General features: G+C 48.3%; 4 protein-coding genes and 1 non-coding gene across 16 annotated transcripts; 3 read left to right on the plus strand and 2 right to left on the minus strand.

The window, feature by feature from the left end:
- Positions 1–9,320: 9,320 nt before the first annotated feature.
- On the minus strand, positions 9,321–112,613 carry ST3GAL2 (ST3 beta-galactoside alpha-2,3-sialyltransferase 2). 3 transcript variants are annotated; one of them, XM_019489002.2, is made up of 8 exons: positions 112,464–112,613; positions 54,525–54,609; positions 41,084–42,464; positions 30,897–31,090; positions 19,852–20,031; positions 17,601–17,646; positions 16,768–16,887; positions 9,321–16,049 (listed from the first exon to the last, which is right to left on the minus strand). In XM_019489002.2, the coding sequence occupies exons 3-8, from the start codon at positions 41,411–41,413 to the stop codon at positions 15,876–15,878; spliced, it is 1,044 nt and encodes a 347-aa protein (XP_019344547.1). In that variant the 5' UTR covers positions 41,414–42,464; positions 54,525–54,609; positions 112,464–112,613; the 3' UTR covers positions 9,321–15,875. The 3 variants fall into 3 exon arrangements, with proteins under 3 accessions (XP_019344547.1, XP_006272834.1, XP_019344548.1); XM_006272772.4 differs by lacking the exon at positions 54,525–54,609; XM_019489003.2 differs by lacking the exons at positions 54,525–54,609; positions 112,464–112,613 and adding an exon at positions 47,367–47,500.
- Positions 112,614–113,356: 743 nt separating this feature from the next.
- On the plus strand, positions 113,357–155,470 carry FCSK (fucose kinase). 6 transcript variants are annotated; one of them, XM_014609156.3, is made up of 25 exons: positions 113,357–113,867; positions 115,034–115,193; positions 125,236–125,353; positions 127,729–127,880; positions 128,930–128,980; positions 130,500–130,625; positions 131,176–131,248; positions 132,250–132,347; positions 134,014–134,094; positions 136,629–136,748; positions 137,291–137,462; positions 138,070–138,197; positions 138,829–138,930; positions 139,700–139,870; positions 141,776–141,846; positions 142,226–142,590; positions 143,440–143,650; positions 144,374–144,540; positions 145,218–145,445; positions 145,936–146,079; positions 146,742–146,861; positions 147,598–147,785; positions 149,255–149,354; positions 151,992–152,215; positions 152,965–155,470. In XM_014609156.3, the coding sequence occupies exons 3-25, from the start codon at positions 125,275–125,277 to the stop codon at positions 153,088–153,090; spliced, it is 3,297 nt and encodes a 1,098-aa protein (XP_014464642.2). In that variant the 5' UTR covers positions 113,357–113,867; positions 115,034–115,193; positions 125,236–125,274; the 3' UTR covers positions 153,091–155,470. The 6 variants fall into 6 exon arrangements, with proteins under 6 accessions (XP_014464642.2, XP_019344551.2, XP_059569633.1 ...); XM_019489006.2 differs by lacking the exon at positions 113,357–113,867 and adding an exon at positions 113,896–114,250; XM_014609158.3 differs by lacking the exon at positions 113,357–113,867 and adding an exon at positions 114,278–114,520.
- Positions 154,274–187,700, minus strand: COG4 (component of oligomeric golgi complex 4). Its single transcript, XM_006272775.4, is given in 20 exon segments — positions 154,274–157,206; positions 157,493–157,621; positions 158,136–158,237; positions 158,691–158,774; positions 159,832–159,924; positions 161,666–161,782; positions 163,612–163,674; positions 165,755–165,920; positions 166,796–166,962; positions 168,721–168,839; positions 171,581–171,714; positions 175,045–175,103; positions 175,801–175,958; positions 177,520–177,625; positions 178,362–178,555; positions 183,222–183,329; positions 183,332–183,395; positions 183,768–183,882; positions 185,063–185,145; positions 187,560–187,700. Coding segments are annotated over 20 exon segments (2,334 nt in total). The 5' UTR covers positions 187,698–187,700; the 3' UTR covers positions 154,274–157,071.
- A 26-nt stretch (positions 187,701–187,726) lies between these two features.
- Positions 187,727–238,853, plus strand: SF3B3 (splicing factor 3b subunit 3). Of its 5 annotated transcripts, none has more exons than XM_059713649.1 (26): positions 187,727–187,802; positions 189,606–189,728; positions 190,147–190,473; positions 191,562–191,734; positions 192,530–192,671; positions 194,243–194,355; positions 195,510–195,647; positions 196,505–196,608; positions 201,640–201,805; positions 202,334–202,429; positions 203,289–203,361; positions 212,338–212,489; positions 212,912–213,067; positions 214,686–214,841; positions 217,595–217,738; positions 218,673–218,795; positions 220,092–220,246; positions 227,292–227,466; positions 228,635–228,840; positions 229,755–229,911; positions 231,948–232,073; positions 233,648–233,860; positions 235,321–235,419; positions 235,848–235,991; positions 236,624–236,728; positions 237,894–238,853. In XM_059713649.1, the coding sequence occupies exons 2-26, from the start codon at positions 189,659–189,661 to the stop codon at positions 238,032–238,034; spliced, it is 3,654 nt and encodes a 1,217-aa protein (XP_059569632.1). In that variant the 5' UTR covers positions 187,727–187,802; positions 189,606–189,658; the 3' UTR covers positions 238,035–238,853. The 5 variants fall into 5 exon arrangements, with proteins under 5 accessions (XP_059569632.1, XP_006272836.1, XP_059569631.1 ...); XM_006272774.4 differs by lacking the exon at positions 187,727–187,802 and adding an exon at positions 187,970–188,078; XM_059713648.1 differs by lacking the exon at positions 187,727–187,802 and adding an exon at positions 188,124–188,142.
- Positions 190,844–190,925, plus strand: LOC132243652 (small nucleolar RNA SNORD111). The gene has a single exon (XR_009455379.1). It is a non-coding gene; the product is annotated as a small nucleolar RNA SNORD111 (small nucleolar RNA).
- Positions 238,854–253,106: the final 14,253 nt, after the last annotated feature.

A 253,106-nucleotide genomic window follows, 5' to 3' on the forward strand; every position in this document is an offset into this window, starting at 1 on the left:
TACTCCATACCCAGGCCCTCAAAGAAGGTCACAGAGCTCCTGTGTGTAGCTTCAGGACCAATGCTGCTCTAGCAGCATGTCACAGATCTTCAGCACCACTTGGGAGCTCACGTGGAACCATAGGTACTGCAGCAATGTGATAGCTCCATGATGGCCTCATCGCACTGAGGGCAGAGTCAGCTTGGCAGGGGAGTATGAGTATAGCCTCATGAGGGCAGTTGCATGGGCGTCACCGGCCCCTGGACAGAGCTCGATGTCTGAGGTGCCTTCCAGCCACAGCCAGTCCCATACCTCCTCTGTTGCATCTGCCAACATCTATTCTTCCAGCCAGTGCCTCAGGGCCATAAGTCCAGACCCCAGCACAACCTGGGTTCAGTGTCCTGCTTTCCAGCTTGTCCATCTGACTCATGTTCAGGCCCTCTACTCCAGGAGAACCCAGTTCCAGCTTTTGGAGCTACCCACTGTCCTCAGGTGCTTCAAAAAATCAGAACTGGATCAGACACTCCCTACAGTTCAGTTAATGAAGGATCAAAACTTTGCTAACCCAGCTCTGGTACTTCCAAGGTGCTTCTTGCCCTGTGTCAGCTTTGGAAGCTGGCTCCCCAGTATGAAATAAGGACAACCAGCCCTTTGCAAACAGTGCAAAGACAGAAAAAGCCTCTGACCACCTCTTCATACTGCAAGGTCATGGAGTAGTTAAGGGGGGAATCAAGCATCTAGGAAAGCAAAGACCCAGCCCTAGCAGCAGAGATTGCAGCTCTCCCCTCCCTGACCCCCATGGGCTGGGGCAGTCAACCTGGCGATGCTCTTCCCTACAAGGTGCTGGAGGGTGTGCTTGCTGCCAGGCCATGGCTTTTACCTACTTCTGTTTAAAAAGAAAATGCAAATTTCCAGCTGCCAAGTCACATGCCAGGTAACCCTGTACTGCACCTGGAGCTCAGGAGGACCTTCATGATGATTGCCAGGAGAGAACTCAGCTCGGTCAGTGCCTGCCCCCACATGGGGGTGGCAGGGGATAAGCCAAGGCAAAAGGAGCAGCAGGTGCCAACAGCCAAAGGCCTTTGACACCCAGTTGGGCAGTTCTGGCTCCAGCCAGGAGATGGCTGTGCTCACTGCTGGAGAATGAATGCCAGAACACCAGCTTTGGGGTGCACATGCAGGTATTCCAAACTGGCCTTGAAAAATGAACAAGCCACCATAGATTCATAGATTCCAGGGTCGGAAGGGACCTCAGTGGGCCATCTAGTCCAACCCCCTGCCCCTGGCAGGCAAGAAAAGGGTCACCAAACCTGGGATCATATGATCCCAGGCAGGTGCCTGTCCAGTCTCCTCTTGAAGATCCCCAAGGATGGGGCGAGCACCATCTCCCTCGGAAGCCCATTCCAGATCCTGGCAACCCTGACCGTGAAGAACTTTTTTCTAATGTCCAGTCTAAACCTACTCTCCAATAGCTTATGGCCCTTGTTCCTTGTTATTCCAGGGGGTGCCCTGGTAAACAGATCATCACCTACTGCATGTTGCTCCCCCCTTATGAATTTGTATGCCACCACAAGGTCCCCTCTCAACCTTCTCTTGGAGAGGCTGAAAAGGTTAAGGTCCCTTAGTCTTTCCTCTTAAGACCTTCCTTGCAGGCCTCCAGTGAGATGAGTGGCTCTTCTTTGGACCCCCTTCAGGTTGTCTGCATCCCACTTGAACTGTGGTATCCAGAATTGGACACAGTACTCCAGCTGCAGCCTGACCAGTGCTGTGTAGAGAGGGAGAATCACCTCCCTGGACCTGTTTGTGAAGCACCTATGGATGCACGACAAGGTGCGGCTGGCTCTGCCAACTACTTCATCACTTTGACGACTCACGTTCATCCTGGAGTCAACAGTGACTCCAAGATCTCTTTCTGCCTCAGTGGTGCTGAGAAAGTCTCCCCCCAGCCTGTAAGTATGATGGCAGTTTTTCCTCCCTAGGTGCAGCACCTTGCACTCGTCATTATTGAATTACATCCTCCTGTTCTCTGCCCGCTTCCCCAACCTATCGAGGTCAGCCTGGATCTGCTTCCTCCTTTCCAGGGTGTTAGCTTCACCCTATATTTTAATGTCATCCGTGAATTTGGACAGGGTGCTTCCCACCCCCTTGTCCAGATCACTGATGAAGATATTGAACAGCACTGGCCCCAGAACAGAGCCCTGAAGGACTCCACTGCACACATCTTTCCAGGTTGACACTGACCCATCCACCACCACCCTCTGAGTACGACCCCTGAGCCAGTTTGCTACTCAGTCTACCATGTAATCATCCATGGCAAATCTCCTCAGTTTATTAATAAGGATGGTATGGGATACCTTGTCAAAGGCCTTCTTGAAGTCCAGATAGATAATATCCACCTCAACTCCTGCATCTAAACATTAGGTGGCCTTGTTGTAAAAAGAAACTAGGTTAGTCAGCCAGGACCTGCCCACTGTAAACCCATGTTGGTTACCCCTCTGCACCACGTTAGCCAGCAGGCTCCCACAGATATGTTCCTTAATAATTTTTTCTAGGATTTTCCCCAAGATAGAGTTAAGTCTGGTTGGTCTATAGTTCCCCAGATCCTCCTTCCTCCCCTTCTTAAAGATTGGGATGACATTGGTGCTCTTCCAAAACAAAACACCCAGTAACAGCTCTGGCGACAGGCCAGGTTCCCTGGCAGCTGGCAAGGGGTCAGGCACAGGCAGGGGCCCCACCAGGAGAGGCAGAAATGGAGTGACAAAAGCACACACCCAATACCCACTGCAGTGTGACCTTGAGGGAAAGACTGACCATGTACTGGAGCTGTTCCTTGTGCTTCAGCTTGTCCTGGAGAATCCCTATGATCTCACACTCCTGCATTACAGCCTCCAGCCCCAAGACAGCCAGGACACCTGACCAGCAGCCCCAAGGGAAAACAAGAGGTGTCAGTCCCTGCATTGGCCCAGTCCACAGGGTTCCTTGAAACAGCCTGGAGCAGGAGAAGCTGATCGGATAGTTGTTATGCTGCAGCAGGGGCTGTGTGGGGGAAACGAGGAGGAGGAAGAGGCTGCAGTTTGCTGGTGCTGTAAAGCAGCAGCTCTTCCTGCTGCCTCTGAACTTTACCCAGAATCCAGGGGAGTGGCTGGGAGGAATGAAAGCACTTCAGGGGTAACTCAGTGGGGCTCTGCTACCTGCCAGCCCCTGGCTTCAGGACACACACACATCCTGGCTGTGCAATAGGCCTCAGGCTGACAGCACCCCCCATGGAACTGCTGTGCGCTGGTCACGGCAGGGTACTGGATGCTGGGACAGCCGGGCCCAAGCCCTGCTCTGATGCTGACTTGCCCCTGGGCCACTCACTGGGGCCAAGTGTTTCCAAGACACTCACTGATTTGGGTGCTTCCTCATCTGGGGGCCCAGCCTGGGGCCCCCTGGCAGGCCCCTGCAGCTCTGGCTACTGTCAGAAGGACGGTCTGAGGGGGCTTCTGCACCCTGGAGAGCCAAGCACATGAAAACAGAGGCACATGGTGTCAGAGGCCACTTCCCAAAATGTCACTCTGGGCCTTTCTCTGCCTCAGTGTCCCCACTTCTAACATAGCGCAGCTATCCAGAGAGGTTGTCCCAAGGGCTCCGTGAGGGGTTGGGAGGTCAGCTGCTATGAAGTCTTTGAGATCCTCTGAAGGAATGTGATGATTTCCCTGTGCCCGGGTGGGAGAGGGGGACGTAGCGTACGTTAGCCCGAGGATGCAGAATCAGCAGCCGCCTCTAGCGCTGGTAAAATTGTCCTTTTTTATAGGATTTGCTGTGACCAGGAGCATCCACTGAAGGGTCCAGCAGAGCGCACTCACGTAACCTCACCCAGCGCTGAGGGCCTTGTCGTGTCCCTGTATAGATGAGCACAGCTACTGCCCCAGCCTCCTGTGGCTGTTACAGCAGCTGTATTTCAGACCTGCCCTCCTCCCCCTACACCCCTGAAGGTGATCTCCACCTCTTGGCATTAGCTCCACATCCCCACTCCTACCTGTTTGTAGGTCAGGGAGCTCACACCAAACCAGAGGCCACAGTGATCGGCTGGAGCACAAGGGTTTGCCTGTATGAGGGACTTCACCCAGCTTGCAATGCCCCCTTTTCCTTACAGAGCAAAGGTGTGCATGGCAGGTGCATGGTGAAGCTTGTGCCCAGCAGTGAGCAGAGCGAGTCTGGGCCTACATGGCAATGACTGCACCTTGTTGGGGGTAGGCAGCAGCCCCCTGAAGCATAGGAGCCCCTTCCATCTCCTCTGCAGGCGACTAAGTTGGGGAAGGCCAGTGCGAGGCCCAGAGATACCAAGGGCTCCCCTACTGCCTCACTGGGGGCTTGCAAAGCCAATTCCAGAGGCTGTTTCTCCTCATTGCTTAGGGTTTTGTGTGTGGTCACCACAGCAGGGAACAGAGGTGGCAGCAGCTTGGTCCACCCCAAGGGGCCCAGAGGACAGGCCCAAGCCACAGCACTACATCTGGGGCCTTGTTGGAAGGAGGGAGGCTCTAGAGGTTGAAGGCTGCATGTGGAGTCTGTTGCCACCATTACCGTCTCTCCACACCACATTCAGTTTAACTTGAGATCTGTAATGAGAGACGCATGGACCCAGTGTTACCCAAGAGACAGGAGGAAGAGGGTATAGGGCTCAAATTAACATTAAGGTAAGAGGCAAGAGGATTAGAGGTAAGAGTCAACTGTTCCCTAGTAGATAAAAGCCCTGGGAAACAGGCCCCAGGCTTGCTGTCTCCCCCCCGCCCACTCAAAACCCCAGCAGTTGGATTACAAAGCCACTGTTGGTTTCCAAGTCAGTTTCTTTCACGTGTATTTAAAACTTTCATTTACTGATCAAACTATTCTTGCAGCTCCAAGGAGTGAGTTACACCAGGTTTCATTTTGTGTCAAGTGAGGACCGGGGTGAGCTCAAAACACATGCATGAGTGTGCAGACAGCCGTGTGTGCTTGCGTGCACCCCCCTAATCCACACACAAACACATCCATACACCATTGTAGAATGACAGCCTGAGACTACTGCTGTGGTCTGCAGTTTCCTGATCATTCCCAGAACATGCACCGTGTGTTTTACCACTCTACTACCATCTGCACCAAGGGTGGAAATGCCCTTCTTCAATACACTAGCTCAGAATTCTGCACTCCTTCCTCCTGGTCCTGTATCAGCCCTGGCACCATGGTTGGGACAGTCAATGCTTAAACTGTGGGGCTCTGTACCGAAGAGTAACACTGACTGCAGAGAAGAATCTTAACCTGGGAGGTGCCAGCACAAGCCCTGATTTAATACCTTAATGCCCTGTCTGGCTAGGCATGTTTTCTAGGCAGGCAGGATTCAGGCATTAGTATCACAAAGTTCACAGAAACATCAGTGTAAGAGAGATGACAAGAATATCACAATTCTGTGCACCTTGGCCCCAGTACAAAGCAAGTGGACATCTGAGGTCATTGTAAGCTAATCAGAAGGCTTCCCTGAGCAGCCTGAGGTTTTCTTGCGTTTGAACAACAGATTTAATATCAAGGCCAACAGGTTTCAAGAATTGTTCCCAGGTGCCCAGGAGCAGTCACTGAGCAGTGATCCTGAGATATTGAAACTCATTGCCAAGCACAGGAACATGCTGCCTACAGATGTTGTAGCATTGCCATCTCTGGACATTTTCAAGAGCAGGTTAGATCAACATTTGGCTGGGGTGGTTTAGTCCATTATGATCCTACCTTGAGCAAGGGGCTGGACTAGATGACCTCATGGGGGCCCTTCCAGCCCAACTTTCCTATGATACCATTACATGGCAGTGGGGGCAACTCAGTATTTTTTTTGCAGTGCATTAACTGGGTAAACAGGAAACTGTTGCCTTTGTGCTAGGTGGATGATCTGGGAACACAAGAAAGGCAGAAAAAGACTCAAAGGGTTAAGTGTTTCAAAGGCATATCTGAGTCATGAGGCCAGAGGAAAAAAACACCAGTGACTTGCCTTCAGTCCCAGTTCAGCATGGTCCTGAGGCAAGAGCTGGACTTGAGCAGCAGTGAATAGTTCCAGGGCAGCCAATGATACTGATCACATACTTCAAGTCTGGCCCAAGATAAAGTACTTTCCTGAATCAGGACCTAAATGAACTAGACCTGATCCTTGACTTCAGTGAGCTTTGGGTCAGAGCCTTGAAGGCTAGACACAGGCCCTACAAACTCCCAGGCTCAGGCTTCACTTTCAAACAGGGGCCATCCCATTACCTTTGCTGAAGCTGTTCCCAGGAGCAAAGTCAGCATGTGCCTAAGTGTCTGCAAGGGCAGGGCCTTGTGACTCAGTAAAACACATGAGTATGGTCAGCTGGAAGAAGACCTGTGAATAGGGCACTTGTGCCATGGACCACAGGGGAGCTGCAGGAGAAGTGAGAGAATATCTGGACAGCATGTGGCTGAGGGGTGGATTTGCACTTGTCACTTCCCTGCCTGCAAGTGTCTCTGGCATCCCTTGGTGTATGTCTCTCCCCATTAACACCTGGGGAAAAAGCAGGTCACAATGACATTAACCACCCCAGCTCCATTGACTGCCTGAGGGACCAGGCAGAGGCACTGCCCCTCCCCCCCTTTGGCATTCTGTGAGTGTGCAAAAGGGGTGTGACTTGCACATAGGGCCAGAAATGCCGCTTGCTGGAGCATGCAACATGACTCAGGGGAGACCAAGTGCATTCTGCAGCCTCCTCCAAGTCACTTCCCTGCTGCCGCACCCGGACCCTCAGCCCAGCTCTGAGCAGTTCCCCCTGACTGCAGCAGCACCACCAGCCCAAGGGTGTGTTTTCACTTCCTCCCACCTCCCCAAGATGAGTCCCCACACCAGTGAAACAGATACAATAGACAGAACGGTGAGTTCGGGAAGACCCAAGCCTGGGAAATATGTGCTCACACCCGCCCCCTGCCAGCACTCGCAGACAGGGAATTGCTGGAAGCCATGGCTGCTGAAGGTCTGGGCCTGAAACTATTAGTCACTGGGATGTAAGTTTGGGTGTGAACTTTCCATCCCTGTACAGACTCTGACTGGCTCGCCTCCCCCCATGGAAATGCAAGGGAGCCCCTTTATCAAAGGCATCTCCTTTCCTGCCGCTGCTTTCTAAGTGTTCCTGCTGTATTCGGACCCCAGACAGGACATACGGCTGCGTCAGACTCCAAGCAGAACAGAACACCACTACCAGTGGCTGGTGCTGATTTCCCTCAGAAGGGCTTTGCCAGGGCTCCGAGTCAGTGACACCTACAGCCATTCAGCTCATGCTAGAGCTGGGCTCTTGCACTGCAAATCCTGCCCTGAGTTTGGCCCCTGCTGCTCTGCAACTAGCCAGGGAAGTCAAGGGATCTGCTGCTAGTTTTACACTGAAGAAGCTCTCTAAGTGAGCTTGCCTCTTCTATCCCTCCAGGTAAGGTCTGCTCCAGACCTAGGGTGACCACCTTTTCAAAATGGAAAGGCAGTACACATGCTAGCCTCTCCCCTCCCGCCAGGGGTACAGCCAGAGCAGAGCTGAGCCAAGCAAGGTGGATACAGGCTGCCCGCTGTGGACTTGGGGTTTCCTGCCCTGCTGCCTTTCCCCTGGGAGCTCTGTGCTACCCCTCCCCTCCCCCCCGCCTGCTGCTGGGTGGGCAGGAGGCACCTCACCATGTAAGTGCAGCCAGTGGGGCCCCCAGGGGGAGGGCAGCAGGGCAGGGAGCCCCAAGGCTGCAGTGGGCAGCCTGCATCTGCCCCCACTCTGCACACAAATTTGGGGGAAACATGCTTCATGTCCCCCTGAAAGTGTGCAAAGTTGTGGGTAGCCATGCCCCACCTCTTCCCCCCCTCCCAGATGAGCCACCCGTGGCCCTGGCCCCATGCATAGTCTTGGTTGGGCAGTGACCCCCGCCCCACCACACTCCCTCCCTCACCGTCAGGGCCTCAATCTGTTCACTATGCTCCCCTTCCCCCACAGACTTACCTGCAGGAAGCTTCTCTCCATGCTACTTGGCTGTATCCCAGCTACATGCATGAGAGCAGGAGCACACATGCATATGGCACCCCCTGCATCCCACTCCCAGTAGCCTCATACAGCCTGCAAGAGGAAACCCACCACTTCCCAAACACAGATCCCTGCAAGATACTATGAATCCAGGACAAATGCTGTCCCCAAGTCATGCAGCTTGGGATTGGGACTTGATGTCCCCATTCTGGAACTGTCTGGCCCAATTAGGGATAGGTGGTCACCCTACCCAGACCAGACCAGCAACATGCCTGCCCCTCAACATGCGTTCAGGGAATGCTGCAGCCAAGAAAAGCAGCATAAAGGACTTTCAATAGATAAGAAGGTAAGCTTCTCCTATCTAACCTACAACACTATGGGTGCTGTAACAGGTTATGCCTCCCTATTCTCCAGGCTCTTGCCATGCTTACTGCTAGGCCTCCCTTTTCCCATCCTTCACCCAGGAAAGCAGGAGGCTGGGGAGGGAAGCCACAGCCTCCACCTCCCCTCAAAACCCTCCTGGTTAGAGAACAGAAGCCAGGATGTGAAGCAGTGGAAAGCACAAGCCTCATGCACAGCACCTGCAGGGCAGAGTACAGAAAATTCTCCCCATTTCACCTCCTCGCTATCACTGAATCTCAGAACACATTTCCTTAATGCTGGACTTGCCACAGTGGTCATGGGAGACTGTTTGGCTGTTAGTGCACCCCCCAGTCCTACCCTCTGCTGGTGGAAAATAGCAATGACACAGCACAGGTCCCTGGGGTTAGAGTAGAGGCTATTCCCAATTCAACCAAGGCACCTTTAGACTGGAGTTGCTTCTGATCTGTATCACCAGCAAAAACAATCTTTTTCATGCTCTATCATCCCCTCGCATTCTATGAAGGAACTGTGCTACTGAATGCACTCAAGTGCGCAACCAACATTTCAATAGGAATGTAACCCTCAAGTGCATAAGTATGGGGATCTACTTGATCACCCCATAGAGTAAAGGTGCTTTGAAAATAGATTGTTTCCATTATGGGGATCTAAGTAACTGATCAAGATGGGATTACAACGTATGTTACAGGACAGTTTAGAGCCTCTCAGTACACCTTGGAAGTATTACTGGTAAGTGGAACAGGTAGCAATTAGTTTAACACTTAGCACAAAACAAGGCAAGTCAGAGATCCTTAGCACAAAATAAGGCAAGTTAGTTGGAGGAACAACAGCTTTTTGGCCAATAAATTCATCTTTCCTCTCTTTCACAGCAGTGATGGCCACCAGCGGCTGATCATTAATGAAGATTCTATTCAATATGAGAGGCTGGAGGGGCACGTGCCAGGAGGAGGAGGAGGAGGAGAAGGAACAATGATAGATTTTATTGTGTATAGTAAAACATAAAATAAACCCCATTTGTCCATTGTAACCTGTGAAAGGAAAAAAACCAAGACAAACTAAAACCCAGAAACCCAAATACAATAAAAGTGCACGTAATAACCGAAGAGTAGGGAGGAGGAGGGGGGAAGAAGGCATAGCACCAGCAGGGACCTTACAACAAAAGGAAGTAACAGAACATCTCTGATGCATGTTTAAATTAGCCAACGTAAAATTGGATTAAGACAGCCATTGTGTACAGAAGTAGCAAAGCACAGAGGCAATGGGAAAGGCTGGCACACAGATGTTAGACCAGCAGACAAAAGCTGGGCCAGGAGTCCCTTCCAAGGCATTTGGTAAATGACCATAAGTTCAGTAGGATCCCAAGGACTTATGGAAGCACCACTAAGAAACTCTCTGCTTCAGCAGCTCGTGACAAGCTGGGTTCCAATTCAACAGAGATGCTCATGAAGGATCCTACTGCACTGCATGGGCCTGCTCACCTCCATGCAGTTAAGGAGAGACCGGAGTCATCTTTGCAGAACTGGAACCATCCTTTTCTTCCAAAGTTCATTGGGACAGAACCACCACAGACCAACCAGACTGCAGCAACAACTGGGGCAATAGGCCCAGTAGCTCCCAGGACACTGGGGCTGCCTTGAGCCAGACTGATCCAGCTATGCAAGCATGGACTCTACTTATGAAAGGTTGTGTTGGGGTGGAGAATGCCAATAATGAACTGGGGCAGACCCCACCAACTCCAAGCCAAATTTGTCTGTGGTACCTGATGGAAGGAGATAGCACACCTTGCCCACTGCCTCTGCCTTTGTCTCCTGCTTCCTCCATGGTCAGTACAGTGGTACTTGTAAGACACTGCACCCCACAGTCCTGTTTCCATGGGGCTTGCTCACAGCATGCTAAAGCAGGCATCCATTGGCCAGTCTGCCAAGGAGACAAGTGTTAGCAAATCCTTGTGACACAATGCACTAGAGACTGTTTGCAAGAAGAGAGAGGAACTAGCTGAAAAAGGAAAGTTTTGACAACCTGCTCTGGCTGGGGAGCACGCACCAAGCAGTGGAGAGGGAGGGCACAATTCTACTTGGCCCACTAGATGTCTGAAACAGCTACCAGCCAAGTCCTGATCAGGGGTCTTCTACTTCCCCAGTGTATATGTGCAGTTCTCCTGAAGTCTCACTGGGGACCTCGGGGCTTCCAGAGGAGCATTCTACTTTGCCCTGCAGAACTGCATAGCTCTGCCATGCCCTTCACTAGGAAGCACTTAAAGATTTCCAGAGCTGGACCTTCCATTGGCCAGGAGATGCTCAGCTCTCCATCCATCTCATTAATATTTGGTGGGATTCTCCTTTATGTTGACTACATAAGACCAGGGTTTTCAACCTTTTTGGGTCAGTGTACCCCCAGTGGCCAGTTAAGAAGGCAGGAGTCCCCCTGCAGCCAGATGAGCCGGGGGGTGGGGTTCCCCCAGCAGCCAGTCAGTTGGGGGGGCGTCCCCTGCAGCTGATCAACAACCGTGTGGCGGCAAAAGTACCAGCAGAAGAAGTGCCACTGGCTGCCAATTACCCCTTGAGGCCATCTCAAGTACCACCCCCGCATTGAAAGCCCCTGGCATAAGACATAGCCATCTTAGCAGCACTTGTGACCCGAGCAGGGAGACCTGCCTGCTGACAACTGCACTGACCTCAGTATAAAGACTTCTCATATACCCTAGTTTAGGAAGTTTGCCCATGACATGGGAGACTTAAGATCCAAAATTTCCTCATCTCCGGTTCGTGCCCATCAGAGTGCTCTAAACACTAAGGTATAGGGCAGTTGTGGCAGGTACCATCATCACCATGAACTCCAAAACCAGTCCCCAGTGAGAATGTTTGGGCATCTACAGCCTCAGGATTCTGCACCGTATTTATGTGCATCTTGGTGAAACTGTCTTGGAAAGGAGCATTACTGGCATTACAAACTCCCTGGTCATGCTCAATTGCTTCCAGGCCCCTACCATAGAATAGATTTAGTTGTGCAGAGCAAAACGCAGAATTGTAGGGAAACGGGGCTGGAAGGATGGAGGTCAGCGAGTCCAACCCCCTGCTCAAGGCAAGATCACTTCCATTTAAACTGTCCCAGATAAAGGTTTGCCTAACCTGCAGTTTAAAAAGTTCCAATGATGGAGTTTCCAAAGTCTCTCCAGGTAATCTGTCACATCACTTGAACACCCTCAGAGTTAAAAAATTCTTCCTTATATCTAACCTAAAACATGCCGTTGCTATTTAAGAACATTCAATCTTGGCCTGCCCGCTGTGGACAGAGAACCATCTAGCACCATCCTCTTTATAACCACCCTTTATATATTTGAAGAGTCTTCAGATCCCTCCTTGGTCTTCTCTTCTCCAGACTAAATCATCTCAGTACTTCCATCTTTTCCTTGTAAGTCATGTTTTTTAGGTTGCAAATCATGTTTGTTGGTTTCTCCTGGACACAAAACTGACATCTTAGTGGGATCCAGGCTATTACACAGGGCAAAGATGCCATTTCATGAATCAGTCACTTTAAGAAGGCTGCCTCCATGCCCCTGAGACATCTTAGCAGCAAAGCAGAATTTTGCCCGGAGCATGCTCTGCAGGAAGTCAGAGCACCAGAAGCCAGATCCTGTTTGGTAGGACAGCTCCTGTCACTCCTCAGTTGTCAACCCAGTACCTCCTTCTTCCACTTGACAGGAGCCAGACCACTTTTACCAAAACCAGCAACTGGAGATTTTAAACAAATGCAGCTCTCTCTCCTTACTTGACATTGCCCACCACTGAGAGCAGGAAGAGGTTGGAATGTCAGCAGCATCTCCATGAAAGGAAGCAGCTGGCAACCTCTCTGCCTTCCCCATTATAATAACCATTTTTCAGCTAACCCCAGCATCAAGCTCCAATTTGTCATAAACACAGAAGCATGGAAGTAATGAAGGAAGCAGCTGAGACCACCGGTGAAAGCAGGCAACATTAACAAACTGTGCTCGCAGACAGTGTGGGGAGCGAGTGGCATCCAGTTTAACAGGCGGTAGATGATTCAAGGCACTCTTTGTTGCTAAGTTTTAAAATTTTTTATTTCTTCTAAAAACAGGGTTGAAACCAGGGCTTGAAATAAATCCCTCCTCCTTCCTCTGTCTCCCAGGAAGAAAGGGGTGAGGAAAGAATTCAGGTTTCACTGTCCTGTCAAAACTCCAGCATGCAATTCATAGAATGACCTGCTGATTTTTGGTTTCCAAGTTATCTTTACAAGCCCCGGTGGGGCACTACAATGGAGGAGTTGCTCTGTTTTGCCTGGACTATCCAAAGTGGCTGCTTGGCAAGCAAGTAGTGTGACTGCATGATATCACAAGCAGAACTTTTAGATTCAAGGTCTCAGACCTTCATCCAACCTACTTATTTAGAGCCCTGCAGACCCAACAACAGGAGCCATCACTTGGCTGCTGTAGCAGGTCCTAAGACTTGAGTTTCACCACTGCAGAAAGAAAAAGTCAAAACAAAAACAAACCTAGGAGTGACTGCTATACAGGAGTCACAGATACAAAAGGAAAAAACCCCACTATCAATGTTTAAATAGCTATTGCAACAAGGAGATCTGAGCCACTACTGGGCCCCTTTTCTCCCAATATCACACATTTCAGCTATGGCTGTCTACTCCATGAGCCCTTCACTACTGCAGCAATGCTGGTATACAATACCATGCTGCACTCCCAAGTGTGGATACAGCTAACCTGGCAAAACTGACCTTTGTACTAAGTTAAATAAACGATCAACCACATGTGAAATGAGCTGCCTCGGTGAAAGTTCAGTTTTGCCACTATAACAGCTTCTACACTAGGGGCTTTGGTCACCATGGGTATGTCAGACTAGGATCCTTCTTCTTTACAGCCACTAGCACAGACATGTCCTAAGATACAAGCAGGAATAAGTTATTCCATTTAATACTGTTTGGCATGATTGTACGCTTTCAGTCCTTCCAGCACCAACTGGCTAAGAGGCAGTCATTCTCCTTTGATCTCCCAAACTCATACATCCCTGTACACACACACACACACACACACACACACACACACACACACACACACACACACACACAGTGTCTAGCTCTGGGCTTTATTCCCTAATGGAACATAGCCTAGCTCACAGGGAAGCCACCTCCAATTTCTCTACTCGCATCCTGCCTTTAGGGGAGCTGCTCTCACCTGAATACCTGCACACTTAAGGCCAAACACAGGCAAAAGAAACAATGGTTCCCAAAGCCATGCATGGACTTGGCTCGGATGACTCAGGCTGAGCTCTATTCCAGCAGTAGGACCCAATTCGAGCAAAAAAAGGATACAGGGGAAAGGCATGACATCCTTCAGGGTTTGCAAAGAGTCAAAGGTCTACAAAGAGCTTCTGGTTTGTCAAAGACAGCCAGTAAAACCAGTATACATCAGGTACTCCTTTCAGTGGTTATTACACAGAAGCCTTTCCCACTATCCTTTAACTCCATGCCTTGACCAAATACACATATATTCATGAGCCAAACCCTGCAGTTCTCTCATGAATATAAATGGAGGGAGGACTTCAGGCTTTTGGCTGGGAGATGTACTTGAAAACCAACAGCCGTATTTCACTTCATTCGAGATTATTTTGAATTGTTCCTTCATCCCAAATTCAAAATTAAATCTAATATTTTTCCCCACATACCACCACTGCAGCCGAGACTGTTCTGGCTGACAGTGCATGCTGCCTCGTACAGTTCGTACAGTGACTGATGGGGATTTCCCTGGAACATTCTCCCCCAAACCGCCCCTTCCCCAGCACCTTTCTTTGCAAGCCCACCAGACAATGCTTGCTAGCTGTTATGACTGTCCCTGCAGGGGCCAATAAGCAACACTATTGAGAAGCAGCCATCTGAAGAGAGAAGAGCCTCTGTTTATAACCAGCTGTAACTAGATTAGCTCATTGGGACAGTCCCTTTCCTATAGATGGAGCTTGCCAGGCTGCAATACAGCTTAGATATTAGTGATTTTGTGATGGTAAGCCTTGCTATTTACAGTGAACACAGCAAAGTAGCACCTTAACCAACCACAGGCAATGGGCTGCCACCATCTCCACTTTTATCACAACCTTGCAAGAAACCAGTATATTTTCACTTGGACCCCTTGTTGTGAAGACATTCTCTTCTGGGAGACACACTGGGCTTTCAAGTGGAGGAGGTGCCAGGGGATGCTGGTGGAGGAAAAGAGTTTAAAAAAAGATGCCTTGTGGATTAAGATTAGGAAGAGGTAACTGGTGTATGAAGGGAATTCTCCCTACCCACTCTAAAGCTCAGCTGGAAATTAGTAGAATGGGGGACAAGGTGTCTAGGCCACAGGTTCTCCAGATTCCTTAGCTGCCTTTGGCATGGTTTCCTCCTCAGTCCACCACACAACTAGTTAATCCTAGAACAAGGATGAAAGGAAAGAAGGACACCAGGCTTCATCTGAGATTTCTCTTCCTTTCCTTTCCTCCTATCCCCTAGGAATAGCTCCTAGGTAGCTGTAAACACTGGCCAATTTCAGACTTCCAGTCTACACCCAACCCAGTTCCCCGAGCAGCCTGATCCTGCCTCACTGCTGCAACAGGGGCCTTCCTCTGAATATTTCATCAAGCTCTAAAATCTTCAACTTGGTGAGAAGTCTCATCAGCAGGCTCATACCTAACAGTTTGGGTACAGTGTCCACCCAAAAACTGAGCCCTTTCCCCACCCCTTCCTTTGCCAAGTTAGACCTTTTGAGTCAAAATGATTGTGTCCACCCACAATAACCAACAGTCTATTCAGCATTTTGAACCTGATTGTACAAAAAAATAATACTAATAACGATAATTATAATAACAATGCAGGAAACCTCCTCCAGGAGAACGATTGCCATTATCAAAGGGAAAGGAGGGAAGAAAAATTGCCCAGATGCTCCCAAGCTTGTTCCAAACTGTTCTAGTTAGAGCTTAGAATGTGGGAGATTGGGCAAAAATCCCACCCCGTTCTATAGGGCTAGTCAGTGCTGAAGCTCCCAGAAGACTGCCGTCGCACAGGAGAATGGTCCAAACATGCGGCTTCTCCCTGGGCCTGGGAATGTGATTGTTTGGGCTTTCTTCTGACATGATTATTTTTAAAAAGAGCAGCATTTGGTCTGACCGTGAGGAGATTGGGTCAGAAGCATACGACTTAAATCCGCAACAGATTTTTGCTTGTGAATCCTTTTTATCCCACACAGGATGTTTTTTTGTTTTTTTTTCCTTAAAAACAAGAGTTTCCTTTTCTCTCTGAACCTGATTGGTTGAAGGAACTAAGTATCCTGTTTAGCCAAACCATCACAAGTGGTCATGAGGGACCACAGACTGAACCCAATAGCTCATCTTGATTGATCTGGGATCTGTCACAGCAAGATTTGCCCACCCATCCCTAGGGCAGGAGGCCATGACAGTCATCCCATTTCTTGAAACCTGATTCTGAAATAACAGCTGAAGCACAGAGTCTTCTGGCACATCAGTTGCCACGATAAACCTCAATCTTGCTGGTCTTTGCCAGCATGTCAATGATGTGAGCTTCAAAGTCAGCATCATGCACCCTGGTTTTCCGGAACTCTCCAGCATAACGATTGTTCTCCCAGTAGTGGTGCCAGTCGCCTCGGCTGTCTGCACCAAATCCAAAGACATTCACCTGTAGCAAGAGAAAGAGGGATGCCAGTAACATTAGTGGTACTTACTGCAAGGTGGGCTGGGAAACCATGATCCTGGGCATGAAGCCCATTGCCAAAAAGCACAAGGTGCATTATAGCATTTTCTGTCTTCCTCTAAAGTAGCAGGCGAGAGCCACTGCAGAACACAGGATACTGGATCGATGGCTGATGGTAGACTGGGAAAGCCTACATTCCATCCCCCACTAACATAATGCACAATAGATACAAAGAAAGGTTTCCTGAGCTGATTCTATCTGCAGCTCAGACATTACAAGGCACATCCGTTCAAGACATTTCTAGGACATCCCATCACAACAGATTGAGCTCCTTAAGTCCAAACTGAAAATAAGCAGCCATTATGATGCTACACAAAGCTTAAGGGAAAGGGAGATACCAGGACTCTCACAGGAAATGCATGCCCTTCGACTGGAGGGAATCCGGCTAATCCAATGCATGACTTGGGATCAGTTTTAGGAGGCCACTTCAGCAAAAAGTGGATACAAAGAAAGACAGCAACCTGCAGCTGGGAAACAGGTCACCACTGGGAACTGTGGCAGATTTCAGCCATACTGTGCTAAGAACCTGATGGCCAGGACTAGATACTTTTGAAGAAGAAGGCAGCAGGAGGTTGGATTTCACATAGGAAACCAACTCCCATGCTCCATGCCAATGGCATCATCAACCCCTTCAAACCCTTACCTCATCGCAAACATGAAGCGCAAAAAACAGCACTAGCATCCCTGTGGATGGGTATCGACCATGGTGCTCTGTCCATCGGTCATGGATGTATTTGAAGAAAGCCGGATTGTAGATCTGCACCTAGAAGGAAGTCAAACTTTAGAGTTCAGATTATAGAAATTCTCCTAAAAATGAAAAAAGGATGAGAAGCACAGGCCCAAATTGCTCATGAATGAACACGCGTATACAAGCTGAAAAGGCTGCCATAACTTAGCTACACGACAAGCACATTAGCTGCTTCACCACACTGTCCAGGTACCAAGAAACCCCATACTTTCACATGCCTTGCCAAGTCAGTTTAATATTTTCTTGGCTCCTGCAGTCTGTTGGCACACTACTAAAGCCAGCCAAATTCCACTCAATCCTTCTCCAAGAGACAGTGCTGAATGCAAGATCAGCTGTGAGACAACATGAAAAGTGGGTCTTTGGGAAAAAGTGATCTATGAAACTCAAATGAGCTATGAGTCAGGAAAATGTACAGTACCCTTGTGATGAAGTACAGCAACTTTTGCTGAAATCTAACTACCTCAGGAACCTGCTTGGCCTTTTCCACGTTAGAGGCAAAGCCATAAAATGTGGTCGGGTTGTGTTCCAAGCCTGACTAGATGGGCTAGTCAAATTCTCCATGGAGAAGGGCCACAAGCAGACTTCAAGGAAATGTTCTTGAGAAGACAAGGAGGATGGATTTCTCGGGCAAAGAAGAACGTGAACAGGTGTTCTGGATCATCCTCCACCCCTCTTCCCCCAACACAGTCAGGACAGAGTATGCCAAGGGGGCCCAGCACCAGCCTTACCTTTTCTTTGTCCACCCGAAGGAAAGGCTTCACAGGCGCGTATGTGCTGAAACAGCAAAAAGGCAAATTATTTCCTGTGTCCTCAGTGCTCCCTGAGCCCACACAAGGGGTTATGATGAGAGGGTGCATTCAAAGTAGAGCAGTATTAAAATGGGGAAGTCAGTCACTTGGGTCCAGATCCAGGAAATTGCCCAAGCAATGAATATTCCTATTCAAAAGACCCAGCACCTGCTAACGTATCCCCCAAGTCAGGCCTTAGGAGGCAAGTACCAGCCCTTTCATAACCCCCTTTCATACTGTGGCAAGGGAGAGGTCTGGCTAATATGCAGCCTGTACGCTACATGGCAGATGGATCACACTGATGCAGACAGTACTAATTCCTGCTGTAAAACAGGGAGGTCCTGGAGACAGAAAAACAAAACCCTTCCTGACCCTTCATGCTGACCAGCCTCTGCTATGAAGCATGAGCCCTTATCTCCCAACACAGACTGATCACATTATACTGCAACCTCCAGGTTTGACAGACACTGCACAGTAGGCAACTGAACCTCACTAGACAATGAGAAGCTACTTCAGACTCCAAGCACAGATCTCTGGGCACTGGACAGAGGGCAGGTATCTTTACCTTCTTTGGCAGCTGGTGACAAAGAGGCATCAAGCATTTCCTGTTGCTCTTTCCTAAAGTTACTTTCCATTTACTTTGCCTTTTAGTCTTGCTTTGTGGGAGATGTTCAAAAGGAGTCTGGTGTAGTTTAACTGTGCCCATCAGAACACTCCAACACCTCACAGCATGCTACCTACACCCTGAAGGGCAGCCCAAGGACATCTTCACTGTAAACAATCCTGCCCTCTAACTGATAGGGCTGGTCCCAAGTCACTGAGGTTTAAGAGTGAGCCAATCACCAGCCTGAGGGCACATTTGCAGGTAGACAAGAGACTCCAATTACACACAGTGCCTTCAGCTGCAAGCTCTGGCCTTAACGAGGACTTTACAAACAAGCTTGAGGTGGAGACAAAAGACCCATCAGTGGACCAAGATTCCACAGAGAGTTATAGCAAGGCTCCCAGCAGCAAGAGACATGGGTCATTCCCTTCCATCCCCTCTTCTCCTCACCCACAGTGGACTGCATACTTCCATTTCCAGTGTTACGGTTGCTTCTGAAAGAGTATCCAAGCACCTGTTGGGTGGACTGGCCTTGCCCAACCAGTCACACTGTGCCTGGCAGGGGAAACGCTATGTATCTGGGTCCAAGAAGACAGTTTTCCTTAAGCTCTCTTGGGGATAACTGTTCTTCTTGCCTGGTTTAGTACCTGCTGAGATGTTGGGGCTTAATAACCATTTTATGGAAATGGGAGGCTCCTCCCTAGCTTGTTCCTGCAGCCATACGGCTGAGGGCAGGTGAAACTTGACAGCATCTGAACCCCAAGCCTCTGGGCTTGGGCCTGCATGTAGGATGCCCGCCAAAAGATTTTGGAAATATATCTGAAGCCCCTGGTGGGGGTGGAGGATGTTTGCTGGTTGTAGGGCCACTTATTGTTCTGAACTGACTTATGGATTTGGACTTGATTTGGCTTGGAACATGAAACATTTCTTTAAAAAGCCACACTATGCCTGAGGCACAGCTGCATGTCAACCTCAGGAACAAAATGTAGATGCTTTAACTAGAACCCATCAGGCTGTGGCTCCCTGCAGCCTTCTCTTATACCTTCCAAGGCAGTTCAGTGCTGCAGAGTACAACCAGCCCAACAACCCTAAGGAATAAAGTTCCCTGTTTCATACATGGAGTTATGAAACGGGGAGAGGACAAAGAGGGCAGCAGAGAGAAGCTTTCTGAGCAATTCTGTTCTCTTACCAAAAGTCCCCTTTCTGACCCTGAGCAGCAGCCTCCAGGGGAGCTCATTAGAGGTCTCAGAACACTAGGGAGTACTGGAATGAAACACACTCATTTAGGTCTCAATCTTTTATTTAAAGACAACACTGGCAATGGTCCCCATTGCATTTCAGTGGAACAGGATCACGTCCTTAACAGAAGCAAACGAACAGCCACCAAAGAGGACATTTGTTCACTGCTTCCCTGCCAGTGGCATTGGGGTGAAAAGCTGTGAATCCCATAGACAATGCCACTTTTGCCTTCTGACCCACATGATGCAGAGCTGGGTAGACAGTGCCATGATGTGCTAGTCAACTAACTGCCTTTCAGAAGGAAGGCTTCTTTCACCCACCAGCATGACTGTCCAATTGGGTACTTACAATCTGATCTGTCCAGTTGACAGGGCACTAGCAATCCACAGCAAGTCCAAGGTTTTGAAGGGCACTAGCACAAAGCTCACATTAGCAGGCAGATTCTTGGCACTCTCTGGGTACATGAAGTGGTGGGTGGTCCTGCTCCCGACATCTGCTTCAAAACCTACCGTTGGGGCCTGGTTCATTCTGCAGAGAGAGTTGGGACTTAGAAAGGCAGCATTTCACGATTTCCTTGTCACTTGCACAGAACAAGCTAATTAGTGAAAGACAGAAACTGAAAACCTGCTCATCAGTAAGGAACATCTGCACAACTAGAGATGAGATGAGTAATTATTAATGCCAGGAATCTTGTAGTCCCTCACTGCGTGCTCAATTTCCAGACCTGTCATTACATTAACAAAGGTTTTTACATTCTGACCATACCTCTTTAAAAAATGTGGGAAAAAACTTTAAAAGGAAAAACCTAAACTTTGCACCCAGGGAGATGCAGATTGATGTACTTCCTAAAAAGGTACAAAGTTGCAACTGCTGATTCAGAGTAAGAGGTTCTAAATAACTGCTGCAGCCCTTAAGTTTCAGCTAGAGTTCTGGGTGCCCAACACTTCTGAATTTCACCTGTGATACTTCACAGTGTTACAATAGCCGTGGCTCCAAGCAAGAAACTTGACTAATATCCAGAGATGCACAAATATATTATAGCTCAGTTATTTAAATACATCTTTCCAAGCATGCAGCAGTTAATCACATAGAAGAAGCAGACAGTGCTAGACAGACTCTGGAGAGCTGGCTTCTATTCCCATCTCTGCCATTGAGTTGCTGGGTGATCTGGGACAAGTCACTTGAGTTCTTCACCTCATTCCCATCCCAGCCTTCTTCTCAACTATTTCAGCTATTAGGTCTTGGGGACAAGGACTGTTTTGCATTGTGTGTTTAGAAAGAGTTTGATTGGCAAAATGTGACTGCAATTTTAGGTAGCGATTCTAGCTGCTAAAGTGTGACATGTTATGGGCACACAGGAACTGCTAAGCCAGGGAGCTATCCAAATCAGTATCCTGTTTTAGAGTATACATTACTAGATGCTTCAGAAGTTGCGCAAGAAGTAATGAAGCAGCAATTATGGGGGGAAAAACATTCTTTCCACCCAGCGGAACATAGTTCCTAGCTCCCAATATTCCTCAGTGAGGACAAGTCACACTGACATTTGAATTACCTTGAGAACGAAGGAAAAAACCACCCTACTCGCCAATCGCTAAACATTCATGCAGCGATATTCAGAAATCCCTAATACCTTGGGTTATTCTTGACTTTTCAGTGGAGGACAAAGCATACCTCTTGACTTGCATTTTGAGATGCACCTCAATTGAACAGAACTTCCCCAGCCCTGCAATAACTTAGAAATATCATTCAAAAGAAACCCTAGAAGTGGTGCAGGCCCATTGGACAGACATGGTAAAATTGTTAATAAAGCAGGAAAAGAAAGATTAAAAAAAAGTTCAATAAATATTTGTGTTACTCGTTTGGAAAGCAGTAGGATGATGTACTCATATCATGAAGCAAGGATGAGGGAGTACTTTTCAGTCCATTTGAAATGAAGAATGAAATTAAAAAAAAAAAATAATCTACTAAAGAGAAATATTTTAAAGAAGAATCAGCAGGCCTGGATAACTTTTCCCTAAGAGATCTCAGGCCTGCTCATGTGAACTTGTAATAAATCTTGAAACAATGAGGAGATTCCAGCAGGTCACAAATGAGCTAATATTGTCCTATATTCAAAACAGGCAGCTGGGATGACCTGAAAATACTATAAGTCAGTTAGTATGATGTCAATCCTGGGCAACAAGAGGAAATCACAGAAGAAGAAATCCACCTGTAAGACATTTGACTAAGTACCATGATTTATTTTTCAATCAAAATATTGCAATATAAATTGGGAGCACATATTAAACAGATTGAGAATAACTGGCTCACAATTCTTAAAGAACAGAGTCAACAGGGAATCCTCATGGAATGGAAGCATTTCTAGTGCAGATCCACAGGAAGGGTTACTAGGCCTGATGCTATTCAACATTTTCATCAAAGATTTGAAAGTAAAAATGAAAGTCACTACAGATAAAATCTGTGGATAAAAAAAAATAAATAAATAATCACCACCAGTGTGGTAAATAAGGAGGGCAGGAGCAATCTGGATGTATTTTAATACAACATAAAAGCAGATCATGCCTACAGAATACAGGACAGAATCTAGAAAAGCAGGAGCTCTGAAGCTAACTCAACCTGAGTTTTCAGTATGACGTGGCAAAAAGGGGTTGCTGTGATCCTTGGATGTACAAATGGGAGGTTGTTGTTGGATGTAACAATTTGTTAGCCCTAGGCTAACAACTTGGAGCTGCTTTTACTGCTGCGTCTAAGGAGAAAGATACTAGAATGTAGCATGCAGACAGATACTAGAATGCTCCTACAGAACGAGACTTAAAGAACTCAGTCCTGCTTAGCTTATCAAAAAATGCTCAAGGAGACTCCATTACAGCACAAGTACTTTTATGGAGAGGTACATGCCAAAAGGGCTCTCAGCAAGCAGAGAAAAGCAGCTTCCAATCATCAGTGCTTGTTCTGAAGCCAGACAAATTCAAATAAAAAAAAAATGAAGATATGCATGCCTAACAGCAAGGGTTTTAACTACTGGAACAGGCTACTTTGGGAGTGGTGCATTCGTTATCTCCGAGTGTTCAAATCAAAGGGCTTCTCCAAGAAAAGCACCCAAGTTCAACCTATAGACAATGTGTGAAATGGAAAGGCCAGAGGTCTGTAGATGGTCTTTTCTGGCCTTAAACTGTATTAATTTAGGAATTAAACGTCTCTCTCCATGAAGAACCTCAGGATCTTGGTCTTTCATCATCCCAGCCCTGTACTAAGTTGTTCAAAGTCCGAATTCCATTTCCCTATGGGTGCCACTATGTGGCAGCAAAGTAAAAGGAACTGGACGAAGAGGCTGCTTTTAAGGGAAGCTTGGCTGCATACATTGCTGAATGTGTTAGTGACCTCAAGACTAAGCAGTCTTCCTATATTGCACACAAAGGGAGGGCAACTAACTCAGTGAATGCCACTGTTCTCACTACACCTAGGTCAGAAAATCATTAAGTGTTGTAAACGCAAGTTAACATCTGATGAAGTTAACTTGTTTTCATGAAAGCTTATGCATCTCTGATGTAGTTAGTCTATAAAGACACATCTCTGCCCTACCCGATTTTACCCCATCATACCTAACTACCTCTCGAAGCACTGAATTGTCAGGAAATGCAATCTTAAATCCCTATCATGACTCAGGCCAGCACTTCATGATTCCCATGATATTTTTCCTGTAGGACCCCTGCCACATTCACTGCACAGGATGGGTCATGCTTACACAGTCTGCAGCTGTTTAATAACAGTTTCCCGCTCATTAGTCCCTGTGTGACCCTAGACCTTGTTTATTGCAGGCTGTTCTGACCTTGTGCTAAAGACAGAATTACTAATTTCCTCCTGGGCTTTATGGCATGTACAGCTATAGCAAGCAAGGGCTTCACAAACAAAAACACCAACCTCTCTCTCTTCTCACAGTACCCCCAGGAGCATTAACATCGACCATTTCTGCTACTTTTGGGTGTCTAGTAAGAGATGCCTACTACCACCTGACATTTCACAATACTTTGCATGTACAGATCTCATTATATTTAAAGCACAGCTCTTGCTATTTCACTTGCAACTGAGTGGTCAGGCTTTCTGCAGACCAGCCTCTCACGTATCAAGTTGAACACTCAAGATGAGGAAAATGCAATGAGTGATTAAATGTGAAAAGTCTAGGTTAAGCTATTTGAGTAGCATCTTGAAGGAACCCTCTGGCATAGGCAGGGACAGAATCTAGTTCTCCTGACTATCCTCTCTCCCTCATTCACTCAACACTTCCCAACTTCTGCAACGAAGTATGGCAGAAGACTCTCTGGCTATTACGTCCTTTACTACACAGACCCAATTCATTCCCAAAGGAAGTCTGTCCTGAACAATGAATGAAGTAGGGGTCCAAAGGGAAAACAGAGTGTGATTATTACACAGCCTTTAATGACATAATGCACATGCACACACATGGATAAAACATAGCTTACCTAGGCACTCTTAATTCCACCATTTCCTAAGTTCTGAACACTCCACTTTACAATCTGGACAACATTCACATGAGATGTATACAACTTTAAAATTCATATACATATCAAGTGAATGTTGTCTCTCGCTCATATATATATGAATGAGAGACAGAGATAAATGTATAGAAAAATATATAAACTTTTTTTTTTTGGCTTAAAAAAATTCAGAGAAATGCCATCATATTGGCATCCCCATAGGTGTGCAGCAGTGTTAGAACCTTTAGATTCACCACACAGATGGCTACCACTTGAACTAATGGAGGAAATGAGTAGTAGTAGTAGGTTGTCACTCTCTCCGAGTCAGCAACAGGAGGTGGGACATTTTGCCAGCAGCTTCCATAGCTGGCAGAAGAATTGTGACTCTGGAATGGCAAGTTTCACTTCAGGGGCTGAAGGGGAATGTACTCTAATAAAGAGAATGACCCTAGTGTTCTGTCTCCTCCAGCCTGTCCTGGGTCCAACTCCTTTCCACTTCTGGCTCATTCTTGTCCCAGTCTCCTTTGCCCAGCCAATCCCAGCCCCCTTGGGTTGGCCCCTCCTCTTTTGATTTTTACATCTTGCCCCATTCCTTTTCCTTTGTGAAGTCCCTGTTCCCCTGGCCCCCAGCCCCTCTTACTACCAGGTTAAAGCTTTTCTCCTCCACCCATTCTGGTTCCTGTCTTCCTTATTCATTCTGCTACTTCCCTCCCACACCAGGCCAGCTCTCATCCACCCCTGCATATGAATGAAGTGGCTTGCTCCTCCACATTGACCCTTGCTGGTGCCTGGACATCGAGAGCACAGGACAGAAAGGCTCCTTGGTGTCAGTGCCAATGTCAGGTTCATTTGCCTGGGGCAGTAGGCACTCTCTGAAAGAATGCCTTTCAGAGAAATGTCTCCGTGAGGATGGTGCACGTAATCTGACCAGGGTTGCCAAAAACAATTTCTGGACATTTTTGGCTACTTGATTGTAAGAAGTCTCTACTGCTATAGAGGTAGAAGGTGGCACCACACCCCTTACCTGTCCCTCCCAATAAGCTAATGTATGTATGGACCCATCAGTGAAACGCCAGGCCATCCCAGGGAACAGCAGTCTCTATAACCTCCCTTGAAGAGGAGCAGGTAAGGCCAGGACAACAGCCAAAAAAGCTTGTCAGCCCCAGGAGATAGTTTCCTTTGCAGTATCAGCAAGATCAATAACATTCCACCAGGAGCAAAAGCATAGTGAAGGCCAAGAGAAAGCTTTCTGCCTGCTACAGGAATGAGATTTACACGTGAAGCTGGGAGGACAGCTGGATTCTCAGACACCAAGCTGAGCTGGCAGTTGGAATGAGTCTTGTTCTGGCTTAGATGAGAGCAGTTTCTGGAAGTCACAGAGAGAAGAAAACAACAGCCTAACATGTCTATCATGCCTTCCATCCCAAAGGTTCCCCAAGTGCCTCAAAATTTTGTGTATAGCACCATTGAAGGGTTGCCGAGAGCTGGAGGGAGTGTTCAGTGGGCAATGAAGGCAGCAGAAAGTGAGGATGAAGGACAACATTGGGGGGGGGGGGGGGGGAAGCGGGCACCTAGAGGAAACCTTTGCTATTACTGAGGTCCATGGTCCCCATGATCCAGGCAGAACCTCTGTTTGAGATCTAACCAGCAAGGCAGGGCAGGCACTGCGGTGAGAAGGACATGTTTCTGATCAGTCACACATCAGAAAGACTAGAATTTTCTCATTCTCCCAGCTGCCTTTGACAAGGTCCACTGCACTAATTTCAGCTCCTAGCGCTTAACTCAAGAGATCTCGGCATAAGCACGTGTTCTCACAGGGCTGCCTTCCTAGGAATTCAGGCAGCTCATATTGGTCAGAAAGGCTCTGCCTTTCTCGAAGAGTCTCTGGAGGTGCAACTCCACCACAGAGACCAAGGCTGAGTCAGCACTGGACCTACTTCCTCTCCACTTGCCTGAACCTTCATGCTGCTAGTAAGGGGATCCTAGAACCAGGGAGATATCACCTCTTCCCCATGAAAATCAAATTACATAAAGGGGAAACTCTCGCCCTTTTGCCCTCTATGGACATTCCTCCTGCATAAGATACAACCTGGTACCATGAAAATGGGCAGTCCACAGGCACTGATGGCCTTGTCTAATGCTCAGGACTGAATCCACAGCTGTGAAAATGCAAACATCCTGGGTGCTGGAGACCACAGGACCTAATTTAACTGGACCTCAGTGTTTTGGCACAAGTTGCAGCAGAATTCCAAAGCAGGAGAGAGACCACAGCAGTGAGACAGCAAATGCAGCTTAGCCACATTGCAAACCAACCGCTCACTGGCTTAACATAAAAAGGAGGGTCTTATTTCTTTTGGCTGCTAAGATAGAGAACACAACACAGCTCACTCCAGAGCCTCAGCCTTACGGACTGAGTTCCAACCCCAGCATCATTTAGTTATTTATTTGCAGAACAAACTTCTCTGCTCTCCCAAAAGCTGTGCAACAGAAATGCTGATGCAACCCAAACAGTGGCATAAGCTGGCAACCTAAGGAGGAATTGCCCAGGAAGGGGACTAAGAAGGAGCCTGAGAAAGGCAGGAAGGTAGCCAGGCACTCCACTTGATGATCTGTGCCTGAGAGACCCATAAAGAGAATGGACCTGACTGAATGGTGACCAGCTGATCCAGTTGAAATAATTAGACAGAGGTACTGGTGTGATATCAGTAAGAGGTTCCATAGAGAGAAATGAGCAGGGGGCATTCCCAGAAGAAGGATTTTCAAACAGAACTGAGTGATTCTGGAACACAAGCCTCTCCTGTCATCAGTGAGCCTTAGGCTGCCTGGTGACAATGGACCATCTGAAATCCCCATGCAGAGAAAGGGAAGCTGCCAGACGGCGTGGCATTCCACAGCAGGTTTGCCATTTCTGGGACAGGTCTTCCTAACACAACATGTGGAACTGAGGAGCCAGCAGTACCCAGCATCAACCACTGGCAAGAGATGGGTTGACTAGGTAGAGATCCCACAGGCAGAAAGTTTTTTCTCCCTCACTAAGCCTGTTGGATCCCATCATCCCAGTTTCCTGACAAATGGGCAAGCCACACTAACTGTGCTGCCTTCAACAGAGCACAATCCTAGGACCTCATCCCTACCTTGCGACTTAGGGGCAGAAGAATTTTTTAACCTCCTATCAAGCAAAGGCTCAGGCAGGAAGGCAGGCAGGGTCACGCTTGTCTGAGATACAAACACTGGAGGAATGGCATGAGTGAGGGCTCTCCATAAAGAGGTCATTGCCTTTGAGAGAGCACAGCTGGGGAACATGACACCCAGAGAGTGACCCACAGCCATAATGCATACTACCATGAGGTGGCTGCCCCTAGAATTAACAGCAGAGGGGGGCTAGTTATCCCTCTGTAACCAATTAGCATTAGCAGAAAATCCCACTGCCAACATTAGTCACCAGAGGGCTAAGAAATCACCACTGCCAAGTCTTTCCCCCTTCAATATCAAGCATGAAATGAAACAAGCAACTTTTGCACTCAGCAGGTTCTTGAAGCCTGTCACTTGACTCAGTTGACATGAGCCAGGTAGCTAGCAGATCTCTGAACGAATATGCACAGATATCACCAGTGGTGAAGAAGGATGCAGAGAGCCCCCGCAATAGAGTTATGGCAGGTCTATGCTAGGAGGATTTAGCAGTACATTAGTACTGGCCACCCATGCTGGCCAAGCATGCCTAGTGTGGATACAGATATGCTAGCTCAGTCAACTTGCTCTCCATGAGCACAGCCACCCAGGCCAGTATTGCCAGTCAGATCCAGCCTCCCCGCCCCCCCCCCCCAAATCTACTCTAGGGATTCTTGCCAGGTGCAACTCTTACCCAACTGCAGGCCTGTCCTCCATTGAACATGGCCTTGGCACCAAGAGGTAGGAGGTGGCTGTAATCCCACAGAAGCAGCCATGCAAAATTGCCATAGAAAGTACAGAGGAGCAAGACTGTCATGAGGCTGCACATCTGAAACTCCAGAGGGCACTGCTGCAATACAGACACGAAGAACCTTCTAACTCTGGACTAGAGCAACTTAAAGAATGATTGGTCACATTGTCCAACTAGCTGGAGCTCCACATTTGCCTCATGCATTGAGTCATCAGTTGTTATAGGTGTGATCTAGATGGGATTCAGCACTGGACAGGTATCAGCACACCTGTGTTTAAATCTCAGCTCCAGCCCACTCCCTCCAAGACATGGGCGTGTGAAAGAACCCCATTCCAGCCTACTCTTTTTTTGTTTTTTTCCTTTTTCATTTCTCTTTGTCCTCTCACCTGTCTGTCAATCTGGATGCCCTGCCTTACTGCATATATGACTGACCACAGGTACTGAGGGAGGGAATCTGACCTCCCTATGGCTTGAGCTCTGACCTCATGACCTGGGGGCAGGGGCTCTTGTCTAGGCCAAGGTGTGATGCTTTTCAAATTGGTTGGTTAGCTTAAAACACCTGGCCTTGATTGGAGCTAGCAGGTGAGGTCAGATGGGGCTATTTATGTGAGAGGCTCTCCAGGGACAAGGAGAACCATGTTGGGACTTTTACCCAGCAGACTGAACCTCTGCAATCCTCACCCACTTCTGGAATGCTGAAGTGAGTAAATTACCAGAAACTTAACTAGAAAGGTAGCTTATAGTAATTTAGAAGTGTATTAAATGACTATCAGGCCAGTTCTGTTTGATCTGGGTATTCTTTTGATGCTTCTCTGACTCATACCCCTCCCCAAGCCTACCCTCTCTACCTAATAAAGCTATCCACTATAATGAGCTTTGAGAGGGAATGGACACGTCTTTGCATTCCCTTGGCTCAACTGATTAAGGGACGCTACTTTCTGTGCTTCAAGTTAAAGGAAGCATTCCAAGATCTTGCAGAGGGGTCAAGTGCCCTCAAGGTCTACAAGGCCTGTGTACGCTGGGGGGCACGGGGCCCAGGCAACAACCAGGCCCCGGGTAGTGGCAGCGGTTACCCCAGGTTTGCAAGTGCTCCAGGAAGGGGGTTGGCCAGTCATAGGCACCCCAGGGCAGACACTCGGAGCTTGGTAGGTCTACAGGCGCAGGAAGGTGGGTGGCTCAGTGCAGAAGCACCCCTTACTGGCCCACTACAGGTAGTCAGTGCTTACACAGGGAAACCAAGGCACAGAGAAGCAGTAAGACCACTTCACATTCATAGAGCAGCTCTCATTGGAGGACAGCAGAATGCACTTCTGAATAAATTCCCTAATCTCTGTGGCACTGGGAAGAAAGATTCTTCTTCTTGAATCCCTATCCTTCCAAAGCCTTGCAGCTCAGGAGAAAGCCAGAGCTGCTCCCCTGGTTGGAAAGGGCTAGGTGAGTCTGGCCAGAGACCACAATTCCCCCATCCCTGGCAGGAATGAGCAATCCCTACAGCACTACTGGTGCCCCCTTCTGCTCTGGAGCAAAGGAGTTGCATTAAAACCCTCCAAGCATATTGCAATGTCAGTGCAATGTGCCTTCCCTTGTTCATGGTGGGAGATCAGCTCCACAGCACAGTCCTATATTCAGGCTTATATATGTAAGTGACCGGCAGATGCTCCAGATTCCAGTAGAAATCTCCTAACAGAGAAGCTCTGGGAGGGCTATGTGGGAGAAGAGTAGCTTATCAGGCTAACTGAGAAGAAATACAAACACTCACATTCTATCCATTGCTTTTAGCTGGCAACTTCTTGCTTCAACAGGAGAGAATCTCACCCAGTTAATGCTACTTGGCCCCTTAAAGCAAGTGAGCCCACACTCAGCAGTTTATGCTAATGCTGTCTTAAGAAGCCAGCAGTGGTGGCTGAGGAACATTAAGACATCACTGTTCCATGGGAGAAGCTCCCTTTAAGCAGCGTGCACAGTTGTGTGCATGTCTGCATCTCTTTCCATTAGCATCAGTGCTGTCTCAGCTCGAGCATCCATCTCTTCACTGCAGGATGAGTGGGCTACAGCACTCTCAAAGGAGGAGAGAGCAGTCCAGTACTTAGACCGGAGGGGTGGCTCTCAGCCAAAGTAGGTTGCTGACATCTGGTTCAAATATGTTTCACTAAGAACAACAATTGTAATGGTGGTGCAAGGCAGCCCTCCCAGGCCAGAAAATAGAATTGGCATAGAAGATGTCTATTGTTCTCTTTCCCTCCTCCTCCTCCCTTCAAAATGACATGTTGGGTGAGGGGTTCCTTCTATAAAGGAACTGCTCTGTGAGCAGATTTGCAAGGCTAGGCCATGGGTATGTTACAGATGTACCCCTGTTCCCACCTGGCTTCAGAGATGGGAGGATTTTAACATCATGTGTTACAAGACTGCTGTCTTAGGTCAGGTCCAGTGTTCCCTCTGCAGCTGCTCTCAGTTTTTCTAGGTTAAGTCCAAGCCAAGGTCTCTATACTTCATATCCTGCCATTTCCTCTGTAACTGGATTAAAAGCTGCTCCCCCACTGACAGGCTACAGCCCAGTGCACACGGTTGTCCCCCCTCTCCCCCAAGCTTCAGGGAAATTTAAATTAATGAGAAGACAAAGAGCTGATAGACAAGGAGAACAGCAGAGGAGGAAAGAGGGCTCAAACAGCCAGAACCAGGCCAGGCACAAACTGGAAAGATGGGTGGGGGAGGGGAAAAACTATTCCTCTGCCTGGAGGATAGAAACTTGCTTTAAAATGCATGGAGGAGGAGTGAGTGCTAGCTAGCTGAACCAGCAGCTTGCGAGGAAGAGGGTCAAGTCTGCCTCCTCTGCTCAGGCGTTATCTGAAGTGACAGCCAGCCCAGTGCAGAGGCTGGGATGTGGCACCTCCCGACTCAGCTCGCTGACCTGGATGAATTGTGCCAGTGGCTCCCTTCCCCACTCTGCTATAGAGAGCTTTAGAGCACCAGCTACTCACCTCATGATGAAGTCATGCCCATCAATCTCTCGCCCGTAACCAGAGCCGCGCAGGTTGCCCGAATTGCCCACAACAGCACAGCGCCGACACTTCTGGGGGTCCCGGTAGCTGTATGGGTTCTCACCAGGCACAATCTGGAAGAGCTTGCTCAGGACCTCATTAGTGTTATGGGACTTGAACTGGGGCTGCAGCATCTGTGGAAAGAGATGAGGGGAAGCAAAACCTTAGACAAGGATAGTAGCAGGTGTACCTACCTCTGGCACCTGTGACCAAGGAATCCCACATCCAGACTTCCCATGTTTACCAGACAGTCCCACAATCCCTCCAGCTGTCATGAAGTGGGGAGAGCAGTGCCCAGGTTGCTGCTATGGGCCTGACTGGCCAAGATCTCCTGGGTAGAACAGGAGGCTGTGCCTCATCAGGCCTTGGAGATGTGACTCTGTGGGAAGGGAAACAGAGTGAGCAGGAACCCAGAATAAGACGAGAGAACCAGAAGAGGCTGAGGAAGGGGCAGTGAAGTCAGAGAAGGAAAGAGTAAGGTGTGAAAACCAACAGCAACATGCATTTTCAGTCTGGGAGTAAGACTGCCCCTGCACATGTATGAGTCTATGCTTTTGGATGCAGGTTCAAAGACCTTGGGGCAACTTTGACCCCATTTATCCCATCAGAGGCTCAGCTCCCAGCCAAACAGATGGCACGTTTTGAAATACACTTGAGCATTAAGTGGGATTTGCTGCAGTATCCGAGAGCACAGACTAAAAATATCCAGGAGGACACAGCTCGCATCCAAAGGCCTGTGTTCAAGCTTTTGCTTGCTTAACAAGAAAAGGGTGTCAGCATGTGGCTAAGACACATCATTAGTTGCCTCTCCCATTCAGAGTTTAGTATATACAAGGTGGGCTAGGGAGACCAAGTTTCTGGCTGTGGCTAGATACCTTTAAGAGCATACACATTGTGTGCCATCCTAATGCAATTTATTTCTAGCACATAAACCAGCCTGGGCAACAGAATGAGACTAACAAACCTGCCGTCATTTCTAGTTCACTTCCCATCCAGGCTCTATCACACTAACTGTATGAATCTATGAATCTATATGCATAGGGCTGGATGAGAGCTCAGGGGGTCACCTAGTCTATGCGTCTTCCCAGAGGCACAATCAAACATACCCAGACCATCCCCTGAGAAATGGCTGTCTAACCTGTTCTTGCAAACCTCCAACAAAGGAGGTTTCATGGTTTCATAGACAGACAGCCTCTTTTAGAGCCTCACCTGCCTAACAAAGTCCCCTGTTTAACCCATGGCATCTTCGCTGCATGTTAAGCTGATTTTCCTTGTCTGCTCGGTGGCTGTTCTCCATGACTTTAATACAACCTTTTCTGTACTGGAAGACTTGGGTTCTCTCCTTAGTCATCTCCTTCCTAAAACTAGCCCAATTTCATCAGCCTTTCCTCATAAAAATGAGCGGATAAAAGTGCATTAGGCCTGTGTGAAGCGGCAAGTATTCAATCTGGATTCAGATTCAGCCGATTCGGAGGGATAGTGATTCAAGTCACTGTCCTGATTCAATCTGGCCGAATCGGATTTGAAGATTTGGCACTGATTTGGAGATTCAGCCATAGACTAAACGGGCCGTAGTCCTCGAGCACATCAGACACAGCTGCCTCCAGCTGGTAATTCTGTTGTGGTGGGTGGAAGAGGGGAGGAAAGGGGTTGGGACAAGCTGCCCAGCTGGGGCAGTGAGGTGCGGGACTCCCGCCACTGAGCACCGATGGTCCAGGAGAGCGTGGGAGCCGGTGTGCCCCTGGATCTGCATGGCGTGGGCTGGGCCAGGTTGTGCTCCAGGAGGCTAGTCCCAGCCTCCCACCACTGGGCTGTGCTCCACAGTGCAGGTGGAGCCAGGGCTGCACTCTGGGAAACTAGCCCCAGCCCAGACCCGGCCCTGGCTCCACCTGCCCCACAGAGTGCAGTCGAGTGGAGGCCATGGAGGGCCTGCAACCACTCTAAAATACCCTGCCACTGGCCCCACTTCAATCTGAGTGCATGTGCCCGCCCCCATGCCCTGCCGCTGCTTGCCCTGCCGTGCCCCAGCTAGGCAAATTTGCAGCTTGTCTGGGAGGCGCAGGGAGGCTGGATTGGCTTCCACCGCTGTGTGCCACTTGTCCAAGTCAGTGCAGTGGCACCATCCAGTCTCCTTGCCCTGGCAGTGTTGATCTGCTCCCTCCTTCCCTCTCACCTCCACAGACTTACCAGCTGGAGGCAGCTGTGTCCAGCGTGGTCAAGGACTGCTGACTGTTTAGTCTATGGCTGAATCTCCAAATTGGTGCCAAACCAATCTGAAAGCTTTCGATTCGATTCAGATCTTTTAATGGGTCTCCCAACTCAATTCGGATTTGGAGAGTCAGCCTCCGAACTGGGCTGAATCTCCTCCCAATAGAAATTGGCTACCAAAGCTTTGCGCAGCCCCTAGAGTGCACACAAGAGCATTAACTGCAAAGTAGCTCATGCATGACAATCTGCCTCTTCTGCCTCGTGGAAACTTGTTCATGTACCCATGCCCTCATTCAGCCTGGAATCTCTCATGAGCCCCCAGACCTTCTCCTGCAGCGCTATAGCCTAGCTGAGGGGTTGGCAGCCTACAGCCCATGGGCTGAATTTGAGACAAAGTGATTGCATCTGTCCTGCATCACACCACCAATCCCCTCTGCAGCCCTCCCTGGCTACCTCTTCCCTTTCCACACTCCTAACAGCAGGTGCTGCTTCCTATCATCACCCTTGCCAAACTCAGCCCTCCTCACTGCTGCTGAGGATGGGAATCAGCAGCACATGCCAGAGGCAGCACTGAATTGGGTGCTAGAGGAGAGCAGTAGCTTGTGGTGGCCCATGGAGACAGATAAGTCACAAGTGGGCAGCCTGCTAATATAACATTTGCTAGTCCTTAGCCTAGCCAGATATTCCTAATTTCATACCCAAGCTTTTCGATTTCTCCTTCCTTAAGGCAGTTATCTATACTGCCTTTCGTCTTACTGATTTCATGCCATCTCTCCAATTTGTCAAGCTCATTTTGAATTGTGATCTTTTCCTCTCAAGCACTTGCAATCCCACCTTACATGTGGTCACCTGGAAAAACATATAAAAGTATGTTTTCTGTTTCACCAGCCAACTGATTCACAGCACCATTGAAAACGAACTGGATCCAGAGCCAGAGGTTTGAGGGACACCACTTTAAATGTCTCTCAGTCAGCCAGCAAACCACTGATACCTGTCTGCAGCTTTCAACCAGCTGTGTATGCATCTTAGGGTGATTCTATCTAGATCGTATTTCCTTAGTTTGCTTATGATACAGCAACAGACTAGTCTGCCAGACATGACAGAAGGAGGTTTTAAAGGATCCTCTGGCAGCCACATAGAAGGGTGTCTAGTGCCTGTTGTTTTGAGCATTAGCAGGAAAACGAAGGATCCCCTGTTCTCTGCTTACACTGGTTTAAATCTTATGGGTTTCATTAGTCGAGTTAAAACCAATATGAAGGGAGACCTGGGCCCAAGCTTCTTAAGAAAGATCATGATGAAGAACAGCCTAGTAGAAAAGGTACCAAACTAGGACTTCGACATTTAGGCTCAGTTCCAAGCTTTCTGGCTTCAACTTCCTGTGACTATAGGCATGTCACTCAGTGCAGACAACAGTCTTTTGTACAGGGTGTTGAGAGATGCATGTCGTGTGGGTTGGGCTCTGGTAATGTGAGGATGCAAGTCTCTCAGCCCTTCAGTCAACACAAACATTGTTGTCTGAGAGACCGTGACAGCCTGACCACATCCTGAAGGACTCTGCTGCCCAGCTCTGCAGTCACAGGCATTCAAATGCAGAAAGGAGCTGGGCAGAGGGGTAGGCAGGCTGTGGGAGGCTGCTAGTTTGGTTTGGGGGCTTTTATAATCAAATAATAAAATTTCCTGAAACTGTATTTTCAGGATGACTAAAATGATACAGCTGAAGTCAGTGGGTAGCTCCCATCCAAGTAAAAGCCAGAAGTTTAAGAAGAGTCAATATTTTGTTTTGACATTTTCCAAATGACTCATTTTCATAATTAGTATTGAAATGGACCTAAACTTTAAAGAAATGCCTTAAAAGCATTATCTACTTCCAAAACCAACACAAGACATTTTGGAACAAACTAAATATTTCAGGAGCTCCAAAACAAAATGGAGACCCCATCCCCAACCTTTCCCATTTATTTATTTTTTTTAATTCAACCCCCAAAATCTGTTACTTCTGTAGCTCTACAGATTGGAAGATGAATGGGAGGCAGGCCCCGTGGGGAAGGCAGTTCTGTGGTAGTTTCACTGAGCTGTTGCCTGCAACTTGCCTGAGTTAGAAGTCCAGGTGCCCCTGGATGCCACTTCTCTCCCCCAGAGTAAGACTCAGCATTGGCCAAAGGTTCCAGATCAACTCCCTCCTGTCTATCTGCAAGCTGACCTCTTCCAATCGGGCTAGCTGGAGCGTACCAATGTGTTTTATACCAGTTACTGAAGAACCTTCGTGATCAATTCCCCACCCCTTAAATTTGCACTTCAAAAGCCACTCTCCTGGGCACAAAGTCCCAGCATGGCTCCTCCCAAGGAGTAATTTGGTACTAGGTCATCCATTAATTTCTGAGCAGCCTGGATGCTCCAGTTTCTTGGCAAGATTCAACTTTCTAAAGGAAACTAGGCCATTCCATTAAGTCAGCTGCTGCATGGTCTGCAGCCTCCCCCTCCAGCCTGTGTTTCAGTGCTACTCAAGTGCTTCAGGAAGACAGCTGCAGCACTGGGGACACCGACAGGTCCAGAGGCAAGTTCTGTACAGGAATTATCTTGCACTGCTTTTGCCCGCTAAGTGGAGCTCTCCTGCCCTGCCTGGCATTGCTTAAGTCTAAAGTGTGAAAGAGATGGTTGGGCCATAGCTTATAAAACCCAAGTCTTCTCAGCATGGTCAGACAGGCTGGAGTGAGAAGGGACAGTTCTAACCCTGGTTAACAATGAACTTCCAGGCTGTGCAGTGGGCTCCTGATTTCTCTCGCCAAACTCTCCAAGATGCCCCAAACCATATCCCCTTCCCACTGCTTCCCAGGTAGAACCCCTCACCTCAGCTCAGGCCATCCACAATGCCACAGCTGCTTAAGCCCCTAGCAGCAGCCCATCCCCAACATCCCCAGTCCAACATACTCAAAGAGTTTGTGGTGCCAAGAATTGTAAAGGTTCGGGATGGCATGGATTCCTCCTGGCATGGGCAGGAGATGCCCAGTGGCTGGAATGACAGCCAGCGGCCATTAAAGGAGACATAAGTTAAACAGGAGAGCAGGTAGTCCAAACTGTTCACCTCCCTAACATCACAAACCAAGCGATTTCAAGTCTGCATGCTGAGCAGCGAGACGGGAAGGACAGCCACAGAGAGAATATACATAGGCATCTCCCATTACTTCTCTATATCATTCTTTCAATGGCTCCTGCTTGCTCGAGCACTGCATTTACTGATGCCCCAGCTATGAGGCAGGGCTTGACTGTGTTTCTACAATCACTACTGGGGAGCTAAGGCACTAGTAACTTAGCTGAGATCCCATAGGAAGGCTGTGGCAGAGCAGGGGACTGAATGCCAGTTTCCATAGCAGGCCAGCAGCTTGACCATGAAGCTATTTTCATGGTCCAAGAACATGCCACAAACGTTCTTCAAGAGTCCTCCTCTCCTGTAACAGTGGCCTCCCACAAGGAGGGAGGTTGCCTGGTGTATCTGTTGATCCTGAGTGGCTAAGAATTGTAGCCATCCTCTTGCAATCTCAGCTCCCCTGAACTGCATTATGCTTGGTCTTTTAGAGCATGTATGCACTTTGTCCCCATTACTCCCAGGGAGGGCTGCTTCCAAGCATGCTCCAGACACCGGCTCCCACATACCAGCACTGAACCCAAAGAGACAGCAGTAAAGCAGCTGTGGGGTGCCCCATGCGATTGCTCAAAAGCATGTCGTGGCTTTGGTATGTACGAGTGGACAAGTAAGTATGCAGTGGGAGTGGCCCAGTCTGGGAGCTTAGGCACATCCTTTGACTGTGATCTTTTGTGGCAAAGGGCCGTCTTCTTGGCATAAACAGTACCTGCCAGAACGGGGCCCTAGCCACAGTCAAAATGGAAGTTATCCATCCCAGCATTCTCTCTGGCTGAGAATGACACTGACACACACACACGATTAACTAAATGATTGGACTGCTTGAACATCCCACAACTACGTACCAACGTGAACGCTATGCACCAGGGTCCTGTTTCCCTTAAAACCATTACATGGTAGGATAGAGTTATAAATGTAACATTTCCTTAATAATGTGTTTTTGCAATGCAAATGTTAAATGGTCACAGGTCTCAGCCAAGATACGGGCCTGCTGTGGCAGGCCCAATCCAAAATGTGAGAGTCCCTTCCCTAAGATGTTTAAGTGATGAGACCTTACACAGCATGCAGTTGTGACCCTTGCCTCCTCCCATTCTGCAAACAGGCTGATCTTCCTGCAGGGCAAAGGGCTGCAGCAGCCTCCTGATCCACGTTCCTCCATTCTACACTGACCAAGTCAGAACTCTGAACTATTATCAGCATTGCAAGACAGCATGATCCACCTGGAAGTGTCCGTCAGGTATGTGGGGCTATCACACCCAATGGTGTAGGGCAGCAGTTCCCAAACTGTGGGTAGCAACCCCAAATGGGGCTGCAACATCAGCAGATGGGGGGGGGGGGGGAGAGGGGGGACAGGACTGTGGGTTGGGAGTGAGAGGCTACGCTGAGGAAATAGGGCCATAAATGGGGTCATACTGAGGGGGAAAAAAGTTTGGGAAGCACTGGTATAGGACTAGGATTCTCAACAAGGGTGCTATGGCACCCTGGGATGCCTTGAGATTCTTTCAAGGGTGCTGGAGGGCGTCACACAAGTGTTAACACTGTTAAATGTGCAAACATGATTCACAAGATAAATCAGAGATTACAAATGGACTGCACAGTGTTAAAAATATTCTGACTTGATGTGGGCTTTGAATTCTTTGCAGTAGAAGAATTGCTTCTAGTATTTTTCTGTAGTCAAAAAAGAGTGACAATTAAGAGCTGGCATTTTATGGGGGGGGGCAGGTCCTGTTGTAAAGAAATACTTTGCCATCCAATAGCAAGGCTGGTGGGCATCCTTGCTAGTGTATGAACACTTCTAAGCTTCTTACCCCTCTTTCCCTTCAGGGATTCGAACCTCCTCTGTCTCCAGCAAGTGTCCCTCAGTATCTGACAGCACAATGCTTGCACTTTCTTTCAGGAGGGGGTCATGGCCAGGCTTTTTTGGAAGATTATTTTAAAACTTTTAGTGAAGTTCAAGCACTCTTCCGGAAGAATAAGACCATGAGGACTGTAAAGAACCAGCCCCCAGATCAGACATGCTTGTTAAAAGGACCCAGAGAAGCTGTTTCCAGCCCACCCTCACAGCCTGGATCAGAGTCCTAAGTGTGGCTCTTCTCACTATCCTCCAGTCACTGAATGAACTGCACTTGGACCTTATCTGCTCTGTGAGCAAGGATGGAGTCCAGCTCGGTTTCTTCCTTAACTGTCTTACCTCTCCAGGGCTCAAGTCTGGAGTAAACACCTGGTCAGGGGAGCAGAAGGTTTGAATCCCAAGACACTCAAGGAGTAGACTGATGGAGTGAAAAGGGGCTGGTCTTACATGGCACAATGCAGCACTGTAAAAAGATGCCCAAGCTCATGCCAATGTTGCCCTGCTGCCTCCAGTGCAGATATACCCACAACATTAAAGCTGTTTTCAAATTGGGCAGCAGAAGCAAGCTTTCTGTTGCTTGGAAAAGCAATCATCCCTCAGGCCTCTCCCCTCAAGTTACCAAGGAGGAGCTGGGCAAACAGCTCATTGCCCTAATGCAGATCCAGGGCTTGGGTCAGAAGCAGGGCTCAAGGAGTCTGGCAGGAACCCAGGGCTGTAGAGACCCAGTGTGAATGAACCGTGGCACAACAGCACATGAACCATTGCAGTGGTCTCCTGATGTCTAATAGAGGGACTGTGCAACTCCACGAGAAGCTGCAGGAGAGCTCGAGGTTGGGAGCAAAGAAAAACTCTTTCTGCTGGGTCTAGCCAAGCCCGCCTTTGGAAGCAGTGTTAGATATGAGGCTATACCAGAGTGATAGTGGCCTCTCCATCCAGCAAGCCCATTTATCTCCCAACAGACACAATACAGGCTTAAAAACATATGGCTGGGGCTGAGAATGCAGGCTGGATGTCCCACTGAGGATGCATTAGAAAGCTGTTGCAGCAGCTCCAGCTGGCCAGCTGTAGCAGTGAGCTGGCAAAGAAAGAGCTATTGTCTCCAGCCTGCATCTCCATCACTAATCACAGAGCATCACTTAATGGACTCTCAGGAGCATCAAGCTGGACTCCACAGACAGATTTGTGGGCCAGTACTGTAGAAGGAGCTAAGAGATTCACCTAATGAATGGAGAGAGCAGGAAAACAGACCCCCAGGGCCTTGTACATCATGGGAGCCAGGGATGAGAAGAGGAGGAGAAGCCATTACTGCTTAGAGAGACTATCGCTCTAATAAAGATCACCAGCTGGATTCCAGCAGACACCCAGGGATGGAGGCAGGAGGCTGCAACTCATTTACAGTTGCTTCCTGCCTCCAAACGCTTCCAGTCCCTTTACTGCATTCGTACAGCACAAGGACATGATGGTTTAATTGCCATTCCTTTCTGGAGCAGGAGGTGCATGCGTTATCAGCATGTGCTTCCATCATTTGCTGCAAGCAGGACAGGCCATGCAGCTCTGGGATAGAGAGCTTTGCCTAGGCTCCATGTGCCCCACCCCCTCAACTCCAAGTCATCCAACACTTCCAGACAACACAACCAAGTCTAAGGAGGCCATTAGCAGCTCCCCTCCCCCACGCAGACTGGTCCCAGGTATTGTCTGGACTGGCACACTCCTCTCCACCCATATGCACACATACACCTTCCTTGGCACCAAGTGTAACTGTCCTCCAAACTCCCGTATGTGCCATTTCAGTGCTAGGCTGGCTGCTTGCAGCAGCATGGGATTTAAATTAAATGCTTTGTTTTCAGTGCATCACTGTTTCCCTGGGAAAACCTCTTGCTGTGTAAAGGGAGAAGCTCCAGAAGCAGAACATTATGCAGGGTGCCAGTGGATTAAGTGGCAGCACCTTGAGCACAGAAGCCACCCAACACAGGATGAGGCAATGGTATCTGGCTCAAAGACTTGCCCCCCAGCCCTGCTCTGTGTTCTCACTGCTGACCTGCCTTGCTTCTCCACTCAAGCTAGAAGCTGAAGCCCATCCACTTGTTCCACAGGCTGCAGTGTTTGGGGGAGATTATGGGGGGAGGGGAAAGGTATTCTCTGTTCTACAGCAGTGACATAAACTCTACAAGATTAGCTTTTCTACATGTTCAGCCAACTCAGCTCCTCTTCTAGAAGGGGATGTTTGCACACAGCTGCTCCTCACAGCCCTGCCACACAAGTGTAGGTGGTCTCTGATCAGACAGCAGCATTGCCATACTAGAATTTATTATTGCCACCTCCACAGACCCATTTTAGGGGACTCCCTGTTCCAACTGCAGGGCTGCCCCTACCTCTCAGTATCCCTACATCACTCCCAGCATTAATACAGGGCCCTCATGAAGGCAGTGGATTACACCCACAGTGGAGGAGCTGGCTCATTAGTGCCCTACAGGTGAGGATAGCTTTGGTTGGCTCTCAGTGCCTGGGTGGGCTGAGAGGGGGGTGACGGTGAGAAAGATCTCATTTTGATCTGGGGTCACAGACACAATAGTCAGGAACTTCCAGAGCCCCTCTGTACAGAGATAGGTGGCAGAGCGAGTCTCCTACAGTACATGGGGTTCAGACTAGACCACACAGGCTCCCCTAGCACTGGGGAGCCTCTGAAACAGCACACTCCTGACCTATGGGTTAGACAAGCTGCACAGAGAGGAGGTAGGAGCCACATCCACTGCTCACCCAGGACCATCCCCTGTGTCCCAGGAGCATTAGCAGGGAGTGGGGGTGAAGTATTAGGGTACCACTTCTTTTCTCTCCCCACAGGCCACAAGTCTGAATGGCTCTTCCTAGTGAGGTACAAAGCTGGTAAAGGGGACACTAACCCCAAGCCTGCCAGCAGAACTCACTCACCATCCACCATCTTTGGACATCCAACGGGAGGTCCATGTTCTCCTTCGTCCACACTGGGGAGATGTTACTGTCATAGTGGCTGTTGAACCAGTCTGAGGCCCTGGCATCCTCCATGCACTGCTGGCAAGCACAGCTCTTCATGAAGAGCCCACCCTTGCCGACACGCTGCATACCAGCATAGCCAGGCACCAGCTTGACCCGGTGGATGCCATTGAGGCTGCTGGGGTCCAGGTAGGTGATGCTGTGGTGCGAGTAGGTGAAGAGAAGAGACATGACGAAGACAAGCAGGGAAGCAGTAGACAGGAACCAGAACCGCAGGGAGCACTTCATGGTGGGTGGGGTTGAGGGGAAGAGGCCACCCTGCTGGGCCAGAGGAGAGGTCACTGCAGCCACTGCGTTGCCTGCTGGCCTCTTGGCCAGCCTGTGCCAATGGTTCACTGCCCACCTTCTCTGTTGCAGCAGACAAAGGGCATAGAACACAGGGGGAACGCACAAAGCAGGAGGGAACTGCAATGAAGACTGGCTCAGCAACAAATCTAGTGCCCTGGGGACTCTTCAGTCACTGCACATGCCTTCACAGCTCCCTGGAGCCCCACAGAGGACTTGCTGGGCCACAGGGACTCTTCTATTGTCCAAGGGGAGAGCATATGCTGCTGGGGCTACACAATTGCAGGGATCCAGCAGCCAGTCCTCCTTCCGCAGAAGCTGCCTTCGGAGACCCCAGATCTTTCACTGAAAAGCAACTGAAGTGCTCATCTCTTGTGAGAAAAAGGATTGTCCTGGGCTTGGACCCTGATGGGGCTCATCATCTCCTCTTTCCCTGAAGGGCCATCACAATCTTTGCTTGCCAGAAAAAACAAGGGACAGGGTTTTTGTGCCCCTAGGCCCAAGATCTGGCCTGATGTTCTGGGGAAGTGGCCTGCTAAGCCAACCCCTCGCTCTGAAACTCCATCCAGGAGGGGGAAGAAAAGTTCACTGCATCTTAGGGTAACTCCATGCAGGGGACTGGAGATCTGTGATCCCGCAGCATATCACCCAAACCTGGCTTGCTGCTGCTTCCCATCCGCATCTGCTCTCCTCCGAGAGAGCCCCCTACCTTCTGTTGCCAAGGAGACAGCCGAGCTCTTGAGCTCCACATCTGTAACCAGGCCTAGGAACAGCTGTAGGTCTGGTGCATATACTTGCTTGCCTGCTCCATCCACAACACGGTACCAATCACTCCTGCCACCTGCTGCTGGGGGCGGGCCCTGGCTGACCTTCAGCTGCAGCCTCATTCATCCTCTCTGGGAGCCATCCTGCTCTGCTGCTTAGGTGTTTAAATAATCCCATGACAATCTTCTCCCTGTTGCTCACCTGGAGAAGCTGCTGCTGTAATAACATCCTAAAATGGAAAGGAGGGAGGGGGAAGAAACAGATTTCAGCATCAAGAATTACTAGCATCATATTTAAAAAAAAAAAAAAAAAAAAAAAAAGAGCTAAAAGCTCAAACCTACACAGACAGCCACTCCCAAAGCCAATTTTAAACCCAGCCAGTGCAGGCTCCTGCCTGCAGCACTCTGGCATCAGGTGAAGCTAAGGAGAGACTGGATCAAGGTATAAATACCTCTATAAAGGGTTAGGATGACCCTGAGGCAGAGTCTTTCCTGTGAACTGTCTGAGCAGGCATGTTGGCAGAAGGCCTGTCCAGTGGGGAGGCTAGGTAAGAGCCTTTCTGTTCAGGAGATTTCTGGTCAACATGGCATGGACCATCAGAGTAATAAGTCTGAGGGCCTCAGTTTGCAGCCCCTCCCAGGAGATGCTTTCTGCCATAGAAAACATGGCTTAATTTCAGCTATGAAAGGCCAAAGGTGCAAACAGGAGAGGGTTAAGCAAGTCAGGCCCAAGTTCCTTAAGGAACCTGCAAATAAAACAATGGGGTGCTGAAAGTCAGGGCCAAGATTTGCAACCAAAATACTTAGGAAAGAACCTCATGCTGTCCCCAGCACCAGTGAATGACATGCATATCTCCTTTTTGCAAGCAGGTGTACTGTGCACTTGGGCAGAAGGCTATAAAGGAAGCTCGTGCACACCATGAACCTCCTTGCCAAGGGCCAACATCAACCCCTTGCTGCTCAAGTTTTCCTTCCCTAAGCTGAGACAGTGCACATCCCAATGGCACTGCTGATGCCTGAAAGCTTAGGCAAGCAGTGTGGTCCTGTACATGCACAGACAAAAATATTTTTTTGGCCTGGGACCCATGCAAAGATTGGAAGAATAACAGAAGCTGTCTGAGACAGAGGCTGCTTGTGGACTGATGTGGCTTTTGCTGCTCCCTACCCCTGAAGGCACAAGTGCTGGCAGTCTAAGGGGTGGGACGAGGGGACACACTAAAGCCACACAGTTCCATGCTTGTGGGCTCTCTTTGCTGCCCACATCAAACATGGAAGAATATGTCCCAGAAAACTTCCTCCACCATCCTTGCCCACCCTTACCATGTAGGCATGACCAGAATCTGAAACAGACTTCCCAAGGAGGTGATGCAGTCCCCTACCATGGAAATCTTCAAAAGCAGACTGGACAGACACCTTGGTGGGATCATTTGATCTCAGCAGTATTCCTACCCAGAGCAGAGGGGTTGGGCTCAGTGATCTTCCAAGGTCCCTTCCAACCCTTAATTTCTATGTTTCTATGAAGTGGAGTGACCCAGGGGTTTGTCCTAGGGCTATTTTTATTCAATGTCTTCATTAACGACTTGGAAGATGGGATGGAGTGCACTCTCAGCAAGTTCATGGATGACACAAAGCTGGGGGACGTCACAGATATGCTGAAGGGTAGGGTTAGGATTCAGACAGAGCTAGACAAATTGGAGGATTGGGCCAAAAAATAAAATAAAATTAAATTAAATTAAAAAAATATCATGAGATTTAATAAAGACAAGTGCAAAATCCTGCACTTTAGACAGAAGAATCCCATGTACCACTACAGGCGTTGGACTGACTGACTAAGCATCAGCTCTGTAGAAAAGGACCTGGGGGTTACAGTGGACAAGAAGCTGAATAAGAGCCAACAGTGTGCCTTTGTTGCAAAGAAGGTTAACGGTGTACTGGGCTGCATTAGTAGAAGCGTTGCCACAGATTGAGGGAAGTGATTCTTCTGCTCTATTCAGCATGGGTGAGGCCATACCTGGAGTACTGTGTCCAGTTTTGGGCCCCCACCACAGAAAGGATGTGGACAAATTGGAGAGAATCCAGTGGGGGCAACAAAATGTTTAGGGGGCTGAGGCAAATGACTTCAGAGAAGAGGATGTGGGAACTGGGCTCATTTAGTCTGCAGAAGAGAAGACTAAGAGGAGATTTCATAGCAGCTTTCAACTCCCTGAAGAGTATTTACAAAGAGGATGGAGCTAGACTGTTCTCAGTAGTGGCAGATGACAGAACAAGGAGCAATGATCTCAAGTTGCAGCAAGGGAAATTTAGGTTGTATATTAGGATACTTGGAGGGTGGTGAAGCACTGGAATGGGTTACCTAGAGAGATGGGGGAAATCTCCATCCTTGGAGGTTTTTAAGGCCCAGCTTGACAAAGCCCTGGCTAGAATCATCTAGTTGGGGACAGTCTTGCTTTGACCAGGGGGTTGGACTAGACGACCTCCTGAGACTCCTTCCAACCTTAATTTTCTATGATTCTATGATTTACTCTTCAGCCCTTCCACTGCCAGGGACAAGACATTCTTAGAAGCAAGATACATTAAGACGATTCACAAATGTTTTGCATGACTGCCCCATCTGACCCAGAAACACAAAACCTGGTGACACCCAGCTTTGTCCCCCAGCCTCTGAGTCTGCACAGACTTGGAGCTGAAGCATTTCATGTGAACAATCCCCACTAAAGACCATCCCCTCTGCTGGGACCAAGTCCTGTCATTGGAGGCCACCAATAAAATGGGTCATTTTCTCCCTAAGAGCTCCAATACCCATGAAGCTCTTCCAAGATCATTTGATGATAGGTGCCACACATGCAAAGCAGTTCAGGAATTGCTGTAGGAGGTAAAAATGCTCAGCATCTCCAAAACCAGGATTAGCAATGAACTAGTGCACCTTTCCTTGCCAGGCTAGAGGTTCATATCTAGTTCAGGTCAGCAGTGCCCCCATTCCTTTTCACTTCAGAGCTATCTGTGAGATCTTGGTCCAGTTCCTACAGCAGGGAGACTCAGCTTAAAGGTGTTAAGCTCAAATGCCCCCCTTACTGGCAGGCTATGCAGAGAAGCAAGACCACCATAGTTTAAAATGAACCCCAGTTTGTTTGCATTTGGCAGCTGCGCCTTCTCTTGCCATTTTCACCCCTACTTCAAGACTTTAGCACCAGAGTGGGATGGAAGGGGGCATTGCCTGGCTTAGGATTGAAAGGCAAGTAGTACATCCACGATGTACTCAACTTACTCTCCTCCATCTTATAAACGCAGGTCTGGAAAAGGCACACTTTTTTAGCTCATGCTAAATTGGTCACACTGAGGACTCAGCTGCCTGTTCAGCTGAACAGTTTAGCAGAAGCTCAATCACAAACTTTCTTCATCTGGGCTAGCAATTAAGGTACTGGATGTAGTAGACTTCTGCTGCCTAGAATAGATGATGACCAGTGTCTTGTATAGGTTCAGGGGCCCATCCACAGCCATGACAGGAAATACAGCTTTCCAGGTACTTGGTTTAAATTTTAAAAAATAAATAAATAAATAAATAAATCAATCAATCATTCATTGGTACGACCTACAAGTTTCACAGACCATTCCTGATATATTCATTATATCTGACATACAAGGACTTCAAGCCATTAACTTAAAGGTCTAAAGAAGTCAAACAAACAAATGCTTTTTACTATACAATGCTAATGCTCCAGTCACCAGCAATTCGGTCTACTTTTACTATCAGAAAATAATGTGCACTCCTAAAATGCTTTTCACTAGAAACTGGATGGCATTAGTGCATGTAGCATGTACCCCCTGAAGGTGATCAGCAATATATTTGCTATTGCAAGACTCAGGCCTCTACAATGTCAATCAGCCATAGTAAGGCACTCAAAATGTAAATTTATAACCAATTATTAAGATATTTGTCTGGCTGGTATAAAAAAAAATAATACTGTTTTAGCAAGCTTAAGCAAGGCATAATGATGTTTTGGGGAAAAGGGCGCTGAAGAAAAAATAGTCCTACTAAGCTATTTGGCTATTAAATTGTCAGTATTTCTTCATACTTCATGGAGACAAACCTTCACAAAAAAGCAGGCACTTGCTCCAACAAGTGTTCTTGCTGCCTCTATCTTGAACATCACTGGATCTAAAGAAAAACCCACAAGGGGAGACTGCAAACCCTCTGGAGCACAGACAGTTTCTTGCCATACAGGAAACATGTAAAGACGCCCTCCCTCCCCCAGCACAAACAAGCCTTCTCTCCACTCCATCCCACTTAAGTGCCTCCTAGTGTAGGGATCACAACTGGCAGAAAGTACTTGCTAAACTAGGAAACTCTATAGTGCATTGCCCATGTAGTAGATGGATTCTGTGGGCCTAATCCAGCTAGCTGGCAGGCACCTGCCTCTCCTATGACTACAGAGGAGAGGTTACCAAGAACGTTGCAGGATTGGGCCTCTCTGCTCTCCCATCCCTTATTGGCATATATCCTAGAGTCAACACTAGACTGTCTTGGGGTGCACATCTAAGCTCCAGTGCCAGACCAGGCCCTCCCTGTCCAAGGTGATGTATGAACACAGCATGAGCAAATAGAAGGCCTCACTTAGGGAAAATACCAAAACCGGAGAGGGGTCCTGCTGGGTAGGTTGTATGCACCATGTAGAGCACAGGCAAGGAATGTCCTGCTTCAGCACATTTTCATGAAGGAAAGTGGGTTTTCATAGGTTTCTAGGGTCAGAACGGACCTTGTAGATCGAGTCCGACCCCCTGCTCTAGGCAGGAAAGAGTGCTGGGGTGAAATAACCACACCTAAGTGCTTGTCCAATCTTTTTCTTGAACACCTCCAAGGTAGGGGAAAGCACCACCTCCCTTGGAAGCCCATTCCATATTTTGGTAACCCTCACCATATATTTCTTCCTGATATCCAATCCAAATCTATTCTCCTTTAGTTTGTGGCCGTTATTTCTAGTAACCCCAAGGAGCGCCCTGGTAAACAGAGTATCCTCTATTCCCTGCTGACCCGCCACGATGAGTTTGTAGACAGCCACGAGATCGCCTCTCAGCCTTCTCTTTCGGAGGCTGAAGAGATTCAAGTCCCTCAGTCTGTCTTCATAGGATCTTACCCACAGGTCCTCAACCATGCGAGCTGCCCTTCTCTGAACTTTCTCAAGGTTATCCACATCCCTCCTTAAGAGCGGCGCCCAAAACTGGATGCAGTACTCCAGCTGCAGCCTGACCAATGCTGCATAGAGAGGAAGCATCACCTCCCTAGACCTGCTTGTGATGCACCTGCTGATGCAAGAAAGAGTGTGGTTAGCCTTACTTATTACCTCATCACATTGGTGACTCATGTTCACTTTTCCATCAACCAAGACTCCAAGATCCCTTTCCACTGCCATGGTACTCAGAATGGTACCCCCCAGTCTATAGGTGTATTGGAGATTCTCTCTCCCCAGATGTAGTATCTTGCACTTATCCTTTTTAAATTGCATCCTACTCTGATCTGCCCACTTCCCCAGTCTATCCAAATCTGCCTGGATTCGCTCCCTGCCCTCCAGTGTGTTTACTGAGCCCCCTGGTTAGGTGTCGTCTGCGAATTTGGACAGAGTGCTTTCATCCAAATCACTAATGAAGATATTGAACAGCACTGGTCCAAGGACAGAGCCTTGGGGAACACCACAGCCCACATCTCTCCAGGGAGAAACCGCCTCATCCACCACCACTCTCTAGGTGCATCCCATATGCCAGTTTTTCACCCACCTTACTGTAAAAAAAAATCCACATCACAGCTACTCAGTTTGTTTCTGAGAATTGGGTGTGACACCAGTGTCAAAAGCCTTTTTAAAGTCCAAATAGATAACACCTATCTCCACCCCTGCATCTAAGCACTTTGTGACCTGATCATAAAAAGAGACCAGGCTAGTCAGACAGGATCTGCCTGCTATAAACCCATGCTGGTTTCCCCTTAACATTGTATTACCTGCTGGCCCCCCACAAACGTGATCCTTTATAATATTTTCTAAGGTCTTGCCAAGAATAGAGGTGAGGCTAACCGGCCTATAATTACCCGGTTCCTCCTTCCTCCCCTTCTTGAAAATAGGGACCACATTGGCCCTTTTCCAGTCTTCTGGGACCTGTCCTGAGTGCCACTAGGACACCGGCCAATTCTTTTAGTACCCTTGGGTGAAGGATCATCAGGGCCCGCCAACTTAAATATGTCCAAACCCGCCAAGTGCCCCTTCACTAGGTCAGTGCTAACCGTAGGTAGATTGGTATTTCTTTCACGCCAGACTAAAGTCTTATTGGGAAGCGTGTTTGTATTAGTGTCCAGGAACACAGATGCAAAGAAGTCATTTAAAAGCTCCACTTTATCCATCCTGTCTGTTACAAGTGCCCTAGACCAATGCTTCTCAAAGTGGTGGTCCACGGACTGGTGCCGGTCTGCAAGCCACCCGTCACCAGTCTGCAGCAAGTTGCCAGGAAAGAAAGAAACATATTTTCAGAAGCATAATATTGATATGTCATAGCGCCACAGTTCGTATGTTCCAACACACCAGGTGATGTCACGTCGTGCAAGGTGAGGAAAGAGAAAGAAACAGCCAGTCGTGCATTTGTGTAGCGCTGTTACACACAGTTGCTGCCACCAGCTGAACCGTGCTCCAGTCCCTGGCCCACTGGAAAAAAAATTGCCAGTTCGCCACAGATAGTTTGAGAAGCACTGCCCTAGACCATTCTGTAGAGGCCCTATGTTACCCTGCACATTCTTCTTGCTCCGTATGTACTTAAAGAAGGACTTTGTTACTCTTAATCTTTGTTGCCAACTTGAGTTCTGTATCTGCTTTGGCCTTCCTCATTGCTTCCCTGCAAGCGCGAGCCAAGCAGGTATACTCTTCCTTGGTGGCTGCCCGCTGCTTCCATAGCCTGTAAGCCTCTCTCTTTCTCTGAAGGCTCTCCTGGATTTCCATGTTCAGCCAAGAAGCTTTTTGGCTCTTTTGCCTTCCTTGTGTGAACTAGGATGGTGCCCATCTGTGCCTGCAGAATCAGTCCCTTGAGGAACTCCCATCCTTCTTGGACTCCCAGCTCACAGATGTGATTACCCCTCAGTCCCACTCTAACTAATCTCCTGAGCTCGTTGAAGTTGGCTTTCCAGAAGTCAAGCACTTCTGCCCTACAAGCAGTCTTTCCCGCTTTTTGCCGTATACTGAATCCTATCAACTGGTGGTCACTATCCCCTACGTGACCTTGTACCTGTAGGTCCCCCACCAAGTCCTCCCCTGTGGCCAGTACCAAGTCAAGTATGGCATTTCCCCTAGTGGGACTGTATACCCTACAATTGTTTGTAACCATTACAAATACATGGAGTTGGAAGAGACTCTAAAGAAAATATGTTTCAAATTTATCAAAGTGAAACAGTGCATTTCCATCTACAGGCAGGCAGTATTTATCCCTGACAGCTCTCTTGTAACTTGATAGGTAAAAAGAGCCCACTTTCACGGTTCCCACGTGCAGGCTGTGAAGAATGTGCCTGATAAGAACAAACCTGACGTGTGGCCTCAACAGTCCACTTAGCACGTTGGTGTCTCTTGCTTTCCCTCCCATATAATGTGCAGGTTTGTGCTGTATAAGGGATGGGTGAGGGGAGCACAGGCCTGAGGCACTGCTTGGGGTCACAAGCTTGCAGTCAACTGACCTCATCTACAGCCCCAGCAGCAAGGAGGAGCTTTTTCCATTGCCTTTCTGTGCTTGGCAGCAGTGCCTCTCTGGGTCTCTGCTCTAACATGAACCTTTAAGGCTAATGCACTGGCAGCCCAGGCAGTTTACTGGCAAGCAGAGCAGGCAGATAGCTTGGATCCGAGTACCAGCTGATTTCTTACAGTGAGATGGGAAAGTTCCTAACGTGCCGCCCAGATCCCAGGCTGAGCAGGACTGTGCGGCCCTTCTGCTCTCCAGGATGCTGCGCACCCAGGTGGGAAGATCACAGGCACTAGCCTTTGCCTCCCACTGCACACAACACTTGCATGGAAGGGCCTTGGCACAAGGAGTGGGTTGAAGAGTCTACAGGGCCACACGTGACCACCCAAAGCACAAGAACTTCTGCCAGAAATTGCAGGGCCTGCCTCACTACCAGGGGCAAGCACTAGAGAGCCCAAGTGTTCCTAGTTTCCAGGCCTAGTCCCTGACCAGACTAATGGGACAGAGACTGCACCTTGCAGGGAGATGCAAATTTACTCAGAAGAAAAACCCAGCCTTTGACACCATGCAGCACCTACAGTTGTTCCAGTGAGTGAATAGAAGAAAAAGCTTTCCAATCCAGCCGTCACATTTTTCTGATTGGACACCACATACAGGTAAGACCACTGTCCCCCCAGTTGGAGCATGGACAGACTGGGCAAAAGGATTTTTAAAATAGGAAGCAGGAAGGGAAATAAAAATCCCCTGGGGAACAGGAAAGTGTAGTGGTAAAACCCCAACCAGTGACAGAGGGATGGTTTCATAGATGCTAGGGTCAGAAGGGACCTCAATAGATCAGAGTCCGACCCCCTGCATAGACAGGAAAGAGTGCTGGGTTCAGATGACCCCAGCTAGATGCTTATCTAACCTCCTCTTGAAGACCCCCAGGGTAGGGGAGAGCACCACCTCCCTTGGGAGCCCGTTCCAGACCTTGGCCACTCGAACTGTGAAGAAGTTCTTCCTAACATCTAGTCTAAATCTGCTCTCTGCTAGCTTACGGTCATTATTTCTTGTAACCCCTGGGGGCGCCTTGGTGAATAAAACCTCACCAATTCCCTATAAAACCTCACCAATTCCCTGGTGGGCAGGTGTAGTTAATCAATTTAACCAGGCTTCAATTTGGGCCTTGGATTTCAGGCTGAGAGATGAGCAGCCCAATCCTAACTCTGGGCCTCACTCCTAGCCCATCCCCCCCACCCCATCAGTTTGTTTGTTCAGCAAAGCAACAACATGGTGGCATGTCAACTGTGCTAATCCAACCAGGAATCTGGGGGAGAACATAGGAATTAAGAACATAAAAACTGCCATTTACTGGATCAGATCATAGGTCCATCTTTGCCCAGTATCTTGTGTCACACAGTGGCACAGAGTGGATGCTGAGAGACAAAGTGAACTGGGTTTGACGAGAGTTTTTTTCCACACTGTTCCTCTCCTACTTGCAGCTTCCAGAATTTAATAAGGTCTAAGAAGTTCCAATTCAGAGGCTGAATCCCTTCCTCCCATGCTCAATAGCTACTGATGCCCTTTGGTTTGGGGAGCAGCTGATGTAGCTCTGAAAGAACATAAAGAAGGGGCAGAATCCACCCCTGGCAATAGACAAGGCCTAGAGCCTTCAGCATTCAGGGCCAGGATCAAGGAGTGTGTCTGGTGACAGACAGCAGGGATCACACCCCAGTTGAACTCTAGAAAAAACAAGGCTCCAAGCCAGAAAGAGGTGCTTAGCCAAGGTCTGAAGAGTCTCCTTCCTCTACTGGCTCTTTACATCCATGTTCTTGGGCATTTTTGTAAGTTCTAGTGCATCAGACAAGCTTTGGCAAGACTAGAAAGGCAAAGGAAGTGGTGGTGGTGGGGGTCCTCTGTCTCATCCCAACCCCCACTCTCAGGTCCACCATGAACATGTACTTCTGTAGGCAGCCCTCCACCCTTAGACAACCCTCTGCCTGGTCTCACGCACTGCCAGCTCCCAGAGACACCAGTTTATCACATCCTGCAATGAGACTCCTTCACAGAACAAGACAGCCTTGTAAAAGCAGCTCAGCTGAGAGCACGTCTTGAGTACGTGTACTGTTGGGGCACAGCCCAGGCAGAAATGGCACAGGACTGGAGCTGTAGAGAACCTGAAGAGTCAAAAATGACCCAGATCTGAGAGGTCCAAGATGTTCCAGAGAAGAAAGTTCTGAATAACTAGACTAAGAAACTGCAGATGACTGGCTTCTCTCTGGAGCCTACACTCAGCATAGCTTTCTCCCCTATTGCCTCCCTTTATTTTCTCCACAATCAGGTTGCTAGTCTTGCCCTGAAGCACCCACACGAGTCTCCGAGGATTAATCAATCTTCTAATCTCTAAGCCAACCAGCAGGTGCCAAAAAGACGTCAAGCTGACACACGGCCAACTCAGCTCCTGTAAACTACCAGGTGGCACAAGTCTTCAGTCATCATTAAACTTCTGACAGAAAGTCTGTATTCAGACCAGAGGGTACGTCTGCCCTACCAGCAGAGACTTGTACCATGCACTCACTCCTGTTGTGTGCACTAGAGTCCAGAAAGAGAGCACCATAGGCACTTGAGAGAGAGACCAAGTGTACACCCAGAGCTGCTTTTAGGCCATCTTGGACATGCTTTATAGAGAATGCTCAGGGCTTCTCCGAATAGCTACAGTGCCTAGTTCCTGGGGTTTGGCATGCAAGGAGCAGAAGCAAGTGGGCAAAGCCTGCTTTACAGCAACATTCCTAGGCTCAGTGCAGAGGCAGCACAGACATGCCCAAGGAGGCTTTGCACCCACAACCAGCTCTCCCCTCCTCCGCCTGCCCGAAGATGGGCTATAACGACACTGAAAATATCTAGGCAGAGACCAGCAACATGGAGTAGTCAGCCAAGCTGCTGACACCCACAAGAGCAGAGCATGAAGAACCCTTTGCTGGCCTAAAAATATATCAGCTGAGGGTCACCTACACGTGGTTCCACCTGGAATTTGAGGTAATTTCAGTCTCCTGTTGAATAACAAGCAGCAGCTCCTAGGCTGGGGAGAGGCAATGCAGTTCACATGCCATTGTTGTCTGTGAATAAGCGACTGTTCCAGCCTTGAACCTGGAAAGTCAATAGTATCCAGAGGGCAGAAGTGGCTAGAACCTCTGGTCTTTAAACATTTCCTTTGGATGGGAGAAGGGAGATGAGGAAAATAAAGATATTAATTCTGCAAGCCCAAGCCAGAGGAAAAAGCCTCTCTCTCATATTCTTCAAAAACCCAGGATCTAGACTAACTCAGCTGGACTTGAATGCCAGCTTCCCAGGCTCCCAAAAAGAGAATACACCTCGAAAAAAACTCAATTTTTATGAGAGTTCTCTCAACCTTTCAGATACCCAACTCCTTTCCACTATTGCAAAGAGGCACAAATACCATAATTTAGGGAGCATTGAGTGCTGCGATGTAAAGTCTATTTAGGCTCAACATAGCTGCAAGTTAACTCTACAACCATGGCTCCTGCCAAGATACCAATTGAAGCCAGTAACAGTTAGTCCAAGCAAAGGTTTCCAGCATCCAGTCCATCACTGGTGTGGCATTACATATACCAGCAAATTAAATAGGACAGGGCTGATCTAATTGCCTTGGCCTCAACTGCATTTCCCAGCACTGAAAAAAAATCAGTCCAATTTAAGGCTTTCGTGACCAGTTGCTTCAGTTGTTCTCTCCCCCACAGACCTGACTGCACTTTGCAGTCTGAGTCTGGTTAATTCCGCAGCTGTTTCAAAGAAAGTTAACTGTATCCCTGACTCACTCACATGAGTAGAGTTAAACTCCTTCCTGCAGCAGAGAGGGAGGAGGACCAGGTGTTTAGCCTAGCAGAGCACCCCTAATACTGTGTGGTGGTGCTGTAGCAACCAACCATGCACACCTGTTAAGATGCATCCTGGAGGCTTCTCATAGAGATTAATTGGTCTACAGCTCCAGTAAACTGTTTGAGTTGAATGGAACCAGTTTGCAAACAGCATGACAAGAATGCCTTTTGTCTGCAAGATGCCCTGCCCAATTTGCCAGACAGCAGGTAGCCAGCCTATGCACCAGTGATAGACTGGCATGAAGCAACAGGCAAGGGTCCTTTTTGGAGCAAAAAGGGAAGAGAAGCTGTGCTGTAGGTATGGCAGTGCCTGAACTAGAGGTAGATCAAAGTTACACATGGGCTGGAACCAGGCTCTGCTCTGCCAGGTATCTACAGCAAGTCAGCACTTGGCAGGCAGAAGTAGAAAGAGGCAGTAGCCATGTGTCACCCAAGCTGGGCCTCCAAACAAGTGGGTCTTCCAAAATCTAGTACTTTTCCAGGGGAATGAATGGATGCCCTGTTACCATAACAAAGCCTCTGCTTTCCATCAATGCAGCTGAATGCAGTTTTCTTGGCAGGGGGAGCCCATGTTGTGGCATGGGCCTAAGCAAGGAGCTGGTGAACCAGGGTCAAGTATTGCAGAGAAAAGCAAAAATCCAGGCTAAATCTTGCCACCACCACTAAGCTTAAAACAGGCCCAGTCAGACCAGCAGCTCCAGCTGCCTCACTCACCTCCTCAGGGATCCCCCATATCCACTCAGGCAGCTTTCTGCTCACTCCCACACCAATTCCTTTAGGCAACAAGCCCTTCTGCTAGCTGCAATGGAGAGACAGTCATCAGCATGGGTGAACAATGCAGCTGAAAGTAAAGACTTATTTCAGGAGGCTGAAAGCAATATCTATATCCCTCCCAAGTATGCAGGTGGTCCAATAAAATGTATCACCTACAGATATCCTTGCCCTATATCCCTTAAGACAGTGTCCACAGTACTGTTCCCTCTGCTCTTCCCCATCCCCTGGGGTCTAATCTGTCTAGACTGTGGTTGACTGAGGTCTTGATGATTTCCAGATGCACTGTTCCAAGTCCTGTCCTTGGAAAGAGGCCACAGTCACCAGTCCCTAGGGCTACGCTCTTGGGGTGGGATGAGGCAATCTGTGGCTGGTCCCTGGTAAGGAAACAAGCCCCTATCAGAGCCCAGGTCTTGCTACCTTTTGCACATTCCAAGCCAAAAGCTCTCTGTCTTTTCCATGGAAAAGGCAAAGGCAAAGTCCAGTTGCCTTAGCCATGGCTTATGTCCAGATTTTAATCTGTTCTTAAGCTATAAGAGGAGCCGCCCCCATTTCTCCTCTATTTTTTATAACAGCGATTCTCAGCCAGGGTGTCACAGCATCATGGAGTGCCGTGAGATCCTTTTAAGCTTGCCATGGGATGCTATTCAATATTAGTACTGCTACGTGTGCCAACACCAACACGTGATTCACAAAAGAAACCCAAAGACTTCAAACAGGAATCCATGGCATCAAAAACATTCTGGAACCTGTTGTGTTCTTCTGAGTCCTTTGCAAGAGAAGAATGGCTCTTATTTTTCCACAGTCAAAAAAGGAGACAAAAAGGTAAGATCTGGCATATTCCCAGAGGTGCCTTGAGTCTAATGACAGGCACCTGGAGTCTAAAAAAGTTGAAAGCCACTTTCTATAGAAATCACTCCTCCACAATCCCCCTGCTCCTCTGTGAGAGGAAACAACAGCTACAAGCCCTGGGCATGGAGGTCCAGACTAGAGGGCCCCCACAAGCACAGATCCTTTAATCCATCCCACAGAAATTCTCTGCCCACCAACCACTGCCGGGATAGCATGAAAGACCCCCCTGCATCAATGGAGGCTTCTCCTTCCCTCTCCACCTGCTGCTCTGTCCAGATCCCTGTAGGTATGGGTGAAACAGGGAAGGGGTGAGTAGCAAGGCCCAGAAGTGTGAAATTCCTGATCCCATCAGTTTTTACCAACCCTGACTGCACACTAACAGGGGCAGGCAACGTTTTTTGGCTGGAGTGCTGAAAAACACCACAATGCCTACCTCGGAAGGTGCCAGAGTGCTGGCATGGCAGAAAAACAAAATGAGGACAAGGGGTACATGGCAGGATGCCCTGCTTGTGCCCCTTGCTCCCCACCCAAAGCCCTTGTCCCCCAACCCTGCCACCACTTGCTCCCCACCAAAAGTGCCTGCCCCCCAGCCCGGGCTCTGTTGCTGCTAGCAACTACCCTGGCTCTGGGTAGCTGCTGGAGCCCGGGCTGCTCCCAGCGGTGATTGCAGCGTCCCAGCTGCCTGCTGGGAGCAGCCCGGGATCCCAGCTGGCAGTAGCTCCCCAGAGCCGGGAGACTCCAAACAGCTGTGCCAGGCTCCAGCATCAGTTCCGCATTGGCGCATGCAGGGGCACCTCAGAGAGGGCGGTGAGGGAGGGGACTGAGGCAGTGCAGCCCCGGTCTCTCCCTCACTCCCAGAACGGAGGTTATGAGCCCGATGCAGCTGTTTGCAGCCTGCCCACTGCTTGCTGCAGCTGCCCAGAGCCTGGCAGGCTACAAACAGCTGCGCCGGGCTCTGGAACTCTGTCATCACTTCCGCGCCAGGAGCTGGGGAGAGACCAGGGCTGTGCTGCCTCAGGCCCCTCCCGCACCACCCGCTCTGAGGTGCGCCTGCACGGGCTGGTGCAGAGCTGGTGCTGGAGCCTGGCACAGCTATTTGGAGCCTCCCGGCTGCAGCCGGCTCCGGGGAGCTGCTGCCAGCTGGGATCCCAGGCTGCTCCCAACAGGCAGCTGGGATGCTGCAAGTCCTGCTGGGATCAGCCCGGGCTCCATCGCTGGCAGCAGCTTACCTGAAGCTGGGGCTGGCCGTGGCATGCCAAGCAAAATGGCCTCGCGTGCCACGTTTGGTCCACGTGCCAGGGGTTGCCGACCCCTGCACTAGGAGCTCAGACTGGATGGTCTTCTCTGGAAGTCTCAGGAGAGTGTTCCCAAAAACTACCTTTCAGATTTTTAGCATGCAGAGGAACAGGTGAGTTTAACTTGAACAAGGCATACAAGGAGAGAAAAGTTGCAGTCACTCAGCAGTTCCAGCACATGTTGCAGCTTCACTATCATCTCTTGACCTGGTCACAAGAGGCTTCCCTCCCCCGCCACCCCCCAACTATCTGGTCCCTTAGCCCCTGCTCTTAGAGCAGATCATCACAGCGCTAGGTACCTGCTGAGTCCTCCCTTTGTAAATAACAGGTAAGTGGCAGCACACCAGCCTTATACACAAGTGACACCCGATAGGAGAGCAGAAGGCCTCAAAAAACCATGAACAAAAGCTCGCATCATAGAATCGCCCTTCCAATTTCCATTTCTTCTTCTCACCCAAGGGCTAGCCCATGAGGCACCATAACACACACAGCTTCAAAGAACATCCACAGGTCACAGCCTGGGAAACTCCAACCCCAAGCATACGTCTTCAGATCAACACAAATGCTTGAATTAGTGCAATGAGACAGTACAGAAAACTGCAAACTAGTGCTCCAAGGCAATGTGGGACCCAAGCATTGCAACATAATGCTAGTACAGGGGAACTTCAAGGCAAAAGGACTAGTATAGTCTCACCGTTCAAGCAAAGCTAAAAAAGGAAGTGAAAATAGTGCAAACAGTAAACAATCCCTTAGGTCTGCACTTTCCCAAGGCATTATTTTATTTGTCAGATAAGAAAGGAATTAGTACTCTACAGAGAAACATAGCCATTGCTCGCTTGAAACCCTTTTCTTAGCAATTCTTTGACCATTCCCCCAATGCACACAGCTGTGCCATAACAGGTGAAATTGCATTGTGTATGCTCATTACCTCCAGGAAGCCTGTAAATCCCTGCCCAAGATAATCCTTTAGGGAGTTCAGACCTCATGATTCATATCAGGCCACTGATCTTGCAAGATTCATAAGAGCCATTTACAAGGTGGAAGAGTTGCTTTCACCCGAGTGTGGCAGTAAGCAGTTTGCGATAACCTATGCCAAAATGATAGTGTCCAGAAATTATATGCAGCACACACATATATCTGCTTAGGTCACTGCATGCACAGGAAAGGCAGAATGGCTGTTTCAAGAGCCAAACGTTTTTCAAAATTCAGATGCTTGGGTGCATGCCACCAAAATCAGTCAGATAAAATAAAGTAGGAAAAAAAAAAAGTCAGCAAATCTCCAGGCTCTGATGGTTGGAATCTTAAAAGCAGGGACAAAGTCATTCCCAGACTGGAGTTTCAACAAGTCGTATTGCAACTTCCTGCCAGCCTAGAACCACCCACGCTGCCTCTCTGCCAGCCTGCTCTTAGTTTGTCTGATGAAGCAGTAAGTCTGCAAAGGTCCTGACCTTCTCCCCACCACAAGGGGTGACTGTGGTGCAACTGAAGTGAAAGGTCAGTTGAAGCTCACACTCCCTTGGCTCCCACACTGAACACTCGGATGATTTGGTGTAGATCCTACATAGCATGGCTATGCTTTCTGTTTGGATAATTATTTAAATGAAAAATATTTTTCCACCCAAAGACACAATACAAAGCAAGATCCCAACCACCCTGTTTTCATGAACAAGTCCTCAACATTTCTTCAACCAGCATGGGTGCTAAGGCTGAATATTGCCTTGCTAAAACCATTTTACTGCAGTGACAATAGTAGTCACTACCTGTACTATCATGCTGTGTCCCCGAGCACCAGTTGTTGCACTCCTTTCCAGAGATGGATGCCTTTAAGGGCCAGGGAAAAAGACTGTCATATTCATAAGTGCTGTGGGACTAGGATTCCTCAGCCCCTACCTAACAGAGGTTAAGGACCATTTACCCTCACAAATTTGTTTATAACAAGACAAACTAGGTCAGTGCTCTGGCACTCCATTTCTGTCACAGAAATGAGACATCTGACTGTTTAATTCCCACCGTTAGATTTCAAAGCTTCACCCTAACCTAGCATGCAGTAAACTAGGGATCTGTAGCCACACTACCATCTGGGAGAGTCTGCTCACCAAGGGAGGCAGAGTGCTGGGTCACCCCATGGATGAATCTCAGGACAAGTGGCACCTCCTTTCACCATTTGACTGAAAGAAGGTTTTGACCAATCATAGGCTGAGAGGATCAGCTTGAAGGACTATTGCTTTAAGGACTCTGTCCAGGGCCATACAGGAAGGTCACAATAGGGCCATCACACCTTGGATGCAGCCTGTTGGTGCTGGGGAAACGGATGCTGTTAGTCAGATCCTGACCCTCCTCATCTCCAGGCCAGTCCTTCAACTGCAGGACTTGAACTGAAGCCATGACCTATCCAACAGAGTCCCCTTTAAAATGGGGACAGGGCTCTGGAGTAGGCCTCAATCTGGGAAGTATATTTTTTTTTTTTTAAACCGTAAAAGGGTTTCAAGAAGGTACCCTACAAGGCAGAGACCTCCTGGATGTTAGATGTTTGTCAGCAGTTCCAATAACTACAAGGTACAGAGTCTTGGGTGAGATGCATGACACTGTTAGGTAAATACCAACTACTTCCCATAGGAGTCTGAGTTGGCCAGTTCTGGCCACACATAGGCACCATCTGACTTCACTATTATACCCAGAACATGATAAATGCTTGCCCACAGCTCAAAAGCTAGGGGTTTGGACTCTAAGGCCCCTGAGATCCCTTCCAACCTTCTAAAAGTAATGGGCCCTTTGTCTTAGCATCAGGATTCCTGGGATCACCTAAACACTAGATTCCATCAATAGCCCCAGCAATCTGGATTTACACCAACTCCTTCAGGGAGCACAGGATAGAGGTAGTTGAACAGCTGTAAATTACTCATACAAGCCGACTGGATGTAGCAACTGAACTTGGTAGAATGTAGGTTTGGGTACAGGCTGCTCAGATGCCCTGGATCACCTATTCCTCAGCCACTCTTCAAATGTCCCACAGAGATTAAATGTGGCAATGTCCCATTACCCACAATCTCCTATGCCTTGCCCCTCCATCCTACCTCTGGACTCCTCTCCAATTCCCACGCTCTCCTCCCCTCTCAGCCTTCCAGTATAGAGCCTTATGCTAATACCACTGATCCCATCAGCTTTCATTTCTGCTGAACAGCTGAAATCTGCCTTCCTCACCCCTACCCCCCAGCCAGCTGGTAAATTCCTGGGATATGCTCACACAGCCTTAATCTGCATTTATTTTAATCACATTAGAAATGATTTATGGATAAAAGAGAATGCCACAGAAACCGTGTGGGGGCCATGCTAGGATGACACTTCAGCTACTGTCCTATGTTGCAAACCCCAGAACAAACACTCCCACTGACTGCCTGGCTGAGTCTTTCCTATGACCTACTGGAACTGTGGAGCACGGAGTGGACTTAGTTGCTTGCCACATGACTGATAAGAAACCATGTTTAGAACAGCTGGAATTCTGTGTGGACTACTACACAGAGCCATCTGCTCCTGGCCCACCCCACCTCCAGCACAGAGGTGAGGGGGGAGGGAAGGGGAAGAGACTCCCTGCTACTGCTCAAGCCCCCACTAAGGGTGCAGACAAACACACCCTTTAACTGCTTTAAAAAGAAAAGAAGATGCTGTCTGTACCTCTAATGATATTTTTACTCACCAGTATAGGTTGGCAGGCTGGAGGCTAGACCCATAACTCCATGCTCCTTTGGATTTCAGGAGAATGGGGTGGGCACGACATGCAGAAACTCATGGTCCTAAGCTAAAGGGAGATGTATTGATTTGTGTTTTGGTAATTAAACCATCACTCTCCAAAAACAGAGTACCTTGGCATTTTAAAACCATGTCAACATCAAAACAAAGCAGAGATTCAACCTCTCTCCTAAATGCCATTTTAGGAACCCCACCAACATTAAAATTACAGTAGAAGATATGCGGCTCTATTCAGGCCACAAACAAATTAGTTTCACACAACTGTTGATCAGTTTTGTTGCTGGCCAGGCAAATGCAGCAACTCCTTGTTCTTATTTAGAAAAAGGATGTGTGGGCTTTGATGCATGCAGAGACCCTGCTTACAGTCATTCTGAAACATTTCACAAGCATATGGAGGGACACTTGTTTCAGCAACACCTGCCAGCTCTGATCATTTACCAGTACCTCCAGGACCAACTTCTAAGTCTTCACACTCTTGAAGAACTTGCCAAACCTATTCCCACAGTCCCTCATTAATAATACTGAAATCTACAGGAGCCAAGACCCTAAAACTAAGCTTTATAGTCCTAAGCTGTTCCTCCAGACTCAGCAATGGTAGCTGTTGTCAGTATTTTGTATCTGTAACCAAGAGGTAAATAGAGGCACTGTGCTCTCTCTCAAAAAAAGCACTCCCACACCTGTGACCTACGAAAAAGTTGCTGGGATGTAGTTGGAGACGGAGCCTTCTCCTCAGAAGCTGGTTCTGGTCTAATGCTCCAAGTCATGCAGTTAAGTTACCTCAGAGCACTTTAAAGAAATGAAGAGCTGTCTGCATTGACCCAAGTGCTCCTCTGCCTAGGTTCTCGAATATGCTTAATGCATTGACACTCACAGGAGAACAAAATTCGCTCATAAGACTATGACCGAACTCCGGCCTACAGCAAGAGGTAATTATTTCCTTTTTTCCAGTAGATTGTTATATGCTCTGGCTGACAGGAAATATTTCACAGATGCTCCACACTCAAAAGAATTTGGGACAACAAAGCTGTATCAGCAGTCTACATGGAGGTCCAGCCAATTTAAAGCTTCATGGGCAAGAAACCACTTCCCTTCTAATATGTGCTACTGCCTTATGAACAGATTCAGGCTTTCTTTCGCCAAGGAAAAAAATGCACTAAAGACACCCACTTCTTAGAGGTGACTCAAAGCCTGGGAGATAAGTCTCATTCTTAACCAGCCAAGTTCCTTGAAGGAAAACTAAATCAAGTTGGGATCAATAACTCCTGCATTTGAAAAGTCTGAGATTTGCTTTTAAAGCCAGCAATATTCCCAGACAGAAATCCTGACAGAATTAGCTGTAGTCTTGATCACATGCATCTAGTCAGCCCACCTCCTCCTCTAGCACCTGGATTGAAAGATCATCTTGGTAAACAATGTCTCAACCTTCATAAATTAGGCTTCTTCCCCAGAAATATAAGCATTAGCCTTACTATTAACTCAAGGATCCTGAGCAAAAATGGTCCAGAATTAGGCCTTCAACTTCACCTGAATGACAGGCTATAAACGAACAAGATTTACTTTAAAAAGCTGCCCGCTCGTCATGTTTTTGGGAAGGGCAGGCATTCTTTCTGGCAGCATGATTTTAGATCACTTCCTTTTCAAGCTTCCTACTAATGGGCCTCTCTAGCAAAAAAAGACTCATACTCTAGATGAGTAGAGATTAGCATCCCAAAGTCCACCTCCAGTCTCTTTCAGTCTGACATTAGAAAGTCTTTTAGCCTTGTTTTTTTATTTCTGGGTAAACAATAAAACCCAAGCTATAATGAGACACTATGCAAGGAACTGGACTGGTAACTCATGTTTTTTGCTAGAAAATTTTAAAAAAACTGGACCAAGGCCCTGGTTATCTGTAGGAGTTCTTAATCTGGAATCTCTTCTGAGAGACCAGACTGAGAGGCTGAAAAAACAAAGACAAAAAACAACCCCCCAAACCTTGTAGGGAGACATGAAGCTACTTTCTCACCTGAGAAATAAGAGAATAGCAAGAATTGTTTGAATGTTGCCCTTGTCCTCCTGGAGCTCACAGAGCTTGGTTTTATTAGATATGGGACTGTGACAAACTGTCCAGCTGTTTCAAAACAGAACAAACACCAAATGCCAACTGGGTTCATCTGAAAGGGAAACCTTAAGGATAAATACCCCTCTTGGGACTTTTGGACTTTGGGAAATCCAACAATAAAACTTGATGGCTAAGAAAAGATTCTCCTATTTTGGAAGTGTCATTCAGAGGCATTTCAATCAACTTCTATGCATGTGATTTACAGTCACAGCAAGAACAGACTCTTGCAGAGCAGTGGATGCTGTTTCTGCACAGAGTCAGTGAGACGAGACATTCTTGGGGTAAATAATATAGAGGGAAAGTCAGGCCCGCTTTTAGCTGCGTTGTCATGAAAGGACTGGATGGTCCCTTGGTTTAAAGGATACATTACCCACTCAATTTTTGTTCATTACTGGGGGCAAGAACCAGACCTGAAAACAGTACTAGCGAATCAGAGAACTCCTCTCTCATAGGTGAAGGGGATAATGAGGAGGAATCTACTTGGGTTGGGTCTTGCTCAGTGTGCTATCTCACTGGGAGAGCAGGCACAAACCCAGAGCCTCCTAGTATGCTTTTCAGTCCCTTACTCCTCAAAGGCCTTTTTTGCCCTATGGATATTCAAAGGGACATTTCTCCTTTGAATCTTATATCCCTGTCCTCCAGTTGCATGTTCAGGCAGGACCTCTGCTGAAGAAGGGAGTATTGGACAAAACAGGCAATGCCAACTCCTGTCTCCCTCCCGCCCCACTTCACTAGCATGCAATGGCTGCTTCCAGAAGAACACTTCACTATAAAATTTACAAGCCAGATGGGGTGAGCATATGCCCCCAAACCCTCCTGCCTTTCCAGATTACAGAGATTGCCCCACCACCTATATGCTACAGGTTTACACACTAGAGATAAATAGGCAGGCACATAGAAGCAGGGTGTGCCCACACTGCCTCCCTCTCCCAGGGAGCTCCTGCCTCTGCAGCTCCTAGATGAGCTGGAAATGGCAGCTCACAGCCCTTGCTGCTCCATACAGGGCCTGATGCAAAAGCAAAGAGACCTAAGGGAGCCAAGCAATTCTCCTGACTTCTGTGGTACTTGGCAGCCAGCATACAGCACACAGGAGGCCTCTTCATTCACCATGTGCAAGAAATGCTTTGTTCCGAGTCAGAGATTCATATCATGTCCATTTGAAGCTAGTGCTTAGGAGTTACCTACTTAGCTAACCCACCGCAATCCACAAATCACCCGTGGGGTGTCACTTCCCATTTTACAGGGGAGGAAGCTGAGTCTTAAGGTGGACAGACAGGACTCTCTCTCTCTCGCCTTGTTCCCTCCCCCCAAAATTGTGATAGGACTTGGAACCCTAGAGAAGCAGGGCTGGAAGGAACGTTCAGAGGTCATCTAGTCCAACCCCTTGCAAACCATCCCATACAAATTCATAATTTAACTTGCTAGTTACTATCCCATGCTGCATTCAGCCTCAGCTCTTCCACAGAGGTACTGAACTTTTGATGTTCCCTGGATGCTTCAGACCTTGTATCTTAAGAGCCATCACCCACAGGACAGCCCAGCCCCGTCAGGAGCCAGGTACCGCTATGCTAACTGGAAGTTAAGCGAAGCAGAGATGTTGCATGCCCCATGCCCCAAAGTGTTGTGTTCGGTTCACCCTTGGGGTGTCAGCTGTGGTGGCCTGCAATAGCAAGGCAGGGGTGGGGGGAAGAGGGGAAGAGGCTGGACTTGATGTTCCAAAAAGGTCCTATTCTGTCCTATGTTTCTAAAGGCAAACATTCACTAAGAGCCCATTCAGAGGATCCTATCTGCTGTAGGCAAGGTTCTGCTTTTATAAACAGTTTCCCACAAAGCAGCAGCTCTATCCATCAGAGGCTCTTTTGAAGAGCAATGGATTAATCCACGCAGAGGAAGATCTGCAGTGTCTGTAGTCTCCCAGAGTGGTGGGGTCTCTGGAAGCCAGCCAACCTCAGGGAAAGTCTCATTTCTTTATGCACCTTGCCTTCCTTTTTGCACAAATCAACCATTCCTGGCACTATCCATACAGAACCCATTCCTCCCAGCTCAGGGGGTAATTAACCAGCAAGAACCCAGCTGCTTCAAAGTAACTTGCACACAGCCTGGATGTTAGCCTGAGTGATAGCTGTCATTCCCTACAGCTACCTCTGTAAACTGCTACCTTCCCTGAGAGATAATAAGAGTTTAACAGAAATGGACCAAAATTCTCAAGGAAGCATTTCTTCCTTATCCATCTGAGGAGTGCCCTTGCACAGGAACGAGTATGCCTCAGAAGAAAGAGGACTGGACTCTTCAGGTCCCTTCTAGCCAAGTTTTCCGCCAAAAACACCTCCACTGTTCTGCCCACGCTGCTACCCTGAGGCATATGAGACCATCTGCCAGGGCACTTGATACCTCTCCTGCAAACTCATCTCTGCCACCATGCAAACACCACAAGGCTCAGCTCACTGCACCACTTGGATTTGTCTCACTATCACCTTGTGCCCCATCCTCACATCTGCACCTGGCTTCTGCCTCCTACTACAATCATAAGTTCACTGGGCTGAGACCACCTCTGCAGAGAAGGAAAAGAGGGAGAGGAAGAGGAGTGTGCTTGTATGTTTATCTGGCACAGTGGGGCCCATGGGGCTACTGCACTGCCAATAAATAACAGGAGTCTGCCCCTTACTCTATCCCATTGGTCACAGGTGCAAAACAGAGCTGAGGGTCTCCCGACACATTAACTTTCCCCTAAGGCCCTGGGTAACTCAATGGTGATCAGAGCACTAACTTCAGACCAAATTCTTCATTCTGGCAAGGCCATGCTCAATACAAAGCAGGGATAAGAAAAAATGTGAAGGTGAATGACTTTTTGCCCCCTTCCCAGAGATCCATTAGAGTCTCCCATATCAATCTACCTCCAAACAGCAATCAGGTCAGGTTAAGACAGGAACATGTACATTATGGCTTCTTTCAGTAAGACCACAGAAGTTCAGAGCCTCATGAAATTTTTCACAGGCTGCTACAATTCTGTAATCACCCAGCTACAACAGACTGTCTTTATAAACTAGCTTGTTCTCTACTGGAGAAATTCCAAGAGGTACCAGGGGCGAGTTGGGCTTATACTGTTTGTTCATAAATCTAAGAAAATAATGTCTTATTTTCTAGATGGTCCCCAATAACAGTCTGGGTGGAAATACTACAGACAGACTGAATTTTATTAGTAGATGTTTAGGATTGTGAATCCAAAAAGATGACAAAGTCAGTAGGGAAATACAACTCGCCCGAGCAAGGGACTAACGTTAGAGGGATGGGGGTGAGGAGGGGAACGCAACTAGGTTGCAGAAAATACAATGTTAGCCAACTAAGCCTGGGGGTATGACAAGCTTTTAAAATTCCCAACAATGCCAAAAGTGACTGTGCAGTTAGCCTCAGTACAAAGATGCATTAGTCTCTCAAATGATATTATGTAACAGACTTATTAAGGATTGTGGCCTGGAATAATGGAGAGATTGTTTAATTTAAAACCTTCCCATGATCATGGAAGAACACTATACAGAATGTGCACATGTTTAAAACACAAGACCCTGAGCTTATCCCAGCTGAAGCCCCATTTCATGTAAAAAATTGTGCCAAATTGTCACATTTCCACTGACTGTAGGAGAAGTACATCACTTCACATCAGCTGAGGATCTGGCACATGAAACAAATTTGTTATTAGAATACCCTGAGTTTCCTTTCACAGAAGAGGCAGTTTTCTAGGTAGCTTTTTGTTTCACAGATCTAAATAGGTAGAGACAGATGTTTAGTAGAAAGTAGCTTAAAATATAAATATAGCAGTAACCCTTTTAGTTAGGAGAATTACACCCAGTTATAGGTAACTAAACAAGAGTCAGATCTTCTTTTATAACATTTGGGCACAGAAGTAAAAATTATAAATATTTCCCCAACTGATTAATTTTATAACCAAATAATTTCATTCCTGAATAGAAAGGGATTAAAGGTAGAATACATAAGAGAATGGTTTGACCAGAGTTAACAAAATAAATTACAAAAGAAAAAAAAAACAACCCTTAAGTGCAGAAAGGTGTTGACAGTCTAATGGAAAAAGAAGAGAGTGAAATGAGATTGTAATATACATCAGAAGCAGTACTACTCCCTTTAACTTGAAAGGCAAGTCTAATATCCCATCAACTGAAGACAATGGCCTTATTGATTTTTTTCCAAGTCTCTAAGGTTGCCTGGCAGTGACTCCATGAACCATGAACAGCATTGAAGCAGCAGCAAAAGGGTAGTAAACTTAATGTATGTGTTTGGTATGGTCTATAGATGACTGGCAGAATGTGGCATTAGTAAAATATCATTGGAAGACTACTATAAAAATTCACTGGGGGAGGGGGGAGTGGGAATCAAAACCATATACAGAAATAGCAAAATGCAGAAACACAAGCTCTTCTGGGCATTTGTCATTTGTTTCCTTGCTAGAAACACAGGAATAAGACATGATGGCTTGGTGATGGAAGCACCTGCCTTGAGTATCCAAGTGCAAAGCACTGAAACAAGCGCAATTTCATATTAGTCTTACTGACTCTCATGCCTGAAGTTCCATATGTGCTTCAGTGCCTGGATGCATTGGTGTGGTCCTACCTGGCTCTACTGTGCAGGGCAAGTGACAGGAAAGAGAAATGTGTGGGAGAGTACCCTCTGTCTGAGAAACTTTAAAAGCTGCATGGTCTTCTTGAAGTTGAACAACTTTCCTCCTGCTGGATCCAGAGAGCGACAGACAATTTAAACTGAACTTCCAGTTTCATGATTTGAAGTCATTAAAAGGGAGTTTGCAAGTGTCAGAGAAGCAGAGCAAGGAAATTCTGCTGGTATATATAGTCAGTGGGAATGACAACCCTGAATGTTGGCAGTGGGGAACAAAATGGGTCATTTTAACCATCTCTTCCCTTCCTTTATATGAACTTTGAACTTAAACTCCATTTAGAACTGAGAAAGCAAGACACTTTAACAAATGCTAATGAAATGGGGAAGGGCTCCCGACTTAAATAGACCTGGACTGATTTACAATTGCTGAAGACCAGACCAGCACAACCAAGTCTCTGCAGGAAACAGCAGATTTTGATTTTTTTAATAATTTGTACCATGGAAAGACGAGCTCTGTGACCAGCCTAAATCTATGGTGGTAGGCTCTTCTTTTTTTGGGACAAGCTAAGCAGAGGTAGAGTCTGCCACTGTCAGTGAGCTAAGAGCTTGTTCTTCAGCCAAGGCCAATAAGACTTGTGCTTTCAGGTGCAGAAACACCTAGGTGAAATCCATAAAGATGACACACTCAGAAACAACCTGAGACTGAAGTGAAGATCAGGAGCCATATGACTAAAAGGACAACCACAATACAGAACTGGAAAGGATCTCCTGGTCTTCACCTGTTATCACACCAGCTAACCCAACTGGAGCACTGCTCCACAAAAGAAAGCAGTTACTGGATCTCTTATGCAAATAGCCCTTGGGTTCCAGCTCTCCAACAAGGAGCTACATCAAAAAGGACGCAAAGCTAACTAGGCAATTTCATCCAAGAAAGGGTGCAGGGAAGTGTATAACGGGGACGAGGAGTTGCTGAGTCAATGACATGGTGCTCAAAAATGTAGATGATACTCAATTTTAAGCACGTGAAAATTTAGTGTTGGCAAAATAATCCCAGACTGAGAAAACTAGAGGCCTCCAGCCTCAACCTTAAATCCTGCTGCCCATTACTATTCTATACAGGCTCCTTCCACATAAGCATACATCAGTGACAGCTAGCTTACTAAAGGTCTCTGTGCCTTTTTCCATTTCAGGTTACAGGCAGCACTGCTTAAGGGTCTTGGGCCAGGGAAAAAGGGTGCTGCAGGGCTAATTGATACTGTGGAGATGCTGAGCATTTTCCACCATAATCAGACCAGGAAGGTTCAGGCAGGGAGTTTCCAAGTAGCTTCCTAAACAGAGACCTGGACCCAGGAGTTCACAGGCAGATCAGGTCCTACATGCAGAGGCCCAATCAAGCCAGACTGGATGTGAAGAATTCAAATTCCAACCCTTCCAATTTGTACCTGGCAGTTTGTTTCAAGTCTGCAAAACAAACTCCTTTTCCCATCTCCAACCCTCTGGGGCTTGAAAACCTGCAGCGAAGCAGAGAAATCTTAACTTACAACCTTTTTCCCCCTCCAGAGATGCATACTTACTGATCTCAACCTTCTGCAGCACTCTATTCACCACTCTCTCCCCAGTCACCTGCCAGAAGGCAAAAATACTCCTACACCCCCCCCCCACTCTTGCCATCTACTATCTCCTGTGCAAAAGAATTAGTTAAAAGCTAAGAGATACCAAAACCCCCAGCACATTTCATTCTTAAAACAGAACATGACTGGATTACTGAGTGATCTTCCCCACATCTTGGCTGTGTCAACATCTATATCAAATGTTTGCATTGACACTTAGAGGTTCATAGTAGCTCAAAATAAGATGACAGTACTGATCAAGTCTGATACCAAATTAGAATGAATTACTGTATGTTCACTACATATTTACTGTATATCAAAAGTATCTTAAGGTTTTGCTGCTCCTTTTTACATTAGAGTCAACACCTGCATTTATTATTTATAGGCTGCAGACGATAGAGTACTGTATAAGACATGTTTAAAAAGAAGAGCAAGGACCTCTGCAGAGCTCCAACAAGAGGACGTGACAATATTTCAAATACCAGATGAGGCATATTCACTAGCAAGCAGGTTATTGGTTGAAATCCTCTCCTCCTAGGAAAGCCAGAGTTACAATAGTTACATCGTAGAGGAGGCACGCTATAGTTCCACAGTTAGGGTGACTCTGGCTGTTTAAGTGTTAATAGCAATGGAGTGAAAAATGTCTATTGCATAAGGAGCAGAGGAAACCATGGCTAGTAATTATGACAACAGTTTGGGGAATGGCACTGATCCATCTCTGTAGAGTTGGCATTTAAATTGATAGAAAAATCTCCCTTCATTTGTGCAACATGTTTCATCACCCCGACATTCTTGCTTATAAAAGCTGTAATAAGCAACTCTTCCAAGTCAAGTGTCATCCAGACTCAGAAAACACATTGTATTAGAAGCAGCAGCAGTTGGGAAGTTCATTTGAGGCTAGGGCTCCAACCCCTGCGACTAACTAGTTGTGTTACCATGCCAATTAAACCAGGCTCAGCCAACTGGTGGGGGGCAGCGGCTCTCTTGCTTGAATACAGTTCACAGCATCTTTCACGCAATCATGGTGAAGAAAGAGCACAGGAGCAAGGTGCTTGAGTGGTATCTGGGGTCTGCCAATCTCAGTTTGCACAGCTTCAGTGTAACTTTATTATTCTCTCACACTGGTAATCAGCAAGAAGCGAGGGATGGCAGTGAACAGATACAGGACATCTGAATAGCAGACCACAAAGTGCTTACACAAGCCTTTGTATCCAGAGCTTTAATTACTGGTCTTTAAGGCCCATGGTAGCTTTTACTGAGCTTAGAGTAGAGATGCTTAGGAGGATAAACATCCTTCATGGAATAACTGTAAGGACCTCCAAGTATTAAAATAGAGCTTGGGAAAATAGAAAGGATGGTGTTAAGTGGAGGAATCTCCAAGGCACTTCCTAGGTGCTGCCATTTTTGACCATGGCTGTTGGTTTTCAAAGGGCTGCTAGCCTTGGTCTCTACTTAAATCACTGGGGAAGACTAAAGTTCTTACTTCAGGGACCTATTGTACCAGGCACATTAGTAAGTGCACGTTCCTTCCCAAAAGAAAAGAACTTAACATCAAAGCGGAACAGACAGAACAAGACGGTAAAAAGAAGCACAGAGAGGACAAGCAGTAGCCCAAAAACACCCAGCAGGTAAAGGGAAGGCCTGGTAGTATAAGACCTTCTCTCCAAGATGTCCATTTTAGCTTGCTCCAAATGAGTGATGAGCACAGTATAAGAAAACAGGATAGAAACAACTAAGAACATAGTAAGTTTTAGGTAAAAAAAATTACTAGGAGTACAATAGGGAGAAGAGGGATAAGGTTCTTCCAGCAAGTGATCTTAATGGGAAAGAATTTGGGAATCAAAATTATTCTCCCTACTCCAGCCCCGAACAACCTCTCACCTCTTTTTGCCTCATGCCAAAAAGTCACCATAAAAAAGTGGCAGCTCACAGGGGGTGAGCCCAGCTCCCTGTAGAAGGGGGATCCCCTCTGTGGTTTCTGAGGCTATCCAAGACTTCTCTTGCATCACCTGCCAAGACTTAGAGCAACACCCCTTTCTCCTCACTGCCTGAAGCAGATGTACTGTACATATACAGGCAGCGTTTGAGTCCACTCAGCAAGTTTGCTTTATCCAAACAGGGCTACTACTTGCCTCATGTAGCACAGCTGTTTGAAGAGGCCTTGAGAGCTCCCTTTAGCAACACCATGGGTTCAAGAAGGGATGTTTCCCTCTCAAAAAGCTGTTCTAGAGAGATTAACTGAAGCACAGATGGAGTGCCCTGGGCTCCCTTACACAGTCCTGCTTGGACAGACCCCTCCCGTGTCTCTCTCAAAATGTTATAGATAGAAGAGAAAAGCCAGCTGAGGTGTCCTGTAACACGCAGAGTACGTAGCTTGTACGTTCTAGTCAAAACGGGATTATCCAGGTGTGCCCATTCCCCCCACCACCACACACATACACACTTGGAGAACAAAGGAAACTCCTGGACAATCAGGAATCATTTCCAAGTCAGGACTGAAAACTGCTGGCGGAATGGCAGAGGAGTCCATTTAGGAGGACTGGGGGTGGGGGAAAGGGGTGCCAGAGGTCAAGGGTGGGGAGCACGAGAAAGCAAGAGACAAACAACAGCTTGTCTAGCACAGATCTTGTCAAACAGCTTTGGCTCCTGCAAATTAAGAGCCCAAGACAAAAAGACAGCAGCTTGAAACTAAGCCTCACACAAACCCAGTAATACACTAATGGAACAGCTAGCACCACTGGTCTCTGTGACCTCCTACCTCAATTCAGACAAACAGGCACAAAGAAGCCACACTGATTTTCACTCCTTCCCCCTTTGGCACTTCTCTCCACAGTAGGCCTATGGGTGCTTAATCTGCAGCCAGCAAGGGTACAAGCCACCAGCAGCTGCTTTTTGCCAATGGAAGCCGTGAAGCCCAAAATGGCCACGCCATGCCAGCCGGTACCACCCCATAGACTGCATGTTTATCCCACTGATTAGGTCAAAGCCCTATCAAAATGCAGCCACATCTAACAATGGCTGCAGAACAGATATATGTATGTCTTTGCTTGCACATCACCTGCAAGACCTTCCCAAGACAACTCACCACAGTGTTAGCCATTTACCATTAAGAAACACAGCACAGATCAGCCTTAAAAACTACCCTCCTCTGCTCATGGCTTCAGAAGCCTGCCTCCATCGCACCCTTCACAAGCCAAACTTAGATCCTGATCCAGGACCCCCAACAAGTGCAGAACACTTGTGGAAGTTGATGCAGATGGCTCACAGAAGGGCAATTCCAAAAACAGGGACCCCTGACCAACAACAGCCATGATGTGATTCTACCAACTGTTCTGGATTTTATTGCATTAATCCAGACCTTTTCCCCATAACAGATATCAGATGGTTGGACACACAGAGAAATATATACTGTTGATTCAGAGCTTGAATTATGAGGTTCTGGGGCATTAAAGTGAATGGCATCGAATGGCTTCCTTGTCTCCTTCAAAACGAAAAAAGTCCGATGGACTAATAACTTGACAGTAACTACAATAGTTTTCAGGTTTTTTGCTCCTAAAGCAATGATTAAAGCAAAGTTGGGTACAGTACTGTTAGACCTACACAGCAAAAAAGAGAGCCAGATTGACAGATGTGACACATGCACCGACTTGCCCAGTTTACAAGTTAGAGAGATATTTATAGATTCAGCATTCAGAAGCAAGGTCTGCAGGCGTTACATGTTCCCCTCTCCTGGCTCAGTGTTTGATCTGTTTGCCCAACAGATCTCAGACAATCTGCATGCAAAGGAGGCTTCCAAGGAAGAGACTGAGGTCTTAAATGTGCGCAGGGATTGAGAACAGGTCTTTCCCCACCCTCAGTAGTAAGTGGGTGACCTTCCCTGGCAAGCATGGGAAACCAAAACCATTTCTGTAGTAAACCAATATCAGCTGACACATCACAGCTGAGAGAAAGCCTGACAAAGGAACCTGTGACTGATGCAGCAATGTGCATCAGACAACACATTAGGTCTGAGAAGCTATTTACTGTTAGGGTGACTATATTGGAATCCTGGGGAGCACTGGATTTGCAGCTGAATACAAGGCTGTAACCTGTGACCTAGCAGAGCTGCCAACCACAAGGCAGAATGACATCTAAGCAAGCCATTTGCTCATGCTAAGTAGCCGTCTTAACTGTGTCAACCATTTTCTGAGAGAAAAGCAGCAAGTAAGTCTGTGCGAGTCTGAGTGCTGTAAAGGAGGTGAAGTTTTAGGAATGTGGAAGATGGTACAACCTGGGATAGAAAAAAACAGACTGGAATGTGAAAAAAACAACACATAATTGGTAGCAAAATCCGAGATGAACATATGCAAAAAGGTGAATGGTGAAGAAGTCTCCAGAAGCTTCCAGGTTTTGGTCAAAGTCCATCGATTGACCAAAGAAGAGAGTCAAAGTCTTAGAGTCTAGGATACTAGAGATCATGGACTAAACATAGACATTGGATTTTTGATACATTATAATCTGCCTGGCAACTGACTCCCCAGCCCAGCCCAGCCCCTGGCTTGTTTACTTTTCATTCTATCCAGGAAGAACGCACACCGACTGCTGAAACTTCCTTAGCCTGATGAAGGGTTTTTGAACTCGAAAGCTTGCTTAATAACTATTCTCCAACTATTTGGGTTGGTCTAATAAAAGATATCAAATTCACCCAAGGAACCTTGTCTGCCTGTGTCCTTAGACCAACACAGCTACAACCTACACCCCTGCAAGGTCTTAGACATGCGCTCATAGCAAAAAGACATGTAAATGAATGAAATGCATAGGCAATTCCATGCTAATGAAGCAAACCATAAACAGAGGCGAAGCTTGAGATTGTCCCTCCTTTTGTTCCACCCCTTTCTCCTTCAGAGGTAGAGTGAATATTAATGACTATAAAGCAAAGTGTATAAATGTAGGAAAAAAAACTATTGCTCAGGGCAGGTCCCTGGTTTGCTGTTTTTTTGGGACCTTTGTCCGAAGCAATCTCCATTCTAAATAAAGCTGTTGTGAGCAATGTGTGCAAGTAGCATTTGCTCCCTGCTTGCTCTGGCTAATGAATAACAGGACCCATGAGCAATTGGATCACTGTCTCCCTAGTTGTTGGGTGCCACATGGAGTTGAGGTCTAACACTTGCATCAAGATTGACTTCATCAGGTTGCGAGATAAATCCAAATGGAAACAGGATGCCCAAAGCATGGATATCAAGCCATGCCAGGGGGAATAGGGACAAGTTAGTTGAGAGAGCTAGTATTTTGAGAAGGGGTGCCACAACACATTTTTCTCCATGCAATAGGAAACTAAAAGCTTTACTAATATGTTAGGGGGCTAGGGCTATATTACATTTGTTTTTGCTTTGATCTTAAAATGGAATGACTTTATTAGAATGTGAATTTGCTATATCATAAATTATATATAAAAATACAACAAAATAGGCACACACACAAAAAAAAAAAATCAAAAAATTTATTTCTTTAGTCCTGTTGTCATTAAAAAAAGTGTACATCCTCCTTCAAAATTCATAAAACAAAATCTGCTGGGTTTTTGGTTGTAGCCATGTTGGTCTCTAAGGATATAGGCAGGCAAGGTTCCTTGAGTAGGTGTGATATCTTTTAATTTGACTGAGTAGTTGGAAAAAAGTTCTTAGCAAGCTTTTGGGTGTAGTCACCCTTCTTCAGGCATAGGGCATCTCTGCTGTTCTGAGACTCCAAGGAATGAGAGAAGCTGTAAGTGTGACAGGATGTCAGTAAAAATACAAATAGGTAGAAATTAAAAAAAAACAAAAGGAGGTAAAGCAGGGAAGGGAGGGGGAAGAAAGCAGAGGAAAAAAGGCTAAAAAGGGCCTAAAAAGGGGAAATACTACAAGGTAAAAGAGAGGCATCAATGAGAGAGGAAATATATGGAAATCATATCATAAATGGTCTAATAAAAGATATCACATCTACTCAAAGAACTTGCCTGCCTAAAACAAAATCTAGCCTTCTTGAGCATCTTGACAATACATCCAATGCTTCACTGAAAGTTTTTTCCACATCTATATTGATGCTCAGAGTTAAATGTTTCCACGCCTGAGTTAATGTTTTTAGCTAGAATTAAAAACTCTGCAGAGCTGTAAACCAGGAGCTACATTACCAGGAACAGCTAACAGACAACAGGATTGCAGAAGAAAGGCTAGCTTGATTGGAGGAACATCAAGACTAGGGGTGCTTGGTCCCCAGGGCTCCCCATGGGTCTGAAAATTTGGTGGTAGGAAAGTACAGTTCTATGTGCAGTGGCAGTGCAGGGCCCAGGGGTCCAATCCCAGCATGCAGGGACATGGGGCCCCAATCCTGGCACACAGGGGCAGTGGAGGCTTTGCTCCCCCAATCCTGGCACATGGGGTCAGGCAGGAGTGGTACAGGCCCTGGAGGGAAGGGGCCTGATCCTGGCCAGCAGAGCCAGATCTGGAGTACAGACCTGCCCCATGTCACTCGTCTGACCCTGGCACCAAAAAGATTGAGCACCACAGAAATCAAAACCATTTAAAAAGGGAGAGGGTCATTAATACCTTTGGAATGAAGAGTTTAGAAAGGAATCGGGTTAGCCATGAAGTCAAGTGACTCCCTCAGCACTAGCTGACTAGAAATACTGCTGCTGCCACTGCCAGGCACTTGGCTTTAAATTTTGGGTAGAGAAGGAATCAAAGGGGAGTGCAACTGCATCACTGCACCCCCACCTTCAAGCATGAAGCAGATCAAGGACCTTGTTTGTTTATACAGTGTATGGCTTTCGCAGGCCCTCAGAGCCTAACAGTCAAAATCTAAACAAGGGTGAAGGACAGGTTTCTGCATCAACTATGGACCTTGCATTGCAATGATAGCCAATTGGTGTAGCACTGGGACAGCTTTGGGAAGTGGAGGGGTAGGGGGAGGTGTCAAGGCAGACCTCTGCCCCTCCCACCAATTCTCATTGCCAGGTCACTTGAGCAAAAAAACTCTCATGGGATTCAGAGGCCACAGACTACACTGTCCATGTACGTCATCCTAATTCCACTCATGTCAGAGCTGCACTGATTTTACACCGGTCAGAGATCTGGTCCCAACCTAATTTTTCCATAGCACACTCTGCTAAGTTCACCGGTGCAGCAGCCAGGCTCTCAGGTCTGCAAGCCAGCTGCATCTCCCTTGAACATTTTTAGCTCTGCCTCATGCTGTCAGGTCAAGCAGGGTAGCCAATGTGGTTTGAAAGCCATCCTGCACATCTGGAAGGACCATGGCAGCAGCTGCTGCAAGGTAACTGTGGTCCTTGGACAGTTTGTCATTAGGCAGACTTAACACCAATGTGTCCACAGCTTGCACTGCTGGTCCTCATGGGCCTGCAAGAGCACAAGCCAAACTACCAGCTGCTGCCTATCTCTGAGTGCTTGGGCTGGTTGCCAACGGCCAAGCAAGGCAGGAAGTTTGGGAATAGGAAGAGGGAAGCCCCAAGCTTTCTTTCTGTGTGAGTAGTGGGGGAAGGAAGAAGGAGCACTTCTTGCTGTGAGCTGTGTACATTCATCGAGTCCAACACAGCCTGGGAATAAGTAGGGGCAAGGGCTGTGGTACTCACTGGGGAAGCTGCAAATCCAACAACCATGTGAATTCAGCAGGCCAGTGTTTACAACTGCCAGAAGCAACTCATCCTGAGTTGTACCAGTCTGGCACTCTGCGCATGTGCCAAGCAGCCAAAGTTTTCTGGAGGTAACATGGGTTGGGGGGTGCTTTCACTCCAAGATCATCCAGGTGCCTGGCTTTCAAAGCAACCTACCAAAACCTTTGCTCATCTCATACTGAGCAACTGATTAGTCACTTGGCAAACTTGGTCACATGCAGTTGCAGCCACTTTATTCTTCACATCACCAGTCCTGCCCAAGCCAGTCCCTTTACAGCTAGGCTAAATATGGACCTGAAGGTTACCAGGGGAGCCCTAAATTACAGGTCACTACCACCTGATATCCATTCCCTTTCACACGTCCCAATGTACCCTTCAACTCCATATGCCCTCCTAGAGGACACACAACAGGCTGGGCTCTTAACACAAGGCTCACTTTGGGCAAGCCAGAAGTGGGGGGCGTACCTTTTCAGTGAACCTTTTCAGCAAATGATCTCCAAGTGCTGAATAACTAACTATGTGATGATTAGCAGTGACTGCAGTGGGAGTGCAAGCAAGGCCACAACATAACAGGAAGCTCTTCTTCCTGCCCCATCATCTACTAGCTAAGAAACAGCTGGATGTAGGCAACATGCGACTGTGCTGGGAGATGGGTTGCTTTGCAAGTGCTGGATACAGCTGCTGCAGCTGGGGCAGATGAACAGGAACAAGCACACGTTTAGCATCCCTCTAGCAGGGGCCCAGAGGGAGCCTTAGGGCTCAGCTACCCCAAGCAGTTCACCAAGATGCAGGGGGACCTGTTCACAGCATTTTCTTACCCAGTACTCAAGGCAAACCAGCAGAGCTCAGAAGCTCAAATGGGATCCATCAGTTCTTAGAGCTTTCTGTGCGTCTGTCCAGCAGCACCTAATGCTAAGAGCAAGTTTATTCAGGAAAGTAACATCACTGCATCAGGCCAGCATGTAAGTGGGTCCTGACAAAGCTGCAGGGGTACATGGACAGGCACGTCTTGGCCCCCTAGAAGGCACCTCTACCACACCTTGAGCATAGGTGGTGGTCTCAGCTGTTGCCAGCAGGTAGCCACACCTCCCTGGACCACTCCTGGCTAGTCCCCACAGATCTCACTAAGAGATCACAAGCTCAGCAGGCTGAACAGGCCGGCTAAGGCAGGCTTCCCTGTGCCACAGTCATAGTGCTGGACCCCAATGCCATCAAAAAGCACTTGCAGTCCTGCTGTGAAGGGGGGGGGGCACTTTATATGCACAAACCCCATCCCACCCCCTACTTCGAGGCTTCCCTGATCCTGGCTTGCAAAGGAAAGAGTCCCTCCCTGCACGCTGCTCCATGGTCTGGGCTTGCTGCCAAGGAAATGCTTGTAAAATCAAATAGAGAAGGAGCCTGGGCCTCCTGCCTAGTAGAAAGTTCAGACTACAGCCCCCGCCTCAGCTCGGAGAGGTCCCTTCCAGAGTGGTGGGGTGGGAGGAAAGGAGCAGCTTCTTATCTCCCAGCCCCAGACAGATTAGAAGAGCACAGCCTTAGTGGCAGGCTCACTATAGTAGGCAGCCAAGACTTTTCCTTCCATTCCACTCCTGCCCTGATCCCGAGATAAGAGGCAGTAGCTTGCCCACCATTTTGCCCCAAGGCAGAAATCAGATGCTCCATGAAGCGCTTGCATAAGGGGTACAATAAGAATAGGGTTTATTTAATGCAAGGGATAGAACGTACCCAAGGCTCAGGAGCTCTGGATCTTAGCCACTAAGAGATTAGCTCAACACATGACCCCCACCACTTCCACCGATGCTAAAGATGCACTTTCAGCAGTAACAGGCTCCATCAGTAAGTCTCTACTCCTTCCCCCATTTGCCTTTCCCATGATCTCACAGGTCTTTTCATGTCAAGATTTAGAAAGAGCCACCAGTTGCACTGGGCACTCGCAACTCCAGGAAAGAGCAACTGTTGCTGGTATTGTTCACGTAACTTCATCCTCTTACCTGGCTCAGTCAGAAAGCAAAAGTAGGAGCATGCTATGGGTAACAGGATGAGAGGAAAAGCAGATAAGATATGCTGGCCGTATGCTATGAGGAATGTTAAGAGGACCCCCACATTGTGGCAAAACCAAACTGGTTCCATTGACGCAGGCAGTCAAGCTATTGGAAAATTTGCAGAGTGGCCCTAAACACCAGCCAGGTTAAGGATGGAATTTTCTAAAGTGCTCAGCATTGGTCTAACTTGGCTTACAGTGAAATCAGCATTATATCTCCAAAGTTCACCCAACACCTTTAGAAACCACTTTGCTGAAGGCCTCCCACCTAGCTGAGCCACCAGGCTTCTGCACACAACCTAGAATCAGATGCATTTGATTCTGCCTTCTCGTCCTCCCATTATCTGCCAGCTCCCCTTCTTTCCTTCTCTGCGTTTAACTCACATGTCATCCCCTCACTCCTCACTTCCACATGACCACACATCCCTTCTAAGGTCTCCTAGCACTGCTTTCGAAGAGGAGCCCACTCCACTCAGTCTTGCATCTCACTTACAAGTCTGTTCCCATTGTGATTGTGTTGGCCTGGCAATAAGATGCAGTACTCATGCGAGTACAGAAGTCCACAACATTGCAATAGGAAGGAGTGTACATCACTACTTCTGAGAGGGAAAGAGAGGGAGAAAGGAAAGTGCTGTCTTGGTTTAAACTCCGCTCTCCCTCCTGTGGAATCAGACAAAATAAATGCCTTAAACTTTGATCATACGAGTTATAAGATGACCATAACAGCTTGGTGGGAAATTGCTGGCTCTGCATATTAGAGCAGATAAGGGAAAGTGTTTGTTCTTTTTAACTCCCCTGCAACTGCTTCGCTCACCGCGGCCTTGAAGATAGCAGAAAAAAAGTATGTGCTTGTTCTCCCTGAGAAAACACAGTGCTTGCTAATTATCTTTGACTGTTTACTCAGAGAATTTTTTTTTTTTGCAATCATGTCCTGTGTAACAGTCTGTTTTTAAAAGCTTATATAAACTGCATGATTCTGTTTTGGAGGCGGAGACCTCCCTGTAGTGCTGGTGAATCCATGTACTCTGAGCTCTCCCCCACGGTACTGTGGATCTGAATAAAGCTTCTACTGACCTGACCCCAAAGCCTACACGTGTTTTTCCACGACACTCCCTTTCCCTACAGAGAAAAGAAAATGGGGCAGACTGTTAGCATATGCTGCACTGCAAATGCTCAAAGGTCAGATCATACCTATAGAGAGTGTTTGGCGGAGGCTCAGGGGAAGCCATATCAGATAGCCAGTGATACATCTCTTTCACAAACACATGTCTGGGACCACTCTAGGGTTCTGAAGACCAAAAGGCAACCACCCAAGTTGTTCTCACTGCATGGTTAACCCAGACTTTTAGCTTGATTTTAGCCAAGTCATCTACCAGCCACATGGAAATGGGGAAAAGACACCTGGCCCAGGCTTGGAGGCACATCCCCATCTCTATTTTTCACCATTGTACTACTCCCTCCATACCTTTTTTCAGCAATCACATAAGCCAGACCCTACCTTCTTGTGCCATTCACTTCCTTTTCAAATCTCTCCTTCAATGACGCCTGAAAATTAACAAGGCCCAGAATCCTACCACATACATCCATCCCTACATGCTAGCGCTGCTCGCTTCACTATGCTTACTCTTAGGGGCAACTAAGACCCTCACAACAAGACCGCATTGAGCTTACAGACCACAAGGCACCTAGCCACATCCCATGAAGCTGGGAGCCACAGCATGGCACAAGACACCAACCCAACCAGCATACCATTCAGGAAGCCAAGAGACCTAAAGGCAGGGGATCTAAAGTACATTGTTCTAAGTTCATCAATTTGTTGCTGCCCCATTCTGAACTGTGTCCATTTCATACCAACTCCTGCACCAGCAGCCTGTCAGGGGTCAGGTCTCTCCACAGCATCTGTGACAAGCAGTGGGATGGGCCAAGTGTGCTTTTCTGAGCTGCCTCCTTTGCACTTGGGATGCAAACAGAAGTGACAAATTTCATTTGATCTGACCACAAAAAGCAGTGACCAAACAAGTGCATGGCTGCAGACAGCTTCAAAAAATGGCTGAATTCGTGGTGAAAAACTGACCCCTCATTGCATGAGGTGTCAGATAATGTTACAAAATGTAGCATCTTTTGCAACTTGTGTCCACCCACCCCCCAGCCTGTCACTGTTTTCAGAATGGGAGGGGGGAAGGGAGCCGAGGGAGTTGTTTAGGGGGGTTTCAGCCCCCCGGGAGGGTGGGGCAAGTGTACTGCAGTTTCCCCCTCCCACTCAGAGGTGGGGGGCTCCAATTCACCCACCCCACCCTTCAGCACCAGCTGGGGAGTCCCAAGAAGGAGCTCCCTGGCTGTCTTTCCCACCTTGAAAACAGTGAGCACTGGCAGAGAGCCTGGCCGTTGCTATGGGAACCTGGCTGCAGGCTCCCAGCACAGCTAGATTCACCTCCCTGCTGGAACCAGCAGCGAACTTCTGTTTGGTCCGGGGTAAGGGTGCAACTCTGAACGCTTTGCACAAATTGTTCTGTCTCATAGCTGGGAGCTGTGCTGCTGTCTGCACCTATAATGCTCAAGAGACTTCAGCAAACATGAAGCAGGGACTGGCAGCTCCTGCCATCCTGTCAGAACAGATGCAGCATAGCTCCCCTTGCACAGACTGGACGGCTCACAAACCCAGGGCCAGATTTACCCTTTAGTGGGCCCTAGGCAAACAGACTTGTAGGCCCTGGGCCGGTCAAGACCCCCCTGCCGACCCCAGCGATGCTGCATCCAGGGAGCAGGGCTCAGAGCAGTGTTACTCTCGCCAGAAAAAGAAGTAGTATTGCCTTGAAAAACAAGCCCAACACATTTCAAAGAGAGGGGAGTTGCGGTAGGAGGCAATAAGGTATGTTGGGGTATATGTGGGAGGGCGTTTGTGGGGGCAGGATGTAGATGTGGAGGGTGTGAGGGAGGGTAGAAGGTGCAAAGACCCCCCCCCCCACACACACACTACCCCCATGGTGCCACAGCCCCTGCCACCAGCTGTGGCTGCCCTCGGGGCCTATGCAGGCACCAGTGCCCCATGGCTCTGGCCAGCGCTGCATGGTGGTGGCTGCAAAGAGCGCAGCCATGCCAGCCACCTCTCACATCAATCTCCATGCAGCCCATGTCCAGCTCCATGCTACTGGGGGAAGCAATGCAGGCTGGAAGCAGCTGCCTCCACCTACCTGGTGCCTGGAGCAAGCTGGAGGCTGGGGAAAGCATACAGGTCCCTGGGGTGGCAGCAGCAGCAGCCCTACCTAGAAGCTGCATGCTGGCCTTTCTGCAACCCCATCTTTTTTCTGCAACTGGGACCCACGGTTCGGGACTTGCTGTATTACAGAAAAGCCCAAAATAAGCAACCTCTAAATAAAATGAAAGTCCCAAAAACTGCAACCCGTGACTCTCTACAAAAAACCCCAAAGCAACTTTTTTTAAAAAACAAGCCCAATTCCACTAATTATAAACAGACTTGGCAACACTGGCTTGGAGCCACTGCTAGGAAGCATGGCACAGAGGCCAGCAAAGGGGAGGGGAAGGGAACGAAGACAGATAGGCCCATTCGTGCTGTGGAGGGAAGTACCACCCTCCCAATTCAGGGCCCTAGACACGTGCCTAGTTTGCCTATGCATTAATCTGGCCCTGTATGATCCTCTGACTGGTCTCCATGCCAACATGGAGGAGCCCACACAGTGATGCAGAGCAGGTGCCTTTCACCTCCTCCACACAGGCTCTAGGATCAGCAGTGGCACAGGCTGAGGTAAAGAAGGTTGGCCCAAGGTTACTATCATTCCGTGCAGCACTTCATGGAAGACATAACAAGTCACAGAGATAGAAATACATTAGAAATAACCCAAACTAAGGTGGAGAAAGCCTCAAGGTGGGGGCAAAAAAGATATTCTCCATTCCCTCCACTGCCAAACAAATACCCCCCTCAAAAAACTTATCAAATAAGATTTCAGACACAGAGTATAATATTTATCAGACTTTCCTCCTTGTCCCCCCCCCCCCCAACCTATAGATACCTCAGCTTGACTTCTAATGCCCAGGATGAGCTTTCAGCAACAGCACTTGGACAGAAACACAGTGAGATTCACTCAGAGGCATCACGCGAGATTGTGTAGGATATTTTAAAGCAGGGCTGTCTGATTTCCAAGTGGCTAGAAGGCTGCACACCCTGTGGGCCACAAGCAGCGAATCATGGGCCCTCAAGCCACATGCTACAAGGATGCTCCCACCACTGCACTATGCACCTGTGCAGAACCTCCTCCCCACTGCAGCACCATGTGCCTATTTGGGCACACCACCCCCACCCCACCAACCTGCCTATGCACCATGCCACTGCACAGCCCTGGACTCACCCTTCACTCCCCATGCCATGTGCCACACTGCCCTGCCCCTAGGGCAAGGGCAAGGGCAAAATGTGGCAGCCAGAGGAGGGAGTAGGACCCTGGGAGACTCCAACTATTGGTACAGCCAGCAATAGGGGAGGCAGTAGCTGAGCAGGAGCTTGGGAGCCACAAATTAACTCCTCATGAGCCACATGCAAACTGTGGGCTGCCAATATGACAGTCCTACTTTAAAGCAGTGGCCAGCAATGACTAATAAGCAGTGGGCCAAAAACCCCAGTTCAGGTCCACAGCGGGCTGGAGTTTCCAATCTGGCTGGTGCCACTTCTCCCTGCTACTGAAATGCCCCAAAGCTCCCCAGCTCCATAGGCTGGACCAAGTGGCTTTGCAGGTTGCAGCCAGCCTGCAGACCATAGGTTGGTGTAAACCAGGGGTGGGCAAAATGCGGCCTACCAGGCCATTCTATCTGGCCCACAGGGCCCCTAAAAATTTAGAAAATTAATATTTGTCTGCCGCAGCTGCCTGTCACGCGGCCCTCAATGGCTTGCCAAAAAACTCAGTAAGTGGTCCTACGCCTGAAATAATTGCTCACCCCTGGTGTAAACTGAAGTGCTGAGCACTCTGCCCTTTAATCACACACACGTGCACAGCTTCTCTATGAAATGGGAACTCACATGCTTGGCTCCCAACAGGGGAGGCAAAACAAGCTGCTTTTTGGAGAACTTGTCATGACATCTTTGCCACAGTCTCAACCCATAGATTTCTACACTGAGCCATCCGAAGTAGGGACCATCTTTGTAGAATAAGAGTAGTGCAGGGATGTCCAACCTTTTTGAATGTGGGGCCAGATCATGAACTTTTTATCACCCACTGGGCCGGCAGGAGCAGACGCTGGCGCGGCCTGTCCAGTCTGGCCACAGCCTGGGGGCACAGCGGTCAAGGGGTGCTCCACCTGACCCTCTTGTGTCCTCCCTGCCACCTGGGCGGCCTTGAGGATGCTCCTACACCTGCGCACCTGGGCTCAGCAGCCAGGGGGACATGTGGGGACTCTACAGGGAGGTACAGGGTGTGCAGGGACACCCCCCTGCTCCCTCTCCCCCGGGGCAGCCCGAGCCCAAGCGGCAGGGGTCCCTCTCTCCCTGGGGCTCACGACTCACCACCCCCAGCACGATGTCTGTGGGTACGGAGGGATGTGGGGAGGTGGGAGCAAAGCCAGCTTCCAGTCCTGACAGCCACAGCAGCAGTGGCAGCAGCATCTCCTGCAGGCCCGGCAGCAGCATCCCCCCAGAGCCGGCATCCATGCCCCCTGCACCTGCCCGCCCGCTGCACTGCGACCTGCTCCAGCCCACATGGCCAGCAGGGACTGGCACAGGGCGGGGTCGGCATGCAAATGAGGAAGGGAGGGGCGGGACTAGGAACAGAAACCCTGCAATGTGGGAGGGGGAGGAGCTGGCATGCAAATGAGGAAGGGAGGGATGGGGTGAGGAAGGGACACTGTGAAATGAAGGGGGAGGGGAGGAGCCGCACTGTGTTGGCAACATTAAAGCTGACGCGGTGTGTGTGGGAACCTTTTCCCTTCCCCAGCCCTTCAGCAGCCATTAGGAAGCTGCTGAGGGGCGACAAGAGGTGGGAATGAAAGTAAACAGTGTTTACCTCAGCTCAGAGGTCGCAGCACTGCAGGCCACAGAAAATGGCTTGGTGGCCCGCATGGCAGCCTGCATGTTGGACAAGCCTGGAGTAGCGGGTAGTTCAGCAAGACAGAGTGCTTCACAAGAGGCCAGAGGGTTTAGAATCCTAGGAAGAGGATAGGAATAGAGGAACAGGACTAAGCAGGACAAGCTGTTTCAGATACTGGAGATTATGTTTCTTGGCCTGTTTGGAGTTTTCAGAATGCTTGCTTGTCTGTATCAGCATGAGCTTATCTCCTGCTTTCTGTGCCATCTTGGGGGAGACTTGCTTCTTTAAACCTGAATTCTTACAGCTGCATTCAACAATGGATCAGAACCTACCCTATCAAACAAGAAATTGAACTCACTGGCACAAACCCAGCACCAAAGCATAAGCCATTTTCTTCTGGTTTAACTGAAAAGGAGAAAATCCCAAGCGGTTTGACTAGAGCCAAATCTACAGCACGCATTGCTGCACTGACCATTTAAGGTTCCAGCTAAACTCTTCCCACCATCCACATCTTTCTAGGCTGCATGTCTAGGTCTCTGTTAAACTGGCACCTCTTGTGCATTTGAGTTATACCCCAACTTCTGAAGGGCTTGCTCAAAAAGAGTGCTTTAAGTGTTATACAAAACTAGGCCTGTGTTATTCAAGAAACACGTGGATACTTATCTTGCTAGGGTCCTTCGACCCTAGCCGACCTCCTGCCCCTGGGGCAGGGGGCTGGACTTGATGATCTTCGAGGTCCCTTCCAGCCTTAACATCTATGAAATCTATGATCTGTTATCTCCAAGGTATGTGAGAAAAGCAGCACTAGTAGTACGTTTGTGAAAACTACAACCAGCCACATCCTCAGTAAGCAAAGATGTTTTGAACCACCTTACACCACCCATAAACTTCAACTCCCTGCCCCCACCTCCACAAACCTGCAACAAGTGTTTCTATAGAAGAGACGCAATTGGTAGGAAGGGACCTGGGGAAAGAAAAGAACTCCCAGAGAGCTCCTGGAAAGGCTATTTTGTGCATCTTATAAATTATAAACTGCCTCTCTTTCCCAAGTCACCTCAGCTCAGAGGGCTCCAGCCATTAGAAAAAGGATTACTAAAGAGTTACAACTATACTCCGGGGGGATCCTTCCACCATCTCTTCCTTAAGTACTCCAGATAGCTAGTATGCTGAAACTAGCTGATTTCTGCCATTATCCATCCATCCAGAAGTGAGGCAAAAAATTAGCAAATGATCTTGGAGCAAGAAGTGAACAGAGACTGTGAGCTAAGAGATGTCAGCATGTCTCACCAGGCTGCCAGGCCAGGCAGGAGAATCACATGGCAGTGGTTTGCAAAAGACAAGAGGGAAGTGACTTTTAATCCTAGCACAAAAGGATTTTTGCAAAAGGGATTTGGATTAGCGGAATCTACTTGCATTTACAGTGGCTTTGGACGTGGAAGAGATGGGCCATGGAAATGAAGGACAAAAGCATTAGCTTCAGTCAGAACTTTGCTGAAGCAATGATTTGCAGTAAGTGGCATACACTTCCACCCAGATCCCAGAAGAGGAGCCATGAAACCCACAATACCCACCTGCCCAGAAGAGACGAGCTACAAATGTTCTGGATCCTGCATCAGCCACAGAACTAGGTCTACCCACACAAGTGCTGCTTTGGAAGATTGGGCTGAAACTTTCTTCAGCTGGGCTGAAGAAGGGGAAAGAATTCAGCAGGAACAGAGGCAAAAATCACCACTTACACTTCCAGACAAAGCATTGTATGTTTGTGTCCATTTTAATCCCCAGCCTTACAGCTCTACCTGGGCTGAGGTGGCTGTGAGGAAGCACAAAAGGCTGAAGTATGTGGCTCAACACCCTGTTATCACTCACTCCTCTCAACTTGGGCACAAGGGAATATGTGGGTTAGCACTCAGTCATTCCACTGAAGGCAAAAGTTCCCCTATGCTGTGAATTAAGAGCCTGCCTTCTTCAAATATCCACCAAGAGTGTGAACAACAGGTTTGGCAGAAAGTTTAGTCTAAGCCATTTACCTAGCAAATGGCACAAGCACACCTGAATGCACAGCTTGGATCTTCACTACCATGCCTCCTGCTTTTTGTATTCCCCAGCAGCAAGTCATGGTTGGCTCCAAGATGAACATGAGCCGGCAGCGTAATGAGGCCATCAACAAGGCCAATCGCACCTTGTCGTGTATTAGCAGATGCATGACCAACAGATCAAGAGAGATGATGCTCCCCTTCTATGCAGCATTGGTCAGGCTGCAGTTGGAGTGCTGAGAGTCTGGGGAGGCTTCAGGGGAGGGCCATTCACATGATTAGTGGCCTCAGCGAAAGATCCTATGAGGGGAGGCTGAGAGATCTGGATCTCTTCAGCCTTCACAGGAGACAGCTGAGAGGAGACCTTGTGGCTGCCTATGGGTTAATCAGGGGAGCACAACAGGGAATTGGTAACATGCTGTTTACCAGAGCACCCCAGGGAGTAACTAGGAATAATGGGTGCAAACTACTGGAGAGTAGATCCAGGTTAGACATTAGCAAGACATTTTTTTACAGTAAGGGTGGCTAGAATCTAGAATGGGCTTCCAAGAGTGGAAGTACTATCACCTAACTTGGAGGTCTTCAAGAGTAGGCTTGAAAGACACCTGGCTGGGGTCATCTAACCTCGGTCCTCTTTCCTGTCAGGGGCAGAGGGTCGGACACGATGATCCATTGTGGTCCCTTCTGACTCTACAATCTATGAAATACTTTAACACCTGGCGCTCTCTCAAAAGCCATGTCAGGGAAGCAGCCCAGTTGCTTACAGGATACTCAGACTCTCTTCACGCCTGGAAACTGAAGCTGTTTCACAGGGAAGTGCTGTTGCCTCTAGGTCAGTGGACACCAAACAGATCTCAATCCATCAGTAGGTCTCGGAGCCTCTTAGAGTAGATCCAAGGCTGGGGTTGGGGGCTGAGTGCCTGAGTTCATGCATGCATGCGCCCCAGCCCTGCAGGTCAGTCCGTGGGGGGAGGGAAGGGGGGAGGGCTAGATTGAGGCCCTCACAGGGAGGGACAGTGCTGCAGAGGCAGGATCAGGGGTAAGTTGAGTGGGGCCACAGCCAGGTGGGACTTGCCTGCTGGGGAGGTGTGCCCCCAAATAATTTTCTCTCTCTCTGCCTTAATCTGTCCCCCCCAACAGATTTACCTGCTGGGGGGGAGGGGGAAGGGTGGTGGCGGCACACAGTAGATCTTGGGTTGCTTTTAATGCCAAAAAAGCGATCTCCTACTTAAAAAAGTTGGAGACCGCTGCTCTAGGTTACTTGGAGCTGGAAGAAAATCACCACGCTGCTAAAGCCCTCCTGCAGATTACCCAGCACGGTTCTAGCCTGTTCTTACAAATAAGTTTCAGCAATGAATCCAGAGTGTCATCTCCAAACTTGCAGCCAGTTTGTAAAGGCAGCAGCAAGGGGAGACCATTTCCTCACTTCTCACTAGGCTGGGTGATCATTTAAATCCCTCCCTTCCTACTGACAATGGGAGGAAACCAGATATGATTATATGGAATATACAAACATGAACATTAGAAAGGGAAAGTCCTGTATGTGTGTTGTTGATTAGTACAGAATAGACAAAGTATGAAGGAGCCTGTAAGGTGCAGTTTTAAGTATCCCCAGCCAGGAGGCTGTTCTTAGTCCCTTAGAAGACTATTCTACAGTCTCAACAGTTCTTCCCCCTCAAGAATCTCTTAAGTATTGTTCACTGAGCATTGCTCTCTTCTTGGTTTGCCTGTGTTCCTTGCAATTATATAGCTCCCAAATGACTAATGAGTAGTGTCTTATTATTAGCATTTCTCTGTTAAGATCCTTTCCCTTCCTGCACATGAATCTGCAGCAGGAATTTAGCTCTTGAGTCTTCCTTCATAATGACTTAGTGGCACATGGATATAGGATTGACAGGGTCTTCCTAGTCAACAACTCCAGATGCCTGCAGTTACAGCACACTACATATAAACTTTTGTCCAAAAACGTCCACCCAGGACATCTGTTCTTTCCCCTCTTGCAGTGTATGACCACACAAAATCCAATAAATATGAACCCTTGCAATGTGCCACAGAAAGAGAAACAGAGGCACTGCCAAGGTCTTGGGTCCCTGCAGTGACAGGGAGCTCGAATGGAAAGGACTGAAAATTGTATGTTGTGTCTGTAGTAGAGGGAAATAGGGGAAACTGGAGCCTTCAGGAATCTGGATTTTCTCCCCCTTGCCAACACTGCTTTCAGCATTAGATTTCATTGGCACTGCTAAATGCAGGTGCTAGCATGGCTTTTGATGGGCCTCAGCAGAAGTGTTTCCACACTCCTCTTTCTACATTAATTGACTTGGGCAAACTGAGCTGTTTAAATGTATGCAACACCATAAGCATTCAAGTTCAACAGCCGTCAAGTCTGTTGATTTCCTCCTCCAGACAGCTCTATATATCAGTTAAACCACAAGGCAAGATATGGTTTTGTAGCATTAAGCTGAGCTATTCAAACTGAAGCCGATCTAATCCTACAGCGTTGGTCTTGTGCTGTGTTTATGTGCAGGAGTGCTAGAAGGGACACATGGACCCATGACTCCATGCAGAAATATTAGAGACTAGACTGAAGAGCGGAAAAGACCTGGACTTTGTTTTTAGCAGGGAAGACATTTAGACATGGAAAAGCCAACTGGCCGCGTGGCTAAGGAAGATCAGGGAAAGTGTGGGTCCTTTACTAAATGAGAGAGGCAACCTAGTGAGATATGTGAAACAGGATGAAGCACTCAATGCCCTTTTCACCTCAGTCTTCACTGGCAAGGTCAGCTCCTAGGCTACTGTACCTGGAAGCAGATTGGGGAAAGAGATAAACAGCCAAACAGTGGCAAAAGAGCAAGTTAGCGGCTGTTTAGAAAAGCTAGACATGTACAAGTCCATGGGGCCCAGACAGAATGGTCCTGATGATGCTGAAGGAGTTGGCCAATGAGTTTTCAAAGATGATGGCCAGCAGCTCTGCAAACTCATCCTAGACCTCTCCCAATCACCATGACTGGAAAAAGGCAAATATGGTACCCAACTTTAAGAAAGAGAAGGAGAAGGATCGGGGGAACTACAGGCCAGTCAACTTCAGTACTTGGAAAAATCATGGAGCAGATATTCAAGGAATCCATTTCCAAGCACTTGGAGGAGAAGAAGGCGATTAGGAACAGTCAGCATGGATTCACCAGGGGCAAGTCATGCCTGATGAACCTGATTACTTTCTGTGATGAGATGACTGGCTCTGGGTTGAGGGAAGAGCAGCGGATTTGGTGCACCTTGACTTCAGTAAAGCTTCTGATATGGTCTCCTACAACATTCTCACAAGCAAGCTAAGGAAGTATGGGTTGGATGAATGGACTATAAAGTGGACAGAAGACTCATCAGGCTCAGAGTGTAGTAGTCAAAGGCTCAATGTCTAATTGGCAGTCAGTATCAAGTGCAGTGTCCCAGGGGTTGGTCCTGGGATGGTTTTGTTCAATATTTTCATCGATGACCTGGAAGATGGGATGGAGTGCACCCTCAGCAAGTTTCCAGATGATACCAACCTGGGTGGGAGTAGTAAATACACAGGAGGGTAGGTCTAGGATTTAGAGAGATCTCAACAAATTGGAGGATTGGACCAAAAGAAATCTCAAGAGATTCAATAAGGACAAGTGCAAAGTCCTGGACTTCAGACAGAAGAAGGCCATGCACTGCTACAGGCTTGGGACCAACTGGCTAAGCAACAGCTCTGCAGAAAAGGACTTGGGGGTTACAGTGGAGAATAAGCTAAAACAGGAACCAACAGTATGTCCTCGTCTCCAAGAAGGTTAACAGCATACTAGGCTGCATTAGTAGGATCGTTACCAGCAGACAGAAGAAAGTGATCCTTCCCCTCTATTCAGGACTGGTGAAGCCACAGCTGGAACACTACATCCAGTTTTGGGCCCCCCCACTACAGAAAGGATGTGGACAAATTGGAGAGAGGGCAACAGCAGAGGGCAACAAAAATGTTTAGGGGACTTGAGCACATGACTTATGAGAGGCCAAGGAAACTGGAATTATTTAATCTAGAGAAGAGAAGCCTGAGAGGACATTTAATAGCAACTCTCAACTACCCGATGTGTGACTCCAAAGAGGATGGAGCTAGACTGTGCTCAGAGGTGGCAGATGACAGAACAAGAAGGAGTGGTTGCAAGTTGGAGCCAGGGAAGTTTAGGTTAAATATCAGAAAGAGCTCTCTCACTGGGAAGATAGTAAAGCACTGGAACAGGCTACCCAGAGAAGTTGTGGAATCTCCATCCTTTAAGACCAGACAAGAAAACGCCTTGGCTAGGACAGTCCTGCTTTGAGCGGGGGGTTGGACTAGATGACCTTCTGAGGTTCCTTCCAACCCTAATTTTCTATGATTCTAATAGCCGCTTCCATGAAGCTTCTAAAAGGCAGCCTCATACATGGTACAAAAAGGTTTCTACGTAGATGCTTCAACATCTAAAAGTTATAAAATGAGACGGATAAACTATTCAAAGCCTTTTGGCCAGGGTGGGATATAAATCTAACAAACAACCAAACATGTTCCAAACGTTTTCCACATTCTCTTTTTTTCTCCCTGAAGTATATCAGGCTATATGACATGGCGAGATGAAGCACCAACAGATATTATGCAATAGGGAATACTCTTGTCCTAGCTAGCAAGAGAGATAACAGAGAAGTAACAAGATTTTATATTTCTGAAAGAAGTGGGTTTGGTTATCTGCACATGTCCAGGCAGCCTGCTAACAAAAACACCTCATTCAATTAGGTGAGACACCAACAATGCCACATTTCTAAGAATCCCATCTCAAGCTTTGAGTGGTTAAGCAGTTAAATCATCACTGCAGTGATTAAAAAGAAGCAGCCTTTACTTAACCAGATTTAAGGAATGTTTGATTTGCCCTGGGTAGGATGGGCTTGGAAGCAACTCAGTTTGAGAACCTGGTATCTTGCAGGAACTCTCCTTGTAACTCACATTCTGTAGCTGGCTACTGTGGGCAGACGTAAGAAGATACATGAAGTTTTGCAGATTAAACAGGAACAGTAGCAGTAACTCCCTTCCTCATCATAATCAAAAGATCCCTAAACAAGAATGCTCTTTAGACAGATCTGCTGTTCTTGGGGTGGTAAATATTGCTTCTTGTCCCAACTTAGACATTTCCTACCACTCTGGTAGATGGCAAGCTATGTTGGTGACCTATTTTCAAGTAATTGGAATGGGGAGGGGTGGGGGGACAGGGAGGGAGCTAGGCAGCAGCTGGGGCTTGGGAGCTGCTGGTGGGGAGGGTGGGGGGAGCAGAGAGTTGTAGGGCCTGGCCCTGGGAAGCAGTGGGGGGCTGCAGACTGGGAGTGAGGGACCATGCTGAGGAAGTGGGGCCATAAATGGGATTATGCTGATGAAAAAAAAAAGTTTGGGAAGCACTGATTCAAGGACTCACTGAAACCACTATACACACTTGTTGGAAATCTTTGAAGCAAAGTTTCTAGAACAAGCCTTCAGATGTTTGTTTTCAAAAGCCCAAATCAGAGAAACATTTATTCAATTTTCTGGTTTTCATTCTACTTTGCCTGCTCTGTCTTAAGGGAGGGGAAGCAGAAAGAGTAAGAGGGAAAAGCAGGAAGGCCCAGACTCAGTAGATAAAAGCCAAGGGAAATGCAATACCACTGCCCCCCCCACCCCCCCCCAACTCCCTCAAAAAAAGAAAGGCATACCAATGTTTTCCAATTTTTAAAACCCCAGAAGGATGTGATTTTATTACATTTTCATGTCAACCTAATACAAAAAAATATGCCATTTCAATCCCCACCCCTTGCAGAAAAAAATAGTAATTTGACAAAGCCACATTTTCTGACGGAATGTTTTCATAAAAAAAGAAAACGGAAAGCGGCTCTTGTCATGATAGTCAGACCACAGGGACAGCCTCCTTTCATACTTGAAGAACTAAGCAGAGAGAATCTGCGTAACTAAATCCAGAAGTGGCCCTAGTCAGTCCATCTCTAGAGCTGCCTTGAAGGATGGTACATTTAAGTGGTACTGAAGCAGCTTACCTGGGAATGGATTTTTTCTAAGAGGGCAAGAGCATTCCATGCATGAAAGGCAAATGCCAATTGCCAAGGGATATTTCTGAGACCATGTGACCTGTTAAGGCAATCAATTGTTGGAAAAATAAGTGGTATAGTGAGATTTTATAGTTAATAGGTCCCTGTTGGAGCAGCTGGTGAGAAAGTTGTAACGCAAGAGACTGCTTGACTGCTGAGACACACAAAGGAAGAGAGACTTTACAGTCAGCTTGGGAACAAGTTACTGGGATGAAGGGAACAGTGAGAAGAGCCAGACAGGTACTGGCAATAGGTCAAAGCTTTAGTATAGCACTCTCCCCAGTTATATTATCTACTGTAATTTGCAGAATAACTCTTTATGAGCCCACCTAGACTTTTGTGCAGAATGACTAACTGATCCATGGACTACAAAGGTTGCTGGGCCACAATTTTAGAACCTCATAAGAAAGCAATGGCTTACATGTTGTGGTATAGTCCGCACAATACTACACATGCCTTTAGCAATAGAGTTGCCAGGAGCTGACAACGAGAGAGCAAACACAACGGGCTGCTGCCTAAACTTCATGGGACTATCTGCGGGAGACTGCAGAGGAAGGCTCCTTCCTGTCCCCTTGGAAACACAGGTGTTGAGGAGGAACACTTAGGAAGTCTCTTCATGAGGAGGAAGCAGAAGATGTCCAGGAAAGAATACAGGCTTTTTTTAAACTGACGAAATAATTGGCGACGCACAGCAAGATCTATCGCTCCCACAATACTGAGGAACTATACCATATACTCTTGAGCACTATTTACATAAAATGCAGAAATAGAAGACTTTACAGCTACTATAAGCTGTGTGGACTGTTGAGAAAAACAAAGCAATGTGAAAGTTTACTTCAGATGATTAAACCTGGCTCTGAAGAGAAGACCTGTACAAGACTAGAACTGGTGCTGTATTTTTAAACTTCCCAACCGGCATACCTGCTCAGCAACCTACATACTACTATGACTTCCAAGGAGACAGTGGGTGTTTGGTCACCTCTCCCTCCTGGAGCCACACAACAATTTGCTACTATAAATAGAAGGTTAGCATTATATTTTATATAGCATCTAAATTATATAGAGATTAACCCACTATTATAAGGTAACAAGTCAACTGTTGTGACAGGAACTACACAGACAGGCACGTCACAACAACAGCTCACCACAGGCAAAAGCTAGAGACCATGTTCGAGAGCTAAGCTTCTTGGGCCCAGCCCTGCATCAGCTGAGATATTTAGGATTCTACTCTTCTCTTGGCTTATGTTCTCCATCAGTTTTGACGCGAGATGTTTGATCCCTAGCTGTACTGGGAGTGAGCACCAGGAGAAGCAGGTCAGGCTAAGATGGTCTAGTTCAGGGGTGGGCAATTATTTTGGGTGGAGGGCTGCTCACTGAGTTTTGGCAAGCCATGGAGGGCTGCATGATAGGCAGCCAGGGGCAGATAAATATTAATTCTCTAAATTTTTTAGGGGTCCTGTGGGCCAAATAGAATGGCTTACCGGGCCACATCCGGTCCCCGGGCCACATTTTGCCCACCCCTGGTCTAGTTTGTCTAAGTGGTAGAGATAGTCAATCACCATTATTAACATTGTACCAGGGAAAAAGAAACAGACCTAGTGTCAGGTTCTGTGACCACTCCATGCTCCACCAAGTACACCTGGGCTTTTCTACCCAAGCAATCACCTGTGAAGGACTCCCTTTGCTAAGGTCATTGGTCAGAGGTAGGCAACTTTTGAAACAAAGGGAGGAAGGTCATATCTCCACAGCTATCACTTAGCCTGTCTTCCCAATTCTAATCAACAGACAGCATCTAGTCAAGAAAGCCAGAAATGTAGGGATATTTTAAGTGAAAAGTTAAATTCCATACAATCGATGGAGCTCAGGGAAAGAAGACTGACACAAGAGTCAGGAACTAACTGGTTGAGGCCTCCATTTGCATCAGGGTTTGAGGAGGTAATGGTTCTTGAAGGACAGGCTGCTACTGTCTCAGGAGCCCACCAGCAGTGCTCTCTCAGGTTGGAACAAATTAGGAATCAACTTCTCTGTAAGAGTCATTCCTGTGACTTGGGGAAACAAAGTACAGAACAGGCATCCCCACTCATCCCAAGAATTAGACATGCCAGGCAAAGGGCCCCACTCACTTCACAATAGAGCTGGCACCATTCTCATGACAACTAGTTGATTTGCACTATCACGAGGCAAGAATGGAGCCCGGATACCAGATCCCAAGAGTGAATGGGAGAAAAGATGGACTCCTTTAAATCTCTCCCCAGAGCCATTAACACTTCCTGAAGTTGGCAGGGACAGAGCAGTTCCCTAGTCAGGGGCCGCATCTACACGTTCATTAATGCACCTTAGATACTGCACATTTAGTTTAATACTTGCTTAATAAAGTACTAAGTAAATGCACAGTAATTAGAGTTGCTACAAAGTAGAGCCAGCACATAGTTATTTTGCAACACCTACTGCGCATTAGCCTAATAACACTGCACAGTAGGCTGTTAGCATGGTTTTAACCACCAGCCTACTGCACTGTTATTAGGCTAATGCACGGTAAGTGTCTCAGGTGGGCACACCCAGTGGTGGTTGAAAGATCCATCTTTACTACAGAGTTAATGCAAATTATTTCTGATAATTTCTCTCACTCTAAGTAGGCAGAGAAAGAGCATTCAAATTGTTGCATCCCCCTGGCCTTGTATATATTCAGCCCTGATGCCAATATCCCTCCATTCTTTGAGCAGCATTAAGCCAAGCCCATTCTACAGATTCTCTCAGCAGGGTTATGCAAGAGATTCTGCTATTTCTAGAACCACAAAAGAACTTGCAGGAAGTCTACGGAGGACTAACTACACTCAAAGACTAGTAGCATCTCCACTCCACAGTGACTATGACAGAAGCTGACAAGTTGTGTTAACTTGAGCTCTAGTCTGTGCCCATTGATGGGCCAGCTGATTAGACTTCAAAGCACCACTTCACTCAAGTTAAAGTGCTTGTATACAGCTAAGACTCAAGGTAAAGGAAACACTTAAGTTAACCTGGCAACAAAAAACAGACTCTAAGACTGGAAGTGGATACTTTTGCTTGGTGTGAGGCAAAGATCTCATTCTCCCCTCAGATGATCCATTCCATTTATTCTTTTGGTTCCACCAGTGCTTTTGACATAACCCAAACCTGAAACATTGCCAGGGCCTAATTAGGGACACCATCTCCCGGCCCTGGCAATCTCCCCTGTTCATTATTTATCACAAGACCCCACATGATCAGCAGAGACAGCTACAAAGCCAGAGCAGGGAAAGCAGCTTAGAACATTGTCATAGATGGAAGGAAGGGGAAATTTATATTTATATATATTTTCTGGTAAAACCCCTTCACATAACAGATCAGCAACAGTTAGGTGGTTTCCAGGCTAGGAAAGAAACAACAGATATAGGTCACACTGAAGCAGATGCACACGCTGTGGCTAATAATGGTCTTTGGGATTCAGATCTCCAGTGAAGTGAATCTGGACTGGCTCTGGAGATTCAAACAGGGACATCTATACAGCATGTCAAATCTACACCTTCTCATCTATGACTCCCAAGAAACCCAGTTGTGAAAACAAGAGAAGTGCATGAACTCCCGCTCTCGCCCCCCTTCGTCTTAGCTGGCAGCTTGAGAAGTCTTCTAAAGGAGCTTTCTGCAGGATTGCTACTGACCAAGACATTTCTATTCTGGCTCTTAATCTGGGCCCCTTACCATGATATCTGAGCATGTAGGAGAATAGTTGCCGTATCCCGCATAAAAACAACACTGGAGGTGACTGGGAGGGCAGCACCAACCCTATTTCAGTGATGCACACTGCAACCTGGACAGAGAGGATTGTGAGGGAAAAGAAGGAAACATGCCAGCATTACCTACAGCCATTTTCAGAGGTTATCCCTGTAGTCTCTGATGACTATACTAGCTTACTCTGTACCCCTAGTGAGGAGTCACAGGCGGAGTTTCACAGCAGGGAGTCTGAGCTGGAGCTGCAGGACACAAGGCAGAAGACCTTTGGATTCATACAACAGTGGCCCTCAGGTTAACACTGTAGACTGGCCCTCCCAAAAAAACAATAAAATAAAAAAAATAAAACATCAGGCACTACCACCGTGACTGATGGCAGAGCACAGTTGGGGAAGTGAGATCCAATAGATTCCCACAGCTAGAAGGAACATGGTAGTAACCCACCACATAGGCCAAAGGCACCCAGGCTTGCCCTATGAGAGCACCCTCCTTCAGAGCATCCAAATGCTCAGCACTGTGCTCATTTTAACAACACACCAAGCTGGATTCTGCAAAACTGGAACAGGAAATTTGAGTCTTCCTCTCCATCTTCGGGAGCCGAAACCCTCGTGTCAAGGCTTCTACTTTCCCTCTTCTGCAAAATACTTTATGGAAGCTCACAGTTCTCACAGACTGAGACCAGCCTGGAGCAGGTCAAAAGAATTGAGGCCCTTAAACCAAGGAAGTCAAAACACCACTTCTACCTGGCTTTATATAATCCACACTCACAGACTGTGGAATGCCTGGTAGTCATGTTATTGCAGCCGGAGTCATGGTCCTTAAGGACAGTGGGGTTTTTTGCTAGGTCAGTCAGATGTTCCTGCCCCATCTTTACTGGACATCCAGAGCTTCATGAAGACGTTATGATTTCAGCACATGCCAAAGGCTGGCCTTACCCCCGAGCTGCTCCCAGTCAAACACTCCCTTCCCTTTGCTTTCATACCACATATTATACTAGACTACTTACAACTAGGTGGGGAATACCTGCTACCACCAAGGGTACATAAATTTGCAGATTCTGAGAGTGTCTAGTGCTGGCCCTACTTGTCATTCCTTCTCAATATTTTTCTTCACATGAGTAGATCACAGAGATGAGGTATTTGCCAAGTCATGAGATTAAAGCACTTTTCCAAAGCTTTCCCATAATACTGTGGAAGTAATCACCATTTGGCCTTCTGCTAACCCAAGCAGCCAAGAACCCAAGTCTTCTCCCAGCCACCTGATGCATCTAACCTTTGTTCCTCCTCGCTTATGCTGGCCATGGAACCAAATGCTTAGAGTATCCAGGCAATGTCAACTTTCCTAGGTGTTCATAAGAGGCTGAGAGCTGGTCTGAGTTATTGGTAGTCCCAGTGTTATACAGCAGTAAGTCAGAGCCATGGACGAACTGTCTTGTGTCAAGCCAAGGCTTGCTGACACCCCCTGATCAGCTCCTTATCTCCTCCGCTTTTCCCACCAGTCCAAACCATTTTTCCTTAGGGATGGGCTACGCTCAAGCTTATCTCCAGAAGTAAAAAAGACCTAATGCCTGCCGCTCATGCTGAGCTCCCATAAACCAGCAATAAAAGGCCAGCCAAGCTTCAGCCTGCCCAGGGCTATGCAGTTTATTCAAACTGCAGCTCCACCCATTGGCAACCAAATCCTGTAGCAGAGGTTTGCCTCCTGCCCCACAGCTGTAATGTGGCAGCTACCCAAGACTGAACTCATACCTGAAATGACACCGGGAATTTCTATTAAATCAAATCAGGGATAAATCTGATATTTAGGGCCAGACTCTCAGATGATCCTAGCCAAGGCAGCTCCACTCAGTCAGTGCTACGTCCATTTGTATGAGCTGAGACTTTCCTGAAGAAACAACAGTTAAGTTGCTTGTCTATGGCATGAAAGACCTAAGTTCAATTCCCTACTCTGTCCAACTATCTTCAAAACGTTGGGCAAGTCACTCAAATTATGGCACAATGGGGATAACACACTCTATCATGCAATGGCAGTGGATGGCTAGACAAAATGAAAGGCACTCGGACACCACTGTAGCAGCAAGAACCCAAGAAGTCATTTTGACCATATCACTAGCCATTGCTGAGAGATTCTGCCAAGAGCCCAAGTCTAAGTGTTAAAAACACACTGGAAAACTGTGAGTGTTATTTTGGAGAAAGTCTTTAATAAGAGAGCAAAAGTTAACTAGGAACAGAACTGTGCTTTTATAAGACTGTATTAATATATGCCAAATGTCTCCTTCATCCCAGGACTTGAAGTTCTCCCCTTGACAGGAGACAAGTTGTTTCTCATGGCAAGAGCTGTACCCTGTTGAGAATTGCTAGCTGTAAGTTAATGACCAGCGGTTCGATAAACTGCCAGCCCAACACCCCACCCAATTACATCTACAGCCAACTCTGGGCCATTGTCAGCTTATTTTCCAAGTGGTGAGGATCTAGTTACATTACACCATAATGCTACATCTAGAATAAGAAAAGTTAATGAGCCACAACTGATTGTGCTCTGGTTTTCATAACACTTTCTCATTATTTAAGTGAGCCTGTTTGCCAGCCTATAATTTTCTTTGCTATTACTAAACTGGGAATGCATTCTAGTGAGTGTAAGTGGGTGAAATAAGTCTCAGTATGCACTTACTGTTAATCAGGCTTTTCCCTTAAGTGCAGTGTGAGGTGGTGGTGTATGTTTATCTAAGACTTCAGAAAGAAGGGGGGGGGGGTGCTGTATCTGTGAGTTTGTAGGAGGATTGTATAACCAGAGATTTGGTTGTCATCCCGAAGGCAAGAGCTAAGGGTGAACATATCTTTATTCTCTGTTTCCACATACATGTGGCTAACGGAGAGTTTATTTTAGATACCAAAAGCCCCTAGCACAGCTATTTGCAAATGAACATTTATGATGCAAAGCTGGAAGCTCTCTATCCACCAGTCTCATCTCCTGTGTCGTAGCCTAGTTCTGTAAGTAACACATTGTCAGGGGAAGTAACATGGCTGTCTTGCTAGGGGGCTTTGCTGTGGTCCAGCTACCCCCTGTAGACCTGCTACTGTGGTTTTGAAGGCCCTGGGTTCAAATTCTTATGCCAGCCCAGGAGATTCTTCATGCCTGGTTAGAAGAGAAAACAACATTGGAGTGTCTGAAGGCCCCAAGTGAAGACAGGATCACCTGCTTGGATACCCAGAAACTTGCTTCCTGGGTGTTGAACTATACCTTTGAGAGCAAGCTGTCCCTTGCTACCTGCAGTCAATGCCGATCATATTGCTACTTCTCACACACTTGCACATAAAAACCATACTAGAAATCATAGCTGAAAAGTGACAGAGCAAGGGTTCATTTTTTGGTTTTCTAACCATGGCTTAGCTGCTGAAGGTGCCAATTAGCAGGAGACTGTCAGACGGGTGTACAACTAAGCAGTCCAGAACCAAACTCCAGTTACCTTACTCTTGCAAGTACTTCAGTGAAGTTCATTACTACTAGTATTACAATATTGCTAAGGTCTCCACAGACCCTGGAAATCCCATGTGTCGAGTACATGAGAGTGAAAGAGAACCAAAGGTAGACAAGGTTCTTTGGGTAAATCTGTTATCTTTTATTAGACCAACTCAAATAGTTGAAAGCTTGCTAAGATGAATTGTTCCAACTATTTGAGTTAGGCAGACAAGGTTCTTTGGGTAAATCTTTTATTAGACTAACTCAAATAGTTGGAACAATTCATCTTAGCAAGCTTTCAACTATTTGAGTTAGTCTAATAAAAGATTTACCCAAAGAACCTTGTCTGCCTATGTCCTTAGACCAACATGGCTACAACCTACAACACGGCTACACCCCTGTAACAAAGAGAACCTAATGAATTTGTTGTCAATCTAGCAGAGAGAAAGCTGTGAAGAGGTATGAAGCACAGTGATGGGGAAGCACACCCACATCAAAATCAGACCCCAGATCTCCCAGTTCTTACTACCATTTCAGCCACCATACTATTCCATCCAGAAGCCACTGTAGGAGGCTGCTTGTAAGCAAGGCCATTACCAGGATCTGGCCCTGAATCATTTGTGCAGAAGAGACATAATGGGTAATCTGGAAGCAGAAAAACTGGGCTGCTCAAACCTCTCTGAAGAGTTCTGCAAGTAGTTGCCCCAGGCCTAAAACCATTTGCTTTTGCAAGCTGTGTACCAGGGCACTCACAGCGCGCCAACATCAGGATCTTTTTATACTGTGGAGGGGGGAGATCCACTCTCAGAGAAGTGTTCTAATGAGGCTCACTTTGGGAAGGAGCCGCTGTCTGTATGCATGCGAGTAACACAATGCCTGACTTCACAAGATCTGGAAAAAAAGGTCTGGGCATCTGGCAAGCCTCCGAGAGCAGCTGAAATGCTGATACTTTCCCCCTAAGGAGGCTGCCACAGCCAAGTTTATTTTTAATTTAGCACAGGGCTTCAATGTGGGGCAGGAAAGGGATGGGGAGAAAGAGTCCTAGCTGGACATTCCCTCCCACCAGCTCCAGAGCATGCTGATTGGCAAAGCAACAGTACTCTCTAGAGGGGTCCAGTTGAATTCTCCAGGGGGATACAAAGTCAATCTGTAGCTCAGAGGAGGCCTGCTGGACAGGACAGCAGCTGCTTACTGTCCTTTTCAGGAACAGAGGGTGCTTTTCCTTGTGCAGGTGCACTGGTCTCTTCTCAGGCCGTGGGGTAAGTTCTGTAGTGTTCTGGTGGCTTTGTCCCCAAGAAGCACTCTGTGCATGGAGGGGCCCAACACGTTCTCACCCCCTGCAGCAAGGGAAGGGTGGGGGAGACTGGCTCTTTCACACCAGCTGACCAAACACATCTGAGACGCTAAGGCAACTGCCATTTGAATGGTGCCAACACTTGCAGAACTACAGACATGTTTTTCCATGAGAATATTAAAAGCATAGAAATCTGTTATTGTTTCCTCCTCTCCCTCTCATCTGCTGTTCCAGGGGAAGTTGCAAATACATCAGAAGTCCCATAATGCCTTGCAGACAAAAGACACACAACTGGACTTTGTGGCAAGGTAGTGACGGCATGGAGATCAGATGGCTGGCTCACTACTTAACTTGCTCGGGCTCTCTCTCTCTGCCCCCTCCTCCACCTTGCTTCAAGGGCACACATGGGAGCCTCTTGTTCTTAAACTCTCCTGCACTGACACAGTTATTCACATTTTCCCAGTACTTCCAGCTGCCTGGGGGCCTGAGTGGCCTGTGCTGAAAATGCAAGCAGGCTACAGGAGTAGCAGCAAGCATTAGGCTATATCATGCAGTCTGGAAGAGAAGGGAAAACAGAAAAGTGAAAATGTCCCCAGCTCAGGTGGTGGGTGACCTGTAGCATGGGTGGCAAGCATTCACCCAATGAGATGCATTCTGGACTGGTGTTCACTCTCACCCCCTGGTGTTGGAGCCACAGCAAAAGGTGGCCCTTCTCTGTGGAATGCCAGGACAATCTACATAGGGACAGCTCTGACCTGTGATAGTTGTTCCCAATCAATGTCATTTGGGAACAGCTAAATCGTTACATGCACCTACACCCTTCGTGATTACTGCACTGCAGGCAGGTCCCTGTGACTTCTCTTTTCCATTAGGCAGAGAACAACTAAATCAGTCTTGGAAGAGCCATGCTACCGAAGCTTTTCTGGGAGGGCAAAGTTGCCTTTTGCGAATTTCAAGCATCTTGTACCAGCCAAAGTACCTGGAGATGGGCTGCCTACAACTGCAGATTGACAACGCCTGCTCAGAGTAGTTCCTCCAGGAGCTCCTTAACAAAATTCAAGCCAAGTCTTGTCAGTTTCCATCTCCCTTATTCAGAACCTGTGGGTGGCAGAAAATACTGACAAGCATTGTGTCCATTTTCACTCTAATGCTGGCAAGATAAGGAATGATTCTGGTATTGGACGTGGAGGAGAGGCTGGAAGAAGAGCAAAATTAAAGGAGTCATCCTCACCACAGCAGCATTCAGGAGGATAAGCATAAGAGAGAAAGCAGCCATGGAGGTAGTATGCGAGGGGTAGGGGTCTAGGAGGAGTGCCCCAAATTCCCTAGGTACCTGTAGCATTTTGTACTACCCAGTGACTAGCAAGCAAGTGATAATTTGAGAAGCTGTCTCTCAGCAAGGCAAGGAACCGAGAGTCACCTCAAAGTTAGGTGCTTCCCAGCCAATATACAAATCCAAGGTTCCATTATCAGATTTAAGCCAACACAAAGGGATCTTGGAGTCCTAGTGGACTCCAAGATGAACATGAGTCGGCAGTGTGACGAAGCCATCAAAAAAGCCAATGGCACTTTATCGTGCATCAGCAGATGCATGACGAATAGGTCCAAGGAGGTGATACTTCCCCTCTATCGGGCGCTGGTCAGACCGCAGTTGGAGTACTGCGTGCAATTCTGGGCGCCACACTTCAAGAGGGATGCGGATAACCTGGAGAGAGTCCAGAGAAGGGCCACTCGTATGGTTAAGGGCCTGCAGACCAAGCCCTACGAGGAGAGACTAGAGAAACTGGATCTTTTCAGCCTCCGCAAGAGAAGGTTGAGAGGCGACCTTGTGGCTGCCTATAAGTTCATCACGGGGGCACAGAAGGGAATTGGTGAGTATTTATTCACCAAGGCGCCCCCGGGGGTTACAAGAAATAATGGCCTCAAGCTAGCAGACAGCAGATTTAGACTAGACATTAGGAAGAACTTCTTCACAGTTCGAGTGGCCAAGGTCTGGAATGGGCTCCCAAGGGAGGTGGTGCTCTCCCCTACCCTGGGGGTCTTCAAGAGGAGGTTAGATGAGCATCTAGCTGGGGTCATCTAGACCCAGCACTCTTTCCTGCTTATGCAGGGGGTCGGACTCGATGATCTATTGAGGTCCCTTCCAACCCTAGCATCTATGAAACAACACAACAGCCCCAAGCCTCTGTCAGGGCCATCCACAAAAGATGACTGGTTCTCAGTCCAATTTTTTTTAAAAATAAACAAACTAGTCCAGAAGTTGGAGAGGAGGCTGCAGACCTGACACTTCCCAGACATGAGGTTAATGGCTCAGGAAGTAGAGAGGCCTTTTGGTTTGGACAGCTACCATGTGGTAAGGAAGTGAGAAGACTCCCCTGATCTCCATTAAAAACACACTGCCATTCTGAAGCAACAGGCACCAGAGAAGTACCCAGGAGACCTGTGCAGTGGGGAGCTTGCCAAATGAGCAACAGCAGGGGACAATACTTGGCTGGGCATTTTGCTGAAACTACCCTAACATGTGAGGCCAATATAGTAGGAGCCAGTCTTTAAGGTGCCCTATCCCTCCCCTTCCCCTCCATGCAGGGAATAAGAAAAGGAGGATGTAGCCAGGGCAGGATCAGGCCCCACCTCCCTTCCTCATTCTGATAAGTGTGAGCAACTGGGTACCTGCTAGTCAAGGATTCTCCCCTCTGTTACACCATCCTCTGGCAGACCCATCCCCACCCCTCCTCCCAGCCCCTGAAAAGGGATAAATAGGGACACCTGGAAAAGCTTCCCATGTCACAGCCCTCCCCTGCCTTCCCACTCCAGAGGGCCTCCTTAGCCCCTGCATGACTTAACAAAGGAATCAGGTAGGCAGGAACAGCAACAGGAAGCTTTTCCATTTGTACCAGCAAGGAAGGAAACACTAAAGCAGCACAAGACAGACAGAGAACACAAAGTGTGACTGTCACAGATGCACTGTCTGCCAGGGGCTGCATCTCTCCTCCACTCTGCCATCCTGTCCCACGCATGTCACTGGATACAGGCTTTCCCAGTCTCTCAGGCTATTACTGCTCCCCCAGGAATCTGATAGGCCTAGGCTCCAAGGAGCTGATAACTGCCAGCAACCTACAGCTTTGGCAAGGGGAGGGGAAGAGCCAAACTCAAGGGGAAGCTAATCAGGTCTCCACAAAGGATATTTCCAAGCCTATCTAACAGCAGAATTCCAGGTGCAGTTCAAGGGAAGCCTATGGGACTGGCAAATCAGAAGGCACACGCATCCTGGCTGCCTTCTCCTGGTGGCCTGAGAGAGAAAAATCTCACTGCAGCCTAGAGGCTGTGGATTTCCCCAGAGGCAAAAAAGATCATCAGGAAGGAGGGCACCAATGGATAAAATGCACTAATCCAAGGAAGCCAGGCTGGGAAGGAAAGGAGCCTCGTTAAATGAGAGAAGCAACACATTTGTCAGCATTAGATACAACCAGTAAGGAAACTGATTTTAAACCAGGCGAAGAACCAGAGATTCCTACAGATTTCACAGCCCACTGCAGAAGCCCGATTTACACAGCAGCAGCAGAGACGCTGTTCCTTATGCAGATGAACAGTCCAAGCTTACTGGCACTTATCTCAGACACCAACAACCATCTCCTGTGGGAGAAAAAAAAAAAAAAAAAAAAGGACCTTTAAACAAACAAGCAAAGCGTGGGCCTTCTAAGAAGCCTTTCCCTTCTGCCCCACTCCAGAATGTGTTTCATGGAGGTGGATGTTCAGATGCCTCCTCTCTTCCCTGCGAGGCTCAAGGCAGCTTCTCCAAATGAAGGCTTTTGTAAAGGATTAAATGACTGCTTACCCACTGAACACTAGCCTCTGCTCTGGAGGGCAACGGGGCAGAGGAAAGCAACTGTCTGCTCTTCTTGAATAACCTGCATTACAGCAGCACTTGTAAGGGGCCCAGCAGGATGTCCACATGGTAGGTGCTGTACAAACCAGCAGCAGAGAAGCTGACCCAGCCTTTACAGCACTGGCAATTTTCTCCTGACTGGTATGTCTTTTGCTAGATCCTTAAAAGAAAACAAAAAAACCCAACCAACCAAAAAACCCACTTTCCTGAACTAATGGTCAATTTTAAAAAGCCATATTAGATGACTGAATAATGTTTCAGCAGCACTGCAGCATTTGCTCCCATTACAGTAAAATACTTGAGGGGTGGGGGGTGGAGAGGGGGGTTCTCTTTGCTGTTTATGAATTAATGCCCTGCAGATGAGTCTGTGGAATGTAGATAGGCTTCTCAGAGTCTGAGCTCTCATTTATATTTGTTGAGAGTTAGTCTCTGGCTGTGGCATTGAGACCTTTCAGGACATGAAGTGCAGCCAGCTCAGAGATGCTAGAGTTTACACAGAGCCTGAAATGGCCCCAAATCAGGAGGTGAACAAGGCAGTTCAGTGGGCATTTACTGGCATCCATTGCCTTCTGAGCTAATATTAGCATGTAGAACATTTCATTGCTCCAGACCCAGAAGAAAAGGGAAGAGTCATGTTCTGAAGACAAGCCAATCATTTCCCAAAGATGGGAAAGCAGAGCATAGAAGGGGAGCCCTTTCACCACAACCAAGTTTTATTCTGCAGAGAGTGACACAGTTTTCAGAAGGTTTAGGAAAATGCAGCCACAGCACTCCATGTACACATCTAGGGGAAGGAGCCAGAAAGTCTGGACTATCTACATCTTTGCCAGTGCAGTCCTGTTTTTAAGAGGTCACTGATCTCAGCAGCAGCAGACTTCCACCCCATCCACATGTGATTGCACACATTCTACCCTCAATACAACCCAAGTTCCCCTCACCAAATCTATTTAGATCTTGAAGGAAAGAACAACTGCACTAAGAGTCCTATAAATAACAGCTTGTTGCTCTGGCTTGTGAAGCAGTGAAGCCAGCCAGCCACTAGAGACCAATTAGCAGTTTGCACTCTTGTGTGAATTGAAAAAAAATGCAACAGGAGGAGAGAGAAGCAATTAAACTGCATCTCCTTCCTGCAGGCCAAGTTACACAGCTCCTGCATCACAGGAGAGCTACCAAGGCCTGCAAAGCCAGGAGATCAGAAACACTGCATTTAGAGACCACCATGTGATGGCTACTTGACAACTCAGCTGAAAGTCTCATCATTGTCACAGAGCAGATTATTTCACACACAGAGTCAGGCAGTAGGGCTCCAATTTCAAGCCAGGCAGCTTCAGGGAACAGAATCCCAATTAACCACAGAGCAGGCAGCAAGCAGCAATGCTAGACTGCTCTCCCACCCACAGTCCTACCTCTACTTATCAATAGATCTTACTTGTCTGCTGACACTAAACATCCAAGAATGGAAGGAAAGCTCAGATAACATAGCCCATTTCAGCATGGATTTGCTGCCAAGGTCACCACCATGGCTGGGCATGGGTTGGTGCATTGGGATATGCTTACCATTGGGACCTGGACCTATGAGCTATAACCTTGCAGGCACTTATGAACGGTCATACCTTTACTCTTCCCCTTAGCTAAGCTCATGGACAAGTTCAGGATAATGTGGTTTCAGGATCAGGGACATAAGCAGAACTTGCACTCAACTTCCCAAAGATTCTCCACTGCCTAAATCTGTTAGCAAGAGAAGTGGCAAGAACACCCACCTGGGCCACAGAAGTACAGAAGGCCCCATATTGGATCGAAGCCCCCAAAACTAACTTCAGCACCTTGCCAACTGAGACATGAATGGTGGCCAGCACCTTCTCTATGCTAGAGCTTCCACCAGCAAATTTGCTGTGCCAGGGGTCCATGGGCATAGGAAAATCAGCAATAGACTGCAAGTTTGAGTCCGATCCTTTGGCTAATCTATGTTCAGTATTCATGTTTGACTTGTTGCTTCACTGTAAATGTACTGCTTGCTTTTGCCAGAAGAATGATGCAAGGCATCCAGATACCCTGATCCCATGCACAGAGATTCCCTTATACGAGACTTCTCACAGAATCAGAGAGAAGTAGGGCTGGAAATTACCTCCAGAGGTTATCTAGTCCAACCCCCTGCTTTAGGCAGGATCATCCTTATCCCTGTGAATTAATATCCCTCCACACTAAAAGTCAGCATCTACTAGTCACTGATGACTACAAGAGAGACTTTGTGTGCCTGTTCCTATATGGACTGAAAGCTGTACAGGACTTTGCTAACACACTTTATAGAGACAAAGAGACTTGAGGTCCTGTATTTTAGCCCTCTGTCCCACAGGATTATTCCCTGCTGTACTTTTGTTTGTTTTGGGGTTTTTTATGCTTTGACTGAGTAATGGACCTTCCATCACTTCCACTGGAAGAGGGATAATGGGAATGGTACATAACCAGAAAGCAAATAGTTCTGTGGAGGAATGACACTATACATGCCATTAAAACACCCCTATCACAGTAGCACACAAGGCTGTAAAATGGCATGCTATTTGTCATGAGTCACATTGATTGTTTTGTTTCTCGGGCGACATGGGGAAAGAAGTATGAGCTCAAGGAGTATACCAAAGTCCAATGCATCAGATCTGCATAGCACCCTAAAACAGCATAATTCACTGCTTGATAATGACAAGCAAAGTTCACCCATGCAGGAACCGTTTCCGGCCTGTTGTATGCATGGGAACAAGGAAGACTGCTGCAGTGACCCATTTTGGTCCTAAAAGCTATGACCAACCCAGCTCACTCAGCTTACATATGCTGTCTGATACTGCAGCAAGAGACTGCTGGAGGGCAACATGGCATTAGACCAGCAGCCAGGCAAGCAGAGTTCTGTTCTCCAAATTACTTCCAACTTACCAAAGTGTCACATTTCACTTATGTATTCCTTATTTCTCTCCCAGATCCTTATGGGGAAAGAAGTCCCCACCTGAAAGTTTTTTGTGGGCTGGTCTTCACTAGAAGACTATCAGGTAAAAATAGTGTTTAAGGCTATGCCAGTTACATGGTCTAGAAATGACATTTCTAGTCACATCTTCTCGTGTACATCTAGAGAGAGATGGAACTGCATCAGGTGCCACTATCATAACCGTTGACTTTCTAGGACCCAGGCAACACATATATCCAAAGTTGCCTAGCTGTTATTAAAACTCCTAGCTCCTAACCCCCTCACCCCAAAGCTGCCACCCACCCTTTGAGAGCTTTTAGCAGGCTGTTAGAGAAGCAAAATTGACATGGATGCTGGTTTCAGCCCTGGGACAATGACGTTTACAGAGACCATGAGCAGCTGCTTAGAAGCCTGAAAGGTCCAGAGCTTATTGAAGATCAGTCTAAGAAAGTCCTGCAAGACCAACATTGCAGGCTCTCTTTCACTTGATCACCAAGAGCAAAATGTGCTGAGCTTACAAGATGGCTCCTGCCTCACCCCAGACTGCCAGTCACAGAGGATCTGAGACACCTGCAACTCACTCAACTGCACCCTGTCCAATGCCATTGCCAGCAAAAATCTGCAGACCAATCGATTCAGTAAGGCAGGCAGCTGTGGTTCATCCAAGAAGTGACACCACAAAAGAAAGTGGCCCTGAGCAGCAGTGGGCTGAAATACACAATCACTTCAACTGACCAGCAGAGGAAGCATCCCTTCAACAGCTGGATAGGTCAGATTCAAACTCCAAGTCTTACTGCTGACTGCCACTGACTTACCATCTGATCTTCAGCAAGTCACTCTGCTATGCAGTTGATCCCAGTGCAAGACAAAGATATTACTGTTCCTGTTCCTTGGGGGCATGAGGCTCAGTGCATTCATTGTATTCTGAAAATATACAAGCCCCAGGCAGAGCTATGGCTACAGGAAATGCCTTCCCGGACAGGATTCTCCCATATGCAGGGCTCTTGTAGCCGAGATGGAGGTCTCTACACAGAGGAAACAGCAGGATGCATTTCTGCAGAGGATAGGAACTAGCACAACACAGAGCATTTCACCCTGAAACCGTACACCACATGCCTGTCTTTCTAATTAACAGCAGTGGGCAGAGGCCAACCATTTCCATCACCTTGGCTAGTCAGGAAACTTTAATAAAGCTGGGAAACTGCCAATTTTGAGCCTATTAAACCGACAACATTGGAGCGTAGACCTCAACATTATTGCTTGCAACAGCACTGCCTCCCCCTTATCTGAGGCTCTGGCAAATGAATCGCATTGTAAGGGCTCTCCTTTCCATTTGATCCTTGTAAATTTAATCAAGACGAAGGCATTTGTGACAGGCAGATGCAGTGCAACATCAGGAACAGCAAATACTGTCAGCAACAGAGAGAAGTAGTAAAGGACAGAGAGACAGACAGAGGATTGCAACTTACCTAACTGACAAAAGTCTCTCCAGTCTCAGGATTATAAGGTTAACAATTTCCATCCTCCCTACCCCCAACAGTCACTGTTGGAGTCGCTGTTGATTCCAGGATGAACATGAGTTGTCAATGCAATTAAGCAGTTGGCAGAACCAATTGCACCTTGTTGTGCATCTGTAGGTGCTTCACAAACAGGTCCAGGGAAGCTATTTGCCCCCCCCCATGCGGCACTGGTCAGACCACAGCTAGAGTACTGTGTCCAGTTCTGGACACCGCAGTTCAAGCAGGATGCAGACAACCTGGAGAGGGTCCAAAGAAGGGCCACTCGCCTGATTAGAGGCCTTCAGGGAAGGCCCTATGAGGAAAGGCTAAGGGACCTTAACCTCTTCAGCCTCTCCAAGAGAAGGCTGAGAGAGGACCTTGCGGCGGCATACAAATTCATAAGGGGAATGCAACATGAAGTAGGCAACTATCTGTTCATCAGGGCACCACCTGGAATGACAAGGGACAATGGCCATAAGCTACTAGAGAGAAGGTTTAGGCTGGACATTAGGAGAAAGTTCTTCACAGTCAGGGCTGCCAGAATCTGGAATGGGCTTCCAAGGGAGATGGTGCTCACCCCATCCTTGGGGGTCTTCAAGAGGAGAATGGACAGATGGCTGGGATCACATGACCCCAGGGTTGGCGACTCTTTTCTTGCCTGCCAGGGGCAGGGGATCGGACTAGATGGCTCACTGAGGTCCCTTCCAACTCTGCGAATCTATGAAAACAGTCACTGCTTGCAGACAGAACATCTGGCTCCGATAAAGACAGCTCACTCCTACACGCTGCATAGCTTTTAAGTTGTGCTTCCCCATCAGTGCCTCTGACCGCTGCAGCCAACTCTGCTAATTGGCTAGGACTCCAAACAAGAAAGAGAAAAAGAGACTTGCAGATTTAGGGAACAAACAGAGATAGGGAAGTAGAAGCAAAGTCTGTAAAATGAGACCCCATCACCCCCTCAAACTAGCTGCACTATCCTTTGTCACCATCTCAGATTATACCTTCTTTTGCACTGCACCATGCTTTCCAGTGCAGATACCTTTGCCCAGCCTCCTGTCTGCTCAGTTTAACTCTTCCTCTGCAGGCAACTCAGCTCCATTTACAGCCAGGCTGACAATAAGCTTATGATTTCTCAAGCAGCTCAGCATCCACTCACTCATCGCATTAGTATCCAGTTGGGGTACTGTATGTAGACTCAACAGGCCCTGAAATCCTCGGTTGCAATTCAGAATACTACTATCCAAGAATGCTTCAAAATAAAGCCTTAGTACAATCTATTGCAGGCAGCTGGGCAAGTACGTGAGCATCACTAATAAATACCAGACACCTCTGACTGGACTCAGACACCTCTGGACTCTGACTGGACTCAGACTATCACCAACTGCTGAAATACATGCTAACAGACCTAACAGATATTGTTTCAGCCAGCACATGGGCAGAGAAAAAGAAATCATTTGGAGAAAAGTAGGTTAAGGAGTTTTGGGAAAGAAAGGAATGAGACAAGAGGAGGCGGTAACCTCAGAGCGCTACCACATCTTGCACACTTTCACATACATGACTTCCATGAAGCTCAAGCAGAAGGGAGGAGCCAGACGTCAATCCCGGAGAACGGGCTAAAACATGGTCAGAAGGAAAAACTTGTAGTTTTGAGCATGAGGTTAAGGGCCCCAAAAAAACAACTTTGTGCAGTTCATGTCCGTGCCTGGTCAGCTCAGTTATTTGTCTTGCTGGTAAACTCAAGTCCCATCACCTGCACTGCAGCACATTTTTGAGCATGCCTTTAAGACTTTATGAACTCACATGGGCCTGGGCTCTCTCTAGAGCCCTGCTACCAAGTTTAGATCAAGAGAGACACCGCTACGCTTTGAGAGACAACTTTGAGAAGAGCACCTTCCACAACCACAGAGAAGAACCCTCTTTGCTCTGCAAAGGTGCTTGCCAGGTGCCAAGAACAACTGACTCTTGCTGGCAAACTACTTGCCTTTTTTTTTTTTTCCAGGGGGAGGGTAGCTTTCTCTACAGCTTGGCCAACTCTGCTTTTATAAGAAGATTCCCTTTAGGCTTGTAATGGAACCTGAGAGAGCAGGGCTGGAGGGGAGCTCCAGGGCTCATCTAGTTCAACCCCCTGCCTGAGGCAGGATCATCCCTTTTCCAATCATCCCATACAAGCCAAAATCTGAACTCTACATCATATGTCTGTCAACTTTGACACAGCAGAGACATGACCCCCTAACCTGCTGCAGGTAAACTGGGGCAACCTGCTTCTACAAAGTGCCCTGTCCTGCTTCTGCAAAATGAACTACCAAAGCCGAATGCCCACAGCACAGCCTTTCCCCACCTCAGGAAAGCATTGGCTAGGGAGACCCCACAGCCCAGGCCAAGCGGGGAGCCATGGCCAAATGACTGGCCAGTTGAGCAACCCGAGTACCAAAGTGACTGGACGCCATGAGGCGCCGGACTGCCCGGTGCAGCAAGGAAAAGGAGGGAGCCAGCAGCTCTGCTCCCGAGGGCTCAGCCTGCAGCCGTCCCATGCAAGACTTGGAACAGCCCTCTCCTCCTCCACGGCCCTTGCTGACAGCCCCCTTCTCCTTGCGGCTGGCGGGCCACGCTCCCGCTCCCAACCTCTCCCGGAGGCACTGCCAGAGCCTCGGCAAGGGCAGCCCCGCCGTACCCGGAGGCAGCCTGGCGGCAAGGGCGGGAGGGCGGAGAAGGCCCCCTGGCAAGGCCGGCAGGCGGGCGGAGGAGGCCCCGCGCCGCAGGGCAGGGGTTTGTCACGGGCCCCGCAGGCAGCCGCGAAAGCGCCGTCTACCGCCGAGACTCGCAGGTCCCGCGTGGGGCGCTCCCGCTCCACAGCCCGGGCGGCGAAGGCGACTGCAGGGCTCCGAGGGGATCGCCCGGCGGCGCGGCGCGGCTCCCACCCAGCAGCGCCCGCACCCATCGCGCCCTGAAAGGATGTGCTCGCTCGCTACCTGGCTGCGCTCCGGGAGCCCGAGCTGGGCATCCTGCAGGGCGCGGACGGCGGACACCCGCCGCCGCAATCCAGACCCAGCTTCTCTCCGCTCCGCTCAACCACAAAGCCCCGCAGCCGCCGCCTTTTCACCCGCCCCCGACCGTGGCATCCCCGCTCCAGCCGGAGCCGCCCCCGCGCCAGCAGCCGGCCGAGATTGCACTGGGGGGGGGGGGGCGCACGGGCGGCTGGGAGTTGTGGTGCGCTCGGGTCTGAGACCCACGCCGCCAGCCTCAGCGCCCCCTGCCCGAGGACTACAACTCCCGTCGGCCCCCGGGGGCGCGCAGGGGCTGCTGGGCCTTGCTGTCCGCGGGCCTTTGTGCTGCTTCAAGCTCGGCGGAGGTGTGGGCAAGCTGGGACTCGCGTCCCATAGTGCACCGCGCAGCCGGACGGCTGTCCAGGGATGCGCTGCGGGGACTCAGCGGCGGTGTCTGCGGCTGAAGCGCTGCGCTCCTCAGCGATGACCCCGCGGGGCTGCAGCGCGTCTGGCCCCGGCCCTGGCCCGCTCTCCTCGCGACCGGGGCTGGCCGCGCTGCGGCTGGGGACTTGCCCGGCCTCACTCGCGGTGGCAGCACGAGTCCGAGCCGGTCCTATTCCTGGCCCCGTGTTGAGAGCGGATCTCCCCGGGAGTAGAGGCCGAGTCACGAGTTAGCCCCGCTCTCGGGCGAGACTTTCTCTCAACGTCCCGTTACTCGCCTCGGCGCCACGGCCAGCGCCGGCCCGGGCAGGAGGCGGGGCGAGGCGGGGTGGGGGCGCTGGCAAAGCCCCAGGGGCAGCCCCCGGCGGAGGCGCTCGGGGCGAGCGGGGGGGAGCAGCAGCAGCAATTAACGCGGCCGCCGCCGGAGCTGACCCGAGACCGGGGCCCCAGCCTGGGGCTGTGGGGCAGCCCCTTCGGGTCCCCGACCCTCCTGCCTCCGGCGCCGGCAGCAAGGGAGGACTTCAGCCCCGCGGGGACCTGCCCTGAGACGGGCCGAGGGGCCCCTGGTGCGGGCGAGACGGGCGCGGCCCGGGGGCGCTGCTGCATCCCCTGCCCCGGCCGCAGCACCGGAGTGCCCCCCAGGACATCGAGCTGGCCGCTGCCGCTGGGTGACGCGCGACGGCCGGCGGGGGCGGCACGACGGGCAGGGAGCGAGCGCCGCTGCAAGGGTTGCGCCCACGTGACCAGCGACGCGCGGGGCATCCTGGGAGTTGTATTTCAACCCCCGGCTCCCACATGCCCCCGGTCGTTGCTCCACGAAGACCAGAGCTCAGGGGCGCGGCCGCGGCAATGACAAGCGGGGCCTGTTGTCCCAGGGGCAAGGCGGCGGGGGTGTACTACAACTCCCAGAATGCACCGGGGCGTCGGCGGCTGCGGCTGCGGCGGGCGGTGAGTGCGGGTGCGCCCGGCAGAGCCGTGCGGGGGTGCGGCCCGGGCCCGGGGCCGGGGCCGGTCCCCGTCCCCGGGGCAGGCCGAGTCAAGCGCGCCGTTCCCTGTCCGTGCGCAGCTGTGGAGCGGCCCGAGGACGGAGCCGGGAGCTCGGGCCCGCGAGGAGCCCTGGCCGCAGGACGGTGCTGAGCTGAGCGGCAGCGGGCGCTCGTCGCCCGCCAGCGCCTGCACTGATCGTTGTCCCCGAGCTCGGGCCGCTACCCCGCGCACGTGCGGCGACGGCCCTTGGCGGCGGCCGTGCTCAACCTTTGGGCCCTGCAGGCTGGATGGGCAGGGCCCGGCGTGGCCGCGGCTCGGACCCACCGCCAGGCCCAGCCCAGCGGGTGCGGAGGGGAGCGGCATGTGGCCCGGTCCCGCCGTGCGGGGAGGCGGGCAGGCGAGGCCTGGCCCCGCAGGGCTTGGGGACTTGGCACCGGGGAAGGTGGCAGCGCTAATTGGCACTGCTCCCCCACTGCCAGCCTTCCCGGCCCGTGGGGAGCCCTGTTGGCTGGACACCCTGGTTCCTCGGGCAGCATTGGGCCTGTGGGCCAGGGTGGAGCAGCCTGCTTTAGCATGTTCGTGTGGACATGCAGACACTTACCACCACAGGACAGGTACCTGTTTTAAGCACAGATATGGCCTCCTTCCTCTTTTGTGACCTTAAAAGTTATGTATCTTGCTTAGACCTTAGTGAAAGATTCTCCTCAGGGAGTTTCTCCCTTCATTTGTACCTAGCCAATTTTATTTACCATGAATCAGGAGTTAAAATCCATTTGAGGAGTGTTTTGGGCTTTCCCTTGAATTATAGTCAGAAGAGGCCTCTTCTGAACTGCTGTATGCTGAAGATGAATCTTAAGTGATTGTGGGTAGCTGTCCAGGATGTGCTAGCCCTCATCTTCCATTGGGTATATTCACCATCTTGGCTTTGGATATCTTCAGTAAAATGCCATATGAAATGTTTTCCTTTGGTACAGGGTTGTCCCCCTAAAGTCAGATGTGCTGTGTATGGCATTTATGAAGGCTATTTGAAAAGCCAAGTGAGTTCAGTCAGCTGGTGCTGCTTTACCCACTGCTTGGTTGAAGCAGTTGTAGGATTTTAGTAAATTGAAGGTGCTTTTGTATCACAGGAAATAAAGATCAACATCTCAACATCCAACAAGAGCATCAGAGAAGCAGAAGTCTTACTGGGTGACTCATTCTGGCTCCTATTGGAACCACAGCAAAAAAAACTGCAAGATACAGTCTTGGTCTGGATGGTACATTTCACTGTGTAGACAGTTATACTAGGTAAGATCCTACTTTCATTGAGGTCAATACAGCTGTGATTTTTGCCTTTGTAGGAGGGATAGTGGTCTGATGTTGGGGAAATATTAGTCATGTTGGTGATGTTCATCTCTGCTGTGTGGAGTTTGCTCCAGGGTCCAGTACAATCTTGAAAGGCATCAGTCAGTGGTATCTCACAAGACCTGTTCAGTTATGAGGGGGAAGACATGAGGGGATATGAAGGCAATGAGCCAGGAGAGGCAGGATTTAAAGTAGGTGCTCGTTAAGCACCGAGAAAGCAAACAAACTGTGACTGGCTGGGAACCTGATCTACAGAGGGGTGCCCAGAAGGCAGGTGCTCCCTTGTGCTTTGGAGCTTAATGTTTGTTTGACCTTGGGGAAGTCACCTAACCCTGCTTAGTGCAGCAGGGATATTGTGAGGCTTAAGGGAAGGTGCATTGGAGGCCCTTAGGAAGGTACTGTGGAAATTCCAGCTGGGAGTGTTTAATACCTGTTCTGAAGAAGCTGCTTCCTGAAAGAGGTCAGAGTTGATGGAGCAGAGGGTGTGAATAGGACTCTGGGGAGGAGTCAATCATGGAAGCAGGCTGGGCTGCTGCTGTGCAGCTGTGGAATGGACAGAAGGGTGGAGCATGCCTCACAAAAGGAAGCTGTTGCCCTCACCCAGCCCGAGGACGTAGCTGCAGCTGGAGTTTTGTTGCTGCCTTTGGCCTTTTTTACTTTAACAGAACTTCTTAAATCCCACTCCAACTCTATAATGTGAGAGAGATGTCTGGGGCAGTTGTTCTGCTTCTCATGGAGCTAGTAAGAAACGGATCGGAGTATAAAGACCTAAGAGCAAGTTGCTGAGTTGATTGGTGAGGGTGTCTCAATCTTCTTGGTCATGAAACATGATATTTGCTGCTGCTCCTTCTGTGTTACAGCCACGGTTCAGACTTCTGATAGACACGTTTGTTCATGGGCTGTACTTTGTTTATTGATGTACAGCAACACTGTCATGGTCAAAGCCATCTAGAGGGACAGTGAGAAAAGTGATTACAGGTAATTTTGATGCCCATGCATAAATTTTGTCTGTGGCATTTTGGGATGCAGTGATTTTGAGACTGGGCCAGCATTTTGAGTGCCAACAACCTGTCTGTCTGCAGCATATTCATAAAGCAGCAGTTGCCAGAGTTTTGGATTGTGCTTTTGTTTCCAGATCTAGACCTTCCTGGGCTTTGAATGTTTGTCAGGGATGGGGAGGGAGCAGGGGAGCTGAGTTATTCTGGTCTCTGGCCTCATAATTCAGTGTTGTGCCCTTTTCTCTTGCTTGCATATTTTCTTTTTCTTTTTTTTTTTTTAATTCTGAGGTGTCTATTTCAGTGTATTAATATGTGCAGAGAGTGTTTTGATTGTCCCTTATTTCTAATGCTAATACTACTTGTAGGAAGTTTCTTATTAGATTGCACCATCCAGAATCCTTCATAGGAAGGTGGATGCAGTTGTATCTGGGAAACCCAGAGGAAAGGAAGTAAAGGGCAGTGGATTGTTAAGATGAAAACCTTGGGGTTTGATGGACAAAAAATTAAATGCATCTTGTGAACAGTTTCCCACAGGCACGAAATGTGCAATCAAATACTTCCAAGGTTGTCACAGATTAAATCTGATCTATTGACCTGTGTAAAGTCTTCAAACTTTGTGGGGCTTACTGAGAGAATTCTTAGCCTTGGAGAAAAAATCTTTGGACACTTTCTAAGAGGAGAAACAAGCCAAAGCTCATAAAACCTTATTAGACTTTGCATGTAACTTCTCCAATAATTATCTGGCTCTACTAAACTTTTCATACTAGCCAAGGACCTGTGGTAGCACTGGCTCCTGCAATCACGTGAATAGGAGACATGTTTTTAGTTGTTCTGTGGTTGTGAAGAAAAGCTTGAAAAATATCATCTGAACACATCCAAAGATTCAAGAAAGACTAATTTGTTTACCTTTTAAATCTCGTGTTTTTAAAGCATGCTCATGGCTCTTAGGAACTGTGTTGAGGATATATGAGCACTGGGATTGGCAATCCTGCTCCTGCTTGCTGTTTGGTAAGCCATGTGCCAGTTGTAGTTGATCTGTGTGTCAAGCCATATGTCTGCATTTCAGTGTCAAGTGTCTCTGTTGTACTTTTCCACTTCTTCAGCTCTAACTGAAGAGATCCGATCATGCTGTGACTTTTTAACTCTAGTCCTTGACACCTAGATAGTATGACATTAGCAGCATTAAAAATAAGAAGGTAGGTGGAGTTACTTTCTGTAGGTAGAATTACTGTGTGTAGCTCAGGTATTGCAAGAAAATCAGACTCCCATCTTTTATTTAAAAAAAAAAAAAAAAGAAGAGATCAATCTCTTCTACCTGTGATATTGACACTTGCATTCACATAGGTTGCAAGAGACATGCTTCCCTACTGGGAAATCTACAAGAGAGTTGTGCCAGTTGGTCACCAGGTTATCAGCAGGGGAAAAAACAGAGTCACTGTTGACGGATGGAATCATGAACTTTCAGTTAATGTCTGGCATTCCTACTGAATCAACAGGAAAAGAGTTTTCTCCTGGAAGCCAGATAGAAAAGGCATTATCTCACCTGCCTTCAAATAGCAAGTGTATGCACTAGTACTGTTACAGGGATAGATTTGGTGAGTCTCTCTAGCTTCTCATAGCATCAGTGTCTTGGGATCCCTGAAATGTGAGCTGTGAATGCTCATGTAGTTTGCAGTTACCCTCATCTTCAGTAGAGAAGCAGGGGCTGAGATTATGTGTAGTCTTACACCACGCTTCCTTTTCTGCTAAGTCTCCAGCCTACATGGACTACATGTCACAGTGTATAGGTCTCCATTTGTAGCCAACCCATGAAGACCACATGTCCCAGGTTTGTTTCAAGCAGCTGGAGACTAGCTAGCCTTTTATGTAATTTCCCATCTTGATCCAAGCAGCTGCTTTGTGTTAGTTGCACTCCCACCCATGTTACAAAGCATAGTACATAGTTTGGTCTTCAAGCTGTAGATCATCAGGGGTTCTGCAAAGAGATTGGGGATTATCGCAGAGTAGGTTGGGAGGGGATGCAGAGCCATTTCTGAATTGGGTCACCTGGCTCCATATCAGTTTTACAGATTGGGTAGGGGTTCTGCAGCAGCAGAAGTGCTATGAAAGTGCCGTACTGGTGAACAAATTAAGAGGCTGTGACTTGGATGATTACACAGTCCGGTGGGTGGCAAATTGGCTAGAGTGGTGGTGGATGGGTCGGTATTGACCTGGAAGGACGTGGGCAGTGGGGTCCCACAGGGCTTGGTCCGTGGACTGATACTCTTCAATGTATTCATCAGTGACTTGGACGAGGGAGTGAAGTGTACTCTGTCCAAGTTTGCAGATGACACAAAACTGTGGGAAGAAGTGGACACACAGGAGGGCAGGGAACAACTACAGACAGACCTGGACAGGTTGGACAAATGGGCAGAAAACAATAGAATACGATTTAACAAGGAGAAATGCAAAGTGCTGCACCTAGGGAGGAAAAGTGTCCAGCACACCTACTGCCTAGGAAATGACCTACTCGGCAGCAGACTCCAAGATGAACATGAGTCATCAGTGTGATGAGAAGTCATTGGCAAAGCTAACTGCACTTTATCAGGCATCAGCGGGTGCATGACAAACAGAACCAAGGAAATGATACTTCCCCTCTATTGGGTACTAGTCAGACCACAGTTGGAATACTGCATCCAGTTTTGGGTGCCACACTTTAAGAGGGATGTGGATAACCTGGATAGGGTCCATAGAAGGGCCACTCATATGGTTAAGGGCTTGCAGGCCAAGCCCTACGAGGAGAGACTAGGGCACCTGGACCTCTGCCTCTCAGTCTTCTCTTGCGGAGGCTGAAATCTTGTGGCTGCCTATAAATTCATCATGGGGACACAGAAGGGAATTGGTGAGACTCTACTTACCAAGGCGCCCCTGAGGGTTACAAGAAATAATGGCCATAAGCTAGCAGAGAGCAGATTTAGACTGAACATTAGGAAGAACTTCTTCAGTTAGAGTGGCCAAATTCTGGAATGGGCTCCCAACGGAGGTGGTGCTCTCCCCTGCCCTGGGGGTCTTCAAGAGGAGGTTAGATAGGCATCTGGCTGGGGTCATTTGAACCCAGCATACTTTCCTGCCTATGCAGGGGGGGGTCGGACTCAATGATCTATTGAGGTCCCTTCTGACCCTAACATCTAAGGGTTCCATGACTTTAGGAAGTTTGAAAACCACTGTTACCGAGGAAGCTTGGGACTGTCTGCTTCCTTACCAGGCTCCTGGAACGCTGCAAGAGTGCTCCTTAGCTGGGTGAAATTTAAGTGCCTATGTTATAAGGCTTGGCCTGCTAGTTCAGTTTATCAGCATTTGATGATGAAAATGAATGCTTTGCTTCTTGCAGCAACAGCATGTCAAGGAGAAGGCCACCAGAAGTAGGGCAGCTATCTTATCCTTCCATCTCCAGCAGAAGGATGCCTATGAGGCTATGAACAAGGCTCAGTCCTTCAAGGAGATCCTGACTACAGAGATGCCAACTTCCTCCTGATTGTTCATAAATTTGTATAATTTAAAGCCAAAATAAACCTTTAGATCATCTGGTCCTGTGTATAAGACAAGCTAGAGCATATCAAGTGTATACCTCTGTTAAGACCAATAATTTGTTTTTGGCTTAAACTTTGTTTGTAGGGTTTGGGGGAGGGTGGTCTTCAAGGCCCAGTTTCTGGAGTAAAGTGATTTGGTTAAAATCTTAATGCCTGGCTGTGCTGACAAGTGCTTCTTAGTGAAGACACACCATATGCCAGGAGAAAGACTTTTGACTGAAACTTAGTTAAGAGAAGTAGTTAGCTGCATTACTCTGAAGTCAGGGTAGATATGCACCTTTATAGACTAACTAAACAGGATATATAAGAGAGAGCATAAGCTTTCATAAGCCCAAGTTCACTTTTTCAGATGCAAAGCCAGCAGAAGCCTTGTCCTGCTGCTGTAACTGTGTCCAGACTAGAGGTTTTACTGTTAGAGCTATGCTGGATAAAGAGCATGAGCTTTTTGCATTGTGAGCTGATGTAGCATGATAGCAAAACTCTGTAATACAGACCACACCTGAGATATGCTTCACGTCTGGAACAGCTCACGGGCTGAATAGATGAGACAAAGTAGGAGAATGGAAGAAAAAAACATGACGACATTTTCTACACCATTGGGGGGGGGGGTGGAAATTATACTTACAGCTAGTTTACATACAGATTTTGCATCAGTATACTTTTTATACACAGTTAAATAACTTTATACTCTTAAACCTGTCTATCTTAGACCAGTATAATTTATTCCTTTTCCCATATGGAAATAGCTAGGCCAGTAAGAGCTCCTTCATACTAATACAACTGCATCTACCCTGGGGAGGGGTGGAAGGTGGCACCATTTTTGCATGTAGACAAAGACTCTGTGTACTGCTGCTTACAAGAGGGCCCATCAAAGAAGTATCACCGTCTGCAGTGAGGCTATCATACAGCTTTTCTGAGGTGCAGCTTTAGATGGTTTTGAGCGATTGCTGGGAATTTTCCTCTCACCAGTAATGAAAGCAGGAGCAAACCTTGTTAAAGAGGCTGAAGCTGAGTAGTTAAGATTAAGTTGAATTTTGCACTTAAAGCAGGGACTGAACTACCTTGCTCTGTATAAAGAACACACCCTCCTTGAAATTGGAGTGCTTGTTCCAACTACAGATGGATTGTCTGAGAATTTACAAATTAATCCAGTGATATAAAATAATCAAAGTTTGGCCTTTGAAGAACATTGCACAATCCATGGCGGGTTCCCCCTCCCCCCCTCCTGCAATTTTTCTCCTTCACTTCAAAGCAGGGAGTGGGATTCTGCTGTTTTGTCCCAATGAGGTGCTTAAAATCTCAGAGCATGTTTTAACCAGTGGTAAATGTGGTCTGTCTTTGGATGAGCTTGCAGCTCAGCTGTGTTCTACACTGGATTAGCTGCATCTATCATCAGCAATGGTCTTTTTTCAGCATAGAAAAGAGCACCCTTTCTGCAGGCCCCCCGTGTCCGTTCTTGTCTTCTCTGCAGAGCGGACATGCCTGATGGATGATGATTCGGATGTGCAGAGGCCAACTTAGCTCACAAGCTGCCATCAGATGGTAATGGCTTCTGGTCTCTGAAGCAAGCCGACAAACCCATGTCCTTGAGATGAAGGACTGGGCTGTCATCCTTTTGAGCTGTTCCAGGCTCTTATGTTATTTATTATAGTCTTATTTATTGGAGCTCCCAACCCACTTTCTGTTCAGATTTAACAGATCCCCTCCCCTACCCCAACTGAGCCAGTCATGCAATGTCCAGCTGGCAGCACTATTCACTGGTTCCCTAAGAGCCAGTTGCCCCCAGAATAGCTTCTTTTGTGCTGCATCTCCAGACCACTGCTTGCAGAGCTGACTTTGTGTGAAGGCATTTGAGGATCTCTGTCCCCGGCAGCTCTCTCTCTTTGATATGGTTTATCTGGCTAATGGCCGTCAGGAACCAAAAATAGCCCTGTCTAGTGGTAGCTCACCTGCCCCCTCCAGGCCTTCTCACCAGCAGCAGAGCACAGAGGTTTTCTTGGTCCCAGACCCGAGTGATGGTGATACCTCGTGAGGGGTTTTCAGCTCCCACTGATGTCCAAATAAGCTGGAGATGTGCCCCTTTGTTCCTGACTGAACTCATGCACTGTCAGTGAAGAGACTGGTTGTTTAGGTGTTATGGGGAGGAACGGGGAGACACACATATCATGTGGCTTGTGATAGGATTTCAGTGAATGCATGTGCTGTCCCCATGGGGTTTCTCTGTGAATTGAGTCAGAAAGCCCCCTATGAAGGGTTCTGACCTGGCCCTGGGCCCACCAGGTAAGTGTCAGAGATACTTTTTACCTTGCTGTATGTGTTGCTTCTTAGAGACTGTTGCCTAGTGAATCCCAGACTGGATCCCCAGTGAGGTTTCATACCACATAAGCCACCAGTACAGCTGACCCTGGCTGGCCTGCACCTGTGGTTTGGTGTGAAAGTGGCAGAGGGGATGTGTGACAAGTCATCACTCTGGGCCACCCTTAATGTGGCCCACACACCTGTCTCTGGGACAACTGCCTGCTTACTTGCTTGCCATGCCTTGATCTTAATTGATTAATTAGTATTAATTAGCAGGAGGCTGCCCCTAATACTGCCCCCCCCCAAGGGGGCACTATCTGCGGCTCTGTTTCCTCCCCTACACCACAGTCCACACCTCGCCGATGGAATCACCGTTATCTCACTCCTATCACTCCCTTGGCCCTTCCCATCCTCCCTGGGCCCTCCTTCCTTTTAATGCATGCTCCCTCTGGCGCTAGGGCTCCCTCCGTCCCTCTCTCGCTCTCTGCCCTCTTCTCTAGGGCCCTATCTACAATGCTGCCCCCCTCCTGGGGCTTTCTGTGCCCAACTTAGGGGGCCGCATCATTGGGAAGCCCATCAGGGGCTCCCAGTGCCCACACTTGGGCTTCCTAATAATGCTGCCCCCTACCTGAGGCTCACGGTGCCCAACTTGGGCTTCTCTATAATACGGCCCCCTTTCTGGGGCTCGCCGTGCCCAACTTGGGCTTCCCAATAATGTGGGCCCCCCCTATCAGGGGCTCCCAGTGCCCCCACTTGGGCTCCTCAATAAGGCTGCCCCCTATCTGAGGCTCACGGTGCCCAACTTGGGCTTCCCAATAACGCGGCCCTCTTTCTGGGGCTCCCAGTGCCCACACTTGGGTTTTCCAATAATGTTGCCCCCTTTCTGGGGCTCTCCGTGCCCAACTTGGGCTTCTCAATCATGCCGCCCCCTTCTGGGGCTCACCACACCCGCACGGGGCTTCTCAGTAGCACTCCCCTCTCGGGGGCTCGCTACGCCTGCGCTAGGGCTTCTCAAACACCCCTCTCTGGGGCTGGGGTCTATGCCCTTGTGCTGCGCCTGCTGGCACTGGGGTCCTCGCACTCCATTGTGAGTCCCCTATGAGGCCTCCTCCATCCCCTTATAGCCTCACCCAAACCACCAGTTTTAACAAACAGCAAACACAAATTTGAGCCTCCTGGCTATAACAACATTGCTCAACTCAGGTCAAGCTGTACCTGCAGTTCTCGCTGCTTGTCACATCATTACTCCAGGAGCTCCTGGCTGCTAGCAGGAACTGCCCCTGGCCTCAGCTCCTTGGGTTTATAAAGGGAGCCAGGCCCGGCACCTTCCGGTCAGCTGGCCTTCATTGGTTGCCCTGGCAACCCACAGCTGGGCTCCTTAATCACTGCTAGGGCTCCCTCCCTAGCAGTTTTCCCCTCTTCAGGAACAGGGCACCACTGTGCTCTGTGACAGGATGGAACAATATGCTTTCCTCCTTGGTAGTGCAGGGCATAAGAGTGAGTAGGGGAGCTGCCTGGGCAATACTTGGTCTGGGAAGACATGGATGGCTTCATGATCTACTATCACTGTATCCAAGCCTGGACCCTGGGCCCCCTTCTAGGCATGGGAGTAGAGAGAGTACAGCTTGCCATTTAGTCCTTATTCTCCCTGTAAAGTTGGCCAACAGAGCTGCTACCTGGGATAGCAGTTGGTGAGGTGGGATCCTGTCGCTGGGAACCCAGCAGCTTGGGAGAACCTAGTCCAGTGCTGGGGCAGAATGGTCAGATGGGCAGAATGCTCCTACAGTCCATTCAGCTGCCTGGAATAAAGAGCTGCTCTAATACGCTTCAGTTTCCACAGAGGCAGAGTGGATCTCAGCTTGGTTCCTCAGGTATATGGACCCCAGCAACTGTGCTTTGCCAGTGCCCCTTCAGACCCATAGTGCCAATGGAGGTGCACAGCAGCAATTGTCTGTGGGAACCCAGAGACCCTCAATTCAAACTCGTGGTATACCTGTGGAATGGGTCCGGGTGACTGGCAGAGATGGTGGGGCAGGATTAGTCTGTGCAGTGTTAGTGGATGGAAGCTAGGCTCTGGCCAGCCACTAATCTACAAGGGTCCTGTGAGGTGACACCAGAAGGAGGTCTCCTTTTGTGCCTGGTCCCTTCAGCACCCTCCCGGAAGGAATCCCAATTAAGGGGATGAGCCTTGGCCTTCTCTGTTGATGTACAACACTGACCTTCAGGCTTGGTAGAGGTCCTGTCAGCTCTTATTTTTATCACAGCTCTTAAATCCTTCTTTCTCTTCTGTTCCCTAATTCTGTGCGATACCCTCTGAGTGAGGCCAAGGATAACAGTCCATTGATCACGTCCTCCTGCATTTGGTGAAAGTCTGTTCACAACCTCTGCTCCCACGCCCGCTGCACAGCTAATTCAGCAGGAGCCCATGCAGCCTTGGCTGCCTGTCGCACCCTTTCCTGTCCATCTCTGCAGAAATGGGCATTGCCCTGAAAACTGTCCTCAGGAAAGGGTACTGCTACCCACTGCCAGCAAGGGTGCAGTGCTGAGCTGTGAGATCTGTCAGTGAAAAGTACTTCCCAAGGGGGATGGGCCTCATAGTGAGGTCCTGCACATAAGGGCTGGGGCTATGTTTGTGGAAGAAACCCACCAGGGAATGAGTGGGTTGCCAAGTTTAAGGCCCTGTCCTGCACGTGCAAAAGACTAACTCCCAGTCCCTTTGAATTCCACAGGAGTTTAGCATCAGCACTACCAAGACTTGCCCCTTCTGGGTGAAGAGACAATTCCTTTAATAGTTTCACACTAACACAACAAAAACCCTCCTATGGTTTACAGAGTAACAACCTGGGAAGAATCTGAGCTTCCCTCATTCTGATTTCACAGGACAGTCCTGATTCCAGTGGGGTTAACATTACCTGCCCAAAGTGACCTGAGATATCCATAGGGAGATGCTCCCTGCTGAGCTGTAGCACCAGGGTACTGTGATGTTGCATAGCAATGGCTCAGCAATTGTGGCACTGTGAAGTGGTGGTACCGGTCCACTGAGAGCCAGGTAGTTTGACCCTTCCTTAGGGTATGGTGTGGAAGTCTGGCAGGCATGAAAAGGCTGCTTCTTCCTTGCAGACCCAGCAGTGTCCAGTGAGCAAGATCCAGTGTGCATGGATGGCACCAAAAACAGTGGAGTGGACTGTCATTGTCCTGACCTGCCAGCACAAGGACAGTGTCTGTGCATTCCAGAAAGGCAAGTACTGTGCCTCATGTGATGGGACACCCTGTTAATGGGGAGGCATTAGGGATGGGGGCTGGTTCCTAACTGTCATTGCTGTTTGCAAATCTGTGGATGCATTTGAGGCTAGTGAGGAACAAACAGCGCTGGCCAGAGGCATATTTCTCTACAGGTTTCCTACAGCCCTACAGAGCTCCTCAAGCCTGACCTTCTGCTAACACCAGCTCTGACACTGCCCCTCAGTCCTGACCTGCAGCCCCTGTAATCTAGCCCTGTTCCCAAGATTACTTCACTGCACCTCTGCCCCTTTCCTCTCTGATGTTCTCAGGGCTGTAGGTTAGGTGTGGGTCTAGGTGGGACCGGTGTTGGTGTTGGAGCTCATGCTCTAATACCCTCCCCAACTTCTTAGGAGTCATTTGCAGCTGAGAACAGCCAGGAGCACTGCAGCCCTCCGGTTTCTGTCTCCTAGAGCTCCACCTCTCTGAGCGGTAATAGCAGGCATGTAGGCCTGTGGCTGGTCCACAAGGGAGCTCTGCTGTCTCTGAAGCTCTTTATGGCAGCAGAGCTGAGGAAGCCAGGCCCAGCTGTGACAGGGAGGAATGAAGTTCTGAGGGACCTTTACTTTCTGCAGAACCAATGCAGATACTGTCTCACAACTCCCAGCCCGTTGTCTGGTGCGTTCATGGCCACATCATGCCTTTCACACCCAGGAAGCTTCCCCATATCTTCCCTCTCACCTCCCTCCTGTTAGGAGGGCTGAGTCTGGCTTTCTCAGGAGATGCCTGTACACCTTCAGCTGGTCAGAGGAAGTGGCTAGAGAGCGGCAGGAGGCATTGCCCACCACAGAGGCTGCTGCCAAGGGCTTGGGTTGAACTCTAGGAGCATGTCAAAGCATCAGGCTGGCTCTTCCTGCTCTTTTCACTTTCCATTATCTTCTCCACTTTCCAGAGCACAATGTTTATGCTCTCTGATGCTCTATGGTATCATGCTGCAATCTGGACTAGAGGAGGGGACCCAGTGCTTTGGGCAGGGATGCAGGGCTAGCTGGCATTCTGCCCAGGAGAGCATGGTGATGGCCCCTGGGGCCTTTTCCTCATGTTTACCTGAGGCTGCAGAGTCAAAGTGCCTGAAGCAGCAGAAACAGGCTAGAGGACTTGTGCTGCAGCCTGATGGGGAATTGATGAGAGGCCAGGAGAGGTCAAAGCCTGGCAGAGAGGGTGCTGAGTGCACAGGTGGATTCCAGCCAAGGAGAAGTAGCAAATGGCTGCGGGGGAAGAAGGCTGAAGTGGCAATTTTCCTCCAGCTTGTCCCATCCTCTCTGATCCACTCTCCTGCCCTCTCCAAACTTCCAGGCTATCCTTGCCAGGGCTTGAGCCCTGGACATGTGAGCAGGGGTCTGATTCCTGCCAGCAGGGCAAGAAACTTCATATACCTCCTGAGATTAAACCTCAGTCCCTGGCATGCTGCAGAGCCCCAAACGAAGGAGTTTTATGGTGCTGCCAGGGCTGGGATGCTGAGAATCCCCATGAGCAATCAGGGCTAAGCCTGGCACTGGTGGAGTTAGGCCCAGCTGTCTGAGTAGGACCAGTTTTTGATTAAAACTTGGACTAAAGCTTTGGATTGTACATAATTTTGGGCATCCAGCCTGTCTGGGGCCCAGTTGCTAGGCAAAATGGGACCATGTTTGAACTCTGGCAGGGAGCACTGGTGCCTTACCCCATGTGGAAGATCCAGGTGTAACAGGCAGAGCTTGGGTTCATTCCATGAACAAGACCTGCTTGCCTGGGAGCTGTTCTCCATGAATGGGAGCCAAGCTGCCTTGTGGGAGCAAGATGCTTGCTCCCTGTGATGCAGAAATCAGCCATGCCAACTTGGGTCCTGCTCAGTGCCACCTTCACCAGGGAGCTGAATCTAGCTTCTGGTGGCCTGTAAACAACCATTGGCTCTTTAGCTGAAAGGTCAGGCCCCAGAGCCAACCTTAACTAGACACAGGCTCGTGCCTGGCTGCGCTCAGGTACTGGCAGGGGTAAATGGGTCTTGGCATTAGAGATGCACCCAGGCACACAGGGATGAGTCGCTGTGGATGCCAGAATATCCAGCAGCCCTGGCCCTGATTGTGACTGACCTGTGCAGCACAGGGAGAGGACAATGCTTAGGGCATCTCCCTGCCCAAACCTCCCACACACAGAGGTTTTTCCCTTCCTCTATCTGTGGAGACATTGCAGGCTGTATGTGACATCCCTTTGCAGCAAGAGGTTCCTTCAGCTTATACTGGGGTTCAGTCTCACCCTGAACCCCAAAGGGGTCCATGTTGCTGTTGCCTCACATTGCTCTCTTGCCTGGCCTGGGCTCTCCACACTAACCAAACAATCCTGCCTCTCGTTTGCTAGAGCTGGAGATCCGCCAGAGGAGGGGTGCCCTGGGCCCCCGCACCATCCTACTCACTGTTGAGGACCCCACGGCACATGTGGGCAGCGGCGGAGCCACCCTCAATGCCCTGCTGGTGGCAGCTGAGCACCTGAGTGCCAGAGCAGGCTACACAGTGAGTAGGTGCCATAGGACAGGCTCTGGGGGCTGCCCCAAGGCCTTGTGGCAACATCGTAGCAGTGCTCATACAGGGCATCTGCTGTGGACCTCCTGGATGGGCTGGCCATCTGCCCTTGCTTATGTGGTTCTGGCTCTGAGGTTAAGGGTCATGCCACACCCCATCAGCCCTCTCTCATGCCTGGCTCAGCTAGTTGGTGCCTTGGGACTGGTGGCAAGGTGGCCACCCATGGATTTGGCATCTGCCTTTCTGAGGGAGAGGTGAGGATGAGTTCAGTGCTGTTGTGACATCCCTAGAGATTCCCACCCCCTCACCCCCCCCATCAGGTACGTGGCACAAGGCACTATAATTTATGAGCGCAGTACACTCCCAAAGCCTACTTGAAATTTCTCCTGGCAGAGTCTGAGCTGTGGTGGAGGGTCCAAGGAGAGAGTTGTAGGGGGATACAGAGACTTGTGGGATGTGGCCCTAGGCTAGTTGATCTCATTCTCAGAATATCTTCAGTGCAGTGTTGCCCTTTTCCTCTGATTCTCCCCCTTCGTGACTCCTGTCTGCTTTCACTGTGCTATGATGGGGAATGGGGGAGGCCGCACTGGTTCTTGGGAAGAAATGAGGTGCTGGGTGAGCCTGGCAGTCCATCATGGTTCTCTCTGCTATCTCTGTGCTCAAGTTTTGGCAACACCCAGCAGTGACCGCTTAGTGCCTCTGCAGAGAAGGCAGTGCCTCTGCCACATGCCTTCCCTGCCTGGTGCAGGCCCCTAGCCCCTGGCTTCTGCAGCTGGGTGGCCTCGTGGCAAAGACAGCAGGTTCCAAGGCCTGGAAGGCAGGGTGCCCTCAGCCCAAAGCTGAGGCATTTATGTGAGGTGCAGGAGTTGCCGACTAGTGACTGGTGACGAAACTGCTTGAAGCTGGTGCAACCTGTCCTGGGCAAATAGCACTTGCTGTCCCATGGGTCAAGTTTGCTGCAGCCTGTGCTCAGGCCAGCATCAGGGCTAGCTTCCAAGATCATCCACCTCCACTGACTGACTCCCTTTGTGCACTTCCAGGTTGTCACCTCTGATGTCCTTCAGGAGGCCTGGATTCTCATCCTGCACATGGTGAGCGCTGCCTAGGGCTGGTGGGGAAGAGAGGCAGGGGTCAGGCCTGCCATGGTAGTGGGTGCAGTGCTTGCTGTCTTGTCACTGAAGCTTGCATCAGCTTCTAAATGTGGGCACAAACACCAAGCCGATATTGGGGTATAGGAGCAGTGCCATCCATCTGAGACCTCCCCATACGCAGGTCCCACTCTTGCCCCCACCTGGTGTCTCATTCCTCTCTCTCCCATGGGGCAAACCAGATGATCTTACACCATCAGGCTCCTGGCAAGAAGCTCAGCCCTCTTGGCACTGAGTAAGGGATGCCCAGTTCTAAAGAGAAGAGCTAGAGGGCAAGTCCCTTGCTCTGAATGTGTCTGCACTGGGGGCCATGGACACCATGGTTAAGGGCCACTACACAACAAGTGTCTAGTTGCAGGCAGGCCCTACAGTGGGGAGTGAATCCCAGGGAGACTCAGTTCAGCATCTCCCCACCCCCCATCAGCTCTCTTCCATCAAAAAATTACAGCCTATTCATGCAAGGCCTTGTGCCAGCCTGGCAGGGGAGCTGTCTTGCTCTGGGGCTAAAATCAAGTGCCCTTTACCCTGTGCCTCCTAAAGCTGCAGAGCTGTTCAGGGATGGCCTGGTGCCAATCCCATCTACTCCCAGCCACTTGCCTGCCCCAAGCCTTGGCTTTGCTACAGAGGCTGGGGTCTGACTGGCTGCAGCCCAGCTATGCAGTACTAACTCCTGAGCATGCAGGCCAGGACTGGATCCCTGTGGCTAGGAAATGGGGCTGGGGGCCAGGCCAGCTGCTCAGAGGATTGATGGGTCCAGCAGTTTGAGTGTCAGCACATTTAACTAAAGCTGACAGCTCTCTGGCTGGAGTCAGCAGGATTCCAATGGCAGGGAGGGGGGAATGTTCCCTAGGCTACTGTAGCTGTCCATGGGCAGAGGGGTTACTGACTGGCAGGCAGGGATTTGGGATTTGATTAATGGCACATGCCACGTGCTGCTTGCCTGCCGTCAAGTAGTGAGGATGGAGATAATGGGGCTGATGGCTGGCTGCAGAGCCTGAGAGAGGAAAGATTTTGAGTCATGAGTGTAGATAAGGAGATGGACAGACAGATGGGGATCCCTAGGTCCCCTGAGAAGATGCAGGGCAGAAAGGGGAGCATCTATTCCAAGGGACACTGCCCTGAGCCAAGAGAGGTGTTGATGCTGTTTGACAGCTCTGCAAGGATCCTGGCAGGACATTGGAGAGATGGCTACAGGGCAGGTCCAGGGTCTGTCTAGGCATGTAGTCACCAGTCACAGCCTCAGTATGAAAGACCTGATTCTTGGTCACGGGGGAAAGCTTGGGAGCTGATGAGCTGGCCGTGGTTGTACTGGTAAAAGCAGAGTTACCTCCTGGCTGACTGAAGCTAGGGCCTTCCTTGGGCCCCCACAGACCAGAGTATCTGGGGGCTGGTGCTGTCTCAGGGCCTTGCACTTCTGTTGCCATTCTCCCACATACCCATACTTGGCTCCCTCTTCCATCAGGGCCGTGATTTCCCCTTTGACGACTGTGGCCGGGCCTTCACCTGCCTCCCTGTGGAGGATCCCAGTGCACCAGCTGAAGCACTGGTCTGCAACCTGGACAGCCTTCTCTGGACCATGACCCACCAGGTCAGCATGAGGGGTAGGAGTTTCAACTTCCCCAAGGTCAGGGGGCCCTGGAGTGCACCCTCCTGAGGCCATGGGAGGAGGTCCCAGCAGGCACTGTTCCTGCTACACCCCTGACCAGGCTATGTTGCACACTGGGGCTCACTGTCCCACAACTGTAAGGCAGTAGGCACACTGCAGTCGGCTCCGTGTCATGCATGCCACCCTGAGGAGTGATGATGGGTGTCCTGAAAACTGAAGCGCAGTCAGGCAGGCAAAACTTTGGCATCCCCAGCGCTGATGTTAGGAAAGCCAAGCAGTAACTAATGTACAGGCTCTGATATCAGGACCCAGTTCCATTCTGCCTGTGCTACCCCACTGCAAGAGGGCCAGGAGCACCCTTTCCCTCAGGATACACAGAGAGGTCGACTGGAGCCCTGCTGAGGCAGGATGGGCATGGATTGCAGGGTGCTATGGCACTTGCTGGCTTCAACCCTGAGCTGTCCAGCTTGGACCCAAATATCAGTGGTCCTGTCCTCACCTGCCCCTTGTTGCGTGTCTCTTCCCTGTGCAGCTGTGTAAGGGCTCCCCACCTGGAGTGTGGGTCTGCAGTACAGACATGCTTCTTACTGTTCCCTCAGCACCAGGTAAGCAGTTGCCCTGTCCTGGGGGGTAGAATTAGCTGGCATGCAGGAGGCGGGGAGGCCCTACTGGAGTAGGGAGTGGGAAGCCTAGAATGTCTTCTGGTTCTGTGTTGGCCATGCAGCATATGGATTTGCTCCTGTGCAGGGGAAATCTGGTAGCCCTGGGGCTTGGGTGGGATGTGCCTGCTTCTTCTGGTGAACCCCACCAAGGCCCAACTTCAGTGCCCTTCCTGCTGCTTTCCATTCCCCCTCCTTTGGAGCCTGCAGTCTTGCAGCCTGATGAGTACTGCCAGTGCAGATGCGGCCCTGCCTGTGGGACACCAGGCCACTGTGGCAGCCAGTGGGACCACTATTGTTCCATCTCTCCCTCAACAGTTGTAGACCTTCAGAACAGTCAGTGCAATGGTATCTCCCTGACTTGAGTATCTGAAACCCATGTGATGCTCAGAGAAATATGAGGATCCCCTTGCACCAGGCTCTTGAGCAGGCAGAAAAACTTGGATGAGCACATGCCTGCCACTGATCCCAGTGGACCACATGCCTTGGCTCAGCACTTCATGCTCTGTTTGATATTCTTTGCCAGGCAGAGACACAAAGTCAGAGCTGGTGATGGGCCTGTGGAGGCTCAGAGCTGTCCCCCCACCAGGCTTCCCAAGCAGGGGATGCTTGGAGGGCTTTGAACCATGGCAGCAGGGAATGTACTGGGGCTGGCTGGGGACACTGGGGACTGGCACTGGAAGGGGGAGGGGTTGAACTAGCTCAGGGTGTGCTGTGTGCCTCTTCTAGGTGGTCTAGTCGGGGATTGGCTCCCATTACTGGTAGTTGCATTGGGGGTGGGGAGCTGCATCTGTAGGAGCCTATCAGCACCTCCCTGTTAGCCTGGTACAAGGGACATTAGGTCCTTCTCAGTGGATCCTCCCCTGACAAGGGATCCCACCCCCTTCCTAAAGGATCAGGACCAGTCCCTGACAGTTCTGAGGCCATGCACTGTTTCCCCCTCTCAGAGATCAACTGGGATGGATTCCAGGGGGCCAAAGTGATCTCCGTTCCAGGGACTGTCTTGTACGCCAGGAATCATGGAGTCTACCTCACCACACAGCAGGTTTGTGATTGGCTGAAGCTTCATAGGAGTGCTAAGCCCAGAGCATGGCTCAGGCCACAGTCTGGTCATTGAAGTTCACTTGGAGATCTCTTGCTAAGATTTGGAAATTGAGAGCATTTTTACACGTGCTCTGGGATGCGGCACTGGGCACTTTAATTAGCAAGCCACACTAGTTAAAAGTGCCTGCACAGCATGTGTATCAGTGTTCCCACACTGAAAAAATGATGGGTGCTTTGAACTAAAGTTCAACAAGTGTGTTTTATTTCAAAGTGCCCTGCTGCCACTTTTTCAGCATGGGGACATGTGGGGATGCTGATACACTCAGGCAGCTTTCCATGTCATGTGTAAATTTCCGTGCTCCAGCAGACTTTATCAGTCGAGTCTACTCGGGCATGCTGGATTTCCAGCGCATCGGAGCAGGCTACCTGTACATCTACAAGAGCCCTGAGGTGCCAGGAGTGTCAGGAACAAGAGAGGCCTAGGACAGAGTTCAAGGCTCAGTGGCGCCAACTTGATCCTCTCTTGGCTGCAACCTGTCCAGGAGGGTGTGCTGCTGCCCCTCTGGCCTTGCTGTCACAGGGGAGCTTTGCCTGGCCAACAATTCTGGCTTCTCTGCTGGTCACAGAGGATCAGCACAAACTGTAGTGGGGAGGAGTTCCCTCAGCTATGGAGTTACCTTGATCTCTGAGGCCTGTTGGAGCCTCTGCTCTCTGCTGAGCCTACTTGCAAGTTCAGTTTGTACCAAAGAGGATGCAAAACCTGTTGCACTTGGTCTAGTGCATCTTGTCCAAGGGTCTCTGTGTATGCCCCCCATGCTGTATTCTCTTTGGTAACAGGAAGCTCTACAGAGCAGCATCCCTTATCCTGCTCATAAGACTCCAGCATATCACACCCACCTTGTGCCCACCATTGGTTGACACGCAGCAGGTTGGGGCGGTTCAGGGCTTTCCCAGACAGTTTTCTGCCTGTGTAGTCTTGCCTTGTCCCTCCCCTGTCTGAGCCTTTCAAATCAAAGGCAGTCACTCACCTGCCTATGGTCTGCTGCTAGGTAACTACATAGCCAGCCCCCAACAACCTGGATCAGTGCACCTCTGCTAGCAGCCAGCCAGCTGGAATGGAGGCACAGAGCAAACCTTCCGGTGTCTGGAGAACTGTGTGATACGGCTCTTATACCAGGCCCAGGCAACCACACTGGACTAGCAAGATCTTCTTTCTGATGCCCTCATTCCATTTTTGGGGTGGTGCCTCTTTGAGGTATTCATGTGGTAGCAGGATGTGAGCAGCACTGCAGGAAGGTCAAGCCACAGCCTGGAATTGAGCCAGCAACCCCACTAGTGACTGAGGCAAGTGGGTCTGTTCTCCCCTGCAGGCAATTACGTAGTGGCCAGCTCCCCTCCACCAGCATAAGGATTCTGTTCTGGGCAGGACCTACTCCTGATCCAGCTGTGCACACTCAGCCCTCAGGCCTTTGAGAGTGTGGGGAACGCCAATCTCTGACAGGTCAGATGGAGAAGTGGGCATCTAAGGCAACCCTCTGAGGTGTAAGGACCCATTAGTTCTGCCCTAGCACCCCCCTGCACCATGCTTGACTTAATTTGAAACTGTGTAAACTCTCCAAAGGCTGGGGGTCCACTGCTGGAGCTAACCAGTGCCTTTCTTCCTGCAGGGGCTTGTGTGTGATATCATCTACAGAGGCTCAGAGGCCCAGATACAGCAGTGTGCCAGGCCTGATGGGAAAGTCCCACTGGTACGTTCATGATCTTTCATCCCCTAGTGCATTAGGTTTCTTTGGTGCGGTGGGGGTGAGGGGATCTCAGCTGGAAATGGGGCTGTTGGGAGCAAGGCCTGGCTAAGGAGGTCAGGTGACCTGGTATGTCTGGAGAGTGGGGAAGAAATCGTAGGCTGGATGTAGCAAAGGAAACTCCCATTTCACGCTTTGGGATTCTGGGCTTTGCTGGTTGTCTCCCCCCAGACTGGTTTGAACCGTGGGTTTTTTGCCTTCCTCTGCAGTGGGGGGTATGGTCCTCTTCGTGGGATTTCTTGAGCATTCTAATATTATAAAAGCCTACGTCTGTCTGTCTGTCTGTACCACTTTATTCGTGCTCTGATTGGCTGACGGAAACAACCAATCAGAGTGCTCCAAGCATGGGGAGCGCCGCAATGATGCCGAGCCAAGGCCAGCAGCGCTGGCCTCAGCTCCGCCACCCAGCTCACTGCAAGAGACAGCATGGGGCATTAGGTGGTGGCACTCCATCCAAGCCCCCATCCCCCATCATTCTTGACAGGGTCCCCTGTCAACCCCTGGGTCCCCTCTTAACCCTTGTCTACCTAAGCTGAGCTCTTTGGGGCAAGGTTTGTCTCTTGGCACCTGGCATGGAGCTAGTGTCAAGCTCATCCTTTTGACAGATCCAGCTTAGCTTTTCTTCATAGAATCACAGAGAAGTAGGGCTGGAAGGGACCTCCAGAGGTCTGGTCTGCACAGCATCAATGTTAAGGCCAGGAGCATTGGTGTGAAGCTTGCTACAGCCACACTCCCCTAATCCATGTGCAGCAAATCACAGAAGCTAGGCCATGTGTTTGCTGTAGAGCGACTGAGTGCACACCCCCAGCACTGCTCTCGGGTACTCTGTCTTGGCTGGGCTCATCAGCAGGTGCCCAGGGATGCTGTGAGGTGGCTGCATTGCCACGTCTCTTGCTCTGGGTGGGGGTAGGTGGGCAGGGTATGCTTCATTGCAGTGTTTCTGGACCTGGCATGGGGGCAGGGATGCCGGTCCCCAGCCACAGAGAGGGGAAGACACAGGCCTGACCTTACAAAGCAGGTCTGTGGCCAAGTCAGCACTAGAGCCCGGTCCAGGGCTTGATGCATGATCAGGTTTCCTGCGACGAGTCAGTGAGAAAGAGTAGGGTAATCGGGGATTCTGGTTTTCTTTGTTTAAAAATCACAAATTCTCTGATTTTTAAACCCTCCAAATCCTCATTTTTCCATGATTAAAATGAAATGTCACTATATATATAGTTATCAGTGGAACACAGTGTTTTATTGATGTGTTTACAATTTTAAAGCAATTTGGAAGACAACCAGTGCCTCAATCATTATAATAAAACTAGCAAATTGCCCGTCAAGAATGACCAGGTAGGGGGGGCAGAGGCAGAGCGCAGCATTTGGCCCTGTCCCCTTGTGGCTCCTGCTCAGATGGCCCAGCCTGACTGCAGCCCCACACTCTGCTGTGGGTACAGAAATCTTGGGGTGGCACATGCCTCCCCGCCATGTTGCTTGTGTGCCCTCCCTGTCTCCCTCCAACATGTGGCCTTTGCCCCTTCCCAGCCCCCTGCCTAATGCACAGCCTGTGCTCTCCACTGCTGCCTGGTTGCCATGTGCATGTGCCCACACACTTGCACGTGGCACCCCCTGCCTAATCACCCCCTTGCTCCTGGCAGCCTCTTGCAGGCTGGAACTTCGTCAGCTTGCAAGGGAACCTGCTGTTTCCCACATTTTTCTCCTGTAAGGGGGAAAATCCATGATTTTCTCCTTCAAAGGGGAAATTTGGATCCCTGGTAATAATAATCCCTGGTAATAATAATAATTAATAGTCTAAAGCTCTGCAAATGTTCTCTGTCCATACCTCACACAGTGCTTTACAGTGGAGGTCAGTATTTCCCATTTACATATGGGGAAACCAAAGCACATCCAGTGATTTGTCCAGGGTCACATGGCAAAATCAGGAATAAAACAGGTTTCCTGGACCCACTGTGCTGCTCTAGCCCCTAGGTAATACTGTCTTGCCAAGAGCAAGCCCACTGTGACAGGCAGAGAAAGCCTGGGCAGGTCCTGTTACTTTGGGAGCTAACAGATGGCCGGAGGGAGAGGCCAGGAGAATGCTTCTGTTCTAACCCCTCTTTGGATGAAAGCCACTGAGACCAGGAGGCTGGGTGTCGAGACTTCCATTCCCTGCTTCACTGCTGCCTCACGCTGGGGCCTTCAGTGAGTCTCTCCCAGTATGTGATTCTCCCTTTCTGGTCAATGGAGATGGTGGTGGCCCTCCACTCAAAGGTGACTGTGGTTGTTCAGAAGGAAACATCTATGGGGTGCTGCAAGAGGGAATTGAGATGGATAAAGGGTTGACCCCCCTCTGATCTTGACCTGTGGTAACAAGCTCGTGACTGATGAGACATCTGCAGAGAGACCCCCCACATTGAGTAGGCAGCGTCACAGTGCCTTCCTTTTGGCTGGGGAGGTTTCTACAGGGCTGATGCCCCCACTCACCTCCTCTTTGCTTGCAGGTAAGCGGTGTTGTCTTCTTTTCATCGGAGACTGCAGAGCAGCTCCTGGCCACCCACGTCATTCCCCCGCTCGACGCCTGCACCTACATGGGTCTAGATTCAGGGGCCCAGCCCATCCAGGTGATGCGTTCAGCCATGGGTTGGCCATGGTGGTGGGAGGGATCCCCTCGCTGTGCTGCATGGAGCCATAGCTGGAGAGGGGTTGCGTCACCTCTTTGCTGCTGAGGAGAGGGCAAAACTGCCTGAGGGCTGTGCCTGGGCATTGAGCCAGTTTCAGAGCAGGAGTGGGATTCCTTGGTATGAGGATGGTGGGAGAGCATAGAAACCTGACCATAAAGGGTTAATGTGCCTACTTGGGCATAAGGTGCCCAGAAATGGGATGAGCCCTTGCTGAACTCACCCTCATCAGGTCCCATGGGACAGACTTCTCTGCACTTCTAGCAGGGAAGGTGAATGCCCCTGTCCTGGATTCAGGCCTGCTACCAAAGAGACCCAGGTCTGACTCCAGTGATCAGGAGTTCTGGAAAGACTGTCCTCAGTCCTGGGGTAGGGCCAGTGTCCCTTGTATTGCCTCACCCTGAGCTTTTGGAGAGCACCCGCCATGGCAGCATGGTGGACTATTGGCATGTGCTGAAACATTCTTATTGTCTGCCCCTCCTCAGCTGTCCCTGTTCTTTGACATTATGCTGTGTATGGCTGAGGGCATGACCGAGGAGGACTTTGTGAATGGCAGGGCCCATGGAGCAGGCGGCAGCCATACAAAGGGGGCAGTGGGCATGAAGAGTGCCCGATCTGTGCTGTGGAAGGCACTTCATGCCTTCCCTCTCAGCATGGGTAAGTATGACCCCCTGCCCCGGGGCCTCCCAGTCCTTCCTTATACCACTCCAGCCCACTCCAAGACAATTTGCTGTGGTCTCTTGGTCTCTGAGCAGCGAAGATGCTTTCACAGTTGCCCCTTGGCTAGTGTCTGTGAGCAGCAGGTGACAGCCACTTCCAGTCACCTCTGACTTCCCAGCTGCCACTTCCTCCTCAGCTGCTCACTTGGGCTGTGAGCTTGGCCAGCTGAGATTGTAAGCTTTGACAAGTCTGACCCACGCCTGGGTGGGATACCTCCAAAGGCAACACTGTAGTGCTGCAGAGTGGGGGGAAGATGGCCACTATTATTGCTGTTACATATGTAACAGTTCCACCAGGAGTCCAAAATGCTCTTCTGACTGTGGGGCGATGGCTTCTAGGGTTTCTTTCTAATCTATAAAGAGCTGTAGGCACTGTTCACCCCTGGAGTCTGGGGATGCTGCTGGGAGAGATAGCAAGACCTCCTTCTCCCACAGCTTGGCTTGCTACCTCCTTCTCCCACAGGAAGTAGCAAGACCTCCTTCTCCCCCCAGGGAGGTTTGTGGCTTGTGCACTCATGATGCTGCTCCCTCCTGTTTCCCTGCAGCCTGCATCCCAGATGGCTCCTACGACTACATGACCATGGCTGCCAGTGACCACATCCACAACCTGACACTATGCACTGGCTCCATCAGCCACCTCCCCTTCTGTAGAGTGGCGCACTCCCATGTGGCAGTACGTACCTCCCTTTCCAGCCCCTCTGCTATCCCTCTCTCTTCCTTTCCTTCTCTCCAACCCTGGCCTCACCCACATAGAGGAGTCTCCGAGAACTCTCACTGGTTCAGGTGCCTGGTGGCAGCTCTGGCCCACACTGGCATTTGTGCCACACCACATGACACTGTTCAGAGCAGGCCTAGACAGCACAGCAGGGATGATGCCAGCCCCTTCCCTGTGGTACTGCCCCACTCCTTGCAGGCAGTGCAGTGTAGTCTGTTAGGCAGAGCATAGAACTGCGAGTTGAGAGCCCTGAGTCTTGTTCCCAAATCTGCCATTGGCCTGCTGTGTGGCCTTGGCCAAGTCACTTCTCATGAGCCCTCAGCTTCCCCTCCTGTCAGGCACCAGTCTCATTTAGTGTAAGGTGTTTGGGGCAGGGACTATGTTTTATACGTATGCTTAGCACCTAGCACAGTGGGGTCCTGGTCTCCCAGTGGGGTAATACAGTGCCACCCTCTAGGGATAACTGCTTGGGTACTCAGCACAGACATACTCCTTCACATTCACTCTCCTCCTCCCTCGTCTCTCCTCTCTCTCTCTTCCCCCTCCCTCTCCCTTCCTTGACAGGTTTATTTCCACTTGTTCCCTGCAGCAGCCCCAGCTCCTGGAGGATGGTTCTTCCATCACCAACAGCCTGCTGGAAGGAGCTGTGCAGCTGGGGCCTTGGAGCGTGATCCAACACTGTCACCTGCAGGTACACTGCTCCCCCCTTCCCTAGGTCTCACAGGAACTTTCCTGTATGGGTGTCTCCTCCCCCTGCAGCTTTTAAGAGCAACGCAGAGATGTAAGATCTCTGTGCTGCCAGAGCAGCCCCAGTTTGACAGAATGTGAGGCTGGAGCTGACTTAGAGTGGCAAGATCACAAAACCTGGAACTTGAGGCCCCTGGCTGACTGCTGGGCCCCAAAAGAAGCCTCTTGTCCCTGCTGGTCAGGAACTCTCAGCCTGCAGGATCCTTCTTGCTTCTCCCTTGCCACTTTATAGGCTCGGTCCAGGACTGTTCCCTGTTCCCCTCCCCAGGACATTTGGGCCTTCAGCCACTTCCCTTGCGAGGCTCTTCCACAGCCTTGTGCATTGCAGTGGTGGCCCATTTTCTTCCTAGATTTCACCCTGGTCCTCCTATCTTTGGTGCAAACACCTGGTGAGTCACTCCCACTGCCTGGCATTTACACTGCCACACACTCTTTTTTGTAATTCTGCCCCTCTAAGTCAACAGAAGGGGCCCTTCATCATATCAGCTCTGCTTCCTACCCCCTGGAATTTAGAGAGCCATTCTCAATTCTGGATGATAGTGGTGCCCAAAGGCCCCTGGAGCCTAGTTATAAACATCTATGATGAAGAAGAGACCCTGTGAGTCTGGTGGTGGCTAGGTGGGCCCTAGTGCTACCTCTTATTTCTGGAGCACTCCAGGAGGAGGAGGCTAGAAGACTGATTTTTTATTTTTTTTTTTCCCCCACCTTCCCAGGGACCCTTGAAGATTGGATCAGGCTGCCTCCTCACTGGGCTGGACATGGCCTCCTCGCTTGCTCTCCAGAGCTGTCAGTTGCAAAACATTGTCATTCAGGGGCACTGCATCAGGCTTCAGGACATGCCCTGCAAAATGTTCACACTGACTGGGCACCATGATGACTGGCAGGTACTTTGGGTACCAAGAATGAGCCATTCATTAGACATCAGGAAGGCCTTCGATGTGGTATCCCACCCCATACTGGTGAACAAGTTAAGAGGCTGTGACTTGGATGACTACACAGTCCAGTGGGTGGCGAATTGGCTGGAGGGTCGCACCCAGAGAGCCATGGTGCATGGGTCGGTTTCGACCTAGAAGGGTGTGGGCAGTGGGGTCCCGCAGGGCTCGGTCCTTGGACCAATACTCTTTAATGTCTTCATCAGTGACTTGGACGAGGGAGTGAAATGTACTCTGTCCAAGTTTGCAGATGACACAAAGCTATGGGGAGATTTGGACATGCCGGAGGGCAGGGAACAGCTGCAAGCAGACCTGGACAGGTTGGACAAGTGGGCAGAAAACAACAGAATGCAGATCAACAAGGAGAAATGCAAAGTGCTGCACCTAGGGAGGAAAAATGTCCAGCACACCTACAGCCTAGGGAATGACCTGCTGGGTAGCACAGAAGTGGAAAGGGATCTTGGAGTCCTAGTGGACTCCAAGATGAACATGAGTCGGCAGTGTGACAAAGCCATCAAAAAAGCCAATGGCACTTTATCGTGCATCAGCAGATGCATGATGAATAGGTCCAAGGAGGTGATACTTCCCCTCTATCGGGCGCTGGTCAGACCGCGGTTGGAGTACTGTGTGCAATTCTGGGCACCGCAATTCAAGAGGGATGCGGATAACCTGGAGAGAGTCCAGACTCTTGTATGGTTAAGGGCCTGCAGACCAAGCCCTACGAGGAGAGACTAGAGAAACTGGACCTTTTCAGCCTCCGCAAGAGAAGGTTGAGAGGCGACCTTGTGGCTGCCTATAAGTTCATCACGGGGGCACAGAAGAGAATTGGTGAGTATTTATTCACCAAGGCGCCCCTGGGGGTTACAAGAAATAATGGCCACAAGCTAGCAGAGAGCAGATTTAGATTGGACATTAGGAAGAACTTCTTCACAGTTCGAGTGGCCAAGGTCTGGAACGGGCTCCCAAGGGAGGTGGTGCTCTCCCCTACCCTGGGGGTCTTCAAGAGGAGGTTAGATGAGTATCTAGCTGGGGTCATCTAGACCCAGCACTCTTTCCTGCTTATGCAGGGGGTCGGACTCGATGATCTATTGAGGTCCCTTCCGACTCTAACATCTATGAATCTATGAAAATTCTGTTAGAGAAGCATAAGAATAGGCACTAAGAGTTAGGTGACCTCCTTGACTATAATCAAACCTGTAGGTTCCTTGTTGTCATACTGATTTTCTTAGACATGTGGCTCTGAGCTGTGCTCTGGACTGGGAAGCATCAGTGGGCTGGTGATGGTGCCCCATTGAGGACCATTCCCCTAGGCTGGCATTGGGTTCTTGAGGGTACTCTGTCAGGGCTCAGGTATGTGAAGTTGCACCTCAGGGCTTCATGGCATTTTGATAACCTCTGCAGACCAGGGCCTGAGACCAAAACAGTTGTGACCTGTGTGAAAGCAGTGGTACACAGCTGTTTGGAGGCATGAGACAACAGCCTCCATGGGGACAGTTTGAGAAAACCTGGCAGTGCTCAGCTAAGGCTGCATCCTTCTGGCCTGACACAAGGGAGAAGAGAGTAAAGAAGCCTGGAAATGGACAGCAGCAGTGAGTGCCTTGACTCATTGGAATGGGCTCTCCTCACAAGGTGGCTCAAAGCACCCTGAATGCCAGCCGCAGCTGGTGCTTGCATCAGGACTGGGACTTCCCTTCACCAGGCTGCTGTCCTTCCCCACGCCCCCTTACAGCCAGTGTGAGGTTCATAAACTGCACCTGCCCTGAGGAATGGACAAATATCAGCCTGCAAGGTCCTGATGTCTAATGGGAAGTGTCTACAGACCCCTACACTGATCTTGCTGCTGTCTTTTCCCCTCAGAGCCCTGCTGGGGATGGAGGCACCTACCTGAATGTACCCTGGGCTGAATTCTTCCACAGGACAGGGATACGGTAAGTGCTAGGGGGTGTCCAGCCACAGCAGGAGTCACAACCTATGGAGGCCTGGGCCTGCAGTGGACTATCTCTTCCCTTGCTGCCATGGTCTTGGGCTTCAGGCCACATAGCCAGTTGGGAGGACAAGAGAGCTCTGGCAGCTGCCAAGGAGATTGGGGAGCAGAGGTCAGGAGGTCCTTGAATTCAGCTCCAGTCTGTTCACCTGGTCATGGGGAGATGAACCCCCCTCTCAGCCTTGTGAACCCACCAGCTCCCAGGGCAGATGAGAGGAGGCATGTGCAGAGGTTAGGGGAGCATGACCCTGGCACCCAGCCCTTCTGGCATTCCTGTTTACAACTGTGTCGCTCCCTCTTTTACTGGGCTCTTGCTTTGGCAGGGAGGGGGATATTTGGGGCCCAGACACCCCACAGGGAAGCCGCTGCCTGCTGAATGCCCGCCTGTTCCCTGTGCTGCATGCCTGTGAGCCCCTGAGGGCCTGGGATGTGCTTTGGTTCCTGGGCTTCCAGACAAGAGGACAGCTCCAGCGGTGGCGAGCCTCATGGCGGATGTCCTGGGAGGAGTTGCTGACCTGCCTTGACCAGGCAGCAGAACTGGAGTCCCGCCGTGCACTCTTCTTCCTGCAGGCCAAATACAAGCTCCGGAGTGTGCTGCTGGAGCACCAGGACTGCAGCCTCCTCCCACTTATCCGTAGTGCTGTCCATGAGGGCTACCAAGAGGCCATGCTGAGTACGCTGGACCAGGGTGAGAGCCAGCTGGGGCAGCTGCCTCTGTGTCCTGCAGCAGAACTGGCCCCATTGGTGTCATGCTTTCCCCACATGTGCTTCTCCATGGCATCATATCATGATGCCAGGCCTTGGCTGTGTGAGGCCCTGTTGTGATTTACCAGCATGGGTGGAGGCAGGGTAGACCCATGAGCCCAGAGGCAGAAATAGATGGGGGAGACTGCACCATGGGGATAGAGAGAATAAGACATGTGGCCTGTCAGATAAGGAGGTCTGTGTCTCTCACTTCCAAAGGACACAGCAACAGCCCAACCTCAACTCCTATTGCAGTAGATGTCAGACTTGCAGCATGCTAAGAGAGTAGCCATGAGCTGGTAGTGCAAAGAAGCAGCACCAAGCAGCTCCCTCCTGCTCTTAGAACTGCTGGGCCATTGCTGCCAGGAGCACCTCAGAGTCATTCCCTTGGTCTGTGGAGGTGGGCACAGCACTGGCATTGGCAGCGCCATTTTCTTTATGCTGTTCCCCACTGTATGAGGTGTATTCAGAATGATATGGAGAATATGCTCTATGGCTCATTCTGCCTTCAGCTCTTCCAAGTTGGGTTCATTATGATGAGCCATATGAAGTGGGCATCTGGGCACTGAGACTCAGCAAGCTTGTTTCAGGGCACCCCATAGCACAAACTCCTCTTGGGAACACTTGGGCTTGTTCAGGCTGGAGGAGTTTTGCAAGCAGAATATGAGGTGGCCTCCATGTGGGAGAAGGAAAGATTAATTCCTTCTGGGCCAGTGACCCTTCGAGGCATTCAGCCTGCTGGTCCATGACTGGCTGGTGCTTGCTATTTACCCATGACTTCTCTACTTCACAGTTGCATCCACTGCCAGTGACGCTGGAGTGGCAGCCCGGGCCCTTGCCTGCATTGCTGATGTCCTGGGCTGCATGGCTAAAGGAGAAGGGGGCTTACGGAGTGGTCCAGCTGCCAACAGGGAGTGGCTGCCAGCCTTCCGGCACTTGGAGACTGGGGACATTGCTGGGGGAGTGAAGGCGCTTGCCAAGGAGAGGAACAAGTGGCTGGGCAGGTATGGCTAGGTAGGCTGGACTGACAAGCCCGTGGCTTCTAGGAGCTAGTGAGAGGGAGACTGGAGATGGCCTTTGGTCTCCTCAGTGTCTGCCTGAGGTAGGATGGAGTTGCTGAGGTCCTCAGGGCTGGCTGTAGGCACTGGCAGCACAAACAACCACTCCTTGCAGCTGATGGACAGGCCTCACACCCCACTGGGAACCAGTGACTCCTAACCTAAGGCACAGCTGTGTGATCTGCTTAGCCCAGCTTCCCCTCTCTGTGGGGCCCCTCCACTGCAGTGAGTGAAACTCCAGCCTCCCCTCCCCCATCTGCACAATACCTAGATTGTGGGCCCTAGCCCAGTGGCTGGGAGCTGGCTAAGTGTGGAAAGTAACCATGGCAACATGTGCCAGAGGCCTGTGTTGGCACCTGGTTGCCTTCCTGCAGCCAGCTCAGTGTGCTTTCAGACAATGGCTGGCCCCCTCACTGACTGCCACTGGCATGGCTGGACCTTCCCTCCCCAAGCTTTCACCTGTGCCCCCACACGGTGCACTGGCCCTTGGCCCTTTAAAATCCATGGGGCTGGGAACAACCCTGTGGACAGTAGAGGAATTAGCTCCCATGTCCACTGATGCTAACAGCCAGGCACCTTCGTGCCCCAGAGCCCATGCCCTGGGAAGGTAGCTGTGGGTTTGCTCCCTGCCTACTGGCCACCAATATCCATCTCCACTTGTCACTGTAGGCCAGCTCTGCTGGTGAGAGCTGCCCGGCACTACGAGAGTGCTGAGCAAATCCTGATCCGCCAGGCTGTCATGTCATCCTGCCAGTTTGTCAGTGTTGGCCAGGCAGAGCTCCTTCCAATCGGCCACTGGGTGCTGGTGGAGTGTCCTGCTCGGATAGACCTCTCTGGTGAGCAACTCTGTGCACAGCAGCTTCAAGAGGCTTTCTACAGTCCTGGTTTCAAAGGGGTTTTCTTCCTGTCCTTAGCACTGGGCGTGACCCTGGTCTCTTCTCCCTACCCAGCCTGGGTGGGGCACAAGCCATCTTTTCTCCAAGGGACAATATAATGGCCCTCCTTTTACCCCAGCTCAGGAAAGCCTGAATGCTGGAGTTGTCCAAGACCATAGATATGGCTTGTAAAAGGTGCAGGAGAAAGTGCACCAGGCCCCAGTGCAAGAGACACCACTGACTGAAGAGGCCTGTTCCTCTTCAATAGCAAGCAGCAGCCACCACACTGATATTCATTTAAGCACCAGCAGTGTGCTTGTCCCCTCTACAGGAGCTGTGATAGTTTGGGAACAGGTGGAGGAGTATGAGGAAAGGGGCAGCTGTCCTGGGTTCAGGGGGATGTTGATGGAGAAGGGGTTTGTGGGTGGGAGCTTGTGGCACTGCCTTCTGGAAGGACTTGAATGAAGAGAGGGTGGGGCCTGGCATATTGGGATCCATAGGCCCATGACTATGTGGAGCAGCACCAGAGAAAGAGGGGAGGGCACCATGGAGACTAGGAGGGGCATGGTAGGAGGGGAGGCCTGCAAGCAGGTAGAGGGCTCTGGCTTGAGTACATTTACCTGCTGCTTCCTTTGCAGGAGGCTGGAGTGACACTCCTCCAATCACATATGAGCATGGGGGAGCCGTGGTGGACGTTGCCATCCTGGTGGATGGGTGCAGGCCCATTGGTGCCCAGGCCCGGCGTATCACAGAGCCAGAACTGCGGCTGGTCAGTACCAGTGGGACACTGGAGGGTGAGGTGCTGCTAGAGCTTGTGTGCCAGGACCTGGAAGACCTGCAGGATTACTGCCAACCTCATGCACCAGGTAGGACCCCAACTATCTGGTCTGAAGCAGCAGTGGGTGCAGAGCCACATCCCAAGAGACCAGAGATGGGGTTTTCATGCAGTACCCCAGGGATGGCAGAGCACATGTGAGCTGAAGACTTGCATTCTTCAAGGTTGCTTATGAGTTGGATCCCAGAGGCACTGAGCAGGGAGCCACATGTTACCCCTTGGGTTGGGAACTGGTGTTTCATGGACAGTAGCACCAAGTGTTTGGCTCCCCTGATCCAGGGCATGCTCTGCCTAGCTTTGCACAACTGTGGAGTCTCTTCAAACACCCGCCTATTTGTTGGGGGATATAGCCTGGTCCAACAGACTGTGCTGTCTGACATGGCACCTCGGTCTGGCCACAGACATGACTACATGCTCTTTATTCACTGGCTTCTGCTGTCCACATGGGTTGTTTGCTGGGAGTGAAGGGCAATTTTTGTCTGCATTGGCGTCCTCTGGGGGATTTTTCCTTTTGTTTCTAGGGGCTTTGCTGAAGGCAGCTTTCATATGCACCCAGATTGTGACCTTCCCTTCCCAGAAGCCCTTGCAGGTGCAGCTGCTGGAGAACTTTGGAGGAGGGTTTGAACTCCACACCTGGTCCCTTCTGCCACATGGGTCAGGCCTGGGTATGTCTCTGTTCTGTCTCTCTGGACTGCACAGCATAGTCTGAGCTGGGAGGTGGGGTTAACCCCAACCATGACTCTGTGGGGACTTTGCTTTAGTACCCTATGCTGGCTAAGGGCAAGAGCCTCGGCCCATTGGAGTCTTGCTTTGAGCCCAGTCTGGGGCTAGTTTGCCAGGGGCCTGGCTATTCACTCTGAGCACAGAATGAGGAGCTCAGGGCTGTGGTTACTTCTTGAGCTCATGTTCACCAAGCAAAGGCTCCCTAGGATGGGGCTTCTTGGTAGTGCTCACTTGAAGTCATTGCTTCAGGGATAAGAAACTCAGTCTCCCTCTGAGCTTTAGGGGACACCCTAATCTCAACAACAGCCCTCGTGACCAAGCTAGAAGGCTCACTAGTAAGCTTTGTGGGACAGCCTATCCAGTAGTCCCCAGCCAGCTGAGGGACACAACTTCAGTGCAAAGTATTAAGGAGAGAAAGAGATGCCTAGAATAGAGCTGCTTTGTCCTCTTACTTCTCCGATTCCCCTCCCCATAAGGCCCAGTGAGGGTGCCTGCATTGCCTGGCTTCTGCTTATTTGTAGAGCAGTTGTTGGGAGCAGAGTTGGGTACCCATCCCTATGTACTCTCTTCCTTACTCCTCTGCTCTTGCCTTTGGCTCCCCCAGGCACAAGCAGCATCCTGGCTGGTGCAGTGATGGCATCTCTGTACCAAGCAGCTGGGAAGTCCACCAGCACAGAGTCCCTCATCCATGCTGTGCTGCACCTGGAGCAGGTGCTCACCACAGGTAAAGACTGGGAGGAGAGTTGGGGAGAGGGGCAAAGGAGGCCCCTGGGCTTAGTTAGAATAATAGAAGATTAGGGTTGGAAGGGGCCTCAGCAGGTCATGTAGTCTAGACTCCTGCTCAAAGCAGGACCATCCCCAACTATCACCCAGCCAAGACTTTGTCTAGTCAGGTCTTAAAAACCTTGAAAGATGGGAGACTCTAAAAACCTCTGTGGATAACCTGTTCCTGTGCTTTACTATCCCCCTCATGAGAGAGGTTTTTCCTAATATCTAACCTAAACTTCCCTTGCTACAACTTGAGACCATTGCTCCTTGGTCTGTCATCACTGAGAACAGTTTAGCTCTATCTTCTTTGGAACCACCCTTCAGGCTGCTATTAAATCTCCTCTCAGTCTTCTCTTCCCCAAACTAAATAAGCCCTGTTCCTTCAGCCTCTCCTCAGAAGTCATGTGCCCCAAACCATGCAAGGGCTGGCAGAAAGCACTGGTAACTGGCTTTTCCTGGTCCCACTGCCAGCTCTTTTCCCAGCCTCAGCACAGACTGACTCATTGCCCCTTACATTAGGAGCTCTGACTAGGAGAGTGAGAGAGAGTGATCATGGAGCTCAGCTACCCCCCACCCCTCTCCCCAGCAACCAAACCACTGCCATCCTGGGCTGTGAGTGGGACTGCAACTGGGAAGGGGCCTTTTCCTGTGGTCAAGGCCCAGTGCTGTTTGAAGGGCCTTGTTGCCTGCAGGAGGGGGCTGGCAGGACCAGGTGGGCGGGCTTGTGCCAGGCATCAAGATTGGGCGGTCGAAGGCCCGGCTGCCCCTGAAGGTGGAGGTGGAGCAGATCCCCATGCCGGACAGATTCATCCAGACACTGAACCAGCACCTGCTTCTAGTGTACACAGGAAAAACTCGGCTGGCCCGCAACCTGCTCCAGGTAAAGTATATGACCCTTCCACTGCTCCTCATGGACTCTGGCCAGCTCTCCCCAAGTAGGGCTGTGACAGTCTTGGTGAAGAGAACAGACGCCCTGGGGCCTTTTGGTCATTTCCTGCTATAAACCTCATCGCACTTTGCCAGGAAGGGGCTGTAGGGGTCAGTGAAGGGAAACATCCTGCCCAGTGTTGCAGCCTAGAAGCCCGTTTCCTGCCCCTGCTCTTTTCACCAAGCCACAGTTGTTGCCACTGTCGCGCATCACAACACCAAGGTGACATGGTGAAAAGTCAGGTGCCTCCCTTGCTTGGCTCTGCCCCTGCTGCAGAAAGATTCCCCTTAGCAGCAAAACCCACACAGCTCTCCCTGAGTATCAGCTTTTGACTATTATCTAGAGGCCCAACCATCAAGCCATGCCCTGTCAAAGGAGATGTCATGCACACCTGGCTTAGATGGGAAGGCAATGTGCAGTTATTCCTTGCCATTTTAATCATTGTGGTGCTGCAGTAACATTGCTTAACCTTGCTCCCAAGAGCCAGTCTCTGTTAGCTCCTCCTTCTGCTATGACAGCTAGGCTTGCTTCAAAATGATTTCACTGTCCCTGACTACAGGCCATGCTGGAAATTGTTCCTCCAATAACACTTCAAGGCCCTTGTCAGGATGGGAGCTGGCCACTGGGCACAAATGCTGCCCCACCCAGCCTACAAAGTTGCTTTCCTCCCACAGCTTTCCACTGTCTTCATAGAATCATAGAAGCAGGGTCAGAAGGGACCTTGTAGATTTTCAAGTCTGACCCCCTGCCTGGGCAGGAGGGAAACTGGAAGTCTTCCCTCCCTTTCATTTTAAAAACTGTTCCAGGCTGCCAGCTGCTAGTCAGATGTAGGACTAGTGGCCAGTGATGAGAGAGCACAGAGGATTCAAAGGAGCTGAGCACAGCCTGGGCCCCTATATCTTAACCTGGATGGGGGACCCTCCAGGGATCCTATTGCTTTGCATGAGCCCAGAGGTTCACACAGAGCAGGGGGGGATCGCTTCTCGGCCTCTTGAAGACTCAGATCAAGTGTGTATTAACATCTGCAGGCAAAGCTTTGCCCTGGAGCTCGCTAGAGAGCTCAGAATTTGCCTGTGGGAGAGAGTTATAGCCTATAGGGCAGCTGAAATAACTGAGCTGCTTCAGTTCTTAACAGGCAAGGCCTGAAAGTGGGGCTCTGTCTTCTCTGGCAGGTGTCAAAGCTCCCTTGGCTACAGCTAGTGCCTGTGCTTTTTCTCCTCTTTGCCTGTCTGCCAGGTCTGCTCTCCTGCAAGCCACACAGACCCAGTATTAGAAACAAGTTAAACAAGCCCTCGTTCTCCATTGTAGGAGTCGGCATTAGACACTAAAGAAACTGCAGTCAGAGTCCAAGAGTGGAGAGAGAGAGAGAGAGAGAGAGGGGGGGGGGGGCAATACCTCCCATGACTGGCTTTTCCTTGCAGGACGTCCTCAGGAACTGGTATGCCAGGCTGCCAACCATTGTGCAGAACACTGATGCTCTAGTGAGCAATGCAGAGGAGTGTGCCCAGGCCTTCCGACAAGGTAACAGAAATCATGGTCTGTACACATTCCTCAGTTGGATATGACACAGGCTCAATGGGGCTTGTAGTGAAGGGCAGTTACCCATCTATCAGAGAGGTGCAGGCATGTGAGACTCCAGCCCCCTACATACCTTGCCTCCACATATTAGTTTGTGGGAAGGCTGCATTGCATGCTGGGAGTTGAATTTGGCAGGGAGCAAACCTTCACAATAAGGGCAGCTGCCATCTGCCCCATTTCAAGCCCTTTCCAGGGAAGCCTTAGCTCTCTAGCATGCCAGCCCTGCTCCGAAGCCTTTTGTGCAGTTCCAGGTGACAATGGGGAAATCAAACTGGCAGAGCAGGGTAGGACGAGAGCAGCAGGACAACATGAAATGTGGAGCAGTGTGTCAGATCCAGACCCCCAGAGCTGTTGGAGCCTGTGGGCAGCTCCTGCTGTGGCATTCTGCTTATGGAATGGATGAACTATTTGCTTGGCCTGGCATTTCAAATGCAGGCAGATCTGTACAGCTCATCAGCTGACCAGCTAGCTGCCCCAGTCCATTCCCCAACACCTTTAAACTGGGTGCTTGGGCCAGTCCCACACAGACCACAGAACAGTGATTCCAGCTCCTGCTGTGGGGGCAGTAAGATTCCCACGGGGTGACACCTGCCAGAGGAGCTGACCACTCACGCGCAGTTGAGTTTTACTACTACATTAAGAGGCTGCAGCTTCTGAAGAGTGAATGAGTTGGAGGGAATTCACACAAGCAAAATGCTTGGAAGCTGCACATGAAACTTGAGCAAGCCATCTGCCTTTGGTCAAGCATGGCAATGCCTCACAGCATCTGTGCTAAAATTCAAACCATGCCTGTGCCAAAGAACTCTGAAACCAGCCTGTGTCCTCCCCTCCTGGAGACACTAAAGGGCTGATAAAGTTCTATAGAGAAGTGAATTGATGCCTGTGCTGCTTGTGCCTGCGCATATATGCATGCATGTGTGCACACTTTCTCAAACCCGAACTGAGATATGGCTATTTAAGTGGAGGTGATTAACCACTGATCAGCTTTCTAAGAGACTCCATCACTTGGGATCTATCCGTCAAGGCTGGTTGGAAGGTAGGGCAGGGTGGCACTTAGACTAATTGGTTCAGAGAGTGTGAGCTTTCACAGGTAACAAGATTGTATATAAAAAGGAAAGAGGGGATGGGGACACTGGCAAGAGAGATGCAAAGTGGATTGACTAGATTAGTTAAGATGAACAAGGTGATTAACACATGGAGTAAATGGCTAGCTCAGAGAACAGGATATGAATCTAGATTTCCTGTTGAGACCATGGTTGATGCAGTGCAGCCTGTGGATGATTTCCTGTTCCGCAGTATCATGTTTCAGGGCAGTCCCCGCATATAGCTATGCGGAGATCAGTGATGGAAGGTCCTAGGAGGTTGAAGTGTTTCATCACAGGGCTGTGTGTGTTTCTCAGGTTGATGCTCAACCAGCATCCATTCATTCTTGTGCAGGGATTTCCCTGTTTAACCAAAGCAGATTGCAGAGGGGTACTATAAGGATTCTTTCTGCCAGTCCTTTCCTAACATCTGCTGACATAGGTTGTTGACTACAGAAGCTTATGCCTCTGTGAACCAGTTGGTTTCTAAGCTGCAACCCTACCCTGTCTTCAGACTAACATGGCTAACCACCTCAGCACTCAAGGTCAGGATTATTCTGTAAACAGACACCCCTGCCACCCCATACACACACACATACCATAGACTCTAGTAATGACTGCTAAGGTTATTGGAAGTTTTTCAGCTATTCAAATGTAGACTGCATGATAAAATCAGTGCCTAACAATGCTTCACAGCCCTACAATTACTAATGCAGCTACCATGCACAGGTTCCTGTCTGTTATAATCATAGTGTTATGTGCAGATTTCCTAATTACTTTACCCCAGGTCTAATGTAGACTGCACAACTAAGATTGCTTTGAAACCCCACAACTATGTGGCTACCATGCAGGGGGTCCTGTTTGTCTTGTACAATGTAAAGATTTTAATTTCAACATAAAATGTTTAAATGTGCTGTAGCTTGGTCATGAACTCTAGACATGAGGCACAAAGCCCTGGGGAAGTTTCTGTGCTCCTTTTATGCAGGTCAGAGTAGATAATCATCTTGGGCCCTTCTGGATATCACTGGGAGTGCCAGGTAACTGACTGCAGAAGCTGTTTTGCTGATGGCCATAATAGCAGAGGCCAGACTCTAGCTTTTCAAATTACAGAGCAATTTCGCAAGTCAGCAGCTGCCTCTTTTCAGAAACATGGCTCTGGAGTCAGAGAGCACAAGGGAACCACACAGATTTTTTTTTTAACTACAGATGTACTGAAACATTAAAGGAGATGCAATATTTCCCCTTCCCCATTAGAGGGTTATAAATATACAGGCATGATTAAGAGAGGCTCTGGCACAGAAGCAGTGATGCATTTCTGCACTGTAGAGCAATGAAGAATCAGGATAAGAGTAGAATAATTCATAACTGATCGAAGCAGCACAGTAGACCCAGACTCCGTTCTGTGTAAGTTCAGAAAGGTATAACAGGCAGGACAGGGCATAAAATTGTTGCTTTCTTTGTCTTGACTGACTCTTGGAGTTCTTGCTCTCTTCTCTAGGTAACCTGCCTTACCTTGGTGACTGTCTGAACCGCTATTGGCAGCAGAAGAAGTGCATGGCCCCTGGTTGTGAGCCTCTAGCAGTCAAACACATGATGGAGGCTCTTCAGCCTTATGTCCATGGGCAGAGCTTGGCTGGAGCAGGAGGTGGTGGGTTCCTCTGTGTCTTAACCAAAGAGCCCAGGCAGAAAGAAGCCTTGCAACACATTTTAGCCAAAACAGAGGTGAGACATGCCCACCTCTTTGCCCCTGTCCACCCTTGAAGAACTTGAGCTGTGGATGGCTCTGCATGGTCTTTATATTAGCATAGGTCCCAAGCACAGCAACAGAGTACGGATTACAGAACCCTTCCCTGTGCAGCCTGACGCGAAATGAAGACGGGGTGGAACTGAGTTTGCAACTCATCCTCAGCACACGTGCTGCTGTAGCACCTGACAGTCATTAGCTATTCAGAGGGGCTAGATAAGGGATGAAGGAAATGCTCAAGCCAGTGGTGTTTAGCCTCCTGGCCCTGCAAGCCAGGTGCATAATGCAAGGCCAGGCCAGAGGCTGGATCTGGCTCACAGGTTTGGCCTGTGGATACAATCTGGTGTGCAGGCCCAGTCCTGGGTGTTGGATCTGGCTGCCTGCCAGCATGGTCCTAGCTGCATGCCAGATTTGATGCTGCCCATTAATTCAACCCCCATATGTGTGATCTAGCCCTACATATTAGCCCCAGCTGGCACAATCTAGCATAGAAAGCCATGTCATCCAGCCCACAGGGCTCCCTATGGGTCTAGAAATTTGGTAGCAGGGAAACTGAACTTAACACTGCCACTGCTTCCCACTGCCAAACTTCTGGACCTGTAGGGAGACCTACTTGCTTGAATGACATAGCCTCACAAGCCAGAGTTTGAGCACCCCTGCCCAAAGTCATTACTGCATTACAGCAAATTCCCTGCTGAGACTTTATTAAACTAACCCTTTGTTCTAGGGCCTGGGGAATTTCAGCATCCACACGGTTGAAGTGGACACAGCCGGTTTCTGCATGCAGCTTGTGGGGAGCGACCTGAAATCAAGTGTCCATGGAGGGGGTGAAATGGCTCACAGGGTCCTGTGATTGCCTGCAGCCCTGCCCTGATCTTTACATGCTCCCAGTGAATATTCAGAATGCAACCCTTCCATGACATGGAAAACCTGCAGTGGGATTTGCCACCCACAGTAGCCACTGCCTTTCAACACATCGACTTACTGTTTTGATACCAGCAGCCAAATGCGTCTTATGGCTGTTGAAGTGTAAGCATTGTTGCCGCTGGCTGAGCCAGGAAACCCCCTTCTGTTAAGACATGCTAGATTAACACTACAAGAGTTGGCCACAGTCATGGTCAGTCATGCTCAAGATACTCTTCATTTCCCCCTACAACACTAGGCTGCATCTACTGCAGTAGGGGCCAACCTTTTTGGCAGGGGTGCTGCAAGTTAGCCCTGTACCTCCCCAAACTCCTGTTACCTTTGCCTGCCCAATCAGCTGCTCCATGCTGTATCTGCCACTGTATTCCCTGCACATTCTTGCCACATGCCACACACAGACTGGCATGTCACTTGTGGCACCTGTGCTATGTTAGACACCCCTGATCAATGTAGCAAAATGAAGGCATGAATAGAGCTTGGGGTATATCCATCAAGCTTGTTTGGGTAACAATAGCAAGGAACAAGAGTCACAAGCTAGCAACCAGGGTGTTTAGGGTCCCAAAACACATGCATACTGTAGCTCATGCTGAAACCTCTTTACTGCTATCATGCCTTACTTTGCTGCATGGATGTGTCCCAACCACATCATACGCCATGCTGAAGCAGCCACCTGACAAAGCTGCATCCTCTGTATGCTGCTTGGGAACAGACCTACCCACTGGAACTTGAGTCAGAGAGAACAGGGCTAGCCTTTGCCATGAGGGTTACTTTTCACCAAGCCTTCCCATTTAGAACAGGGCAGAAGAGCAGCTTTTCCTGCGGCCCATAGGATTAAACTAGTAGGAAAGAAGGCAGCTTAATGGGGCTAATGAACTTGTTAAATTGGTATCATGAATGGTACAGTATGTTCTGACACAGGTTCTCATGACCCTCAAGGTGAGAAAACAGCTGCCAAGCCCAGCTGTGTGGCTGTTTTCTGCTGGACACTCCCATCCCACCAGCTGTAACAGCCTAAATCTATGCCCACAATGAAGGCATGGAGCTCCTTCCTGTTTTGACAGGTTCAACCTCACTTGCTGATTTTTCCTGGAAGGAAACTGAAATTGCCAAAGTGCCTTAGAAAGGGAGCATGCAAACCATTTTATTTCTGTAATGAGATGCGACTCTGTCTCCATTTCTTTGACTATAAAGATATCCTGTGTCCCCCCTGTGTGGGTTCCCATACAGCACAGTGTCACTCTGCTCCTCCCTATCCCTGCAGGAGACAGCCTGCATTCTTCTGAGTGCTCAGTAAACTTGAGTCAGGCCCAGCCTTCCATGCTGGAGTACAAGGCATTGCAGGAAGGCAGAGAGTAAAGATACAGCTAGTCCTCTCCTTCCCCAACCTTAACCATTTGCAAGCTGTGTGGCTACCTGACTACTAGCTTAATAAAAACTTAATTCAGGCTCCCTTGAATGAGTGCAGTGCCATCTGCAGGGGCAGTGGTGGTAGGAGGCACTTTCCTCACTGGAGCACAGTAGAGATGCAAGACATAAGATAAAGTACATACCAGAGCACAGAAGGAACAAGCTGTTCCCCTCTTTACCATCCAACTGCCCTGTAGACCAACTCTCCCAATTCTCTACTGTTACACGTTACACCCAAAGTAATGCTGCCCATCTCTGCCTTTATTTACTAACTTATTTCACAGGGCATAAACAGGAGCAACAACCCTGCTCCTTCTGTCAACTTTACCATCAGCATAAATGTGTTTTTCAAACAAGCCCCAAGGAAGCTTCACCCACTGGGACCATTATTAAGAATGAAGCCTCCATCCATCAGTCCTCTGGGCTAGGGAATGAGCTCACAAAACTATAGTAACCGAGGTCTAAACTAGCAGCACAGAAAGGGGAAGGGGACAACATCAATTACACCCCCTAGAAGGAGCAGGGCAGCACCAGATATGGGCATATGGCCTTTAAGCCATTCTTCCAGTGGTCCCACAGAGTTAGAAGACATTAAGTACTGCTTGAGACTCCTCACAGCAGCAGCAGCATGTAGCACTGCAGCATTGTGCCCTGTGAAATTTGCTACATTGGGACAGGCAACGTTTTTTGGCCACAGTGCTGAAAAGCCACAATACCTGCCTTGGAAGGTGCCAGAGTGCTGGCATACCAGAAAAACAAAATGAGGGTTGGGGGGTTCGTGGCAGGATGCACTGTGTAGTAGTATAGTTAATAATCATAAGTGTTGCCTTTTTTTTTCTTTAAGTAAATATCAGATCTAAAAATTCTAAATCTGGCAACAATAAATAAAACTTCATATGCTACCTTTGCTTTTGTGTATTTGTTAAGCATGTTGTGATGAGAGTGAGAAAAAGAGAAAGAGAGAAAGGAGAAAAAAGGGGAGAAAGAAAAGAGACAGAAGAAAAGAGAGAACAAAAAAGAGGAGAGAAAATAAAGAGGGTGCTGAGAGGGAGAGCCTAGCCAGGACTCAGGCAGCACCAGGGCTGGGCACCCAGGGCAGGGGCTGGACAGCATGGGGAGGCATCGCAGGAAGGCTGGCCCAGTGGGGCCCTTGGGAAGGTGGCAGCCAGAGAAGAGTGGGGCTAGGTGGGAAGCAGGGGCTGCTGTGGGGCTCTGCAGACTCAGGGTGCAGTGGGGCACCCAGAGGACTCAGCCCAGCCCACACAGCTCTGCAGGAATGGGGAGCAGGCACCCTGTCCGCAAGGGGACTCTGCCTGGCTGAGGCAGGACACCGAGCTTGGTGGTCTCCCGGTTCGACCTCCATGCATGCTAGGTACAGCATGAGCGGGACAGAGCCTCTGAAGCTGCAGGAACTCCCCAGGATCTGGAAACAGTTGTTGGAGGCAATGCTTGGTGCCGAGCCAGCCGGGAGCCTGCAACCAACAGCCCTGCACAGACCTGAGCCTGACCCAACCCAGCCCACTGAGGGAACTGTGGTTGGACAAGGCCAGGGCCTGAGCAGGCTCAGGGGCAGCTCCACTCTGCTCGCACTGCACCCAAAGCCCCAAGCCCAGCAGCCTGCCGCGGCCAGGCAGCACCTCCTCACAGGCAGGGCAGCTGTGCCCCATCCCTGTGGAGCTGTGTAAGCTGGGCCTCACTTTGAGTGCTGCTGGGTGCCCCTGCCCACTGCAGCCCGAGCCCACAGAGCCCCAAGGCAACCTCACTTCCCACCCAGCCCCCACCTTCCCCAAAGGTCCCCCGCAGTGCCTCATCCCACACCTGCTTCTCCCTGAGCATCCAGCCCCAGTGCTCAGCACCCTGGTGGGATAGGGCATCCATCTGCCTGAGCCCTGGGCTTGCCCACCCACTGGGAGCTTCCAGGGGCCGGGCCAAAGGGCACAGTCCAGGGACAGGGGGCGGGGTCAGAAAAAAAACATACTGCATCCCTGTCTGTGTTCTTGACTCTGCCCTTGCTGCCTACTGAGACTTGTGGCTGCTCTGGATAGCCCAGAGCAGCAATTTAAAAAAAAAAATAAACAAGTTCTTTGTACATCTCCTGGCATGCTGAGGAAAATGTCTCTGCATGTCACTAATGGCATGTGTGCTGGGGTTTGCGGATCCCTGTGCAACACAAAGGAAGGAGAGCAGGGAAGGAGCAAGCCAGGTGCTAAGCAGTCCATAAGAGCAGACTAATTCTGTGGTATTAATGTCATGGTGCTTCAATAAGGAGTTCCACTTGTATTCTTCTGTTCTTGAGGTTTCACTGCAGCCACAGTGGACAAAGGTAACCACATAGCTCTTCAGCATCCAGTTAGCCCTTTTGTAACTGCAAAATGGAGCATGAAAACAGACACCCAAGGCGAGCATGTGACATTTCCTTTGGCTTGTGAATAGGCAGGGTAGCATGACTAGAGGCCCCATAGGCTGCTAGTGTGCAGGCCATGCTGTATGTCCAAGAGGATCACTACAAGCGCAGCCTTTTAATGTCTTCGCTACGGAAGTCGATTCGGAGGGCTAACACCTGTCGGACCTCTGCTGGAGTGAGGCGCCATGTCAGTGGGCCTGAGTTTGGACCCCAGTAATCCAGGATCTCCGTTACCTAGAGAAAGAGGACAATTGTAGAGCTATGGTAAGCAACACAACAAAAGCATCCCCTGTACCCAAGACCTACCCATATCTATGATCACAGATAATCCAGGAAATTATGTGGGATAATGACTGTCAGCAGCTCCTGTGATCTATCTACCTCAGCTAGTGGGCAGATGTGGGAAGCTCCTAGCCTCTCCCAGGTCATGCGCTACAAAACCTGGCTGTGCTGAAGAAGTCTCCTTGGGAGCCAGCTGGCCATTCTAACCCCACTAAAGCAGGCAGAGAAGGCAGCTCACCCTTTCCAGATTGAGGATAGTTGCCATCTGGGAAAGACGAGCAAACTTGTCTCGGATAGTCCAGGTGGTCACTGTGGTGAGATATGCTATAAGAGATCTCAGCTCCTTGTCAAACTGCAGGCCGCCAAGCTGAGGAAAAAAAGCACACTGCATTACTCTTCAACAGGCGTATAGTTTTGTGATGCCAGATGCACATGCACGGAGGTCACCCTTCAGAGGGGGAGGATTTCAACTACACCCTGTCTCAAGGGCTGAAAAGTTGGCACACACTTGTAGTCAGAACTCCTTAGGTGGAGCTGAACCCTCTTTATCTGGAAGACAGACACTCCCAAATGCTTCCTTCTGAAGCTTATGCTTCAATGAAGGCTCTTTTGAGCTGCCTTAGCCTGGTCACAAATACTGTGGTCATGGAGATGGGGAGGATATCTGACACTGGCTCGAACAGCCATATGGCAGCAGGATCCTTGATGCCAGGGTCCAGTGCCATTAACAGCAAGTGAGCAGCCTGAGTTCCAGATATGCATGTCTCCCCTCATCCTCATACCTCTCACAGGAAGCAGAGTTTGAGACCAGACTCTCCTGGGATAGCAGTGAAGACAGGATGCTGCTATTTAAGAAAGGAAAAACACCATTCTTTGCTTACCCTGCTAAAGGTGGATTTGAGAACCACTTTCTCCAGTTCAATGGCCACAAGGCTGGTCATCAGGCTAGTGAGGCTGTCATAGATCACAGGTGATAGACCAGACTAGAAACAGAAAACTAGGTCACTATCAGAGTAACAACCAGAGATTAATGGGGACAAACACCAATGAAAAAGTTTTGGGGGGTTTTTTTTTGGTGGGGGGAAGGAGGGTGGGGAGACCCTGCCCACTCATGGGCCAAGGGAGTTGCTAGCTCTGTCATTTCTATACTGACTGAGAACAGCTACATTCATGGTACTGACAAGCTACTGGAGTCATACGACACCAGAACTGCACAGCACAGCCAGTCTGGACTTCGGAAAAGCTGGAGGATAATACTGATCTCTTGGGCTTTCAGTACTTGGAAGGCAAACCAGAGCTGACTTTGGGATGTCTGATACAGCAAGATGAGGAACTGGGGGACATCTCTCTCCTTTCACCAGAACCAGGGCCATGACATCTTGGTTTGCCATTTTCTGAGTATGACTGAACCAAAACCTGACACTGCCAGAGCTCACCTTGAACTCTGCCATTTGCTGTTCAAGGTTGACGATGAACTGCTGGACCCAAGGATCATTAGCTTCATAGTCGTTGAACTCCTCCTAATATTGAAGAACACAACAGAAGGTTGTTAACTCACCCCACAGCTATCACCCACCACTGCCCAAAAACACTTTCATTTGTAGCTTCCTTGGATGCTAGAGATGTACTATTGGTACCAGCTGGCTCACCAACTGTCCCCAGTATCCGCACTGCATTGTGATGTGTCATCTCCTCCACAAGCCATGACAATACAAGCTGGGTCCAACCTTGGCATGAATTTATGTAGCTAGCACCCCTATTAACAACATATGTAGCTATACAAGCCAAGGATTATTTATGGTCGTGCTTCAGAGTATAAAATGATTACTTGCAGGGTATAGGACTCCCAACCTTCCTTTGCCATGTACAATAAAATAAAACTGAACAGGCATCTTCCAGGGAGGAACTTAGGAAAATACAGGAACAAAGGGTTGGAAGAGTCTTTCTGGACCATTTAAACCCAGTCCCCTGAATTTAGAGACAGTCACCAACCAAAGGAATCCCAAAGCCACTATTTCAAACCCCCATAAGGGACAATATCCAAATGCCACAAATGCCCTATAACATTCCACAACTAAAATCTAGGGTGATGAGGGCAATGCATCATATACAAGGCAGGCCTACTTGGTTCAATCTAATCCAGTACAGCTACTGAAGCAATTAACCACAGGGTAAACCCCTGAGACACTGGCACAGAGAATCATCTGGGACAGGCAAGGGGTATGGAGTAGATATTCCTTTAATGCATATACTGGCCCATCCCATGCAGACCTGGTATTATTATGCTTTTCATTACTGGACTTTGCTGGCATCAGAACTCTTGGACTGTAACACCTCAAAAGAAGAAATGTCCCTGCTGGGGCAGCATTCCACTCCCTGCATTTTTCCTACATCCCTCAGTCCGGGGGGAGCAATTTCCATGCAATTTCTCTTCCTGCCTGCATGAAACTAAGAGCAGGCAAGAACGCCAGGACGTGAAATGCATCACGTTCTTCTGATCCTTTCCACCACTACATCAAAGCCTTATAAAACTAAACATTCCAGGAGCATTCATAGCAACAGGGAGGTGAGACTTACCTCCTCGATGTTATGGGAGACTGAGAGGAACAGGTTGATCCAGGGCTTCACCTGGGGTTTGATGGCTGAACTGTTCAACTCATTCAGACCTTCCTGAGGAAGGAGAGGAGAAGCACATGTCAAACAAATGAGCACAACTACATGGCAGCTAGCAGACAGCAGCCTTCGCTCACAGCCGTGAGCCCACTGCACTGTTATGCTGACATGAGAAAGCAAATGGAGAAGGGCAGTAACCTGCAGAGTCAAGTGACAAGTTTGAGGCAGAGTAGAATGGAAATGAGGAGTTCTGATGCCAGGTCCCATGACCTTGTGGCCCAGGGGCAGAATGGCCTCAAGATGCGTGGGGGAGGGTTACTAGCTAAACTTGCCAGTTTCCTGACTCTCACAAACTTTAGAGGCTCACCCATCTATCATTTTCTGTTCCCAGGATGGTGGTTTTCTGCCAGCAGGAGAGAGGTGTCATGCATGCTCTCCACAACAGCATGACTGTAGAATACTGTTGGGGCCAGGGCAAGACAGAAGGAGAAGGCCAAGACCAAATGCCAGTGGATGCTCCACCTCCAGCAAAGCTTTGATCAACAAAAAATGTTTAGAGCAATGGATGAAAGAGTAGTTACCCTTCACTCTCACACAGGCTCCCCCAAGAGCAGCGTTCTGGAAATTAGATGAACCTCATGTCACTGCAGTGCTACACAACTCACTAAAAATCTCTGCTGCCAAGAAGCCCCCAGCTTGACTCCAAGGGATTTCAGGCACACTCACCAAGTGAGAAGTGCTTCTTGTCAGGTACGGACTGTGGCTGGCATTTAACAAAAGCTTTTAATTAAAATTTTAGTGGCTCTGCTGGCAGCCACCTTTTACTAGTGAAGAGGGATATTTGTAATTCAGGCAATGTGGGAGGCCACTGACAAGGGACTCAGTTGCTTTCCCATCCAGCTTTAACTAGACTAGTTTAGCATCAGAAAAAGAAGTTTTACTATTTAAACAGGGACCGTTTTGTTTTATTATTAGCTCTGAGCCTCAAGAGAGCCTGGCTGCTGAAGGCAACTGATTACGACAACTGCAAAGCAAGATAAAAACATGGTTTTGCCCTTTACTACTTCTCTGTGAAGAACAGAACTCTCCTCAAGGGCTGTTCGTATAAAGTTCTCTTCTGTTTGGTTACCTTACAGTGGAACTATCAGGCCTCTATTTCTCTTTCCTTGTTAGGGATCTCAGAGATCTCTGGAGGACCTGATCAGAGATACCATATGAGACTGTAATCTTAGCTACAACTCTCCCTGCCACCAAGCAAGGGAAGGGGATGCTGAATATCTTAATAAGGAAGCAGAGATGCTGGTTCTCAAGTGACATCTGGGGGATACTGAGGAACAAGAATAGCTGCTGCTCTGATTATACACCTTATGCCAACATCATTGCTCAAGCCCTTAAAACATCTGCCGTGATGCCTTATGAAGAAGCAGCTACAAATGCTGCTATTAAAAATACTGCTACTTTAGCTGCCAAGACAGCCTTTCTTCAACTAACAGCAATAGTAGAGGGAGCCATATTCTTCCTGGCTCTGCACCTGGCATATATTATTCCTCAGCAACCAGAATACATCCCTCATATTCAGACCAGGGTGTATGCTCCTATGTCAAGAAGACATGGTAGCTCCCCTCAGCATCACCTTCCACCAGAGTGACTGAATTCAAGGTTAGAGCTAGCACAGGCCTGGTGCTGAACCAAATTCATCCTCTTTTGATGACATCTGAAAAGCAAGCCTGGTTTTCTCTACCTGAGGGCACCACACAGACACAATTACAACCTGGCTCTAACAAAGCAAGAAGCTCACCTGCAGGAGGTCTCTGAACTTGTTGGATACTGCAGCCATGTCAGAGAGGCAGCTGTCAATCTTGGCCTGGGCTTGCTCACCCCCAAAGCCTTGACTAAGCAGCTTGGAGCAATCACTCTGCAGGACAAACACAGCCATAAGCAGACTACAGTTTATAAATAAAGGACATTTGGAGCTCACTGCATTCTGCTTTGAGAATGCAGACTCTTTGGGATGGAGACTTTTTTTTGTTTGTTTGTTTTCTGCTTGCCTGGTGCCCAGTGCCATTGGACCCCATTCTATGACTGGAGCTACTCCCATGATAGATCCTGCAGTAGCACCTCATGACCTCCCCTCTCCCCGCTAAGGGTATGGATAGTAATCTCTAAGAGAGGGATAAACAGAGTAGAGGTGAAGCAATTTGCCTAAAACCATATAGCAAATCAGTGCCAAGGCCTATAAATCAAACCTTCCTCCTCTTCTTGGCTTTTTTGTTGTTTAGAATTCTTCTATAATTTAAAAAAAAAAAAAAACTTAGAACTTCAACAAGATCATCTCTGGCCTGGATGTAGGCTTCAGCCAATCAAACTTTTTTTTTTTTTCCCCAGAAAGCTACAAGCCCAAGTCTCCTCTCCTGGGCCTAATACATCAACAGCACAAAGCTCTCTTACACTGGGATAATTACTTTAGTAGCACCTCAGAGCTACAGTCATAGACCAGGATCTAGCTGTGCTAGATGCTGTACAAACAAAAGGCCTTTCTGCTTTGGAAAGGTCAATGGAGCTTTCCCCAGCATGTAGTCTTACAAGCTGACTGTTGATATCAGCCTCATGTTTGGGATGGGCACAATTTTGTGTGCGTTTTTATGCCATCTAAGTACTTAGCTGAATCTGCAAATGAGTTGCCTCATCATCCAAGCTTCCCTTATCCCATTTCTGCTTTCACAGTCTCTGACTTTCATCACATTTCTCTCCCTATATTCAACCCAATGACCTATCCCTAAACAAAAAAATGCTGACTAGCACAAACACATCTATGGAGAACACACCCTTCACAGGTCACTTAGGTCCATATTTAACATTAATCAACCACATGGCCTTTATGAAACATTCTGTGGCCTTTCTATGAGCCCACACATTGTCTTTCTTGCATCTGATAATTGTATAATCTCTTTAAAGGATAAGTATCCTCCCCTCTGCCCCCAAACTAAGCCTTTTATAAGCTCTGTACAGCATGTACTGTATTTTACATGCTAAATATTAATTCCTCACCCTTCAGAGGATGGAGTGAATTAAAAAACAAAACAAAACAGGCTCACCACGGGTTTTACAGTCAGATTTTTCTTTGTGATTGGCCCACTGGGCTACCACAGGTGGGGGGAATCCTTTAGGAGGAAGCAAGTTTGTATATACAAACCATTTTGTTAAAAAACAGGTGATCTAAACAGCACAAAGGTAATCAACAGAAGTGATACTGGAAAGTGAAAAATAAAGAAAGATTGATATGACAATGCATTCAGCCTAGAGGAGAGAAAACAGACCTGGAGCTAAACAACAATAATTCTTTTTAACTTAAGAGCAGAACAAGCACCAACAGCCCAGAGCAGGGATTTAAGTTAACCACTGGCAGGGGGAAGGGGGGAAGACATTAGAAACTGATGAAGCAAAAATTACAGTCATTGTAGATAATGACAGCTAACTACTGACATGCTTTAGGGAAAAATCACATCTAATTTGTTGGCATGCTGGGGGGGGGGGGGGGGGGTAGCAGTTCCATCCAGATCCCATTGTTCTATGAATTGATTCACCTGATGATAGAGTTAAACCAGCAGAACAGGTCACCCCAAGCCAAGACCGTGGGTAAAAGGCTAAATTCACTCAGTAGAAACCCTGAATGCTTGCCCAGCTGCATAGGCAAGGAGATTTGAAGCCTGATTATGGGAAGCCAACAAAGAATCCAGAAAATACCTCCAAAGTCTTCTTTAGGGTCATGATGTTTTCACTGCAGACTTCTACATTGTTCAGGGTCACCTGGGAGTAAGAAAGCAGCAAAATCCACTAGAAATTCAGTACGTAAAATTACATACACATGCATGATAGATTTCCCATGATGTCCAATATACCCTCCCCACACCACAGTTTGAGTATTAGCACATTCCCTCATTACAGTTTGTCACACTGCAGGACAATTCAGCTGTATGTTTGAGGGAAGAAGCTACACTGACGTATGGTCACTGGATCACAGCAAACAGAGCTGTGAACATCCAGATCTTGGGGTTCAACACATGAAATACTGGATAACAAATAAGGGTCCATAAAAGCAAAGATGAAAAGCAATTCCTTCAAATCTAGGTAGGAGAGGTCAGCAATTCTCCTGCGCTTAGAAAATCCTGATTAGAGCATCAGCTCAAGTGACATTCTGCTCTTCACCTGTTGACGCTAAGCTAAATGTCAGTGTAATGCCAGGATTTCATGTAGACAGGAAAATGAGATGGGTTGACAGGTAAATGAGGAGCTCTAGTGAGAGTACTGACATTTTAAGCACTTTGCTAGAAGAAAGCCAGAGACCTGCCACTGTGAGTTTAATGAAATAAAGCACCAGGTGCCTCAACCTCTCTTCACAGGTGCCTTTGATTTTTTTTTATCCTGTACTGAAATTCACGGAATCTAGATGTTGCCAAATGAAGCAGATCAACTGTGCCAGGTTGTGTCCAACACAACCAATCCACTTCATTGGGCAAAATACGTATCTCCTTGCCTGTTGATACTGTGGGACAATGGATGACATTTTCTCTTGGGGGTTGAGGGCACACAGTGTGCAGGACCAGGCTATTCCTATGCAGGATGAGGTCCCTCAAGCCATGGGAGCACCTATCCAGTTTTCCCTACTCCCCAAGATATGCACCCAGGATCTGGGACCTTCAAGCCTCAAGAAACACCTGCCCAGTCAGCTGGAGAGCATGGACGGCTCTGAGCTGCGGGTGCTAGTCCACCATAAAATAAACATGCCCACCACTAAGCAGTGGCACAAGTAGATATCAACTTTGGCATCGCCACTATTTGTGGCACAATAAGGGGTTGGGATGGTTGCTGGGCCTTTGAACCCATAGCAGTTTTTATGGTGGCACAAAGGTGATGAGCAACAGCTATTTCCACTCTAAAGGGGAATCACTGAAAGAAGCAGCATTCTCTTTACAGAGTCTCTTTATTCACAGTGTTGCAATGTATTGAGGAGTGTGCCTGCCACACAACAGCTCCTAACCAGCCACATTATTTAGAAGTTGGCAGAGGCCTTCCCATGTAATTCTGCTCAGCACCAATTCAGAGCAGTGTTGCCTGTCAGTGGAAACCCCTTTCAGAGCTAGATGAGGATTGGATCAGCTGCAAGGACAGTCATTCTGTCAGCGAGGTCTCCCATGACCATGTGAGGTTTGTCCCAGAAGCTCAGCAGTGCTTATCCAAAGGGAAGGAGACACAGGAGTAAATGGAAAAGAGAGGGGACCACTATTGAGCAATCTCTCAGGGCTCATACAATTGTTGCCTGCAGAGGTTACCACCAGGTTGACGCGCACACACAGGTGGCTGCAGGGCTACTGTAAACAGTACACCTGAGAGACTTCACAGGCCAAGCGAGGTGCAGTTGCCACCTTTAAAGAAGGGTCTTATCAAGGCAGATATTGGAGCTAGTTTTTCTGTTCAGTTAAATCAAAGAAAACCCTCCAGAAAAGTTTCCCATCCCAAACTGTAAGCACTCAAAATACCTCTCTGCAGAGCAATTTGAAGAAAGTCATCAGTAGCAATCCTGGACCAGAGTCACCTTCCCAGTCCAGGGAAAAGCTCTGGACCAACAGCTTGTTCGGTGGCTTCTTCCCTGGACTGGTATGATCTGGAGAACTTTCTAACAAGAGGTGAGGCTTTAGCTCCTACTAGGAATTAAAGATCAGCATACCCCAATCCCAGCTCTCCATCCCCCACCATCACTCAAGCCCATGAGGCAGACCCTCAGATTGCAGGAACTCTTGATATTCAAAGCCCTTGCCCCATATCATCCGGGACTCTGGCCTTCCCTCTACCCTCCTCAATATTACACCAACAAGGGGGGTAAACCCACCAGAAAGGATTGCTTGGCCTCATCAGTGCTTTCAATGCCTTTGGTATCAAATTTGCCCTGTTGCAAGCTGCTGTGCATGATGTTCACTGCACTGGTCACACCTCGCTGGAAGTCCTGGAAGGTGGTGGCTGGAAAACCCAGCTTCAGCTTGTTGTACAGAACCTCCCTGAGGGTAGAGAGCATCGTGTATTTTAGTAAAACTAATTAGTCAGGCGGATGGTGCACCGCTGGGAAGTGGCCAAGCTAGCAATTGTACAAGCACTCTTCTCTGCCCAACACTATCAAAGTAGCATGACCCAGCTCCCTTCTGTTCCCTTCACAAGCCAGGATCTACGCACAGCAACAGGAATCCTATGTCAAACAGAAGAGACTTGAAAAAAACCATCCAGAAGCATCCTGGGTTCTCATCTAGATATCTCATCCCTCCTCCCAACAACCCGGTGGGAGTTCACATGCTTGCATTTGCTGTCTATTCTCCTAATTGGATGAAGAACAGTAGCAGGCCAACCTCTGAACGCCTCCCACTCTGTCCCAGTTCAAGAGCCTCAGACAGCCACTAGAGTCCTGTGGAACAGCAGTCCCAAGAAATTTCATGGGTAACATGGAGGTTACCTGGAAGTAACCAAGCAGGGGCTGCATGAAGACAAGCTACATGATTTATTTTCAGCCCTTGTGCCCATTTGCCCCTTCTAGCCCATTACTACTACATGAAACCATCCTGTGCCTGCTAGAGGAGGACTGATCAAATTAGGCACCACCTAGCTTCATGGCTGTTTTCCACCAGCATGTTCCATGAAAGAAGCAAGATGGCTGTTAGAAAGCACTCAAGGTCCTCTCTGCAGCAAACAGAAAACAGTGGTAAATGCTATCTATGTTCGCCAAGTATCCAAGAACAGCTCAGCATTAGGGTGAAGTGAGTTATGGTCATTTGTGACAAGTCTTGTGTAGCTCATCTTAGCTACTCATCTTTTTACATTCCCTGCGGGGACTTGAAGCAGTGCTTGGCTGCCAGGGCTGCGTGCCAGCAGCCTACCTCGTTACCTGAAATCGGACTCCAACTCTGTGGTGGAATGGTTGATCATGGCACAAAGGCAGTCTATGCTGGAGCTGGACAGGGCACGCCCAATGCATTTCTTCACTATGTAAAATACATCATCCACCATGCTGGAGATCAGCTGACCTTTCTCATACGTGTCCATGGCAACAGCCTGATAGAAAAGTAAACATGTGGCAGTGAACTCAGTAGGTAAAGAACCAGCAGGTTCAGAAGTCACCTAGTAGCTTGGACTCCCATTCACAGCTCAGTTCCAAGCACAGGTTCCCTCCTGACACATCCAATGCATCTGGCTAGGGTGGCTAGGGCAGGTGGCCACTACTTTGCACCAGTTTTCCCCTCTGAAGCCATTAACCTCTGCTGTAAGCATCAAGCAAGAAGAGTGGGGTTGGCTTACACAGTCCACCCAGCCCAGCACCCTCAAGTCCTTATTGCCAACTCTCCACAAGGCAACCTAATATATTGGTGATAAAGATTAGGGTGAGACTGGTGGTCTAGTAACATATGATCTGTCATGAGGGTCAGTTACGTGCCCTCCCCAGAAGCCAGGATGTCAGACATGCCTGGCATTATGCAACAGATGAACTGTTTGGGCTGAACAGTAGTCAGGAGAAGGAACACTGAACTCAATTGATGTTATGTGAGCAGGGCTGTCCAATTTCTGAACAGCGGGGGCCACATGCCATGCAGGCTGCGGACCCTGGGGCAGCATTCTGTATGGGCTCGGGTCCCCCCTGCCATACCAGCAGCCTGACTCCTGTGTAGGCCATGCAAACAGCACAACTCTTTCCCCTGCTTGCAACACAGTGTGAGCAACCTGGATCTTCTTGCTGCATCCACAACATGAGCAATACAGTCTGTTTTGGCCACGCATGCAGCCTGGGCAACCTGACCCTTCTCTTGCCACCCCAGCAGCCAGGCTCTCCTGCTGCACACTGCCCTCCCAATGGACCGACCCCCAAGGAGAAAAGAGGATGCCAGAAGAGAGAGGGGAAGCCTAGAGACCCTGGTTACTGCAGCAGCAGGAACCATGGGTGTGCACTGGCTGGGCAGGAACCCAGGGGGTGCATGGTAATCTCACAGCCAACAGGTCTCCAGCTGGCCAGGCTTGCTATGTAAGCAACAATGTTAATCACCATTCCCAAATAAGGGCTCCTTGGCATACCACTCTCCACACAGGAAGGTAACCTGGGGAATGACACCTTCTACCTCTAGTGTCTTCTATCCCAAGGAATCCACAAATCTTACAAGCTATGCATGGAAGAGTCACTTCATTCCCTAGTGACCTATATCCTGCACCTGCTAGAGCAGTACAACAGTGCAAGAAAAGAGCTTAGTATAGAATCTGATAATGGCCACAAGTGTTTAGAACCATGGTTTCACATCCCATCACCACAGCAAGTCCTACAGCAACACTGATTGGGAACTGGGACCATGACAATCTCAAAACAGAGTGTGCTCATGTCAGCAACTGCTGAAGCACCTCAGCTTTTCCTGTGAAGACTAAGTACCAACAAAGCAGAGCCTTGCTAAGCTACAGGATCTGGCCATACCACTCATTAAGTAGGGCCTGCCTATAGGCCATAACCAGCTAAGCATCCATTATTCCACGTTACTACTGTGGGGAACATTTGGAAGTGAAGTATGGAAAGAAGTTTTTCCAATTACTTCTGTATATTTCCCATGTGATATTATTCCTAATGACAGGCAGGGTGGATAGCTCACTTCTGGGGGCCACAGGCTGAAGGGGAACCTCAAGCACATGCCATACACAAGAGATGACTGTGGGTCTTTCCTTGAATGTCAGGACAAGATTGGAGAGCAGGTGAACAAATGCAAAAAGCTCCCCTTTGGACTGGAAAATGCCTTTTCTATGCTGGGCTGCCCCAAGAGACAGTGCTACAAGCCCTACCTTATTGACCGTCTCTCTCATGAAGTACTCCTCCATGGTGATGTAATAGCCAATCAACTCTTGCATAGTGCGACTCAGTAGGCAGTTATTGAGGAGCTTGTCCAAGTACTTCTGATGTTCTGAAGAATGAGAGTCAGAGTTACCACCACTCGGTAAGAGCTAAAAAGTGCTTCCACATTCTCACCTCTGTGCCTGTAAAGAGGCAACTGCCACCCACCTGAACAAAACCCAGCAGGTGTCCCCATGTAGAAACCCTACTGTCTTTGTACTCTACACAGCTAAGAGCCATGATTAAAAGATAGGCAAAAAGAACCACCATGATGCTCTGGATGTAACCTGTTCTGCTAGAAGAATTCTTTGGAGCATTTGCGCTCTCACATTATTTCTCTGCTCCTCACATAAGTATTCTTATCTCCAGTTAAGACAACATCTCTTTTAGGGCCTTCTCTACAATGCTCTGTAAGTGTCTGTGGAAGTTCTTTTTTCCCCGCTTAGCTAATTTGTTCAAAGCAATATTTTTTGAAACATTGATATAAATCATGGTGTTACAGTCCTTTCTGCAAGGGTCATTAATTCTATAAGGCTTTTGGAAACCCTCTCTGATAGCATCAACTCCAGTCCAACATTATATAACCCCAATTATTACCTTTCCACTAGGGGTGCACCGATAAAGATTCTAAAGGGTCGATACCAATGGCCGATAATTATCGAACCATACTGGCTCATACCAATCCGATTGCTGATATGCAGCCGGGCAGCTTTGAGAACAGCATCCGGATGGTAAGTCTGTTGTGAGGGAAGAGGTGGGAGAAGGGAAAGGGCGGGGGGCAGACCGAGGCCCCTGCAGCAAGGGAGGAAGTGGGGCTGGGCCCGGGACAAAGCCACGAGCAGCTTGTCCAGGGAGTGTGGGGTGCAATTCCTGCTGCTGTATGCACCTCCGGGGGAGCCATGAGGGACATGTGCCCCACTGCGCACGGGGTGAGGGCAGGCTGCTGCTGTGCGCTAGGGCCGGGCTCTTCCCAGGAAGGGGGCTGGGCTGGGGCTGCACTCAGGGCTGGCAGTAACTGCACCCAGCCCAAGCCCCACTCTCACTACATGGACCTCAAATCGTGCCCCCGCTTCCCTCTCCATGTCCCTCTTCCCCCCTCTCCCCCGCCCAACAGACTTACCAGCCAGACTCTGCTGCTGGGCAGGCTGTGTACACACTGCAGTTGCATATGCACACAGCATTTAATTGGCGACTTTATTAGCCACATAAGCTAAAAAAAATCCAATTGTCGATAATGTCAATTTTCCTTTTATTGGTGCTGATACGATATGGACCAACATATCTACTTTCCACACAAACAATTGCTGGAGTGCCCATGAGGGACACTACACAGGAAGAAATGGGAAGAGAGGTGACCCAGGCAGTCCTAACTGAAAGTAATAGTGCCCAGTAGAGGTGCACTGATATATCAGTTGAGTATTAGATCGACACCAGTAAAAGGAAAATTAACATTATTGGCTACTGGGTTTTTTTGGCCATTGTAACAGATAATGTTCTCTGATAATTAATTATTCTGTGGCCTCTGGACACACCCCCACCCCCTCACCAGTGGGCTGGGCTAGAGCAGAGCAGCTGCCACTCTGTCCTGGGCGCTGATGCAGTGCAGTGTGGACTGAGGGCTGGGACTGAGGCAGGCGCTGTAAAAGGCACATCTCTGGCTTTCAGTGACTGGGGTGGGAAGAGCCCAGCCCAGCCCAGTCCAGCATGACTTAACCTGCAATGCCCAGGGGTCTGTGCCCCAGGGGCTGGATGAAGAGCCTGGCAGGGACCAGGGCAACTGCTCCCCCTGCTATGTGCAGCAGGGTCCTTCCCATGGCTGGAAGGAAGCCTCTGGGAAATGGAGGGGGTGGTCCTCCAAAAGCTACTCTAATTAAGTGCCCAGAGACCACCCAGCCATGGGCAGCCTCAGGCTCAGGCAGCTGCCCACCCCCCTAGGTTGAAGGGCAGGGGCTGCAACTAGCATGGGGCACTTTTCCATGTCCTCTGGAAGTGTGTGTGTGTTGGGGGGTGTTGTTGTTGTGTGCTTTAATTACAATGGCTCCAAGAGCTGTTCTAAAGTGCTGCCATGTCTCCTGTATCAGCGTCCCTAAACTTATAAATGGTGGTGGGAGCGCTAGAACTACAGCTTGTTCAACGAGCTTTATTACTAAATAACCGTTATCAGATTGGTCAATATGGCTGGTTAATAATCAGCTATCCGTATCAGCCAAGAAAAACTTTATCAGTGCACCCCAAGTGCCCAAATGGCACTCCCCTCCCTCACCATTAAGATGTTGCCCAAAAAGTTTGTGAATCCTTGCTTTCAAGGATTAAAGCAGGACATGATACCAGATGTTTGCCAGAGGTAAACAGAGAACACTTGGGGATCTCCCCATCTACGTGGTTAAGGGCAACAGCACCATGCCAGGGACTGGGCACCATCCCTGAACACTGCTTTTGACACTGGTGACAAGAGTCCATCTCTTGCATTTAAGTGTGAAATGCAATCCCTCCAGCTGCTGGAGCTGACAGCAAGTAACTAAAGGTAAAAACTGAGCTCTAAAGCATCTATGAGAAGAGCCTGACTATATCTACTAGTCAGATTTTCTATTTTCAGTGTCATTTAGCCCTCCAGCCAATGAAAGACGAGGCCTGCCCCAAGAGATGGGTCACTGAGGGATCACACTATGCAGGCAGGCACTTGGCTGCATAGCATGCAGTCTGCAACATGCTACAGCATACTCTACTCCTACCAAAAAACAGACAAATCTAATCAGTGGGAAGCTACAGGGGAGTAAAGAGCTAGGCAAGCACTGGCATTTGAAGCATTACCTTGCTTTACCTCCTCCGAGGCCATGGAGTCTCCCACCTCAAAGTCAGAGATGATTCGTCTCTTGATGAATCTGAGGTACAGCTCGCTGCGGGCATTCATCAAGGTGACTTCAGTTAAAATGGGGTCAAGTTCCCTGCAAGGGGCACAGTGAAAATCTATGTATCAAGCCCACAAAACAAAGTGCGTGGATTTTCCTCAAGCAAGCAATGCACACACGGTTGTTTTGCTATAGGAACATTAATATCTACTTCCACCAGAGCTGTGAATGCCAAAGGTCAGCATGATGACAGCCATCTGTAAGAGGCTCCAGAGGGCCAGCCATTACTTTAACTTTTAAAGGCATTTCAAAATTTGTTCCTTCCCAGATCTGCTTCTACCCTTAAATGCTCCCCTGACTGACACACCACGTTAAATGGAAACACATCTCCATTATTACAAGTAGCAGCTGAACAGAGGAATTGCCCCAGAGAATCAGCCCAGAGGTCAATCTGAGTCCAATATCTCATCTCCAACACTGGCCAGCAGAAGAAGTTTTAGAGGGGTGTGCAAGATGACAGTAGTGGACAATTACAGAATTACCTAACCAGAGCAGAAGCTTCTTCCTAACCAAGTCTTTTAGTACCTAGCTTACGTGCTGAAGCAGAAGTGAAACTCAACTCTCTTAGGGATTGTTACAAGTTACTATATTCAGAATCACAAGACAGCTCCTTGCTCAAGCAATTTGCAAAGACAAGCACCACAGATGTACAGAACACATGCCATGAGGAAGACTACATTCATCAAAAAGTTCTCCAAAAATAATTACAGAACAACCCCCATTTTGTTGGTAGTTGTGATAAACATCAATAGGTTGGATGAGAGAAACCATACTAAAACTATAGTAGCAATAATTGCGATCCCAGCTTGGCCAGGTTTCAAAACTCCTGATCACTATTAACTCCTTGGGTGAGTTTAGCTAGTGTTTGTATCTGTGAATAATAGGTCTGGTTCATTTCAATTCAGGAAATGCACAACTGGACCTGCACGTAAAAAAGCAGAACACCAACAGGGCAAACAAAAGGCAACTTTTCATTTAAATGAAAAATGGGTCTTGTTACTTCTAGAGCCTTTTTGCCAGCGTAGGCAAAAGGGTTTAAAAAACAAGATATAAATAAAACCTTTTAGTCACCCTGGAACACTACTAGGAGGCACTACTGTCTTCATTTTACTTAACAGCAAAAGCCCGAAGAGAGTGACTTCCTTATAAAAAGCTACCCACAAGTCAATGCACTAAATGATCAAGAACAATCACAACAAAACTCTTAAAAGTCAACCTATATACTGGCATTTTTCTTCTAACACATTTCCAGAGCACATGCTGCTGTGAATTCTTGGCACGCTTTAAATCATCTTTCAAGCATTTTAAACAAAAAAGAACAACGAAACAAAGAACTGCAGTCTGTTAGGGAAAAAATGATGCAACAGAATTGCACAATGCAGATACGGTTGTTGGTTGTAGCCGTGTTGGTCTAAGGACACAGGCAGATATCTTTTATTAAACCAATTCAATAGTTGGAAAAATTGTTCTTGGCAAGCTTTTGGCCACAAACACCCATCTTCAGGCATACGGAGAGTCTGTTGGTGTTGTGTACACTCTCCTGGGTGGAATAGAAGTCAAAATGCAGGTCTGTGAAAATGCAAATGCATGGCAGTGAGGATCAGAGGGAATGGGAAACAATAGGTGAGAGACAGGTAGGTGGGGGCAGGGAATGTTGAACTGGTGAAATGCAGACAGGTTACCTGGGGTTATCAGATGGCAGGCAGGTTATAATGTGCCATAAATCCAATATCTATATTTAGTCCATGGATGGATCTGGAAAGATTATGTCATACCATTGTTCTCTGGAACCTATATGGAAAATCATCAGCCATTGCAACCCATACTAGAAGAACCAATTCTTAAAGAGATCTTTCCAGAACCACCCATCCTACCCTTTAAACAAGCACCGAACCTTGCCAACCCCATCACCTGAAACAAACTTCCTATGGCCCAAAGCACACCGAATGGATCCAGACTATGCTAGGACAATAAATGTAAAACCTGCTAATACATCTCCACCAGTCCCACAATAACCACACCCTACAACAGAACCATCACCATTCCTGTATCTTATACCTGCACCACCAGAAATGTAATACATCTTATTCAGTGTACTAAATGTCCCGATGGAAAATACGTAGGAGAAACCAAACAACAACTGCGTACCAGAATGAACACACACCAAAAATCTAGCAAAGACAAAAGTACCTGTGAAGGCACACTTCTCACAAGACAATCACTCCCTCTCTAATCTCTCAGTTCTAATCCTCAAAGGGAACTTACAAAACACCTTTCATAGACGAGCCTAAGAACTTCACTTCATAAGTCTACCAGATATGAAAAGATCAAGGATTAAACAGATGTTGGGATTTATGGCACATTATAACCTGCCTGCCATCAGAAAACCCCACGTAACCTGCCAGAATGTAGCTGGTAAAATGCAATCACCAGTTCAACATTCCCCACCTTCCCCCCCACCCCACCTACCTGTCTCACACCTATTGTCTCCCATCACCTCTGATCCTCAATGCCACGCATTTGCATTTTTACAGACCCGCATTTTGGCTTCTGTTCCACCCAGGAGACCACACAAAACATGAGCAAACTCTCCCTATGCCTGAAGAAGGACATTTGTGCCTGAAAGATTGCAAAGAATAATTTTTCCAACTATTTAGTTGGTCTAATAGAAGATACCACATTTACCCAAACAACCTTGTCTGACAATGCAGATAGGGCACAGACCAACACAGAGCTCAGTCCCAACCCAGCTGTTGAGTGGTCATGCAGGAGTCACCTTATCTCATGATGTTTCAGTTTCACCACCTGTAAAACAGGGATGACACACTAGGAGCAGTGAAACTCAGGCCTGATTGGCTTGGGAGCCACAGTCAGTGTTAACCAGCTCATAACAATCACCCCAAAATAGCTAATGTGCCCCAATTCAAAAGACAGAAACTAGAGTGCACTTGTTAACTGCTAATAATGTACAGTGCATGTGGTGCGCAAGTCACGATTGCAGGAAAAACAGACCCACTATATCTTGTTAAACAAAACTAGGTAACATTTTCTGTGAAGAGCCACGGTCTAAATATCGCTAAGAGTCACCACCTTTCCACATCAAGAGAGGGCTGACAGAGCTGCAGGTCAGGGTTCAGCCTTCTGCATTGTCATACTTAGTTTATCAGGGAAGTCCGAACTCTGATACTGTGTAATAAAGCAGCGCCGAGGTTGCCTTGATAGATTATAAAGAGGTAGTAAAGAGGGAGCTAAATAATATTTTATGCTTTGGTGACAGTAAGGCAACTGGAAGATGGAAAGAGCTATCTAAATGCTAAACAGCATTAACAATGGAAAGCAAAAGAACAGGTAGCTTATTTGATGTACCTTGGTTCAATTTTTTCTGTAGCAGAACTTCTCATCATGCTGTTCTGAACCTGCTGGAACTGCAATTATGAAAACAAAGAGCCATCATAACATTCTCCTTTAACTTTGTGCTAGACACCTTGCCAGGTCCTACATTGCTGAAGAGCTGCTCAGGAAAGCCCAAGCTTCTGCACTAGCCCTCCAGGAACAGAACTTAGTGCAGGGTTCTAGTCATGATAGCATCCATGGTGTCCAACAGGGAGAGCAAACTACAACACGGCTGTTGGACAATGGTGCCAGGAGGGAGCAAATGGCACATTATAACTGAGTACACCCCATGCTATTGGTTATGTTCATACCAAATCCTGCTCTGTTTTGTAAACAAGAGTTAAAAGCTGCTGCTAGTGCTCTTCACTCTTCAAAGGATCATCTCCGTTTCCTTTACTATCACTTCAGACAGCCACTTTCCTTCCATGCAAAGGCACCCCCCACCCCATTCCCCCATGTAACCCATCATTATGGTTACAGATTAATACAAGATTGTCTCCACTGACTCATAAGGCTGAGCATTGCTGCCTTTCCAGCACACAAAGCTTACTAGTCTGCAAAGTGAGGCATCAAGATCATGGGACCAGGCTTCCTAAGATGTAGTGACTGAGTCCTTATCACTCACTCTACTTGTACAGGATTATGGGATGTTAGAGGATCACCAAGAAAGATGAACAGAGCTGGCTTTTGGCTGAAGGCTGTGTTGCCTACACTGCAAGTCATGCTTACCTGCCGGTGATAGTCCCTCTGCTTGATGAACTTGTCCACCACCTTCTCCACTTGCCGGTCACATTCCACTTGTAGGTGTTTGATCAGGGTGTACAGTCTCCCCAACCCATAATAGGTCTCCACGATGGGCTGGTGGGTCTCCACAATGCGAGCGATTCCTGCAGAAAGACACATGGTAATACTGTTTATTCATGGCAGGAAGACCAGAAAAAGCCTTGTCCCATCTTCACTAAGCCCAGAACTGTAGGATCCCAACAAAGGGCCTAAGCAAGAGTAGTCATCACTTCCCCAAAGCAGCAGCTCAGAATCTCGAATGGGATCCTCAAGGTATTACCCACCCCTTCATTTTGCAATGCTCTCTCCTGCCCTAGTATTATGCCTCCATCCTCTCCCCCTTCACAGAACTTTCAGCCACCCTGTGGAAGCTACAATGCAATCCAAGCAACACAGGATGCAGGTGACCCATGCCATAATCTGCAGGTGGAAAGCTTTTCACACAACAAACTTGCAGCTCCTAAATCATCACCTAAATCCAACCAGAGATTAAACCTCTTCCAAGCCCAGTTTCAATACCCCCTCACCTATCACACTACAAGTTTACACCCTGGGAATCTCATCCCAAGGCAAATTGCACTTCTATTCTCTCTCCAGAGAGCCACCAGCCAAAGGAAGACCTCTCTGAGGCAAACACTCATTCACAAGGAGATACATCTTCATGTTCATTTCCTTCACATCAGCCATCAGCTCCAACACCCTGTAACACATTTTCCCCTGTGCCTGGTACCATTGCCTTGAAGATGCATGCTATGGGCTTTCAACAGGGTGAAAGCACAGGAGAAGTCCAAGCACAGTACAGTGACCTGGTAGCAGCACAGTCTGGAATGATAACAGAGGTAATGGCTGACCACTGTGGGAAGCTCTATTCCTTCCCCTGTTGGGAATTCCACACCATGCACCCTCCCTTCCTCACTTTCAGAGAGCACAAGCTGCTCTGCTCCTCTCCATCTCTCCAAAGAGTCAGAAAGGGGAGAGAGAGAACAGCTGTTTGGCCTTACGAGCAGGGATTTGTTCATATGGTCAGATGAAGCTGGGGAGCTGTATGCTTGTAGGCTTCGGGGACTAACCAATTTATCTGAAGAGAGTAAAGAGCAAGAAGGGAAAGGGGAAGTTTCAAGTCCCTTCTAAGATCCATCAACTGCAGAGAATCATCTAAGGCAGAACTTGTCTCTCACAGTTATGCTCTGGTTCAGTCCTTTAGGTTGAGCAAGATAGGTTGGATGAGAAGCCATGCCTCTAAGGAAAAGAAGCCAGCTGGTCCTTTACAGTCCATCTCCAGCCAGTCAAAGGTAAGTCCTAATGCTCTCCTGGCCAGAAACAAAGCAACCAAATCACTGCTTCAGATTCAATTCTAGCAGTACAAAAGGGAAACAAGGCTGTTCTCTTCTCTTGCCACTACAAATAAAAGCATGCAAGTCATCTGGCCAACTCTGAATCAGGAAAAAAGGGATGGAAGTGACCTCAGGTAGTCCCCCAGTCCAATCCTATTCTCATCGCTGTCTAAACCAAGTGTTTGTTTAACATGCACTTTAAAACTTTCAAAGATGGAGATTGCACAACCTCTCTAGGTCCCTTTCTAACCCACCACCTGTTCATCTTCAGCAAGGATTACTTCCAGCCTACCAACCAGTTGAGATATTTGCCAGGCAGGGAAGGAATTACCTTCGAAGAGGAGTGTCAGTGTGTCTGCAAAGATAACTGCGGCCCGACGGTCACTCATGTCCGTCCCCATCACCAATAACAGGTTCTCCTCTGCTTTGTTGGCAACCTAAACCATGGTGGAAGCAGTCGATTGGTATTGTTCTGGCACAGCTCTACCCTTACCAAGGGGACAGTTGTCCTTCTGCTCTATGCAACCCTTCCCTTTTACCTATTTTCCCTCTGTGCACAACTACTGTTATATCCCTCCTGAGGAAAGGGACACTGAGTTTCCAAAGCAGATGTCAGACAGCAGAGAGAACAGTTTAAATCTTAAACAAAGCCCAGTGCATCCTGCTGTGCTACACAAATGGGATGCACTTCTATAGGACCAGCTCCAGCAGCTGCACATCTCATTAGTGAACGAAGCGACAGGCAACCTAGCAAACACCACCCCCCAATATGTGAGGTGAGGTCTCTTATAGCCCAAGCAGCACTGTAGAAAAATAAATTGTTTCACAGTCTATCTCTGTTCAGCTGCTGGGAACCCAGAATTTCAGGCAAATGTAGACAGACCACATTGCCCAGGGCCTGAGGACAAGCTGCAGGGTGCTTGTGAAAGGGATCAGTGTCCAACTGAAGGAAGGACAAGTCAGAGATTGGATAGTACGGAATGTAATCAAATGCCAAAAGCCTATACCTTGTAGCACAGGCAGAAAAAAGCTGAACAGAACTGGGCTTGTTTCAGAAATTAAACACCCTGGGGCCAAGATCTCCTTTCTCAACACCCTGTGTCAGTCAGTGGGAGGAGGCCAGGGCTTGCTCTCAGGCCACCCCAGTCATGCTGGTCCTGCAGGGCGCATTACCTGTTTGCAAAGGTACTCAGAGAACTTGCTCAGCCCCTCCTCATGTAAGCCCAGCAGAGGGAAGATCTTGAAGAAACGCTCCACCTGTGGCAGATCTCCCTGCTTCATAGCTAGGTCAAATTTCTCAGTTACAATAGTCTTCAAACGCTGCTCTGCCTCCTGCAGGAGCTTCAGGTTGGCATCAATTATGCTGCCTGTTCCCAAGTGAGACAAGATACAGAAATCATAGTATCATAGTACTTAGGGTCTTAAGGGACCTAAACAGATCATCAGGTCCGACACCCTGCCTCGGGCAGGAAAGGATACCAAGGTCATTTCACCCCAGCCAAATACCTGTCCAGCCTTCTCTTGAAGACCCCCAAGTAGGAGAGAGTCCCACCTCACTTGGGAGCCCATTCCAGAGCCCGGCAGCCCTAAATGTAAAGTAATGTCTCCTGATGTCCAGCCTGAACCTTCTCTCTAACAATTTGTGGCCATTATTCCTAGTAACCCCAGGTGGTGCCACGGGGAACAGAGCCTCCCCCAATTCCCACTGGTCCCTCCTGGTGAGTTTGTAAATGGCCACGAGATCCCCTCTCAGCCTTCTCTTTTGGAGGCTGAATAGGTTCAGGCCCTTTAGCCTCTCTTCATAGGGCCTGTCCCATTGCCCCCTGACCATGCGAGTGGCCCTCCTCTGGACCCTCTCAATGCTAGCCACATCTCTCTTGAAGTGTGGCACCCAGAACTGGATGCAGTACTCCAACTGCAGCCTGACCAATGCTGCATAGAGGGGAAGGATCACCTCCCTGGACCTGCTTGTGATGCAACTGTAGATGCATGACAAGGTGCAGTTAGCTTTACTGACCACTTCCTCGCACTGGCAACTCATGTTCAGCCTGGAGTCAACAATGACTCCAAGATCCCTTTCTGTCACCATGTTGACAAGAAGGGTGCTCCCCAGCCTATATGTGTGTTGCTGGTTCCTTCTCCCTAGATGCAGTACCTTGCACTTGTCTGCATTGAATTCCATCCTATTTTCATCCACCCACCTCTGTAATTTGTCTAGATCTAGCTGGACTCTGTCCCTCCCCTCCAGCATGCCCACCTCGCCTGACAACTTGGTGTCATCAGTGAATTTGGACAGCGTGCATTCCACACCCATATCAAGATCCCCGATAAAGATATTGAACAGTACAGGCCCCAGGACCAAGCCCTGGGGGACTCCACTGCCCACATCCCTCCAGGTCAAAAACGACCCGTCCACCACCACTCTCTGGGTGCAACCATCTAGCTAATTTTCCACCCATCTGACTGTGTACACATCAATGCCACAGTCATCTAGGTTTTTTTTAAGAGAATGTGGTGGGAAACCATGTCAAAGACTTTCTTAAAGTCCAGGAAGACGACATCCACCCCGACACCCTCTTCCAGGGACTTTGTGACCTGATCATAAAAAGAAACCAGGTTAGTCAGGCAGGACCTGCCCTCAGTGAACTCATGTTGGTTGCCCCTGAGCATTACCTCCCCTGCTGGGCCCTTGCAGTTGTGCTCCTTGATAATTTTCTCAAAGGTCTTCCCTAGGACCGAGGTAAGACCGACTGGCCTATAATTGCCGGGATCCTCCTTTTTCCCCTTCTCGTAATGAGGACCACATTGGCCCTTTTCCAATCCTCTGGTACCTGGCCACTCCCCACAAGCGCTCATAGTGCTGTGCCAGGGGTCCCACTATGACCCCCGCCAATTCCCTCAGCACCCTCAGGTGAAGATCATCTGGACCTACTAATTTAAACACGTCTAGCCCCTCCAAAAATTCCCTAACTAGGTCATCCCTGACCCTAGGCATAGCAGTGCCTCCCCTGGATCTGTCTGCAATTCTAGGGGGGGGAGATGTACCGGTCCCTGTTCAGAAATACAGAGGCAAAGAATTCGTTAAAGAGGTCAGCTTTTTCGTTTGCCACAATCACCAGATTGCCAAGCCTATCCTGTAGAGCCTCCATGTTACCCGGTGCCTTCTTCTTACTTCCTATGTATTTGAAAAAGGACTTTTTATCATCCTTAATTCTGGGTGATAGCCCTAGCTCCATCTCTGCCTTGGCCTTGCTAACAGCCTCCTGGCAGTCCCAAGCAACGAAGGTATAATCCTCCTTGGTGATAGCCCCTTGCTTCCACTCTTTGTACACCTCCTCTTTTGCCCTCAGGCATCCCTGGATGCCTTTGCCAAGCCATGGGGGCTTCTTAGTACTTCTGCCCCCCTTGGTGCATAGTGGGACTGATTCCCTTTGAGCTCAGAGGATCGTCTCCTTGAGGAATAACCACCTGTTTTGGACTCCCATCTCATTGAAGCTCCGAGACCCCAATGCCTCTCCTACTAACCTTCTTAGCTTACAGAAGTTGACCCTCCTGAAGTCGAGGACCTCTACCATGCTGCTTGCTTTCCCCACCCTGCACTGGATAGTAAATTCCAGCAGGTGATGATCACTGTTGCCCAGGTGGTCGAGTACCCGCAGACCCCTCATCAGGTTGCCGCCTGTGGCAAGGACCAAGTCCAGCAAGGTATTTCCCCTGGTGGGACTATGCACCTCCTGGGTTAGTTAGGTGGAGGCCCTGTATCCCAGCTAGGGAACCTACGTGAGCAGTCGGACCTGGCTGACTGCTCCTCCCAGCAGATGTGTGGGTAATTTAGGTCACCCATGACAACCACATCCCTTTACAGCCTCTGTGCACTGACCTGAGAATTCCAGGTACAGCTCATCCCCCCGGTGAGGTGGTCTGTAGTAGATACCCACTATCAAGTCCCTTTCCCCATGCTCCCCTTGCATTCTTACCCACAGTGCCTTGTTTTGCCCCTCCTCTGATCCCATCCTAATCATTGAGGACGTGTATTGCTCTTTGACATACAGTGCTACACCCCCACCTCTTTTCCCTGCTCTGTCTTGCCTGTACAGCCTGTATGCCTCCACGTCCACTGCCCAGTCGTGGGTAGAATCTCACCAGGTTTCCGTGAGCCCCACTAGGTCTGGGTTTTTGCTAGCTAGCAGGAGAGCAAGTTCCTCCCGCTTTTTCCCCATGCTTCGAGCATTTGTGTAGAGGCATTTGAGGCCTCCTGTAGGTCCCGGGACTGAGAACACCAACTGCCCTGGTCTCAAAGTATGTACAGTTCCAAAACAGCAGTTAGAAGGTCAAAGCCTAAGAGGGGGAAGGCACCCAACGAATTTTTTTGATCCCCAAATGCCTCCCAGAACCTGAAATCTAAAGGCTATAAGGGAGTAGGCATATACATTATGTATACAAACATACTTCCAACTCAGAAGGTATCACACTAAGATTATTAGAACCCCCTACCCAAAAGTCTTAAATCTTAGAAGAGTTGCCAAGCTCTTGTGAAAACATGTAATTATTTCCTTCAGCTCTTAGCTACTGGCCCATGCTCTAGTATACACCTTGAAGGGGCATTCCGCACACTCCACTGATACTCCAACGGAACTCAATGGTGTGCCTAATCTCTAGGACGAGAAGGCTGCTGTCAACTGAAAGACCCACTATGTTTCACTGCTGATTAAATTCATCCAGACTCTTCAGTAAGTCACTTGCTCCAATCCAGTGACCACTCTATGCATCTAAAAATATGAAAAAAAAGATGCCTGTCCTCCAATGCACCAATAACACTATTTAGCAAACAGAAGTTGAGGTAGTTGTATTATTAAGTTATACTCTCTGCCAACCAGAGCTCAAGCATGGATGCTATACAGCAGTGGTTCACAACTTTTTTAGACCATGGACAAGAAGGGACCGCGAACCAGCATACTGCAGACAGGAAGTGGTTGGCTGCTGGTCCACAATATGCCAGCCATTTTTTATACTCATAGTTGCCGGTCCGCAGTATGCTGGTCACTTCTGGACTGGCAGCCAACCCTTCACAGTCTGGTACTGGCCCATGGCCCAGGGGTTTGGAACCTCAGCTATACAGAAACAGCCTTATTGATTTAATGCTCAATAAGAAATTTTCCCAGATGAGTAGGAGACTAACACATTCATTTCTGTCCTGTACTAGATTCAATTTATAAACAAAATAAAAACGTAAATACTGTGGAGTCTTGAGCCCTTCTGATTTGCAGTGTCACATCTGAAAGGTTTTTATTACTAAGAACTACATAGGAGAGCTTCAGCATTTCTGCTGCTCAGAGCTTTCTCCAACCATCCATGTTACAAAACCGACCCTACTTTGACATATTTTGCTGCTGATATTCAGAACTGTGGGAGAAGCGGGACATCTGACGAAAATCATCTTATTCTGATGGTTCTTGGGGAAAGAACTGGCAGATACTAAGGCTATTCACAACAAAGGGAAGTTAGGATGAAACAGAGTAGTAAAATCATGCCTCTATTCCAGGAGCCAGGTATCAGGGTGCTATAAAAGCAGTGATTCACTATATTGTTCCGTTTATAACTCAGCCTTTGTTTGGTTCCAGATGAACCATAAAAATCACACTACTTTAGGGTATGGAAAAACACATACTTGTCATGACTTCAAAAGTGGGGGGAGAAGGGGAGGAGTGGAAGGAAAGGTTATGCTTTAATTGTATCACTACAGGCTCATGCACACAAGTGCAGCAAAAACACTCCAATTTTAAACTTACTTCACTCCAGGGTTAAAGCTAGGATGGTTAGCTCCCCACAAAAGTATTCACCCAGACATTTCCACATAAAACCATAACCTGACATAGCTGCCAAACTCACTTAGTAATAAGATCCTTTCTTAACACTCTCTTTGGATCCAAGTTATCCAACCCTGTTGTGTGTCATAACCTCTAAAAGCAAGAGCCCACAATTTACCTGACTAAACAGCCACACCATCAATACCAATGCAAGGATTTTACCTACCCTCCTTGCCCTGTCGACTGAGCTCAATGACTGACTTGTCCAGAGACAAGTAGCGATGGATATGAGCTGCTGCTTGCTCATAATCTTCATTTCGCAGAGCTGTTTGAACCCATCCATGCAGAACTTCAGGTCCAAGATGTCATCAGCTCTCTGGATGGCCTGATAGAGGCGGTTCTGCAAGAATAGCAGTTGAGATTTCCTTCACCTAGCTGGACTAGAAAAGAGAGCTATACAGAAAAGACAATATAGCCAAAGGGAAAGAAAAATGTGACCCATGGAGTAAGGGGTTACGATCACCTTGTCCCAGACAGGACTTCAAGGTCAGCAGGGTGCTGGGTGAGTAACTTGGCGTCCCTAGGTAGCTGATGACTTGAAAAAATCATGAGAATCCCAAAATTAGGTTGGAACCCAAAAAGGTACAGCATATAGAACCAGACTATAGGTCTCGCCTTTATTAGGAAAGAATAGCCTACAGAAATCACAGGGGCTACTCCGCACACTGAAATCTGCAGTCTCGTTTTACAAAGCTCCACTCCGTCTAGTTACCTTGGCAAGATCAAGCTGTCGGACTTTGCTGCTGACATTCTCAGCCAGATTCCAGGTGAAAGTGATCATCCCCGCCAACTGCCTGGCATCCCCCTCAATCAGTTGCAGGTTGGGGCTGGAAACACACATGCAGATAACAGGTGATACACAAGAAAAGCAGATCTGAAGCAGCAAGGCGTTATACGTAATCCCCCATCTTGTGCCTGCCAGCACCAGTCTTTTAACTCCTGTCAAAGAACATGACAGTGGCATGAGTTGAAAGTCAGATCCAAGAGTCTTATCTGGAAGATAGCAGCACCAAAGGGCCTATCTACCTAACATCTCTCTTACTAGCAATAAAGAGGTGAAAGGAAATACAGTAAAAGCTGTTATCCGGCATCCCCCAGGAATGCCAGGGTTAATCAAATATTCCAGTTAATCAAATGTGCACCATCTGGTGCACTCCCTGGGGTCAGTGTGCGGGGGGGGGGGGGGGGGGGGGGGGGGGGGGGGGGGGAAGGAGCGGGCCGGGCAGGCTGCTTTGCCCTGGGCCGTGTGCCAAAGAAGAGGCAAAGAAAACTCAGCTCAGGGCAGTGAAATGGGAAGTCCCCCAGAAGTGGAACTTCCAGTTTCACTTTTGCCACATCCCTTGGATGCCGGTTAATAGAGTTTTCCAGCTAATAAACTGCCGGTTAACACAGCTTTTGCTGTAGATGTATAAGTTTGTCCTTTTTTAGGGCAGGAAGTGTCATTTTGTGCTCTAGAATCCAAGCTTTTATTAAATATAAAGCTCCAAGCCTTATGATTGTAGAAATAACCTATGCATTGAACTCTGCAAATAGATTCATTTGTATATATCCAAATCTACAGACAACCTGAAACAACATATTTGAAGAGGCGCATTGTTCATATTCAGAGATGTTAGTGCTAAAGCCTAATACCAACAATACCCACTGGGAATGACAGCTCATTTTTTGACATTGTAGGAGAGCTGCAAGTATCATTACCTTCATTTATCACAGTGACTCAAAGAAAAGATTATTCTATGGCATCTTTCATGTCAAAGCACTCTTTAAAGGGAAACAGATTTACTCAGTAGTGAAAAAAAAAACAAAACACCAGCATTTGTGGTATAATGAAGCAGCTGTTGAACAACATAGGGTAACAGCATACAATAATTTAAAACTAGAAGGAAAAAATACATATGCATTTGAATCTAGGCCTTTTTCCCCCCAAGCAACCCTCCAAAATACAAAACAACTGAAGAAAAATAAAAAGCAGGGTATTGTCACTGAAGGACTGATGTGTTTACTAACCCCATGCGATGAAGAGCAACCATCTTGTTCTCTATGGTACCCTGTTGTTCCAACAGGGCCTCCAGCTCTTCTTCCACCACTTTCTGAAAAAGAAAGTGGTCCTATGTCACTTTATGACACTTTCTGGCCAATCACTAATGTCACTAGCTTAGAAGCAAACCCTCAACATCAATGTAGGAGTACACACCAAGGAGGGCTTCTGAAAACTCAGCTAATAACACAGTCTGTCAAAAGCCCCAGTGTTCCATCTTAATCTGGTTACATTTACACTCCAGTCTAATTTCAAGGGTCAGTTTTGAAACCTCTATCATGCAATGTTAAAATAAATCCATTCCTACATTGCCTCTCCATACCGAAGATGTTCCTGGCTTAACTGTCTATAAGAAAAGATCAGAGTACAATAGTATGCTCCAAAGTTAAAAAAAAATGTGAATGTTGCATAGGCAGGATAGTCAGTCTGTCAAGGTTGAGGGCAGGAAGCCTGTAAACCTCTGTACCAATCTCTTATGGCCAGCTAATGAAGCTCTAGCAGAGACATCTAACTTTTCTTGTTAGATGCTTTGCCATTATGACACAGGGAAGGGGAGGAGAGGGGTACTCCACCTTTTGGCCCCCCAGGCCAGATGAGTGACCCCACCCTCATGCCCCACATGCTGGGACTGGGTCCTGAGAGGCCAGTGCTGTCCCCTTTCACCTCCTGCACACTGGGATCGAGTCTCAGGGGGCTGGCACAATCCCCTGCATACCAGGATTGGGTCCTGGGAGCCCAGCACTGTTCCCTCCCACACCCATGAGCCAGGATTGAGTCCTGTTGGCCCAGCACCACCCTGTCCAAGCCCCCCACACTGGGATTAGACCCTGGGACTGGCACACCCTCTGGCCTGCTATGTGTGCTGGGATCAGGCACTGGATCTAGCACACAGGGCCTGGGGCTCTTCGTGGCTCCAAAAATGTGGCTGCAGGGGAGTGGTACCAGCATTCCCCTACCACCAAGTTTCCAGACCTGTGGGGAGCCCCAGAGACCAAATGACATAGTGCCATGGGCCACATCTGGCCCACACTCTTTCTTTATGTTATCTCACCAAGTTATACCCAAATGCTTTTCTGAACCAGGAAATGGATGGAATTGTGGTCCTCCCTATATTCTAACACACAAGAACAGTCCTGGTAAGTTGTTTTACTTCCGTTTGTTTTCACAAGCAAAACAGGTGGTCTTGTTTTCACAGGAGGACAAAACTGGATTTGCACTGAGTGAGGCATCAGCTTGCTTGTTTGTACTGAAAAACCATAAATGTGGTGAGGGTCTCTTTCTGATGTCTCTTCTTTCCCCTGTATGTTGGGCTTTTTTTCCCTCCAAAACCTTCACTCCAAGAGTTGTTTGCATACAAGGCTTAATGGCAAGTAACAGCAATTAATTTAAATTAACCCTGGCTGGTCCAAGAGTGGAAACAGATGCCATCTGATTTCCCATTTGTATCACCTTCAAATTTTTTAAGGCAGTATAAATGCAGAATAGACATCCTTGCCCTTTTTTGCACCACCTAATAAGAGAATCAGTGACACAACAAAAGGGAGTAACAGACTCTGCTGCTTCATTGCGGTGGGCACCTCTTACCTTGTGGCACTTACCTTGCTTGGGGCTGACTGGCCAGGGAAAGCCTCTCCTTTCCCCACTGCCCCAGACCTGCACTGTGGGTTTGGGGCAGCAGGGAAAAGTGCTTCCCTGCATAACCAGACCCTGAGGTTAACTGAGCTGGGGAAATCCCAGCTTTCTCTGCTGCTCCACACCCATTCAGTGGGTCTGGGGCAGCAGGAAGTGCTTCTAGTCAGCCAGCCCTGACAGGCCCTTCAGAGCTGTCTGGACAGGGGAAGACCTGGCACTGCTGCTGCTCTAGACTCACGCTGAGCAACGCAATGCGGGTTTTGCCCAATGAAGTGAACGGTGACTAAGCTGTGTGGCACAGCTGAATCACTCCACTCTGCCACTTCTAATTCCAGCCCAAGACAAGGGGTTCATTTGGATGCTTCGCACAGGCTGTAAGGTCTGGGGTCTGCTACAAGATGAGCTAAACCCAAACAGACCAAACCTGGCATCTATTTTTAACCAAAGGTTTAAAACAAATTCTGCCGGGACAAAGTCTTGTATCCCAGGACCCTGCACATGAACAAGTCCATGTCCCACTGAGAGTGCCCGCAAAGCTCCAAGATAACGCTTCTACTCCCAGGACAATTGGAGCTAAATTGGCTAAAATCAGATGGCTGCTGGCTGAGCGTGGCGGCCTCCCGGGGCCCTAGGAACGGACCAGCTCGCTGTCCCGCACGAAGCACGGGCGCAGGATCCGACCGGACGCTTCGCCTCGCGGCTGGAACCGAGCGCGCTGCGTCCGAGCTGCCCCGCGCCCGCCGGGGGCGACCCCAGCCCGGCACCAGCTTCCAGCCCAGTTTCAGGAGAAGCCCAAACGGGGCGGCGCAGAAGGCGCAGCCGGCCCGGCCCCACCTCCTCTGCGCACAGGCGGCCATAGGCGGCCTCCAGCTCCCGCAGGTCGGTAAGCGCCCGGATCCGCTCCATGGACAAGCACGAGCTGCCGCCGTCCGCGCCCGGCGCCCTCAGGGCCCCGCCAGCAGCCGCAGCCATCCTTGCCCAGGGACGTCACTTCCGAGAAATCAAAAGCCCCAGCGGGGTCTGAGCGGTCGTTGGGGCTGCTGCCCAAGGTGCCTGAGGGACACGCAGCCTTCTCAGGTTTGGCTTGGCCGAGCGAGCGTCCCCAGGCAGGAGCGGGGGGGGGGAGACGTCGTGGTTGCGGCGGGGTCAGAGCCGGGCGGAAGATGCCCACGGGGTCCTTTCATCGGTGAGGTCAGGCGATCCGAGGGCAGCCCCGTGTCGCTCGCGTCGGGTGAGGAAGGCCCCGGCGGGGGGCGGGGCGGCAGAGCGCGCGCACAGGGCTCATGGCGCAGCGGCTCTGCGGGCTCGCGGCCTAGGGGAGACGCGCGGCCGCCATCTGTTGCCATCCGCCCGGTAGGAGCCGCCGCTTGCCGCCATCTCGCGTCAGGCCGGGCAGCGCGGGCCGGGCTCGGTTTCGGTACTGTTTCCTCCTGCGCCGGCATCAGCGAAGGCTGCGGCGCGGCCTGGGCGGGAAGGGGCGGCGGGGTTGCCTTCTCCGGCCTGGCGGCCCCCGGACGCCTTAACTGCGCTCCGCTGGGGCTGCCCTGATCCCGCCGCGCCTCTGCGCCCTTCGTGCGGCTCCGGGACCCTCCCCCGCGTGCGGGTCGCGGCCTCCGCGTGCCCCGGCGCCGCGTTCCCAGGGAGGAGGTGCGCGGCTTAGTAGAGACCTGTTCCGAGGCCGGCTCCTCTGATCCCACGGAGGATTTTAGGGGCGCAGTTGCGTAGGCAGTTTTTGGGGGCCGCTGTCACTGTCGTACCAGTCTCTGGGGGAAGCATCTGCTCGGGCAGGGAGGTTTCACTGCTTGTGGGGAAGTGTGGCTGAGGGCTCGGGAGGGGGGGAAACATGTCCAGGGCAGCCTAGAAATCTTTCTCCACTTTTTTTCCATATAATCTTATTAAGGGCATTGTGTGACACAGACAATGGACCTGCAGACTGAAGTGGACCTGCTTTATTTGTTTGGTGTTGTCCTCTTTGTTCCTCAGCTTCTGAGCATGTCTTTCATACAGGGTTTCCCTGATTCCATTGTTTAATTGCCAGCCACACCTTTCATTGCACTGCTTCAGGCTCTGAAGAGTAGGCAGAATGAAGTACTTCAAGCTATGGTTTGTAGTGTTGTAATCCCCTTCCCCCCCCTCCCATTTTAATTAAGAGCAAACTTTACTAGTGAGCACAGCAGTTTGCCTGTTCATGGAGGAGGAGGAGGTTGTGCTGTATTGCTGGCTCTGTCCTGGGTTGTAATCCGCAACTCATCCCTCTTGTACAGGCAAGGCTATTAACGTTGATGAGACTAAAAGTGAAACCTTGCTTTATTATTCCTTCTTGTCAGCTCTTTCAGATAAATTACTGCAAAGTAAGAGCTCACTTTGTCACTAACCTTCTGGGTTAAACCCTCACAAGTAGGGCTAAATGGAATTAAAGTAAACAGGGATCCAGGACTGATAAACCATTATAACACTGTTTGGAAGACCATAGCAGCAGACCATCATAGCCTATGCAGTATGGGCTTGTTGCACACATTCATGTGCCTGCAAAACCTGATACCTTGACTCTATCATAAAAGTGAAATGAAAATTGCATCTATACAAAAAATGACTTTAAGCATGTATTTCTATGTTAAATTAGAACATTTAGCATGAACCCTTGTATATGGCTGTAAGGGATGGAAATATGTAAAGCTGACATGCATTGTTCATTTACAAATGAATTAAATAACATTTTTCAGAAGCATTGTAAGACATTCGTGCAGACTTAGCAGACAAGATTAAGCTGCTGGCACTTTTCTGTTATATTGAAATAATGTGAAAGTAAGCACTAAATAGATGCAACCTGTTTTGCAATTGGATGTATTCCTGATTTCTAGCTATTTTGTTTATTTGCAGTGGACTCCATAATAAAGCTGAAACATACGCAGTGAAGTAGATTTATCGCCACCATGTTTCTTTACAACTTAACCTTGCAGCGAGCCACTGGCATCAGCTATGCCATCCATGGTAATTTTTCAGGTAATGTCTGTTGTCCTGACTGTCTTTTTGTTACAAGTTACTTAAATATAACATTAGTTTTTCACTGACGTTTTGCTCTTGTGCTATTAGCTGGGTTGACTGACATGTTCAAATTGAGGGAGAGATCTGGTCTTGAGAACTTCCAGGAACTTTAGTAATTCGAGGCCTTGTCTTCACTGACTTGGGTGGCTTTAGTTAAGTCACTTTGCTCTTTGTGCCTCAGTGTTCCTGTCTGTAGAATAGACAGCCAAACACTGAAATATCTGGTCATTAATGATTCTAAGTGGCTTTGACTTTCTCTCCTATAAAGTATCAGGTTTGTAACAGTATTAGTATTGTAACATTGGTCTTGTCCTTGCTTGATTCTTCCACTTGCTTATGTTGATTATTGATTTTTCTCATGGCTTTGGCTTCTTAGGAACAAAGCAACAGGAAATAGTTGTTTCACGAGGGAAGATCCTGGAATTGCTCCGCCCTGATCCTAACACAGGGAAGGTTCATACCTTGCTGACTGTGGAAGTGTTTGGAGTCATTCGTTCCCTCATGGCCTTCAGGCTGACAGGTGGAACCAAAGACTACATTGTGGTTGGCAGTGATTCAGGGCGCATTGTTATCCTAGAGTACCAACCCTCCAAGAATGTGTTTGAAAAGATCCATCAGGAAACCTTTGGCAAAAGTGGCTGTCGCAGAATTGTTCCTGGTCAATACTTGGCTGTGGATCCCAAGGGTCGTGCTGTTATGATTAGTAAGTCAATCTAGGGATCTGGTTGCAGCATTTTAAAGGATTGAATGGTGGAAACAACATCCTTGAAATTATTAACTTGTGTTGTCCTTACCTCAAGGAAGATAGCTTTTGCACCATACTTTGTCAGCTGCAGCAGCAAGTATGCCTTGCAGGCAGTTTTCTAGATTTCCAAATTTTGCCATCAAAGATCCAGATGTTTAGAATTGTTCCTGCCTGTAACCATGATTGCACAAATGAATTCTAAAATTAGGCCAATAAGATTTTGAGAAGAATCTTGTTTAGCAATAAATAGTAAAACTGTTTTGAGGGTGACATTTGGAAAAAGGAAGTTGAGATGCAGGCAGCCTTGCCATAGTGCAACCAACTTCAGTGGCCTGAGGTGATGATAAGAATTCATGTCTCTTCTCTGAGACTAACCATGGAGAAAATTCTGTGCCTTTCTGATCAGGCCCTCAAAGTATAAGCATTTAGATTCTTTGAAATGGCAAGATATTACACACAGAGAGAACTTTGCTGCTTTCTTTTAATGGAAAGAATTGCATATCAGAATGAAAGGAAACTGCTTGTGTTCATTTAATTAGATAGTTCAACTGCAACCCAAGTTGATGGTCCAGAGAGAACTTGCTCAGTATTTCCCTGCGTATACTGCATATCAGTCAAGAAATGTCTATAGGTTTATGGGGTATGTATGAAATGGCTCCCTTTGTTTTACATGGTACCTTTCCTCGCACACCATGGTTGGCCTCCTCTGGCTGCATCTTGTCAAGAATTTGGGTTCCTCCACCTGATCTTATTGCTGGAGTAGTTTGTCCTGTGTCTGTGGGACAGATATGCCTTGAGTTATGGCTGAGGTGAGAGAGACCTGAAAAGATCATAGATTTAGTCAGCATGTGCCTCAGCTACTGATTCATGTATGAAAAATTTAAATTATGAAAAGTTAGGGAGTTTAACATAAACAAAAGCATGTCTGGACAGGACTAGAAGTGATGTTGTAGCTCAGTAAAGTTTGCTGCATCAGTGCTGGTGCTATTGTCTTTCGTCTTGCATAGGCTCTGATGCATTCTATGTACTGGTGCCTTTCCCTGCAGGTGCCATTGAGAAACAGAAACTGGTGTACATTTTGAACAGAGATGCTGCTGCCCGTCTCACTATTTCTTCCCCACTGGAGGCTCACAAAGCCAACACATTGGTTTACCATGTGGTGGGAGTTGATGTAGGATTTGAAAACCCAATGTTTGCTTGTCTGGAAATGGACTATGAGGTAACTTTCCTCTTTCTGCTTCCTCTGAGCTTGTTCACCCTCCTTTCTAGCCTCCCTTTTCAGTGTGTTTTTCACAGCATCTTTCCACTCTTGTCTTTGTACTTCATTCTAGTACTGCTTCTTTTGCCTTTGTCTCTCACTTGCTTCCCCTACCCTTGATTCACGGTGCTCAGATCACATTTCCCTGCAGTTTCTTTACTTACTGATCAACTAAAAACACTTCTGATACAAATGCATTGTTTGTGAACTAGCCGAGGTAGAGCCATGTCTTCTTAAATTTTCAGAGGAAGAATGTGAACAAGCAATCTTAAGCAAAGAAAGTTTTGTTGTATTGATTGTCATTGACTTTGTGATGGTGTAAAATGTGTCCCAGACTATGATCCTTCTCATCCAGAAGGATGACATCCTTGACCTCACTTCAGCAGACAAGGAGGCAGCATTTTTTTCAGCATACCCAAGAGATTGTTTTGTAGGCCTTGTACTGCTGTTCTTTGCAGGTAACCAATATTCCTAATGTGCCTACCTTTTAACAATAAACTTATCCAGTTAGCTCTAGTCTGTTAATAACGCGGCTTTTGTTGAGGTGCTGATCTCCTGCAGCTTCCATTTATTTCAGTAGACGGGGCACGTTTTCAGTCTCTCTTAATTTGCGTCCTTTGGGGCTTTTTTAGCTTCTGCTCTGTTTGTTTAGATGCAAGTCCCCATTCCACAGATTTCACAAAAGCTTCAGATTAATTTTCCTTCCAGATACACATCCAAAGTAATTGACTTTATTTGTATGCTGGTTTTTTTCAGGAAGCAGACAATGACCCAACTGGAGAAGCAGCAGCTAACACCCAGCAGACGCTGACATTTTATGAGTTAGATCTGGGTTTAAATCATGTAGTGAGGAAATACAGTGAGCCTTTGGAGGAGCATGGCAATTTCCTCATAACAGGTATTGTCTTTCTCAGACTTGAAGTGCTTTTTGTTCTAAAAAAGAATGATAAGAAATACATTTGGGGGTTTAAGATAATCTGTTGGGGGGGGGCAATATGGGAAGTTTTCATGTTCTTAGTTGGGTTTGAATTTAGGACTAGGAGTCTTCATGTGTTACTTGGAATATAATTGTGTTTAGGAGATGGGTGTGCAAACTGAAATGAGTTCTTTGTTTCTTTGAGATCTCTCACAGGAATGTCTTCATTCTGACTGGATTAGAAATACTTACAAGTTTTTATAATAGAAAAAGGAGCATGAATTAAAAACCTGGAAAACCAATTTATTGTTGAGGGAGGGAGGGGGACATGAAAATAAAACTGTAAATGGTTACCATCTTTTAAGTTTGGTCTTAGGCACAGGACTCTATGAAGTTACTTTGAAATTTTGTTATCCAGGATTTATTTGAGAAGTTAATGTATTGTACAATGTACAGTACCCAAAGTATTGTCCAAAGGTTTAATTAAATGCAAATATATTTTAAATGCAGCCTCAAATCGTAGGGATGATATGTTGTTTCACTTCAGTGTCTTTGATGACCTTAACTTTGGTTTAATTGCCAGTAAATTTAACTTCTCAGCTGTAGCTTTTTGTTTGCAGAAAAGTGTACTACCAGGGAATAGTCCATGTTTTGTGCATTTCTATTGATTTATAATAATGGCTGATGGTTGTGGTAAAATACGGCCCATAGTGGAAATGGATTCATTGATGTTAGGGGGTGGGAGGGACCTGTCAAGATCATCAGGTCTACCCCCCCTGTGCTTGGGCAGGAAAAACTGCTGGGGTCAGATGATCCCAGTAAAGTGAGTGTCCAGCTGTTTTTTTGAAAATATCCAGAGTAGGTGATTGTACCAGTTCTGGGGGGAGTCTATTCCAGACCCTGGACACTCAAGTTATAAAGAAGTTTTTCCTTGCATCTAATTTAAAGTGGTCTTCTGGCAATTTATGACTGTTAGCCCTAGTCTTCCCCTGGGGAGCCCTGGTGAACAGACATTCTCCCTGTCCCTGATATGTACCCTTTATATATTGATAGGACACCACCAAGTCCCCTCTGAGTCTTCTCTTCTCCAGGCTGAACAAACCCATGGCTCTCAGCCTCTTGCTGTATGGCCTGCTTTCCATACCTCTAACCATACACGTGGCTCTCCTTTGGACTCTCAAGCTTCTCTGCATCCTTCCTGAAGCATAGTGCCCAGAACTGGATGCAGTACTCCAGCTGCAGCCTCACCAAAGCCGAGTAAAGCGGAAGGGTGACATCCTTAGTCTTGTAGGGGTGGGGGGGAAATGAAACTATTAGATAAGGTGGTTATGATCCCCTTCATTCCATTTGCCTCTGCCTCGTACAGATACTGAACATCTTCTGACAAGCTTATGTCCTTTTTCCTATCAACTGAAGCAGACTATGCACTGAAAAAGGAAATTGTCTAGCTGTTTGTCCTTTCAACAAAACTTTGGATAGATGTGTCCCAACCAATGGCCCTATTTTTATTTGAGAAATTTTGTCCATTTTAATGTTTCCATGTCTTCCCACAGTTCCTGGTGGTTCTGATGGCCCTAGCGGTGTGCTGATCTGTTCTGAAAACTACATCACCTACAAAAACTTTGGTGACCAGCCTGATATCAGATGTCCCATTCCCAGGAGAAGGGTGAGAATTTGGGGGCTTGGACACTACTTTAGATAAGCATTATTTTGACAAAAAGGTTCTTGTCAGTTTAGTTGAAGTTAAGGGTGTCAAGGTGGCTTTCTTTTGAGGAAGAAATGCTTAGTGACTGAAAGGCTGTCCAGCTGGTACCTGCCTTCCTAGCTAATCTCATAATCTGTATGGGGATAGTTTTTGGAGGTTTATAGTCTGAAGTGATGAGTTGGATTCATGTCTCTTCTCTGAAGTTTACCCTGGAGATAAGTCCTTGCACTCTGATCAGCAGGGATCTTGGTTTTCTCTGTTTAAAAATAGCAAATTCTCTGATTTTAATAAAGGGGTCCCTGCATGGCAGGGAAGCTTGTTGCCGCTGCTGGAAGCTCCGTGCCACTGTGACGAGATGCCCTCTGCCTGCCCAGCAGCAGCGAGGGGCGTAACGCCATGCTGCCACCCCTGTTGCTGCCAGGTGGGCAGGGGATGCCTTACTGGGGTGGCGAGGGGCTCACAGCAACAAGGAGCTTCTCCACCCAGCCCCAGTCTGGCCTGCTGTGGGGGGAGGGCAGCAGGCAGGGAGCCCAAGTGCACAGTGGGAAACCCACTCCCACCCTACGCACAGATCTGGGGGCATGTGCCCCTATGGCCCCCAGGAGTGCATGCAGTGGTGGGGAACCAGCCCCCCAGACAAGCTGCCCACAGCCCCATCCTGCTCCCTGCCTGGGCTGCACATGGCCCTGGGCCCCAAGCCCCACACACCGCCTGGGCTGGACAGCAGTGCCAGCCCCATCCCTGCCAGACTATCCCCCTCTCTCACTGTGGGGCCTTAATCCCTCCCTCCCCCACCCTTGCAGGTCAAGAGCTGCTCTCCAGGCTGCCTGGCTGTCATGTGCATGTGTGAGCGCACACATGCACATGGCACCCCCTGTCTGATCTGAGTGATGCTTTAGAAATTTGCTCCTCTTCTGAGGACTGTCTGTCAGGGAGACAAGACAGGAAATCTTTGACAGGGATATGCTATGGGTAAAAGTCTTCAGTCTTTCAAGTTTACCCATTTCATAGAACTGTTGCTCACTGGAACTCTAACTTTTGCTTGCAGGAAAATAACCTCATTGAAGATGCATTTGTTTCTCCTCTGAATCTCTGATTTATCTTTCCTATGACAGAATGACTTGGATGACCCAGAGAGAGGCATGATTTTTGTCTGCTCTGCTACACACAAAACCAAGTCCATGTTCTTCTTCCTGGCCCAGACAGAGCAAGGCGACATCTTCAAAATCACCCTTGAGACTGATGAAGACATGGTAGGCAGATTGAGGAGGAGGGCATTGTTTCTATTTCATGAAAATGTCTTTGACAATTCCCCATTCTTCTATATTTCACCACTAGGATTATATTTGTCTTACAGCTTTCTGTCTTTTAATTATCAATTTTAAGTTTGTGTGTGTAGGTGAGTGACTGCATCTTCCTTGCTATTATTTCTATTATGACAGCATTTGTAACATTAATTCATAGTCATTCTTACAGAGATCAGGGACAAAGCCCAATTTTAACCACAACATGATGATCTGCCCTGGGTTTTTATCCTGTAACAAGGGGTGAACACAGGCAGTTGTCCCAACCTGACTGCCTACATTGTGGACATGTACCTGGCCATTAAGTAGCAGGGGAGCTGGTTTGCTTTGAGCAAAGGGGATATCACCCTTCAGCCATTTTGAGATTGGCCTCACGCCTTTCATGGGAGCCATTATGGCAATATCATGTCTGTCAGAACTGCAAGGTTCTATTTTTAAGGGTTGTTTATGCCTTCCTCTGGGCAATTAGATGATTTGTAGAGGTGAGGGAATGCTGTTAGTTAAGAATGCTGCACATCATCATGTCTCTTTTCTTTAAATTCAATTCAGAATCCAATTTTTTTAATAGCAAAATAATTTCCAAGGTAAAGTAAAAAGGTTTGTGCTGGCATTCAGAATGCCAGTTGGGTTTGAATGGTGAGCTTGAAACCAAACTTAATGAGACTGCTTGATCGGCTCCCATTTGCGTCCATCACAAATGCAACAACCTGCTTCCCTAAATGAGGAAATGTTGACTGGTCTCCAGAGCTGGACTGAACTCCTTCAGCTAGTGCAGATAGTCACTCTAACTTCCTTGAGTCTTTCAGGTAACAGAGATCCGACTGAAGTATTTTGATACTGTTCCTGTGGCTGCTGCCATGTGTGTGTTGAAAACAGGATTTCTCTTTGTGGCATCTGAATTTGGAAACCAGTGAGTAAATCATTCCATTTGCTTCGTACACTCTGTTGAATTTGATTATTTCTTGATGTTTAATGTTACAACTGACATGGAATGTTACAGAACATATAAAAAGACTGAGTCTGCTGTAAGTGGGTAGAAGAACCTCTTTGAATAGCTTGAAGAGGCAACAGTTCAAGCCTGTGATTGTATTGGGAAGGAAGCTTGTTATTGATGGGCTTTGTGCAAATGTTCTTAGAGGGATTTTGAGATATCATGTTTGCATAGAAAGTGAGAGGGTGCTCTAGATCAAACAGGGTAGGCCTGAGCAGAGAATAAAGTCATTGCAAGCTTCTTATAACAGGTGGTTGCTTGAAACAATTAGATATTATCTGTGTGCTGATCGTGACCCTCCATTCATTATTTTGTTTAGCTAGTTAATTTTCACCTTGATTCTGTGATATTTGCAGTGATTATTTTTGTATGTATGTCAAAAAAACTAAAGCATAACACACTTGGAAATGCCTCTTGTAAATGTATGGCACAACCTCAGAAGAATATAGGGATGTTTCTATGCCTACATGATTTTCTTTTTCTTCAATAGCTACACTAATTACTCATACTTAATGGAAAAGTTGATGAACATTTTTTGGTTAATGATCTGACTAGTTTTCCAAACTGTTAAAAGGTGTAGAAACAAGTGCTTCCACACAACTTTAAGTGGAATGTGCAAATTCAGAATTTATATGCACTTAATTTAGTATCTGAGATTCAAAACTTGGTGTCTAACATGTTATGCCATTGGTTTTCAACCTTTTCAGATTCTAGGTATCTCTCCAAACTTCACCAAATTTGTGATATCAGGGTTGAGACTCGCTTTTGCAGTGCCTCAGCTTACCTCGGTGGTTCTTAACTGGTGTGTGGCAGCACCCCTGAGAGGGTCTCATGGCATACTAAGGTGCTGCAGTGCCGTGGTTGAAAACCACTGCATTATGCTATTTTTGCAGAGCCAAGAGAGCAGTGGTTGGCCATAATAGTTTGAAGTCAGGCATCTTTATCATTTAACTAAATAAGATGCTTGCATAGAGTACAAGCTTTAGTGAGCTCAAGTTCACTTCATAAGAGCCAGCCAGCAGGGGGAGATCTCATCATCTGATAAGCCTAGCTTTGGTTCTAATGCCCAAATCAAACCATTGCAAGAGCAGCAATATTCATTTTCATCTCAGTGAAAGCCCAAGTATCAATTAAGCCTTTTCCTGTGAATCAGTTTCCTTTTTTGCATGTTGGTATTCAACACTGTAAGAAGGAATAGCACGTCATTCAACAAAAAAAAGAGAGAAGTGTAGAACCCAGATCATACCTTGGTGTTTCACAGCTAAGCTCGCTGGGGGATGGGCATGCAACCACCAGAGCAAGCTCGCCAAGCATCAACCACAAAACCAGCAGGATAGGGTGATCAAGGGACCCCCGCTCCTACCTCAGCCCAGGAACAGAGCTTCTCGATGAGTACAAGGAAGCCTAGGGCCTCCAGTGGCACACTTAAGTGTCTGTACGCTAATGCTAGGAGTTTAGGGAATAAACAGGAGGGAATTGGTCCTTCTGCTAAACAGAAATGTCTGTGATCTCATAGGGATCACAGAGTCCTGGTGGGCCTCCTCCTATGACTGCAATACCAGTATAAATGGCTATACCCTGTACAGGAGAGATCGAGCTGAAAAAACAGGTGGGGGTGTAGCTTTCTATGGAGAGAGCTACACATCCCTACAATCTGAGATTGGCACCCAAGGAGGACGACTGGAGATCCTTTGTGTTAGAATACAAGGGGAACATGGTGAAGGGGATACAATGGTAGAAGTCTACTACAGACCTCCAAACCAGGAACAAGTGCTTGACCAAAAATTCACCAGAGAACTGGCTGAGGCTGAACACTCTCAGTGCATGGTCATCATAGGAGACTTCAACTACCTGGTCATCTCATGGGATGAACGCTCGGCCAAATCCAATCGGTCACAATGCTTCCTTATATGCATGGGTGAGTTCTACTTGTCCTAAGAAGTTTATGGGCCGACAAGAGGCAAGGCGCTGCTGGACTTTGTACTGGCCAAAAGGGATTATCTCATCAGTGGCCTTAGAATCAAATGGAAGCTGGGTGACAGTGACCACACGAGCTGATCACTTTCACTGTCTATCACAAAACTGACAAGTCAGCCAGCAATGCAGTAGCCCTTGACTTTAGGAAAGCTGACTTTCATAAGCTTGGGAGGCTTGCTCTTGAGGCCCTAAGAGGCCATGATTTCATGAGGAAGGGAGTTCGTGATGAGTGGTTGCTCCTTAAGAAAGTGATCCTAGAAGCACAAAGGGAGTTCATCCCCACCCATAGGAAAGGTTAAAAGGGCTCAACAGGAAACTCTTGGACCTCCTGTGTCTAAAAAGAGAGGCGTATAACGGATGGAGGACAGGAAATGCCACTGAGGAGGAGTATACTGCACAGGTCTGCACCTGCAGGGAGCGAACTAGGAAAGCCAAGGCTGCAACTGAACTCCATCTGGCTACACAAATCAAGGACGATAAAAAGTCCATCTTCAGATATGTGGGGATTCGAAAGAAAAACAAGGACAACATTGGACCCCCTGCTAAACCAGCAGGGACAACTGGCTTTTTCCTGGGTGTCAGTAATCAATCTGCTGATTACTTTGCTTCAGTTTTTCACCAGCCCAAAGGGACCACCCTGCTTAACATCGTGCAAGATGACTGGGGTGAGGATTAATATATGCCCACCATTGGCATAAATCTTGTGAGAGAGCATCTTGAGAGGCTGGACCCCTATAAATCAGCTGGTCCAGATAGTTTGCACCCAAAAGTGCTAAAGGAACTAGCAGACATCATAGCACAACCACTGGCGAGGATATTCAAGAACTCGTGGCGCTCGAGTGAAGTACCTGAAGATTGGAAGAGGGCCAATGTGGTGCCCATGTTCAAGAAAGGGAGGAAAGAAGACCTAGGAAACTACAGGCCAGTCAGTTTGACCTTAATCCCTGGGGAGATTTTGGAAAAAAATTATCAAAGAAACCATTCTTGACAGGCTAACAAGGCAACCTTCTGGGGGATAGCCAGCACAGGTTTGTTGCAGGTAGGTCATGCTTGACCAATCTCATTTCCTTCTCTGACCAGGTGATGTATCACCTGGACAAAGGGGAAGAGGTTGATGTCATATATGTGGACTTTAAAAAAGGTTTGACCTGGTGTCCTATGATGTTCTCGTGGAAAAATTGGGCCACTGCGGCCTCAACTACTCCACGGTCCGATGGCTGGGGAAGTGGCTCTGAGGTCGGACCCAGAGAATGGTAGTTGATGGAACTGAAGCAACATGGCACTTGGTGACTAGTGGTGTCCCCCAAGGCTCTGTTCTTAGACCTGTACTCTTTAATGTCTTGATAAATGATCTGGAGACTTGTGTCAAAAGCAGACTGGCCAAGTTCACTGATGACACCGAACTTTGGGGAAGTCTCCACACTTGAGGATAGGCTGATGATCCAGGCCGACCTTGATAGGCTTGCAAGGTGGGTGAATGACAACCTGATGGCATTCAATGTGGAGAAATGCAAGATGCTCCACCTTGGGAATAAAAACCTGCATCACATTTATAGGCTTGGTAATGCTATGCTCGCTAGCACCAGGGCTGAAAGAGAATTGAGGGTCACAATTGACCACAAGATAAATACAAGCCACCAATACGATACCGCAGCTGGCAAAGCGAACAAAACTCTGGCTTGCATCTACCAGTGTATCTCGAGCAAGATCCAAGGTATCATCCTCCCACTGTACTCGGCCTTGGTGAGACTGCAGCTGGAATACTGCATCCAATTCTGGGCTCTACAATTTAGGAAGGACATGGAGAAGCTTAAAAAGAGTCCAGAGGAGAGTCACGCGCATAATTGGAGGGCAAGAGAACAGGCCTTATGAAGAGAGGCTGTGAGCTATGGGACTCTTCAGCCTGGAGAAGTGCAGGCTCAGGGCTGACTTGGTGGCAGCCTAATAAGTACATAAAGGGTGTGTATCAGGATCTGGGGGAACACCTGTTCACCAGAGCACTCCAGGGGATGACACAGTCCAATGGTCACAAACTCCTGCAAGACCGTTTTAGGCTGGACATAAGGAAAAACATCTTTATTGTCTGAGCCCCCCCAAGGCCTGGAACAAACATCCCCCAGAGGTGGTGCAAGCACCTACTCTGAATACTTTCAAGAAACATTTGGATGTATATCTTGCTGGGATCCTTTGACCCCAGCTGACTTCCTGCCCCTTGGGCAGGGGGCGGGACCTGATGATCTTAAAAGGACCCTTCCAGCCCTAATGTCTATGAAGTCTGTAAACCTGCTTAATTTGCAGTGGGTTGCCAAAGCAAGGGTGAACTGCTCGGCTGTTTGCTGTCTCTTCAGTTTCAGAGGGAGCTCCTGCTTCCTTCAGCTGGACTTCAACCAGCAGTCCTGTACAGATAGTCAAAAGAAATGTCCCCCTTGAAATAAAAGCCACAGCAACCAACTGAAGCACCTCAGAGTCCCACAGTTTGCTGGACAATCTACATTTAGAACAATTTTTCAGCTATTTTAGTGTTAACTGGAGCTGCCATCAAATGTCCAGTGTGTTGTGCCAAACTACTAAAAAATTCAGGTCAAATTTGACACACATCACACAAGGCCTTGTCTGACAGTGTGTAAAGGTCCCTGCTCTTCAAAGGTTTATCAGGGTTTTCCTGCAGTGAGAAAGCAAAATGTAGAAGGAGCCAGGGAAGCTGGGAGTAATGCAGAGTTTCTGGGTTCTCTGCCAACGATAGCAATAAAGCAGGAAGTCACAGTTGGGTAAGAACTTTGAAAATAGCCCTTTCTCCTTCCTGCCTTCTTCCTGTCCCCAAGAAAACAATCTCTCCAGATCAAAGTTGAAATAGCAAAGTGTATTGAGTCTCTCACCCTTTCCCTGCATTGACTTTATGGGTAAGTCTCATTTTTCTTTAGCTCTCTCTGAGTATGCTCTGACCAAACTGTTAATGTTGCTTTCTGTCTGCAGTTACCTGTACCAGATAGCCCATCTGGGCGATGATGATGAGGAGCCAGAGTTCTCTTCTGCCATGCCCCTTGAGGAAGGAGACACTTTCTTTTTCCAGCCACGGCCTCTCAAGAACCTGGTGCTGGTGGACGAGCTGGACAGTCTGTCTCCTATCTTGTGTTGTCAGGTATGTTCCCTCACCAAATTGAACCATAATGCCAGTTACAGCTTTAGCAGCTTGGATCAGAGTATATCCACCATCATGTTGTTGCTTAGCTAGGCCTCAAGAAGCCTTCCAGGCCTGGAAAGCATTTGTGAGGTATCGGCTAAACATATGGGAGGGGGCTGTGCAAGTGACAATCTAGCTTTAGTTTCATTGCCTTAGTTTGCCCTGCCATTGTCAGAGAAGCTATATTGTAAGCACTGATAGAAAAGTAAGTTCAATAAATCCTAAATTTTGGTTAAAGATTTACAGGATAAAGTTAAACCATGGCATGGTAAAGGGTGCTGAAAGGATTAATACTAGAAACTCCATCCTTCAAGTTCCATAGCGTTAGGGAGAGTGTGCATGCACACAGAAAAATGAGATCCAGCTGTCCAGAGCTCATCTTCTTTTGCCTCTCAGGCTGGGCCCTATGTTCTGTGCAATGAATTTAACTGGAAGTTTCTTCTCCCTGCAGGTGGTGACTAACTCTCTGTTTTTTCCTTTATGCAGATAGCTGATCTGGCCAACGAAGACACACCCCAGTTATATGTGGCCTGTGGTCGGGGACCTCGGTCATCTCTGAGGGTTCTAAGGCATGGACTCGAGGTAAGATAGTTTTGCCATTCACAGTCTCCACTGTAATCACCCACATGTGATCCTTTTAGAAGTTTGAATGTGTGAAATCAGTTTCTTTCCAGAAGTTCTCTGTACCCCTGTTCATTTCCCAGTTGCCCACTTTGATAGTATCCAAATTACTGCACCATCCTTTTGGTGGAGGGTGGGTGTAGTTCAAAGCTGATCAGTCCAATCGCAGGGGTGGGCAATTATTTCAGCTGGAGGGCTGCTTAACAATTTTTGGTGAGCTGTCAAGGACCGCAAGAGTGGCCCCACCCCTTGACAGGTGCCCTGCCCCCTGTTTGCTATCTTGGGACTGGAAGTCCCACCCCCTTTGCCACATGGGTTGGGGTCCCACAAACCCCACAACCCCTCTTCTGCAGGCAGGAGCTCCACTCACCAGCTGTCCAGTTGTGCCCCATTGTTCTCATGTGCCCTCCACATGAGACTCCCAGCTGGAGTACTGGGATCCCCACAAGAGGTGGTGGCACAGAGCCTGCCCGGTCCAATGGCATGCAGCCTCTATAAGCCCACACCTCCTGCCAGAATGGCCCTGTGAGCCTGATAGAATGACCTGGCTATCCAGATCCAGCCTGCAGGCCATATTTTGCCCGCCCCTGGTCAAAGGGGTTTTTTGAAATATAAACAGCCCTGTACCTTGTGTGCTGACTGCACAACTGCCATACCATTTCCTATGCAGAGACACTCGGGACTGAAAACTGAACCAGCCAGTTTAGCTGCTCAGAGCACTACCCACTGTGACTTGATCATTTGCTGTTTTTATTGGGGTAAATGTCTCTGGATCATAACTTTGCTTTTAAGAGAAATACATTTTTTTGATTCATGTTAGGTATCTGAAATGGCCGTTTCAGAGCTGCCCGGTAACCCCAATGCTGTCTGGACTGTGAGGAGACATGTTGAAGGTACTTGTTCTTTTCCAAAAGCACCAAAAATGGCAGTCTGTTGTCCACAGGCGTAGAAATAAGTACACGTCGGGGCTTTCCCCCCTCCCTTCCCCCCCCCACAATTAGTTGTCATGATCCAGCAGCTCCTGTCTATTTCTGTATACCTTACACAGTGCAGCCTAAGATTATCTATGTCTAAAGATCTCATCCTCTGCTTCCCCACACTTGAAAGAGAGTTCCTGTTTTTTAATCTGAAAAGAAGCATCTGAAATGTGCTGTGGGCAGCAGCATCCATTACCTGTTTGCTGTATCTGCAGTGCTTTCCCAACAGAAGCTGCTGAATTCGTTGCTAAGTGTGTCAGTTAAGCCGACCTTGGTTCCAAAGCTCAAGCTTCAGTCAGAGTTAAGATGCAGTATTCCTGCCCTGTGCAGGGGGGAGGTACTGTTGTACAATCACTATTTTAGAAATGCTCCTTCATAACCGAAATAGGTCTCTGCGAGGCAGAAGCATATAAATCCAGAACGTGGCAGATAAGTACACACGTGCGCAAGTCTGGTTTTTAATGCTTCTGCCCCGGCTACTTTGCAAAAGAAAGATCCTATTTAACAAGGTTACTGTTTTGGGGTAGGCAGCATTTCCTAATCAGCTGCCCAAAAATTTATACAAACTACCAAGCACAAGGGGATGAGGCAGCAACACAACATATATAGCATGTCTGTTCCCTTATCTAAAATAAGGCCCTTTTTATTAAAATATGGTGGATTATATTTTTGCATCGTCCCCTTGGAATAAGACTACAGCTCTTTAGAAGGATCTGGTTACTATTGTTTCACCTGGGAGGCCCTAAAAAAAAGCTGTGCCAGATACTCCCTTGCAAACCATTTCTAAGGCTCTGCCTTAGATGCTGCTTCCGGCACTGCCATGCACTGCACAGGCATCAGTATAGGAAACTGTAAAGGAAACTTTAGGCTTTTACAGTGACATGGCATCTCACTGAGGCTGCCTTAGAGCAGAATTTACTTGAATTAGTTTTGGTTTCTTTTCCATCTGCTCAGGACATTTGGATACAGCCGGAGTGACTAGTGCGAAAGGAATTCTGAACAGGAAATGCCTACAAAGATTCTCAGCAGCATTAGGGTCAAGCAGTTCCAGAGAAATGTTTTTATTGGGTTATCTCATCCTTCTTAAGTTCAAGTCAAGAGAGATCTGGTTTAGCAATTATAAACCCTAGCTGCTTCCCACAGAGGTACTGTAGAACAGTGGGGGCCAACCTTTTTTGGCAGGCATGCCACAAATTAGCCCCGCACCCTCCCCAAGTACCACTCTGATCCTCTTCCCCTTTCTGTTCCCTGCTCTGTGTTCCCTGCCTGATCTCTATTCTCTTTTCTTTTTCCTGCCCTATCTGTCACTTTCTGCCTGTACCTTCCCTGATGGTGTTGCGTGTCGCTCATAGAGGCTGCCCATGTACTTGTGGCATGCATGCTGCAAGTTGGCACCCCTCCTAAGAAATAGGACCTCTTGAATGCACTGGTGTTCCATGGATGGCTTGAGTGTATCCTCTCACACTTACTATCCAGAGGAACACATTGACAATTTGTCAGGGGATGAAGGGTCATAGCTGTTTTACAGAATATGAGCCAGAACACTATTGCAGTGCCTGTTCATAGACAAGTGGAGCTGATGGAGGCTGCAAGTCCCATCATGCGATCCTCCCCCCTCAGGTGTCTACCAAGGTTGGAATATAGCTTCCATGAGCAAAACTTCTTGTAAAGGTGAAGTGGACAACATTTGGCCAGAATTCTTTGCGTAAAAGTCTTAAGACTGAGTCAGAATAGCAATTGCTTATCTTTTAAAGTTGATTTTAATGGGCTTTAACAAAAGAAAACCCAGCACACTTTATCTGATCTTTTAATTGTCACATGTTGCTGTCTTGAGTGGATTTGGTTTGTCTGTAATGCCAGTGATCTGGTTCAGGCCAGATTCCAAGGCATTTCTGTCACAGCACACACATGCTGCAAGGTCTCTGAGAACATACTTTTTTGCAGCCTTCAAGGCAAATACTAATCCTGGCTGGTACGTGGTGATACACACTACCAATACCAAGCCTTTTTTTCTCTTCCACAGGTGGCTGGTGGTGGAGGTGCTGATCACAGGTGTGTACCAACTGCTAGGGGCTACTGTGCTGTCTTGCAGGTTACCCAGAGAGCAATGAAAAGTCTTGAGGCAACTTTTATGCTGAATTTACTGTAAATGAATTCCAGAAGTCATTGTACAGTTGGAAATCATTGCCTTCGTACTGTGTGTCTGCCCTGTACCTTTAGTGGCTGGGGCACAGAAAGCAGCTCTTTGGGTCCTCTTTCCTTCCTGTGGTCCTCTGGGGAACAGTAAAGAGCTGCGTTGGAACCCTTTTCAGCTTTCACAACATCTTGGTTATATAGGTACATCCCAAGGGAGCTTTAGTTCAGTATTTACATGACCATGGTTTGCTCCAAAGCAGACCTTGCAGTGCAAGTGCGTGGTAAAAAAAAACTTAAAAAAAAAAGCAGCCTGAATGAATGTGGTTAGGGACTGCCTTGTCACAGGGGTTGCCTATTTATGTGGCATGTACCTGTGGGTCGAATGGAGAGGTAGATGGGATGCAAACCGAAAGTTCCTTTTTTAATTTAATCAGTAGGAGGTCTACAGATTCAAAGAACAAGGAGGCTAATGTGGCTTCTGACATGTACATAGTTTCTGTCTGGCAAGTGGGTGTTGTTTACCTGAATTCCAATGTGACAGGGAAATGTGGCATCTCAGAACTTGATACTGGGGTCTCGCGTGAAATTAAGTTCTCTTAGGGTTCCGTTGCTACCACTGAACCTCTTAGAAGTATGCATAATCCTGAGATGACATCTCTCTCATTTATTCACTTATTTATCCTTCCTTTTAGTAATGACTGCACTTAGGTAAACAACTCTAGCAGTAAGAAACAAGGTGTAGATTGGTTTTCTGGAAAGACATCTTAATAGACACAAACTTTTTATTAATAACACATAAGACAGAAGTGAGAAGTGCCATGTCTGAAGTATGATATGTTTTGTAACCAATTGTGAGAGATCTGTGAAGCTACAGAAAATTTGTTGGGAGGGGAGGAAGACCGAGGGGACTGGAGGAACTATATTTGGCTCTCCAGGCAGTAGCATTTTTATATACACTGGGCTTGTACTGACTTTAGTGGGGTTTATGCAAGAAACTCTCTGTTCAAACCGAGTATATTTTTCAGTCTGCTTCAGGAATCTAATTCCATTAATTCTTACTTTTCTACAACAAAATTGTCACTTGGAATCCTGATGAATACATCTTATTCATTTATTTTATTCTGCTAATTCAAACCCTTTATTTCAAGGGTTCCTATAAAGGAAAAATAACACTAAAAAAAAAAAAAATCCAAGCCACAAAGAAAAGTCTTTTGACACATATTTGACTAATAATTAAAAGAACAGTTCAAAGTAACGTGAGATTTTAATTGTTCCATCTAAGTATAACAGGTACATCCATAAAAAGGCTCCGAAGGTATTATCCGACTGCCATTCCTATGCGATTGTTTTAGACTGCTTTCAGAATAAAAAGACTGCTTTCAAACAGGAGTTGAAGTTTTTCTGTCCAGGTCCAGAGCACATGGCTAAGCTTTCTGCTGGGAAGCAGGGATTCATCATGAGATGAAACTCCTCATGAGAGAGTCAGCAGCACTGGACAGGATAGGGTCATAGGTCCTTAAAAATATTCCAAAAATATGTGCTTCAATTCATACTGATTTAATTACTCATTTTCTCACATACAGCTCACCAAATGAAACAAGCATCTCGTTATTTTGGAAAGCAGAATACAGGAAAAGATTTTTCCCAGAGTCAGGGCTGGCTTTGTTACATCAAGTGAGTCTTCCCGGGAACAAAGAGTATCCATGAAGTCTGGCATCCCAAGAGACAGTCTGGATAAGGCAGCTGGCAACTGGAACTTCCTGCCACAAGAGGAATTCCTGCTGCCACCTGCCTCACCCAGATGGTGTACTAGTATGCCACACTTCCTGGACACTGTTTCCAGGAAGACTTACTCTGTCACATAAATTAGGAGACCCTTGCAAGGGAAGTAGTGACTACTTTGCTGTAAGTAGTTCTTTGTTTAGGTTCTTGTAAATAAAATATGGTTCCATATCACAAACCTCATCAAGGTACTACCAGCAGCTCACTGATTAAAAAAGGACTCCATCCCTTCAGCTTCCTGATCCAGATGTGGCAGCCATTTTGGCAGTTTCGTGATGCACACAATCTCCAGGCATGTTTTTTTCCAGTAAATAGCTTCCCAGCTTAAGACGTGGCCCTAATTTGGGGGGCTGATTTTTTTGGGGGGAAAAGGTGTTTGTTTCATGTTAGAAAATACTGTATTTACTATATGTTTTAAGTGGTAACTTGTTACTGGTATTTCCTTGAAAGCAGTCAAGAAATTCACATAGATTTGTTGTGTTCATAGATTCATAGATGTTAGGGTCAGAAGGGACCTCAATAGATCATAGAGTCCGACCCCCTGCATAGGCAGGAAAGAGTGCTGGGTTTAGATGACCCCAGCTAGATGCCTATCTAACCTCCTCTTGAAGACCCCCAGGGTAGGGCAGAGCACCACCTCCCTTGGGAGCCCATTCCAGACCTTGGCCACTGTAACTGTGAAGAAGTTCTTCCTAATGTCTAGTCTAAATCTGCTCTCTGCTAGCTTGTGGCCATTATTTCTTGTAACCCCCAGGGGCGCCTTGGTGAGTAAAGCCTCACCAATTCTCTTCTTTGCCCCCGTGATGAATTTATAGGCAGCCACGAGGTCACCTCTCAACCTTCTCTTGCGGAGGCTGAAGAGGTCCAGGTGCCCTAGTCTCTCCTCATAGGGCTTGGCCTGCAAGCCCTTAACCATACGAGTGGCCCTTCTCTGGACCCTCTCCAGGTTATCCACATCCCTCTTGAAGTGCGGCACCCAGAGTTGCACGCAGTACTCCAACTGTGGTCTGACCAGTGCCCGATAGAGGGGAATTATCACCTCCTTTGTTCTGTTCGTCATGCATCTGCTGATGCACGATAAAGTGCCATTAGCTTTCCTGATGACCTCGTCACACTGCCAACTCATGTTCATCTTGGAGTCCACTAGGACTCTATGATCCCTTTCCGCTTCTGTGCCACCAAGCAGGTCATTTCCTAGGCAGTAGGTATGCTGGACATTTTTCCTCCCTATGTGCAGCACTTTGCATTTCTCCTTGTTGAATTGCATTCTGTTGTTTTCTGCCCATTTGTCCAACCTGTCCAGGTCTGCTTGTAGTTGTTCCCTGCCCTCCTGTGTGTCTACTTCTCCCCACAGTTTTGTGTTATCCACAGACTTGGACAGAGTACACTTCACTCCCTCGTCCAAGTCGCTGATGAAGACATTGAAGATTATCGGTCCAAGGACCGAGCCCTGCAGGACCCCACTGCCCACACCCTTCCAGGTCAATACCGACCCATCCGCTTTGACTCTCTGGGTACGACCCTCTAGCCAATTCGTCACCCACCGGACCATTTAGTCCTCCAAGTCACAGCCTCTTAACTTGTTCACCAGTATGGGGTGGGATACCGTATGGAAGGCCTTCCTGAAGTCTAAGTAAACGACGTCAACCCCTACTCCTGCATCCAGGTGTTTTGTAACCTGGTCATAAAAAGAGACTAGATTAGTCAGGCATGATCTACCTGCTATGAAGCCGTGCTGGTTTCCCCTCAGCATAATTTTTCCTGCCGGGCTCTTGCAAATGTGAGCCTTGATAATTTTTTCAAAGACTTTGCCAAGGATGGAGATGAGACTGACTGGCCTATAGTTGCCTGAGTCCTCCTTCCTCCCCTTCTTGAAAATGGGGACCACATTGGCCCTTTTCTCCAGGACCAGCCCCGTGCGCCACGAGTGTTCAAATATTCCCGCCAGTGGCTGTGCAATGACGTCAGCCAGTGCCTTCAGTACCCTCGAATGGAGCTCATCTGGGCGTGCCAACTTAAACGCATCCAGTTCCTCCAAGTGCCTCTGCACCATCTCAGGGTCTACGCTTGGTAGTCTGGCGCCCTGCTGTTGCCTCTCTACAATCCCAGTGAGAGACTTGTCTTGCCCCTCGCTTAGGAACACTGAGGCAAAGAACTCATTGAGGAGTTCAGCCTTGTCCCCCCTGTCCGTCACCAATTGCTTATGCCCATTTAGTAGAGGTCCTATTCCACCCTGGGCCTTCCTCCAAAAGGTACAAGATTGTCAGGATATGATGTTCACTTAACTACACACATGACCTAGATATGCCAAAAGTATTTAAGCAAGTTCCACCTGCTTGTAAAGATGCAGAATTCAAATAACTGTCCTATTAGATCATTACAAAATCAGAAAGAATATTAGTCTTCCTGATTAACTTAGTGGGAAAAAATTGCAGTCCTGGGTCCTAATCATAAAATCTGATGTATTCGAGTGGGGACTTAAATACAAATAGACTTCGTTGAAATCAGTGATTCTACCTACATGGATTATATTGAAGGATCTGGGCTTTAGTCACTTACTAGGCTAGTAATTGAGGTTACTGAACTTGAAGACTAGTTGTAATGGCTTTGATTTCATAATGCTCACTAGAGCAGTTTCATAGCCATGGTCTGCATGCCAGATGTTGGTCAGTGAAGTGTTGCTTTTACTGTTTGCATACTTTAAGTTGTATGTAAAAGAATATTCTTTCATAAGTGTGACACAACAGGCTTGGCAACACCTCCCCATCTGAACAGGGTGGGGAGAAGAACAATCAGTTCCTGAAATGTTCACTTCAGCTAACCCAGTTTGGTCTCTAAAAAAAACAAAATGTGGCCTTACTTTAGATTTACAGCACATCCTGGACTGACCCCGTTAAGCTGGCTTCATGTCGTAGTCTTTAAGGAACCTTCTCCACTCTTTGCTTTTATACGATTTCACTTGCTACTTTTCCATCTATGATTGATGTGCTAATCATAGGAAACTATGATCAACTGACAAAAAACATTTTCTGTATCTTCCGCATGCATCCTTGTCAGAGTTGGTTTGTGCTATGACACAGAGGTCTATCTGAGTGGGGTCAAATGGGAATTTTTCATATGTAAAAATATGCCATTTTCAGCCAACAGTGTCAGAGGCATTGATTTGTTTATCTGGTACAAATTTCTACTTCAAGGCTCCTGACTTGATTTCTAGCAGACTTGATCATTCTTACTTTCTTCAACTATTTTTTCTTTTAGGAGGTTGTTTTTACTTTTGAGAAATTCCTGTAAGTTTTCTGTCCTGATAGCTGCAAAGGAAAGAAGGGGCTGGGACATGTATGAGCTCCTTTGCCTCTCTGTGGCCAGCCCTGTTGTTCACACTTTCACGCCATTTATTCTAGTGACTTCTAGCAAAACTGCTGTAGCTCCTCCACCTCCTCCACTGTGCCTGCTGCTGTGCCCACTAGGAGAGGCCAGCACTGGATAACTAACCAACAACCCTCCCTCATTCCCTCTAATGAGAGCAGAAGCATTTTTTTCACCCCTACAGCTGGTAAAGACAACTATAAATGTTAGGTGGGTTTACTCTATCTTTTACCAAAGGACTGAGTAAGCTGTGAGGTCCTTCTATGCCAGGGGTGGGCAATTAGTTGGGCCTGGGGCCATGTAGAGAGTTTGGGGAAGTTGTTGCGGGCTGGGTAAGCACCACTCCCTCCTCCCCACCATGCGCAACAGCTCATGAAACCTCCCTATGTAGGATGGGGCTGTGGACAGGCAGGGAGCTGGCATGGGCACAGATGGGTAGCAGCTTCATCAGGGGCACAGCTAGGGCCAAGAATGCCGCCTCTGGGCTGCTCTTCTACCCTGAAGAGGGGCTGGAGCTGCTGCCTAGCTTCTGTGTCAGCATGGGCATGGAGGTGGCAGCAGCCTGGGCAGAAGCTGCTATTAGGTGCAGGGGAAAAAGCAGGACCTGGCGGCAGGTGTGATCATCCCTCCACCACCATTGCCAGGCCTTGCTGCCACCACCCGGAGGTGATGCCAGGGCTGCCCTGCAGCTTCTCACCACCACCCTGCCAGTTGCAGGGGCCCAAGGCAACCCAGCAGTGGTGCTGGTGGTAGCAGTGGGGAGGAGCCACAGGCAGCCTTGGCTGCAGGGACCCCAACCCCCTGCATGGGCTGGTGCTGGGGCCATGTGCTTTGCCTGGGGCTTGGGCCCCCTGCCTGTGCATGTTCTGGCTGGTCTCCATGGGGCAAGGGCTGCCAGGAAATGGAGTCCAGCTACTAAGCTACCCTAGCCCTGTTGCCCTCGCAGAGCCGGCAGGATGTGCCACAGGCCAGATGGTGCCTGGGCCAAATGGGGCTGAAGGACCAACCACAGGCCAAATAAAGTCCCTCCATGGGCCAGATCCAGGCCTTGGGCAATATTTTGCACACCCCCGTTCTAGACAATTCACTGCAGGTTTCTTTTGCATTAATACTAAGTAGAGGCTTGCTCATGCAAATATGTATCCACAGACATTGAAGTCAACAGAACTGTTTGTGTAAATAAGGTTTTGTTAGGATCAAGGTACTGAAGCTATACCTTTAAGTTGACTTTAATGGGAATTGAGCTAGGTTTTTATATTTTTAGCATTAATACGGGGGAAGTGTGAACTTCAGCTTTTTGGGTCTCATCTTGTCTATTAAATAGCAACTAGCTAAGGCTGCCTTGCTAGAACCCAGATTATTACGAACCTGAACTGTTGCCTGAGTTGACTTGATATCACACAGTAGGGGACTTGGGATACCGTGCTTGTTCTCTTGTGTTGTGTTTCCTAAAACGAATTTCTGCATGGTGCTGCTAGTTGATAAAACTATTGCTATTGGAATATTGCTGAAAAGTAACATTCATGTTTTTGTCCATCTCTTAGCTCTTCGTGTAGAGATCTTGCATGTATATAACCAGCCCTTTTCCTCTCTGTTTTCCCTGACCAGATGAGTTTGATGCCTACATTATTGTGTCCTTCGTAAATGCCACCCTGGTGTTGTCTATCGGAGAGACTGTAGAGGAAGTGACTGACTCCGGATTCCTTGGTACCACCCCCACTTTATCCTGCTCCTTACTCGGGGATGATGCATTGGTACAGGTAAGCACCTTTTATCCCATTCCCAAACCGTACGCTACCCATTTATATCTGCCTTTGTTCCTCATGTGTCCATTGTACTGTAAAGATTGCCCCATGTGGGTTGGTGTGCATACTGCTTACCTAGGCACGTCTGCTTGTACACTCTATCATTTAGCTTGGACGGGCTGAAAGCTAATGTCACCAGTCCCCCAGGTTGGGTCTCAGAGGCACCTGGCCCCCAGTCCTATGCCAGTAGGGACTTTCAGGTTCTTTTTGCCCAAATAGGATGCTGTCTTCCCAAGCTTTTGTTTTGTTGTGCAGATTTAGAGTATTGTATAGTCAATAGGCCAATACTGTGTGGAGTATCCAGAGGTATTGGCCTTTGGTCAAGGGAGCTGGAAAACTTGCTTTATTTCATTTTTTTTTTTTTTCTTCTCCTTTAGGTTTACCCAGATGGCATCCGGCACATCCGAGCAGATAAAAGAGTGAATGAATGGAAGACACCGGGAAAGAAAACCATTGTAAAATGTGCTGTGAACCAGAGACAAGTGGTAATAGCATTGACTGGAGGAGAACTGGTCTATTTTGAGATGGATCCGGTACGTGTATTTAAAACAAGACAGGTTTGATGAAGTGACCAAAGGTTTTGTGACTGCCACACTGAGGACTGATATGCCTGCAGAGGATTCAGTGGGAAAGAAGTCTTCTAGAATGTGGCCGTGGTGAGGACCGCACGCAGTCTGTAGAATGTCACTGGATGAGTTAATAGATGTGGGCAAACTTCCAAAGTTTGGTTCAGCAACTAAATCTCTCAGCTGTAGACCTGAGGCTGGAAAGTATGTTGTGCACTAAGGCTTCTAATCCTGGCTGAAACTAGGCTGTGAAGGAATAGTGAAAATGAGAAATGTATTTTTAGATTTTTATTTGTAATCTGAAGTCCTGGACAATAGGTGAAGGTTCATCTGTTGCCATCTTGGGACTGGAAGCCCCACCCTGACCGTTGCCACCAGGAGATCTTGCCCCGCAAGTACTGGGGCGGGGAGGGTTGCTAGAAGTCTCTTCCCTCCTCTCCTCCCCCTGGTCCCTGATGTAAGAAGGCCCACCCACTGGACACCAAACCTTCCCTTGCTAGCCACCTGTTGGTCCCAGAATCCCTTGCCACCATCACATGGTCCCTGACATCAGAAGGTCCACCCCTTGACTGGGAAACACTGCCCTTCCACAGGGCCTGCCCTTGTAGTGCGTGACCTGCTCCTGGGGCCCCAGAACTTCTGCCCTCCAGGCTACAAGACGCAGGTATGACCTGTCGAGTAGCGAGGGGTTGTGACACCTCTAACAACCAGCCCCATCACCCACAACCAACCAGTGGGGGTTTCAGGGGCATTGGACCTCCCCAAGAATGGTGCCAAACCAGTCAAATCGAGGGCTGTGCACACAATCCTTTCAGAAGAAATCATTTTAACAAAGTATAGATAAAAACCAGATCATATACTAAAAATCAAATTTTACTTTTATTTCAAAAAAATATTTTTGTCCTGATTTTGTGTGTTTGAGTGGTATATATATTGAGGCAATTGCATAATAGCTCAAAATAAAGTCTTACTCTTATATATAGTGCATGGGGGGTAGGGAGGTGTATGTGGTTGGGGGGTAGGTGGGTGTCTGTGTGGGTATGGTAGGGGGGTTGGGTATGCACGTGCGGGGGACTGCCCAAGTGCTAGGTTCTGGGAGCTGGCCAGGGTTTGGGTGGGGAAAGGAGTGTGTGCAGCAGAGCTCACCCTGGTGGTGCAGATGCAGCCCACCCACCCCCAGCCCCTTCCCCTCCAGCTTGTAGCTGCTCTCTGGTGCTCCACATGGGGCTGAGCCCCACTTGCTTCCACCCTGAGGTAGGGAGAGAAGGAGGAGCCACTGGAAGTGGAGGTAGCCAAGCAATTCCAGCAGCAGCCCTGCTAGGAAGATGTGGGCTGAGGCTGGGGCCAGGGCCTTCTGGCAGGTGAGAACAGGAGCGCAGTGTGCGCTGCCCCAAGTGGGAGGAGGCAGGGTTCAAACAGCAGGGGCAGCCGCAGGCCGAATATAATTAATTGGTAGGTGCCTGCCCATGGGCCAGATTCAGTCATCTGGTGGGCTGTATCTTACCCACCCCTGATCTGAGGGGGTGTCTGAACCAGTTTACCTATCTCCCTTAGTAAATGAATCAACTTGTGTCTTCTGGCTCAGTCAGGACAGCTGAATGAGTACACAGAGAGGAAGGAGATGTCAGCAGATGTGGTGTGCATGAGTTTGGCCAATGTTCCCCCTGGGGAGCAGCGCTCCCGCTTCCTTGCTGTTGGGCTGGTGGACAACACTGTCAGAATCATTTCCCTTGACCCTTCGGTGAGTATCTGATATGCGTTTGCTCTTTAGGGCTGGTTTGAAGTGTTCAGACGCATGGGTTTTAGAGCTCAGTTAGCATCACACATTGTGTGCACTTGTTATACAAATGCTGCTGAGTCAGATGTGATGTGTAATGTTACTGAATTAATGACATCCACTGTTCCAATATTTAGGCATCCATTGCAAATAGCAATTTCATCTTGTCGTACCACAGATTCAGTGGTTCCTAGACCAACATATACATAAATAAGAGATTCTTGCTGCTCTTACCTTGGCCGTCTTTAGGCCTTCCTTGAAGTTAAGTTTAAGAGATTGCAATTGTTAGATTTTAAGAAAACTGCTAACTAACAATATGTAGAAGTGTTTGATTGAAACCTCCTTTGCTCATAACTGTGCCATTCCTCGTGGTTCCACTTTGCATCCATTCTAGCTGAGGATAAACTTGAGGCATCTTTCCAGGAGAATTCCTGACTCTGCTTTTGGGCATGTTTGTTTAGCTGCTCTGCTAAAGAAAAAGAACCTTAAAGGAAGTAACCACAGAGTGGGACCCCAGCTAGCTGTTTTTGGGGTGTGGAATTCTGTTTCTTTTTTTGGGATTATTTGGGAAAGCTGTACTTCCATCTTGAGGCAGCCCGAAAAACTTAGATACATAGACTTTTAAGGTTAGGTTTGAATATTCTTGGCCACTGTTTCCTTCTCCTCTGCTGTTGAGATTTGTTGCAGTAAATATTTTGTCTAATGTAAAAAAATACCTAAAGATAAGGCAGTCAAGGTTCTTTGGGTGAATCTGACATCTTTTATTAGACCAAATTAAATAGTTGGAAAAACATTTTAAACAAGCTTTCAGATTTAAAAACACTTCATCAGGCTAAGGACGTTTCTGCAGTTGGTGTGTACTCTTCCTGGATGGAATGAAAAGTAAAGAAGCCAGAGGCTGGGCTGGTATGCATACAAGACAGGCAGTGAAGATGTAAATTGAGGAGTCAGTGGGTGAAGAGACAGGCTGGGTTTGGGGGGAGAAGGGGGATGAATGTAACAGTTAAATAATGGAGAGGTAGCTGGGGAGTCAGATGTGAGGCAGGTTGTAATATGTCATAAATCCAGTGTCTATAGTTAGTCCATGATTTTGAGTATCCAGGGCATTGTTGAAGTGAAGTTCATAGACTCGTCTTTGAGAAGCGTTTTGTAAGTTTCCTTTGAGGATTAGAACTGAGAGATTGGAAAGAGAGTGGTTTTCTTGTGAGAAATGTGCCCCCACATATAATTGGGTATTCTTGTCTTTGATAGATATCTGGTGTGTGTTCATTTCTGTGCGCAGTTGTTGTTTGGTCTATCCTATGTATTTTCCATCAGGATAGTTGGTGCATTGGATAAGATATATTACATTTCTGGAGGTGCAGCTTCATAGATTCATAGATGTTAGGGTCAGAAGGGACCTCAATAGATCATCGAGTCCGACCCCCTGCATAAGCAGGAAAGAGTGCTGGGTCTAGATGACCCCAGCTAGATGCTCGTCTAACCTCCTCTTGAAGACCCCCAGGGTAGGGCAGAGCACCACCTCCCTTGGGAGCCCGTTCCAGACCTTGGCCACTCGAACTGTGAAGAAGTTCTTCCTAATGTCCAATCTAAATCTGCTCTCTGCTAGCTTGTGGCCATTGTTTCTTGTAACCCCCGGGGGCGCCTTGGTGAATAAATCTCACCAATTCTCTTCTGTGCCCCCGTGATGAACTTAAAGGCAGCCACAAGGTCGCCTCTCAGCCTTCTCTTGCAGAGGCTGAAAAGGTCCAGTTTCTCTAGTCTCTCCTCGTAGGGCTTGGTCTGCAGGCTCTTGACCATACGAGTTGCCCTTCTCTGGACCCTCTCCAGGTTATCCGCATCCTTCTTGAAGTGTGGTGCCCAGAATTGCACGCAGTACTCCAACTGCGGTCTGACCAGCGCCCGATAGAGATAGCTGTAAGATCCGGGAATGCTGATGGCTCTGTTGTGGGGTGTAGTGATTGTGAGGGTGGTGGAGATGTGTTAGCAGGTTTTGCATTTCTTGTCATGGCATGGTCTGGATCCTTTTGGTGTGTTCTGGGCCTGAAGAAGTTTGCTTTTGGTGATGAGGTTAGCAAGGTTCGGTGCTTGTTTTGAAGGCTAGGATGGGTGGTTCTGGGAAGATCTCTTTAAGAATAGGGTCTCTTTCTAGTATGGGTTGCAATTGTTTGAGGATCTGCCATATGGGTTCAAGGGAGGGGTGATATGTCTCAACCACCAGTGTGCGATTCGTGGGGGGGGGTTTCTTCTGTAGTGCAGCAGTTCTTCATGTGGTATCTGGGTGGCTCTTTCAAATGTGTGATCTATCTCTTTGGAGGTAGCCTTTTTAAGATTGGTGAGGTGGCAGTCCCGGGTGTTCTCAGTGCAAATTCAGCGGTATCTGGGGGCTTGGCTGCATATCACAGCTTTTTTGGTGCATTTAGGGGGATCTCTGGTTCTGTGCAGATATGTATGTTGGTCTGTGGGTTAAAGTTAAGGAAAGAATAAAAAAAAAAGGGTATGAAGCTAGTGTTGTAGTAATGAACTTGAGCTTGGACTGCTGCTCTGTAGTGACAGCTGTAAGGCGGCCAGGAGGGGAGACGAATCCAAAATGCCTGTATGCTAGGAAACCGACAGGATGCCTCTCAGAATTTTCTGTCTAAATCAAATGTCTTTAACAGATTTGTCAATTGCATGTACTGTGGATCATTGTAGTGTCCCTTCTCTGCCTCCCACAGGATTGCTTACAGCCACTGAGCATGCAGGCCCTCCCTGCACAGCCAGAATCACTGTGTATTGTGGAGATGGGAGGTACAGAAAAACAGGATGAGCTGGGTGAGAGAGGCTCTATTGGCTTCCTGTACTTGAATATCGGATTACAGGTGAGCAGTGCTAGCTAGTCTCCTACAGCTCTTCTGTGAGGTGTTTAGCATGAAAGACTTTATTAAATGTTCATCATATTGTGTAGTCTCCAGTGGGTGACCTTCCATGTGCACAACAGCCATAGTTTATCAGGGCACATACCTGTGCAGAGCCTTGCAATGAATTCCTCTCAATACATGTGTCTGTGTGGAATTCCCCAGTTAGTGATTGAGCAAGTCCCCACACATTTCCAGCTTCAGGCCAGTATCCATGGTAATGAAAGGAAAAGAAATCTGCTGACACAGTGCAGGACAACTCTTTTTGAAAAGAGGTTCAGTTATAACAACTGGGCCATATAGGAAATGTTCACAGGCTGCTCTGGAGAGAGCATGGAGAAGGGAAAGCCTCCAAGGCAGTGTGCATTGCAAAACCAGGAGCATTGGTACCAAGAGTCTCCCATGTTTTCCCGTCTGCAGCAAAGTGTTCTGTGACCAAACAAAATTGTCTTTGATTTGTCCTATATGTGATAGAAGTAACTGGTTTCCTATAAAGAGTTTGCCCCAGACCCTTTCTTCTGCTTCATGCTTGCTGTCAGAATAAATACTCTATAATGAGTGGAGAAGAAGGATCTGTGTGTGAGGAGAGAGGAGGGGGTTCAGTACATAAGGTTCTTGGGTTGGAGCTCAGTGCCCAGCTCTGCCATGGACCTTGAGTGACTGTATCTCATTCCTCTGTCTCTTTCAAAGGAGTACAGTAGTTCTATATCTCAGTGTAAATGCTGAGAGGCTAACTATATATGTGAGCTTCTTTGGGTGCAGACATTGGGGAGAGCTATCTAAATATTGACAGTAATATGAGACTCTTTAGAATTGCATATTTTCATATTAGTGTAACTGCTTTGGCAAGTGTTCCTTTGAGATCATTAACCAAAGTGATTTTTCTCCTGACTAAAAGAACGGTGTACTATTGCGAACTGTCTTGGATCCAGTCACTGGAGATCTTTCTGATACCAGAACTAGGTACCTTGGCTCACGCCCTGTGAAACTCTTTAGAGTCCGGATGCAAGGCCAAGAGGCGGTAAGTAAAACCAGAATTCAAGGTGTGATAGGAATCTGTCATTGTGCAGAGTATGCCAGCTCCCCTCATTGGCGGGCAGGGTGGGAAAACTTAATCCCCGTTGCACGCTCAGCAGGAACAACAAAGTGTGAAGGAGGGAAGCAGAATGACTTCATGGTGGAGGCTCTTGGCACATTGCTTGTACTTATATAAACAGCCTTGTTTGTGTCAGTATCTCTTCATTTCTTAAGATATGACATGCTGCATATCTGTGTGTGGGGCAGCAGCTCTGGCTCCTCAGCTGCCATATGTGGCCAAGCAAACATGCTTGGAGGATTTTTAGTCAAGAACCATTGAAGTTGCATTTCAGCTCTTTACAAGTGACACTGCAGAAACAGGTTCAACCTAGAAACACATTTTTGACTGAACCTGCCCTCGTGGGTTGAAAAATATGCTTCAGATGCTCTACGTGGGGGACTCAGTCTGGGGATCTAGGTTCTACTTTCAGTTGTAGTACCTTGGACAGGTCACTTCAGCTTGCTGTGTCTTGGTTTGCTCATCTGTAAATTGGGGCAGTAACACCACCAGGATGACTTTCACACTGATTTCAGTAATCTTGTGAAGTTCTTTGAGATCCTTGGGTGAGCAGCAATGATGCTCTGCTCTTCTACAATCTTTTCCACCTTTTCCATGAAGCAGGAAACATCTTACTGCTTTTACATCAGGTGATGGACCCTCAATAATCTGGGAGTCAGTCCATTGTTAGTATGATTCCAGCTGGCTGTTCTGTCAAGAACATAGCCAGGTTCAAGTAAAACTTTCGAGCATTATTCACATTTCCTTTCTGCACTCCTAATTTGGCTGATAATAGGCCAGTTAACTGACTAGAACTAAAAGTGAAGTTTCAGTTTAAGAATTTTATATACTAAGCACAGTGCTGCAGTACTTGAGTTGCAAGATGACGGGGAATATTTTATTTAAATACATCAGTTTCCTTTGAGGACAGAAGAACTCCTAAAGGAACAGAAGTATTTATTTCAATCTTGGTTCTTGTTAGCTGGGGGGGGATTAACCAAAACCTCAGTTTGGGATTCTAGTGCGTTTACTTTGTGCCTTTTAATCTTATGCCTCTGTGCTATGAGATTTATTCCCCTGAGCTGTTCACAAGACTGAGTAGTTCTGAAATTAGATTTAAATCCCAGCAAAATTACACTAACAATAATCACATTTTCCAGGGGTAAATATGCATACTGTGATATAGCAGGGACCAACTTTGCCTCTCCTGATTTGTGAAATTTGCTGCATGTCCTCCTCCAGGTATTGGCCATGTCAAGTCGGTCATGGCTGAGTTATTCCTATCAGTCTCGTTTTCATCTGACTCCCCTATCTTATGAGACACTGGAGTTTGCGTCTGGCTTTGCTTCCGAGCAGTGTCCAGAGGGCATTGTTGCCATCTCCACGAATACGCTGAGGTAAGTATTTGATGTGAAATACTAATCTTTCTGGATGAGGGGTTCTGGTGGGCTGTTCAGTTAGGCAGACAGGGCCATAAAAACTCACTAGCTTTGAGATGCAGTGCCATCATGGAGAGACATAGAAATTAGAGGTGGAAGGGACCTAAGGAGATCATCTAGTTCAACATCCTGCTTAAAGCAGGATTATTCCCAACTAGATCATTCTAGCCAGGGTTTGTTGATCCAGGATTTAAAGACCTCCAAGGATGGAGATTCTGCCACCCTTTTTATGTAATCTGTTTTAGAGCTTTACCACCCTCCTAGTGAGAGTTGTTCCTAATATCCAACCTAAACCTCCCTTGCTGCAACCTGAGACCATTGCTCCTTGTTCTGTCATCTGTCACTACTGAGAACAGTCTTGCTCCATCATCTTTGGAACCACACTTAAGATCATTAAAGGCTGCTATCAAATCCCCCTTCAGTCTTCTCTTCTGCAGACTAAATAGGCTGAGGGATCTGGGCTTCTTTTATAAGTCATGTGCCCCAGCCCTCTAACCATTTGTGTTGCCCTGTGCTGGATTCTCTCCAATTTATACACATCCTTTCTGTATTGGGGGGAGAGGGGGCAAAACTGGACACTACACCAGATGTGGCCTCACCAGTGCCGAATAGAAAGGAAGCATCACTTCCCTTGATCTGCTGGCAACACTTCTACCAAGGCAGCCCAGTCTACAGTTAGCCTTCTTGGCAACAAAAGCATACTGTTGACTCGGATCCAATTTGTTGTCCACTGTAACCCCCAGGTCCATTTTTTCAGAGCTGCTGTTTCACTTGGTCCCAGGCCTGTAGCGGTGTTTGGGATTATTCCATCCTAAGTGCAGGACTCTGCACTTTTCCTTGTTGAACCTCATGAGATTTCTTTTGGCCCAATCCTCCCTATATGTCTAGGTCACTCTGAATCCTAGCCCTGCCCTCCAGCATATCTGCTACACCCCCCAGTTTAGTGTCATCTGTGAACTTGCTTAGGGTGCAATCCATCTCAGTTTCCAGATTGGTAATAAAGATATTGAACAAAACTAGCCCCAGGACCTGGGACACTCCACTTGATACTAGCTGCTAACTAGACCTCAAGCCATTGATCACTACTCATTGAGCCCAATGATCTAGCCAGCTTTCTATCCACCTTACAGTCCCTTCATCCAACCCAGGCTTCCTCAGCTTGCTTGCAAGAATGCCATGGGAAGGTCATATCAAAGGCCTTTCTAAAGTCAAAGTATATCACGTCCACTGCTTTTCCTGCATGCATAGAGCCAGTAAATCTCATCATAGAAGGCAATTAGGTTGGTTAGGCATGACTTGCCCTTGGTGAATCCACGCTAACTGCTCCTGATCACCACCTTCTCTTCTAAGTACTTAGAAATGGATTCCTTGAGGACCTGCTCCATGATTTTTCCAGAGACTGAGGTGAGGCTTACTGGCCTCTAGTTCTTTGCATCCTCCTTCCCATTTTTAAAGGTGGGCGCTATATTTGCCCTTTTCCAATCATCAGGGACCTCCCCCAATCGTCACAAGTTTTCAAAGATAACAGCCAGTGGCTCTGCAATCGTATGAGCCATCAACTCCCTCAGGAATCAGATCAATTCCCTCAGCACCCTTGGGTGCATTGCATCCAGCCCCATGGACTTGTACACGTCCAGCTTTTCGAAATAGTCCCCAACCTGTTTTTTCACCACTGAAGGCTGCTCACCTTCTCCTGAAACTGTGCTGTCCTGTGCAGTAGTCTGGGAGTTGACCATGCCCGTGAAAACTGAGGTAAAAAAGGTATTGAGTACTTCAGCCGTTTCCACATCATCTGCAACTAGTTTGCCGCCCCCCATTCAGTAAGGGACCCACACCTTCCATGACCTTTTTCTTGTTGCTTTATTGTTTGCCTTTCACCAAAACTTTCAGTGTTCATATTTACATCCAGATAACTGCAGGGGTGATTGATTTATAGCATGCAGAATAATTTTCTGTAGAAATCTCATGTTGCTGGGAAGTGAAGATCTTGAGTTTTGTCACCATTAGGCAAGATACTCAAGTTAACTTGAAGCAGAAGCCAGTTGGATGCACTGGCTAGTCAGTATTTGATCATGCAACCACTTTGAAAGCTTCCTGTCAGGTGGGTCTGCAACTTGGTCTATAAATAGCATCGTATGGTATACTCAGCAGAATCATTTCTGCCTCTTGGATTGTTAAGATATGACCAAAAATAATTTTGGCTCCAGATGTTCTGTCTTTTAAACTGCCTACGGTTTTTTTTCCCCCAACCCCAGTTAGTTATCCAGATCTAATCAGTAGATCTTCCTGTTTATATATTTGAAATAGTAAGAGAATTCTAGGTTGTTGATCACTTACCATATTCTTATTGTTTTAAATCTATTGCATCAGTATCTATCTGTTAGCAATATGCAATATCCAGCACTGAGTTCATAAGATTCCAGTTGAAATTAATTTGTAAAAGAAAAAAATGTACTGTGTATATTGAGGATTATGTCTTACCTTGAACTTTTAAGCCATTGAGAAAAATGGCCATAATTTACCCAGTTAAAACAACAATGAATTTACTAACCATATTCCTAAAGAGGAACTCTTTAGGTCAGTTCGGAAGGAATAAAAAAGCAGCAGCAGCTTCCCATTTTTTTTCCGGGAGAAGAATTATTTGGAACAACCAAATCATATTGTCTATATATCCTTCTTCTTTTCTACATATCCATCATATTCAGTCAGTGTTTATCTGTTCATGTAAATCAGATCCTCAGGAGAAGACGTATACAAATTCTCTCAAATATGAGGGCACTTTCTTTGTGGTGGTGTAGTACCTTATTTAAAATGCATAGATTGAAAGGAATCACATTTGGATAGCACAGTTACGGTTCCATTTTACTAAAGCAATAGTTTCCAAGCAAGCCAAAGCTTTTTTTATTTCAAAGCAGTTTTTCTTTTAAGTCCAGCCCATTCACTTGAGATGATCTGTGCTTGTATAAGATCCTCAAGCGGCACAGCCTAGCTGGGCCAGTAATAAGAGGCAAGTAGTAAGCAAGTAGTTTATTTTCAGCTGCACAAGAATACTCCATGGAACCTTTTATGTTACAAGTTTATCACAATTCTGAACACAGTCAGCACTGTATTTGTGTTCCAGCACACTTAATGCAGCTGTGAGGTGGGATTTTCAATAGTTCCAATTAGTGTACCTTACATGAGAGGACAGACTTATAACAATATTGAGAAATTAAGGCACAGAGTAAATCTGAACAGGAAAGTCCCCAATAAACTAGGAGTGTGTGTTTAAATCATCTGGCTGAACTGCATGAGGAGTGATGAAAAGGCATGTTGAATTGCTTTTTTGACATTTGATGTTGGAAAGCACCATGTGGGACAGGGAGATTGTGAAAAGGGCCAAGCTAAGGGCAACTGTGCACATTATTGAGAATAGCTGTTCTTCTGTTTTGGTGGAAGATTAGTAAGTCTGTCAGAATTTGAGTGTACCAGCCTTTGGCTGCTCCAAAATGTTGACTTTGCTACTGTTAAGCCTAGGCTTTGCTATTGGTGTGGCTAATGTGTGTGTGGGAGAAAGGGCCATGAATGACTGGCCTAAAAGTTTTCCATAGCACCTGTCATCACAGCATCCAGGCTAACTGCTTTCTCAGTGGGGCTCAAGTAACTAGGAATATTTTAGGCTGTCTAGGACTGTCAGTATTGAATCCCCATGAAGCTGAGATGACATACAACTATTCCTAGTATGAGTTAAAAAAAAAAAAAACCCTCCAGTGATTAGAATGCAACCATTCCTACAGGTGATAGTATAGTATAGGGAGGCAGCTTTCTTATTTTTATCAGCACTTGTATAGAATGCCTATAAGTTACTGCTGTCTGTGTTCAGTCCAAGTGCTGTTAGCACTAGCAAACACACAGCGCTCTCCTGAAAGGTCTTTTTCAGTGCTCTACAGCTTGCTGTTTGAAATGCATTTGAGATCCACTAGAAAGGGCTCTGTGTACTAGTGGTAGCCTTTGAACCACAGCTGAAGGATCCTAGGCTAAAGAGGACCTGCAAAACAGGAGAGAGAATGGTTTTGCTCCTTCATGATGAAAAACCTAAAAGGAATTTGTTTTCCTGATCCTTTTTCTGTTTCTCTTTTTTTTTAAAACCCTTAAGATTATTTGGAATGCCAAGTCATGTCTGATTATACTGTAAGATTATAAAAATTCTCACATGAAACATGTCTTAGCATGAGAACACTTTTTCTTCCTTTTTTGTATTTGTTGGAAAGAACTAGAATGGGCTGTTTTTGTTTAATTTTTACTGTATAGCTTTAGAGAAACACCCATCTGCAGATACTTAAATTTTTCTTTCCTTCATAGAAGAAGAGAAACAAAGTTGGTTCTATATGAGAATTTCTGCTGTTGGCATAGTAGAACTCTGCTGTATGTTGTACAGTAATAGGGGGAATACTAAACTCATTTCTGAAGGAGAGAAAGAAATGGGAATGGGCTTTGTAATGTGAAAGGACTACTTTGTAGAAAGTAAAACATTGTTCAGAAATCAACAACATGACAGTGGTGCATTTATATTTGTAACATTTGTTTACATCTGAGCTTGGAAGGGCATATGAAGTGAAAATAATGAGAGCATAAATTCAGGAGTTCTGTTTTATGTAACTGAATAAGCACTCTTTATTGTCCGTCTTTTTGGCATATTAAAGTGTTAAGCATTTAAAGGGATCTTTCTTTCTGAAAGGACATGTGGTTTGTCAGGCTCCAGAGTGCCAGATGAGCTGGCAGTTCAGCTGGTGAGCTGCAGAAAGAAAAGCTGGCCATTCAGGCACAGACATTTTCTTGCTTAGTAACTAACACAGTTCCCATCAGAGGAACTTTGTGTCAGCCACAGCCTGTGAATCACATTCATATTCAGTTACCATATTCTCCAGAGTCCCCATTTCCATTTGTCCGGGTCCTCTCTGTCATATGATGCGATTGTTTTAAAAAAGCTGTCAGTCACCACTCATGCCATCATTTATGTCAGGGGTGTCCAACCTTTTTGAATGTGGGGCCGGATCATGAACTTTTTATCACCCAGTGGGCCGGCGAGGCATATTCAAAGACCTCACAGGAAGTGGTATCACATCGGGAAGTGATGTCACATGACCTTTGACACCAATTAAGTTGCAGGAAGTGACAGTGAAATGGGTCTAACCAGTTCAAAACTCTCCCTCTATAGCATCCACCTCTGCCACTGTTCAGGACAGGATACTGCGCTAGATAGGCCATGGGGCTGACCAAGCATGGCACTTTTTATGCTTATGTTCAGCAGCTCTTATGTTCTTTGGCTGAGCTTCCAAACTATGGTTGAGATTTGCAAAAAGGGGTAGATTGGCATGTTACAAAGTTGTCATAAAGGATTTGGAGCCCTCTAAATCTCATTCATTTTAATGGAAGTTGGCCTTTTGACAGCTTTGAAAATCTCAGCCCAAGGTGCCAACCAAATAAGTCAAAATATATTTTGCATTTCTATGCAGTGCATCTATGTGGGGCTCTCCAAGCATTTTACAGACATGAAATGAGCCTCAGGATGAGCCCAGCCAGAGCAGCCGGGGCTCAGCTGCACTTTCCTCCTACCTGCGCTGGTCAGTCCCGAGCGGCACACGGCTCCACCGCTGCCTCTGCTGACTGGTACTGACCCGAGCGGGTCTGTCCCATCGGGAGCAGCATGCAGCTGAAGCTGGCTTCTCATGTGCTACCGGGGATGGGAGGAGCCCAGTCGGGTCAGATGGGACGGACCCAGCTGGATCAGCACCAGCCAGAAAAAGTGGCATGCAGCTGAAGCTGGCTTCCCACATGCTACTGAGGACGGGAGGAGCCTGGCTGGGTCTGCGCCGGCCAGCAGAAGTGGCGGTGGAGCCACGTGCCGCTTGGGATGGGACGAGCCCAGCCGGAGCAGCGGGGGCTCAGCTGCATTTTCCCCCTGCCTGCACTGGTCAGTCCCAAGCGTATGTGGCTCCGCCACTGCTTCTGCTGGCCGATGCTGACCCGGCCGGGCTCTTCCTGTCCCCAGCAGCACGTGGGAATCCGGCTTCAGCTGCATGCTGCTCCCAATGGGACAGACCTGCCCAGGTCAGCACCAGCCAGCAGAGGCGGCCCTGGAGCTGTGTGCCGCTCGGGACTGACCAGCGCAGGCAGGGGGAAAGTGCAGCTTGAACCCTGGCTGCTCCGGCTGGACTCATCCTGTCATGAGCGGCACACGGCTCTCCTCTTCCCACACGCACTGTGTCAGCAACGTCAAGCTGACACTGCGTGTGGGAACCTTAATCCTTCCCGAGCCCTTCAGCAGACATTAGGAAGCTGCTGAGGGGCTGTGGGGAGGGACAAGGGGTGGGAACGAAAGTAAACTATTTACTTTAGTTTCCCGTGGCAGCACTGCGGGCCACAGAAAATGCCTTGGCGGGCCGTATGTTGGGCAAGCCTGATTTACGTGATGTAGGGATACTCTCTGATCTTGTATTTAGAGCAAGGAAGTGGGAGCCATAGAACTGGATTCAGTTATTGACTTATGACCATGTGCAAGTTGCTACCTATCTTGGTGTATGTCATCTCCCCGATCTATAGAAGAGGGTCATCAAACAGTGGTTCACAGTAATATGATATCTTTGTAAACACTTACAAGCAGTCTTTTTCCCTTAGCTCTCTGTAGAAAGTTGCATAGTTCCTCTGGTGTATTGAAGTGTAGGCATTCTTCCTTTGAGCCATTAGGGTAGTGGCTTCTAACAAAAGTGGAGCTAAAAATGGTTTAGTGCTCTAAGCTCAGGTAGCACCTGACACAGCTGAAGTTCTGCAGGAGGTGAGAGAGCTCTGGGTTTTATGTAGTGAAGAAAGGACCCTGGTCTGGCCTGCCAGGAAAATGTAGGTAGTGTTTCCAAGGACCTGCATGTGCCAGGTAGCTGAAGGCTGAGGCTCCACCTTTGCTTTCTCTGGAAAGGATTTTTTCATGGCATTTATTAACTGTATGTTGCTTTTCTCTGTCCCGTAGGATTTTGGCACTGGAGAAGCTGGGTGCAGTTTTCAACCAGGTTGCCTTCCCATTGCAGTATACACCCAGAAAATTTGTTATTCACCCTGAGAGCAACAACCTGATCGTCATTGAGACAGACCACAATGCTTACACAGAAGCTACTAAGGCCCAAAGGAAGCAGCAAATGGCTGAGGTAATCAGGACAGTTGATACGGACGTGTGCCCTCATTCCACATAAGCCTGCATACTACAGTGCTGATGATTCCCACCTGCACACCTGTTAACCACAGGTTGCCAGTGATTAGAATGCCTCAAACTGGGCAGTGCAAGCCCATGGGTATATCAGTTGTGTTGCACTTTAGGGCCTTTGGTGACTGCTTGACCTCTTCCTCCATTTCCTCACCTGTAAAATGGGGGGTACCTAATAATATTGCACTTGACATGAAAATCAGTGATCCTCAAACATGGACTGTATCAGGACAAACTGGTCTTTACAGTTAGTTGTTTCTTCATGTCACTGCTTCCCTTCCAGTGACAGCCTTCTGGTTTAGTTAAGAAACTGCCTATTCAAATTTAAACAATAAGTACTGCCCAGTGTAGCCTGTCACAGCCAGCAGTACTGTGGTGCTATGTGAGGCTGAAAAGGAAGGCGTAGTGCTGTTTGAGTGCAACATATTCACTGAGTTTTACTTATTGTTGAGCATACTTAGATTTGAAGTAGATTGTTTTCTTTAGATTACCCTGCATTGTCAGTGGTTGTTTTGGGAACAACTTCCCCAGAGTACTATCCTCACAGACAGTGAGATAGCAGCAGCATCGTACTTTCTGGTTGCATTGTTTGAAAAAAGAAGAAAAAGGGAAGGAGGCCCATGGTGGGCATGCATCCTGGCCTTGAGCTTTTGGCAAATGGAATCTCTGGTTATGGGCAAATGTACATTCATAGCAGGCTCAGAAGGTGAGGGGAGATGCTGTTCAAGAGAGCGCTGCAGTTGGAATGCTGTAATGTGTAGGTGTGTTGGACCAGGACTCAGCAATCCGTCTGAGCCAAGTCATCCCAACTTGGAGTCTGGATGAAGCAGGAGTCTGACACTGTTCTGCTGCACTCATAATGCTACAGGCCCATGCACATGTAGGCAGTAGCCGACCCCCTCTCTCTTTTTTGAAGCTGTTATAAATGTATGGTTGTCCAGGCCCTGCAGCTATGTGAAATGGAGGCTTTAATATTTAATGGCCTTTGTATCTTGGATCCTTGCTACATCTCAGTCTTCTGGATCTCCCATCATTGCAGAATGTTTGAGTATCAGTGTGTTTTGAAATTAATCCCTTGTATTTCATTCTCTGCCCTCTGTCATGCTCCACAGGAAATGGTGGAGGCAGCTGGCGAAGATGAGAGGGAACTGGCTGCGGAGATGGCAGCCTCCTTTCTGAACGAGAACCTTCCAGAATCCATCTTCGGTGCTCCCAAGGCAGGCAATGGGCAGTGGGCTTCTGTTATCCGAGTTATGAACCCCATCCAGGGAAATACTTTGGACCTAGTCCAGCTGGAGCAAAATGAAGCTGCCTTCAGGTAAGAAACATGGTCAAGTGCAGCCAGAAACTGGTTTCTGAATTGCAGATGATTTTGCCCACCTGCCATTTAAGTTGAAAGCCAGTCACATGCTGCTGGGAAACTGGGTTTTAAATCCCCATAGGAACCTTTATACACTTGGAAACACCCACCTTCCCTTATCTCAACACCTTCATCATAGGGCCATTGGACATTCAAAGGGTTTTACCTGCTTTCTGTGCCAGCATGTTTACTGCACCTTTAATAAAAAGGAAGGAAAATACAGAAATTCCAAATGGGAAACGGGTGATGGAGGAGAAATACAGACTGTGAACACGAGATAATGTGCTTCAATCCTTCACTTCTACTTCCCTTTCAAGTGTCCACTGTGCATAGATTAAACTGACAGGAAATATTAGGGTCATAGACTGCATAAGAAACTAAATAAGACAGTATTGTAGCTTCCTGTGACAAGATGAATGTAGATGATTGACATCATCTGTGGTGTGGTTTGCTTAGCCTCCTGGATCTTCTGACCTGTGCATGCTGAGCTAAGCATCAGTCAGGAAATAAAGCTGTAAGAAGAGGTGATTTGCTTTTAACAGTCCAAAATTGTAACATTCTTCAAAAAAAGCAACAGCAGCAGCCCACAGTCCAGTATATTGCCTAGCTGCAGTGACTGGTCAGTACTGTTGCTGTCTGATAGCTCTAAAATTGTGATTTGGCGCACAGTGATTTTGGAGAAACTGCTTTAGAAATGACTACAGGGGAGAGGTGAGCTCTCAGAGTGACATTTCAGCACTGTGGAGCCAGGCTTTCAAAATTCCCCACTAGGTTTACCACCCAGGTTAATGCAGTTTCTGCACAACCCGGGGCGGGGGGTGTCGGGACTCTGCTCCCACTAACCTCTTGGTGCTTGTGTGTGTTGTCTCTAGTGTGGCTGTGTGCCGATTCACCAACACGGGTGATGACTGGTATGTGCTCGTAGGAGTGGCCAAGGACCTGATTCTGAACCCCCGCTCTGTTGCTGGTGGGTTTGTCTACACATACAAGCTGGTGAATAGTGGTGAGAAGCTTGAATTCCTGCACAAGGTGAGTGCTGGGTAAAGTGGGTCTGTCCCTCTTTGGAACCCAGGGCCATTTCCCTGTCAAGGAGAGGAGGAATAGAGATTGGCTAATACAAGGGAGAGGCCTTTAGAATTACAGGATGGGTTTTGAAAAGTAACCAGGCCAGACTGTAAGGTAAGGCTCCTTACAGTATCAGGGTCTAAGTGAGCCTTTGCAAATCATGTGTCAGTCCTGGGTTCCCTGGGAAAGCTGTGGTGTCTGTCTAGCATCAAAGCCAATACAGATATGAGAATTGGTCCCCCAGTTCTTTCTCACAGCCCACAGGTGGACACTTCCCTAATTACCCTACTTCATTGCTAGTACCTGCAAATGTATTGTATTTTTTTTCCATGGTACCCAACTAGTTGAAAGCCTTGGTGGGTACTTGGTCAAAGACATGTCATCAGAGATGCTGTTAGCTACCTCTGATAGAATACAGGGAAAGTAACTGACTTATCCAAGGTGGTTTGAGAAGTCTGTAGCAGAGCTGGGAATTGAACCCAGGTCTTGAGTCCCAGTCAGGGCCTTAAATCCATAGTTATACCCATTTTGTTGCCAGACAGCATGTATGTACTCCCATGTCACAGTTGAGTAATGGAAAAGGCACCAAAAAGAAATGTTACTATTTTACACTTTCAAGCTTATTTGTGCACCTTATTTTGGTGACTACACAAATAAAGAGAATTTCAACACTTGAACAAAGTTTGTTAGCATCATAAGCTGCTTGCAGATGTTTAAAAAAAAAAAAAAAAGGGTGCTTTACTTTAAATTCTGCACGCTCCTGCACCGAACCCTAGCATATGTTTAGAAGAGGCAGCACGTTAGTTGGACCCAGTTCACCCAACATATGTATAGATTGAGTGCTTTAGTGGGGATTGGATCAGCTTTAGCTAAATCACCAAAAAGGCCCACTGAAGCACCCGATCTATACAGATGCTGCAGAGCCAGGTTGAAGTAATGCATTGCTGCTTCTGGTACAGCGCAGTTTTGTGTTGTTTGTTTGTTGTTGTTTTTTAATGTCTGCAAGCAGCCATTGTGTTTAACAAACCTCTCTTCCCCATTCCATGTCTTTCTGGTGTATTTGGGAAGTGGGCAGATAATGAGCTGGTGCTAAGGAATGTTGTGGTTTTTTTCTGCCTGCCCACGTTGCCTCATGTGATAAGAGGGCTCTGTGCTGTATGAAGGCTTCTGAGATGCCATTTAACACCCACCATGTACTTGGCAGGGCTGGTTGGATGGCCTGCTGGGTTCTGTTAGCCAGTGTGACCAAACCAAGAAAAAATTGTTGTTTGAGTATAATAGTAAAAAGTCCAGCTAAATTCATTCTCTCCAGTGTGATTGCTGATCCTTTTTGGCTTAATCAAGAATATTCCATTGTGCTAAGGAAAGTTTAGCTCTTTTTGCCAGCAGTAGTGTTGCGAAGAGTATGTGGAGAACTTCTAGATTAACAACCCCCTCTTTGCTGGCAGCTCTAGAATTCTTTCCACAAATGACTTGGGTCTCGGCTCCTTGTAGCAAAGGATTAGTACTTGTTCCTAAAAACAGGACAGTCTCATGTGGATTTAGGCTAAATAGGAAAATTTGATGGATGCCAGGGAAATGTTACTGGTAGGCAACAAGAATATTTCTTCTTTGCTGCATACCCAATCTGTTTGCTCCTAGAGTAACTTAATCTCTCACCTCTCTTGTTTAAATGATGCAGCAAATATATTTGGTGGCTTGTAATATCCAGGATTGTGCAAACACCAGTAGGACATGGTGTTCTAGCACATAGGGCATCATTGTTGGCTCTGATGTCTGGAATCCTTCAGGGTATTGGATGTTTATCCCTTCAGCAAAACTGATCAACCTTTGCATTGAGAAGCTCGTTATCTTCACTGATGCTTTCAAGGTTCAGCAAAACCAGGGGATGCGCTCCATTCAGCTTTATTTTCTAGTAACAGCGCTGTCAGCTTGTCTTCCGGAGGGTGGGGCTTTGTCACATTGGGCTTTTTAACACATCCCCTCACTTCCCTCCATAGACCCCTGTGGAGGAGGTACCTGCAGCCATTGCCCCATTCCAAGGCCGAGTCCTAATTGGAGTTGGAAAACTTTTACGTGTGTACGACTTGGGCAAGAAGAAGCTGCTTCGGAAGTGTGAAAATAAGGTATTGGCTTGGGTTCCAGCTGGTGCTTGTTCTTTGAGCAAGGATGGATGAGCCATGAGTACCACCTAGAGATTCCAGTTGAAACTAGGTTCTAAGTGTGCATGCTTTTGTGTGCGTCTGGATTTTGGTCTCTCTCAAATGGCACAGCAGACAGCCCTAAACTAGCAGAAAACCAAAGTTCCCTGAGCAGTATACAATAAAATTCACAGTACCTCTGCCTTTTTCCAATCCATAACCATTATTTGTTCCCCAGCCCTGTTGAACAACAAACCTCCACCCCCAGGCCCACCCCTGCCTTCCTGCTTGACATAAGCTTCATAGGTTTGTTGCAGCCCAGTGACATCTGTTCTGTTGAGGCACACAGTCCATGTCCATTGTGCCACATACGGACACCTTTCATCAGGATACAGAGTGGAAAGGATTGGTAACATTTACTGCATGGGAAATCTTTTTGCCCCTTGTGTTGGGACAGCAAGAACAGCGGAGCTAAACTAGGGCTGTCTACTTGGCAGCCGCAGGCCACATCTGACTTGTGAGGGGTTAACATGCAGCCTACAGGCTCCCATTAGTCCTGCTGCTGCAGGGACTGGGGTCTCTAAGGCAGGGCAAAGTGGCTGGAGGGAGCCTCATAAGTGCTTTGCCCCCATGCCAGGAAGGGGACCCAGAGGGCTCCTGTAGCAAGCAGCCTACGTGGAATGTGTAACCAAGGGGTCTGTGATTTGCACAGCATGCACCCCCAGTCTATCAAAAATTAGACAGCCTTGCTCTAAACAAATTGGAGGGCTAAAGCTGATAAACTTTGGGTTGCATTTTGCTGAGAGAGGAGTAGTGTGGGGCATACATCAGGGACTTTTATGGGTTTCATTATAACTGCCTAGACCTACAAGGGTACAAGGGGTTTTTAAGGCTGCCCCCTGTTAACCTCTGGGTGCCTGGGGATAATATGCTCAGCAGGTCTGATATATTGAGCAATATGTAAATAGTTAAAAAAATAAAAAACTACAAGGCATTTTTCTAATGTGTTAGTTGGCTGCTGCTTCTCCTTCACTCCCACCTCTGCAAGTTTATGGTCTTGGGTCAGTTCTGGGTGCCCACTGCACACAGACAAATGAGACAAACCATAGGCAGAAAGAAACATTCAGTGGAGATGTACTGCCTAGATCTCGGCTCCCAGCAAAAGTTGTAGAATGTACTTCCCAAGGCCTTTGTGACCAGAACTGTGAAACAGGCATTGGGAGGCCTGGAGGTGAAGGGGTAGGGTCTGTTTGTAGGCATATGTTTGGCACCTGGCTTAAGCACAGCCACACAGTAGGAATGTTCCTGTTTTAAGGGGTTTTTCCTGTGGTGGAGAACGGTGCACATTGGCTTTTGGGAATCTTGTTTAGTGTACACCTGTATTATGTGCTCTGGAGCCCAGGAAGGGAGAAAATTGAATTCCTGGTGTAGGAGACCTGGTGTGAAACTGGGAATTGATTCATGGAGCAAGCAAGATCACTGAAATAGGGTAGAACTGAAATGAAAGCTAGCTGCATTCTTTAGTAAGATATTCAGTTTTTTAATTGCCTTTCTAAAAGCACATTGCCAACTACATCTGTGGCATCCAAACCATCGGACACCGAGTGATTGTTTCAGACGTCCAGGAGAGCTTCATATGGGTGCGCTACAAAAGGAATGAGAACCAGCTCATCATTTTTGCAGATGACACCTACCCCCGCTGGGTGACTACAGCCACCCTCCTTGACTACGACACTGTGGCCGGAGCAGACAAATTTGGCAACATCTGTGTGGTGAGTCTGTGTATTGGAGTTTGCCAGCGGCAGCAGATGCTTTCCCGCAACACCCATGTTTGTATGAAGACTTGAGAATCTCTGTTTCATTAGAAACAACGCCCAATTGCACTCAGGGTGTTTACTGGATGGTCCCAAGATGACTTTGTCAGTATGATGGCTGGCTGATTGCCATTCATTAAAATCTCAGGAAATCAGAAAACACTGTACACATAAGATAAGCCATGAAAACAAGCTCCTGACTGCTTGTAGCCATTAACAAGACCACAATGCTTTCATCAAGAGCAGAGGTGCTAATCCTGATGTCCCAGCCAAACTCTGCCTCTGGCACTTAGCTCTGCTTCAGCCAATTCTGCTCATGGCTGGTTGTGTTCCATTACTGCATGCTGAGGTTGGTTGTGATAGTTGGAGGTCAGTGGGAGGTGGAGCACTGCTCCTGGCAGCACTCTGGGTGCTAAAACATGCTGAGTTTCTTGGTTTTAAGCAGCAGTTCTACAAGTGTCTGATGTTGTTCATAAAGAATTTGGCTGAGGTGCACAAACCAGTCCTCATCTGCTGTCCTGACCCTGCATCCTTTAGGCTACTCTATTAAGAGATTACCCCCCATTGTAACAGTCGTTGCTTTGTCTTCATGCAGAGACGACCATAGGGGGGTGTAGGGCCCAGGGCAAATCAGCCTGTGCAAGGCCCCTTAAACACTGTGAGGGATGGGGCTGCAGCCACTCTGCCCAGCTCCTGCCCGGCTCCATGGGGCCCCCCAAAGCACAGGGTCCAGGGCAGTTGCCCTGATTTCCCTTCCATCCACCCCCTCTCCTCCCCCCCCCCAAAAAAAAAAAGGATGGCCCTGCCTCCATGCATCCCATCAGGAACACTCATGCAGGCAGAGCCTCCTACCCTGTAATCAGGTTCTGCTCCAGAGCCCTCCCCTCAACAGTTTTGAGTGTTACAGTGTTTGGCTCTATGCAGTGGCTCTTGTTCTTCCCACTGGTGAAACTTTTGTCTTCAGCTGCAGTGTGACACACGTGGTTCTTTTAACACCCTGAACTTTAAATGTTGTTTTCTCATTTGGACAGTATAAAATCTGCAGAGTAAAAACTGCTCAGGCCCTAGTTACCCTGCTGCTGTGGGGGTGAACTTAGTGTAGGGTAGAGTGAACCTCTAGGGTGAACCCTGTATGAAGGGACCTATGTTATAAATGAGTGTTCTGGCCTCTTCCTTTAGAGCCACATAACATGGCTTGGAGGGGCAGGAGATGTTCATCCAAATAGTCCTAAAGACCAAGCGTGCAGCCACCATAATGGCCCATGTCCCTTCCAGACAGGCTAATTGGCATTCCACCAGATTGGAGCACTTAAAGCATGAAGATCTAAATGCTTTGACTCCAAGGACTGTGTTCTCTTGTAGTGGTAAGGAGACCTATATGATCAGCAAACTGACTGCCCTCCTTTATCTCATTGCAGGTGAGGCTTCCTCCCAACACTAATGATGAGGTAGATGAAGATCCAACTGGGAACAAGGCACTGTGGGACCGAGGCCTTCTTAATGGAGCATCACAGAAGGTAATATTCCACGGGAAAGTTGGGGGCAGGGAGGGAATTGAGCGGCAGTACTTCTGGGGGAGTCCTGCAGCATATCTCCCTTGACCAAAAGGGGTTGTCAGATAGCTCTTGATTCCTAGATTGCAGTCAAAACTCTGTTGTAAGTCTGGCTGGGTCCAGATCAAGGGCCTCCACCTTAACTTGGTTCCTCCTCACCTGTCTCCTCTCTGTCATCCCTGCCCATCTGTGTCAGGACACCCACAGTGTTTCATTTTGCCATCTGTTCTCAGGTGGAAGGTGACTTCTAACAACAGACTCAAAATCAGAAGTTTTTTGGTCTTATTCCATTTCCTTTTCCCTGTTCTTGTGAGCCTCAGAAGAAGAGTACATTGTAGATGAACTGAAGGGGATCATGCTGACCCTGACTTGCTTCTCTGTTTGGCTTACAGGCTGAAGTGATAATGAATTACCATGTGGGGGAGACTGTGCTTTCTTTACAGAAGACCACGCTGATTCCAGGAGGCTCTGAATCGCTTGTGTATACTACCTTGTCAGGGGGCATTGGGATCCTGGTCCCCTTCACATCCCATGAGGTAAGAGAATGCCTGTTCTAGTGAAGCATTGCTGGGCTGCCTACTCATCCTCAGCCTGTGTGTTAACATGCTATATTGATTTGGGTGTGTTAGCTGCAGGGGACTGGAGCATGCAAAAATCAGGCTGGGGTGCAACAAATGTCCTGCCTGTGGGTTGGGATGGGATTGGCATGGATTAGAACATGTGCAAAGATGTGGGAGTATTAAGTTCTTTCTTCTGCAGAGACATGTGCAGCCTGCAAAAACTATAGAGCCAGTGCTGGATGCTTCCTGCAGCTGCATGCACAAGCTGCTGTAGCATTGCTTGCTGGGACCTGGCCTCTTTGAACCCATACTACAGATACAGCAGCTGCCATCTGCTCCAGTTCATGCAAATTTGATAAGCCCTGGCAAGCTGATAACACAGTCTTTGCAATAGATACCTATGGAATAGCAAAGGAGAAACCCACACCTGGAAGCAGTGAGGGAGCTGTTCAAGACTCAGTCTTGACAGCACTGGGCAGGGCCATGGTTGAGGGAAGCTGCTGATAGCAGTGTTCCTGTGCTACAATGCAGGTATCCCGCCTCAGAGCTCAGTGTCAGGACATGAGCAACAGATTATTCTCCCTTCTTGCTCTCCTTTGTCCCTTTAGGATCATGACTTCTTCCAGCATGTAGAAATGCATCTGAGGTCAGAGCACCCTCCTCTCTGTGGACGAGACCATCTCAGTTTCCGGTCCTACTACTTTCCAGTGAAGGTAAGTCTGAGCTTTAGAAACACCAGGACATCAGTAGTTGAGGTTCAAAGGTCCACTACAGGATATGGAAACGCCCACTGCCTGAGCATGTTGGGGTTGACCTCCATCCAGTGGACCTGATATTACCAAAGGTGCTTGTTGTTGGAATATAGTAATAGGATCTAGCTGTTCAGTCATACATTTCATCCACAGATCTTGGAGAGCTCTACGGAAGTTGGCACTTAGCCACACTTTCACAAACAGGGAAACTGAGGCATAGGGAGGAAGTGACATCCATCACTTGCCAGGAAATCAGTGGTTGGAACTGGAAATCAATCCAGTTCTCCAAAGCCCCAGTCCAGTGCATTAAACTGAGGCTGCAAACCTAGTGGATATGTCCTTACTTTTTTAATGATCTCTTCTAGGTCTATCATGGGTACTGCATCCTACACAGGCACTTGTTCTCCTGTCTCTTCCACCATCTTCCATTCCTCCTGCATCCTTCACTAGAGTTGTCTCCCATTATAGCCTCCTGCCTGGTCTTATTAGCACTCCACTTTGCATTGTAGGGGGAAGGGGTTTGAATGGGGGACTTGTGTAATTAAAGCAGTATGTCCTAGATACCTTCAAGGTTCAAGACCTAGTTTTGCAGCTTATCACTGTTGTCCATGTAAGTAGCACTATTCAGAAGGCATATATTCCATCTTAAAAGACACTATCCGGAGATGAAGTCACTCTTGTAACTTAGGGCTTTGGGGCAGATTTCCAGCATATGAGACCTCAAAGATCTTTGAGACCTGACTGAAGAGTTTCCCTTGCATTTATCCACCAGAACCTTCTTCAACCCCCCCTTCAGCAAACCCTGCCTAAAGAAACATGCTAGCCAAGACTTGCTGGTCTGAGAAATCAGCCTTGTCCTGCTCTCGAGTGGTTCTTTAGCTGGGTCTGGGCTTTCCGGGACTTTTCTGTTAATCAAATTGGGCAGTAATTAGTTTGACGTGAACTGCTGCTGTTCAGCAGATGAGGTCACTGAGCATGGCCTAGTTTTCAAAACGGGATTAAGGAACTCCTGTGAAAGGATTGTTTGCTGCCATTTTCCCTTTTCAGATGTTCTAATTAAGCAGGGTTGGTGCTGAGCCCTTGTCTATCCTGCACATTCTAAAGCATTCCTCCCTTTCCTTGCCAGAATGTGATTGATGGGGACCTCTGTGAACAGTTCAACTCCATGGAGCCCAACAAACAGAAGAACGTGGCTGAAGAACTGGACAGGACCCCACCAGAGGTGTCCAAGAAGCTGGAGGATATCCGTACACGCTATGCATTCTGAGCAGCACCCTTCAGCCTCTTGTTGGGCTTGTCAAGGACCCTTTTCCAAGAAGGGTTGGAAGGAAGGCTGTGTGCTTTTCCCTTTTTACTATTGATGTGGTCATCTGGATTTGTGCTTTTGAAATCCAAAGTAACGAGTGTTTCCCATTAACTCAGTGGCAGAAGTTAGGTCTCTCTACATGCCTTGCTGTTTGCGTGGAGCCTCTGGCTTACTGGGTTTCAGTGACGTTGAACCCCACTCTCAGATGGTGACTGCCTGAGAGAAGAGCAGGCCCCTAGCTTTGTGCATGCTGTGAAGAACATGGGGCTTTCAGTTCTCTGCCCTGCTGCACCCACCTCTGCCTAGGACTAGAGAGTTTGGCTATGTTTTCTGAGGCTACACGAGCTAGTCCTGGAATGGCCTTGTAAAGTGATCTGAGTGTCCTGTCCTTGACAGGATCAAGTAAGTCTAGATGGTTGCAGGAGCTCCCCACCCCTTCTTGGGGAAATCTTGGAGCCCTAACAAAATCTTTGTTATGCAAGTAGCCTTCACCAAGCTCATGGCCAGTGTGTGGGAAGTCCCAGAGCCCTGCAGGGAGGGTTCACACCATGCTTTTCTCTGGGCTTCTGTTTGAAAGGCAGCATCACACTTTTCCTTTTTAATTGTTTTCCCTGTAAATAAAGTTTTGTACAATGTTTTGACTCTTGGGGGGTGGGATAAGGGAAGAGGGGGGCAAGGAGGGATCCTGGGACTTTGTTTCATAATAACTTTGGCAAGAGCAGTGTCCCAGCTCCACACTGACCATGAGGAGCATGTGAAGAATAAAAGCCTTGTTTTTGATTGGTTGGACTGCTGACTTGTCCATTCTCTAAAGTACTTTTTTTTCCAGTTTGTTGGGACAAGTCTTGGCTGGAGGAGAGGTTCAGTGAGAACAGGGAAAGCTGCATGCACCCCACATGTGCACTGGTAGTGTGCTGCAGCATCATGAGTCATCCACTGAGCTACCAGCCTGAGCTGTGCTTCTTGCCGGCACTCTTAACGCACTTCCCTGATGGGCAAAGGCATTGCAGCCTTGTGAGTGAGGTGAGTAAGTCTTGAAAGCACAGCTCTAGCTGTAGACTGTTCCTGAAGTCATGTGAACAAGCCTACAGTGAGTCTGCAGTTGATTGCATCAGGGATTAAGGGAATCTGCTGAATGAGTTCCTGGGAAGGGGTTTTTCTTCCTCTTGTCTGTCAGTGACCTAGCTGTCCAGGGTGTCTCCAGCTCTCAACTACATGGCCATGCCTCCTTCCTTTATTCCCAGCTTTGTTTTGTACCCTGCTCTAATGCACAATACCAGGCTGCTTGTAGAAAGAGAGATGGCCCAGGATTTCTGAAATAAAGTTAACATTATTTAAGCCAAACAGGGCCATTGTTCCCTGGCTTTATAGTAGGAAAACACAGGCCAGTTCTCTCTGCACTGCAGCAGTCCTGTTCAGCACCATCAGCTCTGCATCTTTGGTATCAATTCCATCTGTGACCAACGGTGTTGGCTGCTCCACTTCAGCAGAGGTCTTTCAGGATCCCCAGGCCATCTCCAGGACTAAGAGTTAGGGTTGGAAGGTTGGTCTGGAGCATCAAACGCTGGACTAGAACTTTGGGCAGGGCACCAGTGGCCCCTTGGCAAGTCATAATTGGTCTTGTGGTTCAGTTCTCTGGGAGGGTAAAGTCTCCTTGTGCTGAGGAGGCATCCAGTTGTCTTGGTGATAAGTACCTATATCGGGAATCCCTTACTGCCTCTTGAGTTTCCTTCCTCCCCCGAGATTTCACCCAGTGGCAGGCTGGAGGTGATGGGGAATCTATCCAGATAGGAGATGAGTCTTGAGAGATGAAGCCTGCACTGTGCTTTGGAACCAAGCCCACTTCTCTCCCAACATACTTAGATTTGACCCTGAAATTGTTACAATGTTCTCTTGGCCAGGACCCAAGGGCTTTGCTGTGTGATATATGTGCTTTTTTAAAGTTAGAAAAATCCCCTCCCACTCGACATGGTGAAGGGGAAAAAAAATTGTAGTCCCTAGACTGAAAAAGGAGGTCATGGTTTCTGCTATGGAGTTGAACCACAGAGTCTAGGGACTCCAATACTTCCATCCCTCCTGAATCTGCTACACCAACCTCTGGAGCTGTGGGCTTGCATATCAGTCACAATCAGACCTGGAGTGGCCTCAGACCACAGGCTACAGCACTGAATGCTTTTGGTCGCTTCCTATTACCTCCTGCCCCACAAGTCTTCTCCCACAAGGATTGACATGGCCTCCTGTTGGAGCTCATTCATTGTTTATTCACCATCTTGGGGATAGGCGGGTGTTGATTCTGGAACCAAGAGCACTCCTTGGCACTGCTCCTGGCCAGATACGTTTCCTAGGCACCTCACCCCCAGGGTACCAACATGCTATGTATGCTAGGCATTCACTACTGCCATAGTTCAGGCTCAGCTAGGTGAAGGACAGCACTTGCCCTGCAGGGGGGAAGAGAGGCATGGGCAAGTCTCCTGGGACAAACTTTAAAGCACTGATGCCTCCATCTGCCTAAATACCTGCCCCAAGATAAATCAAGGTGTAGGCAGTAACAACAGTGAAATAGTTGCCATTTGGGGCTGGGAAGGGTGGAGAGGTACCTTTAACAGACAACATGCCTCAAGCACAAACCTTTGACCTTGCCTAAATTAATTTGATTCCATAGCACTGGGCATATGGTGTAAACAGTGTAGTTTCCCCCTGAGGAGAGGGTGGGAGACTGAAGGAATTGTACATACCTAAGATGCTAGTCATGTTGCTGAGAGACTGAAACATGCTTAGAGAGCTGATGAGGGGGAGCCTAGTATATGAGCATCAGAGACGCATTTAATCTTGAGTCCAGGGGAGTGTGTCTGCAGTTCATCACTGCAAAGCTGTAGCACTAACATCATCTTGATAAGTCATCTATCTCTTCCCATCTCACATTTCTACCTGGGCCTCTAACATGATCCCCATCTGCGCAAAGACCCTTCCCTAGCCATTCATTATTTTGTTGCCTCATCCAGTCAAGCTGCAAAGGTCTCTGAGGCTGGGCTCTTCCACTCTTAATATACATGGAAGTCTCAACACTGACTGTTACTACATTAGCAATACACTGGGATAAAAGTGGGAAGAGCAGAGGGAAAGACTGATGAGTAAATGCATTTGCAGTGCAGGATACAACAAGAGAATGTGTAACCTTACGGCCCCCTCCCAAACTTGAAGCCAACATCTGTGTTCTACCACTGCAGTTCTCTTCAGTGGAATGGTTTCTTGGCGGCCACCATCTTAGGGATGGCAGAAGGTAACTTAGAAGAGTGTGGGGCTGGTGTGCAGTATACTTCACATCCCAACTCTTAGGGAACCAGTAAAACCAACCAGTCTGAACAGTCGTCTATTTTTGTCAGTCTGTTGGAGGAAATGTGAGGGAAGGGATAGGGACAGGTCCCATATAGGTATTGCACTCCACTAATGGTATTAGGCTCTCTTGGTTTGATGGTGTTTGCCCTGTGAATTACATCCACATCAGAAACGAGGGAGAACATCTTTGATCCCTTGCGATAGGAGTGAGACCTTGAAAACTTAAGGGCTGAGGTTATATGCTATAGTTACAAGGGATGGTTAGAGACGGTATCAGTGCTAAGAAGTATTATGGGTATCTGAGTTTCTGAGGTCACTGAGTAGGATGAAAATTTGGTGCAAGGCTCCTGACAAGTGTAAACAAGTCTGGAAAACCTCTTGCCCCAGGGGAGAATGCAAATACCTGTTTGTCTTGGCTGCAGCCTGTGAAGGGGGAGACAAGCTGGCAACAGGGGAATGGAAAAAATACACAAGCACAAATCTCCTACAGGATCCCAAAGGGTTGATGGCTAACACCCAGTGACCTTAGCATGCAGGTATATTGTCTGTTGCACCATCATGTTTGCTCTAACATTTTGTCCTATAATCAATATGCCCTGTGCTTTCTGCAGGCAGCTGGTCACTGACTCGCTTTGTCCCTAGACAAGGCTACAAACTGCCTCAGACCTGCAAGGTTAATCAGTGAGTTGTGAGGGGGCTACTAATCTTAAGGGGGAGGGACTTTGGTCCCAACCAATAAGGGGCAGTTGGAGACCCAAGTAGGAAGCCTTGCAGGTAGTGTCAAGGATGTAGCTATCCCAGCACTGACACCTGCAAACTGCCTGCCCTGCCAGGCAGTGGCTGTTACCCATCACTGCCTCGCATCCTGCGGGTTTTAAAGAACTCCCTCCCAGCCTCCACTTCTTTTGGGTTGCCTGTTCCCTTCTGTCTCATGTCTGTCAACCTGGTTGCCCCAGGATACTGCATATGTACCCTCGGGTATGATGGTGTAGATTTAACCTCTCTATTGTTTGGAGCTCTGACCTCACAACAAGGGGGCAGGAGCGTAAGCCCATGTCACTCCCGTAGGAAACTGATGTTTTTCAAATTGATTGGCTGGCATCAATTAACACCTGTCCTTGGCTGACTCCAGGTGGTGAGGTCAGTAGGGCTGTAAAAAAAGGGTCAGTGCAGGAAGAAGGGAGGTGGACACTTAAAAAAAAACAAAAAAACACACAGAAACTTAGACCTCCACAACTAACTCTCTGGTGGTGGAAGTGAGTAACTTATCAGAAACTTAACTAGGAACTTAGTTGACTGTAATCTAGTCACATATCAAATGACTGACAAGCCACTCAGATTTGCTCAAGGTTGGGGTTCTTTTCTATATTTTGCTATTGGTATTCCTTCCCCATCCTATCCCTCTTGGGTCAATAAATCTGTCTGCTTTATCATACCTCGCTTTGTGTGCTTAAGAGGGAAGGGACCCGCTAAGGTGGGCTCAGCTCTTTTACTTTCCTCCCACACGGGAGGCTGCTGGTGAAGGCTTCAATCTAATAGAGGCACCCCAAGATCGTAAGGTTGACTCTACAGGGTCTGTGTATCCAAGGCGGCACAGGGCCCAGACAAAGACCTGAGTCTGGGTGGTGGCAGCAGTACCCCAGGCTTGCAGCAGCGCTCCAGGGGGGGCGTGGGCTGAACATAGGCACCCCCAGAGGAGACTCTTGGAGCTTGGTTTTTGGCCAGGCACAGTGAGGTGGGTGGCTCAGCACAGGAGTCCACCACAAGGGGCATGTGTGCTGGCAGCAGCCTTCCATGTCTTATGCCCCCTATTTGGGGCTTTGGATAAGGGGAATGGATTAAAGGCATCTGCTTCTATCTTGAGTTCTGGTTTCCTGCTGCGTCAGAAATCAAAACGAGTTCAGGGACTTTGCAGTTACCTGCCTACTGCTGACATGATTCCAGTCCTGATCTAAGACTGAGATTGTGCTGTATCAATGGGATAAACAGCAGGGGAGAAAAAGAGCTATTTAAGCTTAAGGACAATGCTGGCACCAGAACAAATGGTATAAACTGGCCATGAATCAAGTTAGGAGGCTGGAAGTTAGGAGGCATCATAGTGCTCAGGTCCTGGAACAGGGGGAGCAAAGAGAACCTAATTAGATTTAAAATGAAACTTGGTGGAATGATGAGGGTTGTGATATGACATGGCTGCCTGTGATGGTTCAGAGCCCAGTCCCAAGCTAGGAGGCCTCCCAATGTCCATGTGCCTCTGAGATGTCCTACAGCATGGGAGTAACAGAGCTGCATGTTGGTGATTAAATTCAGTTAACTAGGGTGTCCTTGGGCAGAAGGAGAGGAGGCTAGATGGAGCGTTAGTGGGGGGAACCACAATAAAGAGCCCAGTATGGGTTGGTGCTGCTGTGGCAGAGGTTACTTGGAAAGGGACTAGAGGGTATACACGGGCCAACGGGGATGGAACACCGCCACTCACCACCGCACGTCACCGCCTCCTAGGAGCAGGGCCTGGCAGGGACGGGGCAAGGGCAGTGGCACATGCGCTGCCCAGGTGGCTGGACACAGTGGGAGGGAGCTTGCATGTGGTCACCACCGTGTGCAAGCCCTGCCCCAGTTCCATGTCTGGCCACTGCTACCCCTCCCTCCCCTGCCCCACCAGAAGTATCCCCAGAAGAGGTACATTCCTTCAAAAAAGTTGAAAACCCCTGTGCTATGGCAATGGAAACACTGAAATAGGTATCTGGGTAATGGTTTAAAACAAGGAAGCCAACTGCTGTGTGATAGTCACTCACTGGCCTGTGTCAAATGCATTTGCAGTGCAGGATACAACGGGAGAATGTGTAACCTTATGGCCGCCTCACAAACTTGAAGCCAACATCTGTTCAATTCCAAGTGTTCCATGTGTCCAATTCAAAGTGGACACATCTCCGAGCAGAACAACTGCTGCTGCTTTCCCATTGCTTGTCCTTGTCAGCAGAGAGATGAGGACTGCCTGGGCTGTACAGACTGAGTTCCATGTTCCCTCTCCCTGTTCGCTCTCTTCACTGCCATGAGGAAGGAGTTGGCATTGCTTTCCTAACCAGCGTCAGGGAGAGGATTTCAGGATCCAGTGTGGATTTTTCAGACAATAGGATGTGGATCTATCCCATGACAGGCCTCTTCCATTCTCTGGGAATTCCCGGCCACTGAGGGAAATCAGCCTGGCCTTGCTGTGTGGCCCAGGCTGCTATGTCAAGGGGGCTGCTTCTAGCGAAAGCTGCAGCAAGGCAATACAGCAGGTGACCTGCTACACCAGTGTGTCAAAGGCTTTGTTCCCTCCGCTGGGGAAGGCTCCCAGACCTCCATCTGGTTTGGCCTTCATGTGGTTCATACTCAAGCAGAGTGGGGCCCAACCCAACCGGGGCTGCTGCATCTTTCCTCCCTATGCAGGGTGTTGCAGTCACAAGGTTTCTGTAAGCAGGTGTCTGCCTGTGCCAAAGCTCCTGAGGGTCCTGCTCCCCTGCCAACATACTGCTGCCATTTGGCACGTCGCATCTCTTTTCATTGGGTAGGAAATCACAGCAGTTCCTTCTGCAAAGAAACGCAGCTGTGCTCAATTCAGTGGTTGTGTTTTTAAAAAGCAAACTGTGGTTTCCTTCTTTGCACTTCAACTGATCCGAAAGTATCAAAAAGGCCCTGAGGCCAAAAGAGCGTGGTCGGGTCAGTGCCAGAGCCAGGTGCCAGCCTGTAGCCCCCAGCTTGCTGACACTCTAGGCAACCAGCCAAGCAATTATTTGGGCAGATAATATTATCAAATAGCTTTCTCATGCCAGCAAAGACCTCTAGGTGGCAAGGGTGCAGTAAAGATTAGCCAATTCAGTGGCCTGACATGATGCTATGAAGTCTTTTGTCCCAGGCCTGATGAGCTGCTCAGGATAACTTGCTCCAGAGCCAAAGGAGCCTGCTGTCATTTAGGGTGTGTTTGAGAGCAGGAACCAATGACAAGTAGCTCCTCATTGTCACTGATGGCCCCAGGCTGGTTGGGTTTTAGGGAGTAAGTCAATGTAAAATGGTAAATACAGGTGAAATGTCTGCACTGACCCATGCCCTTCATGAGGCCTTTGTGGCAGGACAGTAGGGGGTGCTACTACTCTGTGCCACCCGCTGCACTGTGCCCAACCTAAACTACACTTCAGGTGTCTCCCCTGGGGTGCCAATGTCCAGCTGACCCCCTTTCTGGAGCAAGCCCACAAGCTTGGGGTACTTGCTGCCACCACTCCAGCTCTGGTCTCTGTTAGGGCTCTGTGCAGCCCAGTGTACGCAGACCTTGCAGACCTTGAGGGTGCTTTGCCCACTGGTAGTATTTCTAGGTGCTCCTTATAGCCTGGAGCCACCCAGGATGTTTTTTGGTAGGACAGAATCAGTTAATAATCAGCCAAGCTCTGCTAGGAGTGAGAAGGCCTGTCCCTCCTCTCAAGCATTCACAGCTAGGCATGCTGTAACAGATGGCTTTTATTAATCAGAGAGGGGGAGAACGTGGAAGGAATACAAGACAGAAGAGTATTTAAAAAAACACACCTTGAGCAAAACAGAATAGGCTTATTGGCCCTTTTAACATGCAGTTAAAGATGCATAACCCTAATTTACTGGCTAAATTTCAGGTAGGCTACTTACAAATACATCCAGAGGATTCTGGAGGCCCATGCTTCTGTGTGTTTCCTAAATGCCTGCTGGAGGAAGCCCTCTCCCCACCCCACCCCTGACCAGGTGACCTGGCCCTTAAATAACTTTTCTGACTTCATCACCTGGCTCCAACCAGAAACAGGAATTATTTGAACCTTGCTGATGCAGACCCATCCTTTTAAAAAGTGGTCAGCAGCCCTCAGTGGAGTGACCAGAGTCACCAAACTAGTTCCACAGGTTACTTGGCAAGAAGCTTAAGACAAAGGGTCTGTACCCAAAAAGGGATGGGAGGTGGTCCTATACAGTACAAACAAGATACACAGCAAAATAAATCCTGAAACACTTGACCACACACAATTACAAGTGTGTGTGGGTGTTACATTCTCCCCCCAAGATGACATGTCCCAATCCAGGGACAGACAGTAGGAGATTTCTTCACAGCCTCCAGCTATCACCTGCAGGGGCTGGAGCTCCCTCATAAATAGTAAGGGCAGCCTCTGAAGGACATGTTGCATTTGTTTTCCTAGAAGTGACAAAGGCTTGGACGAGAGTCACAAAGTCCATGTTAGAAAGTGGTGGCTGCAGCCTTCTGCCTTACTGGAGATGGATGTTTCATAGTTTCATAGTAGTTAGGGGTCAGAAGGGACCTGAATAGATCATCTAGTCTACACCCCTGCCACTGGTTGGAGCACACGCTGGGATCACATGACCCCAGACAGGTGTTCATCCAACCTCTTTTTTAATTTACCCAAGGTAGGAGCGAGGACCACTTCCCTAGGAAGTTGGTTCCAGATCCTAGCTACCCTGACAGTGAAATAGTGCCTCCTAATCTCTAACTTGAACCTATTCTCTAGCAGCTTCTGGCCATTGTTCTTCGTCAGCCCAGCTGCTGCTGGGGAGAATAGGGCTCTTCCTATTTGCTCATGATCTCCCCTAACGAGTTTGTAGGCAGCCACCAAATCCCGCCTCAGCCTCCGCTTGCTGAGGCTGAACAGATTCAGGTCCCTCAGCCTCTCCCCATAGGGCCTGCCCTTTTGCCCTCCAACCAAGCGGGTGGCCCTCCCCTGAACCCTCTCAAGGCTGGCCACATCCTTCTTAAAGTGCAGCGCCCAGTACTGGACGCAGTACTCCAATTGTGGCCTGACCAAAGTCGCAGAGGGGGAGTATCACCTCTCTGGACTGGCTTGAGATGCACCTTTGGATGCATGACAAGGTATGGCTGGCCTTGCTGGCTGTGGTCTGGCATTGGCGGCTCACGTTCATCTTGGAGTCAATAATGACTCCAAGATCCCTTTCCGCCTCTCTGCTCACAAGGGGGGAGCTCCCCAACTTGTATGTATACTGTGGATTCCTTCTCCCCAGGTGCAGCACCCTGCATTTATCTACATTGAACCCCATCCTATTACCATCTGCCCACCTCTAGTCTGTCTAAGTCTAATTGCAGCCTCTCTCTCCCTTCGAGCGTGCCCACCTCTCCCCACATCTTGGTGTCATCGGCAAACTTGGACAATGTGTTTTCCACCCCCTCGTCCAAGTCGCTGATGAAGATGTTGAACAGTGTAGGCCCCAGGACCAAGCCCTGGGGGACCCCACTGTTCACATCCTGCCAGGTCGAGTACAACCCGTCCACCACCACTCTCTGGGTGCGCCCCATCAGCCAATTTTTGATATGAATTCAGTCATCTCACTGAGAAGTGGTGAGTCTCAGTGTGACCTTGAGTTTATGAACTATCTCATGTACCCCCCAGAGCTACCACAATCATTTCCTCTTTGTGAGTCCCTGTGCCCACAGGCATCGCTTCCAGGAATGTGGCTTGGCTGACATCCACCATCACCCCTCCATGCTCATCCTGATCTCTGCAGGGCCTCTTGTGGGCTCAGATCAAGCATAGTTGGGGGAAATACCGTGATCACCACAGTGGCTTCCTAGTTGCACCTGGGGAAGACCACTCTGCTGGCATGGGATAGGTAATGCATAGGTAACCTTGGCTTTATGCCCACCTTATGGAAATGGGAGACTCCTCCCTAGCTTGCTCCTGGGGCCTTATGGCTGAGGGAAAGTAAAACTTGAGGGCATCCGAACCCCAAGCCTCCGGACTTGGGCCTGCAAGTAGGATGCCCGCAAAAGGATTTGGGAACATCTGAAGCCCCAGATGGAGGTGGAGGATGTTTGCTGGAAGTAGGGCCACTTATGGTTTTCGACTGACTCTTGGATTTGGAATTTGTTTTGGCTGATTTGGCTTGGAAAATTAAAAAAAAAACCAAATCTCTGTGGGAGGGTGGCAGAGCAACCAAATCTGAATGTGATCAATGTGTGATTGGGTGTCCTTGGCATACAGAAGGCACTGCAGCGTGTAGCACCTCTATTCCCCTTTTTTGTTCTGTGTAAACACTGAAAGAGACTGGGGTGCAATGTTAATGGAGACCAGTTACCTGTTACTATCTGCTGGGACCAAGGAGCAAACTCACAGCCAAGCCTCTCTGTCCACCTTACAGCCTCACTGGGCAAGTCAGCAACACCATATGGTTGTTGCTTTCAAAAGTAGCTGACATCAAACAGAAGGCGCACAGGCACCTTAGTTCTGGCTCTCACTAGAACAGATCATCAGTGACCAGCAGCTTCAAAGGCTATCAGCCTCCTCTGCTAAGTTGAGGCACTACTTCCTCCTAGTGTTATGGGATGCAGTCCTGGTGGCATTGTCTGATCTGTGATGAAAGTAATGCTTCAGCATGGGACTGAGGGACAAAATCCTCTGCTGGCAGTACCAGCTTTTAGGTCAGTTGTGGCACCAAATATTTGTGAGCATTTGCAGTCCCTGAAGATCTCAGTTCCTTGGGAAGAATCCAGTGTTGGTCTCTCAGCCTGATGATCACAATCCATGTCCTGGCTTTCAGTATTCTTGATCTCCACTGCTGAGCAATAATAGCCCCTCCCTGTAGCTCTCATCTCAGAGTTAAAGCCCTGGGCAGACCAGAGCTGACATTAGCCCTGATTTCTGGGGGGGGGGGGGGGGGGGGGGGGGAGTGGGCTGAGGGAACCCCCAATTCCAGTGTGGGATCCAGCAGCTCTAGGATTGGTGCTTGTTCAGTAAGCTGTCCCATGATTCCTAGAAACCAGCTCTTGTCTCTCCTGCCCTTTCCCTCCCACTTCAGCTGTGGGGAGCCTGCTGTCTTCTACACTCCGGCTGAGGCAGCGGTGGCCACATTCCCATGGTGGGCAAGTGATGCCTGGATACAGAATGAGTCTGTGCAGTTCGGTAGTGTCTCTTGGTCAGCCAGGTGCTGCTGCCACCTCAGTGGCAGAGTATTATTTCCATGATTGGCTCATTTGCCTGCCAACTTGGCTGTCATTTGAGGAAAAAAATGCAGTGCCAAGAAGGCAGGGCACTGTGCTGGAGCTGGATGGAGTCTGGGGAGAGCTGGTGGAAAAACTATTGCCGACTCTGCCAGGGGATTCCCAGAGCTCCTTATTCATGTGCAGAAACATGTTCCTTCCCACGCATTTTTTTCCTCACATTTGCCTCCAGTTCCCTCTCTTTCTTTTTCCCCTAACCCTGGCAAGACCCAGGGCCCTGCTCATGGTGATAGTAAATCACATTGTTCTGTGATGAGTCTATTCCTGCTACCCTCTGCCATTCAAAGGGCTCCCATTGTTAAATTCATCTGTATTATGGGAGCACAGTGTCCCCCTAATGAATGATCTGCAGTGATTGTTGCTGCCATGGAGGATACAGAAAAAATCATCTGCAGTCTTGGGACTGAGGACATTCAACTCCCTCTGACTCAGACCGCATCCAGCCAATATATGGAGGTGCTCACAGCTCCATGAATGTAAGACATGAAACCATTAGACAAAACAACTGTGCACAAACCAAGCCAGCGGCTGTCCCAGGAGCTAGTTGTGTGCAGAGTTTGACACATGCTTCAATGATTTGCGGGACTGTGCCTGAATTTCCACAGAATTTAATCTAAGGTCCCCAGCCGCAACTCCCCTATTTCTGATTCAGTACAGAGTCAGTGTATATGTGGCTTCACTATGCCATATACAGGTTTGTGTTAGGTACTTGCAAATGCTCTGTGATGTTTGACTTGAGGATGGCAGACCAGCTCGCTGTGGGCATTTGCTTTCATTGAGTGATCTTCCTGGGAGGTGTTGGGATGGCATGACCAAGAGAAGTGGTGCTGGCTGGAGCCAATCCCCTTGTTTGGGGCTGGAGGCAGAGGCCACCTCAAGGGGAGCCCAGCCTGGACAGGGACAGGTGGTATGAAGCAGTGAGAGGTACAAGCATGACAGCCACCAGACAGAACTGCCCCCCTGGATCAGCAATAGCACAGAAACTCATTTTTTCCAAGTGAAGCTTTCACATTGGCAGCCCCCCCAGGATCCCAAAGACCCAAGCAGGATGAGTTGCCCCTTGTTCAATAACAGATACCAACTGCAAAGAGGAATCCCTGTCTGGATTGTCACCACACAGATTAAACCACTCTGAAGAACTGCAGTTTAAGCAGTGCCAGCTGTGTGTCCACTTCTACCCCTGTACCTTATTGCCATAGCTGATATCAAAGCAGCTAATGATGTATCACTTACCTGTGGAAGACCAGACTCTTCAGATAGGGGGAATTTTGCAATTGTTTAAAACATAACAAGATCCCCAGGTGAATGGTCCCATCCACCCTCACAATTTTACTTCTCTTCCCAGATGTGGCAGCACTGGAAGAGGCAGAAAGAGTTAACCCAGAGGGCTGGTGGCCTGGCATTCCTTTCCATTATCAATCCAGCCCAAGGTAGCTGGAGAATGCCATGTGGGTGCATGTCCCTCTGGCCTGCTATAAAGGACCCAGGAGAGTTAGGCAGGAAAAGAGTCAAGAGGGATGAAGATGAACAGCTGTCCCTGGCATTCATTTGACTAATGCCACAACAAGCAGCTGAGGGGACAGCGGGGTCTCTGCCTCTGTTGCCCCACAGCCCATCACTACAGCACAGCCCTGCCCTGAGAATTCCCCAGGGAAATGCCCAGCACAACCTTGTCCTCATGCTGGGGCCTGTTGTGGGAGTGCCAGGAGGCACCCACTCCCAGGCTGAAGGCAGCAAGGGGCTTTCCAAAATGACACAGACAGAGGAACATTTTTAGGCAGGAGCTGGGGCCATGCCCGACTGCTAGGGAGCCACTGATAGATATGTGGGGCTGTTGTCAGGGTGGAGCCTCACTAGCAGTCTGTGGCCTTGGTTCAGATGTCTTCCCTGACTTCCTTCTGCCCTACTGCTGCGGAGAGTGAATGAGTCTCCCGAAGCTGGCTGAAATGATTTTAATGTGCTGTATTTGCATAAACTTCCAAATGGGCCCTTGTCATCAGCCTGAAGCCAGGAATGTTTCTGAGTGATATGCTGGTCTCCAAGGTAATAACCAGCCCCTTCCTCCTGTTTCTCCAGCCTCTGTCCCTCCTATTTAAGACCTGCTCTGACTGGATGTCCCTCCTAGAAGGCTGCCAGAAGGCTCACGTTTCAGGGCATATCCTGATGGTGGCCCTGGGAAAAATGCCTCTCAGCAGGTCCAGGGCTGGGGAGTCACTGCCCAGAAGAGCAATTCCTGGTGCTGGCCCCTCCCTTTCCATCTCCAATGCAGAGGGTCTTTCATTCCCCATCCACTGGGTCTCAGGCAGCTGTGGCTGGAGAGACCCCAGACCACAGGAGGGAACCAGCTGCCTGTGGGGCAGTGCTGTAGAGGAGGTGGTAAGTCTGGGAGTGAGCACTGCCTAGTAAGGTCTGTGAGGTCTTTCACAGCTGTTTTTGCTGCCCTGTCACTGCCCCGTGGTCTTCATGGGACCCCTCCTGGAATGGGCCTGGAGTCAGCATATCTGTGGCTGGGGATGAGTCTGAGGAAATTGGTTACAATTGATCCTAGGTGGCTTGGGAACAGAAGTTTGGGATAAAATAGCCACTTACAGAGCTCCTAATCTTTTCAGGCCTTGCTGCCTGAAGAGCTCCCTCTCCTCTCTTCACCTACCCACAAGAACAAGAGCTGTCAGACACTGCCATTGCTCTGCATCCTGATACTACACTTAGGTCAAGCTGGCCACCAGGTGCTGGTTAGAAGTCTCTCATCCCTGGCACTGCCTCTCTGACAGAGACAACCCTCCCCAACCCCCTTGCCACACCAGAGCTTGGCACCAGCCAAGCCAGGAACAGACTTTGCTCCCTAGTTCAGTTTTATTTATTTGCTTTGTCCAACTTCCAGGCTGTCTTTTGTTTAACCCCTGCTTCGTGTCTGCAGGGTGTTCCAACTGGGAGCATTTGCAACTATCCTGGCCTTACTGAGAAAACAGGGTGGCAAGGCAGGAAGGAAGTGAGAGACACCTCCAAGGAGAGGGGAGAGACTAGCTGGCATCTGGGCTGATGGTGGCCCTGGGAAGAATGGCCTTCAGCAGGTCCAGGTCTCGAGAGTGGCTCTGCACAACCCTGGGCCTGGCATCCCACTCCAGAAGGGCTATTCCCTGTGCTGGCCCCTCCAGGCAACCGGCCTTCCCATCTCCTGGGGATTCTCCACTCACTGGGTCTCCTGTAGCTGTGGCTGGAGAGAGACCCCAGGCCACACGAAGGCCACAGGCTCGCAGCTGCCCACTGGGAGAAGGCAAGTGATGGACCTCACTGGAATGCACCAGCGCTGCCCTCACCCACTCAATGCCAGTGACTAATGATGGAGTCAGTGATCCTCGAGCAGAGTTCGCTGTGCCAGGTGCTGCTGCGTGTGGATGCCTGACCCCAGCGGTGCAGCAACCTCAACCAAGCGGCTGCCTGTTTGGAGGGATGTCTCTCTCCCTTGGAGCAAAGAGACAAGGGAGGAAGGAAAAGGAGAGGCATCCTGGCCTGCAGCCTACTGGAAGGCGCTACTTCACAGTCGGGGCAGCTAGGATCTGGAACCAACTTCCAAGCGCAGTGGTGCTGGCTCCTACCTTGGGGGTCTTTAAGAGGAGGTTAGATGAACACCTTGCAGGGGTCGTTTGACCCCAGTACTTTTTCCTGCCATGGCAGGGGGTCGG

Source organism: Alligator mississippiensis, chromosome 10 (assembly GCF_030867095.1).
Source record: "Alligator mississippiensis isolate rAllMis1 chromosome 10, rAllMis1, whole genome shotgun sequence".
Taxonomy (NCBI): Eukaryota; Metazoa; Chordata; order Crocodylia; family Alligatoridae; genus Alligator; species Alligator mississippiensis.

What these genes read in the sequence shown, in the direction of transcription:
- ST3GAL2 (XM_006272772.4), bottom strand. Translation starts at nt 41,413, where the DNA reads ATGAAGTGCTCCCTGCGGTTCTGGTTCCTGTCTACTGCTTCCCTGCTT. An exon ending in ATGTCCAAAGATGGTGGATG is followed by an intron (nt 31,091 to 41,083) that starts GTGAGTGAGTTC and finishes CTCTTTCCACAG; the next exon opens with ATGCTGCAGCCCCAGTTCAA. An exon ending in TCAACTGGACAGATCAGATT is followed by an intron (nt 17,647 to 19,851) that starts GTAAGTACCCAA and finishes TTGCTGTTTCAG; the next exon opens with CACATACGCGCCTGTGAAGC.
- FCSK (XM_014609156.3), top strand. Translation starts at nt 125,275, where the DNA reads ATGGCACCAAAAACAGTGGAGTGGACTGTCATTGTCCTGACCTGCCAG. An exon ending in GTGCCAGAGCAGGCTACACA is followed by an intron (nt 127,881 to 128,929) that starts GTGAGTAGGTGC and finishes GTGCACTTCCAG; the next exon opens with GTTGTCACCTCTGATGTCCT. An exon ending in AGGAACAAGTGGCTGGGCAG is followed by an intron (nt 143,651 to 144,373) that starts GTATGGCTAGGT and finishes TTGTCACTGTAG; the next exon opens with GCCAGCTCTGCTGGTGAGAG.
- SF3B3 (XM_059713649.1), top strand. Translation starts at nt 189,659, where the DNA reads ATGTTTCTTTACAACTTAACCTTGCAGCGAGCCACTGGCATCAGCTAT. An exon ending in GTCTGGAAATGGACTATGAG is followed by an intron (nt 191,735 to 192,529) that starts GTAACTTTCCTC and finishes GGTTTTTTTCAG; the next exon opens with GAAGCAGACAATGACCCAAC. An exon ending in GGAAGCAGCAAATGGCTGAG is followed by an intron (nt 227,467 to 228,634) that starts GTAATCAGGACA and finishes CATGCTCCACAG; the next exon opens with GAAATGGTGGAGGCAGCTGG.